The sequence below is a fragment of the Trachurus trachurus genome (assembly GCF_905171665.1).
Source record: "Trachurus trachurus genome assembly, chromosome: 16".
Taxonomy (NCBI): domain Eukaryota; kingdom Metazoa; phylum Chordata; class Actinopteri; order Carangiformes; family Carangidae; genus Trachurus; species Trachurus trachurus.
Window position 1 is genome coordinate 21273049 of NC_139902.1, and position 288358 is coordinate 21561406.

A 288358-nucleotide genomic window follows, 5' to 3' on the forward strand; every position below is an offset into this window, starting at 1 on the left:
CCACGAGTCTGTAACATTTCATCCTGCAGTCTACAAAGAGGAAGATGCAGCACAATGAGTCCCTGTGAAATCCTGGAAGTCACGTGACCTTCCTGGCTTACCTTGGTTACACATTGATAGCAAGCTGCCCATGGAGACCGTCCAGTGACAGAGAGACGAATGCGAGATCAATCCAGCCTACACAAAGGGATTATGGATATTGAGTCACATCAAGGAAGAATAGCCGAGGACATACCGTATGCTGAAAATACATGAACTAATGTAGGTCAATACAGTCTTAGTGCTTCTCCATGGAGAATTGCCACTGAAAGGAATATCTTGAAGACATTCATCCATGAATGAGACACCAGTCCAGGGATGAAGCTCAAGGAAATTTTTAATTTCCACCTCTTAGCATTGATTAAATATGATTGGATATTTGATGAAATATTTTAAGTGATTATGTTGCGGTAGATAACAATTAGATATGTAACCTCTAGATGGCATTCCAGCCTCTTTTCAAGTCATGGATGAACAACCAGAGTCTGGTGGACCTCCTGCCTCACGTCAAACACGTCCAGGATTTGATTTGATAAAACAGTGAATCTGCAGAAGACAGAATAAATCAGTGTGTCTGCATTTAGAGTGAGGTTTGATTGTATAATAATAATTGGTACCAAAAGTATAAATTCAAAATACATTGGATGACAAAAAAAGAGACTTCCTAATAGTTGAGAGTTTTAAATCAAAAACCTTTCACATCGGTTTACAGAAACTATTCATATATCAAGCAAACACTGGGGGGCACTAGTTTCCTTTGCTTCTATCACTAATTGCAGTGATTTGGTTGTGACTCTCCTCCTTCTCGTGCTGCCACCTCCCCAAACCAACCAGCAGCACCAAATCCTCCAGAGAGCTCCCCTGAACCGGACACCTCTTCATTTGAACTGCTGGATCAAATCATACATTTCTTTCAACAGCCAGAGAAATCAATGACATGTGATATCAAAGTGTGGCTCAAAGAAAAAGGAAATATTTTTTCCTTTTTAGACAACAACATATTAAGTAGCATATTCACTGTATTTGAGGGCACAGGCAGCTTTTCTGTCAGAAATCCAGATTCCCACTCTGTTCTCTTCTGATCGGTGTGTCAACATGGGCTAGATTAACACTGCCTGCTCAAATCTGATGAGCCCGCTCTCACCTATTCATGAGATCTGAGTCGGATGTGAATGGGTGGCACAACAAACACAGTCACATTTGAGCAGGCAGTTGAAATCCGGCCTGTGTTGACACACCAATCAGTGCGGAGCCCAGTGTGAGGCTGCATTTAACACAGATCTGATTGCCTTGTTGTCCAAACAGGAGCAACACATGAGGCTCAAGCCACATGGAGCAGAGTGTGTGCAGAGCAGAGAGCTGTGTCCACACAAAGACACACTGGACGGATGGATGGAAGATGGATAGATGGATGGAGGAAAAGATGGACAGATGGAGGAAAAGATAGATAGATAGAAAGATAGATAGAGAGTATGTCCTCTGTCTCAGTGCAGACAGAGTGTGACAGCTATGTTTTGTCAGACTGCTACGATGCTCTTTGGGCTTCTGGGATTAAGGATCACGGAGGGGAGTGTTCTGGTGTCACAGGAGACGAAGAGATGTAGTCATCATGTGAGTCTCCCTTCCCACCGTATGCAGCTGTGAATTACTGCTTCCCGGCCGTTCTGGCCACAGAAGGATTTTTTGGGGGAGAATTGAAATGGTGGTTTGTGTGTCCTCTGAGAGCTCCAGCGCAGGTCTGGAGGTCTGTGTCACTAGATGCAGCTTCATTTCTAATTTACCACTGTCCCCAAGTTGCTAATGTAGAATTTCAGCAGATGTATGGCCGATCAGAGAGCTCCACAAAAGCTTGCACTACACTGTGAGACTGCATGTGCTCTTGTAAATAATGAGACCGCATGCAATGTTTTTCATTTAATAAAATATCAGCCAGTCCAGCTGTGTCAAAGAAGGAATATTATTTCACAATCCCAATACAATATTTTGACTTAGTGTGATGGCCAAATCAGTGTTGCATTATCTTGGTTAGTAAATGAGTGTGATACAAAAGGCACAGCTGCAAAGTAACTCAATGGACATAATTAAGTGAATAAATGACTGTTATCCATAGTTGATTTAATATATTACCCTTCTGCAGCAGCAAGCACAAAACTGCAGATGAATTTATCCTTATTAGAGTCAGAGTTTACATTAGCCGTGTCTACAATGAGCCCTCCATTAATGAATTATAAATAATCTCCAACAAACTTCTGTCCAAATACATTCAACCAGAGGCTTAATTGATTGATTATCATCAGCGGTGCAGCAGACACACCTGAACTAGACTCACTGAAGTCTTCTCAGTGTTATTTTCATCTGTGGCTGTGTCACAATTTATCTTCAAAATAACTATATTAATGTGATTAAAAAAAGAAGACAGTCTGTTCTGATTTCGGAAATAAATCAAGTGAAAGATCCAGTTTTGAATAATGCTATTACAGCGGGACACCAAATATGGCATTTTTTTTTTTTTAATTAGAAAAGAAAGTGTGGAAACTCAAATTATTTGAAGTCTTCACAATGCATTTCTTTTATAAGCAATAAGCAATACATAACTTTAGGTCATTTGCATAACATTTTTTCTATGAGTAGCACAGGTGAGCTGTTAGAGGGGAATCTAATCTTTACTGACTAACTTGGTCAACAGCTTTGGTCAGAGAGGCTTCATATGTATGTGTTGTCTTGTCTGTACCTTCGTCCGACCCGTTCTCTGGAAAGCAATATCTCAGGAATGCCTTGACATCCACTTGAACTCCAGGGTGAACTGATTAGATTTTGGTGGTCGAAGGTCAAGATCATTGTGACCTCATGTCCATCCCACTCTTGTGAAAATGATATATTAAGAACCTATAGTGGATTTAATTACATCTGTCAGAAACATCCACTTCAGTAGAATCCACTGGAGGCTTCTTTGCAGCAGCATCCATACTGTCTACAGTCACGATGACAGCTACAACTCATAAGAATCAGCGTTATTGGCCAAGCATGTGAGCAATGTGACAAAACATCACGGGAAACAAAATGCTATTTACTCAACTAAACTAAAGGAATTTGTTCTAACAGAAAATTAGACTGCAAGAGATGAGGTGTGTTTTTGTGAGCGGCAGGAGTGCTATTCGTGGTGATGTGTGTGAAAAGTGTTGTGTGCGATGCAGCGGAGTAAAAAATAAGCAAAGCAAAAAGGTGCAGGCGCTGGCAGGGAAGAGGGAGAGGAGATGCCACTCTGGGAGCTGTAGCTTTTATATCCTGTGGAGCGCTGGGCCCGAGTGCCCTGGATCTGGCTGGATGCTGCAATCAGCTGCACCTCAAAGAGTAGTAACTGACAGAGTGCACACAGGAGGAGACAGGGGCCATCACCCCTCCATAAAGTCGTTGTCCTAAAGGGAATCACCAGAGCTCTATCACCGACCCATACACAAACACATAAAATATAATCACACGAATTACTCAAAAACAATCAAGGCAAAAAAAAAAGAAGTGGAAGTGCATAACCTTGCGTCTCACCTTGACAGTTTAAGTCCATCAATCCTGATAAAGAAAACAGGTCGACCAAGTCAAAAAGGCACAGTGATCATCAAGGCAATAAGTCTTTAATGTGTCTAATGTCAAGGTCATAGGCCTTCAAAAACTGAGACCATCTCATTAGTCTCTGATTTAGGCATCTAAGAGCCTGTTAAAAAGGTCAGAGGGTTGTGATCCATAAAAACCACAAGAGGCACCACTAGTCCAACACACATCCCGATCTGCTGCAAAGCCCAAATGAGCTCCCATCTCTATTAGCCAGTAATTGAGCTGATTGCAGTTAAACTTCTTCGAAAAAGGAGCTGACTGCTCTCACCAGCCCCCGGTCATTCCCCTGCAGTGAGACAACACCTGCTCCCACCTGGAGCTGCCAAAACAAGGGACGCGCACAATAGAGACATCACATTATCAAAGGCGTGCTGACAATCAGACGACCAAGCGGATTTTGGCCTGGCCTTCAGCAAGAGGAAACGCAGCAGGAGAGTTTTGACAGAGACTTGTGTAATACCACCGTAAACCCAAGAAACAATGGCGTTCACTGAACTGGACTGGAGCCACACATCCTTCCCTCACCACACGGTCCCGATATGTTATTGGTTACTGTAAATTGCAAACATTAGTATTAGGATAGAAACAAATGTGTGCATGCATCACCCACTGTGCTCTGTGCATCAAATTAAAAAAAAGCCAATAGGAAGGAGAGAACCTAGAGACAGACCGACACAACCACAACATAGGGCAAACTATTTTGATCACTTACTGACGATACAACAAACAACTACTGTAAATCACATATTGAAAACCAAACAGAGCAAAACACCCTGCCATTACAAAATGCCAGGGAGCTACAACCCACACTGAACAACCCAACAAGTGCTTTAACTGAAATGTGAGGCACAAATGGAAACTAAACGGACGAGCCCGCGTAATCTGGCCCAGTAGGCCATGACAGAAATGGGAAAGGACACAAAATGTCAATAAATAGAGCCGAGCACTGGGCCAAGGTCATCAAGATCTGGTTGAATAGTGCAATCAGCTCCACCTCAAAGACGACATAGTGACTGACACAGCACACACACACACACAGGGAACTTACACACTAAAACGGCAGACAGCCTAGAGCAGGACAAGTCTGACAAAGCTTAACAAAGTCAGGTCATATTGACTTTATTTTTATAACCATATTTCACAATGTAAAAATACGCCCTATACCTTTCATTAAATTCCTTCTCGATCTTCACTACACGTATTATGAGTCTCGATGGACATGGATATAAAACAGAGACTGGTTGGCAACCATGAGTTGATGAGTCTATAACTTTTAAAAGACTTCACAAAATTAGCTTTTTCTTTACCTCAAACTTAAACTGTCACACCACTCTGGTACTTCAACCAACAAAAGCTGGGCGTATAACAACATCAGCACTGATAATCAAAGCCGTTATTGCATTATTCATCCACACTGCAGACTTACAAAGCAGCACTCGCCTAATTTTCAACAAAAGTTTCAACAATACACGGACAGCTGAGTAAGCAAATTGAATTTTCAAGTTAATTCAGTCCCACCACATGCAGCTTACAGAGACGAAAAGCTGTGTGACAGTTTTTCAGAAATCACAGAAATGGAGTCTGTAATTATACTCAAATGATTTGACCCCAGTGTTACTTGCACAAATCTGTTTAGTCTTTGAGATCTTGTTTCCAATAATGAAAGGGTTTTGTTAAAACGATGTTATACAACTTCAAAATAGCCGAGTTAATTAACTGGATTTAAATAAGACATCCTATTTTGGTAATGGTTTTGACTGTGTTGGCTCAGTTTAACTTACAGCTGATGTTATTACCCCTCTTTGTATGCTGTATGCTTCTTTCTTGAACAGGAAAAGAGTGACTAGAGTCCATGGATTTCATATCTGACCATCCCAGATGTCTGAACACATTCAGACGGCTCGTTTTTTTTACGATGTTAGGATGCTGAGTTTGGGATGTTGGGGCTGATTCAGAGTGGAGTGGAGTGTCAGGATGCTGCGAAAAGGACTGAGGGAAAGTTTCTTCAAAGCCATGGCACTGTCTGACAGGCTGGGTACATGCTGCCAGGTCAAATATAGGTTGGAGCTCTACGAAATTCCTCAGGGCAGAGAGCAGTTGTCGTCATGGAAAAGCCACTGCCTCCGTATGTGTTTCTGCTGTAGACATGGCTAATAATACAGAGATTGCATGTGGAGTGTGCAATGACAAATCAGGTTTAAATTAGTGGTTAATGTGTTAATTAATAAAGCATTATACTTCGTCTTTCATTCTGCAAGGCACATACAGAGCAGGATTTCTACATCTGCATGTAGAAATGCAAAATCATGCGCAATTCTTGCACCATTAACCATTACATTATTTGTAACAGAATACAGAATCAATATTCTTAGGTATGGATTGATTCCTGTGACAGTCTCCACTCCAAAGTGGTGCATGATCAAGGCAATAGGGAGTTAAGTAACTGTAAACTACTGTAAAGAAAATGAAGCCATTGTGAGAGACAGGCAGTCCAAAGACAGATGGATGTCTCATCTGTGGAAAGGCCACGCAGCCATTTGCTGTCAGATGCTCCCTGTCAAAACTGGGCAGAGAAGATTTGAGTGTGGGTCTTTTCTTCCCTGACAGAATGTATTCAAACAGAGAAAATGGATTTCACATAAGCCCATGACAACCACAGAACAATAACTGACAGTGGCATTTCACTGCTGTTATGGCTCTAACAAGAGGAACCACTGCCGCCACCGTCCTGCGGTCAAATGTCAGCCCGTTCCTCTCTCGGCCACACGACACCACACGTCTGCTTGGTTAATGATCGCATATATGGAGGTTCATATGGCATCATTAGCTGAGCATACTGCTGCATGAAAAATCTGCAATATAACTTTTAATTTACTCTGTTTGTTGGAACTCCAGTAAGAATTACAAGCATAAAGGATCCAGTTATATGCACATGGTTTTATCATTATACTGTGTTGTATTTGCCTTATGCAGGAAAGATCTCAGGACCAATCAGGCTTTGTAATTCAAACACTGAAACATCCCCCACATGACCACCACCAAACAGTCTAAGCTATTGTTTTCTTCTGCATAGTGATGCTGCCAATTCAATTCAAAGGCCTCATTGTCTCAGTCTCGTTATTGTGAGATCAGTTTTGTTTGTTTCACACGAGAGGGGGTGATGTTCTTTTCTCATATTGCCTGGGTCAATTAAATGTAATGAAACCCACCTAATTTTTGCTTTGTTTGAGTCTAAAAAACATTATTTATTTATTTTCTGAACATTGACTGTTCATCATTTAGTCATGAATATTTAAAACATACATAAAACAAACATTTCAACATAAAACTAAAACTTTGAAACAAAGATTTCAGGGGCTTTAACCCGGCTGTCCAATCACCATTTACTGTGTGCCACATTAGAGATCCCCGAGAGGTTTATAACACTCTAATGAAACCACACATGAGTGTGTATTTCTTTTGTTTGGGATTAAAAATAAATAAATCGTAAGACCTGCTAGTGTGTAGTACTGTACTGTATCCTAATATGAAAAAAAACCACATTACAACTCATAATGTGAATTTTGTTTGATTATTATCCACCATGTTCACTGAAATCTAACTTGTTTAGAATAATTGTATAAACGACTAAAAATATAAAAATATTTGGTAGATGGGAAATTTTATCGTGGTCATGGCAGGAGACAAGACGTTATAAGTGAGCAGCTGATATCCACAGTGAACTCCATGGCTGCCTGGCCGGTTGTTGTGGGGGCTCTTGTCTCGACCAGACTGACAGATGTAGCAGCTGACACAGCAGTTACCTAAGCCCCTGTATTATGAGGTAAAAGCTCCTGCAGTGCTCCTCCTGATTCAGAATTTACATAATGACTTATTACTCCCGGAGGAAAAGAAGCATGGCATGTCTTCGCTGCACCTTCAAAAGTGCTGTAAGCTGCCTTAGGCATTGAACATGTACACAACGGACTACATGTCTCGTCAAGCAATCATTTCAGGTGTGTTTGGACTGGGGGTCAGCATCAGGACGAGGAAGAAAGGAAGAAAAAAAAACTGCACTAATGACGTCGAGAACACTGGTCTGCAGCAGAGGAGAGGATCAAAGTCAGCTATGGGGCAACTTAAATTTTCAGATACCTTTGTATGAAGACAATGTGCCAACTGTGAAATAACAAAAGCATACCTCCTGCAGCACCTGGGTGAAAAAATTATGGACTGTTTTTTAAGTTTTGGCTCTTTTTTCCCTCTACGTACAAGAAGCCACATCCAGAGTGATTCAGCCAGAGAGTGTTCACAGCCTGACTCTGCAGCGCCTATATGGCTCTTCCTGTTAGTCATGGTACTGTATGAGGACAGCTACCAAATAAATGTATTCAAATCAACACCTTCCTGTCTGCATATGTAGGGCGCAGGTTGAGAAAGTGCACAGTTTTTACAGTATATACTGTATGTCACTTGCCAAAAATATAAGCTTAGTTTTGCACCTATTTACCATATTTTACATGTATATATTTCTTATTTTGTGATATATTACTTCATTTTTAAACATACTGCATTATGCAAGTTGTTCTTTTTTCTTTTTTTGCTCTTTTTTTTCCTCCACACTCTATACTATAATACAATTGGGAATATTCCACTAGAAAAAGTAGTTTTGTATACACATAATATTTTCAAGCTGTAGCTAGAAGCATTTAAAAGCACCACTCAGTCTTTTAATTTTGTGCCCAGATGCTGTGTGCTTAGGAACAGGGGAAAGACAAAAACAAGACAAACTTCAGTCAGCCAACCAAATCTTTCTTTCCTCTATAAACCAGAGAGTTCCTGCAATTCTGTGAGTGTTACTGGTTCTGCAGCCAAAGGAAACACAAGTAGGCTACACCAAGATGAATCCTGTGTCCTTGTGTATGATTTAAAGGACTGCCATAATACATGGCACCCTCATTTAAATAAAACTGGGAGGATATAACACATGTTCTTACAATGTTGCTCTGGTCCGAGGAGGAGAAAGCCAAACAGAAGTGGCGGCAAACTGCAGGGACAGATGGGATCATTCATCAAATAGTCTGTGACACCTGGGGAGAATGTAGCTGCCTCCCTACTCCCCTTCTTTATGCATTATGTTACATACAGGCTATATAATAATACAACATTACTATCTACAGTAAGCAGCTACAATGCAGTCTGAATCTGTTTTGCTGCTTCAGTCACCTGGATTTATGAATTACTAATAAAATCTGAAACATTTTCCAGACTATAAGCTGAGATGTTCTTGAATCCCACACTACTGCTGTGTCTTTTGTGCCCTTTCTGACCTGACATGGATAGGAGGGCGACTATAATCACACACATCCTGTGATCCCTGACACCAAAATTGCACGTCATCCCTTGATAGCTACTTACAGACCACTTCTGGTGCCTCTCCTCCAGGAATAGTCAAGTTCACAGTTTGTCATCAAAAACACTGAATGGAGCCACAGAAAGGAAAAAAAAAAAAAATACAAAAATAAATAAACCTGTGCTTAGACCTGTCAGTTAGCTGACACAAATCCCGGGTGTGCACAGCCACTGGTTTTCTCTGTGTGCTGTTTAATGGACAACTTAAGCTGTTTTCTTTGAGCAGGCGCTGCAGGCACCAACTGTGGGCCATTAACATCAGCAGAAGACCATGTGATTACTCCTCGCAGGACAAATATGCTCAATCATATGCTTAGATAGCATCATATGTGGCACACTTTCCCCACCCTCACAGTTTTATGCTGAAATGAGTTCCACTTCCTGCAGAGCATGCATGATAGTAAATCCAAAATGTCAGCAAAATGTGATTTATTATATAGTCCTTAATGGAGTGGTTGTATATCATTGGCCAAACATTTCATTGACATGCTGAAATGTCACATATTAATTCATGGCTCATAAGTGCAGCTTTTTTTTTAACTCCTTCATGTATCTGCAATGTAGACATGTACATATTCTGATCAGCACACAGAGGCACCGTCACTCTCTCTGTATGTCATGTCTTGTCACACAGGAGTAAACTAAAGAACATAATGGTCTCCTTGTCAGAAAAAGAAAAACATCGGTTGATGTCTTCAAGAGACAGACAAGAAAGAAAGAGCACAGCAGAGTGTCTTGAATACATCTGAATGGTTTATCAACTGTGCTTGCCACAAATCCATCAGTTTCTAAATATAAGCTGTACATAATGTTGCTCTTTACCTCAAAATAAAACCCAGCTCCGCTCCCTAATACGTTTTTGGTTTGTCCAAGAAAACAGAGGGAGAGCACTGACGCTGTTCAGTAGTTCTGGCCCCGTGAATAAAATATTAAATGTGCTGTTTCAGTGATGAAGCTGAATTACTCACTCGCAGGCTGCAGTGATCAAAGGCAGGCTCCTCTGTTGTGTTTTTCGGGATTTCTTTTCTCTAGATTTTCCTGAGGGGAATTTTTCAGAGAGTGTAGGAGGTTTTTATGACTGCTGTGATTGAGGTTTTGAGAGCTGATGAAATTACAATAACTCACAGTGTTTTTAAAACCGCACTCATGTCCTTCGTAAGGCTCATCCTCCGTACAGCGGAGCACATTACCAGCCTCAGTTTGATGTCTTAAGGATATGCCGTCTGGGAGAAGTGATTTTCTGTGGTGAAAAACGCCGTAAGTGACAGACGTGACTGGCTGGTGAAAAACATCGTTTTTTTCTCCCCAAACAATACGGAAAAGAAAGATCTGATGTGCAGCAGCCGTTTATTTCACATTAGACCAGACCTGTTTTCTTCAGGAGGATGTCACAAGGCATTAGAAGCTAATTTAGAAAATTTCCACCATTAATTGCTAGAGACGGGGGGCTATTAAGTTGGACACCCTGTGAGCAATTAGATCGAAGTTGTCATGTGCTGAGAGGAGCTTTGGTGTTCACACTGGGTTGGTACAGTGTATCAAGGTCATATGGCTCCGGCAGGATTTTCTAATTCTGCTCCGAGGTATTCTCTGATCTGCATCTCTAGGACAGATAAAGAGCTCAGGACAAGCAGAATTTATGTTTTTACCCTGTTGTCATTATTGTGCTCTTCAGTTGTCTGAAACACATTGGTATGCATGCATTGCATTGTTACGACCCAATCTAACATTTAACCTGGAGCTGTCAGCCTTTGCGTGTTGTGACATTACTTTTAGAAGTCTTTAATGTATATTGTCACCATCACCATCATATATGTCCTCAGAAATTGCCAATGTCTAAGAAAATGTATTGCATACAGTGAAGGTTTGAGTCGCGATGCACTGGCTGATGACTGCAACCTATTAAAAATGTAATTTGCATTGACAGTGCGGGGGATATGACATGAAATCAGTGTCTGTTTATAGTGAAGACTTGTACAGATGTATCTTTATGTGGTACTGTATTTTTATACAGTTGTCGAGAGAGAGGCGTGATGAGACAGATATGAGTAAGCTGATTGGGCGAGGGAGAAACAGTTCAAAGATGCCTTGGGGTATTTTCAGTGGAATCAGTCAGTGAGATGAATAGTTTGACATTATTTGCAGACAGCTAAGATGAGAAGGTTGATACCGCGGTCATATCTGTGTCCTGCATATCAAAGTATAGTCAGCAGCTGGTTAGCTTAACTTAGCAGAAAGTCCAGTGCCTCAATGAGCAACTAGAACCAAGTTGTGTTCTCGCTACTTTATGTGTTCGACTATTTCTTGGTCTACAGTTGCCTGGCAACCTCGCAGTAACAATGAGAAAGAAATACGAGACTGACATTGTTTCATCTTACTCTCAGCGAGGAAGGGAACAAGCGTATTTCCCAAAATGTCACACACTTCCTCTAAGGTTCTTTTGTGAAATCTTTCTTTTAAGTTTGGTACCATGCCACTGGGTTGGGCACAAAAAGTGAGAAGCTTTCAAAAATGATGAATAGTCTTCAATTCCCATTTCTGGCTACAGTGGTTTTCAGTTTTTTTTCTTTTTGAAATAAATACTTTTAAATAAAAAAAGTTACAAATAATGAGATAAAATATAATTTTTTTTTTAATTAATGTAAATTTATTAAAAATCAGCTATTGAAATCTATTTCTTTTTAAAGTCATTCACACCCTTATTCAGTGCATCACAAAAGCCCCTTAGGCAGAAATTACAACTTTGAGTCTTGGTTAAGTCTCTACACAAGATTTGCACAACCGGATTTTGGCGGTTTATCCCATTCTCCATGGCAGATCCTTTCACACTCCATCTGATTGGATGCTTTCATTTTTCCCTCAACTCTGACAACTCTCCCTGTCCCTGCTGCTAAGAAGCATGATGCTGCTGCCACCATGCTTCACCTAAGGGATACAAACCAGGTGATGAGCGGTGCCTCGTGTTGACCTGACCTAGTCTCTGGAGTTCAGCCCAAAGGCTTCAATGTCTGTCTCATCAGACCAGAGAATATTTCCTCTCGTGTTCTCAGGTTCCTTTAAACGCCATTGGTAGACTCCAAGCAGACTGTAATGGGCCTTTTACTCAAAGTGGCCTCTGTCAAGTCATGCTACCATTAAGGCCTGATTGATGGAGTGCTGCTGAGAAGGTCGTCCCTCTCTCAACAGGTGGACTCCACTCCAGACACATCCTGTGGATAATAAAAGCACAGAGAATGGACCTGTCCACAGTCTTGGGTGCTACAGCATTGGGTTTGTGGTGGAAATTTAATTTTGATGCAGTCTTCTTTCTTGTAGTCTGTTGTTAGTGATAACCTATTGAACCTTAAAGCTTGTGTTTGAACTGAAGATGACAGGATGAACTCACGATAACCCTGTAAGATTGTACTGTATTGTAAAATCCTATAAAATAGCCCCAACTATTTAAAAAAAAGCTTCAATTCCTAAAAACAAATGTTCACTGTGGCCAAGTATAAACTGATGGGCAAAGGATATCAAATTTGATCAATTCAATATTAAACATAAAAGAGTCAGTGCAAAAAGTGAGGGAGTCTGATTTTGTGTTTGAGGATGTTTCCATTTAGTCAGATTTGGCAGCTCTAAGACACCTGAGGTTGCTGATGATGTTCAATGAAGAATCTCAACACATACACGGCCTGCCCTATTATATTTACACAGCACTATATGCCTCTGAAATTTCACATTATTCTAATTAAATGTATAATATCTCCATAATGTCAGGGGCTCAGCGGGAGCATCCTGCTACATTATGGATCCTGCTCATGATTTATGATGAGAACTGCCTCATAATTAATCATTTGGTTGCAAACTGCAAAATCTTCCCAATGCTCAGCCTCAACAACACTAAACCCTTTCCTCCACCAGAGAGACACACACACTTATGGCCTCTTAGTTGCTCTTATGATCATATTGATAGTGATCGTTGACCTCAGTGAAAAAATCAATTAATTTTAAACAGACTCTCGTTCTAAAAAAGCCCAAGTGATTTCAATATCAGTCAAAAATGTATTCAGCTGAAATAGTTATTGAAGAATTTACATTATTTATCCTCTTTAAGATTAAAAAGAGTGTATTAAACTATATAATTCCTTGAGGTCCAGCTCTTTGAAACCACAGAATTTAAAATGCAATTCTGTTTTAAAGACGTAACCTTTACATGAATCTTACTGTTACGAGTGGTGAAAATGAGCATCACTAGGAACTTGTGCTCTTAAAAATCCTCCAGGTGGAAAAATCCTCCATTAGGTGGTTGGGCTTTGTTATCTTCTCTAATTCAAAACATGTGGATGAAATGTTAAGCTACATTCATAATAAATTTTAAGCCCTGAGACAATAGTACAAAAAAAATTCTGATTTCAGTACCTGCATCTGATATTTCTTTTGGGTTTTCCTTTCTCAAGCAGCATCCCATCTGTATCAAAAATAGCGCACAACCCTGAGGACATCTGGCCACTGAGAGCCGTGTGGTTGAAAATGGCTCATTAGTGAAAGACTGGAATATGCAGAGACAGAGCGGCTAGTTAGTCAACTGACAATCCGGCACATTAGAGCCAAAAGATCCATGAAAGCAAACACAACTCATTATGCCTCAACACGCGCAACGGAAGAAAACCAACAACTTCACCTACTCGTGCCTCTCTTGCTACACACAAGACATTATACTAAGCAGGAGAGAAAGTGAAACACTCTTCTGCTCCTTCAGATCAATAAAAGTTCCTCTTGTTTCATGCTGGTGAGAAAACCTGTGTTATGTGCAAATCCGCAAGCACTTCCATCATGCGATGTGTCAATATTGCTGGCTGGTGAAGTTGTGGGGTGTGATTTCGCGGTGAGCATTCAGCCCCTTTGATGAAAGTGGAGGAACGCCACAGGGTATCGAGACATCAGAGGCAGCCAGGAACATCCCTTCATTGTACCCGTGCATGCACCTCTGCAAATTGATTTCCTCTAGCAGGCACATGTCTTCGCCACAAGACCACAAATGCCTCCATGAACAGGACAGTGAAATCAGCTTACTGCACTAACCTGCTCAGTCACCAGATCTCAATTGAGCATTTGTAGGGATGACATGGTACAAACTGCTGCAGAGGCCCGCCGCTGAACACAGGAGAGGCTCCTCTGGGGATTCTCCGACATAGAAAGCAAAGCTCTAATGAAGCTGTGCTGCTCTACTAGCGAATAGGGGGTCAAGTCAGTGTTTAGATGGTGTTACCATTAGTGTATTACACAGAGCGTACACCCGTACTGAACAAACACCCTGAGCTCATTTGGCGTCTCGGCCTAGCACCGGCGTATATTACATCATTACCCTATGGGTAAAATCTGCTTGATGAAGCTTCGGAGAAACTTCAATGGAAAATCCTTCTGGCAAATATTTCTAATCCATACACAAATCCCCGGCTTAGACTTTAAAGTATATGCTTAACCTGGGTCTGAAATCACACCAGTTCCTGCCAGTCAAGTGCATGTTGTTTGATTTTTATGGGGTTTCTTCATACTTTCTTTATTGAGTGTTCTGTGATCTCTGTCACTGTGCTGCAGATCATCTCTGCTTTGATTGCTGCAATTAGTTTCATCCCAGCTTATTACATAATACCCTGAGAAACTGCCTCGTCTGTGGCAGGTATCCACCTCTTTCAATCTAGCCTGTCACTCAGGGGTGTTTGGTGGACAAAGATTTGACCCAGTTTATAATTAGTGGCACTTTACTTTGTTCAACTTTAAATCAAAAAGGATTAGCTAACATCAGTAAACTCTTTTCAGCCATACATGTCAAGATAAACTCTGTCCTTTCTGCAGGAACAGGGTCATGTTTTCCACAGGTGCTTAAACGTTCATATTCAACAAGCTCTTCGTGTACCTGGCAATCCATCAATGGTCAATCATAGAAATTGCCCATTTAGAGAATTTGCAAAAAAGAAAAAGAAAAGAAAATTCCCTCCGAGATACATTTTAGATGCAAAGTAAAAGACATTCAAATGTCATATCACTCAGTGGAACAGAACTTCACTCTTAGAGTAAATTTCAGCTATTTGTAAGCACGGATAGTGACAGAGAGAGGGACAGACTAAATGAGACTCAGATCACAGTAAAGACAAGGGAAGCTCAGAGTAGCTAATGCAGCAGTTTTACGGTTCTTGTGGATGGATGATGTGTCTGATGGAAAGTCAAAGTGCACTACAATTTCACTTCTTTTACAATGTCTTTTCTTTTTTTCTTTTAAGTTGAGACTGTATTTCTGCTTGAATCAGATGAAAAATGTTAGCAAAGATTACTGGCTGCAATGCACAGCTATAAGCAGTCTTTAAAGATCTACAGTGCCGCTTCAGCAGAGATAATATCAGTTGGTCCTAAGGTTATTTTGCTAAACCAAGCATCGACATTAACTAGAAAACACATTAAAACCTCTAAAAGGTGCAACGGTAAGAAGAGACAGGCTGATAAAACAACCACTGTAATTCTTTGCCTAGTAGCAACAGCATAACAAAGACTGTATCAGGCAACAGCACAGCAGTGACATTCCTATTAGTAAAAAAGAATAACAACAGTGAAGTTCATGTTTTTATATTTTATATATAAATTAAGGATTTATACATTGCTGATAAAGAAAAAATACAAAACATTTTTTTGATCTTACATGACATTTACATGTTGATTTTTACACAACATATTCAATAACTTACAAATGCTTTATTTGCATAAAAAATATATCTCTTTACAAAACTTTTGTAATATGTACATATTCATATACACAGGATCTTGAATGGGTTAACAATGTGTGGTACATTTAAAAGCATTCTAACTCTACTCTGGAGTCTGATGTGAGACTGACTTGCTGTTTACTGTTTTTACCAGATGCATTTCTTTTCTCATCCATAAGAAATACGAACTCGCAAAATATATTACATATTGATAACACAAGACATCTTGCCAAAGAATGCCATCAAGTATCAAAACTGTATAAATGTACAAAATGTAACAGCAATGACAGGAATCAACATAGTGGTACAAAGTACTATAGCAGCAATTGCTATACCGGATCGCCTTTTGCCAACATGCACAGGTATGAAACTGTGAGCTGCTTTTCAAATACACCTCTTCATAAATAAACCTTCAGAGCCGACGTTGCTCAGCTAAATCATCGCAAACTGTGCAGATAAATTACACTGATGTACAGTTTCACTAATGCAATTAGATGTCATGTCTTTCTTAAAAACATATGCCCATACAGTATTCAAGGCACTGCAATGATGTACAAATGTGATGAGGATCTTAAATTCAGTTTCATTTTTAAAACATGGATGGACTTGGATGATTGTAAAATACTGATGGTGGCTCATGTTTAAGTGTGCATTTTTTTTTCTCTTGTATACTGTACATTTGTTGGCAGAAGCTGATGGTTCAGTAAGACACTGAAATAACCACTTGAATCAATCGATGCAAACAAAATAGGCCAAGGTCTGTATTCATCAAGTGTCTCAGAGTAGGAGCGTGGATCAAGAATTTACTGAATAAGGCACGGTTTCCCAGAAGAATTACAGAACAACAAACACTGCTCCGTTTAATAACCAAAGATGATGTGGAAGTTGCTCTTGTTCGATCTTGGAATTGCTCTAAAGTAAGGCAAATATACTCGTCAACATTTTTATCAATGTAAAACAAAACATGGTTATAAACATTGATGTCAGATTGCTTACTGACATATCTTTGCACTTTGATTTAACAACATCCAGGCTTAAGTAAACTTATGGGAAACCCGGCCAGCTGTAGATAGTGTGCAATGCAGGTTTTCTCAACGTTGTCATTCAATAAAACCTGAAATAATCGAGAAAGGAACTCCCACTTTGAGATTCTTGTTTAATACATCTTCAAGGCTGGGGGTTAATTCACTCCAAATTTGGGACACAAAAAGTCTTGGAGCTGGAGAAAAAACACTTGATAACAAAACGAGTTTTCGCAACTCTTTCAATAACTTAAGAACAGGTTAAATAGATGGATGATTTAAGAACGGCCTCACATAACCAACAGGCTGAAAGTCACAGTCTTGACGAGATTAGTCAGCAATTTCAAGTCTCATATTTCAAGAAAATTTCTGTCAAAAGCAAATTCACTATACACAACTTAGAAACCTAATGTTTTATATCTCTCGTGAAGGAAATGAACTCCATTGTTGTCTGCGAACCTGCACTGTAACAATAAAAGCCCTCACATTCCCAATGGCATTTGAAAAAATTGTACTGCACTTCAGTAATTAAATCCCTGGCCATAGATTTTGCCAGTAGGAGGTACCATCCAATTAAGAGGTATCATTAACTTTGAACATACTACTGCACCCATGCCATTGAAACAGAGGCATTTTCTTTTTCCATTTCTTCATCACCTCTCACACACCCCGCAGCTTGGAAAACAGACTCTGAAGATTACATTGATCAACTCACAGTTCAGAGGCTCTCCACCTTCATAAGAGAAAATAACTCTCATCAGAGTGAATGTGAGACTAAAAAGAAAAAAAAACACAAAAAAGGGTCTAGATGTGGTCTGTCATCTTGAAAAAAAAGAAGTTTAAATTTTTCATTTGGCATTGTGAAGTAACCCCTCTCTGTTTATACTAGAGAGCATAAAATACTCTATTTTATCTATATGCCCGAGGCTCTTTTTATTCATGAAGCCAGCACTCACAGAGTGTAAAGAACATTTCTCTTCACCGAACAACGGGAAGATCTGGAAAGGTGTAGAACATCTTCACCTTCTCTTTTTCATCGTTAACTTCTCTAAATGATCAGCCGCAACCGCAATTGTTGCTGGAAGTGTGCTTTATGTTTCTGAGCAAGTCTGCGTCCTTTTTGTATGTCATCAGAAACAGGGAAAATATAAATATGTCTCTCTTTATATATATATATATATATTTATATATTCATGTAAAGCAAACAAGGAGAAGTTGTATTATCCATCTCTGCGTTTCTCCTTCCTTCTGTCTTTTTATCATGCTCAGTAGACATCAAACCATGGTGCAGATGGTGTTGAGATTAGGGTCAAAGCGCACAACTTTCCCCTCAGCAGCTTTTGTGTTTGTGTTGTACATGGGATTCTCAAAAGTAGCCTGTCCATTGTTGTTCTCGTGGACAGAACATCCTGTGTACTGCGCTTTATCTGTTTTCCTGAGGGAGAAAATAAAAGGGAGGGTGCATATTAGTTTAGAGACAGTATCCCAATTATTTACTTTCCTTCCAATTCAATAAACATGTCTGCATTATCTTGGTGTGGACAGCTGAATGGTAATTATTGTAGAAAAGACCAGTCAGAGGAGCCATGTACCAGTTCACTAGGAGCTACTGTAACATAATGAACGTAAAATATGCATGTGACAGGCTCAACATATTCTGAGAGTGACAATATCCCTCCATCTGTACACCAAACACTGTATAATACTTCTAGCGCAGTACATATCATATCAAAGTGATTCTCATCTGATACCTGATGTATGCACTGTGTAATGTGGCTTGGATGGTAACATGTTGACTAACGTTGCATCATGATTTGAGGGCTCCCACAAGTAAGCTACTGTATCCAGTGAGAAACCTTACTGCAGTGAAGCTGGCTGTGGAAGTGGGCCAGAGTGTACTATCTACCTCATCCTGATATACATCTCCTTTGGCTGTAACTCTACAAACATCGTCTACATGAATCTGTGCTTCTCAAACTTTTTCAACATCAGATCTGCGGTAAATAACTTCAAAACTCAACCTGGGACTCAGACCCGGACTCAGACTCATGAAAACGTACTGTTTTCTATTTCATGTGGGATCCAAACAGATATAGACTACAGTAGCAACTAAATTCAGGGTTCCCAGGTTAGTATAGAAGACACCAGGATACGCTACGTACCGCTGTTTGTAGAGATAAAACCCAAGGCCTGCAAAGATGAGGGCAAAGAAAGGCACAAGGATAGCAACAGCAACAGAACTGCTGTTGGTGGAGCCGTTGGTTTCGGGGTCAGTGAGAGTAACATTCTCTCTTACACTTAAACCTGGGGAAGAAAAAAAACATTATAGCTATTAAAAATATGGAAGAGCCCATATACACAATATGTGTCAGAAGAAAATATTCAGATAAATGAATGGCATAAACACAAACACTGGAGAAACCAAATGGAATAATAGAAAGATACTTATCATCTGCTGGTGATGATGGTGATGAGGACGAGGAGGGTAATGATGATGGCGACGGCGGTGATGATGATGAAGAGGAGGACGTTTATGACAAACACGATATGGAGATGCCACAGCCAGTCAAGGAAGATGCCAATCATAATGATCGTACTGATAATGATCAGTGTGACTGTGATAATCTTGTTCAAGACAATCATGAGATTGTCTTCACACAAAGAGATGAAGGGTGATGATGATGTGTACGGCGATAATGTGCGACGCTGCGTGACTGTAGAACTAGGTGGTCCACAGCAGGTACAAGGGGGAAACACGCAACAGATGCATTTATTCTGTCAAATTAATATGCAGCTTTGATGTTGGAAAAAGAGTTTCAAATATTTTTAATTGGGTTATAAACTGAGCAATGCTACTGAACCCCGGCATTACAACATATACCTGCCATGGTAACAGTAGGTGTTAGTGGAAAGAAATCTAACACCGCTTTCGGGTCTCTGTTTGTATTTTAAGAAATAACACTTCAAACCAAATCTGTCATAACATTTCTTGTATTTTCACAAACTCTCCCATCTGTTCTCGGCGCGTGGAAAAGTATCTCTCACTGACAGTGTATGTATTTTTTTTTCCCCACTGAAGGACTAAATACTGTGTGTTCCATATACTGTAGGGCAAAGACATTTTCCAACAAAATCTAATTACGGTATATTTTTACATTTGCAAAATTTTATATAGCATGGGTTTGTCATGACAGAAACATTTAATTAGGACATGTAAAAATTATTTGACTAAAATAAAGACCCACACTATTTTGGTCACCTGAACCAATGCCAGAAATCTCAGTTTATGTGTGCTGAACATTTTGATTTTCAGTTTCACAATATGTCAGTTTAAGCTAACCCTAACCCTAGATTTTAGGAGCAAAGAAAAAAATTTCCCCTCTCAGCAGATGAATGTGATGACAGCCTTTTGGTGTCAAACTCTAGAAGGCTGTTTTAAAATAATATTTTTTTTACTCCGATTTTGAAAATCATACGATGAAAGATGGGAGGAAGCAACCAGTTATGCTATGGTACTCATTGTGTGAAGTCTGAAAAGACACATACCAAGTCTCTGTAGTCCAAACTGTCCATAGTCTTTACCCTGTATGAAGCCTTGGAATACATAGCTGCCACCCTCAGGCTCAGCTGAAACCTGGAGCGAAAAAAAAACAAAACATAACAAAGAATTCAAGAAGCTGTTCGTTTTGTTTCAACTGCAGGATGAAATGGGATTTTTTTTGGCACCTTAGAGAGTGCTGCATCTATTCCACGCCACATCAAAAGCTAAATATATGCTGTATTTAGTATGACAATCAACAGACTCTGTCATGCTACATTTAAAAATAACACCTTTGTTTTTGAAACCCCACTCTAGAAGCTGTGCAGTATGCTATCAATAGCACAGCGGTGTGCAGTCACCTGTCACATGTTTTTATTTAGTGGACCTTGACGCTTTTTTTTTTTTTTAGAGGAGGAGGGGGAGTAACAATTTCCACCCCCAAAAAAGTTCCTTTAGATGTCATGTGAGTGTCTGAGCTTATTCAGCAAATTGTCAATGTGGGAATGCTGAAATGGTTCATAGAGAGCGCCTGCTGCATCTGATCTACAGCCAGTGTAAATATATGTAAATAAAACCAGACAATAAGCCAGGAAATTACTATTCTGCTTGTTGTCACAGTTTCTTCTCATGCACTGTCATTTTTTTTCTTTGTTGGCACGGTAAGCAGGATGAGGAAAAAAAAAACTAATAATGAGGAAACATTGGCTTGATTCAGTCCAAGGAAGGGTTATTATTGGCTCTCAAATTGTTACAGCCCCTTTGCGTGTAATATTCTACTTGTCTGCCATACCAAACAATAAATAAACACGCAATTATATAAAATGAAAGACAGTCGCAGCTCTTGACTGCTTCTAAAAGACCACTGCCCATACACTTCCCAATTCATATGAATACTCACAAATCCGTCCATCGCCCAGGTCTCATCAGTAATCCTGCTCAAGGAGCTGTGGGCCAGCGCTCTCATCTGGTACAGCAGGAGTGTTAACCGTGCCTCCTGGCGTTTGTATACTCCTACAATGCAGAGGACAAGTGGCAAGAGGAGAAATGACATGAATAAAAAGATGAGACAACACAAGTGCAATGGAAAGAGAAGAGAAGAGAAGAGAAGAGAAGAGAAGAGAAGAGAAGAGAAGAGAAGAGAAGAGAAGAGAAGAGAAGAGAAGAGGGAGAACAGCTGGGGGAGGAGACGAGTGGCTCTTGAGTGGGCAGCTAGTCAGTCAGTCAGCACAGACTAATACATCCGTCTTTAGAGCCAATAGTTAATTTCCACTCTCATGCATGAGATCATTTGGTGATTGACTGATTGACATGAGGCACCTCGGAATAAATGGAAGTGACACGCAGAGGCAGTGAGAGGAGGAGAGGGGAGGCAGCGGGGAGGAAGAAGGAGACAGATGATTTATAGATGACTCACCAGAGAGCAGAAACTCCATGCTACTGTCACTTAAAGTTACATTGACTTTTCCCGTCGTGACATTAAAGCTTGTGACTGTCAAAGTCATTGGTTGTTTCTGGCCCTTGTAATCATAGGAACCCTTCCAGATGAAGTCAGGGGCAAAGACATCGTCAGGAACTTCAAGGAAAGGAAAATGAAGAAGAAAACATGGTAAATAATGCTATCAACACAACACTGTAAATGAACTGAAAGAAAACTTACCGGTATGTATCAAATATGGAAGTTATCGTTTATATTAACCATAAGAAACAAATGTGTCATTTTTAAGCAACATCAAATTAATATGATGTTTTTAGTACAAGCTGAACACTTGCACCCACGCTGCAAAATGGTAATTAGATATGCAGCTGAATCAACATATCAAACAGCGGATAACAATCTTTTCATTCAATTTCATTTTATTCCATCTTGGTTAATGATAATTAAACACATTCTGAGAGCGATAACACTGGAATCACTCTGTGAACTCCGCAGAACTTTTTAAATACTTACACACTGATAAAACTTTTTAAAGCACTGCCATTACAGCGCTCTCATTATCGGCTGGGAACTGTTGACTGGACAATTATAAGGCAATTATGAGCCCAAAAAGGTGACTGAATGTATTGAATGTCAACAAATAAGCCTAATAATAGTCAGAATAATTGCCTAGTATTTACTAGATATTGTCAGTAATTGTTGGCATCACAAGTTAATTTTTAAGTGATAAAAAGGGGACATGAGGTCATGTAAAATGATTTTTCTGTTGTGTGGGTAATAGTGTAGCTTATTTCTGATGTTGATGAAGCAACAATACTGTACTATACACCTCCTTTAACAGTCAACAACCTGGGGAAATTTGAGTGTTTAAAGAAACGGCTGAAAAGACTTGCTAACACTTCTGTAAGGTTGTGCTGCGCTATCAAGCTACAAATAACAATGCTAACAGTGTGCATAACAATTAAGGTTAGCTATATTTGCTAATTAGCATCAGAGGCACAGTATAGGTGGGGCCGGTGCAAATGTCATTACTTGGACTAATTCAAACCTAACTACACTAAAACACACACCAGTGTGGGCCAGTGTTTGTGATTATTTGTTGCTTTCCATTGTGGTACAGTATGACAGTCAAACCTGGCAGCATTATTTCCCAATTCTAATTACACTGTAGGTCGCTGTATTTAGGTAGAAATATTGTTGGCAGTAATTACAGTTAATTAGCTTTTTGAAACAGTTATTTACTCTAAATATGTCATGGTCACGATACGCCCCAGAGTTTAGGCTGATAATTTTAGTCATATGGTAATTACTTTGCACTATTGTAATTCAGAAGTGCCCACAGAGGCACAGTACCAAGACTGCAGCAGAACACAACTTGATGACTTGATTTTCATGAATATACTGTATACCAAGATCCAGCTCCCGTATAAGACACTAAACCTGCTGGATAGGTGTCGAGCTGCGGCACAGTGGATACAATCAACTACAGAGATTGTTCTATCCAAAAAAGATCTTCGTTGAGCTGATGCTGGTGGTGAGGAACAGACAAATCCAGGAGTGGATACTTAAGTCGGACAGCTTGTGCGATTCAACACTCACCATTTAGTTTTGGACTTGGTGTCCCTGGTATGGGTTTGACAGTTTTCTCATGTGATTTGGAACCGGCTGCAGAAGAACATAAATATGTATGTCACAAAGATGTACAGTAGTGACAAACAGCAAGTTTTAACAGCTGGAGGATGTTGGTAAAGTACACATTGCTCAACAGGAACATGCTGTCTGCATTGAACTTTCTCTCACTCCACTCAGCTCTAGTGTCTCGTTCTACAAAACAAAACAAACATTCACAAATCAACACACTGCTGAAATTTCAAGTTAAAATAGGATCTTGACAGGAATATAGCAATCAGTTGTTAGAAAAGTGGGTTTACTAAAAATCCTGTCTCATTATTTTTGAGTAATTGTTTCTATCAGTGCAAGAGTGTGAATGTCCCATAGGAGGGATTTTTCGATACATACAAACCTCTAAACACCATCCAGCCTTATGCACATGAACAATCTTGGTCCTATTTTCCTCCATCCCCCTCCTCCCTCCCATCCTCTCTATCATCTGCCCCTGCAGACCTCTAGAAAACCACGTACCTCTGCAGACAGGCACCTTGCCAGTCCAGCTGCCATCAGAGCGGCAGACACGATGCTCTGAACCCCCAGAGAGGAAATAGCCTCGCTGACAGGTGTACACCAGGGTGTAACCGTAAGAGGGAAGGTCTAGACCCACGACGTCAGCATTGGCTGGGCTCCGTGGCTGCTTGCAGGAGTGAGCTGGAGAGCAAACAGAGGGCAGATGCGTTATACACACACACACTCACATCTACACCTGCTGCACAAACAAATGCAACCAGATGCACACAAAAAGACCACCTGACACACACACACACACACACACACACACCACAGATAGATGGGAAGATAATTAAGTACTCAGTGGGAGAGATGTATGAAAAGGTCTGAAATAAGTGCAACAAAAGAAGCACAACTGTTTCACGATTTAATTGAGTCTAGGAAGCTCATACAGTAGGGAGCATATTGATGCTACAATATGTCTACTTTCCTTTCTGATATGAATATGTACACTTGTTTGGGATATGCACTGTTTAATTTTTGGACTGAAATGATTTGCAAAATTATTCATTCATTAATATAAACAATAAGTCAGTTATTTAATCATAGCATTGGGATGCATCTCATTATAGTTCTGTGCCAATGCTACAGAAAGGTCTGGCTAAAGTCACTGTAATCAGTCAGTGGTTTGTCAGAAGTACGTCTCAAAAAACAGGAAACAGGATGCTGATTTAGGACAGTGTTGAAAAGCAGTAAGTTTACAAGCTCAAATTGAATCAGAAACTACCGTAAGGACAAAAACACTACATCGCTAAAACACTTCCCTCCAATGGACTATACCAATATTTTAATTTTCTTATGAGTGGGAGTGGACTTATTTTAATTAATTTAATCACATCAACAATCTCTCCACAGAATAAACATTTATTCACCTTGGACCACCAACACACTGAGGGTATGAGCATTCAAGCTCTGAGGCATCAACCATAATGTGAAAATACTGAAATAATTTTGCAGCTTATGAGTGAAAGAATATGTTGCCAGCTGTCAAATGGGAGACAGCTGCAAGTGAGTCACAGTACCAAATCGGTCCTTTGCGGTGTCTTAATGATATTAGCGGCAACACGTTGTGGAGGGGATGCCAGGATGAAACCCAGTCTCTGGGCTTCAGGGGACTGCAGGAAATTCCCCTTTGTTGGATGTTACTTCTGCTGGTGTATGCTCATCTGACGACATAAACTGTCAGTGCTCCAGAAAGTAATGCAGGTGCATCAAGGTGAAGGTTGAGTAATGAAATTTAGCATGACGCTCCTCTCATTCTTCTTGTACTCAGCTACACAGGGACTATAACAGTATAATCTACATTAAGAGAGACTGATGAAGATACTTCAAGGACAAATGTACAGTATGAGTCCTCTGTTCACGCCACCCTCACCTTTAATGACTTCATAAATCTGGAATTTATGAAATCTATTTACATTGCAGGAAAGAAGAAAACCTGCCTCATATTGAAGCTTCTGGATAAATAAATAAATACAGTAGATAAATAATTAAATAAACTCCCTTCTCGCTGCCTGAGCACAAGTCTGTGCAACCCATTTAAAGTGACAAACTGTCAGTACATGTCCAGGGTGGTTGTAGAGTTTGTAGACCATGAATAGTGAAGACACTTACAAGGCCAATGAATTGTTGTATCAAAGACATGTCACATCCCTCATCAAGTTCTGTTGACAATACTGTGTTTATTTACACTTCAAACAGCACAGCAGGCTTTACTCCTGAGATTACCAGTCCTCAAAAGACACTTTCGCTTTCTCTGCCACGCAACAACATGTTATGTTGTTCCTCGTTCAAAGTTGGTCCCTAGGCAGACCAACTGCATCAGTAAGGGGCACACAAAGATGACGGAGGTTGACTCTGGGCTGCAGCATCAGGTAATTGTCATGAGGACAAACCTGAATTTTACAATGTCGTCATACAGTTTTTGTCAGCTAACCAGGCCTTGCTGAATATAAATTTGAGAAAGCCAGTCAGAGGCCACCAGGCTGGTTTTGAAACTAAAGTTTACCTTGGCTGCTGGATATTTTGACAACTAAGACTTTCTGAGCTTCAAAATATTAAAGTGACTACACACAAATTTTGGGGATTTGTGCCTTTCAGCGAAAAAACAATAATCTAATATAAAAAAAATAACATGATCAAGATCCAGTGATTAAACTCTGAGTTGTGTCTGTTGCATCGATTACATTTATTGTGTTGATAATCCCTCCAAGTTTTTTGCTTTCACCATCACTACAAGATCAGCTGGCTTCACTTTTAAATCAATTTGAGTGGCTTCACAGTAACAGAAGAGCATTTAATCATAGAGAGAGGTATTATAGAGGATTTATGACTCAAGGGTCAACACAGTGTTGGACCCATACAAAAGCACTTATACTCAAATACATATACATAGCCACAGTCTGCCCCAATAGGCCAGACTCTGGGCCTGTGAGTCCACCTTCAGGGCTGTACGTGTGAAAACCAAATGATGTTATACATCAACTAAACATGAATTCATAGTTTTATTTTAAAGCAGGAACAAATTTGAGAAACATTTCTCTATTTTAATTCCAGCTCTAACAATGACAGGAGGAGAGGGCAGGGGGAAATCAATACATTTTTCAAGTCACTAGAGAGAATGGAGCAGAGTAAGATAGCAGCTCCTGAAATGCTGCAACCTTAGCAGAGACAAACCTGGCAAAGAAACTGCACTTGCTGAACAGAGCAAGTCAGGAAAGTTAAAAGCCTCAAAACATCAAGCCTCTGATCCTCTGAGTCTCAATCCACACTAGCTGTCAGACTGCCATTTCAGTGGGTGGCCTCAGAACATCATGCTTACACAGAAAAGGGCATGGAGTACATGTTATTTCATGTTTACTACTGTGAAAGTAAATGTGGCTGCTGGTTTTGCAGTTCATCCAAATCCAAAAGAAGAACCTCTCATTCACTGTGGATCAATTTATAGCACGGGAAAACTCATGGTAACCAAATGAAATTACACTTTAATATTCAGTGGCATCACAAATTTCAGCCACAAAAATCTGTGATGAAAATCTAGTGTTTTACCAATGATGAATCATGTTTTGAAACATTTAGCTCGTTTTTTTTTATTTTTTGGCAGACCGTTTGGCAACCATTAACACTTCCTCTACACTGTCAATTACCATATTCAAGCACTTTGCAGGTTAAATGTTAACCACTTTCACTGAGGAGTATAGAACGGGCTTGCCTTGCAATTTAATGCCCCATGGCTTGTGCTGCCCATTGCTCAGTGCTCGTATACTAAAATGCTGCTCTTTACGTGTATCTCTATCACCATAGAGGCTACATTATTATGCATTACGTTTACTCAGAGGGGAATAAAGAGAACTGTTATTCAACAACTTCAAAGTGACGTTTGGAAAATTAAAATTTTATCTCCTTGTTTAGTGGTTTCTCTTCTATTTCTGTTGAATGTTTATCTGTTGAATGTTTATGATATTTATTGGTATTTTCACTTTTCTTTAGAAGCTCAAAGACACAGCATAACCCTCACAGGACCATGCCAACTCAACCTTTGAAAGATTTTGGACGCAGTACATGCTGCCCTTGAGAGGAGTCTGTATGTGATCCACTTTGTATCAGTCATTTATCTGCATGCAAATTGTTCTCCTCACCTAGCTCAGTTGTCAGCAGTTTTCCAGAGGGAGGATGTCAATTTTCTGGTTCTAACAAAAATCTGTACAGTAAGTGCCAGTCTGAGGCATGTGCTGGAGCTCTCACCTGTACTGTAGTTCTGTTGACATCAACTTACTCTGATTGTTCTTTTATTTTAATGTACCTGTCAACGTGTTGACAATAAATGCCATAAAAGGGCCAAGGGCTGTGCAACCTCCTGAATTATTCCTTTGTGAATGTGACGATGAGGTCACCAGTTTGGAGCAGGTGCTGAGAAGCTGTCAGGTGACAGAGGGTTAGACAGGAGTCTTTTCTGCTATCAGCTGCTCAAACATGCATTTTAAAACATTTAAATTAAAAAATAATCTCCCTGAGAGATAATAAGGCCATGCAAGTGAGTTTTTTGAATGCTTTGTTCCTTGCAGTGTTCCGTTATAAAATAATGTGTCTCCACATAAAAAAATTAAGATACATGAAACCATTTGTCTAACGAAGTTGCAATTCCTTGCAGATTTGTCCTTGATGTCAATGCATTCAAAAGACTCTTGGATGAATGAATACATAAATTAAAACTGGTGCATGCACACAATTGCATATAAGAAACACTTCTCAAAATGGCACAAAAGAATAAACTGCAAACTGCATCCTCAAAATTACCTTGAGGTCAACACCTAAAAAACAATAAACAACATAATTTCCTTGAACTGAACATAAAAACGAACAGGCTTTAATGTAAGGATGATCCTGCATTTATTACATCTAGGTGTACAGTACCTAATAAAATGGCACCTGAGTTTATGAAGAATGAGAGTATATATATTCAAGGTTTCACAATCCCTGTAAAACTCTCTCTCCTCCGCTCAAAACACACACACATCCACACACACAAATAAAGCCGTGTTGCAGAGCAGATCAGGCAGAGAATGAAGGGTAGGTATTACAATGTCTCTGCTTCCTCAGCACAAATGTCTGGGAAATTCAAGTGGGTGTTACATCTTGGGGTGGTTATGAAATCAAGATTACAAAATATCATTTGAATCCCCTTATCATCTCACAGCTCAAGTGTTTACAGTGTAAGTGCATAGTAAAATGCAGACTACAGTAAGATCTGAAGTGGGAGTACGGTATTTCCATGAAAAATTATGTGGAGAGGGATTCCACTGAGATACAGGATTACATCACAACTCAGGAAAGCACTTGGCTCGGCAAAGCAACTGGGCTGAACTGCGCAGTCCTAGTTTGGTGTTGGTCGACATTTCAGGTAGTTCAGACAAAAAGACAGCAATCACGGTCAACACCTCACTCCCAGAATGACTGTGCTGGCAGGTTGATTGAGGCGCAAGCTGCAATCTACTAGGAGGTCAAAGGCTACGGCGGGATTGAGTGAACGAGAGAAGTTGCACTGGAAGGAGGCATTGACGGAGAGAGAAGGGGAGAGAAGATCGGGAGGGGGGGGGCTGAGCAAAACAAAAGAGAGTGTCTGGGTTGCTAGCAATGCAGATAAACAGTGACAAGATGCCAGAAGGGCTAGAGAAAAACAAAGACGGGAAGAGTGATCCAGATATCAGGAGGGGGCATGAGGAATGAGCACTCACGGATACAGGTAGGCTGGATTCCGGTCCATGTGAGATCTGGCAAACACAGCCGAGTGGTGGAGCCCTGCAGTAGATGTCCCTGTTGGCACTGGAAGTCTACTCTGCTGCCCACCTGGCCACAAACAGACAGCACACAAAGTGGAGAGAGTCAATACACTGATGCAAATGCCAATATGCTTCCAGCCTCAAATCTAAGGAGCTCGGGAAAAATACTGCACACTTAAGTTTTTTTTCTCCCGTTTTTAATGATTATCTGTAGAGTGTGGAGGCAGATGGAGACTGTTCCTAGAGGCAATCGTGTCAACTAATGCAAAAACATTAGAAAGTGAAGCGAGCTCACTCTCTGGTGAAAATACTGGATACTGAACCAAACTGTCTTCTGTATTCATAATAAACAATTTTTATTTTCAGCCACCATCCTCGTCGACTGTTTATAGAGAGCATCGACACAGGATTTTCTCATTCGCTGGTGTCAAGATATTGGTGAAGTTGTTCAGTAATGCAGAAAAATGTGAGACTACAGCCATTACAAGCAGCGATCCAAGTAATAAGCTTCTTCTGCTTTCATTTGGGACAAATTCCATTTCAGATATTCTGCTGAATATTGTGGAGGAATTGTTTGCACTTAACTTGTAAGTGACACTTCAAAAGCAACGCGGAGGAAATGAAATACACTGACTGAAATTATCAAGGGGAGCAACTGAGCACACTCCAACGGTCATGATATCTTTTTTTTTTTGACTATGATGCATTTCAGCATTGCTTGTTTTACACATCTGCTCAAAATGGATACAGAACACATTATTGTAGATCTAGATATATCCAGGCAGCCAGGCAGGAAGAGAAATTCAGCTAGTTTTCCTCGGTGCAACCTCCTCAGATGGCTATATATACACACCTCACTGCTTCATCGTTGCACCCACAGACCGTCATCCAAAGGAATAAATGATGACTGTACTTGGAACATCCATTGGAAACTGCCCATTTGAAATAAGACTAAGTACAGATAACAAAGTAGAGCTGCAAGCTTTGAATGGCACTTTGATTTGGTGCTTCTTGTTCATTCTCATCTACCTCTTCCTCTCAGCCAGGCTACTTCAAAATCACTTGGTGCTTTCTCGCAGAGCTCAATTTAATTGCTGTTGTACTGTATATCACAGAATACAGTATGTAGAGCATTATTGTCCATATTCTGTGTTAATTAATGTACTGTATATCAATGTATTTCCTCTTCCAAATCCCATCTTTGTGAAGCTTAATTTTTCAGTGCAGTGGTTAGTGTTGCGCTACACCGCCCCATATCAAAATCTAAAAGTCTAAAATCCATTTTTTGGGACAAATTCACCTCATTGTACACTAAACAACCTATTTAAAATGGACTCATTACAGTTTGTTATTTGTTTTTTGTTTTTACCTTAAAGCCTGTTGTGTAATTCATGAAGCCGTGTTCAGGTGTCCCTGGATTTTCACACGTTGTTCTCGTGGGCTCTGGAACAAGAAATCACTGTCATGATGAGCAGAGGGATTGCGGGAGAGCAAAAAATGAGCATATGACAGAGAGGCAATCATTGATAATGACTATGTGATTTCTCTCTGGTGTGCCATGTACCAGAGGACAATTACTGGAGTGGCATGGTAACATGAGCAGTATTACCTTGCCATCTAAAGACCATGATTCCTTCACTTTTACGAGTCTTTCAAATATGGATCGCTCACAATTTGTTGAGGCTATATTCAAATTAAAACACATTAATTCAATAAAATATTCCTTCGGCATTTAGCATTTCCACTGGGCTGTAAATATAAAGCAACACCTGTAGGGTTACATCATAAATAATGTATTTCATTATTATGGTTTAGTTTTAAATGAAAACCAGATGGCAACGTGCAGAACCTAGTTCACCCTCACCTGCGTTTTGATATTTATGTCAGCCACTTTAACAGAACAAACAGAAAATCATACTTGGAAAATTAGTCATACAGTATCAAGTGCTCTTGTAAATCAGCCAGTCAGTACCTATGCATCGAGGCTGAGATCCACGCCACACGCCGTCCTCCTGGCACATGCGTGTTGTTGGTCCGACCAGCACGTAGTGGGAACTGCAGCTAAACGTCACCTCAGACTTGTAGATGAAACTGCGTCCTTCTCTCCGTCCTTTAGCTGGTGTACCAGGGTCTCCGCAGAACTTGGCTGCAGGGGGAGAAGAGTGGATTAGTGCTGGCTTGATAAGCTGAGAGTCAATACATCCGACACAAATATCATACACTCTCCTGAAGGTACTCATGCATCAATGTATCAAGCTGCACTTTTGCACCATCCCTCCCATTCATGACAATATGGATGCCCTATTGATTGGCCCCATTTTTGCAATTCAAACATTCATCTGTTTTCAAGTGAATAGCATATAAGGAATACTGGAGCAGCTTGCCAGTGGAGTGCTGCATTGAGTATACTATTCAGCATTCAATTCAGAAATAATAAGTTGTGTGGGCTGCTGCTGTACCCATATAAGATCAGGCCATGATGAAGAGTGCCTGGAGTGGTTACCACTACTGCTACAGTACGAGCTCTGCTCTGTTTGATGGGTTTTATTAAAGCAGATATCAGCTTCACGGCCGTTTCGGCTAATGCTGCGTTCAAGGCAGGCGTTTGAAACCGTAAGTTACAGCTTCAAGTCACAACTACGACTTGGTAGCGTTCCAGGTAACCCGTAGCTCGTGTTTTTACCATCCTGTTGTCTGTGAAAGTTCCCTATAACGGCCACTCGTAACTTCCGACCCGTGAACTCGTACCAGATCGAACTGGTATGACTTCACAGGAAGGAAAAACACAAAGTACGAGTTTCTTTGAACGCACCATGAGTTAGCAGCCCCCGCCCTTGTCAGGCATCAATTGGTCCTTGTGCTACGTCACCACATTCACGCGCATCCCTTGGCTGCACACACAGCCCTTCATGCCGTTCTCTCTCCTCATTGGATAACACTTGTATCCCACAAGGAAAATTTTCTCCTCGGGTTACAGCAGAGCAGAGTGACGGAGAGACTCGTGTTTAGGCTGAAATACTTCATGTAAGTGATTGCTGACGGAAAATTAAATTTGATGTATTTCAGTACCTGACTGTAAAAACAATAGTCTTTCTGTATGATCTGGAAAGTCTTCAAGTGTTGAATTATTTAAATTGTATTGACATCAAGCATGTTGCACAGATTCCTTTGGCCAGTTTCTTTATTGCATGTGGGCAGATGCATTGACATTCTTCTCTCAGGATGAATTGCTCCGTCAAATCATTTTTTTGTTTCTAACAATCGACCTCACTGGCGAGTGGTTATAGTAGATATGAGAATATTCATCTTGGCAGCAAAGACCTAGTGAGGGTCGGGAGGTCATGGCACTCAATTTTAGATCAAAATAATTAGCAACTGAAAGAGGTTAACACAACTGGAGCCATCTGCTGCCGCTGTAGATCTCCATGCCTCTCACATGATATTGCCTATTTGATGGGACTCCAGCCACAGCCTCCTCGGCAGATGAAGCCCCTATCACTGCTGCTCCTTCAATTTATTGCTTATAGACCTCTAATCAAGTTTCCTGGAATAATTTAAGCTGCTTGATGGGGAGAGAAGTCATCCATTTTACAGTCTGCCAATGTATCTATTTTCAATCTTTACTGTTTAGGTACATTCGTTTATCCACCATAACCAGACTGATGAGTAAATGTGACTTGTTAGCTATAGGAGGTTGAGAAATGCTCAGTGTGTGAAAGAGCATATGAGAGAATAAGAGTCACAGCGTTCAGTCACGCAGCCAGAGCACTGCGGGATCAAGCCAATAATAAGCCGGGCTGCTTCTCTAGACCTGACATGTGCTGCTGTGGTGAGCGCTGGAGACAGAGATAAATTCTCGCTTGCTCTCTTCCTAGAAGTCAGGAACCAACAGGGGCTTCCCACAGCCAATCCCTGACATAATAGATATCTAGTAAAGGAGGAGATTAGAATCCAGCCCATGCAGGAATGGCTGAATAAAGCCATTACTGCAAATACTGTTATCTCAGAAACAAATCCTTGTATTCAGAGACATATCGTCTTCTAGAAAATATCTTTGCTATACTGTAGGTCTTGACTGAAAATGATGCATTGTGAGTTTCGAGCCCCCTGTAACCAACAGTTTGACCGTGTCTGATACAGTCTGACAGCAAATAAAGATGCAAATGTCTGACTGGATCTGAAAACGAGTCTTGTCATTTTTCACATGGCACCGTAAGACTTTGTATTCAGATAGAATTTTTTGCAGGGTTGAGAATACAGGCCAAACAGGTGACATGCACATCAGTCATAAACTTCCAGCCGCAGGGAAATAATTTGCTGTTTTATGGATATATAAGAGAAATGGCCCAAGGCCAATCCAAGCTCAGCATATTTAATATGTGTGTGTGTGTGTGTGTGTGTGTGTGCGGAGGTGGATGAGCGAGAGACAGAGAAAAACAGAGAGAAACTAGTCAAAGTTTTTCTCACTCTCTCTCCCATAGCCTCTCCTCTTCCTTGATGAATTATCAATGCTTTGAAGTAATCAGTATGCAGAAGCCTGATTCAAAGTTGGGATCACAGTCTCATCCCTGCAGACACATGAACTAGCATTCTCAGACACTGAAATTTGCAGCTTGCTCTCTTTTCCCATGTGTTGTTAAAGAGAACATGAATATGCATCTTAATCCTTTTTGGCTGCAAAAGTTTATAGGACAGATTTCAAGAAATGCACACATGGATTTGCTTCTGCAGATGGATGTCATTCCTGCAGCATTGTTGAGCTGTAGTTCAACAAAAGATGCTCAGCATGATTTGTAATCTTCTAAAACATACAGTGGTGCAACCCAACTAGATGTCCAACAGCAGGATGGCTTTAAAATGATGCTACATCAAACAATAATGAAGAAATGTAGCTATTAATTTACAGCAGATATTAAACAGCCAGTGGGAATGTGATTATCTAATTGTTTTCTAAATGTAACTGTACCATCATTCATGCTTGAAAAATTGAATATAATCTTGAATATGGATATAAAAACATTACTGGCCTACGCACATTTAAAGTTGCTCCATGAGAAATGTCTGTAAAATACAGCATTTTCTACACTACTGGCTAGTACTGTGACATCAATGTGAGCACTGACACAAAGGATTTACCTCTTAATGACTCTACAATTTATATAGCCAGCATCTGTGAATTCTGTAGATAGTGCTGTCTTTACATTTTATGCATAAATAATTATTTTAGTTTCATTTCAGTCTCATTTATCACAGTAAAATTCACAGATTTTTCAAAGACTTGGCTCTACAGTGCTGCAGCGGGTGGCATTTAGAGAGCCAGATTCTTCATAGAAGGTGGTCATAAATCACAGTTTGTGTCAATTTTGCACAAACATTGACACCTGCAACCTAGGTGGTAAGTGATGGATCTATTGAATGTAATTACAACACATTAAAACAGCAGAGATCACAACAGAGACCATATTGTGATGGGATCACAGCAGCCGTGATGGCCGCTTATACAGTATGCTGAGATGGAGAACTCTGTGGTCATTAGGTAATCGTAACTTACGATTATGACCAAACTTTTCATTCATATGTTGTCTGCACGCCTGTACAGTTTTGTGACTGTACTGTACTGTATATATAGCATGGTTGTTACATTAAAGGAGAATTCCGGTCATTTTTGACCCCTAAATCGTTGTCCTGATGATCACCCAGTGTTGGGGGGAGCAAAAAACACAACTAAAATTGATGCAATATCTATGGTACATGACTCGAATCCTTATGACACACCACTGAACTCATATAGTGTACAGTACAGTATAAACAGTATAAACTTTGTGTTTTTGCATGTAATCACTCACCTCAGGCAGCCTAACTCTGAAATATCCTGGAAAGACATTACTATCCGATCGTAGAGCACCTGCTCTCCCCGCCACAGAAACAAATACTTTTTCCTTGTTGTGATGATTTTTTTACAAAAATAAACGGAGATATTTTGGACATTACCACTTTTAGCACTGTCGCTAGCACTAGCGCTGTCTAGCCATGGTGTAACTCCGGTTTGCCTGCATCAATTTTAGTCACGTTTTTTTCTCCCCCCAACACTGGGTAACCACCAGGACAACGATTTAGGGGTTAGGGGTTTAATGTGATCAGAAACTCTAAATCACACAAGAACTGCTAAAGAACTCAAACCCAGTAGTCTGTAGTAATTCCTGCTAAACTAGTTGTCCACACGTTGCCATGATGACACACATACACCAGGCCAGACTCACAAGGTGAAAACAATATGAGCCACAGTGTTACAGCTGGCAGCTAATGTTACATCATGGAACAAAAAGGTTAGTCACTCCCAAAGCTCAGGTTTATTTCGGGGTGCTGATGTGGAAAAGTGATTGTGGTGTGCTGAGGGATGACACTGCTCATCATAATTGCAGTAGACAGCGAGTAGATATGGTACATTTACCATGTGGAACCTTATCTATTTTGTGACCAGATGACATTTTTACCCATCATAACAACTCAGGAGCTCAGTAAAAACATGTAGGTGGTAAAACACAGATCTACTTGTAACTGACAAATTCTTTAAAGTTAAACAGGATATAAATCAGAGAACAGCACACACTGAAATACATGAATTAGAATAAACAACTGCAGCGTGGCCATTTAGAAAAACTGATGACTGCATGAAGTACTGTGCTTCTGTTGCATGGTCACAAACCCTCGCAGTCTGTCAGCTCAATCTCAGATGCTAAATACCCAAATGGGACCATGTTCGCCTGACTGAATATGGCCAGAAGCACCAAATGTTGTCATTAGCATCAATTACAAAAGAGCACACAAGTGATTGTAGTCCCTTTTAAATAGACTCCGGGGTCTCTGACAGTTTTTGTTTGTTGTGATCCGACATGTGGTGCTGAAATACAACAAACCCTTCAATTTCCCTCCAGTTCACAAACCAACTACAACTATTTAAATTCGGGAATCAACACAGCTTAGTTACTATATGCACGATTAATGTACCGAGCCAGTAAAATCCATATCTGATAGCGATAGAGATTCCTGCACAAGAGAGCTGCTATAATCAATTAGTGTCGTGAAAAATTGAACACTTAAACAGTGAAAGCAAAAGCACAGCATACAGTGGAGATGCTTTAAATGCATCACAACAGTCAGAAAAAAACAACACATCTTTCAGCACTTTGACTGTTGTGCATGGAAATTTTTAGTGGCACTGGCTTTGATTCCACTTAGTCTCGACAAACATCCACAGAGAGCCATACATATAACTAAGTGCTTTACCCTTCTTGATATTTCATTCCTATCTGACTCATATAATGTAAGAATGATTCTGATGACAGTGAGACACTCTTGAGCAGTCATGCATCCCAGGGGTTATTATTATTATGCTTGCAAAGACGACTCTGAGAGGGTCTTAATGTATCAGCGGAGCACCAGACATCCCACTTGTGGTTCCATTCAGATCGTAATCATCTTCATCAGCATTTTGACAACACTAACTTCAAAACTAGAGGTCAATTCAATTACATTTAATCAAAATGTAAATTGGAGATTCAATCTATGAACAAATGATGGAAAATATATCAAGGTTTTTTTTTATAAACAGGTAGGATGCAATGCCCTTCTCGTTGTTTACATTATTTGTATTTCATTTTGTGGCCACAGACAGCGAGCGGTTTTAGGATTAAGTATGACCGACTGCTTACAAAAAATACTGTGGTGTTGGAACTAAGAGCAACACTAATAATCCCTGTTCTGCATCTCTGCAAGACTGCCTCCTTCTATTTGTATCCTAATTCAGGTTTTGCACCTTGGCCTTGATGTTAAATTCCATGACTTATTCATGAATTTCATTAATTTCATTAACTTGAGATAACCTCTGCTGTGGCAAGAAGCAAAGTGGTGTAAGGGGGCTTGCCTTGGAGGAAACAACTTTAAACTAATGTAAAGCAATGACTGTGTGAGGTGGGTTGTAAAATAGCATGTGTATTCATGTTTAAATATTTTCTTTGAGAAAATGCCTGTTCATGTCTTCCCCAAAGAAATATGTACAATGTTATGAGTTTTCCTGACAGGATTATGGTATGGAATCATCCCTTTCCCAGTGGTGTAATATGAATTCATGATCAGTAGATGAGTAAGAAGAAAGGCAACGGTAAACCAGGTTTTAATGACTTCAACTTTCCATACAGTATATGCTTCACAATGTTCAAAAAGTTATATAGATAGAAAAGACCTAATTTAGCTCACAGTGCAAATAACCATGTTTCAGACAGTAAATGAAATGTCATTAACACCACTTCAGTCCAAACACAAGTCAACTTCCACCGGAGACTTCTATAATCATGACTATAATTATCTTGAAAGTATGATATGGTGACTCACGCAAGCACTGAGGCAGGTCTCCGCTCCACGTCCCATTGCCTGTGCAGGTGAGCACAGCAGGGAAGGACAGCTCGTATCCAGGTAGGCAGCTGTAGCTCACGCTGGTACCCCACTCAAGGACTGAGCCCTCAAGGAGCCCGTTAGGTATGGCTGGGGGTGTAGGGCAAGTCACCACTGTAGAGATAGTGAGGACAGAGTTAAGAAATGCTGATCAGAGAACAGGTGATGTACAAAGCAGGTTCAAAAAGATAATGTACTGTAGCTGAGAGAAAACCAAGTCCTACTCAAGAGCAAGACATAACATTTCCAAATTTGGAAAAAGGACATTAAACCAACGAGCAAGTTCACCATTCGATACAACAGAAACCAGACTAAGCAGAAGTCAAAGGACATTTCAATATACTGAACAGTGAAACAAACTGCTTTTGACCCAATAAACGGTCATTCGTACAGGTTTAACCATCCCATTCATATGCACATCAACATTTTTCAATATTTCCTCAGTATTGCTTCTTTTGCAGACGCAGCAGGATTCAAGTCAGTTTCTTCATGCAGGTTAAACATGAACATATTTTGTCAAAATGTATTATTACAGTGCATGTTTCAAATTCTAGTGCTATTTTTCAATATCAAGAGGCAATGGAGATGGCACAAATCCACCGTTTTGCATAATGTGGAATATGAGTGAGTGAAAACTAGGTCTTTAGCCCAGAGAAATGGTCTGTGTTTAGACTGTGACTGTGTGCAATTTTTCTGCCGTTTATGTTTGCACTATACTGAATAATTTCTGTGAGAAATGAAGGGACATCTTGCGCCTGTGTAAGCCATAAACTTTCTGCTCAACAAATGTAATAAATGAATGCATAATAAACCTTGGAGTTTGTTCTGACACACTTCAAGATGAACCCATGGGGACGCAGATGGGATATGGGTTTTAAGGATGTGAATAAATCATAGCAGTTGTTTTATACCATTACTATCCTCCCTCAACACCCTTCATTTCCCCAAGTCTCTCTTTCTTTTAGACACACTCATGCATGCCAACACACTTGAACAAAGATCTGCAAATTGAAGTCAGGCTTTATCCAAGTCATGCAACTGTCTAAGATCAGATGTTTAGTTTACAAATCCAGTTACTTAAAGTGTCATGTTAACACCTGGCTCTCAAGTTAAGGTTGAGTCTTTTGGCACTACGACGACATAGTCATTTTCACTTAGCAAATACATGACAAAAATATACTGGATGCAGCCCTGTGAAGACAAGACAGGCCCTGTGGGAATCCCGGGGACAGGACCATGAACAGAGGCAAACTCACCCACTGCTTCAGCTGGCTGCATTAAAAGTACCCACACTGAGCTGAGGCAGATTGGATTTGCTTTTACTTGAGTCTCAGATTTGAAATTACCTGACCACTGGACACTTCACCTATCTGCCTCCCACCTGCCACAATTTGCTGCAAACCTAATACTGTGCATGTTGACCTTCTCTCTCACTAAAAGCACAGTCACTCTCTACATTTAAACCTGGCATGCTGCATGCTAGGATCATCGGGCTGATTTTAACACTCACCTAAAACTACAGCAGGTGATTTCACTTATTAGTTCCCATAGGAGAGACTAATTAATTTGCCTGCTGCTGTATTTGGCTGGATAGAAGAATCAGTGTACACTAAATGACTGAGTAATACTCTGTTCTTTATCTTTAATCAACCTCTGCGCTTCAGGGTTACTTGGCTCCTCATCATCTAGTGACAAATGTTCAAACCTGTTTCAGGCTTAAATCTGTCTTAAAATAAATGGCTCTGTTGAATTTTAAAATTATGTAAATACCATGTAAACTATAACAGTTTGCTATTTTACAGTATATTCTATAAATAAACTGATTTGATGTGGGTGAGTTGGCAAAAAAAAAAAAATATATATATATATATATATATATAAAGATAATAAAGAGATAGATAAAAATAAATCGAAACTGATACAGTAAGCTCTCTTGCTGATGTAGCTTCTTTTCATGCACACACAATTTCAGTTTTATTAGTACAACTCACTCCCGACCAGCGGTTTTTACACAATATTGAAGCTATAATTTGTGAATGAGTAAGCTTCTAATTAATTCAGCAATTTTGATAGGATTACAACAAAGTCGGCACAAGATGGACAACTTTCTTGCCACATAAAGTTTAGAAACATTGTTTTTTTTTTCTACAAAAGGAATTACAGTAGATGTGGAACAGGCCACTGCGGGATATTGTCTCCAAGGTGGAACATCCTTTTGTTCTTGGTTGGCAGAAGATCCAAAAACATTTCCATACAGACATTTCGCAGCAGGATAAAACATATATGCTTTGTATATACAACATATAATGCATATGAAGCATACAGTTGGAAATGTTTTTAGACCACAGTGAATAGAGCTACAACTTTGTGGTAAAACCATACTGATGTTGAGATCTGTGGTGTTACATGTTTTGTTTAATATTTCTGTTTCTCAGGTTCTCAAGGAGAAACAAGTTCACTTGAAATTGTTTCTCTTTGATGTTAATGAATTAGTGAAGAGTGTCTTCAATTTGGGATTTCCATCTAGTGCTCTAGGAAAAAAAAGACACTTCAGTCTGAATCACCTCACTAAAATGCCCAGCTGGTTGCTGCAGTGTAGAAAGTTGGTTTGGGTGTGTATGTGTTTCTCTACAGTAGAGAAAGGACTAGAGGGGCCAAGTAAGACAGATGGAGGGACAATGTGTAAGTGCACGTGTGCAAGTCAGGAAATTACGCTGATTAGAGGAGTAGGCCTACTAATCCCATAAGGGCTGCATCAGAAATTACTTTGAAAAAATGGGGGTAAAAAATCATAATAAAGGCATGGGTGGCAGGCAGAACTGAATGGGAAGCAGAGAGTGTCCCCATTTCACTAAGTAGTTCTAAGCAGCATTAGTGCCTCTTAGCTGAACACGCCAAACCTGGGATTCAAACTGAATCCTTGCCGGGCGAGGCTTAGGATGTGTCATCAGGCAGTGTGTGCTTGTACACCACACACAAACGCTGGGGCTAGCACTGATGCACATGCATTAAGTGCAAAATTATGCACAAATTCGGCACACGTAAAATCTTCCTCTCTCTTAGTCTTAAATTCTCTCTTCCTCTGTCTTCCCCACTCCTCTCACTTGCTCCTCTCTGTCCTTCCCTCCCTCCCTGGAATATCAACTCCTGTCCCTGCTGCACATCAACTAAATCTATGACAAGATGACAGATGCCCCGCATCATGACAATTTCAAACAGCTCACCCTGCGTGAACCACTGCACCTTCCACTTGAACCCAATCATGCAAAAAAAAAAAGGGGGGGGTTACTAATCTTACTGAAAGAAGTATTGTTTTCCGTTTCAGATGCAAGGAAATAGATATTTTCTCAGTCCTTTTCAAAACCAATGGCTGCGTGGGCTGTCAGAGGCAGAGAGATGATAAAAAAACTGTGATAATCAGCAAGCTGTTCTGTTTCTTGTCCCAGATAGTGTTAGGAAGAGACCAGTGGAGAGGGAGCAAACAGCCAAAAGGAGAAAAATAAAACTATAAAGCATATGTATTCCCCCATAATACCCCATCCACGCACTGAGAAGTGGCAAAATTAATACACAGTAGAACACCTATTTAGTAATCAAAATTCCTCTCTTTTCCCTTTCTTTTATTCATTTACCCCATGAGAGAAATAAGTGCTGCTGGAAAATTGAGAGCAGCAGAGAGAGTGAGAGAAGGCGGGAGGGGATCCTGTATCTCACTGACTAATGCATACAGGTCAGTACAAGCTGACAACACTCAGGCAGCAGCAGCGGTGGGAGCCAGTGTAAGGTGTGCGACCGTCTGTGTCTATGTATGCATGAGAGAGACAGTGTAATTGAATGCTCCCATTTGATTATATGCATGCATGGTAGTGTGTGAGTGTGTGTGTGTGTGATGAGGAAGGGTAAGGTCTAGGGTTTAGCTCCTCTTCATACCACCCCCATCAAGCGTAGCAGCGTCGGGGGCCGAGTGCCTGAGCTGCTGCGGTAGCTGTCAAGGATTAGAGCTCCGAGGTTAGGAGCTTCACACACTTTTACACACACACATGCGTACACACAAACATCCATGCTCTGCCTCTCTCTCAATCCATTTAAACTGCCTTGGGTTGTAACAGTTGTGCGACCATCAATTCCTCCAACAGCTACGGCATACCACGGAACAAGGCATGTTAATAATGAAACGCCCATGAAATATTACAAATCAGTGTCAGTTTGGATGTTGTAAACTTCTAGGCAAGGTCATGCAGGCAGCCTGAGGAGGGTAAGAAGTATGTGGCGTAAAACCACAGCTCCCCATGCGCTATGGAATGGCAATGGCGCAGGCTGCTTCTGGGTCCATACAGTCACAGCCTCTTATAAGTGGAGTATAACTTGAAACAAGAACAGTCGTTACTTAAGAAGGATAAAAGATCAACAGGCTCAGTGTTTTTTCCAATTCCCTTTCTATGAATCTTTCTGTATTTTCTATAATTCTCTGCCTTCCAATTAATTATTTGTGTATATTTTTCCTTCCTGTTTTCATGTTTGTGAGCATGTCAGTCTCACAGCCTGTGCCTCTTTCTCACATTTCATTTGTCCTTTCCCATTTCTCAAGAGGCAAATACAACAGCAGCTCTGTTCGCTGTAACTGAGCAAGAGCAGCCTGGGAACAGTTCCTTAGCAACAATGAGCCACCATTTGCCTCGTGGGCTCTTCCTGTTCCTGGTGTACTTTTGAACTGTTCACTGCACAAGCTAATCTTCCCTGCAATTTTTTACTTTTCGGGGCGTCGATGGCAGACATGTATTACATTACATTACATCGGTACCTCCACTGGAGAATCGTAAATCACTGAGCGATGTCGTGCTGATGGGCGTAGAAGAACTACGTCCTTTTGAGCCTATAGTGTGCACAAACTTTTACACAAAGGAAGCCAGTGATTAACTGTTGCCACACAATGATAGGGATCATTGTTGTGATGCAGAGGACTTGGTAGCCATCCATCACTAGGTGTCATTGGAACTTTAGCCTGGGCTCTGTGCCGCCACAGGTGCGTGTCGAGATGCAGGTGTGGGTGAAACAGCGTGTCCTAGATCAAGTGCTCTAAATATTTGCTTTTTTTTTTTTAACCAACTTGAGCAAAGCTGCTTCTTCTTTAGGAGCCTGCTACAATATAGTGCTTTTGGTGTGGTGCTGCACTCAGCATACTGTAGCATAGAAAGACAGATTCAACATTGTATGTTGTTCTTACATGGGTGCACAGTATGCATACAGTACTTGTGAGCACGCCTGCAGCTAATTTATATGTAAGTGTGTGTTTGTCTCACAGATATCCAATCTAATGTATCGTTGGAGCTTGTTATCAGCACACTGAAGTGAACAATATGACACTGCGGGCCACATAGGAAGTACGGTGTCACCTTGTTTGCTAATCACATTAGATCTCAGGGTGTAAGCATGTACTTTATATTGTACGTGACAGTGTGCTAGCGTGCCAAGGTTGTTACGGCGCATTCTGATGGTTATCAAGGTTGACTGACTGCCGCCTGTGCGCGACGCAGTGTCTGTGAGGGGGTCGCCTTTGTGTGTGGTGCTTACCTTGGCACACTGGCATGGTGCCACTCCAGGTGCCATTGTTGGTGCAGGTCCTTGCGACAGCGCCGTCCCCTCCTATCATCACAAAACCCGGCTGACACGCAAACGTCACGTTTTGGCCCACGGTGATGTCATCACCAAATCTAAGTCCGTTTGCTGGAATACCAGGGTCTCCACAGGTGATCACTGTCATTGATGGTCACAAAGAGGGAACATGAATCAGAAATCATCCTAAGTGTCAATTAAATCATGCTAAACTCTGGTATGAAATACACAGCATATCAAACATAAAACATCAATTTATAATTAGTGTATAATTAGTCCCTGATATAATTATCCATTATGGCTCAGAAGAAAGAGAGCTTATCAAATGACCACAGGAGAGGAGCTGCTTTGTCCACTAGATTTTCTATTTCAGCCTTCTTTTGCAATGTTAGTGGTTTTCTAATCTTGCATTTGTTCACTTATGCCATTGGGGCATGACAATACACTTATTGTTTTTGCTGCATCACATGCTGCAGACATAAGGGGTGTGTAGAGCTTCTGATGATTAGTAATTATCCTCTCAGCCTTAATAATCATCCTCTCAGGCACATATTTGTTTCAAAAGTTCTGAACAGCTGAGCCAAATATAGTTGTACATAATGAGAATGGCTCACATAAATGGTGCATTAAAGAATCAGAGGATGCCCCTTGATCCTCCATCCTTCACGGAGCGTTCATACTGATTACAGAGATAATTTGCTGGAGCATGTACATGTCTCTTAGTTAGTTGTCAAGCACTACAGACCATTTTTGCACAAGATAATAGAGTACAAGTTACAAGACAAGTTTGTCACCTAATAGGTGTTAATTGTGTGGTTGGCATCAGTAACTCTGAATCACTTCCTTGCTTTCTTTTACAACTATTGTTGAAATTGTTCTGAGCGGTTATGAACTGTGGCTCCACATATTGAGCGCAGCACTTCCCTGAGCGTTGTCTTTTATGTGCATTTGACAGGTCATTTATTAGCTCTTAAACATGACAGAGTGGTACTTGTTGGTGTTCATCACTGTTCAGACTATTAGATGATAAACCGGTTTGGCTGAATTTTTCCACCATAAAAACTTCAACATACCCAACTGAGGACTTAATATAAAAGGAATTGAGCTTGGTTACAAGATTTATGCCACATTCCAACTTGTAAATTGACTAGTAAATAGCCTTCACATCAACATCCAAATTGCAATTAAAGCGGAGAAAGTGACTTTTTAAACGCTCTGATAAATCTGACCTGGCAAATCATGATAAAGGTGTACCCGAACCAAACAAGTATAGATGCCTCTTGTCAGCCAGAGTTCCTCGTCAAGGTGATGAAACACAAGTTCAATGGGTATAGTGTTAAACTGTTCATGTAAAGAACAGCACTTAAAGTCGTTGCCAAAACAACATGGTGATCATACATGACAATCTTTGCCATTAAGACCCTGCCTAGTACCTACAACACAGGGGCTCCATTGTAATGCCACATTAAGGATGCAATTAAATCAAATTAGTATCAATTATCTCCAAAATGTCAACTGTCATGAAAAACAGCTTAGCTTCGAGGCTTCTGACTATGCATTTCTCAGATTGAAGAATAATGAGAAATGTATTCAATTAGAAAGCTCAATCAACAAATATGGGTATTTTAATGGTTTTCAGTCGACAGCAACAATATCCACATAATTAGCCTATCTGGTCCTCCTGGACACTTCCATACAAGAGTGTAGCATGAATAGTGTGAAGCATAAATGTTGGTGAGGTTATTTTGTAGCAACCTGATAGTGGCTTTGCATAATTTAATCAAGGTAACGGCAATGGATCATCATGCATAATGACTCTGTGCTTCTGCGCAGCATTAAGCATGCAGAGCAATAAAAATAGCTATACAATGACTTTCATGACTTCTATTACCAGTAATGTGAAGATAAAAAATATCCACAGAAGCTGAAGATACAGCTGTTACCATATTAGCCTATGACCAAGTATTCAAAGCATCATCACACATCATCTGTTGTACTACTGTATGCCCCTGAGGGGACACTGTATTGTCACGGTAATGCAAATAGTAGCTCAGATTTGTATGTTTGGTATGGCTCAGTAAAAATAATAATAGTACTGTGGTGCTCCTGCTCCTGTCTTCTTGAAGTTTGTGTTCAGCCTCTTCCTCTCCCTGTCCTTGGCTGATATTCTCATGGCATGATTCCTCTAAAGTAAACAGATGGCTGAATATTGGCCCACTCCATTGTCAGGTCTTTGCCTTGTAGTGTGTTTGATGAATCTATAAGTTGCCAGCCTCTATCTGATTGCTATTTCATAGCCCTTGTTTTATCTTACAGCATTAATTTGTGCGTACTTATTACAAAATCTTTCCTGACTTGTTCACCTTAGTGTAAGAAGCCAGTTTGATGCATATGGCTGTCCCTGCAAACGCCTCCTCCCTTAAATTAATTTCTGTTTGTTTATTTTCTGTTGCAGCCAAGGACTTCAACACTTGGACACATTTATCATCGCTGGGTGAAACTAACTTTGTAGCCTGACAGGATACATATGAAAGCTGCTAATTCTGAACATAGAGAAGTATCTTCTGACAGTATGTGTTTACTCCAATAATGAATCAAATCCTGGATACATCTATTTTAAAAAATGAACACACTAAAGTATGACAGTGAAAGGTAAAAGCGTATCCTGCAGAAAATCAGATGAGATCCCCTCTCAGAGGTTCTAAGTGTGATTAATGAGTTTCAGGCTCATGATGAAGGACATACGCTCTCCTGCCTACCTTTGATGGAAATCATGTAATAAATAAAATACTCTGTCAGCCTTATCTGATTTCCTGAACCCTTCTTGGCAAGGCATTGCAGATAGTGAACTCCTTCTGCCACTTGTTCAGTTTCACTTCTCCTACATCATAAAACAGTCTTTTACCATTGGCACCAAAGCAGTCTCTATCCATCCAGATAGATGTGTTTCTGGCTATTAGGGGTTTATACGTATTTTGAATACTAATATGTACGTATGTATGCTTTTGGATATTTCATGGGGACCCCAGGAAGATTAGCTGAATGTTACGGCATCAGCTAATGGGGATCCTTAATAAAATAAATAAATAGCTATGTGCTGAGAAATTGAGCCACACCCAGCATCTACAGTATCAATAAATTATATCCTTGATACTTGTCAGGATCCCAGTTTCCAGTTCCAGATATTCATCTTCTAAGACATCAGGTACAAATATGAATTGATTCTTGCTCTCATCGTAAATATGTATATAATAAGTAAAATTTCATAAGCAAATGACAAATAATGTTTGCTTCTGGAGAGTAGACTCGTCATTTATACACGAGACTGTAGAAAATCTGGTAAATTTGCCAAAACCTTTAATTATTCACTACATTAGTCTGGTGAATAAATTTGAAATGAAAAGGCAGTGGAAGACTACTTGATTTTATATCTTACTGTAATAATTTAACAAAACAGCTCCCAGCAGTGTTTCAACTTGGATGATAATGTTGTTATGGTATGATGCTCGCAATGACAACAAAACTAATGTCTAATTATAAGTGTGACAAAATGATGTCGTTCAGCAGGTTTCATGTCACCACTCATCTTTTAAAGTTAGGACATTTAGCATGCTAAATATTGCAAAAGTATATTAATGGGCATGTTCACATTTTATAAAGGCATAATAACAAGGGAAATACACAATCGGCCATATAATTCCTGGCTATGAAGTGATGCAAGTTTTTTTTGTTTCCAGTGTTATAGTCAGAGTATCTTAATTATGATGATCTGTAGCCAAGAATATGCTCAGTAGTGTGCATGTGCATTTTTTTTCAACTGTACATAAGTGTTTGTGTTTCGATTCATTTTGAGTCTGAGCCACCAAAATTACTCTGAAACACATTAGCCTGAATTAAGCATATGTCTCTCTAAACATGAGCCAGAAGCAGCTGGCATGAATACGAGACAGCTGATAAAATTTCAATTTGGATCAACTAAAAAACGTGAGCGTATGTAAAAGTGGTCTTCCTAGAAAAGCGTGTGTGCGCACATAAATACAAATGTTTACATGTGCCTGTCTATCTGCAGTGAAAAGTGAATAAATCCACTCATTCAGTACAATGTGGAAAAGCTGCAGGCTGTTGACTTCAACAACTCAACTCAGCAGTACGGCTTTTTCATTCAGTACATTTACTGTACTTGCACCCAAGAAAACTGGGAGAAATCAAGTTAAGGCAGGAAATCAGAGAAGGAGTTTACACGCACTGCAATAACCTGCTTCCAGTAAAACCTTTATTTAAATGCAGTTAGTCAGCTAACAGGTCTCTCTTTATCCTTTACTATAGGACATGTTTGAACCCTGCTTAAGTATTGCAGGCCTGTTACTGACATATGACACTGCATCATGAACAGCTTTTTCCTCTGTATTCAGTATGCTCACAGCTCAATGATCAGTCTTTGGAGTGTGCAAACAGACTAACAGAGACCTATTTCAGTCTGTTCTAGTCAGACGTCCATTATTTGGATTAAAGGAGCACAGTGATTCAAGGATACTGCGTTGCTGATTAAAATTATGAGAAAGAATCAGATTTCTGCAGAGGAGTGTCAATAATATAGTTAGTTCTAAATCTGCAAATAGGCATTTAATCACATCCCCTTGCGCCAAATCTACAAGGAGAATCCGAGACCACTGTGTTTATTGCATATAAACTAGTAGAGAGCAGAGGAATGGTGGAGGGAAGTGGAGAGTGCTTTAAATACAGGATCACAGCATGTTTAAAGGCAAATAGACGGCCTGAATAATCAATGTTTACTATTTATTTCATAAAGTACTTTATGGCTTTATGTCACATTTCACTGAGCAACTCTCGTTTCTAACGCACTTCAGCTAATTTCCTAATTCCTTAAAATGCTCTATAAATTTTATTTATCAACCATGAGTGTGTGAGAAGAAGAAAAAAAATATTAGAGCAACTTTTCTCTCTCACCTTGAGGATGTTGTGTGACTTTGATCTGCTAACCTACATGATCGATTACCCATGAACCGTGAAAATGATTGCCTCCCTAATGAAGGCACACTGAGCCAATCTTGGCATCTTAAGTGTTGATGTCCCTGATCTGACCACTAAAAATTTAACATGAAGCCGTAGCATACAGGAGGATAGCAAAAAAAAAAAAAAAAGTTTGGAGCTCAGTGGGCTTCAAAGTGGGAAAGAAGAGGCAAAAAAGCTTTTCTGCCTTTCTGCATGTTTGATCATTATTATTCAATGCAATTTTCAATCTTTCTCTCCTTCTCCCTCCCTGTGTATATCTCCCCTGAGTCTCATTTCATTCCAAAATTGAAAATTATGCCCATACCATTTATCTTTTCTTGTGATTCAATAACAGAGGAGAGAATGTGGTGAATTTCAGAGAGAAGAACAATGTGTAATTTTGTTTGATAGTCATACTGGTGCAAATTGAATATAGATTGGCATACTTCTTAATTACTGCAAGGCTCATTTGCTGAGATCCAGACAATAAAAACCTGCCTGACAACTCTGATGCTTTGCAGGGAAAAGGCGACTAAAAGAGATTTATGTTTTACTGTATCTGATGTCTTATACCTTATTTTCTAACACGACAGTTGATCACCCAAAGCGCCTCCTCTTTCAGAGGTGTTTATCTGCTTTTCAGGATTAGTTACATGTTACATTTGTTCATATGGCATAGTGCAGAAAAGAACCATGTGTGACAAACACTTATTAGTGTGTCGATAAGTCTGGCCATGTGTAATGTGTAACTGGTCGGTAGCGCCTCACGACTTGGATAACACTTTGTTCATTTTGGATGCACTCATGACACCCACGGGAGCGCCCAGTCATCTTTGTCCTATTTTTTATATGTTTGTTTGTTCTATTTCTCAAAGTGATGATAACAAATTCAGAGGCTGCCAATGTGGGTGGAAGTGTGAATTAGATTAATTTGATCAACCAAGACCTGGTGAATTTTGCACTGTTGTGTTTCTCTCTTCAAAGCACTGGTATTATTGGCCAGTGAACACATATCATTGGTCAGACACAGCTGCTTCACAATTTACTGATAGTGAGGAGAAAATGCATTTTGCATAACACTGTTCAGCAGAGTGGCCTTTTAAGTGTATTCCACATAACCGAGAGGCACGTCTCCAGACTCTTTTCATGTTTGTGTGCATTTAAAACTCACTTGTGCAGTTTGGAGCTGTGCCAGACCACGTGCCGTTTGCCAGACACTGACGTGTGGGCGAGCCAGTGAGGAAATAGCCCTCCATACAAGAATACACAATGGAGTGGGAGAAGGTTGTACCATCCACACGGGAAATGCTGCCATGAGCAGGCGTACCTGGATTCCCACATTGTACCGCTGTAATGGCAGAGAAAAGACAGAGGGTGAAGGTCAGAGGTGTAAAATAGTAATGGATTTTCTATTTTCCATATCAGTGATTCACAATCTTGAGGACTGGCAGCCCCTGAGGTGGCAGAAAGATGGCTTCTGAAGGTTTCAAGGTGATTAACAGGTTTTGGAAAATATATTACCACCACATTTTGTGAATAATAACATTTATTTAGGAAATAATTGCTGTTTTGCTTTTGACCCGATGAATATTTGTAGTTACTTGACCTGACTCTAAATAGCACTCAGGTTGAACAGTCTGAAAAGGGCAGACAGAAATTATGGGCTTGTGCTACAGTTCCCCATTATACAGTACATGTGTGCCCCACATCACGCCGTGGAGAGAAACACTGTTTTACTTTTAAAGCTTGGAGCAAGGAATTAAAGAACAAACTTATCTACGTATACAGCATCGCAGCTTTATTAAGAGAATCTAATGAGCAGCGCCGGTGCTACACAAAATCCCCATCACATTTACATCATTGATGAGTCATCAGTAAATAAAGTGCAGTTTGTGTGTTGTCAAGACCCATACTGTAGTAATGTACATCCATGGTAATGACATTTAGTGCTGCCGTAAAACAAGAAGGGGATCATCGGGGTAATGTGGAAATTTGAAGCTGGGGTCTAAGGACTCTTCTCTAAATTCTAACAACTTTTAATATTGAGGTTATATTAATTAATGACAAGATAATATTATTTTATTATTTAGATTATCTTTGCAGGTCATATGGTGAATTATCACTCCTTACAATTTAAAGCACAAATCGAACTCAGACACGACTTGTCTGAACTTCATGCATAGTGTTAACTTAGATGTTTGATGTTCAATCCCTGGAGAGGAAGCCTTTTACACTGAGATGTCCTTTTCAGAATATGGCAACTAAAATGTATCTGTGTGAGAGGTGGAGAGGACAGAATTTGTTTCATGTGCTTTTCTTCTGCTCCAAATCATGTCTAATTATGAAGCTGGTTTGCTCTCTCAATCACCTAATTGCCTGGAAAATCTGAAATAGTGATTCTTAGTGGAGACAGACGTGCTGTAGGTGTGGTGGTGATTTCTCAATTATCACATGCACACACACGCACACACACTCACACAGTGAGCTGCAAAGCATTTGTCAAGCACATACCCAAATACACCAGGTGCTGAGAAGCTCACATTAATGGGCCATAAAAGCATACACACGTGTACAAATATGCCAAAAATAAAGTATGGTAGCCTTTTTGGCTTCCTCTCTGAATAATTCAAGACAGGCATGATGACAGAAACACTAAACAGACCTTGGTGGTATTGTGAGATGGATATTAAGCTGAATTTCCACAGAGACTGTTTTCCAGAGACTGTAAAAGGTTGTGGATAACGGATGGATGGGCTTTAACATTAGACAGGGCTTTAGATCACAGACAGACAGCAACGAAACGCGTTCAGGCTCCAGTGAATCCTTGCCCCCTCCCTCCTGAGGTGGAGGGTTGGCTAAAACAATCTTTAAATCAGGAGTTCGGTGGAGAGATGGAGAGATAAAAAGGTAGTGCGAGACAGACGTGGGACAAAAGGAGAGGAGGGAGGAAAAGGTTGAGAGGGTGAGACACAATGGAGGGACAGAGGAAGGAGTGAAAGGGACGGAAAGGCAGCCAGACAACAAGATTAAGACAGAACGAAATCAGGGGGGAAGCACGAGGAAAAAGCAGGCATCGGGGGAAATGAAGGATAGAAAAATCGGAGGAACAAGAGAGATGGAATGAAAAGCAGATACAGAGAATAATTTAGAGGGTCTGTGCATTGGCCTGTCATATTAAAAATGACACTGGCGCTGTGCCAAGCTGGTGGACAGTAACTAGAGGAAAGAAGAAGCAGTCGAACACGTGCCTCAATATCTGGTTGACCCCTGGGGGTAATTTATGCAAGATGTAGCGCTGGCGTTCTGTGAACTAATATCTTCAAAATCCACAATCATTCATTTATCACAATCCAGAAAGAACTTGGCTTTAGGTGTCGGGAATTAATGAATTTCTTGGTTGCAATCTGGAAGCTGGTCACAGTACCACGTGCTGCCAGAAAATACCAGACTGCAGCAGAGAGATACTTATCCATCTGGTGCAGGACAGTGTTTGTGAGCCATTCCAGTAATTCATATGTGTAGGCGATGCACATTATTGTACATTGTATGCACATCCATGCCTGCACGCAGCCCATTTGATTCATATTACATTTGCGTGTGTGCAGACTATTTTTAGTGGCCTTGATGCACGTTTTTGCTCCATATCAACACAATACACTTTTGATAACAATTTGAAGGAGTATACAGACAAATTTTATTAAAGCTCTTGGTACATTAAAGTTTTTAATTAATTCTGTGATATGGATAATTTTCACTCATTAAAAGGGACAATGAGGAGTTTTGGAAAAGCGAAGCGTTTTCACACTACATTTATGAACATTTATTTTTATAACCGAATAGAAACTCAGGAGTTTCTATTCGGTTATAAAAAAGTATCACGTTAATGTGGATGAATCTCCGCTACCCACACTTGTTAATGGGCCCATTTTCGATAAATATATCGTTCTGTCTCTATCGTTATTTTGTTATTATTAGTGGTGGCGGAGATGCTGGTCGGGCCGACCAGCGTTTTTTACTTTCGGTTTCGCAACGAGTCATGAGAATAACGCAGCTGAATCGCCGTTTATGGTCGGAACTCCGACGGTATGTGAACCTCTTTGAACCTCTGACTTTAATTCTTGATGAATGAAAACATGAGTCTGTCTTGCGCCGGTCAAAAGAATTTTACGGTGTGCGCGGAGGCTCATAAATGTAGTGTGAAAACGCTTCGCTTTTCCAAAACTCCTCGTTGTCCCTTTAAATAAAAAGTATTCATTAACCATTCCTACAGAAACCACAAACTTCTTTTTGCTACTGTATGGAGACACATTCAATGTGTATGGGTGTCCTTTCTGTGCGATTCCAAGACACTCCTCTCTAACTATTTCATACATAACATCACAGAGACATTTGAGAAATTTGCCTTACGTTTACAAAACGGCTGCCTGCCCGACCAAGTCCCATTGGGGAAGCAGATCCTCTCTGCCGAGCCGTAGAGTGTATGTCCCACCGCGCATGTGAAGCGCACCTTGCTGCGCACTTTGAAGTTGCCTGCCTCCCTGCTGGCATGGGAAGGTGTGCCAGGATCCCCACAGGTGCCCGCTGAGTCGCCTGCAATGGGAGATAACCACACAAGCAACAAAAAGCAATGAAAACAAGAAAGTGGAGATGGCTTCCACTTTGACTCTAGTGTACGTTAACAGATGGGCCCTTTAAAGTTGGGACGGCAGAGAATTACAACATGGTGTTCATGTGTGTCATGCTGGGGGACAATACAGAGAGGGCTAAGACACAAGCTGTACATCTTTTGATTCCTTCAGGAGGCATCTATAAAACCTGTGATGCGCCAATGAGCAGTTGTCACGGCGCCAGCTACCTGAAGGACCATACTTTCACTGCTTTGACACCAGGAGCTTTCTGTCCATAAAAACAGCGGGGCCAGCATTAAAAGGCAACCAGCTGTGGTTATGAGAAATGATGAATATGGTTTGACCTCTGAAGCTAAATGCGTTTTCATTACCATGAATTATCTCTCCTGTCTTTTGTTCTGTGGAGGAACATACAGTACTCTTGGTGTCTTTCACATCTATGAATTAACTCAGAAAAGAAGATGTTGTCTCTCTTGTTAATTTGATTTTCATGTCTCTATTAGGGTGGTCTCTAGTGGATGAAAAAATGGGACATGTTCTCTATCTGAACCATAGGAAACCAGAGAGAGAGATGACAAGTATGGAGTCAGGGTGGTGCCACAACTACTGAACATTTTATGTTTTAATGAACAGCAAGCCAAGCTGAGTGGTGTGTGAGTCAGGATGGAGTCTAGTGGGGCTGGGTTTTTAGTTTCGTATTCCCTTGGGACGTCCTCAGTGCAAAGAAAAAAGCATATAACACACATACTGTACATCACCAACCACTACTTTGACTGCTGCTGCTTCCGTTCTCTCATGGAAATGAAAACAGTAAGGGACAGAAAAAAGCAAAATGTTTGGGCTCGGAAAGCTGAAGGTGAGAGAAAGAGATGGATAGATACATACGTAAATAGAGAGTTATTTAGTCTGCTGCTGTGCTGTGCTGTCTATACAGTTCAGTCCATATTGTCTCTTTGTGAGGGATCTGTGGTTTATTGGCTTTGAGATCCTGTTCCTTGAGCTGTGCACACACCCTCAGCATCATTTCCCTGTATGTTGGCTACTACTCTCTCTGTCCACAGAGCAGCAAATAGCTGCAGTAATTCTGGACTTGTTGACAAAGGCTTACTGCACAAACACCTAGCTCATATCCTCTACACACATGTGTCTGCTCACATGTGCACAAACGGGATTTGTCAGGTCAAAGGCTCACGGCTGGAGATGACATGTTCAAGTTTGGGTGTGGTTAGTTATGACTTCTACTGCCTCTATGTGTGTGTATGTGCGTGCTTCATGCATGTTATGTGTCTCCTTGTCTTCCAGTGCAAGTACTTTCAGATCACTCTCTTAGCAAGTGTATTATTAAGTATGTATTTGTTGCCTGTTTGTGTGCATGTATGTGTTTGTATGCCTCACAGCAGCTGTCAGTGCTTCATTAGTCTCCTTCAGTTAGGTGAGGCAACCCGGCTCGGCATGCACTGTGACAGCTATAATCTCACTAATTGGGATGGTAGTGGATTTGGTTTGAATCTGAGTTAATGTCCGTTCACCAGGCTGCCTTTGTGAGGAAATAATAAGGCCTTCAACTCAGCCATGCAACAGACAAGGACAAAAGGGGAATGGCTTGGCAAGCAGTTTTAAGCCCCCTCTTACTAATTAACAAGGGAGGGCGGATGAGAGGAAGGATAGATGCATAGATGAGAACTGTTGCTGATGCTGGGTTGGATATCTGAGGAATTCAAAGCACAAATGATTTTGTTGCTATTGGTGATAAACATTCTGGGAATTATAATCTTCTGCTTTCGCTGTCTATAGACTACTGCATGGAGAAAAAATTATGCAAATTTTTTTGTAACCACTGAAAAGCATCGAAGAGAAGTGATGGGACATGATACAGGGAAATTAACACTTTGTAGATCAGTTCATTTTTGTTTGTAACACTGCAGTGCTAATGGCATCGCAAGTTTGTGCTAATGTGTCTATGAAAGCTGGGTGCTAAAATTGACACTGTTATTTAAAACTCTCCACACTCTCCTGCATTGCAACTTCAGTTTTTATACGCAACAAATGAGCTCCAGCCGCGCTGTGGTTCTCATGTCTTCTACAGCTGTGACAGATGTTTGCTGCCAAGGGTCTGAATTCATCAAGCCTCTTAATGATGAACAAGCGATCTACAAAAGGTTTCTTCTTTCAATAATAAGTTGCTGATTTCATAGTTAATTAGAAGCACTGATGCAGTACCACCCTGTCTGACAATGTGTGAACATCACATTTATAGAATGTATTACCATTATTGATAAATGACAGGAATATCAACAGAGTCATAATGTTAACTTCTACTTCGTTCATGCTTAATAAGTTCTTCTTACTACAAGCTGTTAATTAGATGTTTAAAACAAAGTGTCACCAATTCCTTTTAGCAAAAAAAAAAAAAAAAACTTATTAAATTAAACTCAATATATTTACAGTAATTCATATGATCTGCTATAGCTCACCTCAACACATTCCTCTTCTTTATCTCGGTGAGTCATGGCATCATTTGTTGTGATTAAATCCTCTGGTCAGTGACCCGGCACTCGTACTCTGCTGCTTAAATTCCTCCAGAGGGGCTCACTCTCTGAACAGCGCTTGCTCTTTGACACTTTAAATGCTCGAGAACAAATTTGTGTTGGTTTTACTTATCACACTGTTAAAGTGATAAGTTGATGGTGATTAGAAGTTAAAGCAGATATCAGCTTCACGGCCGTTTCGGCTAATGCTGCGTTCAAGGCAGGCTTTTGAAACCGTAAGTTACAGCTTCAAGTCACAACTACGACTTGGTAGCGTTCCAGGTAACCCGTAGCTCGTGTTTTTACCATCCTGTTGTCTGTGAAAGTTCCCTATAACGGCCACTCGTAACTTCCGACCCGTGAACTCGTACCAGATCGAACTGGTATGACTTCACAGGAAGGAAAAACACAAAGTACGAGTTTCTTTGAACGCACCATGAGTTAGCAGCCCCCGCCCTTGTCAGGCATCAATTGGTCCTCGTGCTACGTCACCACATTCACGCGCATCCCTTGGCTGCACACACAGCCCTTCATGCCGTTCTCTCTCCTCATTGGATAACACTTGTATCCCACAAGGAAAATTTTCTCCTCGGGTTACAGCAGAGCAGAGTGACGGAGAGACTCGTGTTTAGGCTGAAATACTTCATGTAAGTGATTGCTGACGGAAAATAGGACTATTTAGGACTTATATTAACAAAAACATTCCACTGATATCTGCTTTAAATTAAAAAGACTCAATTTAGCTTGGTATTCAATGTTTTTGTTGTTGTTGTTTTTTCTAATTTAAAGGAGTATATAAGCTGTATTCCTTCAGACAAAAAAGACAAAACAGAGCTGATCTCTGTGATACATGGCTCAGACTTAGTGATAAAATGAAATATAATACAAAATTGCAAATGATCCCCTTTAAAGAGGCTCTTTTGTCATAACAGCAGGATGCTGCACAAATCATCTCAATAATAGATGCCAAACTGCCTCAAAAGACTAGGTGACAAATAGAAAACAAAATCTTTCAATGCTTTTTGTCATTTTTATAAAATTAAAAACATTTAAAGTATGACTATGATTCATATGAATAACAACGAGCGAGTCAAACACAATAGATAATTATGCAGGCTCATCAAAAATAAAGACCTCGCCACACCTCAGAGAGTGTAACAGAGTCACTCCCTCTATTTTGTAAAACTGAGAGCGAAAAATAGTGCGCTCTCCTCACAGTCCCAGCAGTCTACTTTTCCTCCTGCCTCACAATTTTCTAACTGTCTGAGTAAATACAAAATATTGAAGTTGAGTAGAGTTCGCACTCTCATTTAAAGTAGAAGAAAAAAAACACTGTCATACAAGTCTGCTGACAAACATTACTTCTGGGTCGGTGATTTGAACAAACCAAGTGAACACTTAGTAAAGAGGCTCCACTTAAATGGTCAGGAATGTTTAAGTGTGATGGGAGAGAAATGCACGGAGGGGATTAAGGGGAGAAGTTTGTAGTTCTGCAGACGTACACTGTTAGACACACTTTTTTTTCTTCAGGTTTTCAGGAAACATCAAGAGCGGTCTGCAGCTACATGTTTTGAACACAGGGCACGGAAAATTGAAGTGAAACCTTTGTTTGCCCGACTTTGCATTTAGACTATGTCAGGGCTGATTTCTCTCACTTGATTGATCACTTCAAACAGGAAGCAACATTTGCATCTACACATTCTTAGCTGAGACGTGAAGACATAACTTCCTATCTCTGGACCGAAGAATGATGGGTGAAGCGTTATTGTTTGGGTGTTTTGGCGCTGGTCCACCATTTATCAGCCGAACTGCCAGACAAACCACAAGAGCATCACTTCTGAAAGTAAAATGCTGAAGCTGCTTTGAGTAGACGGGGAATTTGAGGACAATAATGGTCAAATATTTTGGAACGCAGGAACCATTAAAAAGTCCTGCTAGTGCTCCACAGTGCTCTCATTTGAGTGAAAAAAAATTGGCTCAGTTGGCTGATTACTATCCTGTGGAGTGTTTTCTCTGAACTTCACACAAACACTAACTAAATATCTCATTAATGCCAGGACTCCCTGGTTCTGCACCACTGTGGTATTGTGTTTTCATATTGTGGCAGTGTTTTGTGACAATTCTGTCTTATGCCCAGTGTTATTCAGCCATGCAGATAGTTTTAGTTTACCCAGGTTCTGAGGTGTTTTTTTTTTTTTTTAGTATTTCTGGCATGCTAATACAATGGAGCTTTGTTTGTGTTGCTTACAGCAATGAGAAATGTAAACATCATCAACTTGTCTCTGCAGAGACAGTGTCTTGAATAATCTACAGACATTGCTGTGAACTGTTTTCATTGGGCCTCCTTACTTGCAAACAAATAATCCTCATGAAAACTGTTGACAGAGTCTCAGTGTGACACTGAGTTTTGGAGATTGTTTCTGGGGGGGGGGGGGAAGATGTTACTGGTGATTTTTTGCTTTTGTGGGTGGTGACAGTAATCTCAGACACTGATGTCTCACAACCTGAGCAAATAAAATGAATACTATGCGTTAGAGACCACTGGAGGTAAAAGAGAAAATATATTGGGTTTATGTTTTCTATATTCTTTCATTCAGGAGACACAACCTTTAAACACAACTCCTTATATTCAAATCTGGGGAATCTCCAAGGAGGCAAAGAGGGGGTTCAAATGAAAGTGCGCTCGCCACAAATCAAACAGCTACCAGCCCCTAATACGATACTAATGTGAGTGTCAAGGGGAAGATGGAGATAGAGACTTCTCTTTCACCGCATGAAAGTGAATGGGCATGATTGTGTATGCATGACTACATTTGTGTGTTTGTGTACCTGAGCAGTGAGGCAGTGGACCACTCCAGTGACCGTTCAGCTGACAGGTGAGTGATGAGTCTCCTATGAGCTGGCGGTCTCCAGAGCAGGAGTAGCGCACCGTGGAGCCAAAGGTAAACTTCTCTCCGCTCATCACTCCGTGGGGAGGTGTGCCTGGCCGGCCGCAATCCACCTCTACATGACAGAGAGCGAGGAGAGGAAATAAGATTATCAGTGGATGAATGAATGGATGGATGGATTAGTGTTGCATGGCTCAACACACTTGATAAAATCACATCTCACATCGCTACTGGTGCTGCTGGGACAACACACTGTTTTCTAAATGGCTTTATGGTAGAAAAACCTTTCATTTTTTATTTTTTTTTACAAGATTCAGTGAATATTGTAGGCGGTAAGGCCATATATAGTGTGTGACTTTGTAAAAAAAAAAAAAAAAAAAAAAAAGGAAGCCCTTTCAAAGTCTGCACCCAGTCCAGTGTCATGCTGATCTACACTGCTTTGAACTTTGATTGAACCTATGTGATGAAGAGAAGCTTGTATTGAAGTATAGGGCACATTGAGCAGATTACAGTAATAGACCTTATTTAAAAAGATATCAGTCTGCCTCTCTAATCAGTTCTCATAAAAAGATGATTAGGAGTTATACTGTATATAAACTTAAATTAAATCCTGATTGTTTTCAGAACCAAGATCTAATTTGTTTGCATTACTCCGTCTCCACTATTTTATTATATTTACTGTATATTTGACCTTTATGTATGTTTGTGGGTAGACTAATTTTATCAGCTCATATTGCAAACTATGGTTCTGTAATTTCAAAAAGCCAATTCTTTCAAGTGTCTCTGACGCCCATAGCCATGAATAAATATTTGAGACAGACACTCCTGTGTATCTCTTTAATTACTGTTTCATTTGATAAAATAAATGATGTGCGTCATCTCTCTACCATGAAATGAAGTGCTTTCGGAGACTGTGTGCAAAATGTAAAGGTTTACTTTAGATTATTTTTTTGGAAATAGGTCATAACTGTTGGCAGCCTGATGCAAAAGCAGAGTGCACAATGAGCCAGGTGTTTGAGAGAAACATTACAACCTCACATAACCCCGACAGTTCATGGATGGTTGTTGTTATAATTTGAGCACTTAGTTCAGAGGGAACATTAGCCATAACCTGAACAACTGGTCCTATGACAGTTGCCCCATTTCTCAATTAGGCAGCACACAGCAATAAGCCATAATCATAAGCCACTGGGGCATCGAACATTACACAGATGCTCCCAGTCACAGCATTCAGCAACTTGTACCATAAAAACTCTGGAGGCAAATGGGAACACAAACAAGGTTGTGGACACTCAATCAGCAGTGAAATGTTCTCTTCATTTCCTTTTCACTTGAACTGTATTAATTCATGAAATTTTGTGGAGAACACGTCAGTCCCAAAGCGAACGGATTGACTAATGCACTGAACAGTCGACAGGCACAGACAATTACACAGCATGAACTGTAATAAGACTGGTAATCAATTTTCGGTTGGTTGATGGTCAGCGTAACAAGAAGGAAGCCACTGTACCGATGCATTCTGGCAGAGGTTTGTCCCAGTGGCCCTCAGGCTGGCACGTGAGCACTGATGAGCCAAACAGGTAATATCCAGGGTTGCAGTCGTAGAAGACGACACTGCCGAATGTGAAGTTACCGTGCTCGATCTTACTCTCCCGGATAGAGTTGACAGGAATACCTGGATCTGTACAATTTACCACTGTATAAAAAAGAAAAGAAACACTTAAACACTTAAAACAGTTATGCCATCATGACTTATTCACTTAATTAATCATAATGGGGAAATGCAGACAGAAGAAAACAGTATTCCAATTATTTTTTATTGCTGCAAGGATATTTCAAGGAAGACAGATGTTTACAATGTAATTTGAGGGAAATTACTGTTAGAATATCACCGTCAAATGTTGAAAAGACGCCTCTTGCCCTTTCCTAGTTTTCCTGTTTCCCTGAGTGCAGTCTTATGTCTATCTATGGATTCTCAATCTTATATACTGTACTGTATATGCATCTTATGAAGGGTGCTGTGATCTTGCAATAATAGGAAGAGTTGGGCAGAAGTGTTCCTGGCAACTTTTCAAATACATCACTTTATTGTGGTTTTCTGTGGTAATGTAAATGAATTATCGACGTACAGACCAGTGCAGTAAATTTTACTCAAGTCAAAGTGAATATTCATTTCTTGGCAGCATTTCCAAATCCATCTGAATATATACAGTGATCTCTGTAAGGAGTGTCATCATGCCAATGAATAGTGGCCATTGATCTACAGCATACAGTGATTTTTGTTTAGGCTATGATAAACATAGTAAGTGTAAGTATCATTGTAAAACTACTTGTCAAAAATATTTAGATTGTATTTGTGTCACGGGTTTCTATAATTGCCTCTGCTTAAGTTATGTCTACTGTAGTCATGTTAATTGTATGTATCAAGTTAACAGTATCTGTTTGACTTGTTTTCTGTCATCTGCAGCTTTACCTCAACATGGCATGGAGTAAATAACAAGACACCATATCACAGTTATGTGGTAATCTGCTTCATTAACTCCACCAGTATCATTTCTGGGTGTCTGATTTTTCTTTCCTAGGAGCTATACAGTCTTGGTTGGAGCCTCATTTGCATAAATGTGATCTGTCAACATGTTCACTTGTGAGTTAATAATAGAAGTGCTGATATGACCTGATCAGTGGCTTCTTCTGTTTATTCTACAAACAGGGAGACAAGTGAGTCAACGCTATATTTAAGCACTGTCAATAATAATAATAGCGCCTTAGGCTCCTCCTCCTGAAAACAAAAGAAGAAACAAAATTCCCAAGCATCCATTTCAGAAGCAACTGGATGCTCCAGAACTAGAGTGCTGACTAGGTGGTTCAGACAGCTAAAAGTAGGTGAGGGTGACATTAAGTTCAGAGCAACATCAAATTAAATCAATGATATAAATGTGTGACAAAGCTGGCTTAATGTGAGAGAATGTTAGTGGGAACAAACAGACATATTTTGACAAAGGGAGTCATGACAGTTAAATATGATTTTACTCTTTTGATCTTTTACCACGTCTGTCTCCACAGTGCTATTCACAGCAATGAAACCGTCTCTTCACAACTGACTGCCAGTGCCAACACAACTCATGTCAAGAGCAGCAATATTTTTAAATAGGCAAGGTCTGGAAAATCCAGCTTTGGCCGACTAAATCCAGCTGGCAGGCTAATTAAAGCCATACTCAAATTCATTTTTTTAAAAATGTTTTACTGATCACTTCCTGATATGCTGCCATGATTTATAGATTTTTTTTTTATTTTAGAGTTTTATAAATTAGTCAAGAGCAGTGCTGTACTGTACTTGCCTTTATTTAGCACAACTTCTCTCTGCATCATCTATGTGTCTCAAAGTCAGTCCAAGTATTACTAAAACATCTAGTTGATGTTGTGTGTCCCTTTCTATTTTAGAGACAATGATGCAAAGTCTGAAGAATATTTCCAAAATTACTGCCAAACTGCCAAGATTACGAGGGGAAAACAAGTAAAACATTCCTCTACTGTGGTCACACATGAAAATGTCTGGATTGCTGCTGATTGTAAACACACCACTAATGAGGCTAACCTGGGCAAAATAAAATTGGACACAACTAAAACACAGCCACCATCTGACACACCCATTAAGATATCTTCCACTAAACGTACTCAGAGGTTTCTTGCCTTCAAAGTAATCTCTCTCTGCAGCAGGCCTCGTGGTAAAAATTGGCAGTAGAATTATGGAAGCAATTCCCCATTCACTCTCCATACATTATGCTGCAAACTCATAATTGCTGTTTTGCCGCATTCATTTTGGGGCTCAGGGCTCCAGATGTTATTGGCTAATGCTGCACCCAGAGACGTAGAACAGACAACTTTTTTCATTCAACTCAGTTTCACCACATCCATCAATTCTGCTTCTACGTCTGCTTGATGGCACTCCATGGCTGCTGATTTCTGAATGATCATGATACATCTGCTGGCTGCTGAATTCCTGTGGTCACCTTAACATCAGATTCCTGAACCATCACAAAGCACTTACCAAGAGCCATTTCATTCTGTTCCAACATTTTGGCTGGATTTTACCTCTGCCTGTTGGCAGCTACTGGCTCCACTGATGACTAGCCTGATCCACAGAAACAGAATTAGATAGAATTGGCTTCTGTTGAAGTGTTGAATGAAAACACCTTCAGATGTAGCGATGCACTAAGAGGAACCCTCTTCAGAAATAGATCAGATGCAGGTGCTTAATGAGATGCATATGAATATGAATCCATCGCTAGTGCCAAGTTCTCGTATCAAATTTTGCTTTTGACTCCCATTTGTCTTAACTCTGCAGGCAATGTCTGTGCTCTGAGTCTTGGCTAACATGCTGGCAAAGACAAGCATCTTCTTAGTTTAACTGTCAAAATACATCTGCAGCCTTCTGATAGGTGAAGTCAGTCAAGCCGCAGGTGCTCTGTGTCTGGACTTTACCTCTGCATGTCGGTGGTTGCTGGCTCCACTGGCGGTTGGCCTGGCACTGAGCTGTGGAGGGTCCTTCAAGTGTGTAGCCTTTATTGCAGGAAAAGCGCACAACGTCATTATAGTTGAAGCCGTCACCTGTGGTGCGGCCGTAGATGGGGCTACCGGGGTGGCCGCATGTGATAGCTACAGTCGATGTTGCACCATTCAGGGATGTGAGTAAAAAGGAGAAAGTGAGATGGGGAATGGAAGATCAGAGGAAGACAGGGTGAAAAGAAAAGGTAAAGGAGAGAGCGAGGGGGGAGGAGGGGGAGTGTAGAGAGGGAGAATATGGAAGAGACAATTCAATAAAAATGATCAATAGGTGATGTACAGTGACACCTATCATAGGAATATCATTATCATACAATTAACCTCAGAGGACAACGGGGGAATCAGGAATGAAGCCATGATCTCAATTAGAAAAGGCTAAGCAGCACATTTCAGTCCATCAATAGGTGAATAGGAGATTGAGAATCGCATTATGGGGATATGTATCAACTGATGACCTCATCTTCTTAGATGAAAAGAGCAGCATTGGGAACAGCATGGTTTTTTAATTGGTGATTTAATTATTTAAACTATTGAAAAATGCAGAAAAATATGTATTATTTAATTTAATAATTCAATCAAATAATTATGTTTTTGACTAGCATACTTTTTGTTTTGAATACAAATTTATTTTGCAAACACATTCAAAGCTTATTTAATAAATTAATCAAATTAAATTCCAGAGAGTGGAAATTAAAAATGTCCCCATTTGCTCGTTTGCGTTTGAACAGTAGTTTCCTCAGAAGAAAAATCACACAAGTGGCTCTTCTTTGTCACAAAGTTGGAGGAAAACGCCTCGTCCATCTTAATTTTGACCTACTCAGTGAACTAAAAATTCTCACATTCCTGCAAAAACAAGCCTGCACAATCATTTCTATTATTCTTCCTTCCCCGACATTCTCTTTCTTTTCCTTCACACAAAGACTCACACACACACACACACACGCACACACACACTTCAAGTCCAGCCCGTGTTGCAATCAATCAGTCAGCGGGAAATTGTGTTAGAGTACTTACAGATGCAAACTGGGAGCTGTCCAGACCAGTTGTGGTCCTGCTGACAGATCCGTACTGAGGAGCCAATGAGCCTAAATCCGGGGTTGCACTGGTAAACTACTGTGTCCCTGTAACCAAAGTTTTCCCCGATCACCTGGCCATTCACGATTTGCTCTGGAACACCACAGTGACCGGCTGTAGGATGATCGGGAAAAAAACAACAACGTCACATCACCTTTATAGTGACTACTATTATTCCACTGCTTCATGTTTGTCTTTCTGTCTCAACTAGAATTATTGAGTGACAGAGACTTGACCGAGACAAAGACAGCACAGCCTACAAAGCTTGTTGCGTATGGTATTTATAACACTAAGCTGTCAGAATAATGTTCAGTTATACTCAATGTGGAGGTCCAATTTTTGCACTTGTAACCTGGCACAGCAGATGGTTTGTTACACAGACCCATCTGGGAAATCTTTGCAGAAACCTGTTAGGAAAAGGGCAGGCACTCTCAAAGAAAAAAAAAAAACTTGGCAGGTGATTGGATGAACCATATGTCTATCACAGTCCATCATGGGCTAACTACAACTAATCAAGTTCTGCATCCTTTCTATTTTTTTCAACTACTAGTGGAGCAAGTTAATTAATCGAGCCAAAGAGAAAAAAATATGTGTGTCCCATTGAGAAAATTCTTCACTGTTGTTCTCTTCTCTTCTTTCAGTGGACAAATTCTTTCTAGGTCTGATGCAACTGATGCTACAGCAGCATCTGGGCTGACCTCTTTGTGAGCCTCAACAGTAGTTCATCAGGCCTGAGACACGCCTGTAGCTACCAGAGGTTCCTCCCTCAAAGCAAACTGATTAGTCTGAACCACTGGAGTTTAGCCATAAGCAAATAGCTTGTGGCCTGCCAAGATGGATTCCTGGAAGGTTGGTGGAAGGTCAGTGCTCTTGGCATTATAAATCACAATAAATTATCTCAGTCAATCATTCATGTGGTGCAATACTTACACTAGTTCAACTTTCTTGAATATTGTGAATAATAGCCTACTGTAGCTCCCACTGAACTAATGGATGATAGTTCCAGGGTGGAAACACAATTTTGTTTGTTATCATGTTTGAATAACTTTGCATTTTGACAACTGTATTATAAAATGAAATGAGATGATTTAAAAGGTCCTAGAATTATAATGCAGGGAAACAAAATTAGTTGGTGTATTCATGAAACATATTGGATTTGGAAAGCATTTTTCAGCTCATTATCTCTGAATTATTATTCTAAATTTACACTGGCTTCAGCGTCACTTGTGGTGATGATAACTAAGCTTTTCTCATCTACAGTAGACAGAGAGATGCATGTGAAACTCCTCAAAATCTGTGCAATACACTCATGCACATAATCGTATTACTTTCAGCTACAATAAATCCCTTTCAGAGAGGAGGAATCTTGCTGAGATTTCCACTGCCACTTAAAACCTGGGAAATTGCCACTGACTGAGAGTCTGATTTCCCTAATTTACTCCTGTACCCAGAAACTCAGCCAAGCATTTTATTATCACGCTCTAGTTGAGAGGAGCCAGATTCTATGAAGATAGCCCTGAAGTAGGGGACAATACCCAGAGGTCCCTGTCTATGTTAACACTGTCATATCACTAAACAAGAGAGAGGTGCCCTTCTTTTAATGAACTGAACCAATCTTGAGTCGAGCTTGGAGTGCTGGTGCCACAGGGTTGATAAACGGACTAATGCATCTGCCAGGGAAACCGTCACATTCTGCTGCTGCGTGGGTTTGAATGCAGCTCAAGTAATTACGTATGTCTCATTTTCTTCCACAGTACAGAGCTGAGATGAGCTGTGGTGAGCTAAGCTGTTGCATATTTTCTTGTTTGTGTATCTTAACAACAGCTTAAATTGTGCTGGTGCAGCTTGGCAAGTGTCTTATAGTTTCAGGCCAGCTGTGCCTCTGTAGCTGCTCTCTCACATTTAGCATTTTAAAGACAGCAAATCACACTGACTTAGAGGTTGTACTGTACAGCTCCGAGCTCCAATCCACTTAAAGTGGTTGCCAAAAGTGTTTGCACATTTGCACAACTTTTACCTTATGATCGCTACAAGGTGTGAAACAAACTGACGTGGGCTGGTGGCAGTGATGAGTACCTGTTTGCATGATTAGCACGATGAAGGAAACAAGAAAGAAACTCTGCATCTTTCACTGCTGCAGTCTCTGGCATTGCACACTTGGCAACAAACCTGTATCATGGCCGCCCCCTGCTTCCCCATCTGGCTCTATTTCGGGCATGTTGACCCAACCAAAAAAACTCATGCTCTATCTAAAGTAAACGGATCTACAGCAGTGTCTGACCCAGGTCGACTCTGTCCTTTATAAAGTTAAATAGAAAGATCAAAGCCCTGCTTACCCAGGCACTGAGTCTCCATCCCACTCCAAAGGCCGGACAGGAGACACTCTCTAACAGCCGATCCAGTTAAAACAAAGCCAAGGTTACAGCTGAAAATGCCTGATGCTCCAAAGGTAGTTTGGCTCCCAATTTTCTTCCCATTAGGAGGAGTGGGAAGATCGCCACAGGAAATGACTGCAATAAGATGAAGAGGACAGTAAAAAAAAAAAAAGAGAGAGAGGGAAGGAAATGAGAGGAAGGAAGGAACAAGACACCAGATGAGAGTGAAAGAACAAGAGAGAAAGGAGTCAGATGTTGGCTTACATCTTCAGAGTCGATGGGAGAGCACAGTCATTTACACCCATCTTAGCGACCTTAATGCGATAAAAGAGTGACCTGCGCTATCTCATGGGGAGGATAATGATGGTGTTTGCCTTTGTCCCAACATCTTTCATCATACCGGCTGGCATCTCCTTTTGCCATTACAGAGGCTATTCAGCTCCTTTGCTTCTCAAAAAGTAGTTTCCATGGCAGCATAGAAAACATTTTATTTCCCATTCCCACAATAAACAATATCTAACCTCAGCTGAGTGGGGAATATGTGAAGGGTGCAAAAGTGAATCACCGAGTTGCTGATTAAGTGAGCTGTGAATAAGGTATTCATTCTTCAAGTCTTGTAATGTTACAGTGTATGAATCTACTACACCTGAGGTGAGATGGGACATAGTCTTCTTTTCTGTGAAACTAATCAAACACACCCACAGTATGTTAGTACAATGGGAATATGTGCCATGTGTGTCTACCCACAGATGTTATTTTCATGACTAGTATGCAATGATTAAATATCATCCTGAAATATTGCATTTATTATATTTCAGAGAAAATCTAGGCCCCCAGAGTAGGACAAATACATCAACGTTGTAAAAATGATATTTCATCTCTCTTATTAAATTATTGTTTTGTTTGCTTTCAATTTTATCGTCTATCAAGTTTGCTTGAGAAATAATACAGTTAGTATTCTAAAACCACAATAATAGATTCATCTGAACCGTTTGTCACCCGGGTAGAGAAAAAGGTACAGTAAGCTGGCTGTAAACTCAGATTTCAGAACTGGTACAGAGGGCCTTGAGAACCCATGGCAGAGCGGGGTTCAAGACCTCCTGGTTCACTTTATTATATTTACAGAACATTACATCTTGTCTCAGTTCAGTTTTGAAATGATCTGCAGTGACTGCAAATTTCAAGACTATTCATTTCAAGGTCGTGTCTGACAGTGTCCAGATGGAGCCAGCACTATCCTCTGTGGATATGAAAACCATGGTCTTATAGTAAAGGCTTCAGGGAAAAGCCCAATAGAGTGTTCGTTGGATATGGTACAGTAATGAGTTACCATGTGTTACCATGTGATAGGAGTACTGTATATAAACCCCTAGGACCAGAGGAACTGGTGGAGCACTACTGTGGTTCACTTAATGACATCTATTCTCTCATCCTTCTCATCTATTTCCTTGGTGTATGACGTTTTCAATTAATATGTTTGCCCGACACATCTGGATCTGCACTCCGGGGAAACTTTTTTTATGCAACTCACAAGAATTTCCACCACAATGACTTTGTGTGATTAAAAAATGGTGTTTTGCTGCAGGTGAAGTCACTCACTTCTACACCGAGGTCTCTCGCTCCTCCAGCTCCACACCCCATTTGCCAGGCACTGGATGTGGGCGGGCCCAACGCGGTAGTATCCAGGGTTGCAGGTGAATATTATTTTGGTGCCATACTCATAGTGTGAGCCATTGACTATCCTCCACTTCCCATGGTCCAGGGAGAAAGAGCTGAGACTAGGGCACATCATGACTGTGCCAAAAAGGGAAAAAAAGAGAAGAGGGGATTCAGTGGGGAGTGGACATTGTTGTTTTTGGATTATTCAAATGGAATGACTTCTGTTTCAATTTCTTCTCTTATCCCTTATACACACACGACTAAGCCAAAACCTCTAAACATATGTAACAACTGAGCAGTCTAGAGGAAATACAAATAGGCTGGTTGTGAAGAAAAAAAAATCATTATAATAAACTAATAAAACTTTTCTGCTGCTATACAAATGTGCTCCTACAACAAAGCTGTTTCTGAATCAGCACCAAATGAGTTTCAAAACAAACTCTGTTTCCATTTCTGCTGTGAGACTCATATACAGTAGGGAATAAACACTGGTCTCACTTGTAAACAATGCTGTCAATCACTCATTATACTATACTCATTATAACTTCCAAACTTGGAGCTGCACTGGCATGTAAAATATTCTTCCTAGACCCAGCTAAATTTCCCCTCAACTGTTGTCTTTCCTTTCATCCGTCCATCTTATCATCCTTACCCAACAAGTTAGTGTTTCTGTAAGGAGACCACAACTCATGTCTCTGTCACGACTCCACCCTCCATTACAATTAAGTGTTTTGTTAAAAACTCTTCCAAATTCCAAGATTGGTGTCTTCTCCATAGGTCTTTATAATCAATATCCCTCAACCTCACCTCTGCTACAGTGAAATTGTGCTATGGGGTGTTACGGTTACCCCCCTTGCATCCTCAACTCACCGATGCATCGGGGTATCTTGTTGTGGTTGCTCCAGGTGCCGTCTGGCTGGCAGACTGTGGTTGTCAGCTCTTTGGAGGAGAGCCGGTAGCCGCTGTTGCAGAAGTAGGTCACCCGTGTGCCGACGGAGTAATCAGTAGCAAGCACACCTCTGTTCGCTGGCGCACTGGGCACACCGCATGACACAGCTGCAGGCAGCGAGAAGACGATTGGCGCTATGCATGTTTATGTACAATAGGAGAAACATACTATAGAGATTTGTGGAGAGACGCCTGGCTAACATAAGGTAGGCACATGTAGGCAAGCATATACTGTATTCAAACACAGTCACATTTATGTCTTTATGTGCTCCCACCAGTGTTGGAAGGGAAATCTCTCTGCTACAAAATAAATGTACTGTTAGTTTTTCAATTTGCACAAGCAGGGATTTGTTATTCTATTTTTGAATTCTTACAATTTTAGTTAAGTAAAAAACCCAACAGGAAATAGTCACAATGTTGACACTGTACTGCCTTGCAATTTTCCAGCAACAGACTCATGTCACAGCAGGAACTGCACAGGTGAAAAGACTAACATTGATAACAAATGCTTAGTTGAGTCATTTCCCTGGTGCTGTGCATGCTGGCTGATTATAATAGCTTACTGGTTCACTTAATGGAACTGAGCCATCATTAACAAAATGAGCTGCACCTGAGCTTTTCCTGCTATGACAAGTCAAAAAGTCTATTAGAGGGTCACGACTGAAGTGCTGTGTGTCCAGGATGGGACTCCCACCTCAAGAGTCAACGTCATATTGGAAAACAAGGGTACTTACACCCACTTAAAACATTTAATTGATAATTTAAGGAAAGCTGGTTTCACATAAACACTTTACCAGGTCACTTACTTCTACTGTATACATCAGAGGCCAATGAATCTATGAAACTGCTCTTTAATTCTCACCACCTAGAAAAATTCATGAGAGTCTGATATATGGGACTGGCCCCATGAGGGAAAAACGTACGCAGCCACCTCAGAGTGGAGGTAATCTGACACACTGCAGTGAGGTATGTTATCAATGTTTAAGTCCTCCGTGCATCTTCTTAAAACATATCATAGCTATGAGACTGAGCTGAGGAAACTTAAAAGGATTAGTTAGATTGAAATTGTATGAAAACTCAAGACTGACTCACTTTTAGCAAAGGCAAAGTCATTTAAGTGCCTAGCACACTCAGTGAGGTAACTCATTTAGACAATAACTCTTCTAATCATGTAACAGTATAAAGCGCTCAGCACATAGACACACACATGCAAAAAAGCAGTGCTGTGTCTAAACCTGACAGGAATCTTGAGCTACTAGTTTTCAAGGTGTTTATCATCAGAGCCAAGTCAGAGCGATTGAATAGAGTGGGGAAACCTACATCTGCAGGCCTACGCTAAATGGAAACAGTTATGCAACCACACACATGGTAAAATGGTGCAGCGATGGAAGCTGCACATTAAGAAACATCAAAGATAGGAATCTGCCAGCATAGCCTGGAGCCATTACATTGCCCCTCACCGCCCCATGAGTGGATCAATCAACATTCATTTGTGAGTAGAATTTAGCCACAATCTACCAGCCATTAATCACAAGCACCAAAAACTTTTCTACAGTGCAGATGGAAAGTTTCGACTGAATTCTTTAAAATCATCAAAGCTAAGAAGGTCAGTGTTCCTGAAACATTATTGTAGGTCATTGCTCTTTCTCTGAGATGCATGAGCGACACAGGTGGATTATTATTGTACATTCTCAGCCTATCATTCAGTATGAATTGGACAAAATGGAAGATTGAACACACTGCAATGTAATCTGCACCATCTAGCAGACAGCAGATGGACAGCATCTGTAACTATGTATTAGTTTGTTTGCAGCAATGGCCAAGTTTATGTGCTTTGGAAAAAACTGTGTCCAATTACCAAACTAATGGAATCAATCACAGGTGTGAAGTGTTTTTAAATCATTTTTAAAGTACTACGTGATGTACATATTTTGATATCTCAGCATCATGATTAAATGCAATTGAACACACCATCTGTTTGCTGTTTGCTGCTGTGTGATGTGTCTATATCATCTGCTATTGCATGCAATCATCCGCAGCTAAATGCACACATTTCGCATGTGCACATCAAAGAACCCAATTAGTAGAGTGAGACCCAGCAGCAGCAGACACTGCATGCTAATGGCAAGTTAGCCAAAGTAATTTGAAGAAGTGGAAATTGACAGAAGAAGGCGGGATTGATTTCTGTTTCCTTTCCACCTGATATGGTACTGGCTCTCCATCAGCCTGGATTCAGTTCAGCTGCTAACAACAGAGGAATGGGGCTTGGGCTGAGACACTCTGCTGCCCTAAGCGCCTGCCTGTCTGCCTGTGGAACGCAGGGGTGCAGATGCAGTGACCAGAAGAACAAGGAAGGAGGCTGGCTCAAGTCTGAAATAAAAGGCTGCCAGGGCCAGTGGGCTCACCTTGACACGCGGGAACCGGTGCGTCCCAGGTGTAGTAGCCATAGGTGGTCTTCTTGCACACAGCTGTGCCCTTTCCTATCAGCTTGTACCCCCTGTCGCAAGCCCAGCGCACCATGCTGTTTAGATGACCCCCAGTCTGGCTCACTACAAAGCCATGTTGTGGGGAGTCTGGGGTACTGCAGTACATTGCTACAATAGGTGGAGGAATAAAGGAGCAGGGAATAGGATTGGAGAAGAATGGCAAAGTAAAGGAGAGGAGAGAGAAATAGGAGAGAAGGTGAAAATTACGGCAAGGGAAGAGGATATTGAGCAGAAAAGCAGAGACATAAAGCAGAGAAAAGGATGAGGGACATTAACAAAGCACCTCTGAAAAAAAAGACCCAGGTGAACATTTTTTAGTCACAGCAAGGCTTTTCAAATGTGGCAAGATAATGAGGGAAAATGCCTGAGGAGAGTCACATCTATTTTGCATATTCAGTTAATACATGTGAAACCGGTGCATCCTCCAGTTATTTGTTCCATAGGCTTCCCTTCCCTCATCTTACAGCCCATCGAACAAAAACAAAGGTAAATGTGATTTCCAGAATTTGAGCATCAAATAGCTGATGGGACAGAAAATCCAGGGAGGTGCTGCTCGCTTCATAAATACTGTCAAACACTACTTCAAATCAGCATGACCGAGAGATGGAAAGGATTTATGACAAAGAGACACACACTTGAGTTTAAGTCAGTTCCTGTTCAAGTCAAAGAGGAGTCTTCTTTACAAAATTCATCACGCCAACTTGCTTTCGCAGTGACACTCTCGTGTATTAAATATAATGGAGAGACACAACATGAAATATAAATGTCTTTTGTGCTTTTTTCATTATTATTGATGCATTTCAAATGGAAGAAGATTCCCTGTGCTACTCTTGCTTAGCGCCACTTGCTTTATTAAAGAGCCAATTAAGAATTTAAAACCTTTTGAAATTAAGGAGCGCAAAACAGCATGCAAGTCTTCCAGTGACTGTCTCCCTGCCTCATGATTTTTGCCTTGGAAAACATCTCCTATTGTGAGCCATTATCATTCCTCTGGAAATTCAAAGTATCGTTGTAAATTAACTGATGTTAAAAACTCAATAAATTATACCCCGAAACAATAACTGCACACTGTGATAAAAATCATGGGGTCACGTTGTGTTCACAGAATATGCAGTAGCTGCGGCACAGAGGGTTCAATGAATATTGTTCCATTAAAGTGTCTCTGTACAGTGCCTAAATTATAACTGCCCAACTTGTAAACCCATGCCTTTTAACACTTTACTGTAGTTTAAAGGAAGAAAATACATCCAGATGCATATAAAAAAGAGAATATGATTATAAACTGGATACATACTTTGATACTCACCCACATATCTGATGTGGAAGCCGTGTCGGCTGGTGCCGTGGTCAGAGGACCAGCGCAACAGCAGCTGGTGGCTTGTGGTGGTCAGGTTGAAGGGTGTTTCAATGTCACCACTGAGTGATGCTAAGCTCTGGCTGTAGATGTTGGGACCTGAACACAGAGATAAACATGCACACATCAAAAACAAGTATTATTCCAGAGTGGATATACATCTTCAATGTTTTCAGAACAAACAGTCCTAATTACAGATTACTAAAAGAGAGAAGACCAAACCAAAAATACTGATGTGTACTGTAAGTGATTTCTCTTCCATGTTTCACTGTCATTAAACTTTTATCCTGCTATTTGTTAATGATGCAGTGAACACGGATATCAAAGTCCCAGCAGAACCCACCATCGAAAATCTCCAAGATGTCAAACTCCTTTTCTGTCTGGAAGAGTTCAAAGTACAGAGTGATGTTGTAACCCTTCTCCACGTTGATCAGCCAGGAACACATCTGGAGATTAGGGTAGTTCTCAGGGAAGCCCGGGCTCAAGATCACCCCCGTCGAGTCAAAACGCACCTCGTGGGCTGGACATTGTACTGGGAGGAGGGAAAATCAATAAGGGTGAGGCCACAATTAGGGAAACATGGCAAAAGAGAGAAAGCAATATGAAAGCGATATGAAAGCCCAGTTTAGGCAGAAAAAGTGTGAGAAGTTGAGGGAACAGAAGAATGGAAAGCACCATAGTGATAATAAAAATGACATAACTAGTCGTGAAACAATTACATTTCAGCCACACTGATGCTGTATTGCACCTCAGGGCTGAACTGGTGAATCTGCTGTTGTCACCAGACTCCCCTGATATCAATCTATCAAATAATAATACTCAGTAGGTGAGACAGTTAACTTTGTATGAAAAAAATGGGTGTTGGTGTGCTTGTGTACAGTATGTGTGTGTGTCTGTTTTTGTGTGTATCAGCGCAGAGCACTCCCTTAATTTCCTGTATGTTGGCATGTCTGGAATAATGACAGTGCTGGTTCTTTCTTCTCCTTTTCTGCTGGTAACACAGGTTTGTCTTCAGGGACCCAAGTGAAGAAACATGACGCATATCAAAGGTTAATGCCAACAACTGTTCCAGATAAAAGGTCACTGGAAACAAACGGACAAAGAACTGCGATACAATGCAGCGTGAATATTCCCACTGGCGAGTCGCTGCAAAAGTTTCAACTGGCTGAACTCGAACAGCCTTTGGCTCAAAGACAACAGGCGTATGTTATATATTCAGAATGTCAAAGTCAGAGAGTTTCTAAATGACACTGCATTTACAGCACAATCTACCAACAGATGTGTGTGGGCACAGAGGTCAAGAACATTCCTCATCACATCACTTCAGCAGCAACCACAAAAATGAATACGTGAACAATAAAACAAAAAACACCGCAGGATTTGCACACAGCAGAATTAATGCTTATAGAAACAATGTACTGCATTCATTAGGGAGGCAACAAATATCAACTTCACACACTGAAACTTAAGCTTTCCTTCCAAGTTTAAGTTTTCCAAAAACCTGATCAATATTTTAATTTGCATATGTATGTGTATAAAGTTATGTTCCTGACCAGCTGCTTTTGATTTTTGCATTAATCTAAGCAATCACACATTTTTAGTTATTTCCAATTACTTTGTTCTTGTTTTATGTTCTCTGCAATGAAATAAAAATACTCCCAACTGCACAGATGTACTGTAAATGTAGGACCAAAGTTGAAATTTATTTTTCACTTTGTATCTTTGTGGCCTGGAAACAAGAATGTGCTTTTTTTTTATATAATCAGTTTCCATGGACTCAAAACAAACAAAAAAGGGGAAGTAGGGATTTTGAGTTAGGCTTATTGTTGTTGCATAAGGGGCCAATGCACAGCAGGTGGTGGTAAGTAAATCAGGTCAGAAAGTCAATTGCAGCATTAAGATTTTAATTTTACAGTATTTTAACAATTAGTTATACAAAATGTTGCTTCCTAGAGCCCACACTTTCAAAAATGTAAAAAGCCTATAGCCTGAATACGCTTTTATACAGTTTGGAAAGCTGATTGTGTAGTTGAGATGAAAATTGAGAAAAACACGGTTTGTTGCACTTGGATTTAGCAGCAGAGTTATGACTCTCACTGGCAATATGATGGGAGTTCAGAAAAGGGTCTTTACTTGGTGCATTTGCTGCCGTTCACATGGCTGCTTCCTCACTCTCTCTTCACTCTCTGCTTCCGTCATCAGCAAGAGCTTTTCCTTTTACTGACGCATTGATGATCTTTAGGAAGTAATTGCTATTAGCAAGTGCTGTTATTTATTCTAAATCTTTTTACATCATGATACTGGTGTTACCAGCCCAAAACCGATTCCCACCCATTGGAGCATGTCACCACTCTATACAACTTTAATATTATATCTACAGCATATCTACATGTACAGTATACATGTAGTATGTGTCAAGATCTAATGCACTGCACACAGAACCATCTACAGGGTAAGAGTTTATTATTGAAAAAATGAAGCCCCCTTGTTTAATAAGCTAACGTTGCCTGGCAACAAACACCGGTCTCTCTAGTAAGCACTGTTACGGCTTTAACTGCTTTGCCTCAAACTTTGGGTGCAGGGATTAAAAAATGAATTAGGAGAGGCTTAAAACAGTTTCAGACACCTCAATACTGCTACTTTTTAGGATGAGCATTTAGAGAACCATGATAAGGTTAGGAAGCTACCCTGACAGCAGACCTAGGCTTACAATGAAGTTACACGTTTGTCCACACTGCAGTTCTAGACCTCTGCACCTGAGTGTAACATAGATGCAAAGTATACATATACAAATATGCAAGTTTCTCGTATTTCTAATTTCACATCTCATCTGAAGGGAATCAGCATCAAGTTACAATAAGGTAAATACTCTAATTAGTTTGTCAAGCTCTGGGTTTTAAGACCCTTACATACAGTATTAGCTCTTATTTTCTTAAATTGCTTACATGTCAACATGGTTTGTTGCAAACAGTGCAAGATGTGACTTGGAAGCTCCCTGTGCAAACCACCAATTGGAATGACAATACTGTATGAAGACATGACACACTGATACAGAAAAAAAATTACTCCAATGAAGAGAAGACATGAAAATCAATGGCCATGTGAACAGAAGTAGCAATATGTTGAAATTTAATGGGTGAGACTCAGCATTAGTGCCGCAGATGGTTTACCAAGCAAACACAGGACTCAACTCTACTGTGTCTCTATCCGTGATCAAAGCTTCCACATAACCTTCTTCATAGGCTTTCATAAATAAAGAGCCTGGGGAAATGCAACCGGGGTATTTAGGGATGAAATTGCAGAGCCATGCAAGGTCATTTCAGTGTTATCTAATAAGCCTAAAATGACAATTAACAGAAGCGTTGACAGCAAAGAAAAGCAGAACAGGGGAACACAGGAGGATACTTTTTTCCTGCACTATCGGCTAGCTGCCAACATTCAATGGCTCCTTTACAAGCTTATTGTAGCAGTCTCTTCCATGTGAATAGCAGGTCAAGTCAAAGTAAGTTCAACTCTACATGTCCCAAGGAGAGCAATTAGTTTCTTGCTACAGGTGGCACAAGGACTTAACATATCCAGCAAAAGAAAATGTAATTCTGTTTTTCTTGAGTACAATAATGAGATGATCCATGAAAATGTATTGCTAACTATACCAATTTAGTGCTCAAGGCAGATTTTAAAGAGAAGTTTGATCAAGATGTATTTGATGACTAATCTCCTGACACATTTTGCTCAACACTCACAGCATGTGATACTTATTTTTCTGTGTTATGCTTTCTTATTCTTTATTCTTTGGTTTGAATGTGGCTTCATTGGACTCATTATGTCTGTGGTAATTTAACATTAAATTGGTTCAATTTAGCATTGCCTCGGCATTGTAAAACACAGTTCATAACATGTGAGAGCCTGTGCTGTCCAACATCAGAATGAACATGGTTTCATGCCGCCTGCGGGTGGTGGTGGTCTCTTGCCAAGAGCTTCAGCCATTGTTGCGTTTACAAGACAAGAGGTTTTAATATGCTCTCTGAGCAGCTTCCTCAGGGCAGATTGGATGCTACAGTGACTCTCTATTGGGAAATGTTGAGGCACTTCTGTCACTTCTGGGGCGAGATGGTTAGCATCCTAACTTCACCAGAAGAACAAAGTGACAGAAATTGAGCAAAACAAGCGTTGGCAGTAGCGTTCCCTTTCACCACTGTCGACAGCTCTTGGAAGAATGTCAGATATTGAACTTGCAACATTTCTTGCAGACTGGTAAGTTAACAGCTGTCAATGTTAGCTATGTGGCAACAGTAAAACTAACAGAACCTTTAAACCATCTAGCGTGACTGATTGCCCTGTGTAATGAAATCAGCTGAAACACAATGTTGGGACCTACCACAATAGTAGTACAGTAATTAACATACTTAACATGTGCAGCTTTGGCAGGTTAATTGAGTCACTCACACTGAAGCATGTGAAATTATTTCAAGTAGGCTACAGTATGTGAGTTTAGCTAATAGGAGTTGGTTGGTCTTGGCAGAGCTCTGTGTGGTTAAATAACACATGAGAAGGTGAGTTGGCAAGATCAACATGACGAAAGAGTTTCAAATATCCTCCACTACTCTCAAGTGACTCACTGCCCTCACCAGGCACAGAAAACACGATTCTTTCTGAACAACTCCTATTGTTGCTGATCTGCTAATTAGGGAACTTTTAAACAATGGTATACATTGGAAAGCATTTTACAACAATTCATTTCATGTCAGGAAAATATGACATATATATATATACACAGTATATATATGCATCTGTATGCCAGACCACTATGAGTGTGCTACTAGGAGTACCATATGCAATGAAGCTTTTCTCCCCTTTGTTTTTTTTGTCTCTCTATAGTCTGCAAAGTCTAACAACCTAATAAAATGCTGCAGGTCTTCATATCCCTTGTGCTTTTTATAAATTTTTAATTTTGAAAAATGTTAGGTAGGCGTAATGCAGCAAAAGTGAAGTTAGGCCTCATTTCCACACACGCATGCTCCCACACACGCACCTACATCAGTGCACATTTTATCAAGCTCTCGGTCTTTTTGACCTTTGTGCATACGCTAATAGAGGTATTCACTGACGGTGCTGCATGTAGCCTTTATGAATAAAGTATAAGAATGTGAGCAGCATCTAGATATTGGATCACTGGTGAGGTCACTTGACTTAAGCTTTGCCATAACTGTGTGTTGCTCTTCTTGTACTTTCGATATACTGCAATGAAATGGGTCAACTTCTTCCACGTAAGAGCAAAACAATGTTAGTCGCAAAATTGCTGCGGGGTGAAAACCAAGATGTCAAGTCAAACATCAAACAGTAACAGCCAAAAATGAGCAAATAGGTTCCAAAATCCGCTGGTGCTATTCTAAGGTGGTTTATGAATGCAAGGGGTTGTTGAGCATGTCTCACTGCTTGATCACCAGTCCAATGTGATTACTCATAGTTTCTGGAAATAAAGCGACAGAAATGCTTATCATCTCGAGACTAGAGAAAGACTTCAGGGCACTTCAAAAGATGGCTATCTATAGGGAATAGAAGGATTCGGAACACTCTGTTGTCTTCAGCAAAGATGTGTTGGCACGACAGGCTGGATGATGGCATTTGTTGTTTTGGACGAAAGTCTCTGATGTAGACAACACAACTGTTTATTTTCCTTTGCTCTTTGTTCACAAATCCATCTTCTGAAAGAACATGGATAGGAAGACTCTTTACATCAATCAAACCCATGGGGCCATTTGAGCAGGATTAAGGCTTGAAATATAAGATCTCATCTCGCTCTATGTCAAAAAATAAAAAGAACAACTCAGACTGCCCACCGTCAATCTTTTTTCACTGTTACAGAAAAAACAAACAAACAAAAAAACACTTGTCTATGAACCCTGCCGATCTGTGATAAGCTTCACACTGAGGCTTCAAAGTCAAGTGCTGGTTCTAAGGCAGCACAGGTTAGTGATTTGAGGTCAGTAACATTTCAAATCTGAGTCTTGATAAATTCGAATGGAGATGCTGTTTGCCACCGGGAACCAGCTAGAGGGGGCCCTGCTGGCAGTCTGTTAAATGATGCATCAACAGTAGGTGCTGCTGACTGTACACACACACACACACACACACACACACACACACACACACACACACACACACACACACACACACACACACACACACACACACACACACACACACACACACACACACACACACAGGCGTGCACTGAACATGAACGCAACACATACATTTGGGTTTGTGTGCAATGCAAACATTTGAATTCACACTATGAGGAACACTTATAAAAGCAAGCACAAGGGCATTTATAAAGCCACACAAAGGCCTCAAACATACGCACAGCTCATACATTCACAGAGTGAATAAACCAACCTTGACAGACTGGTGGGGGTCCATCCATCTGTAGCCTCTCTCCAAGACGACAGGTCAGAATCTCACTGCCCACCAAGGTGAAGCCGGGCAGACACGAGTACCGAATAATATCCCCTGTGAAGTAATTTACACCCACAGTCATGCACACACATACGCACACACGCACACACGCACAAATATACATGAGCCATGAGTCCACATTAAAAACATATCCATCCATCCATTCATACGCCCACCCAATCACCCCGACACACACACATCCATAGAGCTTTGTTAGTAAAAGCTTCCTACGTGCAAGCAGTTGAAACAGTAATCATCAACACATTTTCTAATGAAGATTGACATCCTCGAGCTGGAGTACTGAAAGCACTTCATTACATTACAGAGCCGCAACCTTACATGCAAACACACACGCTTCCACACACACACAGACTAACAGATGTACACATTTGAAAAATTATACTCAATTTCAAAGACAGAGTAAGGCAGCCACTAGCCACAAGTTCCACTTCATTTTACTAATCACTTCTGAACAGTAAAAATACAAACAGCATATGCAGAGAGTTAATTAGCCCTGCCCTCCAACTAATATTTCATTACAAGGAGCACAAATACAGAGAAAACATTCAAAAGGCAAAAAGGAAACACAAGAATGAAAGGTAAAGGGCAAGAGACAAAGAATCAGGTGGAGTGGGATGAAAAACTTGTTTGAAAAAGAAGAAAATATATATATGTTCAAATAAAAATGCTCTACAAAGACATTTTAAAATATGAAATGGACAAATTGATTTAGACATTCACAAAAAAAGAAAAGAAAGTGAAGGCGATACAATAAAGATATAGACATACAAACAATGGTTGCACTAAACAAGCAATGGATTCAACCAGCTAATTAATTAATGACCACAAATATTTGATATGTCTGCTCCTGTTTTTCCCCTCTGTCCAGGGCTGTCCAAGCAAATTACCTCACGTCTGGTGCAAATTTATTTTATTACGTATTGTCACTGGGCAGTAAACAAGCAAAATAAAATAAGACAAACCTATTTCAAACTCGTCATCATCAGTTAAGATGGTGGCGTTGGCGACCGGAAGGGGTGGCTGACAGGTTCTCAGCTGGTACGCTGTTGAAGAGAGGACAAACACTGAAATCTGCAACTGAACACTGAAGTAAGAAATAGAGAAGAACAGTGTGTGTGTGTGTGTGTGTGTGTGTGTGTGTGTGTGTGTGTGTGTGTGTGTGTGTGTGTGTGTGTGTGTGTGTGTGTTTATTTTCTATTCAACTGCAGCACTTTCTTTACTCTCTCATCATACTGAAACTTGATTAGATCATAAATTGCCACCTATCACTGTTCATGATCATCAAAAACGAATCACTAATTTAGCTGAGATGGGGGATATTTTATTATTAATCAACTTCTTTTCGAGGGGGCGTTTTAATAGTGCAGCTGAAAAATAGGCATAAGAAGGCATTCATCATTTATCATTACACAGAACGGGAAGCAATACCATGTAGCAAAATGAGAAAGGCCACATAATGACTCATAAAAAAAAAGACGGGAAAATTAAAGGCCTCAAAGTAGAAACACAGGGACGATCTCTTTCTGTTCTTTTGTGATCTTAATTACTACAGCAGAGTCCCTGCAATGAGGAGAACTGAACATCAAATGGATAAGGGTCATTACAGCAGCATGGAACAAGGTCTTTACTTAGCTGGTATCAAAGGGGAGGTTACCATAATAATGCAGCACAAAGAAGCCGCTGGTGCTGAAGTCACTGTGGAACTTGATGAGGATCTGATTGGCGGTGGTGGACACGCCTTCCTGCACAGAGTTGCCGCTGAACTGACCGATTTGAGGTGAGGCCTGGTCGGGTCCATCCCTGATAACACAGAGAGCAAGGCAGAGAGAGCAGGACATGTGAGGGGGGGATGGAGAAAGGGAGATTGAAAGAGTAAAAGGCGGAGGATGACAGAGAGAGAGAAAGAGAGCAAATGATTTATGAATAAACACCAGTAATAAGTTGCTTGGATCAAAGAGCAGGTCTAGTTATCCCCGAGCAGTCTTGTGAACCTAACAGTCATTCTGATGATCTGAGGAAAAGTTTCACATTAATCAGCAGTGTCAAAGTGGAGGCTGAGTATATGTTAATTTACAAGGCAGAGTAGTGCTGAAACTTTTGCCCCCTCCAGCTATGATACGTACAGTGGCAAGAAAAAGTGAACCCTTTAATTATCTGCATTTATGTGTAAATTTGTCTCAAAATATGGCCTGATCTTCACATAACTTTTGTCTCCACAGTCTAGGTTGGAAAAGGTCTTTTAACACCCAGCTAATGGCATGAACAAAAGCTAACTGGAGATGGGAATTAGTGAACCTGAAGTCGAGTCAATGGAGCAAGACTGGGGATGTGGGTTAGAGCTACATTGACTTCAGAAAAAATAATTTGCTATTCACAAGAAGCATCTGCTGAACTGAACCATGCCTGGCAAAAAAGCTCTCTGGAGACACAGGATCAAGAATTGTTGATTTGCATGGAGCTGAAAGTGTTGCAAAGTCATCTGAAAAAAAGTTCAGATATTGATCAGTCCACAGTCGGACAAACTGTCTATAAATGGAGACGAGTTAGATTGTGGCTTCTCTCCCTGTAGAAGTGGGCATCCAGCTAAGATGAAAGGCACAAAACAAAATGATCAATATGATAAAAATGAAGCCCAGAGTAACAGCCAGCAACTTAAAAGAATCACTGGAGCTGGTTTACATCTCTGTTTATGAGGTTACCGTACTGTATACAAGTCATGCTGCATGGCTGCATGAGCATGGTGTCCACGGTTACGGTTACTTAAGAGGCTCCAGATCCCCCCTGAAAAACAAAATGATTTAGGGCTTTAATGCCTCTGCAGCTGGACAACATGGAAGAGAAAATAAATTCTTACAGAATGTCAAGATGGCAGTCCACCTGCTGAAGTATAATATTAGCTGGGCAATGCAGCAAGACATTGACCCTAAATATCAAAGTAACTTTAATGAAGACCGACTTCAAACAAACAAAATCCACTTGCTGGCATGGCCCACTCACAGCCCAGACCCTTAACCCAACAGACATGCTGTGAATTGACCTGAAGAGAGCTGAAGCAGTGCTGTAAATCTGAAAGAATTCCTCCAAGGAAAATCCAAGGGTTCTCTCACTTTTTCCAGCACTGTGAATGGGTAACGAGTCATATTAGTATTGTTTGTAAAACATCATTCCAATGTTGTTTTTTGGGGGACTTTTTTGCAACTGCACTGATGGGGAATTATGTTTGGTGAAATATATGAATACATAAATGATGCAATAATGTGAAAAATCCACAAAAGCTTTTTAGTGATGTAACGTTCTGTACATGCATACACAACGAGGGTGTGTGGTTATCACTAAGGATAAGGGGAAAAGGATACCCTGAAAGGATGAAAGCATTTTGTTACAGTACATACTGTACAGAAAATGTATGGATTCTTATCTCAAAATCCTCATGCACATGACTGAATACCATGAAGCATGAGGAAGTGTAGCCCTGGGAATCAAATTTTAATTGACCTTTTTGATTTTCACCCTTAATGGAGAGCAGGGAGAGTAAGCTGTTATCTGTGAAGGGTAGAAATGTCCATGGGAGCGGAAACCCACATCTACATTACTGTCAATATACTGTAGCAAATGTCAGTTTGTTGTATCTTCAGTTTAATGGCACATCTACACTCAACGTGAGTAGGTCAAAACCTAGTGTGGATAGCTGGACCATGCTGTAGGCTATTTGCACTCTTCCCAGTGTCAGTGTCAGCCCCTCAACTATGGAATATTATATCATTCAAAAAGGTGTATTTGAAAACATTATGTGTAACCGTAGTTTTGTAAACTTGTACATTTATGTTTGTATCCGTAACCATAATTTTGCAAATTTGTGCATTGAAGTTTGTATCTGTAGGCTTTGTTTTGTAGACTTGTACATTTTTGTCTTCTCCTGGTAATGTTTTGAACACGGGGTGTCGCAAAAGAAACTGGTTACTCGCAAGGGAGAGAGGGCGGTGTCCTCTGTATTGCTACTTAGCGAATCAATACTAAAGACACCGATTGGTCAGAAGCTCTCTCTCCCTTGTGAGTAGCCAGTTTCTTTTGCGACACCCCCGTGTACAAAACATTACCACGTAGTAAACCTGTCAAAAGTCTGTGAGCTCACGTGCGCGCATGCTCGTAAGTATTTTTGCCACACAGCTTGTGAAAGTGAGTTTGCAAGCCTGAACCTGAATGTACAGACTTGCAAAATGGAGTTTGTCGGCAGAAGACAAAAATGTACAAGTCTACAAAACAAAGCTGTCAGATACAAACTTCAATGCACAAAGTTGCAAAATTACAGTTACGGATACAAACATAAATGTACACATTTGCACGGATACAAACAAGTACACCTTTTTGAATGATATAATATTCCATACTTATCTATCTGCCTCACTCCTACACTCTGTGCTTATGTAGACAGGATTTTAACACAGCTGAATTTCCAATGAAGTTGTTCTCATTTACATGTTTTTTTTTGTTTCTGTTGTCAGACATCTTCTGAGCCATGTCCAAGCCGCTGCTCTGCACAACTAAAATTCTGATTTCATATCTGTGACACTGTGTGCGACAAGTACCAAACATTTAAGATAGCAGCTGGGCCGTGTCCTCTGTCTTATTCACATGTCAAATGATCAGTCTCTGAGAAAGCTATGAGCTAATTCACACCAGATGTCATGCAGTTAGGATAGTGAGACATTGGTTAATTGAGTCAGGCATTTAAAAAAAAGACCCAACTCCCAACACTTGGCTGGCCGATATGTGGTGTAACCTCATCAGTCAGTCAAAGACATTGGCATTAATACAGCTGGATCCCCTGTTACAGTCCATCCAAAATAAATTAAACTTGATCTCCATAAAATGTCATGGCACAATAAATAAGTGACAAAGATGTAACAATGGTAATATGTTTCGAGTGATGGGAGCAAGTCTACCCAACTCCTTCAGGCACCTTTCAATTACAAAACAGATACAAAGGCAAGAGGTGAAGACATTAACAGTAGCTGAAGTAGTTGCTGGCATGTTGCCTTCAGTGGATGAGAATCACTCTGAGATGCTGAGCGCCCTGAGTGTTGTCAGGCCTGTCATGTTTGACACATCACTTGGACAGCAAATACCACTGGCAGTTGTGGCTGTGGCCCCGAGTAAAATACTTATAGTATCTATGGGCCTTGCTTCTGAATGAGGGTAAGTGTGAAAGTGACAAGTGGCATAGTACTAAAATGTCATGTTGAAAATGAAGCTAACCCTGAAGGTGAGGTTCTCGATTTTTGGACACAAAAAGCTAAAATGGGCCGCCCGTGCAGGTTGGGGTCATGGAGTGAGGAGCCAGATATTTGGGAGGAACTTGGAACAGACCCTCTGCTTCACTGCTCCTCCTGAAAACAGACAGTGGAGGTAGCGCCAACATTTAATTAGGATGTCTCTGGGGCAGCTCCCCTTGGAGGACATCTGACTGGGAGGAGACACTGGGACCCGACCCAGAGCACATTTACATATTTCAGACAGACTGCGCGGACCTCAAAGGAAGAGATTAAAAATGGAGTGACAGGAGTTTTTCTCCCACCAATTCTACTGATTTACATGGTTTTTAAATCTGTGTTGTTATGTGGTACCTTGGTTGGTCAGATTTCATACTGTACACATATTTATTAATTTTTCATCATACTATATATGTCACTATTTTAAAATAAAACCATGAACATTTCATTCACACTACATACCCTAAAATGGATGGATAGATGGATGCCTTTGGGGTAATAAGAGAATCTGTCATGAGTGGTGAAGCCATTTATGAAGTATGCAGTAGTTGCTAACAGCAAAACAATCCATCTAAATCTGGAATAACTAAAACTAAACTAAAACTAAAAAACTAAAATAAGTTGGATAAGTTGGATGGTGTGTTGCATGTGGGCATATCTCAAAAGTACTTTTCTTTTATGTATAAATGCTATTTTAATACAAGAGAAAAGTTTTTTCATTACTGGCACTTTCAGCAAGCCTTCAGGCCTCTTCTCCAGAATGATGTACTCTAAATGGTTTTTGTATGTGTATGTACCTTTAATATCTTAGATACTTTAAAAAAAAAAAGGCTTATTGCAGTTTTCAGGCTGATCAGCAAAATGGGAGGTGGCAGTCAGGCAGGGAAATGAAATGTTGCTACCAGGGGATAGATTGTTTATGCGCTATTTCATTTGAAAACAGCAGTGCCAGTAGCTAGCTCCTTCTATACTACAGTATGTGGCGTACTATGAGTCGACCCAGATGCTGGAGGGCACTTCCCTCCTCCATCACCCATGAGGGCAGCGCCATGAGTGCCTGAGGCTTACTATACTATAGAGAGGCTACAGAAAGGCAGAGGTAGACAGAGACAGAGCTGCTGTACTGATAGTAAGCAGGTAGTATAATATACTGCTGTACCATTCTCTGTCAAGACACAGCTTCTTTTCTTTCTACATAACTAAAAAACATCTTCAATAACTCGCAGTTATTGTTTTCTTTCTGATACACATTTATGCATTTCTGTGCAACACTCACTGGGGGTCTGGAATCAAACATCTACCATCAGTTTGGTGAATAGTGGAACAAGGACACACAGTGACTCAGACTTCAGTTTCTTTTACTTCATCACGTACTGTTCCACCTTTTTTTTTTTTTTTTTTACCAAAGAGCTGTAAGGAAATGAGTTGTCAGGGGAAAAATGAATCCACAAATGTCCAGACAAAGGTCAACATACCTGGATGGTTCTTGGCTCATCTGATATGGGTGTCACATCAAAGCTGTGAGCAAAACTTGTCCAACTGGCCTATGGCCTTGGAATTTTGTCACCTGTTAAATCCATTGTGTGCAGCATGAGTTTGCTTTTGCAGCATGGTAGAACTTATCTGTATTGAATGGGTAACTTAACATTTTTCATTTTACAAAAGATATATATGAATGAAGTACGTGGCCAATGCCAGTCTCAGATTTGATTAGATTTAATGTGTCACAAACCTAAGAAACCAATTTCTGTCAACTTTAGGTTGTGCAAGTGAAACCTGAAACTTTGTCACTACAGACGTTGACAGTTTGCAGCTGGTGTAAGTAAGCAGCTACCAAGCAACATAAACAAATACAAGATGTTAACGAGGCTAACCGGTCTAATAAATCAGGTTTTGGTGCACAGTTTATTCACTCATCAAATCTTATGCAAGCTGTTTGCAATTCACAGTATATAGTACAAAATGTTGGAGACTGCAACAAGGATTTGGACATGTTTGTGGCTTACTGCTTAGTATTATTTGTAGAATATGCATCACTCATTTGTAAATCCTACAGACACCAATGCTAATTCAAAAGCGCAGCCTCCAAACAATTGACAATAGAGCGCTGTATGCAGCTGGGTCTGTTTGATGTGTGCCATAAGCTGATGAGTGATGAATGATGGATGTCATACTGAGACAGAAATGAGAACTTACCACACGGTTATGTAGTCGTAGATTGGCTCTGTATTTATAACAGAGAAATTGATGGAGATGCCATATCCAGGAGCCACTCTGACGGTCCACATGCAGTCCTGGAAGTGTGGATACTCGGCTGGGTGTCCAGGAGAGTAAATAGTGCCGTTCATGGATGTTATATTCCCACCACAGAGAGCTGGAGGGAGTGAACAATAACAGAGAGGTTAGATAAAAATAGAAAGCCAGTCTTTGATTTACCACAAGTTATAAAACTTGCTGTTATGGCTGTATCTACTCTTACTATTGATAAAAGAAACCATATCCTTAACCATAACCTGCATGTTATTGGCTTATCACTGATATAGAGGGGGTGGGGGTGCACCTGTTTGATAAAACTGCAGGCAACGGTTACTGGTTGCCATGGACCTGATGACATTGAGTGGTTCTGACACGAAAACTCCTCCCATCATACCCCATCAGAGGGAATGTGCTAAAATTTGACTTTGAACTAGGAGTCAAAGCCAAAGCACTGCCCTCGAGATCAAACTGAGCTGTAAACCCGACAGGGACAATATGGCGTCAGCAAAGCAAAACAAAACTACTTTTCTCTCACAGATGCCAAACTGGTCGGTACTGCTTCACTTAACTGATGAGAGGAAAGACATAATCTATCATACCTAGGAAACATCTGAGAGGTCTCCTTGAAATTTACAACAGTGACAGGCGTAATCAGCTTTGTAATAAAGACTTGCAAATGCTCCATATATCATTGTAATTGGCTGTATCAGTTTATAGTTCAGTAAAATGGTGCCACTGTATGTTGGTGGTAAAAGTGAGTCAGATGCTTTAATGTGCCAGAGTAAAGGACGTGACAACAAGCTGACTGAAATACATATATTCTTCTGTTTGAAATAACTTCAAAGACCTTGTTGTTAGTGGGTAATGATGATGGAAAAGCTTCTCAGAAAGTAGTATGCATGACTCTCTAATGGATTTGTTTGCGCAGATTTAGATAAATATAGTTCCCTCTTGAGTTTGGGTAAACAGTAACATAAAAACATCAAACTAAAGACATTTCATGAATGATAAATATAATTTTACTGTTTGTGTAGTCAGTTAATTTCTCTGCACAAAAGCAACCCAGGTGAGAGCCGCTTGTTACGATCGTAAAAAGATACAAGCCAGTCACCTTCGCAGCGAGGTATGGGGTGATTCCAGTTTCTGCTGACTCCATGCAGGCATGTGAGCGACGCCTCTCCAAGCAGAGTGTAACCAAGCAGGCACTCGAAGGAAATAGTCATCCCCACACTGTAGTCCTGACCGATCACGATGCCGTTTTGAAAAGGTCGTGGATCTGGACACCTCTGTAGCTCGTATGCTGTGGACAGAAGACCACTGTAACACTGGCGTACTGTAAAAATGATGATGATCTCACAGAACAAAAAGCCTGTCTTTCAGCTGCTCATCCTGCAACAATGGGAAAATCGGATGAGAAAGCCTATATCTGGTGAACACATTAGAACAATCAATGCAGATAATTTAACTTGCAGTGAACACTTAATTTCTAGTATACTCTATTTTATTTCACATTCCTTCCATCCCATGGTGGCTGAAGCTCTTTCTAAACCTTGATTAACATTTTTAAGATGCAAGCTTTTGCCAGTTTAGTACTATTTTTTATTTTCCAAGTTGGCTTCAACACATAAAATACCCAGGCATAGCACACTATTACTATTCAAGGATGTGTGCTATTGAATGTCCCAACAGAGGTCAGTATTGATTTCTTCATTCTTAAACTTTTTTTAATCTTTCAACCTCAGTGGAAGAATCTACCTTCTAGTACTAGCTGTATCTGCTCTAAAAAAAAAGACTGAAAGTCTTTTAAGTGCTCTATTAGCAAACTCTTCATTCGTCTTTTTTAGCTGCTGCTATGATAACACCAATCGTGCCTCCTCACCCTGGTAGACAATGTGGAAACCGGGTTTGTTCTGGGAGTAGTCGCTGTGAAAGAAGAGAGTGGTCTCATGTGTGGTGCTAAAGAGGGAGTTGGGGACCACGGGGCCACTGAACCGATCAATCACTGTTCCTGTCTCCAGACTCCCGCTGCGCACCTCCAGATAGTCATGAACAGGCTCTGTTGAGAAGTTCAGAAACTGCAGATGGATCCCTAAAAAGCAGACACAAAGGGATGATGTAGAACATTTCAAGAATATATGAATAAAGTCAGTGAGTGAATGTGTAAGTTCCTTTCAAGTACAGTACAAGGAGGTTACAAATTGAGTGTTAAGAGTGGCAGGTCTAATACAATGAGGAGAGGAGAGGAGAGGAGAGGAGAGGAGAGGAGAGGAGAGGAGAGGAGAGGAGAGGAGGGGAGAGGAGAGGAGGGGAGAGGAGAGGAGAGGAGGGGAGAGGAGAGGAGATGAGAGGAAGGGAAGGGAAAGGAGAGGGAATAACTAGTAGAAGAAGAAAAAGAGAGCGGATAAAAAATATAGGGAAAGACAGAGGAAGGATGACAGACCGAAGCCAATAGGGAGCTCAACTCTCCAGCTGCAGTCCAGGCTGCTCTGGTAATTCCCAGGGAAACCGGGGCTGAGGATGACGCCGCTGAAGTCTGTCATAGACCCGCCACACTGAGCTGAGGGAGACCAACCAAGGAGAAAGAACATGTCACTTCTCCACAGAACAGCTCAATAGGGAACCAAAGAAAAACAATGACTAAGAGAGAGACTATACAAAGAGGGTAAAGAGCACCGTGCATGTGCGTGAAAATTACAGGACATGCGTCATTGTTGGGTATGTGTGCAAGAAAGAGAAATAATACTGGTGCTATTTACAGTATGTGTGCATTTACCTCAAGTGCTCATAAGCATGTGTATGTTTTTGAGTGTACATCCAGACTGTATGAGAGGCGATAGAGAAAATGGAGGTGTGGGATGCTTCAGATTGGATGGGTTGGAGTGTGCCTTATGTTTTTGAGCATGTCTGTGAATTGTGCTCGTACATCTCTGCTTGACTGTGTGGATTATGCTCCATAAGGGCATTTGTGAAAAACATAACAGACTGAGGCACATTCCTTGTTTGGTGGTGCTTTAAATTAAAATAAATGAGGGAGTCAATATTCAGTACAGCACCGCAGTAGTGCTCAGCGGTGGCAGTGATTACTTCACCCCCCCGCGCAACACGCCACCCCTCCTCTTTGACTGTGTGTTAGAGAACACTTCAGCTTGCTGTGAAGGTTACGCTCATCCCCTCCCCTCCTGTGGCACATCCCCTAGTCTTACATAAACACCCAGGTGTAATACAATTACAGTCACCAGAGACATCGATGTAAACGCATAGCTGAATTATTCCTCTTTTTCCCATCCCAGTCCAGACAGACCGATTTATGTGGCGAATGGTTTGAGACGCGAAAGAAATTGCCGCTGTTTCTTTGGGCACTACGACACAAGAACAGAATGGGGGAGAATAAAAAAATAAATAAAAAAACTATCTTGGGATTTAATTGTTCTCCTGGTGGGGGGAAACCTGCTTGACCTGTTTGTGAATATGTATGAAATGAAAGCGAAGAGGAGAGGAGAAGCACTTATGAGAATGTTATGCTGTTTTGCAGGGGCATGCAACCACTTTGATGTGAGTTTATCGGCAACAAAGTGAATACAGATCCCGGGGTGTTGGGATCAGCATATGCACTGCAGACGAGCGAGGAGCTGAGCTAACGAGCGAGCACACACATTCAAGAACAGGCCTGTCAACAGTAAAGCTGGGATTTATGTCTGCAGTGAACTGTGAAAACCACAGGGACAGAACATTTACATGAAGAGCAAAGTGAGTGTGTGTGGTTGCATGTAAAAGTGTCTATTTTCGCCTGTGTGTTTATATGAACCGTAAGGTTGCGCTGGCACCAGTGCGTGTGTGGGTTTGTGTTCAAGTGTAATTGAGGGCAACAGAGGAGCGAGGTGTCAAAACAGAAAGTGAAGCACTTCCTTAGTAATCTCTGGAATCTATCATTGTGGCAATCAACTTCAGAAGAGGTGTCAGGGGAGGCTAGAGGCCCTCATCGGGGTATCAAAAATCAAACAACACACTGTGGTGGTGCAACGGGGTAAAGAGAAAATTCATAATCCCCTCACACCAAGCCCCCCACTTCCACCATTCACCCCCTTCTGAAATCCTACAATGAAATTGTTGCTTTCCCTAATACAATAACAAGTCCTCTGTGAAGCCATTGATCTATTGTGTGGCTGAGTTAAAGTATTATCATGGGGGAAATATGAAAAAGAGAAGAAAGGATGAGCAAGGAAAAAGTCAATGAGAAAAGGTGAGCGGCAAAAAAAAACAATAGAAAGAGAATTGGTCTCTGTTTAGTGCGCCAAATGCGCTTTTGTTGTTCACAATATCACCTCACTGAAATCCTGTATTCTGCCAATGTCACACAGTAGAAAATAATACATTACCTAAACACAAAGGTACGGGGTAATTCCATCTTCTGACGGGACCAGGCATGCAGGTAATATATGCATTACCCTGTTGAGGAAAACAAACAAAAACAACACATTCACCGAAATATCTTGCAATGAAAAGAAGAAAAGAAAATGAACATCAAGAGACAAACTGAATTGCAGCACATTTTACTGTCTGTCCTGTGCTTCTCTGGAATTTGTTTAGGGTCAGATTTTTGTATTTTCCAAAATCCTCTACTCAAGGTCTTGTGTGTTAATATTTAATGGTATCAAAAGTAGGTGAGAGACCTCTCACTGCTAACTGGGCAGCAAGAGTATTACCTGGAGTCTGACAACAGAGAGATGTGCTATAGCTTAAGAGAACAAGAAAAGACAAACATCCTAAAATTGGTGGATGTTTTAGGTTAATCCTCTGTAAAACATTCATAGCACGATTAAGCACTGAAGTGTCAGTGCAAGCCTACAAGTTGTGTGCGGCCAAGGAGCTTGTAAAGCACAAATACATGTGCATAGTCTAGCCGAGAATTACACCAACGCCAAAACTGGAAACAGACATCTACAGGAGATGGTTATGTACGTATGTATGTATGTATGTACACTTGTACCAACTACACACACACAGAATATACCTGAGTTAAAAAGATTCATACTATTGTTCCCACAATGGCCTGGAGTCTATTTCTGTACACAGACACTCAGCCTGAAGATGTGTGTATGGGGTTGCTGGTTGGTCCACAGAGAATGAGAAAAGAAGTGAATGCACAGACCCGGGAAGAAGAATTGGTGTGTGGGATTAGTGAGGCGACTGTTAACACAATCCATTGCCCATGGCCTTGCTCAAAACGCCACCTCTACAGTATCTACTCTGGGAGGATTGGAAGAAGTTAAAGCTGCTTTTTAAGAGCACACACACACTCATACTAACATCCAAGCAGACAAGTGCGCAAGCAAAGTATACACACACACTCAGACAAATGCACAAGATACACAGACAGTTACCTGGCTTTCTTGCACATACGGCACTCATAAACACAGATGTCATGGAGAAAGTATTTTGTGACGCTGCCTTTACGATATTCCCTTGAAACTGTCACTCCGGACACACAGATATGATTCACTTATACATATAACAGAGCTAACAGAGCTGCCAGACTTATATGCTCTACTATAACTGAATGCTTTCTCCTACCTGTAGAGAGAAGCCTTGATCACACAGGAAGGAGATCATGTCACCCACAGTGTAGCGGTCACCCACTTTCTGGCCATTACTGGGAGGCTGCGGCTCTGGGCACGAATCCAAACCTATTGCTTAGGACAGAGTCACAACACACAAGTGTGGACAGCGATCATTCTTCTGCACAATATGGACACAACCAAAACCTGCAACTTCTTCAAGCGCGTGATAGTGTTGCATTGTTGAACATCCATTGCATATGTAATGTTATCATTTACATTTAATAACCCAATACCTACAGAGAGGAGGGAATAATTAAATTAAAACCAAATGTTTTAACATGTAATTACACAGTGCCTCATTTTAATATGCTTGTAATTGCATAATAATTGAGTCCCACCCCTCCCCCCTCCATCATCACATTTAGAAACTGGGACAAGCCACAAGGCTATTCTACTGGTGGCTGTAATCACAAAATCCTGCCGACTGTGATCTGAAGCAATCACAGTGAAATTACAAAGCAATCCCTTAAGAATTGTTTGACAGAAGCACTGAGCTCCATTGGAACTTAGTGATTACATCGCCACTTGCCAGGTACTGAGAAGCATGATATTGTGTGTTTTTCTAGCATAAAAGCAATTGTTCAAGCTTCGGGATATATTAATGTTGGGTATTTGAGGTAAATTTAAACTGCATTCACTTTCACAGAAAAAAAAGAAAAAAAATGCAAAAAAAGTTTGAGTTTTTTTGTCCTTAAAGTGACTGAACTGAATACACAAAAAAAATCTTATTTTGCAGGCAGGAAGGAACCCATCTCACAGTTCCGTTATTTAAGCTTTGAATGTGTTGCTGAAAAGCTCCAGCATTAACACGGGATAAAACAAATGCAGAAACCCTGAGAAACACGTCACACACAAGTTTTTCTTTATGTTTTTTGAAACAATATTAATTATATGCCACCACTATAGGGTGAGAAGTAGTGGGGAGGAGGATATACAAACAGCAGCACAAGAAGACTAATGTATCGCCACCTATGTGTGGGCACATACTCACACAACTCCTCAAAAGAAAAAATACATACAAAATGTACAAACACTCACACACGAGCACACTCAGAGTGTTAGCAGGTCCAAACAAGCAGGTGGGCGGATGAATTTAAACACAGCAGAAATTGCCACACAAGGTACAGAAAAATTCACAGGCAGCCCGGGAGTGGCCACTCCACTCAGCATCCAGTGGAAGTTAGAGGGTATTTGAGTGGGAGTAGACAGTAATCTAAGAGATGCAAAGCAGGGAGCTGAGTAATATTCTCAACCACAGATACAGCAAATAAACAGGAGCTATTGTACAAGTGGGTTGGGTAAATTCTTTGTCATTTTAGGTTTAAATAATAAAAAAAAAAATCTGATAAATTCAAATGACTTTGAATTTTTTATGGATTTCAAGGAGCTCTGGTCATGCAGTTCATTAAGCAGTGTTTGCTGCTATAGTGTAAGGCTGCCATGAACTAAGTTTGATATCAAAGCGAAATGAAGCTATAAATTAAACAGTTTCATGAAATAATCATGTGTCCTTACTGTAGGGAACAATCAACCTTCCCCTTGAAGCGTTCACTGAAATGAGTAAGATTTTTAATAAAGCAGTGGATTCACATTTTCTTCATCGAGAGATGGAAAATAAGAATCTGAGAAACAACGTACAAGTGAGCGGAAATGACTGGTGAACTTTAGTAACACGGGATGCTCTGTATATACACATTCATATATGTCACATGCAAAAGACATTAAATGTCAGTGGGCAATGAATCAAGTGAAACACTTTGGAACAATATACTAAAGACAGCATTTGCTTGATATTTTCACCAAGATGCCTTGCTGATTGTATCTAGCAAATAAAATTCTCACCAGTTTTTATTTAAGTGTGTACGCTACTCGTGTGTGGCTGATAGTTTTATCCTCTCATGTTTTCAATTTAATATGTGAATTAGCATAAATTTAATTATTTCAATAATCTTTCAAAGTAATTGATAAATCGAAGTGAGTTGCAATTGTTTGATGCAGATTAAAACATGCAGGTCACACACCACCACTGTGGGAGGGAAAGAAGTAAGGGTGAACAAATACAAGAGCAAACTGATGGTTTGCAAAGCATAGTGCTGACGTACACCATCAACAACACAGTTCAAGGTGGGGAAAACAAACAGCTTCCTAATGAGAGTTTCTGACGTAGTTGATTAATACCTCAAGGTATTTTAATAACCAAACTATTGTGAATTGAGATAATTAAAATAAAATCACAAAAAATCCCTTCATTATAATATTCCCTTTATGCTAGTTATTATCATTTGATCTTTAACATTGATATGACTGTGATTTTTTAAATTAAATAGGCAGTCTAGAAAGTCTGACAACCGGTGATGCACACTTTTAATTGACAGCATCAAAATAAGGATAACTGCAATGAGGGATTCGATTAACCATCAATCACATCAGCTTCTTTCATCATCTTCAATGCAGCGGGTCAGGAGGAGCGCTGCCTCTGAGCTAAGTGAATATCTGGAGGACACCTGCTGTGCACCTGGCTGGCATACAGTCTAGTGTTTGGTGTGTAAAAATACAGACGGTTCTGTACCTACATTAACTCCCACAGTGTTTCAACGTGTGATACGGTGCTGAATAAGATCAAAATAATTAAGATACACATACTATTGAACCTATAAATAACTACATGCATGCACATTTCATGAAACATACAATATTTCTTCATGGGCTGTGGGTGGTAATGACTAACCCAGTACAGATCTTAAATAATTTATAAAATGTATGTAATAATACATCTTATACTTCAATTTCCATCTGTACTAAATAAAAAAAACAATATAAATGAAGTGAAGGAAGCCTCTTTTTATTCTGGGGAGAACTACACTCACAGCACTGTGTAAGGAGGAACCCCATACTAATACTGGGTAGAGCCTCCCTCTGCTCTCAAAACAGCCTCAGTTCTTCGTGGCCTGGTTTCTACAAGATGCTTGAAAAAAAAAAAAACTCTTTCTGAAAGAGTCTGCTCCATATTGGCATGATTGCATCACATCATTACTTCAGATTTGTCAGCCGCACATTCATGCTGTGAATCTGCTGTTCTACTACATCCCCAAGGTGTTCGACTGAATTCAGATCTTGTGACTGTGGAAGTCAATGAGGTTCACTGAACTCTTCGTCATGTTCATGAAAACAGCTTTGGCTAATTTTTGCTTTCTGAAATGATGCACTGTCATTAAAATATGGTTAATTGCTAAATAATTTAAAAATAAAGGTAAAATGTGCCCATATTGGGATGCACATAGACAGCAGTATGGAACAGCTCCCAGTTTGCCCTCTGGGGTACTGCCATTCAATGTTGTTCAATGTTGTGTAGAGTTTGTGTGGATGCGCTCCATATTAAAGTACCTTTAAAAGTACCTTTATGTTCTGTGTTTTTTGCCCTTCTGCAACATGAATTTCCCTTTGGGGACAATAAAGTTTAAAGTTGAAGTTGAGTTGAGCAACATTACTCAGATAGGCTGCGGAAATCAAACAATGATCGATTGGTATTAAAGAATCAAGGATTCATGCTGCTGATGCCAAATTCTCACCCATCATCAAGTTTTCTAATCTGCATCTGTCCACTGTTATTGAGCCTGAACCCACTTACACCCACAGATTTCTGTTCTTGGCTGACAGCAGTGGGACCCTTTGTGACCTTGTTGTGTTGTTTTCCATCTCCTTCAAGTTTTCATGTGTTGTTCACCCTGAGATATTATTCTGCTCTCCACGGTTGTGTACAGTGGTTATCTGAGTTCCTGTAAACTTTTTGTCAGCTCCTACTGGTGCATCATTCTCCTCTAACCTCTCTCATCAACAGGGTGTTTTCATTCATACAGTAGAGCTGTCAGTCACTGGTGTTTTTTGTTTTGTTTTGTTAACTCTGGAGTGTTGTGTGTAGAAAACCCAGGAGATAAGAAGTTTAAAACTAGTCCATCTGGCACCAACAATCATGCCAACCAAGTAACGATCACATTTTCCCATTCTGATGTTTGCTGTAAGCAGTTTCTGAAACTGACGTGTATATGAACCGTTTTATACCATGCACTACTGTGATTGACTAGATACAGGTCAACAGAACATGCTAACAGACACATACATGTATGATAGAAAAATCACAGCAGTCATTTACATTAATTTGCTGTTTGCATTCTGAGTGAAGTACAACAGATACACCTGAAACATGTCAATTTTAGGACATCTGTCTGTTACAGGAAACTGCAATTACCATATATAGTAGTACTGGGCAGTATATCGCTTCATCCAGTATATAATTTCAAATCCCCCAAATGTATGATTTTTTATGTATATACATCCATACATCAGCATGGCGGTGACAACAGCTGTAAGGCTTCAAAAGGCTTCAGATTATATAATATTGTTCGACACTTAAAGTTCTTCCTGAGCGTAAGAGACATCTACAGTATTAACACCGAGTAGACTTCTTACCAGCAGGGCTTAATAACACAATATTTATATCACCCACGACTCACTCTATTTAACCAGGAAAGACGTCTGTACATTACTTACAGAGATCAGAGAACGGAGAAACTGGGACTGCAGACACTACCGGACGACCTTGTGCCCTCGAGAAGAGCTGTGTCTGATGCATTATGAGAGTACATGATAAGCCCATGATGCACAGTGATCCACTTTTACAACAACAGTCCTAATGTCAAGTTGTATGAGTAAGCCGCTCGTCTGCATAAGAGTGCACTTGATATGTAATTACTTGCAGTTAGAAAAAAACACAACTGGATATCTGGACAACCACAGCACAAAAGTAAATTTGCACAAGGTCTGAGAGTAGGTCCGGAGGAAGAGGTCGTCCAGGACCAACATCTGAAGTCAGTCACCTGTGATGTTACAGGTCACAGGCTTCATGCTTCATATATATGTATGTATACAATACATACACACATCACACCAACCATAAATATGTATATACAGTATGTGGTCAGTGTGGGATTTTATCTGGGATACAAACCAGCATATGGCCGCTGAAAAAGCACCTATTTCATGTTCAACAGTAGCATGCTGTCTGTCTTAGCAGAGCTGGTTAAACACTCGGTTCGCTGTGGTGATGGGTGGTACACAAGATTTTTATGACTGTCTCAATGGACTGCAACAATCACCCAAAGGAAACATTTTAAAACGGATGGTTGGCTTGCTGGGTTTGTATCAATCCCTCATGCCTTTTTCCTCTCACTGTGCTGAGCATTCAGAGCATTAATTTGCAGCTAAAACCTACAATGTGGTTCAAGCCGAGCAAAGGCTGAAAATAATACACAACGATACAACTGGCTAGAGAACAGAGGAGAGGATTGTTTTAATTTGACCAAATAAATCAGAAGCTGAACTCTGCTGTAAGCAGGAGACTAGAACATCCCATAATTGAAAACAACAGACCACAAAAGCGGAAATACTTAATGAGCAGTACCATAAAGAATCAACATAGCATGATCACACACACACAAATGTTACACAGTGGAACCATATGAAAGGCAAGCCAAGAGAAATGAAAAGCATGACGAAAAAATAGAAAGGAGTTTGACTGGAGCCTGGTTTACACTAAGCATAGGGAAATGCAGTTTACAAGGGCAGCAGTGGCAACATGTAAGGCAGTCGTAGAAGAAAGAACAGACTGTTAGACATGGCACTGAAGTGATTCTCAGCAGTAGGTAGGGGTGGTGGGGGAGGTGTTCAGTGCAGAAAGCAGAGAGCCCACTGAGAGACACAGCTACAGAGCCGTTCCCAGCAAGAGGAGGGTGTTGTGGAAATGAAGGACTGACTGCGCGAGACATGACTGTGAAGTCATTCTTAACATCGGTATGATGCTTGTGGACTGACAGCAAGGCCAAGTTCAGTGGCAGCAATGTTTTTTCATGCCACTACTGTTTTGAAACGCATCTGTGGGAACTGACTGTTGGTTTGAACTGAGTTTACTCAAAAATATGTTGTTCTTTAGTTCCCATTGTGTATAGGATGTCAAAGATGAATAAGTTAGCTCAGCTCTTAACATAGATTTTTATTCTGCACTCCTTATTTCCCCAATCCACATCCTCTGACTTCATGTTCACCTTACGAATTCCCAATCTCATTTCACAATTTTTGGCTGCTATTGATGTATGGCAGTGAAAATATATGACAGTGGGTCTCTCCCGCAGCCATATATTTTCTGTAAATTGATTTAATGTGTTGGTGAATGATAGGTAACAAACTAGCAGAAAGACAAATGTGAGGAGGAGGAGGAGGAGGAGGAGGAGGAGGAGGAGGAGGAGGAGGAGGAGGAGAAGGAGGAGGAGGCGGCAGAGAACACTGCTTAAAATATTGGCCTTAGAGACAAAAAAACAAACAACTTGAATTATCACTCCCACCTTGAAGCTGAATGCCTCCGTCAACCAGTCAAGCTGCAGTAAATATGGTCACAATCTTCCCTTACAGTATGTTTCTGAGTTACAGCATTGAATGATGGGCAGAAAAAAGCTTTAGCAGAACTTTATGATGTCACAGCAAATTCAGCCTTTTACCAAATGGATATAAAATGTCATGACTTCATCAATTTCTCGGATTAGACATCTGTGTCTTATTAACTTAGGTTATGGCCAAAAACGTGTTTTGTGAGGTCACAGTGATGCTGAGCTTTCACCTTTGACTGGCAAATTGTTATCAGTTCATACTTGAGTCCAAGTGAGCGTTTGTGCCCGACTTGAAATTCCCTCCGGGCATCCCTGATATATCACGTTGTGTGATATGCAAGATTGGGACAGATGTGAGATCACAGTGACCATGACCTTTGACCACCGATTCATCATCCAATCCATTCATCCTCGAGTCCAAGTGATCATTTTTGCCAAATCTGAGAAAGATCCCTCAAGGCATTTCTGCAGCAGTTCATTCATAAGAATGGGATACAGCTGATGCAAATGTAGAGTAAAATTACCCTGACATTAAAAAAAGACAAAGGGAAAGAGCCTGAGATATAAATACAGGAAAATGTGCTTACCACTGTTAGATCTCTGTAGAGAGAATATGAGAATATGCACAGGCTCTGTAGAAGAGCTACATGCTTCACCTGCAGATCATCAACCCTATTTTTCACTTCACTTTTGATTGGGAGGACTTGTGCTTATCTTCCACTGGGGCTAGCTACACCTCTTAAATTTTAAATGTTTAGCAAATATGCCCTAAGTGAACAGCCTACTGAGAGTAGAGCGTAATGTTGTCACTAAATGAAAAGGATGTGCGTCCAGTAACTTGAGGCTATGACGGGATTTTAAAAAAAACAACACTATTGGGAAATATAATACAAAATGCCAGAGAAACAGGTGCTAAGAGTGGGAATGAGATAATATACTGAGGAATAAAAAACTTTACTCGCTCTTACATTCTGTCCTCCTGCGCCACTCAGACCAGCTGTCCCTCTTACTTCTTACATCCCTGTGCAGCAGCTGGAAGCCAGTGGCAGATGGACACACACAAACAGACAACAGACTGAGTGACGGACGGCCAGACAAGCCATCTCTCCTCATACCTGTGTACTCCAAGTGGAAGCCAGCGGCGGACACGCTTATGTCAGACTGGAAGGTCAGGAACAGGTTGTTGGATGTGCTGTTCAGCAGCTGGGGAATAGTTGTACCTGTATTATACAAAATACAGAGGACGGTTAGATCTACCTCGAATGAAGATCAGGAAACATGTGGACAACATATGAACACATGCTGCATCTTACTAAGATAATATGCAGTGGAGCCAATCATTTATGTGGTTATAATTCTGCTTTAGTTTTCTTAAATATAACAAATGACATAAGTCTGGATCATTTGATCAAGAATATGATGCCATACTGATAGATTATCACTTTAAAACAATAGCACAATAAAATTTTGGGAGGACATTTCAACATAATAAACATGATAACAAATTAGATTTGTTAATGTCTTTACTTAAGATTTTTAAACAACAGTGATGATTCAACAACAAGGATCCCAGCTGTTGCCTCTGTTGAACATGAATTTTAACATGAAAATACAGAACAATCTTCCTTCAAAACTTCAGTCAGAATCATAAAATCACATCCATGAACACGAGCACAGCCCTGCGACTGGAGGAATTTGCTCTCGAATATTCTGTATGTGGTATGATTTTCTTGGTCCCAGACGTAAGGCTTCTGCAATTTACATGGCGACTTTTACATATAATCACAATCACCTTTATCACTTTGGCCCTCAATAAAATTGATTTCTAGCCAATTAAAGTGCTTCACCCTTTTCACGCTGCGTGCTGCCCTGCACAGTGAGCTCTGTAGAGCTATTACAATATGTAAAGAGTTTTGTTCCAAAATGCGCCACTTGAGAATTTTGACATGTAGTCTCATAAAACTCGGCTGATGTCATTTTGCCACCAGTCCCTCTTACACCAGGATTAAGCATCTAAAATAATACGATGGCCTGATTCCAGTAGGTTACCATGTGGCAAGTGCACAATTTTCATTAGTTTACACCCTAAGGCAACACTACATTTGTACAAATTTCAGTCTGAAACAGGGGCAAGATTATGAAGATCTCCACTGCAGATACAGGAACACTATGTGAAGGGAAAAGGGCTTTTTTCCCCCTTCTCTGCCTTCTTTAACTGGTTTTTTGACAGCATTCTCAAAGGACATGCCAAATGTCATCTGTTCCATTACCACGTCTGTCTGCTGCTGGGGGCCCTGTGATGTTTGACTGAAATTCAAGAGGGAGCTCAAAACTAAAATTCAGTTGTATCAGATTTACCTGAGTAGCTACCGAGCCTTGGAGCATTGCCATCAACCCCATCAAAAAAATCCAGCGAGTCCCAGTTGTGCTCAGTGGCGAAGGTCACAACTTGAATCTGAAAGATTTGAGAGAGAGGAGAGAACATGAAAAATACAGAAAATACAAAAGAAAAAGAAAAAAAAACATCAGAAAAATTACTTCAATGTATGTATAATTAATATTATACTATATGTAAAAATGTAATCCACCAGAGGAACTGTTTTATCTCTCATCAAACATGATAGTACTAGGTTTGCATCTCACTTGGATGCCAGCTCCCTCGGGAACTGAGATTTTCCAGGCACAGTTGAGATAGTTGGCGTACGGCTCTGGGTATCCGGGAGAGAGGATAGTGCCTCTGCGGTCAGTTAACGCTCCACCACAGGGAACTAGACAAAGGACATCAGAAACAGAGAGAAAAAAAGAAAGAAAAGGAGTGTCACGACAAGAGATGACAAGTCCACAGATACACCTGCAGAGCCAGAAGTGGACAGGCGTCACATTGAAAGAGCAGCAAACTGTTAAGTATTTAAAAGCAAAATCCTACTCACTATAAATCCCCTATAAATCACAAAATGTGAGGCAACTCTAAAGACTCTCTATAAATTTTAAAGTTTTTAACTAGAACATGCATCCACAGCCACATGACATCACTGACAGTAGAGTTGTACAGTACAGTATATTGCAGCACACGTTTGCTGTACGCAGTAAACAATTCAACCCTGACATGTAATTTTATCTCTTGCAGGCCACACAAATCACATCTTTTAACTGTGAATGCCTGTATCCCTGTAGTGCACCTTCAACGAGTGCCACAAGCAACATGTTTATCAAGCCTCTCAGCTCACAGATGAATGCTGAATTGGAGTCACTGGCCTTTCTTGTGCTGACAATGTCAGGTGCTGTGATATATGGAGGAACAAAATTAAATGAAAAAAAGCACTGTACGTAACAGCTCCTTTTTTTATTGCTTTTCAGACAGGTGCCAGTTGGCAGTTGGCTTCATAATGTGTGGCTCCACATTTTGCCCATTAAGAATTGTAGTAACCCAGCCTCGCAAACTACAGTTCTTTGGATTGTAACTCTCGACAAAAGCACAACCCTAAATTCTTGTCTTTCCTATTTCCAAAGTTCTGCTGGCTAACACAGAAACATGTCATGACCTATTTGGCTGTTAAGACTTTCTGCAGAGAGCCAGAAAAGTCTTTTACATCTCCACAATGAGAGAAGTCTGATGCAGACGTGTATTTGCTGTTCATTGACGCTTTGCTCTGCTGACTTCTATTGTTCTGCTGTCAAAAGCTAGAATGTGTTTGTCAGACATCTGTAAAGCCGTGGCTTCTGTTTCAACATTAATGACAGATGCTGTTTCCTAACTGCAGTTTACAGGAACAACAGACTTTCTATCTTTTTTTATATCCAACAAGTAACTGCCTTTTCAGGCCTCTGATATTCTTAGCATTTGCGTGGATTCATTTTCCTACACTAGGGGACCAAGAGCCTATAGCTGTCACTGAGAGAGGAGGAGAGAGGAGGAGAGAGGAGGAGAGAGGAAGGAGTCCTGTTCTCACAATGCAGAGCCAGATACTGTATTATTCGTCAAGGACAATGGTTTAACCTGTACAGGTCAATAAGAATCACAATTTTAGATATCCATCAGACAACGGAGGGTTTGATGTGAAAGACAAGAAGAAGAATAAAATGAATACACTTTGAGCTTTTTGAGCTTGTCAAAACTTCAAACTTATCAGTATTTTAGAGGTGACATCTACCCTGCTACAAAAGCTTGGAGAATTGTGCCAAAGTGACTTCTGTTCCTTTCATTCCAACTACGAAATTAGAGAAAATTATGTCTCTACTGTCTCTCTACCTCACAGCAATGACACAGAGGAGCAGTCACACTTTCCTATAATCACTACACCAGTCATGTCATCCTCAGCTAGCACGCGAGTATTCAGTATTGAAAATGATCAACTCCTGGATCACGGCTGAAGGAGAACAGCTTGTGCAATTCTTATGAATTTTGCTCTGCAAATGAAAAATGACGGTCAAGGTCTAGGAAATCTGTAGTAATCAGTCATGTGGTGCTGTGCATACACAACATAATATGGTGAGTAATCAGGCACCTTGTTTTTTTCTTTAATCTGGCTGGCTCTTCAAATCCCTTTCACACAAAACTGAGAGATTAAAAAAAAAACGTGCATACCTTATACAAAAAATGATGCTCCTTTTGCTAATTTTATACTTTGCTTCTGACACAAACTTCTGAAATACATGCCAAGAATAACAAACTTATATTCTTCTAGTATTAGACAACAAGCTACAGGGCTGTTCCGGGAAAAGACCCAGTATTTCAACATAATTTAACAGCTCCTTTGAGTCCCCTGAGCTGTCAGTTAATGTAATTGGTCGAGCGAGATTAGAAATCATGACACTCATAAAAGCATGAATGCTCCCCACCCATCTCAATCTGTGGCAGGCTCATATGTCAGAGTTACCGCTGGAAGACAAGTGTGGGGACCACACACGTTATGAGACACCATTTTTCCTCATCTGAGATGCAGGGAGCAGTGACTTCTAATTAAAGGTGTTTTAATCAAGAAATACATTTTAAAAAATCTGTCCACAACAAGAGTGTATCACATAAAATGAACTTATTCATTGTAATGATTAAATTGTATATTCTTCAGTGGCTCATCATACTGTTTGCAAGATATATACATTTGATAAACCTGGGACAGTTTACATTGGCATTTCACATTGACATGTGATTGACATCAAAAACTGCTTTTGTTATCTGACTGATGATCATGTTATTCACCAAAATGTAACAATGTGATATCTTTGCTATACTGCAGCATCTCACCTTTCTCTCAACTATAAGTAGTGTAGGTAGGAGTAGTTTAACTTGTCACTCTGACAAAGCTGACAGCCTTGCCAATTTATCAAGGTTAGTTTGCTTCATGAACCACTATGAAGACAACTATGGCAAAGCCCGCTCTCTCAAAATTATGTGGGGCAGCATAATTGGAGTTGGATGTGGGGGAAATGCTGTTGCTCCCATATTCAGGGCCAAATTGTGCTTTTGGAAGCTAAAAGAAATAGCCCATATTAGTCAGTGGGTTAAGGTTATTATGGATGATATAGTGGGCGAAATGGAACGGCATCCCAGTATAATCACTGAAAAACATTTACAAAACAGAGATTGCTTTTTGCTTTTTGTATGCAGTCATTTTTGGAGGCTGGTGAGATTTCTTTTAAAATACTGATTAAATATGTTGCTGAGATTTCTGATGTTTACTTTCTTGATAGAAAAACAAGTCTTAAATACACTGTTACTCAAACTGGCAGTAATTTCCAATTTCAATTCAGAAACTTCCAAGAAAACTCCCTAAAATAGCATGACCTCATGCGTAGCTCATCTTGCTCCAGAGAGCTCCTCTGGCCTGGTTTTACTACACAGGTCTGGACTGGGACACTGTAATTGGTCTTGGGAGGCTATTTGAAAACAAGGATCCACTGTTGGGAAACAAGCTCAGTGCGACACTGTTCACTTGGTGACACCTTCAAAAAATCTTTAGGCCAACAGTGAAACCCATGGTGTGGACATACTGAGTATGAATCATAACAATCTGTGGGCTTATGTAATACTGGGCAATGATGATGTTTTTGCAATCAGAACTGATTTAGTTTATATGTGAAATTCCAAAGCTATTTCAGTTGTGCAGAAAGCAAAACAAGAGAAATTTGTTGGCATCTAATCAGTATTTACTTTTACTGTTATTGTACTGTTAATCTCTCCCATCTACTGGTGAGAAGTCTAAACACTGAAAAATGAAGTCAGCTGCATTACTTTAATCTCTTAAAGCTCACTGCAAAGTACTTAAAGTCAAACTCTGTCTGAAAAACAACAAAATACATATATTTATTCAAGTCAACTATTCGGCAGAAAATTCAACAGAGGCCACCCAAACATTATTCGTCCAGTCAGGCGAAGCTAATTAAATCACGATAAAACGTTGCACAACTGATCATAAAATCCTCAATTCAGCAGCTTAGCGTTTGTGAAATTGAAAGCCAAACACGTTGTGTGATGAGTCAGGTCAATCGCAGCTGGACAAATGCGTCCTCTGGTACACAGGTACCTCACCGGAGAGTAGTGTCTGATACCGTCATATTCCATAAAGAGGGCTTGAGTAATTGAGCATAGTGTTTTTGCTGAAGCTTCCATGAGACTATATCCATTATTCTGGGCGAGTACACAGCCGCTGGGGGAGATGCTGCAGCCAGATTCAATCTCCAGATAAAAATCACTGTGTTTAAAATGGATCTGCGCGTGCCACCACGATTCCCTTACCACTTGGCAGTAAACTTGGATGAACCCTGGCTTGAAATCTCCAGCACTCACTGGCTGGGACTATTTGTTGGCTGACAGGGGGCCTGACTTCAGTAGATTTCTCCATACTTCATCTGTGGGTCTTTATCTTCCCAAGGTAACGTGTGGGTGTGTTGGTTAGGCCCTTCTACTGTAACATGCGTGCCCTTCTACATGTTTATATGTATGCGAAGCAAATATGCAAATCTGTTCATGTGTAAAAAATGTGTAGTATGTGTATATCTATATATATTTATGAGGGTATGTTTATGTGTGCATGTTTCGGTGCATGTTAGCCACAGAACCATTTAGATTAGACAGACACTGTTGCGTGTTCAACCTGTCATTTTGGTGTTAATATTTCATGTGGAAAAAAAGGAAACCGCATGATATAATGATATCATTTTGTTGGATGATTGCTGTTTTCATCCAACAGTAAATCTTACCAGGTAAGTCAGGCTAAAGCAGTAAAGCAACAGTAATGTTCAGTGACTTGACTTGCACCTAGCTCAGTAAATTTGAATTTCAGTGATGAAATGGTGACATGTCCAATGACGTCCTTGTTTATAAGAGATAATTATTAACTTCATTCATTAATTTTTCATTACCATTAATATAGACTGTTGTAAACGGCTACTGTATGAAGGCATTATGACATTTTGTCTCAAAATCAGAGAGCTTGTTTGTGACTAATCTTCCCATTAATGGGTGTTGGTGATTTGGGCCCCTTCAAGCTGCAATAACACATTTCTGCCACTTCCTAACACAAAATTAACATATCATCACATTTTCTCTTGATATGGCAGGTGCCTATTTAAACATCCAGCTCTTCTGTAGCAACATTATCATTCAGAGCCATATTTTTGGCCACCTGGTAAATGGAAGACCAATGTTCACCATCTGATCTGTACTAGTTCGGGTGGGAAATTTCTAGTTGTTTAGTATGCTGCTCCATGTCCACTAGCTACGGTGGTGGCTAACTGTGTCTGTCTGTTTAGTACTGAGAAAGTAGTGCACAGTGAATTTTTAGAGCTTTTCCACTGAAATCAGCAGCTGTCTGCTGCACTGTAAAAAAAACGCAATAAGGGCAGTGAGAGTGAACCAGAACAATAAAGTTGCAGCTGGACAGCTAAGCAATGAGCTGAAACTCGATATAAAGCTCCATAAAGCTGAGGAGAGCGGATCCGGGTAATAACTCTGAAGGTTCATCAGTACAAGAAACTCCTTGATATACTAGTTACAAAAATATCAATTATACCTATAGCTGCTTTAACCTTGCAAAGTATTAAGTATGATGCTTAGCTCCACTAAACCGGTCTTTATTTCAGGGTACTGAAGATTGTATAGTGTACTTCAAACCTGCATTATAATATAACATCCATAAATCATTATGGTGTTTGTAATGTTTTTTTACACCTCAATTTACATATTTTTAACACAATTTACATGTTGCCGTCTATTGGTATATGGTATTGGTATACTGGCTGTGTTAGAGATGTGAAAAAGTTTCACAAAAATCTTGTCCCATCAGCAACACTGTTGGGACATATTCTTTGAATTGCTATTTATTCTTCCATTAGTTCAAGACACGGACATTGAAATCCCTTGTCAAGGTGAAAAATATGAGGCACTTTATTGTTCTGTTTGTCCTTGCCTCTTTCTACCTGTCTGAACTATCAATACCAAAGATAGGCAGATGCATTGCAATGTATGGGAGACATTAGGTACATTACGTAATGACTAGGAAAAACAGACATTAACCACTTCTGTGCACCTGCTCCATCTTTTTGGATTTCTGAGTGTGTACATGTGTTGAGTCTGGGAGGGTAGGAGGATGAAGATGCTTACCAACACATGTGGGCACAGTGCCGTTCCACTGGGCCAGGGCATTGGGCACAGCCTCACACCTGATGGCATTGGAGCCATGCAGTGTGTAACCTGGACTGCATTCAAACAGTACCACCATGCCGATTCCAAAGTCATTCCCTATCCGCTTCCCAAACCGGGGCTCAGGGACCGAGCTACACTGAGTGGCACTTGTCCGGGGGACAGCTGGGGATAAAAGGGGAGGAAGCGAGCATGAGAGGAAGAAATACAAAGACAAAGAGCAGTGTGTGGGTGTGGTAGTCAGAAAGGCAACAGGGAGAAGAGAGATGGCAAGACAAAGGAGGCAGAGAGAAATGGTAAAGCCCTTGTGAATCTCCTCGCACGTCATTAGTCACTCTCATCTGCTCTGCCATGATAGGCTCTTTGAGTCCACATCATCCAGCTCTGCACAGCTATGCCCAGCTGCAGCCAATTGCACTCTGCTGAACAGCCCTTCATGTGATGAGTGCAGGGCCAAAATAAGTTTTTTTCATTGGAATCATATGCACCTAATAGATTTCCACTTCAAATTCTTGAACCATATAAGAAAAAGCATCCTTACCTTGGTAAACAAAGTGAAATCCTTTTGCTGTGTCTGTTCCATTTGTGGTAAACTTGAGTGTTATCTTGTTTCCCGAGCTTAAAGGAAGTGTCTCGCCTAAATTATACAAAAGGGAACATTATCCAAATTGTTATAGATGAATCAGTTTACAAATGTCCAGAAATAACATATAAACAAGGAAACTGAAAACTGGCCAATTATGAACATAAAACATAAAAATGCCCTTACTTTATGCTTTTGTCTGAACCTTGCAGTTGCTTGTGTCCTAAAACTTTCAGTGTAACCTGATATACAGTAAATCCTGTTTTAACATTGTGCTAATGTCTTATCAAGTAGAGTGTGACAACAATTTAACTTAACTTAAAACTTAAAAGACCTTTATTGTCCTTGCGGAATCATCACAATCCCACTCAACACATATCATACTTAAACAAATCATACATTAAAAAGAAGCATCATACGTATAAATAAAAGTAAAAGTCAAGGTGTATGCAAGAGTCCAGGGATCCCGTAATGTGTGGGTGTGAGTGTGTGTGTTACAACAGCTGGTTTGCATTTTTGTTATTTTAATTGGGATCTTAGGAGTTTATCTCAATGTAATTAAAATGTATTATGTATCATCATTGTGCCTCATTATCATCATTACAGAAATGAAAGAAGGGGCGAATCCGTATATGTTGCAGCAATAAAACTGCTCTGGCTTCAGACTTGTAATTCGTATTAAAAAAAAAAAAACTATTTGGGATGAGCTGAGTTGAGAGAGGAAAGCAACATCTTGCCTCCAGTGCAAAATGTTGTGCGAGACAAAACTACTCATACCTGTGAGCTAGTAACACAGATAAAATAAAACAGGAGGCTTAAGCGCTGCAGAGTTTTGTTTTGTGCTTCTTCGCCTTTTTTGTTCTTTTTTCTTTCTTTTTTTTACCTGAGTGTGATCCATATATGGAAGAGAGAAGGGGTGCATCTGTAGAAGATCCGTCATAGATCTCAACAACGTCACTGGTCAAAGTCTGGAAAACCACAAACTGACCAAACAGCACTGCAAAAAACAGAGAGGTAGAGAACAAAGAACAGAGGAAATTAGATCAAAACATACAGTACGGTGGGGTTTTTATTTAGCATTTAGCCCATTCACTGGACTTTTATCCATATTTTCCCTATTGGACATACATTGAATCAATTAAAGCGCTAGCACCAACACAATACAATACCATTTCAGGTAAGGAGCAACACTTTACTGTGTATTTGAGATCCTTTTATTGCCGATAGATAATTCTGCACACTGACACCTGTTACAAAAGATTTGTGATGCTACAGTGATGAAAAATCCTCAACAACAAAAGAGAAAAACAGCAATGTTATATGAATTTATTTTGTTGCTGCGAACCCTCTCTTTGTGTGTGTGAGTCAGTGAGAGAATCTGAGGACAAGATGAGGCAAGGTGAGCTTTAGCTTCATCTATTTTTTCCATTCTTGTCGAGAATTGCTCTGCACAGATATGCCAGTCTTGCTGGTTGATGTCAGCGTGTTTCGTGCCTTGGGAATGAAACATGAGAACAATTGCTAGAACAATTGTTAGAGATGAAATATGAAAATAACATGTACAGGTGCTTGGGTATGCTTTGATACTGACAATTTGTTTTATTATTTGTCCAAGTCTGTAAAACCAGTGCTATTTTTTTATTCTTTTTGCTAACAGAAAAAAAGCATGAATCTGATTAAAGATGTTAAATGGGGGGAAAATGCACATGTTGGTTCAAATTTAACCTTCATTTGGGCTCGTTAGCTTTAATGATGATTTTGATTGTTTAAACTCCTTAAGTAAAGCTCTTTCATCAAGACATTGTTCCCCTATCAATCAATCAAACACTTTATTTGTCCCCAAGGGGCAATTTAAAAATGTCACTGTGTCACCCAGCTCTGCAAGTTTACCAGTTCAATAATCTGTTAACTGTGCCTGTACAGTATTATTTTTTAGAATGAAGACTACTTTAGATTGTCACAAACAACCAATTGTTTAGATTTTCCCCACCACTGTTGCCATGTGTGTTCATATTTACAGAGAACTTTTGGGTCTCAGTAAATACCACTGTATAATGATTTGTAAAGTGCCTTGAGATAATTTCTTACATGAACTGGCATTATATGAATAAAACTGAGTTGAGTAGATGACACAAGTAAATGATAAACAATAAATATTCCTTAAAAGTCAATATATAAATAAGGTCCACTCTGCACCTGAATTGACAGTGTTACAGTACACTTTATGAACTGCCTATAAGACAACATCTGTAATTCAACAACCTTTATTTAATGTATTGATGCGAGATCATCCTTGTTTTCTCATAAAAGAAATAACTAAATCTAAAAAGCAATGGGAAAAATGAATAAAAAGCTATGATAATGAGCAGAGAATTATTTAAACGGCCTCAATGAATATTTCCAATTAAGCTTTCCTGATTATATCAATGTGTACACCACCATGAAAATAATATGATCTTTCTCCAACCAAATGAATGGACATATGAACAGAAATGGCTGACTGGACAATACTTGTGTGTCTGTGTTTGTGCAGCTGTGCATTATCTGTGGGCATGAAGATATTGTATGTTCATAACCAATGGTAAGATTACAGCCTCAGCCTTGCCCTCTGGTGCACATGCATCTTGTGAGAGTTACATATTCTTTATGCTCTTTTATCTGTTTTGCTCTCATCTGCTTCGCTCGTTACTCTTCTGTCTGACGGAAATGGATGCATTACAGCAACTGTTTTTTTGGTTTTTTTTTTTTTTTTTAATTGAGTAGTTGTTTTTTTCCCCCTCATCTCAGGCAAACGCAAAGTGGTTTGTGTTGACCTGGAATTAACACCCATCTCTGATTATGATCACAATATATGGCTAATAACCCGCCCTTTCCAGCAGTGTTGCCTGAAGCAGAAGGAAGGAGGAGATGATCAAATAATGATAGATGGAATTGTGACCTTTGTCTGTGTTCTTCATTCAGCTTCCCTCAGCAAACCTGTATGTGCACACGTCAATATTTTGTTTATTTATCATATTGGCATCACAGTGTTGACCAATGCTGAAAATGTTCCTTGTATGGTGCAGGCCGAGGCATTTGAGATCTAATCACTCAGTACACACATCAACTTGTGTCCTCTGCCAGTGAAGTCCACAGCTGTGCACAGTGCAATGATTCACGGTGACACACAAGACACACAAATAAGTAAGACCTAATCACAAGTGGTCACTTTGCTGCATGAGGAAACTCATTTAAAGTCAAGCGTGAATTGACCTTGTTAGGGCTGCTGTGAACTTGTCTTGCGCACACCATAGTTCAACACACCCAGAATTGCAGTAACAGGCTTTAAAACTATGGAGAGTGGCTCACTAACCGGCTACACAGACATGCAGGTTAACTGTAATTGGGCCATGCTGTGAGGAGCAGACTTCAAATAGCTGAAACAGCTAAATAAAAAGCAAGTAAAGGCTGTTTTTGCCCAGTAATAGCTTTCACCAATGCGTTAGCAACATCCACATGCCTTCAGGCAAAATACACACAAGACCCACCTGAAAAGGTGTAAAAAAATAAATAAATACTGGCAAATAAAGGCAATTGCTGAAGGTAAAAATGGCAGCATATGTTTGTCCTTCTGGCTATGAATTATGGAGCAGCTTCCTGTCATCTTCACTTTGTAGCAGTACGAATCTCCTCTGGCATGTATTCTCGCAGTACAGCACTACTACACTGTTTAACTCACCATATAACCAACGACGACACAAGAGTGTGAGAATGAAAGAGAGAGTACAAAACTAAAGCGAGAGACTAAATGTCCCCTAGGAGGCAATGGTGCACCTCGAGTACCAAGAGATGATTGTTTGCACCAACTGCCAAACAACTGGTCAAATGACAGCGCTGAAGACATGGAGTAAACAGGAAGGAGGAACTGTGGAGATGGATGTAAGAAAGTTTATGTTTTTATAAGACGGGCACCTTGCTATTTTCTCTATGTGACAAAATAGACCAAATACAAAAAGTAGTCAATGACAAACACCAGCCCTGAAAACTCTGACAAAGCAAAAAAAAAATGTAAAATGCACACACACACACACACACACACACACACTTATATACACACACACACACACTTATATACACAAAATGTGTGTACTTACACAAGGCATCACAGGCAGACCTGTTTCTTTATCTGTTGAGGAGTGAGGATGCCTATGGCTGAACCAGAGCCTGAATAAGAGATGATTTCACCCTCAGGAAAAGCTCCCTGCTGTGGTATTAGCATACCAACACCGTGCTTTGTTGAACAGGCTGCACTCCCCCTTTGTGAATGCTCACACACACGCACACGCGCACACACAAACACACATACACACACACAAACACATGCATACATACTCTCACAAGTACAGTGTCGCTCATTTATGCCTCTAATCCAAAACCAGCCATGCATGACTCCAATCTGCTCCTTTGCTGTAATCACATCCAGATTTTAAGTCAATAAATCATTGCAAACTTGTTACGCTAATATATGCGGGACTATGATGAATCTTTCGTCCTCTGGGCCAAGTCATGGGTGTGTGATGCAAGGCTCTTGGACAATGGACAACATTTTAATGCCCACATCTTCACCTTGAATTATCTCAAAGCTGTTAAGTCACTTAAACCACAAGACCTCTTTAGGTATCGAGTTTCATGATATTAGCACATTCATGCATTTCACATCACCATGCCTGTTGGGCAATGATAATGCAAAAATACTATTATAGGTTGATCCTATTTCTCGTGTGATGGCAATCTAATTTCCAGAATGTGACAAGAGGGTGTGATGGTTTCTACTGTCCTTTGTGGTTCTTGCTAGACATTAAATGGATTCAGGGGACAGTTTAAATTAAACACGTGATTAAAGCAATCAAGTCTAGGTGCTTATACATTAGAGTCATTTACAGAAAACGAAGGGATGAGATGAGCACAGCATAATAATATAGATAGATAGTTACTTTAGTTTTTTCCTAGGTGTCCACCAGCCTATTACCAGTAACAATAACAGCTAAAAATAAACAATCAGAGTTCAGTTGACCAGGTCATAAGCCATTTCCTTTGGTTGCAGTGTTAACAGGCTGATGGTGGCGGGAATGAAGGATCTCCTGAACCTCTCAGTCCTGCAGCGCAGCGAGATGAGACGCTGACCTCAGGTCTTGTTGCTTCTCTCACCTGCTGAAATGTTGCGGAGGGGGCGGTTTGTGTTGCCTCCAACAGACTGCGCCATAAAAAAGGACACTGGCCACGACCACTTGATAAAACTTGTGTGAGATTTCACTCCAGATGGCAAAGGACCAGAGCCTCCTGAGAAAAATGAGCCAGCTCCGCCCCTTTTCAGTAGATGGCATCTGTGTTCACAGACCAGTCCAGTTTACTGTCCAGCTGCTCACCTTGGTATTTATACATGTGCAGGAGGTTGGACCTTGACCTGTCGACGGCCATCCCTAGTCTTGGAGTTGTTCAGAAGGAGACAGTTCTTGCTGCTACATTCACTCAAGGCCACTGTCGGATCCCTGTATTCCTCTTCCTGCCAGTTCCTGATACATGTCACAATAGCTGTGTCATCCGAGTATTCGTAGACTTTATTATGCAGGTAACTCTTTGAAATTAACTTTACGAGATATGTCTAGCAAGAGTTTCATAAGACGTTCAATTCAAAACAGCGAAAATTGCTTCAAGAGGATTGAACACAGTGATGGTTGCTACTCCTTGGGTTCATTCTGACTCAATACACACAGTTCCTGCATATATTTGCCAGTTCACTCACACTGTGAACGGGCCTTGCCAACACATTTCAAAGGTGCTCTATTGGGCTGGGACCTGGAGAAAGTGCGGGGTAGTGAAGTAAATTAAAATCACTGTCATGTTCCTGGAGCCATTTTAAGATGAGGGGTGCTTTGTGACAAGGCTTGTTATCCTCCTGGAAGTATCCGTCTGAAAAAGTGTAGACTGTGGCAATGAATTGATGCACCTGGTCAGTAACAATGCCCAGGTATGTCGAGGTGTCTGAATAGTTCTCAGGTGGAATTAAGGGGAGCAATGTGTGTTCAGAAGACATCTCCACACCACTATACTACAACAAACTACCTGTACTGTGTGTACCTAGCAAGATGATTCAAAGAAGATGGGGCAAAGAAAGTTGAGAAACTCAGCGGTAGACTCAGTTTTTCAACTTTCTTGGCTGGTACTGTCTCCCTGTCCTTTATTAAACTAAAACTGTTTGCATTTGGTTTGCTGATTATAACATAAATGTTCACGGACAGACAGAACTGTCAAAAACACAGTGTATTCAGACGCCTTTTCACTTGTTGTCTTGTATTTCTTGTGCTGAAATTGCCCCTCATCTTCTTTCATTAATATACACTCAATACCACTTCTAACAAAATGAAAAGAGCATTTTTTGATTATTTTGTTAATTCAAAAAGAGAAGTAGAAATGTCACATAAGTATTCAGAGCCTCTGTTATGACACTTGAAAATCAGATCATTTTCCTTCCATTTCTCTTAATCATATTTAACATGTTTCTACCTCTTGATCGGAGTCTTTGCTTCACTTGATTGAGTATGATTTGGAAAGGCACGCGCACACGCACACACGCACACATACGCCTATCTACGTAAGATCTGACACTGACAATGCGTATCAGAGCGAAAACCAAGCCATGGGGAGGAAGAAACTACCTGTGGAGATCAGAGACAAAAGTCAAGGCACAGATCTGGGGAAGGCTACAAATAATTCTGCTGCATTGAGAGCTCCCACAAGATACAAGGAGTCTGTGTGGAGAAACTTCCAGAAGAACAAACATCACTGCAGCACTCCACTGATTTGGGCTTCATGGCAGAGCGGCCAAACAGAAGACATTCCTCAGTGAAACACAAGTGAAAGCCACTTGGGGTGTGCAAGAAAAAAAGCCAAGAAAAAACCTCAGCACTCTCAGCAGTAAAAAACGGAGTCCCTAGTTTGATCATCACCTACCCCACACCATCTCAGCAGTGAAGCATGGTGGGGGCAGCAACATGCTGTGGGGGTATTTTTCAGCAGCACGGATGAGGGGTCAGGGTTGAGCTGCAGGGAGTACCTAACCTCACAATGCAGAAGTTGTAGTAGAGACATCCTTAATTTGTCCAGAGTGTGCAGAGCCACACCCCCAACACTTTATTACAGTATGTGTTTTTGCTATTTGCTTTCCAGCTTGTCCATGTGACCTACAGTATAGCTTCTTCGTTAGTAATGGGGAGATTTTGATAATCACAGGGCAAGGCATCAGAGGAGAAATGAAATTAAGTTGGATCCCAGGATGTTTTACAATGAGGACGTGTACTGAAGCTTGACCAAAGAGAACTGTGGACTGTGCACGATGTCACCTTAAACCTAATGGGGAAGAACTATGGATATGTTTTTCAGCAATACTGATAGTTCTTGGGTTTTATGCATGTAAAGGTTGGTACTGTAATATAATGGACAATAGCAGTTTGGGGAGAGTATGCCTTTGATAGCAAATTTCATATTCTGGGCTGATTTATGTCAATATACGACTGAAATCTGATGAGAATATGTCTTATCCGCCTTGAAGAGTGGATCTTGAGTTTGGCTCTCAATTTGATGAAAAGGGCTAAGAAATACCAGACGATGTTGAAGCAAATTGCAACGGCGCCGTTTTAAAGAGAACACAAGATCAGAAGATGCTTGAGAACAGACAACATGTCTGATTGTCTTAATGCTACAGCACAGCTAGTATAAACTTTGGCTGCACTTTTCAGTTTTCATCTGGTTACTTTATCATCTCGGCTTTTGGGATGGAGTCCTTCCCCCGTCAAAAACAAGGGCATGTACTGCAGATAGGATCATCGCAATACAGCAGGGAAGAGAAATGTCATAATCTTAGATAGGCTCTTTCAGTCTCCAACTCTCCTCCCTCTGCTATTTGATCTTCCTCCTACTGAATGAATGAGCATGGTCTGCTGGATTGCTTGTGTGTCGAGTGTCGTTGATATCTTGTGATAACACTCACGCATGTCAGCTAGGCAACACATTCAGCAATGTAAGGGTGAGACTGCTTTGTGTATACCATGTGCTCATACATATACTGTACAGTAGAGGTTTATGGAGGAGTTTCTGATTCTTTCTGTATACAAAATGTTGATCTTCATTATGTAAAACTGCTTATCAGCATCTACAAATGAATGTGTCTCTAAGCCTTTATATTGCTGTTTAGAGAGGCTTGAGTGTAATTGTTTGTGGCCATTTTTGAACTGCACAACACTGCAATGCTTGAGGAAGTTACCTCTTTTTCTCCTTAGCCATTTAACCTGAATAAAATGATCTGCTCCTGGACTGGAGTTAATCTTTGTCGCTTTGTAAGGAGACATATTCATACAGTATATTTTATATAGGCGACAGACAAACAAGTCCGACTTACTACAGAGAGCGAGGTCAATTTAGTTTACTTTATGTAGCACATAACAGGGTGACTAGCTATTATTACATAATAGTACATAAAACCTCACATTACAGCTTTATGGGAGCAAAAGTTATAGAGTAAGAAACACCTATTCATCAGTCTACTGCCTTAAAAACAAAACTGCAAACTGTACAGTGTATGTGCCTCAGATGAAAATATTAATTATTAACTACCCACCCAAGTGACTAACCACCCACCCATGCTAGATGACTGCCAACTTGTTAGATATGACTCATCAGCAGGTACTGGTATTAAATAACCACTTTTCTCTTCTGGCATATTCAAAATCAGACCTAAATGTTTAAGTGTGGTTATGTAACAGTTTTATCCCCCTTAACACATGAAAGAAAAACAAGCGAGGATATGGTCCGAATGTGTTTACCGTGGTGTATACACACACACACACACACACACACACACACACACACACACACACACACACACACACACACACACACACACACACACACACACACACACACACACACACACACACACACACACACACACACACACACACACACACACACACACACACACACACACACACACACACACACACACACACACACACACACACACACACCACTGTAAGCTACATCTGGTTTGTCAATTTGTAAGAATAATTGATTCATAAGCAGGAATTCCTTCTCTGGTTCTGGTTGAGTCTACTCCTTGGTGTCATCACATCTTAGTGTTCTTCACAATCTATTCCTCATGACATCCACAGTGTCCCACTTGTCACTGTGAGACAAACCAAGCTCTAGGAATATTTGCCAGCTGAGGCTACTAAGAACTGAAAAACCGTTGTCTAAGCAAGGACAAAACAGGATATCATGTGAGAAGATTCACCGAAAGTGTTTGTGCTGACATAAAGGACCAACAGGGCTCCAGAAGTGTTGACTTTTTCACTCATTACTGTCCGATCAACTTTCTCGGTTAGTCAGTTTCACACCTTTTGGCCAATTGAGGCAAAGGGGATCTCACTTGCTTGGGTGGAGACCTTAGTATCAACTCCTGTCTAAATGATATGAAGGGGGCAGAGGGAGCGTTGTCCCTAGTTGATATTTCTCCTGGAAAGTGGGAAAATACCACATCATTGGCAGATGTTTGATTCACACTTGCACTCATTGTCAATGTGTTCAGGGACTTCAATTTCCTTCTTCCATTTCAAGCGTTAAATTGTGATTTGTGATTTATTTTACTCATTTTCAAAAATGAGGAAGCCTAAAATGATGGCAGGTGTCAGACTGTGAAACAATCTTCAGAGTCAAACAATTCATATGAAATAGTGTTCCAACACATTACAATACAATCTGGACTATTAAACCTGAACGTCAACATATTTGAAGTGTAACAATTGCACAAGTACAAACAATATAAATGAATGAAATTATCTCTGCCAACAGCTATCTAATTCTACCTGTTTATTTTGTGTTGCCCGTTCTCATAGCTCCAGTTGCTACTGTCATTATAATGTCATAAAGGAATCAATAATCATAACTTCAGCATACCATTTAAACTACATTATCTCTGATGAAGGACTGTTGTAATGCATGCAAACTGTGATCTGATGTTTTAATTCCTGTGTACACAGAAAATCTGTTTAACATACAATTATACGGGTGCTTGGTAGTCGAGTGGTTAGAGAGTACAGTACGTCCCATATTGGCATATGGCTGAAGTGCTGATCGCCGGTTCGACTCCCGACTGAGACGATCATTAGCTCATGTAATTTCCCCAGTCTCTCTCCCTGCTTTTCTGTCTCTCTACACTGTACTATCAAATAAAGGCAAAACACCGTACAATTATACACACAATTATATAAATCCTCTCAGGCTTCCTTCCTGTGTTAAATAATATTTAATAAAATTGATACTGTATCAACCACATTCCTGTATTGAGGTACATTTACATTCATGATTTTTATGAAAGCATACTAACCTAAAAACCTGTTATTGAATCAAGAAACCAAATTTTCAGAGCAGCAGACACACGGAACATCCTCGTAACCATAGCAACTCTCACACACACACACCTGTCTGTGGGCCCATGACACCACAGCAGCAGCAGAACAGGAAGAGATTACAAAAACAGATTTATGGATATTTCTCAATTTTCCCCAATGGTCTGAAGAACTTGGTTCTATCTTTTCTTTGTTTGCGCGATCAGACTCTTATTAGGCTATGCAATGACCTTAATGAATATGGCAAAATGATTTTACCAGGTGTCAAATTGTGCTATTTGCACAGTGTACGCTTCTCAAATGCTGTAAGGTTTACTGCAAGATTCGAAAAATAAAAATTGTGTTACAGTATATGATGCTCCATTGAGCTCTATCTATCTACTCGAGCCTCACAGGTCAAGTATTTTATATCACCAATGTGACCCCCGATGACCTGAGAGAGGGTTCCTTCAGTGTCATCAGGGAAATCTGTTCCTTTTCATTCTTGTTTAGCAGGTTGCTACTGTGGTACTGTAGTATTAGCTGAAGCTGAAATCTTAAGACAAACTTTGCAGCCTTGTGGCTACATTGATCAGAGCCGTGGAATACAACAGAGTGCACGCAGGTCTCCAGGACAACCTCATGAATAATGACCAAGAACTTGCATGAATGTGACCATGTATCATTTTAAATTGCATAGGCTACAGTCTTTAAAAATGTTGAATGTGCAATCATGCTGATTGGAGTTTGGACTAACTTGTCAAGGTTACACAAAGTGGCTAAACACAGAAGTGGCAGTATTTGAATTTAGTCAATTTTATTTTATAGCTAAAATTTAACAATACCTTCCTGGCAGGCTGGCACATCACTTCTCTGTAGTGACAAAGCGGTTTCGGTGGAGTATTTATCTAAAATGGAGTATAAAGCCAGATAACAGGCTCCAGTTCTCAGGTATCACGTGGAAGCTAATCATTGAACCTTGAATACCTCTGCAGGGTCTCTATCTGCCTTTGCCCTTGCCTCGCCTCTGTATCAAAAGGTCTTACAGGGATTTTGTCTGACTGTCAAGGAGAAGTAGGTCCTCCAACTTCAGCTATTCAAACAAAAACCCTGCTCCCATCACACTTTTATGCATCTTTGTCAATTTGTCAACTTAACTACCTCTGCCGAGATGTGATGGAGATGCTTTAATCATCCCCACATCTATCTTATTCAGCTGGAAATCACCTGCCCTCAAAGCAACCTTGGCAAGTATCCAGTTCCTGACACTCATTTTCCATAAGCTGATTACCTGTGCTGTGTGTATGAAATACACTTTCTCAGAAGAACCTTCACAGGTCATCCTGTTGCTGTGTACAAGCATGTTGGGGTTACTTTTCCATTTAACAGCTTTTGTTGCTGTTTTGTTCAGTTTTCCTTTATTATTTAGTTCTTGATGCTTCTTGGATGCCTGACTGACAATCTTACTGCATTATAAAAAGTGTTGCGGTGGGGTTTGAAACATTGAATACACTTTTTAAAGGTACATTTGTATCTGTAAAACCTGTTTTGAAATGTAAATCTTCTATTCCTTGGGAACAAGTGGATTCAAACATAATCTGTGTTAAGTCCCCATTCATTTGTCAGTTACAGCTGACAGTTTTACACTGTTCTCCTGATTTCCCTTTGGTTCCCCTCAAAAAAGGCAAACCAAACTGTTGGCAATAATCTCTGTTATTACTACAATATGCAATTGAAGTTTTGTTTAAAAAAAAAAGTTTATTCAGGCTACATGGTCACATTAACCATGTGGAATGACATATTTGAGAGGACAGCCACTAAGGATCATTGGGCCATGTGACGAAAACTGTTCAGGACAGTTTGAATGTAGTTGTGATGTACAGTAAGGCCATCCAATTTGTATCCATAGCCACTGCATTACATTCAGATGCCTTAGGGCAAAATATGCATAAAGCCCAGATAAGGTGTTAAAGACGCTCACTCTACACAGTGAAAAGGTAACAAAAAACGCAGCATACAGTATGTTTGTCCTTCTGGCAATGAATTATGAAAGAGCTACCTGCCGTCTTTACTTTGTGGTGGCACAGGCCTTCTGAGATTATGGGATGTGACAGCATACACACACCTCATTTACAGAAACCAAAGGGATTGTATGACTGCACAGACACATGTATTTTTAATGACCCATTATCACAGTGAAATTGCATCAGCCTTTTTGGCAGGAAGTATGTGGCTGCACCTTGGCACAAACTGCATCCAGTCCATTAGGCTTCTATCTTGAGTAAAAACTACCCTCTGGATTTAAGGCTGTAGGTATTGGTCACTTCAAGAGAGTGGAGAATGAGGACAAGGATGTACAACTACCATCTCTAACTTCCAGTTTTAGCAGCACTCTTTTTACTTTTATCTTTAATATCTTCTTTTTTCCTACTTTGGTCTGCATTATTGTTTGTACTTGTTGACTCTGGAAACAGTGTGCAGTTGTCTCAGTGCTCATAATGGGTGTATATGACAACTATTACAAGCTATTTTACTGGCACAGCGGGTAGCCACAATGTCATCAACATGAAAACCAACTTGAGAGCTCAACACAGTTAAATTTGACAGGGGCAAATTCTGTTATTACACATTCCACATACATCCATGTACCAGTGGGGTCCCAAAGCAAAAATACCTTTCAAGGCAGAGTGGAGACAGAGCAGAGTTTATATAGTTTGTATCGGGTTAATCTCACTGAGGGTTGTGTATATACTATGAACATGTACATACCCTGATGCAGACAAAGTACTGTAATAGTTTCTGTGTAGGATGTAGCTAGACATGTACGAAGGTGGCCTCAGGCATAATCTTACTCTCCAGCAAACATCATGGATGAGTCAACAATCAGCCCCAAGGGTCAGTGTTTTCATGATCGTTCTCAGCACCATTCTTTTTCTCTCCATCTTCCCCCATTCCATGTATCACTCATTATAACTAAACTCTCACACTCATTATCACACTCTCCATATAAGTTGTTTTCTCCGAGACTTTCACATTCAACTAAGATCTACGTATGTGCCTCTTTCTCATAGTTCGTCTCTCACTCCCTTTACCTCTTGCAGTCCTTACACTCTCTCTCACTCATTCTCTGTCCATCTCGTTACAGCCCAGATTTATTACTGCAATCTGTCAGTGCTCCTGTCTCGCCTCCTGACACATTCTGTGGCAACCATTATGCATATGTTGTTGTTAGTATTATACATATACACTGGAACTGTATGAAGCCTCGGGCAAATAAACAGAAGTGACTGAATGCTGTGTCAATGAAATCAGATTCAACAATGACTCATTATGAGCATCCTTCTAGTGAGACTAGCACTGGGTGAAATGAAACTTTTGTAAAGTTAACCACCATTAGAATATGTGTTACAGTGGGTATTTAATCTGCTATAAACCTTGGAAAAAAGAGAGTCTGTGGCATATGCAGTAAAGAGATGTGTATGTGAGCATTACAAGGAAAGCATTAAGAGCTAGACTCAATTCTTTCTTCCAGATGTGTAAATGGCTTCTGACAATCAGCTCTGATTTTGAAATGTTATCTACAAAGTTAGTAATGCTTGGAGTGAATGTTGCTACATATCATTGGGAATATTTCAGGTATGGTCTAATGCAAATCAAAAACAGAAACAAGAAAGACATTTTACAGAGGGTCCTGCTAATTGGAAGAATTTGACTCACCTCTGAAGCCATCAAACATTCACAAAAGCAGCTGCATCAAACAAACACATCCTCTAGGCTAAATACAAAGTATACAAACTTAGGCTGCAAAAAAAAATCAATTTACCTTGAAGCACAATTTGGCATTTCTGTCAAAGCAAATATGCGTCCACACACTTATTTTTAATTTCTGTTTTTCTTTGTTTTCCAGTTCACCCAATAGGGTTTCATTTGGTCAAAAATTCTCGACTTGGAGTCCATTTTTATGTAAGAAAATACCAAATCTTGCTGGAAGAAAAAGACAAAAAAGTTACACATAGCCAGTGATGGTGGTGTAAACAAGAGTGAATTCCTGTGGGGCACTGTGCTGTATGTCTGTATGTTTACAAGCAGTGCCCAAGGCAAAGGTTGAGTGCCATGAATAATTAATCTCTTTAAAAGAGAAGCAGAGTTATTGTTTAAAATATGACTACAACCATTATTTCTGACAGAATAATTAAACATTAAAGGGAGAGACAGGTGCACATTGTATCTTAATAATATCTGAATGGTGCAAATGCACACAGCATAAGTGAGTGCTGAGGTTGCAAAATAATGGCTCACAATGAGTAGATGCTTTTTTTGGACTACACACACAGTGTTCTTCAAGCACCTGCTTTTATTATCATATTTATGATCCTTTACTGCCATACAGTACATAGAGTAACGGCAATATCACCATGTATGGACTGTCTACATTGTAAATATAAGTCAAGTATGTGCATGATTGAGGTGATATTTCAGGCAGAATTATATTGGATGCCACTGCCATAACTATTTATTGATGGATGTTTATTTTGTGCGAATGCTATGTTAGAAGCAAAGTGTAACATAGATAAGTATACAGGAATTCAAGTACATAAAGGGAAATTTGCACCGATACGAAGAATTTGGTACAGACAATAAACATGACAGCTTGGGAAAAGTACAGTAAATTTACAAAAACTACAGTAATATAATTCCACCAAACAAGATCTCTGCCAACTCCTATCACATGATTAAACATTCCAAATATGTTTTAGGCTGTCACAGACATTTGCACTGACAATCTGCTTGAGGATCTTAAAATACACAGGATGAAGCTGCTCTTTTAGGAAGTTGGAGCTCTGAGTAAATAACAAAATAAGAACAACAAAATGCAGCTGTAGCATCAATACCGCATGTAAAAGTCGTGTAGATACAAATACACAACAGTCCAATAATCGCCTAGCAGGATTTGAGGGTAACACCTTCCCAGTTACCCCAGGCAACAAAATCTGTAAGGTGGTGGTGAACTCCTCATAATGGTACAGAAAGAATATGAGTGTGCTCCTGATGCTTTTATTTATTTTTTTACTTTCAAATATAATGTGACTACTCTACCAATTAACCAGGTGATTAAGCAACAAGATAGCCAAATGTGAAAACCATCATCACCAACTCTCAGGTTAATGCCTCTATTACATTCATTTCTGTCCAGACTCATACATGGAGTGCAGACTATTAAGAAATTGAATAAAGTGGAATTAACTGTATTTTGTCATACAATAATTTGTAAGTTATGCCAAATGGATGCTTTGTGAGGTTGCTGTGACCTTTGCCCTTAAGAATCAGTTTATTCTTGAATCCAAATCAACAATTGGGCCAAATTTTTAAAAAATAATATTAAAAGTAAATAAAAATAAATCCTTCAAGGCTTTCCTGAAATATTGTGGGACTTGCGGTCTACAGATGTATATAAATGGAGCCACCAAAAATATGTTCCTGCCACAGAGGACAATAATAACATATTGCTATGTCACAAATGGCAAAGCTCTTTTCTTTTTTTGTGTGTGTGTAATCTCATCTGAGATATCTGCCAAGACCTCAAAACACAGAAACATTGCACAATGTAACAGAAAAATCTGGTTTGTATCTAAAAAGAACTTTTCAACTGTGTTCATTATTCCCACAAATTTGATTTTCTTTGCTGTTGATGCAGATCAAGTATAATTTAGCTATGACTGATAAAGTACAGAGTCGATCATGCTTTCAGGGGACAATTATTTTCTACATTGCAATTTACCTCATTATACTTGCCTCTACTTTGTAAATATGCAATTAAAAACATCTGTCTGTCACTGTTTATTTAATTATGCTCTAGGAGTGACACTAAGCCATTTTCAGTGAAATCCATTTTATGACGATCAACAATTTAAGCATAGCTTTCATTCAGGCAACAACAGCTAATGGCTAGTTACCATCCTGACAACCATTAGTCAAACACAATGTCAGGCAATGTACCGGCACTAATTCATCAAATATCCTAAAAATAATCATGAAGAGCACATGGTTTAATTAATCTAAATGTAATGTACTCCCACTCTGACCTGCATGGTTTTCCCCGAACACAATACGTTTTCAACACACACGATAGTGTTTCAAATATTCTGAGATATTTCATAATACACATATCTATAACAGGGTCTGTCTTAACACTAGTAGCCACAACTTGACAGAAAAACACATAAGGACATACATCCACATAATGCTGCTCCCCAAGGTGTAAAAGCCTCAGGTCACTGGTCAGAGTCATGATGCGATTTTTCCCGCTGACCTTTTCCTGCTAGTTCAACCTGGCTGACACAATGTCTCAAAGGCTTATGGCACACTATCGGTCATATGAGGGACAGGCTGAGACACATTTGATACTCTACCCTAGGCGCTTACAAATTTCAATTACCTGTATACTAGACACTGAAATGTGATTTCTGCTAACCCGCTGCCTATAGGCTAAACTCAAGCTGCAAAGCTGGATCAGAGAAAACATTTCTCTGCATACTGTTCCATCTGCAGGTAAAAACACATAAGTGATCATCATACAGTACATAATCCTTAATTTCTGAGTTTTTAGTTGTTGTTTTTCACACACAGACAGTTTTGTCAACTGTCATTACTGGATACGTTGTTATATCATGATCACAGTTGGACGTCCAATCCCAACATTTTCAGTTTGCTCTAGCCAAGCTGTGAAACTCAGAATATATTTCCTTCAAGCCACACAACAGCAGTCTTACTCTTTGTCAGAAGGACTTTTCAATAGCCTCTGCAGTCCTTGGAATAAATTCACAGGCCCAGGTGGGAATGTTGCTTGGTGACTTCCTCACTCCATTAAGCTTTTGCAGTCAGTTTAGGCAAAGGCTGCATTTGCATGCAATATTTATAAAAAATAAAAGAAAAATAAAAGGGAAAAAAAGCCCTGTGGGTTTCTGGACTCCATGAACAGTATAAGATGGCAACAGAGGATGTAAACTGTCGGGCTGGATCATCACACAGGGGATTAATCTGTGTTTCATAAGAACAGGGCTTTAGAGAAGAAAAGCCCTGCCTACGATTTCAGCAGCGCTTTATGACTAACATGGAATATTGAGCTGAAGCGCATATAGGTCTCCGAGAGATCTTGCTGAATTATGTATATACAGAGGTGCTTTGATAAACTAAGCATCCGTGCATTTGCTTGCTCCATCTATTCCCCACAGCTCTCTGCTGCTTGACCTTCCCCTCCATTACCTACACTACAGAGCATTTTTCATGTCAACTTAATCAATTTTTGTTTGCCCTGATCACATTCTGTTTCACACCTCTTGCTATAGCCAGAATACTGCTATCCTTCATGTTGTTTTTTCAACTCATACATACAGTAGGAGTGGGAAAGAGCCTGAAAAGGAACGGTAGTCCTAACAGGATGTTGCAATGGTATTCTAACAATTTGTATTGATTAAATGTAATGCCATCAGACAAACGCCACTGTGAGCAATAGCAGTGGTCACTACTGACCTTTGTCTATTCATTGTGTAACCATTGGCTCGATATTGTGACAATTCAGTTGTCAGATGAAGCCACAGCGAATAAAAATTAATCCAACAGCAGACAAGCAATTAAACAGGCTATAGGAACTGTCAATGGAGGTAACCGTCACAATTACCAGACCAAAAAACTGAAATGAATTATGCAAGTCTGAATGTTTTGTTTAGCAGGACACTGTCACCTATGGACCAGCTTTGAGAACAAGCTGCAATTTCTTCACAGTCTATCCTCATCAATGAAGACAGACACGACATAAAACACAAACAATTATCTCCCCAAGTAATAATTTTTTCCAACTCTGTGAAAATAATACTCAAAATGCTTACCAAAGTCCCCTGGGACGAAGATGTCATACACGCAGCTCTGGCCTCTGGTGTAATTATGTGGATAGTTTGGTGACAGCACAGTTCCCTCTGAACCTGTGAAGTGGCCTCCACAGGGAGCTGCAGGGACAGGAAAGAAACCAGCAGAAAAGCAGAGTTAACAAATGTGAAACAGCTATCTTACCTACCTAGGGACATAAAACAATACAATATGATCACAAAATCCATTTTAACTGCCATAGGTGCACAAGTAAGCAGTTCATACCACAAAATGAGATGAAAATTCACCTTTGAACTTTCAGTTGCTGACAAATGCAATTCCGGCCAGCATACCCAAAATAATGTGACATTTGAGAGACACTTTCGGGACTTTTTCAAAAGGAAAGTAAGCTATAAACAAACAGAAGGAAACCTGGGTAGAGTTTACAGGGTTAAAACCCAAAAGGGAAACAACCGACAAGGAAAAGTACTTTTTTGCCTTCAAAATACAGAAAAACACCATCAATCAACAAAACACACTATCACAAAAGTTCCACTCGCCTGTGACTTTAATCAGCCTGTATCGCCCAGCAGCATGTTTTGAGAAACTTAAGATTCAACTCTTTGGCCAAATCAAGCTTCCTGTCAGCAGACTGTGTACACAAAGAGTCCAGATGCTTGAAGTTGCTAGATATTTACAATCTTAATTGATTAGAACATCAGAAAATACCCTCAAGTTAGCTTTAGTATACTGTTTGTCTTGCCAAAGCCACAGCCAAGTAGGAAAAACCCATCCATGTCAGTGGAAAAACACGTGTGCATCTCAAAACAAAAATCATACCCTTACAGTACATGCTTGTAGCTCATAATCTTATATACTTGCACCATTAGCATAGTGTCAGCAGATATTCAATTGGAAACTAGGTTCATTATTATAGGCGATGGTCTGTCCTGCACCTGCGTCACATCTCAGCGTCCAAACTTAAACCGTTAATGATGTACCTAATTTGCCAAGAGGCCCTCTAACGCAGTTGCCTCAGACCTCACGGGCCAAACCATCAGGCGGGGGAGCCTCAACTGTAAACAAACACATACTCATTTGTCAGAGGGAGGCTGTCACCAGCTGCTCTGAACCCCCCGTGGCCCGCATAATGCACATGTCACTGCTGTTTCACTGATCAGCACAAGAAAAGAAGAACAAAAGTGAGTAGAGGCGCTAATGTAGAGAGTTGGATCAGCAGTTTTTCCATGTTTGGTTGCTGAAGCAGGAAGACGTATGTAATCAAACATATGTGGGAGTGGCAAGCGGGACTTTGATTCAGGCTGATTTGTCAGACATGATGAGATCAGTAGTGAGGAATTTAAACAGTGAATTGTCAATCTACAGAAGGTGAAAACAGCACCAAGGAAAGGACAGGATGCCCTGCTCCTATGGTTAATTATGTCAGGTTAATGTATTGCTACTTTATGAAGGACAGATGGATGAGAAAAATGTTGTAACTTAAATCTACTGTATACACATGATGGTACTGAGAATGAGTATTTACGATGTCATTAGACAAAGTTTAATTTCAAAAGATCTTAGATTATTTTAAAAATGCAAATACCATTGACATCTTTATATAACTTGTTGTTCTATGTGGCCTTAAATATAATAAATATTATATTAAAATAATATCTACAACAGCAAAAATATAATGGTTTAAATGGTTTTTAGTTTTTAACTGATCCCATTGATGAATATTGCCCCAGACCTACAATCTACTTCACTTACACTGACTTGCGAGCTAAGGGAACCATCTAAGCACAATAAAGCAAATCTAATCTGCTGAAGATTGTCTTGAGATGCTAAAATGTAGACAGACGATGGATTCAAAGGAAATGTAAAACTTGACCCACAGACCAAGGGGCACAACTAAAGACCAACAAATAGTAGATTTTAGAGACCTGTATCAAAGTAGAATTCAAGAAGAAGAAGAAAACATTCTTGTTTTTGGCTACAGTACATGCTGTATGTACAATGCAGAAACACCTATTTTGTAAGGTTTCATTGTAGGTGGCCAGCAGAGTTTATGCAAACGAAAGTTGCCCGACAAAATGTGTCATGTGTATTGTGACTTAAAACTAGTGCACTAACAATTCCACTTGGCACCCTTACATTTGTCTTCTTCAATTGTAAATGTACATACTGGTCAAGTAATTTTAGGGTCAGACAATACTTGGACCAATACTAATCTGTATTTTGATATTAGTGGTTGGCCAACAATGCCAACTTCAACTTCAGCTAATCGCTCATTAATGTGCAGTAAGTCATTACATTTTGCTTTCAGACAGTTAAGTCATCAGTTCAAGTGAAAATACTAAATGGAGTGTTGCTGATGAACCCCTGTGCCGTTCAGTGAGGTTATACCGGTGCCAACTGCAGAAGTAATGAACAGCTCCCCTGTGTGAGAGTGGGTGTCCCTATTCCTCACTGCTGAAAGTGAAAAATGAATTCTAATTCAGCCTTGGTTGATTAAATACTTTAAGGAGTATTAAAAATGGTGTAATGCTACTAGAGGGAGGAGCGCTGGGTACTTATCTTAAAACTCCTCACATCTTTCCTCACTTCTCACCTTGACATTGTGATCACTCTGATGCCGCAAAGCTCTATGAAATGCCTACACTTTAGAATTGGCTGTGAATAATAAACAGCAGTATGGGGTATATTATGTTCTCTGCAACACACTGTGAAGTTGTAACACTATAAAACTCCACTAACTATAAAATGCCATAGAATTTCAACTAGTTTATATCTACGCTTTGTAAGACTGCCTCATCTACTGTTCCCACAAAAACTAAATTAATCTCTTCAGCAAACAACGGGCCTCATTCATGAACAGTTCTTAAGAACAAATTTGTTGTTCTACTTGCGAAGTTTTTACAAAGATTGTGGCATTCATGAATGTTTTCTTAACCAGGATTTGTTCTTAGCTACAAACACTCAGGAGCATACTTACGTACATTTGAGAGCTGACACTTGTGCAAAATACTGTAACTGATTATTGCGTTTTCTTCCGTTTTGCAGTTGTATAATATTATATGATTTGAATAAGAATTATTTTCTTATCTTTTATAATGTTTTTAATTATTATTTTTACAACATTATAGCGACTTAATTCATATCAATTATGTTCGGGGCAGAGGTGGTGTGTGTGTGTGTACAGTACATATTGTTTGTTGTTGTTGTGCGCGACATACAACTGCTGATACAAGTTTTTTTTATTGCCGGCACACAACTGTTTTTTTTTTTAATCAACCACTTGCATGCCGAACGTATCACGGACCAACAACAATCCATTATACCACTAGGAATCATGTGATAATATAATGATATTTATGATGGCACACCTGAGAGTGCAGTCTCTCCGATAATCATAATAATAATGTGCTGCATCCACTGCTGATGCTATAAATATAAAAACATAAACTAAATATAAGCTTTTTGTTTGTTCCTTTGTTTCATTCCTGCCGCAGTAGCTCCACTTCACTACTAAAGTTCTTTTAACGTTTGGAGTCTGGTGCTCCCTCCCATATTTTCATTTGAGCATTTCAACTTTCTTTCTCACTTCAGCTTCTCTGCTGAGAGTTTTTTTTAAGAACGACTTAAGAAAGAATCTAAAAAGATTCTTAAGAAGATATTGGTGAATGAGGCCCATTATTTGTCTCAAGCACTTAGATCAACTGGAGCTCCAAGTTTTAAGTTTATTATTTGGATTTATAGGTAGGCCACCTGAAATGTTCTGTGCATATAAAGTTCCTGCTGTTATCTGTGATGACTGTGTTGAAAGGACAATGATTTAGTCTGATTAAGAGTAGTAGTTCTTAGCTGTTGTAAAATAACAAAACAAATGCTGTACCTGGCATCCCTGCCTGTACTTCAGAGAGGGGCCAGTGGTGGAACAATGTATTTTTGCTAAGTCACAATTAAGTTTCTGATTGCCAAAATTGTCAACATGTTACAGTATTAGGACACTTCAGTCTGAAAAGCTTCTTAAACATGACAGACATAGTATCACTGTAATTTGGGGTATTAGTGTAGTTTTCATGATATTTCATATTAAGGTTGGAGCACAAAGATTTTAACACACCACATACTGTAGCAATGACTCTAACAAACCTCTGGTATCACATACTGTAATATCAAATATTGACTAAACACTCAGCTGGAGTCCAGATCTCTGCGACTAAAGCTCTTTGTCATTGTCCGCATGTTGTGTCTCACCTTGACAGCTTGGTTTGGTTCTGTCCCACTCTGGTCTTTTGCTGTTGCCCATGACACACGTCAAGGTGGAATAGCCTTGAAGCAGATAGCCGGCCTCACAATGAAATGTCACCATAGATCCCAGCTTGTAGTCAGCTCCCATTCTAGTCCCATTCATCACATTCCCTGGGTCAAAGCACGCCTCCCGCAGTTTTGCTGTCAATCAAAAGAACAAAGCTTTTAGAACAGTCACAAGTGTCAAAACTGAGAGTCATTTGCAATTAAGTAGAGATAAGACTTAATACTTTACAGCAATGGGCTCTTTGATTTAACAAAACTGTGTTTTTAACAAGCAACAGGGTAATCAGAGTGGAAATGGACAAGGGTTAATCAGAGGCTATTCTCTCAGCTGGCATCAACATTAGGAAACATAACTTTGAACAGCAGCGTACTTCAAAGAGTTTATTTTCAAATTCAATTATATATGCGTCAAACAAAATCCCCTGCTGTAAGTAATACATAAACATATTCTGTGAAAATGCATACAGAATCTCACTTGCACAGATCTTAAAGAGTACCTTTGTATTCCAAGTGAAAACCGGTGTAGCTCACAGACCCATCACTACGAAATGCCAAGTACATGAAGTTGGATGTGCTCTCAATCTTCTCAGGAAGTTTACTGTCTTGGAAACTGCCAATCAGATGAGCGCTGCTGTCTGGCCCATCGTAGATGTATAAGAAATCATAGTTGGGCTCAATACTGAAGCTGTGACAAGTAAAAGAAACAGAAAAATTAGAAATAAAACAGTTACTATTCTGCAGCTTCTTAACCACAAATTGTGCAGATCGTGTGAAAGATTTAGAATGCATTAGGGTCTCAAAATGAGAGTTTGCACCACAGTGCTAGAAGTAACTCATGCCAAGCGATTTGTTTTGCATCTCCAGACAAAGAGATAAAAAAAGATATCTCCCCCAAGAGGTGAGAAGAGATTAAATTGTTGTGACACTGCGGTGGCACAAAATCTTCCCAGACGGCAGTGGCAATGCAGTGTGAAAAGATCGTTTCATATTGTAGCGCTGTATATCAAATCACATGCCGCAGTGAGAGAGAGAGGAGCATTTGTTTTCAAAATAATGAGTGTGGTTTATGACAAAAATGTAAATAGCTCGGAGATAATTGCATTTGAGTTGGATCAAGGCAACTCCAATTTAAAATCATAACTCCATCCTTTCATTTGGCATTCCCATGAGAGAAAGCAGCATTGTGCTAACTCTATTAGATGTTTGTTTTGAAGGACAAAGTTGAAAAAGAAACATGGTAAATTTCTCTACTCCACCTCAGGAAGAGGGAGAAGAAGATGGCAGTGCCAATATACCCAATGTACCCAAAGAGCCAATGTACCTGCGCTTTTTATTTTGTCCTCGATGAAATGACTACAAATATAATATTCAACAGTCATGAGAGGACTACCGATGGAAAGCGCCCTGAGGCCCATCTGTGAGTTACTGTAGCTCCTCCAGTTGTGCTGTAACATGCTTAGATTGCAATTAATAATGTAAAGCTTAGGGCCTGAGTATCATTCAGCCTAGAAATGAGCTGCAATCGCATCACATTTCAGCTGCAATATACAGTACTCAACCAGAAATCTTGTTTCACCACATTCCAGCAAAGTGGCAGGAATACCTGCCCTCTGGTGTTTAGAGGCGCTGCTTCTTCTCCCCTATCTCCCAACACACCTGGGCTCAAACTCAGGTTTTCTGCTTAACACACATCGCCAACTTTGCTCAATACTATGACGCTGTAGCTGGTTCCACTGCAGAAAACAAGCAATTCCACAGCACAGACTGAGCTACTGTGCACCCACTGAGACCTGCTCCATTCTGTTTCAGGTAGGTTACAAACATACAGTACCACAGGTTTAGGGGGAGCTTCATCTTGTAAGCCACTGGACCATGTACATGAGGGACAACACTGTTTTTTTCCACTGTTGTCCAGTATTTTTATTATTTGAGCCAATGTTCATTCTGCAGAAATTATTTCTATTACATAGTTTTAAATAACTTAACTTTAAAATTAAAAGCATGCTACAGCAAAATTGTCTTTTATTTTTATTTTCAATTGACCATAAAGACATCTAGTGTTCTCGTGTACCTAGTCTTTTGCTTTACAAAGTGGACATAGCAGCTGCTCATATTACCTGATAAAAGCCAAAGAGATGACATAATCAGAGTGGACAGCAATAAGCCAGTCACAGTCCTTGCTGTGTGGGTATGGGTGGGGGTAGTTGGGCGAGAGGATGAATCCTGAAGATCCGGTCACATTCCCACCACAAGGTGCTTGAATGAGAAAAAAGCAAGAAGAGGTGTATGAGGAAGATGCATACAATGATCACAAAGTGCTTGTCCTGCTGCAAATATTTTTGGCTGAGCTGGATTATGTTCCAGACAGGTGAACTATGAACACTTGTGGGTTATTGAATATAACTGTGCCAAATAACTCAATAACATTTGTTCTCAATCATTATCAACACTCAGGCACTGCAGTAATATTAGCTGAAAAAACAAGCCACAACTATATTTCTGACACTGGTACGTTTCCCAATTAATCCCTGTTGTTTTACTCGGTGCTGAACAGGTCAGCTCAACACACATACACATTTCAGGCGCACATAAAATTTGTATAGAGATATATAAAAAGAACTTTCTAACTATAAATTATTCAAGCAACAACATACATCTCTGCTTCTAAAAATTAATATCAGTTTTTTTCTGGTTATTAAGATTTTCTCAACTCTGTCAATAATCCAGATGCCACAAATGGTGAATTGTTACTTGTTGCTCCTTTATGTAATTATCTTAATATTTATAATTTATTGCTTCAGTGCATCAATCATTGAGCTAAATGGACCCACAAAGACAAGGCAGATACTAAATGAAACACATGAAACTAACAAGGTATTAAGCCAATATAATAGTCAATAATTAATATGGAAATGTGTGCTCTGGGATTTTACTGTATGCATTATGTTCATGTAATTTTCATGACATTGTTGCTATCTCAACATGTTAGAGGAAATTATTTGTGCCTAATTAATGCCCTATATAAAAAAAATTGTGAATAACATAACAGCTGTCAGGTTCACTTCTAAAAGTGTTAGCAACATGCCAATGACTATATTGTTCGAATTTGAGTGACAACACTTAAGTGGTGTAGGCACAGCTGACATTTACATCAGGATCCTTACTGTACGTTTGATAGTGTTATATTATGCTGAGTTGTTTTATATTGTAATTGCATTGTAAGACCTACAAATAGCTAGCTCTTCCCTGGTCAGAAAAACTCAGTTAGACCAGTTGGCAGCAACTCAAGAGCATCTAGGTTTCCTTGGACCTACTTAGTGTAATTATTTCTAATTGCATTGTTAAGTAATTAGCTGTTAAGCTCTAATACAACAATGTGTTAGGAGACTATAGAGTACTCAGCCTTTGACTGGCTACAGAAGTGGATTTGTCCACATAAGGGTTGGCAAAAACTCAAACATATCTGAAGAGTCTTGTTTATCCTCCACATATTTTAAGACATCAGTGAGAGAATTATTAGTGTCTGCTGCAGACAGTTAATAGAAAAACTCCCCTGCTTCCTCTCTCCAGCTCTCTTTCAGTCTGATCCCCTACATCCCTCTCCCCCACTCTCCCTCAATTCATGTAACCTCACTCTATCTCCTCCACACATCCCTGCCTCTCTGTCTAACTCACACTATCTCCCTCTCTCTCACCGATGCAGCTTGGAGGGCTCGGTTGCCAGTAGTATCTATTTTCCACTTGGATGCAGGTGATTCTGCTCTCGCCCTGCAATTCATATCCCGGATCACAAGAGAAGGTCACCGAGTCACCGGGCTCACGCCCGTCCCCGTTGCGGCTGCCATTCATGGGAATACCTGGATCTCTGCAGGCTGTTGCAAGCGAACCTGAAGGGTAAACACACATGTGACTCACATACAAGGGCATATGTGTATGCAATCTACAAGGAATCAATAAGCGCAACAGCACACACACACACACAATTTCATATCATATGGTAGACAGCTGTCAAGCTGAAACTGTAGCTCAAACAGAGTTACAGCACAGAGCAGATTACTAACTGATATCAGTTGAAATCCTGCCGTGTTTTCCTAATCTGCTTTCCCAAAACACAGCTGTGGAGCAGCCCATGGCTACAAGACTGATCTGGTAAACCCTGATGGATTCTTCAAATATTCCTATCTTGACAGACTTTATTGAGAGACTTAACAAAGTTAACTATATTGCAGTTTTGTGTTGTGCTTTTGTTTGCCTGAGGCAAACTGGGTATTTAAGTACAATATGCATCTCCAGAATCAATTCCAGCCTAAAACACATGCAGTGAGCCCCACATAATTGATTAAACTGCCATGCCTGTATACTTGAGAGAATGAAAACATTAACAAGTTGATCATACAAGGCATGTATGGGGTGTTATGGGACTGCTATGCTGAAGTGCTTTGTTTTGAGGCAGTAGCAGAACATGACAGGATTAGTGGGACATTGTTAATACAGGACACTTTACAGTGAAATGTGAAATACACAGGATATCCACTGCTAATCAATACACAATTAAAGATGAAAGACTTTATGGTAATCTGCAGCTGGAGACCATGTTTTGATAAAAATCACACCAGCCACAACACCCGTTGTTAAAGAACATTATTACATGAGGACTCATGCCTTCATTTTAATCCCAACTACACAGCTTTGAAGTGTCTGGATTGTATCTTGCAGGATTGTGATTTGTGGTGACAAAATCTGTCCACTGACAGACATGTTAATAGTTGTAGTCAAAACTGCCTCTGTGGAAGCTTTGAGTGCAACTACAGTAGACTGACAGTCACCAGGACCTCATTCTGCCATGATTACACATACATGCACAGATCCATGAGGTGAAAGCAATACCAGTAACACTTTTGTTGCTTTGGTGTCAGTAAAAATTATCAAAATACTATGGAAAAAAAGACAAACCTTTTTTATCGCATCATTTGATCATGAATCTATTGAACCATAAACAATATTGACAGACCCACACCTTTATCTCTAAACTCCGAGATAAAACTGACGCATTTCAACACTTTAACAGAACTGTCATGGAGAGCAAACAAAAGACAGTGAATATCTTCAGTACATCAGTGTCTCCGAAGGAAATACTTACTTGAGAAGTCAATGGCAAAACCAGACTTGGTGATGTAAAAATCAGTCTCAAACTGAATGGTGACGATGTTGAGAGTGGAATGGATTCCCTCAGGCAGCAGTGAGCCGCTAACCTCCTTCAGAGACATCTCGTTCTCAGGAGGCCCGTCCCACACTTTTAGGATGTCGTGGGATGCCTCTGTGTCAAATGCAAGAAACTGGAGACTGGGAGAGGTGAGCACAAGAGATTGTTACTTTGATGTTGTTTTAGGTTGTTTAGTTACTGTAGCTTGTGATGGTTTATTTACTCCTGTTAAGTTGAATAAAGTCATAAGGGCTGTGCTCACTTACACAATGATACAGTAATAAAAAAACAATATTCCTGGAGGACAAGCAAAAAAGGTGCCAAACTTGTCATGAGTAAACTGAGTTCAAAAGGGACTTTTATCTAGAAACGGTGTCCCCTTGCTTTTGGGCATTTCAGTTGCGGTTTGATATCATCAATCAATTTTTGCAAAAGTTAGAAATACAAGAGCAGAGACTTATCTACAGTCTCATCATGGCTTGAAGCAGCTCTTCTGACAAAGAGTGTGTGGCTGACTTGAGATACCATGTTTACTTCGGCCTCCAAGCCCACATGGGTTTTATTTCACAGTGATACCAGAAGCTCTCAAAAAAAGGGAATGTTTCCATGTCCCAGGGAAATTCCCATGGGTGCTGTCAGTGTCTACAAGGTCCCTCTCCCAATCATTGTTAATGGAGCTGCTGCAGGCTTTCTCTTGATGACATCTAGCTTTATACGAGAAATTTTCATGTTGAAAATCTTTACTGAACTTTACAACATCTCATGAAAACATTTTTAGGTTGTTTTCATCTTCAAGTCTTTTGAAATCAGGTCAAGTTAGGATGACCTCAGTTAATTTAAGATGAATGTAAATCAACTCCCATTTCCCATCTGTTCAGCTCAAAATCCGTCTGTATAAACTGCAGTCTCCTGAGAACGTCAATCACATTTCCATTGGTTTCACCACACAAATTCACTGAGCATCCAGTTGTTGGTTTGAACTTAATACATGTATTGCTTTCTATATTGTTTTAACTTTCTACCTGTACAGCACTTTGACGACTTCGGTCATTTTAAATGTGCTCTACAAATACAATTTGACTTGACTTACATATTACTTTTCTTAAGATAATACTTAAATATTTAAGGCCCAACTATATATATTGTATGCTTTCATAGTTTCCTTTCTCATCAATTATTGTGCACCTTGATATAAATGTTTTTTAATAATTGTTGAAAAAATAATATGTTTTTAATCCTGTTTTTCTAAATAGTGACAGATGGCTTAGCACTACAAAGAAAATACATACCCATACTGAAATCTGTATGTCTATAACCATGTTAGTAACTCAAGTTACCTGACGATGTTGCCAGAGTTGACCTCGATTGTCCAGGTGCACCTCAGGTTGTTGTCATAGGGGAAGGGATAGCCAGGAGAGAGGATACGGCCTGTAGCCTCACCTTTGAAACTGCCACCACACTCCGCTGCATGCACACACATACACACACACACAACGTGTTACAAAATACATGAGAAACCTCCAAAAATGCTAACTCACACAACAGAAAATGCAGGAGCTTGCACAAACAAAAAATGGTGCATGTGATGAAACCAAATACAGAAAAACTGCTGTCAGAGTGTAAATGCCTGCTGAAGCTTGACCTGCACATGAGGACCAGTGAGCAACAATTCAAGCTCTGCTAGAAATGATCCATTTTCTTTTTCTGCCAACAGGTAATGGGGCCGCATCAAGGACCTCCTGCCTGACCAGAGATACTCACAGATGCAATAGCTGTTTGGTCTCTAAGTATACCTCCTAATGATGTCATTAATTAACTTTAAAAAGACCGTGTCCAGAGAATATATAGGCTGGTGGTTGGACGGCAGGGAGGACACTGGTACAAATGTTATTGACTGAAGGGATATCTTATGATCCAATCTATGTTGTCTCTCCCCTGATTATCATCTTGCTATCTATAATTAATAGGAAAATTGCATTAGACTGCCAGAGTGGTAGACAATAAACAGCATCATAACACCAAGCAAATGTAAAAGTCCTTGACAGGAACCAGGATGTGGCCCTGGAGAAGTGGCTAGAAACCCCATTTCACATTCAGCTCATAGACACAAAGCCCACCATTAACATTGGTTGGCCATTCGGCAATGCTCAGAAGACTGTTTAAAAGTTAATCCACTGAATTATTTTATTTTTTATTTTGTTTGTTAGTTTTTTGTTAATGTATTGAAAATTCCACAATGGAAGACTGAAGCCTGAAAAAATGTGTTTCACTGAGAACGGCTATAGGACACAGTGGCATTTAAGGTGCAATTCTGCACACGTACAGAATTTGTAAATCATTTTTTACCCTAATCCATCACTGCTAGACATCAAGAAACAGACACTGCCTCACAACACCTTCCAGACTCTAGCAGCGTGCAGGTAATAGCTTTATCATTTCTGTCTCTCTGCCTCAGCATGTTCTGAATATGAAAGTACAACCAGGACTGTACATTATGTCCAGGCCTCAATCAGATATGAGTGCTCTGATAATTATGCCTTCACTCCTAAAAAAATAAAATAATTGCTGATCACTTGCTTGTGGATGAACATATTTAAATTACACAGCCCATGGGTGAAACAGAAATAGCTCAATTGCAACTCAGATTGCTTCAATATATGTTCTTAATGCCTCTATACTGTACACCCTTTTCATCAAGAACCCAAAGAGAGATCAATAATGCACAATAAAACATCAGAGCTGTTTCTATTCTCTTACAAAATTACAAGAAGCATATTTCTTTCAACACAGTTCAATTAAGTAAAAATCATGTAGTAACAAATCCTTGGGATTAACACCTATCTGAGCAACGCTGACAGAATACCTGCCCTGAATAATAATATAAGAGGAAGAAAGGAGAGGAGGAAATGTGAGAGATGGATATGACATCTAGAAGCAGAAAGTGAAAGAGAGAAAAAGGCAGACACATAGATATAAGCAGAACAATTACCTATACATGATGGAAGATGGTTGTCCCAGGCTCTTCTCTCTCCAGTCATGCACTTAAGTATGCCACTGCCATGCAGGGTGTAGCCTTGATCACAGCCAAATGTGATGGCACTCCCAGCAAAGTGACCCTGGTCACTGACTTTGAAGCCGAACTGCGGCACCCCTGGATCGTCACAGTGGGATAGTTCAAAGCCTGGAGAAGTAACAGTGAAAAAAATGAGTATGAGTTTGAGAGTGAGATAACATGAGAACCAATGAGCATAATACAAAGAATTATGAGTCAGCATTTAAAACTAAGTCAACTGGAGAGAGCCATTCTGTAAAGCAGCACCATATTCCCATGTATCTGCATTGTGAAAAGGTATTGATTGGGCTTTGAGAATTAATTTCCGGTTGAGCACAAATGAGGACTGGGCTTACAGTGCTATTATATTATTGGCAGTGAAAGATTTCATTTGGACAGAGAGCACAATTAGACTTTCACAATTAAATGTTAAATTGACTGTGGACATTTACTGCGACTGAGAAACAGCCCATCCGCTCGTAACACTTGGGGGTATTACAAAAGGAAGAAAAAAAAAACAGGCCACGAACAACAAAATGTTGCGATAAGTCTTCAGCTCACCCGGTTTGAACTTGACCATGGCCTTTATTTGTGTTCCTCTCTTTCAGGTATTAAAGGTAAGTGTTCGGCTAGGCAGCAACAGTGGCCGCACATAAACCCGGCACTGCTGATTTACGATCTTCTCTCACAGCGAGGTCCATGCCCATGCCAGATGTTAGGGTAGTATAACAAGTGTCATGCCCAGTATAAATCTCCAGCAGTTACTCCTCACATTTAGAAAATTACCTCAGCGCTTTTGGTGGAAGAGTCATGAAAACATGATCAGATTTCATGTCCAGACAAGATTTAAGCTGCCCATGCCCCACCTTCCCCTTGCCCTCTTGCTGTTCATACATAAGTCAATCCTCTCCTAGTTGAAAAGCTATTCATTCTGGTTGAACAGACAGAGTAAAGACTGCACTTTGAGATGTATAAAATGTGCTAGCTTAATCCTGCTATTTACCTTGTGCACATCGCTGGAAGAATCTGAAATGAAATCCAATTATGTGATACTTAATTATTGGGTAATTCTGTAACTCAAAAGACAGCTTATAATTAAACTATAATTTCTTCTGAAGTAATTGTAGTTGCATCTAAATGCTCCTGCCAATTTATTTGGTTGTTGTAAAGAAGTACACATTCCTGAATGCTTTATATCTTATCATTATTCTTGTCAGGATCTAAACCCTCTACCAGTTCACGTGTAATGACAAACCTCACTCCAATGAAAAACTGATATTTTAGTTTGTTTAGAGTAATTAACACTGCAAGAAAATCGATGGTGGCTGCCTGTCACTGCAAGTTACTAAAAACTTTATTTTTTCTTTTCAGTCCATCCTATTTCATTCTATCCAAGTCAAAACAGTTTGTCCTGTTGCCATTCCAACTAACTATGTTGAATTCAATCTTACAAAACTCACTGGTAAACAAAAAGAATTCAGAGAGCTCAATTGCAGGTGAAACACAAAAACACTTTAAATTGGACTGGAAAATGCAGTGTCACCAAAACATCCTCTCGTCACTGTAATAAATTACAACCCGTTAGCAACAATACACAGTCAGCAAGCCAATTAGGGGGAGAAACAAAACCCTATCTATAACTGGCCCACTTACTGTATAGCAATGACCCAAACTTTCAATATGAACACACTCATATGCAGAGGCACACACTGTCTACAGTGCATTCACATACACGTTACTAACAACGCAACATAGTGAATTCATTCAATCTAAACAACAATTCACCTGTTTTTAACAAGGTACAGTAAGACCGACACAGCTCCTAAATGAAAAAGTGGAGAGCGAAGTAAAATGAGGAGAAAGGATTCATACGGAGAAAGGACGGGGGGAGAGACGGGGAACAGAAAAAGCCAATTTTCCCACAGGAATGGAGCGGAAACACCATGCTGTGTTTAATGGATACCCTGACAGTGAAAGACACAGTGAAGCAGGGTGAGGGTCAATTAAAATGTTCTTTTAAATTCTGCTACTTGAAATGCCTGGCTCCTGAAGTGAGGCTAAATTCACTCATTTGGAAAAGCTGCAGGGCCCTCCTCCCTCAGGGAAATGAGATGTGACTTACTGTGGTATATGAGCCGGAATCCCACTGCTGTCACCTCCTGGTCGGAGTAAAACTCAAGCCACAGATAGTTGGAGGTGCTGGTGAGTGACAGACCTTGCATCAACGTGCCTGTGTAGGTGCCAAGCAGTGGGGCGCTACCGTCCTTACCATCATACACCTGGATCAGAGACAAGAGGATTTTTGTGGATACAGTATGAAGGTAGAATCTACAATAAAGTACAATGATAATATTAAAAATTAAATATTACCACTGAAGAACTATGGATTTCCAGCCATGTACAGTATATAACCCTTTCCTGACTGGTATCTCTCATGTTGTGATATAATAAGGAATGAAATGCAAAGCTGTGGGCTCTTCCTTTGTTACTACTACTGGGGCATTCTTTGTATTGTTTTCTATTTGTTGGAAGTCAATTTACCCCTCTAAGCATGTCTTTCCAGTCTTTCGGATGTTCACTAAAGGACTAAGAACAAGACACTGCTGTCAACACAACTCCATTACTAAAGGCACAGATAGGCTACAAGGCTGTTAATTGAAGCATTAGACAAGACATCTTCATCCCAAAAAGAGCGCATTCCAGCTGTGAAGTGCAGGCTACATAGTCATTTGCATCACATCTGTGGCGCTTACCAAATCTGTTAAAATGCCCTTGAGCAAAGAAACAAATCCTTTCAAGGCAACACAATTCTGCATTCTGCATGGTGCTTTCCACATCCTTGTATAGTGTCTTATGTTTTAGACAATAAAAAGGCACCAGGACCTGCCTCATATCCTGATCCAAAATAAAATATGACACAAATTGATTTGACTTAGTTCTTAACCCACGGCCTCTGTTTATTTGCAGATTATCTAATGTCAACAAGGAGGCACGACTGCATTGTGTCTTTACCTTGAGGATGTCACCTTGCGCGAGTTGAAAGGTGCTGGCAGTGATGTTAATGCCTTTGCCTGTTTGGACCTGGATGCTGTACACGCATTCGTGGCTGTTGTCATAATTCATTGGATAGTTTGGTGACAAAAGAACTCCCTCATTGTTGGAGACTGTCGATCCACACTCCGCTGCAAGAAAATAAACACACAGAGAACCCACATAATCAGTTAACCAACAAAAGGATCTGCAAAAACAGCTCATAATCTCTGCTAGATCTGGGATAAAATAAACACCCTGGAGTTAATAGCCTTTATATAACCAATTCATTTGCATGTAACTAAAGAGATAAAGGTACAATTCAAATGTGTTATTTGGATGATCCTGATTACTGTATTTATTACCTATTACAATCATCGGTATCAACAGCAAAGTACATATTATCATTAAAGGCTCTGTGTTAAAATGCTAGCATGCATTTAACTATTTGGAATTAACAAATAAACAGATAGAACTACATGGTATATACCTTGCACACTCAACCACAAATTTGTATATTCTATCCTTTCCAAGAGCATGCTTTAAAACTCACTAGAAATTCAATAGTCACAATATTCCCTTGATAAATATTTTTCCTGTTTCAATCCAAACACTGTAACCATGTAAAATTAATGTCATCATAGCCCCATTTTTCTCCTAACACAGGTATGTCAGAGGCAGGGTTGTGCTCCATCACAGCGAGTGGTGGGACTAGCCCCAGTGATACAATGGCTCTACTATGAAAAGGATACAGCTCTGAACTCAGCTCTAAAATGTGCAGGTGATGTAAGTGAGCATCTCTTGGGGAGAAAATAAAATCGGTGCAGTGGTTTTGTCCCTGAACTCCTCTAACTTGAACCTGCTTTGGTGCACCGTTCAGTGGAAAAGAGATCTCCCGGGAGAGTTTTAACCTTGCAGCTCAGCATTAATGGCAGTTCTGAGCTTTTACTTTTGTTAAAGTAAATCTAATATCACTGAATTCTGTCTACAGAATGAACAATGTACAGAACAGATACAAAGTTTGTAATAGTCATAGATTTTACTAATGTACATTCAAAGCCTTGAACTGGCTAACACGGTAAATTCTGCAATACACAAACTTTACATAGACAAGGAAGAAAACAGAATAAAAGCAGCTGACCACGTACCCACACACCTTGGCAGAGGGGCACTCCACATGCGGCGGCCACCTCCCAAGCATACAATCTCCTTTGCCCCCTGTAGACGATAGCCTGTGTTGCAGAAGAACGCCAGAGAGTCGCCGATTCCAAATCTAGAGCCTGTGTGCCGTCCGAACCGAGGTGTCCCAGGGTCCTGACAGGGTTCAAGATTGTACTCTGGAAAGACAACAGCCAAAACAAAATCAGTTGCAAAAAAGAAAATGGTAACAAATTACTAATATACTATTTAAACTAGGGATGGGACGATATGCTTTTCTCTCGATTTGATTCTTCTACGATTTTTGGATGCCGATTCGATTTAAATTGCGATTCTACGATATTGTCGATTTTCTCGATTTTGAGTCTGCATTTTTAACACCAGTGAAACAGTTGAATGATTATGATTGTCTACAGACTATTCCAGGACCCATATTTCCCCCAAAAATACACATCACATGTAAGTCAGTTTTTAAGATTTATTCAGCAGCAATACAGTATGTTTGCTCTCTTTTCAAAAGCCTGGACTGCATAAAAGAGGCAAAAATAAAAGAGTATAGAAAAAACAAGCATTGGAAACCTTTCTGACAAAATCAGATATAGACTGAGGTAAACTGCTACATAAATACTGTAGGAGCCTATGAATGAACTTAAACCCTTTTCAAAATCTGGACTCTCTGTATGTAAAAAAGGCAAAGAAATGCACATTGCACAATATATTAAAAATAAATAAATAAATACATTTTTGAGGAATAAAAATCGTCAAAAAAAATATTGCGAATCGATTTTTTCTCCCACCCTATTTGTCACTGACTGTAAATTTGCTTTTAATATTAAATCCCAGGGTGAATGACCCTGTGCTTGTGCTCCTTTCAAATCAGCTCTTTGAAAACAAATATAACCAAATAAAAACAATCACAATTTTTGGGAAGTAACTACCTTGCTCAAGGACCTGACTTCATCAGGTCGGAATACATGCTAAAATATGGGTTCTCTGGTCACATGTGTGTAATGTATACAGTATATGGACTGTCTGTGGCCTTCTCATTTCAAATGTATATGTGACTCTGGTGACGAAAGAAAAACAAGGTCGTACTCCCAGCAGCATTCATCTCACGGTCTGTATCCAGCAGTATGCACAGCTATCTATGTAGGGTTATTGATTTCAGCATAGCAACACGCTAAAGCAGCACCATACTGTAGAATGTAACCTGACAGCATTGGCAAATTTTCATCAAAGGTCATTAAAGGTTAAAAAATGAATTCTAATCAGGAAATCTATAGATGCTAATTACATTACAGAGCATGCAAGGACACACACACACACAACACAAACTAAATTTCATGAATATTCATAGCTGCATAAGTTGTGCTTCACTTCAGCGAACAGCAGGCAAACATTTAGCCAGAATGCCCATGAAGCAGACTCTCTCTCTCCTTTTTCAGCTCTCTTTCCCTCTCCCTCGCTCCCTCTCTCTCCCCACCCTCTCCATCAACCCTGCTCACTCAGCATCACCATCTGTCTCATCTCCTTTCCCTCCATCTCCCCTCCTAAGCCTCGGATCTCCACCACTCTATGTCTCCATTTCTTGGTCTCTACATGGGGGCCCATTATTTCTGTACACTCCACCCCCTCTCTCCCTCTGTCTGACCCACATGGCATGCTTTGATGATCATTCCTATCACGGTCAGACACCCTCTACCTGCGTGACCTTGTTGTCTCTTAATTATTCTCCTCGGATCGGCGCAGCCTGAGGCTTCTTATTTATGCTCACTTTAAAGAGGCTTACTACTTTTGATCTCATCACTGAATGAGTTGTCTTCTTGTTCTGTCATTTTTGCTTTCTACCCCCCTCTTCTTTTAAAAAGAATTCCCTTCCCCTCTTGACTATATCACTATCATACTTCCCTTCCTGCCTCTTACACACAAACCTACCTGAGAAGGAAATGTTGAATCCCTGCAGTGATATGGAGAAATCAGAAATGAAGCGCAGCTGGGCCTTGAAGTTCCCATACAGGCCAGCATTAACCGTCGCAGGCCTCTCAGAGCCGGTGAGTCGAGCCAGTGGCTGGGCGAAGCTGCCGTTTTCCGTTATCAGTAGGTAGTCATGGTGATCCTCCAGGTGGAAGGAGTGAAAAATGAACTGGACACCTTGGAGAAGAAAAAGAAAACAGTTTAGAGATTTTCAAGAAAACCGCTAAAGAAAGAGGGAGACCTTTGAATAGAATATGTAATACATGAATTTGACTTATATATCCACATTGACCTCTATAATGTTAAGAAATCAATTGAAGAATATAATTACACTGCACTGTAGAGAACTGTCAACCTCAAGCTCAATATGACTATTCAATTTAAATTTTAGCTATACTTACAAATGTCATTATAGTGATTAAAGATTAACTGGCTGAAACATCAATCTACAGAATACATTGTCCACTCATTAAATAATGTATGCTTTAATCCATGGCAGGGCGAGAAACGGCCATACTGAAATTAATCCTGCCAAAGTTTTCATTCTTAAATGAAAATGAAAAAAAAAGGAAATTGTTATGTCTAAAAAATGACACAAACATATGGAAAAGCTTTTCCACAGTGCAAAATGAATGGATTTTTTAAAGTGAAATCTTTCATTTACACCGATAGCCTTTATTTTCTTTAATCTTCCATTTTCCTTTTCCATTTAAAAACTGTGTCACTGAAGAACCACAGCTTTACCACCAGAACATCATCAAATCTTCTACAGCAGATAAGAAAATCTTTTGATCGACTGTGTCCCAGTTGGTCACAAGAATTATATATTTTCTATCAAATAAACTTTTATTCAGGGTTGAAAAAAAAAAACAGATTACCCTGCTTCTCTTTTCCCACTGTAATATCAGTGAGACCCAGTTACATCATCATTTCATCCATGATGGCCAGTTGGCTGCTTTTCAACACAATAAGCACTGCCACTTTAATGCCATCTGTTGAATCTTTTTGAATGTGGCCGCTTAATGCCCTTCACTGTGTTTGATAAAAGAAAAAAATCCCAAATGGTCATAAAATAAATAACAAAATTAAATGATTGAGTATGCTCTGTAAAACAGCAATTACATTACACAGGGTAAAGGGAAATGATCAATTAATCAAGAGCCATTCCCATGAGGGGACATCCAATTATTTAAATAGTGTATGTAAGGGATGTTGACAATTACTGAGTGAAAAAGTTACATAGATACTGTCCAAAAAATGAATTTGTGTTCTAGTCCTTAACCACAGACTAAAAATACACAAGGTGAATCACTGCCATGATTAAAAATTAAAGCAGAAGTAAGTGGTCTGGTCGTTTTCGCTAATGCTGCGTTACAGGCAGGCTTTTGAAATCTTCAAGTCACAACTTACGACTTTGTAGCGTTCCAGGCAACCCACTCGTGTTTTTCCGACCTGTTTTACCGGTGAAAGTCACTATAACGGCCACTCGTAACTTCCGACCGGTGAACTCGTACCAGATCGAACTGGTACGACTTCACGGTCGGAAAAATACGAGTTTCCTTGAATGCACCATAACAGTCCTCGTCCCTACGTCGCCACATTCACGGCGTCCCTTGGCTGCACACACAGCCCTGCATGCCGTTCTCTCTCCTCATTGGATAAAAACTGTAGGATACGATAAATGTTTTCTCCTCGACTCAGAGCAGAGCAGAGTGACTGACAGACCCGTGTTTCGGTCCAAACACTCTATGTAAGTGATTGCTGTCGGAAGATATAACTATTTAAGACTTATATTAACACAAATATATCACTTACTTCTGCTTTAATCTTCTGTTTTTAAGTGTAAAGCAAAAGCTTTATAATTTTCTTCATGTAAGAGAGACACTTGCTGACTGAAAGTAGATGAAAACACGAGTATAATCAAACCCATCTAAAGAAAATATGAATTACATAAGAAATGGGAAGTGGAACAATGGCAACGGTACAGTTTTGGGTAACAACGTTATAGGTTTGATTTTTGTATAATACTGTGAAAACAGTGTGGAACTTCAGTAGTTTGACTATTATTCTGTGTTCTTATCAGAGGTAACTCGTCATCTCAGGGTCTGAGAAGTGACACATGAAATTCATTGTTGGTTTTTGCTTAAACTTGCTCTCTGAATCATGAAACCTTCTCTTTCTGAATTATCTCACTGTGAGAGAATCTGCCACAAGTGGACCACATTAAGTCCTTGAGTATAAAAGTTATTTTTAAAATAATGTATAAGCTTATTGTGTTTAGATGAAGTCTATGTAAAAGTTGTTTGCCATTTAACTGTTCTTTTATATGTTCACAAATGAGGTTTGATTGCCCCACTCTAAATTCATAAGCATCCTGATTAACTAAGTGTGCCACACTGAGACTTAAGTCAGTTTTGACTATAATTAGACAGTTACAGTAGTTTAAAGTTTTCATCATTTAGAGTTATCTTTGTCATTTTACGGTTGTTGGTAAAATTGAGTTTCATGCCTGTTTCAGGTCAAAAATTATCTTAATGTGAACAGTAAAAGCAAGTGGAAGATTAAATGAAGTGACACATAAAATACTCTTTTGCAATATTTTAAGCAATATCAGTGTACTATTTTTGTTTGAGAAAATGGGAAAAAGGGAAACAAAGCAGCACCTGGCAAAAACCCAGGAGACATGAGCTCTCAGATAACTTTGACCAAGGTATCAGACAAGCTATTTACTATTTACATGCTGTGATAGTTTCCAAAGGGGGTGCTACTGCAGGGTTCCCAAACCCTTGCTGTGGGCCCTTTTCCTTTTCTGACATTTTGAAAATGTAAAAGATGAAAATAAAATATATATATACTGTATATATATTGCTTAAAATGTACTTTAAAGGGAATGTGTCAACTGAATGTGTAACTTAAGTTCATTTCATCTTCCTTTACCTTAACTGTTTACATGAACAGAAATGTTGCCCAGGGGTGCCTAAACCTTTGCATGTCAATGCATTTTGAGCAAAGACAAGCTTTTTGAACATCTAATGCACAAATCATCACACTGTTCTTGGTAAACCCGGAAAACAGTTTGGGGTGAGTTGGAGCCAACAAAAATATTTTGTTTGCTATTCACAAGAAGAATCTGCTGATGTGAGCCATGCCTCACAAAAGTAATCTCAGATGATTTGGGATGGAGAACTGTGGATCTACATAAAGCTGACAGGTTTACAAAGTCATCTCAAAGAGTTCAGCTATTCATCAGTCCATATAGACAAACTGTCTTTGTGCACTATAAATGGATATGGTTCAGTACTATGGCCACATTCCCCAGAGGCAGGCATCCAGCTAAGATGACTCCACAGGCACAACGCACCAGGGTTCAGTGTGGTAAAACTGAAGCGCAGAGTAACATTGAAGGGCTTAAAATAATCAATGGAGCTGCCTAACATCTCTGCCCATGAGTCTGCCTGTCATTGTGACACAAGCATTGTGTCAAAGGCAGGACATTGCTGTAGAAACCAACACCGTCCAGAGAAACAGAACCTGACTGTGTGTCCACAGTTTGTCAAAAAGCATCTTCTGTGGAGTTTGAAAATAATATGTGCACAAGATTGTGTGATGAAACTATGGAAGTGACTTGTTTGTGAAGACCAAAAGGTGAAGAGAGTTGGAGGAAACATAGTGATTTGGGATTTGCTGTCTCTGGAAGTGGACATCTAGAAATTATGGAGGGAAATAAAATAACTGTGTGACTGTTCACACGTTGAAGGTCAGTAGTAACAGGATGACGCTACAGGAAAACAACTGCAAACTAAAGTAAATCTACTACAGAATAACTTTCACCAAACCGAGATGGACTTCATATTTTTCCATGCAATATGAATGTTTATTTCCAATAGAGACATGGTATATTATCACTGTTTGTTATTATATTAAAAGTATTGTTTTTTCTACACTTGTGGCTTTGATGATGATCAGATTTTATCACCATGAAATTCCAACAAGTTCATTTTTGTTTTCTTGCCACTGTGTGTAGCAAGAAAAAGCACTGATGAGGATTTAAACACAAATTACTCACCTTTAGAGCAGAATAAATAAATAAATAAATAATAATGTTAATGTTCTGAGTGCAGGGATTAGTGACACAGTGAGACATCAACCATCAAAGGTGACTTTTTAAAGGTAACAGACTAGATTTGGACGAAGAGTACAATGTGGAATTTCAATTGGTCTTGAAAGAGGATAACAACACTATGGTAAAATACAGAGATCTAAGAGCTAGGGCTCTGAGATAAATTCAGCGTACTTTTCAAATGATAATGAATATGAACGTCTGGAAGAACTGGTGACTGATCACAAGACTGACAGCGAGCACTGTGATAACAGAATTAAATAAAAAGAAGAATAATTTGTGACTAAAACATAAGACACCAGAATCCTCTCACCAGGTGAACCACTGAAATGTCAAAGCTGTTCATTACAGTGGAGAAAATTGCATTTTATAATTTTCTTTTTCCTCATTTTAAGTGCTACCCAAATAGCAAATGTATGAAGCTTCCTACTGCACACAATTTGCTTAAATATATACAATAAGCAGAGAGGCCCGACAAATTAAACTGTATTCTCTGATAGTAGAGCATGCTTAAACAAAACGCAGTTAATTTTTCAATAAGTGATCACCTGATACCAGTGTATTACGCCTCACATACAGTCTGGCCAGGTGCCCATGATGAACAAGTCAGTGCATTTAAATTGTCTTAGCACAAGTAAAATATATGTTTTATGTGCTCCTCACTTCATAATAATAAATCCCTTTAATGCTCTTGGAACCTGATGGGGGCATGTCAATATAATTTATCGTTTCATAATTTGGCCATTGTTAGTACTGCTGAGTGTTTTAAGAGTGTGGTAAGGACTATAAAAATAACAGTTCCTGATGAGAAGTGTATGAATAAATCACACACACACAAGATTTTTTCTTTACATCTCTAAGTCTTATGACCAAACTTTAAAAAGAAAAAAGAAGAAAAAAGAAGCACATGAGTACACACTGAATGTATATTTGAAAATGTATTATATGAAATTAGTGGGGTTTTCCTACCTTTTCCATGACTGACTTCTACAGTCCACGTACAGTTGAGAGAGTTAGGATACAGCTCTGGGTAGCCAGGTGATAAGATTATTCCTCCAGGTCCTCTGATATCCCCACCGCATGATGCTGAATAGAAAGGGAAGATAATGAATGATAACTGTTGCTGAAAAAAAAATGAAAATTGTAAATGAACCAATAAATCCTTCACCTGAAGACAGAGGAGCGATTTAAATGAATAATGCATTTGAGTCATATCACATCCTGTCCTGCTATTTTTATGAATACCTGTAATTCTGCCAACATAATGTTTTTTTCTTCTCTCTCCCTCTCCAAACCAGCCCAGCTGTCTAGCAGGACAATAAATTATTCATTAATCCAGTTATCCATCCATATTGTCTTCTCCTATGGTATCTTAAACTGAAAGTTGTTGTCAAAAAACATGAATAGCCATTACATTTGCTGACAATACAGAAGAACTAACAGACATATTTAGCACAGCAGATTAGAACATATTGTGATTGGAAAATTATTTAGCCTTTTTTCCCACAAAAAACATTTATCCATTACTGTGTCCAACTACAGTACTTCTCAGTCTGGGGAGATAATCCAGTTACAACCCACTGCATAAGCAGAAACAGATGAGGTGAATAGGGCTGTTTTCTCAACGCATGTTAACTACTGACATATAATTTACTGCCAGAAAGCCCCTTATCTCATCAAAGGGCATTAATGAGATAAATCTCTAGCCTGCTGGCTGCTGGGGCCATGAGGTTAATTCTAGATCCACCTGAAAGTTAACGGGCCTGAGTGGATATTGTTCATACCAGCTACTGCATTCTCATGTTGTCACCGTGCTTCAGTTGAAAGGTCAATTCACATAAAGGGCACCGCTTTTTAAATATAGCATTTATGCAATTTGACAAGCTGCAGGGTTTTTTTTTTAAATCTATGGATTTTTTTTTGTGTGTGTGTGTGTTCTTTGGCCTGAATGCCCTAAGGGTGGCATTGCAGCCAAATGCCCGGATGCTTTCCTCAAAACAGCAATTGCTGACAAATATTAGCAGTAGAACTCTTGTGCATGTACATATTTTCAAAGTAATGAATGTCAGATGATGTTTTCGAGGCTTGCTGAGATGCCCGAGGCTCCACAGCTGCACACATCCACCCTCCTCTCCTCTTCTCTCCTACTACCCTTGGGCCCTCGAGCGAGCACAACACATCAAGGCCTGAATCCTTACCCACCAACAAAATTATATCAAATATTTTATTAATAAGCCAAAATTACATAAAGTCATTAAAAGTGGATGAGTACACTTGGCAAACAATCCACTTCAGAGGCTCCACAGGCAGAGAGCCAACGCATTTGGCACCAGTCTGGCACACACCTAGGCAAAAAAAATGTTCCGAGATATAAAATGAATTCCATGACAACCGTAGGGATGAAACTGGATAAAACAGCACTGTATCGCATGCATGGCATGGAGCTCCCTGCCAAACCTTGCATGTATTTTATTCATTATATTCTTTCAACTGAGTGATCCGTGATTAAAAAGCACGTCATTTACGGATTGTACACTGCAGATATTGAAACAATTGTCCTCCAGTCTGCACAATGGCACAAAAGGAAAAACTGCTCAAAAGCAACCCAGAAGGAGGGATTATGTGAGATATCAAAACTACCAGGAACACGATGAACTTCATGCTTTGAAAGTTGAACATACTCTGTCTGCAGAATTAAAAGATTCATAACACCCCAGGTAAGACATTCACACAAGGACAGAAGTCTGTTTGTTGAAAAAAAAAATGGACAAGTTTCTGGTCAATCAGACCTGCAGAGAACAACCAATTGCCACTTACGCTTCATTACCTCCTTCCAACAAGGCCAAGTTTATTTTGTTTGTTTTTGTTTTATTAGGTTTGAAAATAAATGCAGCAGTGGAGGAAGCTGCTTTGAGAGTCCAGTTACCTTTTGCAAAATGTATTTAAAACCCTACTAGAGGCAGCTTTCCGTAAGTATTTGCGGCTTTGAATATAAACTGCATCAGTCAACAGAATCTTTATTTCAATTATCTTTTTTTTAAAAACTGCTGATACCACAAAAAGCTAAAATTTAATGATGCATACATTTCAATCAAGACTCCAAGTCATAATCAGGTCAGCTGTAAAACACACTTTCAATGGAGTGCTTCAAGGACAAGAAGATTGGCCATTGCATTTGACGGTCACTTAGCTCTAAGGTGTTCAAAAGGACCATATCAATAACAAAATAGCAGTCTTATAGAATTGATTTCATGCATGGTGCTGGACTTGCATATACTCACCATCACAGGAGGGCAGTGGGTGGCTCCAGAAGTGGTTCTTCTCACAATTAAGTGGTTCCTCATGGCTCAGCCTGTATCCCGGGTCACACTGGAAGGACACCGTGGAGCCGATGGATAGGTCGTGACCGAGCCGTGCACCATTGACGGGGATGCCAGGATCCATGCACGAGTACGTGTCCAATGTAACCACTAGGGAAATTAAGATCAGTTGTTATTTCTTGAATGTTTGCTTTGGCAAATGACTTCAACTACTGCTGCGGGGATTTTATGACAATTCTTCTTTGTTTACAAACTTTATGTAGTGACTACTAGTTTTTGTGTTAATCTGTGGGTTGGCTGTCGGTCTTTTTTTTTAGTATGTAAGATTCTGTTAGACCAGTGGTTCCCAACCTTTTTTGGCTCGTGACCCCATTTTGACATGACAAATTTCTGGCGACCTCACGTCTGTCAATCAAGATGCGCCAGCTCAGATATTTTTATATGCTGCATTTTATTTGAACTCAATTTATATTCAAGAAAGTGAAAGTATAGAATACAGTTGTTTAAGGTTGTGTGTTTTTAATCCTAATTTAAAAAGAATAATAATTAGTTAAAAAAATGTAAAAAAAAAAAAAAAAAAAAAAAAAAAAAAAAAAAATTATCAATTACTAGACATTTCAGGCGACCCCATGTGGGGTCCCGACCCAAAGGTTGAAAAACACTGTTAGACTCTTTATACAGTAGACGTCTGCTCTTAGTTATGCAGATAAAATCTTCTGAGCTGCAGAGGTATACATGTAAGCAAAGAGCTTTCATGAAACATGAAATTCTGTTTTTGCAATCATTAAAAATGTTGAAACTTTGATGTGATAACAATCATCAAAGCAAAGATGGGTCTCAGATCACATATAAAATAGAGAGCGCTTTCGAAAGTGTTTCGACTTTTATCTTGAACTGAAAAATGCATGCTTGCTTGAGCATGCTCACTCAAAATGGATAAAAAAAACCTCTTACATGATAAATAAAAGACACTGCACTGAAAAAGTGATATATCATACAATGACAGAGACTTGAGACTTGAAGAAAAATGCACTAATACATTTACTGCTCTGATGTTTGACAGTTTCTTTCAAAATAACCTTGATATAATTGTTGTTAGAAAACATGGTTTCATCTTCATGTTAAGTTACCTACTGAGAGAAGGTCAAAAGTAAATGTTCTAGGTGGTGAGTATGAGTTGCAGGGCAGTATTTTCGAGGGGAGAGAGAACAGTGGGTATGACCTTGTTGAAACTGCACAGATAGACTCCTGCATCTGCTGGACCACCACTTCTGGTTTTCGAAAAATAAAATAAAATTGTCCAATAGTTTTGCTCATTGCATGAACTGACTGTAGTGCCAGCTTCCACTTAATCTCCTTGCCTCAGTTTTACTCTGTGATTTCCAGGACTGTAGTTTGGAAATCCTCCAAGTAGGGTTGCTTGATGCATAAAAATACACTAATTTTAGGCATCGATGGGCAACATTTGTGCAAGCAGTTATTAGGTCATTAGTGTGTAGGCTATTCTTGGAGGACATAACGACAAATGTAATTGTGCTCTTACATGGGTATGTATATATGAAATAAATTCAAGATTACTGCGGGACGATTACTGTGGTATATACAGTACCATAAATATATCTATCTACCTAGAAAAGGTATATCAGAGGTGGAAATGAAGCCAAGAAAAATCACATCAACCTTTTCTAAAAATTTCCAAAGAAAATCATTGCACTTGAAATCATAACTCATATGATTATCACAATATCTGACAAAATAACCGTACGTCTTTGCTTATCATTCAGCCCTAATTAGGCTTTATTTGAAGATCTGATAACACTCCACGGTAATAAATTCTAATCCACTAGGAGATATGTACTTGCTGGAAGCCCTGCAAAGGTTCCCTTTTCACTACAAGACATGTCATTGGCCAGAAAGAAAAGAGTTAACAGTGATTTGTGGGCTATAGTATACACACTCATCAACATTAATAATCTGTACAACAGCCCTGGCCAAATTAATTTATTCATGTGTGATATCGGGACTCCATCTTTGTATTTCAGTACCTCTGTAAAAAAAGAAACACGTCTTGCATTCCCAAATTTCCCAAAAGAAACACTAATTGATCACTGCTGATGCTGGCCTTCAGGGTGCAGGGATTTCCATTAATCTAAATCCTATGTCTATAAATCACAAACAAGAAATATGCTATGCAAAAATAGTAATGAAAAAAATACAATGGGCAAGAGTGAAGTTACAGAAAGGATACACTGAATATGATTTGATAACATTTTGCTATATTTTTTTTTATAACTGGCTAGCTCTACTGTAATAGCTATTGAATACAATGGGAATGATGCAGTGTTTGTGTGCCTCAGTTTATTCACAGTATAATTCACTATAACCCTATTTCGTAAGACCAATTTTACAAATGAACCAGGCTGGGTTTCCCCAAAGCATTTCAGCAGTAATATATGTCCTAAATTGCAGTGGAAGAAGCTAATATGATCTTACTGTTATTGCTTTTCGATAGCCTCATCAACAAAAGAGAAATGCACTTGAGAGTGAAACATAATAAGACAAAGGCACTTGTGGTCTGCTTTCAGTCAATAATACAGACATAATAACAAACTCTGTCTTATGAATCACATCTGACTGACAAGAATAATAGTCGTAGTGCAAACAATCGTGGAAACACATCAAACTATGTCCAGAGCGTTTCTGTTTGATTTTTCAAAGACTACTGCTCCGTGTAGAGATATACAAAGGAAAAGCTTACACAACCCTCCCTGAGAACATAAGATTTTAGTCAAACAGCGAACATTGATGTGGGGTTTGTAGTAGGTAACCCATACTCATGTAGGATCACAACTCCAGACAAATATGATGTGATCTAATCCTTTGAAGTCCCCACATCTTCAGTGAACCTTCTGCTGATTAATTCCAGCATTTATTTACATTCACAGCACATAGTATAATGAATAGGCTACAAACACTGACTTACAGCCAATTTTGTTGTGAGGTTTGACTTTTATATCACCACAGAACAGCTCACACTAACGTCCTTTCAATGTGGTTTTTAAAGTGAAGTAATGTGAGATGAATTAACATAACTTAACAGATAACATATGATTAAAAATCTTAGTGGAGGGTTAGGACAAACAGCAGTGTTTAAGATTCTGCTCTCATTCTCCAACTTTTATCTCTGAACCGTGTTTGAATAAATTAATTTCATCCTAGGAACCAAAGCTCATTGAGCCAAGTTGTTATAATAATACTGGGGATCTTGTCATGTATTTCATCTGAAACACATCCTCAATATGGTTTTGTCTTGACACACAGTATCAGAAACTTTATGAAAGAATGGCAGATCAATTTAAATCCACTGTCATAAACCACAATGTGGTGTGAGACGTTTGTCTCGTTACTCAGTTTCATTCAGTTACAGTTTAATTTAACCTGTCTAATCATAATTATTTGAAATACTAAAGTATGAAGTAAATACTTTGATGTAGGTGTAGAATTTATTCAGTGCATGAAGGAAACAGCAGTGTACTCTCACCTTCGTAGAAGATCTTGAAACCGCTGTTCGATCGACTGTTATCAGTGGTGAAAAGTAGATATAGGAAGTTGCTGCTACTAAAGAGGAACTGAGGGACCTGGGTGCCATTAAAGGAGCCAATCAGAGGAGAGAGCAGGTTGGCGCCATCATGCACTTCCAGGAAGTCATAGCTGAGTTCAGTTTGAAACCTTAAAAGTAAAAAAGGAGAGGGACAGTTACTGTTATTGATATTGAAAACAATACTTCTACTTTGACAGATGAGACAGTTTGAAGCAATTTGGGCTGTCCTGTCCACAAAGGTAACACTTCTTATTTTGAGGAGATAAAGTAAAAGACATAGCATACAAGTTATTGCAAGAATACACCATCAATGAGTTTCTTGGAAATTGCACATGGTATGGATCAGCAGCCACCCTTGGGACTCTACATCAAACAAGTGACACCAGCAGGAGTTCCAATATCACTATTAAAATTGGGCAAAAAATACCTAAGACTTTAAAAAATGAACATATTACCTTCCATATAATGCCAGTAAAAACCGCATAAACTAACTACAGGAAAAGTGTCTCATTTCAAGGAAAGGAGTGGCAAAAGCCTTTGGCTCATTTCACAGAAATATCACAGGGAAAGTAGCTCTTTGTTTCCTTATAAAGGAATGTGTCAGCATAGAGAATGCAATGATTATAAAATCCGATCATTTTATGGCTTCGCTTTTTTATGTTAAGAAATCAAGATCTTAAAGCAAGCCTTTCTTTTCCTTTTTATTATCATGCTCTGAAGAAGTGAGTGGGAAGCCGGTAAGCAAAATAAAGAATTACTCGAGGCTTTCAACACTTTTGGAAACTAGGTTCAGGTTTGCATTCTCCTCTGACTTACTGTCTCTAACTCAAAGGCTTACAGGATTACAGGTAACACCTCTCTGATGCACATGTGCAGTATGCATGTAAATGTATAACACACAGTATGTGGACATAAAGGAATTGTGTGCTGTTTTTAACTGTGTCTTATCTTGTGTGTTATCTTTGATTCCACAGCTGAGTTGTTGCAGCACTGTCATACAAACCTGTCAAAGCTGATCTTGATGGAACGTCCTGGTTCGGCCTCAATGACCCACTCACAACTCAGGGAGTCTTTGTAGTAGCCTGGCCACCCCGGGGACAGGATGACACCAGATGGCCCTGAATAATGGCCCCCACAAGGAGCTGGAGGAGCAAAGAGGTAGTAGACAAATGGTCAGAGGGATGGGAAGGATAAAGGGCGAAAAAAATTAAAGATATAAATAGATTGAAAAGTGGGGAAAGTGGTAAAAAGAACAAATACGAGGAGGGGAGGAAAATATATGGAGAGCAAAGGCTGTAGTTTTAAAGAGGCTCACACTCAGTAATCTTTTTCTACCAACATGAAAAAACTAGAAAAAAAATAAATATAATATGAGTCACCAAAGGCCTGGAGTTACACAAACACCTGAAAATAAGATAAATGTATCCCAGTTTGGGTGTACTCTGAGCTGGTAAGCTGTTCCACAAAACCCACTCACTTTTTTTTTCTGGAAGTATTTTTTTGGGGGCTTTTAGGTCTTTAATTGATAGGACAGCTGTAGAGAGACAGGAAATGGGGAGAAAGAGAGAGGGGAAATGACATGCAGCAAAGGGCCGACAGTGGAATAGAACTGGGGCCACTGCAGCGATGACTCGCCTCTGCATATGGGCCGCCTACTCTACCCACTAAGCTAAACGACATCCCCCCACCCCCACTCATTTTATTTTAAAATTATAATTCCCTTCCCTTAAAGTAGTTATTTATTTCTCTTTCCTGACATATTACAGAAGTTGTATCTATCTGTTCAAAATTCACACAATCATTAGCTGTTCTATTTCAGTACCTTCACATTTGGGAATGAGTCCGCTCCACATCACCTTCCCTTCCTCCAGATGGCATGTGATGGTGTCAGCCCCCTGCGTCTTGATGAAGCCCTCCTCACAAACCACAGAAATGGAGCTCCCCAGCTGGAAACTGTCCCCAAAGCGCCTGGCATTCAACGGTATGCCAGGGTCAGGGCACTCATTACGGCCAAAGGCTTGTAATGAGAAGAAAGAGAACAAGATCTAGTGACAAACGCTCTTGTGTGAATGAGAAATAAGGCCTGCAAAGAGTAGGGAGATAAGGGAAATGGATGTAGCTGTCCATGGGAGATTTAAGAACTAAAAGACCTGTTCTGCACACCTGGCAGTGACAATAGCCTCTGTCTTTCGAACTTGTTGTGCTTCACCAGTAGAAAAACGAATTACAATGATGCAATGGTCCTGTATTAGGCTCTGAGGCACAACATTTAAGCACCGAGTGCACTGTTCTAAAAGTTTTTGTAGCACTTTGACCACTATGGCCCAATAGAGTACATAGAAAATTACAGATGGTGGTGAACTAAATTTCCTCCTTTATTATTAAAAAAATATACAATAAAAATAATTTGCAAACAATTACATTTCTAAAGATAATAACCACTGCTTGAATATTGTTTATCCATTTTTAAATATTGTACATATTCAAGAGGTTGGACAGTCTGAGACTTAATTGTGCTAATCAATCACACAAATTCCTATCTCTAAAGATAATGGTGGATGGGATGGATGTATTTTATTATAAATGTTTCACTGTGATATAATTGTTAGAATTAAATTGGTCAAACAATAACTTACTGCTATAGGTGATATTGAACCCCCGGCCAGACATGGAGTGATCAGCCTGAAACTCCAGCTGCAGTACGTTGCTGTTGGAAGTCAGGTGGGAAGGGACTTCTGCCCCTGAGAAGCGTCCTAGGACCGAGGCTCCTGACTGGTCCCCATCTTTGATAGTGAGGAAGTCATACGGAGGTTCCAGGTCAAAGTCATTGAAGGCCAGGTGGATTCTGGAGCCAGGCTCGGAGATAATCAGCCACACGCAGTTGAGGTTGTTCCCATAGCCCTCTGGGTAGTCGGGCGACAATACCGTCCCCATGGGAGCAGTAAAGTTGGAGAAACAGGGGACTGTGTGATGGAGGGTGCAAAAAATATCAGTAATGATTTAAAAACTTTTAAAAATCCCAGGTGAAACAATTTGCTTTACAGCAACATAGACATTCGCATGACAATTCACACGGTGGGATCTGCCATGGCAGGGTCAGGTCCAAAGATGAGTATAGAACAATGTCGGCACTGTATAACTAGCTCAGCAATAGAAGACAGCACCGCTCCCATGGGTGCTGAATAGTTTAGAATAGGGAAACATTTTAAGGGGGTAGAGCATAGAAGTTAGTGTAAAAAATACACAGAGCAATATAGGTGCCATGGATATTGTACACCACTGTCCCAATGGACACAGTTAACTAGATTTTGTATGTGGGTTAGGTACAGTGGAACTCAGAGGAGGGTTCAGCTTGCCTAGAGGAAAGACAATGTACAGTATAATATAGGGTTTTCTTTGCCAGAGTATTTGTGGAGTACAGCACTGTCTAACCTCCGTTCTACTTTTTCAAATCAACACCAAATAACAACATGAGCATATGCTATCAATTTACCATTTTACATTATGTATATTGCTGTTTACACACAATGTGCTGCATGGTCATTTAACAACGCTGTAATTAATCCTCCAGTAGTTTAGTGTCATTGTGAACTTTCCAAATGCATAAGTAATTGCTTCATTGGCCGGCATGAAAAAAAGCCTGTTTTGGACTCACATATGCAGATGGGGATATTTGCCGACCACTGATTGTTGTTCTGGCAGGTTATCATCCTCTCCCCAATGAGCTCGAATCCAAACTGGCATTCAAAGCGCAGAACATCTCCATTTAAAAAGCCACTACCCTCTTGGTAGCCATACAGAGGTGTACCAGGGTCACCACAACTCTCTTTGTCAATTTCTGTGGGTGAGAAAAAGAGAGGGAAGGGATAGAAATAGAGGGAGAGGAGTAGAGGATTAAGTCAAGCCAAGTACTTTGAGGTACTTTTTTTTTTCTTTAATATTATCTATAAAGGTCCAGGTGAAGAATGTGAGAGCCTGGTTAGGTAGGTTTTTCGGAAGGAGAGAGGGAAGAGAGTGAGAGACAGACAGATAGGACAGAAATGCAGACAGGAAAATGGACTGGTTGAATGAAATGGAGACACAGACATGAATACAGACGGTGAGAGATGATATCAGCACTAAGGAATGTCTACCTTTATAGTTGATCTTGAAGCCAATTGATCCCACACTCTCATCAGACTGGAGATGAAGCCACATTTGATGGGACATGCTGACAATAAGGTCTGGGACGAAGCTTCCAGTCAGTCTGGAGACAGGGGAACAAAAGAGTCACTGATCTTCTTCTACCATCAACTCATCACACAATGTTATATGGAGACTTTCTTAAGTCTTATAAAAGAAGTGAAACTAAACTGGAAGAAAATACATCTTGAATTGAATGGTGTAGTTTATAAATTAAATCAGGGTTTGTTGATTTTTGGATAATTTTGCTTGACAACAGCACAAAAAAATGTATCTATACAGGAATGCAACTTTGACAGCAATATTTGGCTACAACTATAATACAGTACAAGTGCTCAAACATTTAATGCAATACTTACACTTGTATTACTGTTTTAGAGTCACCTACTTCCCCTCCATCGCCGATGGTTAGTGAGTCATACCCAATTTCAAGGTCAAATTCTTCAAAGTTGATTTGAATAACCTGTTGAATTAGAGAACACACTTTCTTTACAACTTGTCCTTTGCCAGGTTCTATGTGAACATAACAATATTTGGAAGCAGCATTTGTATGTTAAAATAAAGCCTGGATAGTTTGTGTGAAAATGTTGATGTGTTACATAATGTGTCTGTCAGCAATGCTTTGTAGATTCTTATCAATACAAACAAAACTACGAGTCTGGAAAACCAAAACAACTCAACCAGGAGGCAATTTGTTTTCACACTTCTGTACTAAACTGTGCATTTTTGACAACATCACTACTACTAACCTGAGAGTTGATCTAATTCGTGGTATTTATTCATGTATCTAGCCCATCCCATCAGATAAGAAGTAATTTCCTGTCTCTCAAGTTTTAATAGTAAATAACCACCTCATTTATAAGTAATTTATTGCATAGCTGCTCATTTCCATAACTTGCCATTAGAGAAAATGTTTCTGGGGAAAAGCTAAACTGAGAGGAAAGCCTACAGTATGTTGAGACAGTTAATGTCATGTACATTTTTGCAAGCACACAGCAACATTTGCTCAATATATAATGTTGAACCTACTGTAAGACTACTCCCATCTCTTCAGAAGGCTGCATACAGTACAGTAGCATACACTATATTATCTTACTTTTATGAATTATGCAGAAACCATCCCAAAAACTAATATCGACAATAACCTCAAGCTAAAATGGAAGGCAAACATAAAATTCAACTACGTTTTTTTGACTGTTTATAAAACAGAGCTTTGACAAATACTTCAGGTCCATGTTGCTCATCCCCACAAACCAAACACAAACCTTCAAAGCAATATAGAAAATGACAGCAGCATCTCTTCATATTGCTTTACAGCATAAATCAAACACTTAAAACCAATCATTGTGAGATAACTTTCAGAGTCAGAAATTGTTAATTGCCTGTCCACACACCCTTTGTGATACCTTTGTAAGCTGTCAAAGGTATATCTTTTTTGTCCCTTAACAAATATACATAACACCACAATTTACCAATCAAACTGGCAACATCTGCTTACACTAATAATCATATAAAAGTTTGTGTATTACAAAGTCATAATGCATTACAGCCACATTATCTCAACCTACACTTCGCCTGCATGGATTAGTGATGAAAGTAAGGACATGGAATTAGGCATCAGTGTCATATCTGTTGATGATAACATATGATGGCATCCTCTGCATATTCTTTTCTGGCCATAGGGAGGACAGAGGCTGCTCAATATCCATGTGCATGCGCCTCATTACAATACATGCATAAGCATAATTACCATAATAACACTAATGGACCAAGTTTCTGTGCCAAGTCAATGGCTTGTTTGCCTTGGAGAGGGCACGACGGCACAAAGCTATGGCACTTGCCAATCCTAGTGAATTCTGAAAGAGTGTTACTTGGTTGGTTAATGTTTATTAGTGGGATAACACTGAGCTGACACTCCTGTGTATATGACTCACTGGACAGAATACCAATAGAGACAAATGTGATGTACTGTAGAGGAGCAGTAATGACCATTAGGAAAACAGCTTTGACCTCTTCACTTTGGGGAATAGCTGGTCTCATTTAATCATTATTTCTCTCCATTTCTGTTACACCAGATGAATGAAGCAAATCGCTCAACTGCCAATAGTCATGGTCAAACTAGCAGTTCAGTGAGAACTGAAATGCAATCCACTGCAGCTTGGTATATTAATGAGGAACAGTTACAATGACTCGGGTCAAAATAACTGCATTTTCTGTATAACCTTTTCCCACCTTGGGCTGTCCTTGGACAATAAATGCATTCATAAATGCATATCCAGGAGGGAAATGCGCGAACAAATGTTCTACACTGCAGGGAGGGTGAATTTACTAATTTAAAAGGTGAAGGTTCACTCTCGGGGGGTCAGGTAAAATTGTGCTTGTGACATAACTAATTAGAGACACATTTTTAGAAAAAACCCTAGTGGACCACTATGCCTTATACACTCAACTATAAGTTATTTCCAGGATAGCTTAAATAAATAAATACAGAAAACAGAAGACTATTTATCATCTTAATAAACACACTTACAGTGCAATGAGTCTACTTAAAAGGTTAAATAAAAGTAAATTCTACCTCATAGGATTTCGGGTAACAATGGCAAACACTTTTTCTTTAATTTCAGAGTATTATTTTCACCAAGTTTAGCAGTAACCCAGGGTCTTGTTATACCTCAATTCTGTATCTACAGTAGGTGGCCTTTTAATCTTGGCAACAACTTTATTTATGTTGAATAGCGCAAACAAAGTTTCACATTGGGACTGGTGATATGAACAGGTACAACACAATATCTATTGCAATGATGCACTGTGTGGATAGTATCACCATTTATTTGTTCAATTTAGAGATCTGTAGAGGAGATAAATGAATGAGGATGCAAAGGCCTGTTAGTGGTGGTTGCCCAGATGACAACAGTAGCTGTGGGCTTTCATTAGACTTGGTCCAAAAGCAAATACTTCAAGGCTAGAAAAACAGAGGAGCCCTACCTTGTTTGGATCGCTGGCTGTAATGATCCACACACACTGGGAGTTACTCTCATACTGGATAGGGAAGTTAGGGGACGTAAAGGTCCCCGATGGTCCCTGTAGATTCGACCCACACGTTTTCACTGCAACAGTATAAATATAAACTTGAAGAAACACATATACAGTACACACATGATTCAAAAAATCTTCAAACATTGAATAAATATATTAATATACATTGCACATACAGTAGTGTACATTAGTTACAAGTCCTTGAAGACAGTCCTAGAAATTCACAATAAATATTGATGGAAGTAGTGCTTGGAAGCAAGTAATAATTCCAACATTATAACATGACAGAAAGGTAATGTATTGTTTGCACAAGTAGAGTGAGGGTCTATTAGCTGCATTTCCATTAATCAAATTCTAAAAGGTGCTCCAGGTATTATGAAACATAGAAAAACAGGCCGAGCATTTTGGAATTAAAAAGGAGAGTGCTGCAGCAGAGGCTTTCCTACATAATTAACAGAAATGAACTTTCCTCTATCTGCATAGGGCCTATATCCAGAGGCACTGCCTTAATCAAACTGTTTTATTAGCTTTTCAGGAGCCTTACTCACCCTTGCAGACAGGTCTGTGGTCGCTCCAAGCAGCGAAGACTTCAGCTACGCGCTGGCAGGTAATCGTTTTGGAACCCTGCAGCACATGGTCTTCGTCACAGGTAAATTGAGCAGTTGCTCCGATGCTGAGAAGATAATAAACACTATTAACACCCCAAAAAAGCAATCAATACCCCAAAAATTACTCCTGATGAAATATAAAATTCATCAATCATTTCATGTCATATCAAACTCAGTAGATGTAATGGTGAATATGCTCAATATGTTCACGGGCCTCATTTTCAATACTCCAAGTCATCTTAGGCTCAGAGGAAACTGGAGAAGGTTTCTAAATATGTGTAAATACACTATATTCATGATAATGCAAAACACAAGCTGAAATGTAGTGTCTGCTAAATGGAAAAGTAAAATTTCTGAAAGTAATATTGTACAGTACTATATGTAAGCAGTGAATGTACATCCATTTTAAGACTTTACACTGTACAGGATTAACAAGAACATTCTCCATGGTGGTGGTAAATTATCAGGTACCTGATATACAACAATTATGCAATGTAAAAGTTACTGGATATCATAACATGGAAATTGGCAGAGAGCACATTTTCCTACTCCTTAATTTTCCTCTACAAAAATCTGAGCTTCTTCACTTGAGCTGTAGAAGTGGTAACTCACCTGAAGTCAGAGCCAGTCCGTTTGCCATTCTCCGGCTCCCCTGGATCAGGGCAGTAATTAGACACTTGTTTGATTCCTCCTTCATTCACTAGGTGAAAAAGAGAAGGACAGAGAACTCTATGAGAAAGACACTCTCATTTTCAAAGCTTCATGCTCTCAGAAAACACCCGCTGCAGTGAAAAGCACTTGAATTGTAGGTAAAGCTGCCTGTTTGAATGTCCACTTATGGTTGCTGACAGAATTTGGTTACAGGGATCACATGTTAGAGAATAATTTCATTTCCCCAGATAGTTATATAGTTAATGGTAAATCCCTCTGTGTTATAGTGGAGTGCTATGAATTAGAGGACTTTCTACATCACAAATCAACCTCATCGTTCAATGCCAGAGACAGTTATTTGGAAGAGCCGTTGTGAATACAGAGTCGTGTTTTGTGGTATCAGAGTGAATACCAAGGGTAAATGTAAGTCTCTTACCTGAGCTAGACAAAATAAAGAGAAATGTATCTGGGCTCAGTGGGGACTGAGAAGATTAATTAACTTTTAACTATCATTCACAGGAGCTACAATAATCACTCAGTGAGTCCCTCCATACATAATAATAACTTAAGTATACCCCACTAAGCCTTGTAGCCTTTACAACTCTAGGAACATGAAAAGGTAAAAGTAAGAAAATGTTTTCTTTGTTCTAGTTTTTAACCCCGTCATCTCCCCCCACGTCCCTCTCTGTAAATCAGAGACCGCATGCGATGGTAATGAATTCATGAAATATGTAGCATCATAATTATCCTAAAGGTTTTCTGAAATATTTGCAATAAGATATTAACCCCACCACACACACACACACACAAAGCACCTTCCATTTTAAAACGCAAGAAGTTCTACCGGCATTTGTTTCAATGTTTGACTTATTTCGGGAAGTTCATTAGCTTTGAAGTTAATTGTTGCGGGTTATGATATAGTTATGGGCTCAATTATATGCAATAAATCCACAAGGCATATAAAGCATTTCTCCACAGTCTTTTAAGTGGTATACAGCATTGTCTTGTGGAAAAGATTACAGCACTTTGCATTATTCATGTTTCCGTGCAATGCCGATTCTGTGACACATTCAGTAATAAAGATTACAACCTGTTATCATCGAAGTGTTTAGCACACTGTGGAGTTAAAGGGAACTGTGCTCCAGATTTACGTTAATGGCAGGACTCGGCAAGTAATTACAATGCATTCACTTTGGTATGTGGGTACACAAATCATTGTGCGAGTGGTCACTCAACCTTGACTGCTGCTGTGTGAGTAGATCACACTCTCTGAACTCTCTGAACATAAGTCAATCTGATGTGCCGCCGCTTAATGCTACAGAGGGAGTTTTTTGGGGGGGTCTGAATCTGGTCAAATTTAACATTTTGCTGCAATATACATAATAATAATTTCTGTCAGGACAGGGCGTCCAGAACAGCAGGGGATATACGTAGGGCATCAGAAAGAAAAAGAGACTGCACTTCTGCAAAATCTAGTACTGTAGCTTAATTCCTTCATAAAATGATGCAGCAAAAAAAAGACGAGAAAAAAAAGACCCTGAACACAAGCCCTACATAAACAAAAAATCCAAACAATGAAAAGAGTTGCATAAGAAAAATAAAAGACTTACTCAAAGACAGTTTGTTAGTGTTGTCCTTTCCTGGTAATAATTTTACCCCTCTGGATTTAAGCTCTCCAGAGCTTTTCACTGGTCGAGAGCAATAGAAAGAGTTCATTAGATAAAAGAAGTTACAGTATTAGATGTGAGAAGATACAGTACAAGTGTTTCTTTCTCTGGATAATACTTGTTCCTATGAAGAACACCAACATGTAATTGCTACTTGTGTGCATCCCTTTTCAAAAGAAATGAGTTGAATGGCTCTGATGCATTCCTAAGGGTTGCCTCGGCAATTCTATAAAACCTAAATTAGTTTTTCATGTTTATCTGTTCATATAACTCAGAGATATTAAACAGTGGATAGAAATTGATTGGTCAAAGCAGATTTAATGGTTATAGCTTGTAGGGGGAAATACCACGCAGAATCAAAGAGCAGCCCAAGGACTGCAATTCTACATATCTTAAGACAGTCTAATTAAACACAGCAGGGGCCAGATTGCACACAAAAGCCAGGTGATGCAAGCGGCTGTCATAATTTTGAAGTATCAATTTAATAGCCAAAAGCAATGAATGGTGTAACAAGCAAAATAAGGTTGTTGTTTTTTTTTAGCACATTGTGACAATGCCTCTTGTTGAACGATTACACTGTAGGTCAACTGGTTAATTCAAACTGTTATACACACAATTAGGATGCAAATCTACTAAGCGACCACATAAGATTATATGCTCAATAGTATACTGCGTAATAAAACCGCTAAGTACTCGTCTTTGCCTGCCCTTTACATTAACAATAATCATAAAAGCTCAACCACTGCACAGCAACGCACTGCAATAGTTGAGAAATGCGATTTTTCATGCTATTGATTTTATGTCTTCATTTACAGTGAGTTGCCACACAAGCATGTTACTGAAAGTTTTTTTATATAGCTGTTTACTGTGAAGTTGCTGGCCTTATATCTGGCTTGGGGCCAGGCTTTAAGCTTCTGTGGTGTAGTATATGGAGCACATATGCTGACTTTAAAGTCATGCCAGAGAACAATGTCAGGGTAATGGATTATTGAGTTGCCAGGGCTGAGTTTTTATTGGGGGGGGGAAGTATATACAGTATTTATCTCTCAAATATTTGATTAACAAAGCCCTTTGAAGTCAATGGTTTGAAGCAGAAAAAGCCTCCGTGCCCTCTACAGAGGGGGTATTAATCAAACTGTTTAATATTCAGTTAAGAAAGATCAAAAACATGTTTTGTAATTGCAGTGTGTTTTTCCTACGATGATCCCTTTTTGTTTAAGAAGGGGGCCCTCTATTACGATGTGCAAATGAAGTAATCACGTCTTACCTTGATACTGAGCCCTGAAGCCTTTGTGGCGGTGGTTGCTCTCTGTCACAAAATGCAGCCGTAGCCAGTTTTTGTTGCTAATGATGGGTGCTGGAATATTCATTCCAGTAAGCCTGAGTGGAGAGAGTCACAAATAAAAGAAAACACGTGTCATCTGTTTTAACTTTCAACTATATGTAGGGTTTTTTTAAACTCTTATTGTAATTCTTATGTTACCATAATTAACTAAAATAGGAAAAACTGACAATTGAGTGGAATGAAGACATGAAGACCTACAGTAACAGTTGCCATGAAAATCCAGTGCATAAATGTGAAAAGAAGAACTTTACGTTGACTCTAACTTTCACAAGTTCTTGAATGTGTGTGTGGGAACATAACTAGTAACAGACAGAGGAAACTTTTGTATAGACCTCTATCATCATGTGTGAGGTTGTCTCTGTGATGTCTATGTGTTGAGACCACATCTGTTTGATGTTTGTGTTTTAGATCAGAGGTTTTATTCAGCATGTGGCCATAGCATCAGGAACATTCTATAATTGTAGAGATTTAAAGCTGCCAGGGGCCTTCTCATTTGTCTGCCTAACCAGCTCTGGCTTTTTTCTATTGCCTTGAAATCCCTGCACCATGCCCCTGTCATACACAGTCAATAGTGCATAATGCCTTTCTAGCTATTAAACAGAGGCTTGGGACAGGCTGAAAAGAGGCATCGTGCAGTTGAGCCTTGTGTTCCCAAATTAGCTCAGGATAAAATACAATGTATTGACTTTTTAGCCTGTTTGTGTGTATGAGTATGTTCACACATAAGCATGTCTATGTGACTGTGTGTGTCTTAAGATGTGTGTAGTCATGTTTACAGTCTGTTTTTCTATACAATTTCTTTGGCATTTACTGTGGAGCTACCAAAGGGCCAAAGAGACTAAATCAAAAAGAAAGAAAGAAAAGTGGCAGAAAGAGAAGTGAAGAAAGTGGATGAGAAAAAGAAATACTTTTTCCCTTGGTGGCGATGGCAGATATAAGAAATACATTGGAGTCTATTTGTCATTGGATTCCTGCTTACTTTCATTACATATAAGGTTCTGTATATTTAATGCATTTGTACATTTCATTTTAATTGATTATGAAATGTGAGATGAGATGAGATGAGATGAGATGAGATGAGATGAGATGAGATGAGATGTTTTAATACCAACTCTTTTTTTTCTTTCCAATTATCACAAAGGGAGATAATGGCAGGTCCTAAAGGGGAGTTGAGAGGTATTTGATTTTCACACAAAAGTTGACCTTTTCTCTCACTGTGTTGCTGATAAAATGCTAATGACAACAATATAAGGATAGAATGAAAAAGAGCAGGTTTCTAGTAGCTAAACTGTTTAGAGGAAACTGTACCCCTGTTTCCCTGCAGTGGAAGCTGCAAATTATCACAATTCACTCACATTTCTGCTAGAAGTCTAAAAGAAAATGGATTGTGACAATAAAGCTGTACCCCTCAGGAAGGTACTGGGATGCTTCAGGCAGCACAGGAGTGATGTTACAAATTTAAGACCAGCGGAGGTGGATATACTATTGTCACAACAGTTAAGTATGGCAGAGCAAGTGAAACATTATGTGCCATCATGAGTAAACAAAGCCTTAATGAAAGAACACAGAGGACCTAATTCTGTATAATTTCACAGAAAACTATTCTAATCATTTGTACAACAACAGTATACAGTACATACAAAAACTTTTCAGGTACATGCAAATTCAAAGAAATATAAACCATGGTGTGACATGGTGTCCTGGGACGCCTGGCTTGCACAGGGAAAAATATTCTCCCTCACCACTCCTTCCAGCTACTGTACTCCCAGAAAGAGCAGATGCCCAAATGAACACAAATGTGCTCATAGGCTAGAAGCTGGCAGAGAAGGAAGACTTACTTTATCAGATATGACCTGAGAAATTGATGACTTGCAAGCCAAAATGTTCTCATGATTTCTTAGGTAAAGATATTAAATGCTGTATGTAACTGTGCACAACAAATACAAAGCAGCAAGTCAGGGAAAATGCTCTGACTGATGATAGAGTTAGTATAGTATTTATTTCACGTTTGTTTCTCAAGTTGTCTTTTTATATCCAGTTTGTGATTTAACACAAGCTAAATGGGCAATTCACAAATTATTTATGCTTGTCACTGGTACTTGTCAATGGAACAGTCATTGCAACAAATACATGACTTGTGGAAAGCCAGCTGCCCTGTCTACTTAAAACAGATGAACATGTGAGTGCTGTCTACTGGTTTCTTCTATTGGATCTCCTTCCATGCTTATGAAGTGACAAAAATGAGAAATTCCAATTGGAAAAATGGATTCCTCATATAATACAGAGCTATTCCATTCCTTCACTTAAGCTGTCTATTTTTTCCTCATAGATATGCAATGTGGCTTTTCGGAGATAACTTCTTGGCATGAGTCAAGGGTTTTCTGTGCCTGGTTTCATCCAAGTTTAAGAATGCATGCTATCACTGATTTAGGCCATCTCAAGGACTTGTGGTAGATTCTGACATAGGTTTGTGAAGCTCACAGAGCTCTCTGAGCAAAATGTGGTTAATTTGATAGCATGAGAGGTTGAAGAGAGCATGGCAATCTCATCAAAATACCAACATAATGAGTCCCAGTGTGCAGGTACTGTGGCCAAACGTGGCCTTGAGGCCAGAGCGATAAGCTGAAATCTCTGGTGTCTCTACTTAGTTTCACAGAGAGGCGGGTTATATGTAGGTGCACCCCAGATAATGAGCGATCAATTCAAATTTGTCAAAAAAAGATAGGGCCAGGTTACTTTGTCTTTTCCTCCCACACGTATTCCATAAAATCTGACAAGAGGGAGTAATTGCTAGAATATTTTATGTGATAAGGAAGAAGCTGCTGCTCTCTATCCCTCGTCAAGTTACTCTCTCTTCAGAGACTGGAAATGCACTTATTCGGCGTGGTGCTTGTCTGCCAGTAGATTGGTTTCTGAAAACAGTGAGCCAGTAACTGTATACCCAGTAGCCTCTTAGATTAATTGCCCTGGTGAAATACCTGGGTCAAATGTCATTTCACATTCCTTCAATTAAACGCTGAATTCTTTCCACTAAAACTGCAGTAGAGCATAGCTTTTGGAGACAATTTGATGGGTTACAGTAAGTTTGCCTGGGTGGATCAATAATAAATCCAAGAAAGAAGAAATTGAATCTAATACACATGGTAATCTAACCAGCGTTGGTAATTTAGCTGCAGGATACTTCTTGCTCTCAACCTGTTTTGAATATTGTAATCTTCCTCTGACAGCCATTTAGCCACTCTGTTGGAAAAGGATTGTTCATATTCAGTGAACCAAGCTAAATATTGCCAGAATGCTCAGAGAAGTAACAATCTATTCTCGACTCTCAGCTTTCTTAATGTGTTTGCAACATGCAGAATCAATCGCAATGAGAAAAGTCGGAAAAATATCTTAAGGAACAATAAGTTTTCATGGTATATAAGGAAAATGGTGTGACTAAGATCCACAAAAATCAGGTTTCATGCTTTGTGTCCAAATTTGAAATAATGAGTGACACGTAATCTACAGCTTGTTGCTTTTGCCCTTTGTGAACACCGCTGCACAATCATATGAAAGGTCAGAGGAGTAACAAAAAACTGTTTTCCTCGGTCTAAGTCAGACTCCAGCGTTGGCTTCTGTCAAAGGAAACACAGAGATTTTTCTGTCTATTTTCACAGTGATTGATGTGTAGCCTCACATAAACCTTCACTAGCCTGACAACAATGGGATCAATAAACTCATTTGCAGAGATCTGATAGAAATCTTCAAATGATAAAAGGATAAAACCTGCTAAGAGGTGTCAGCAAAACATATTGTCCTGCCCCACTGTCCTAGACTGTCCCCCAACAGAAATTGTTTTTTAGAATTAATAATTGTCTATTATTTCCTTTCAGGAAACTGGCTCACAAAATCAATCAGTTCAAATGTTAATATATTTTCCATTTCATAATAACCATTGCATTTGCTGGAATAAATTCAACATTTAAATACAATAATGTCTATGTGGACTATATTTCCTGATGTCATTATTACTCATTAAGAATACATTTCTGACTGTAGTGTCTTGTGAATCATTTCATAATTCATACTCTCTAGCACTTGAGTTAATCATTTTGCAAGGGGTCAAGGTTGCTTAGTTTGCGACATATCTTTTCCATCCATAGTTTTTTTTTCATGTTTATCACTTGATACCTATCAATATTATAGTTTAAGAGAGGATAACAAGTTAAACTGGGTCATGCTTTACGTCTATTTTCCTGAAAAAGGCAACGAGGAGATGTTAAATCTGGCTGACATTGAGGTTCCAGGCTGTCAATCGTCGTTAAGAAGCTATAAACCTCAAGGGTAATTTGACAGTTTGCTTGTTTCTGCCTGCAACTGGTGTTATATGTTAGGATACTTGAAAGTTTAGCTGCCCATTGGCCTTGTACACGGTCATAGACTCATAAAAAAGAGGGGGAACGAGAACAATTCATTTATTTGTTTAAAAAATGTCCACTCAGACAGCGGAGGAGTGTGGACATTCGAAAAGGTAACTAAAGCACCCTGTATATAACCTCAGACCAGAACAAATCTTCAATCTGAGTCTTTCTTTTCTTAAATTCCCTCAAAATTTAATTTCCTAGAAATTAAGGTTACCACCCCTCTCTTTGAGCCCTGTATACTGACCCTTTGCAGACACCTCACAATTATCATGTGACGTGGGAGGCGGCGCCATGGTGATACAATGAAGTGATACAAAAGACCGAGAGAGATTCTACAGCGAACAACAAAAAAAACTATTATTTATAAATGTCCTCGCAGATGTCTGAAAGTTCCTGGCTGGATTCCTTGCTAAATTCTCGTAGCTCTTTCAGGATAATTCCAAGATTAGCATCATGGCTCTTTTCCGGGTCAGTCGGTTGCATGTCTGCTAGCATGCTGTCGCTAGCTTGCGATAGTCGATCTTCTTCCATGTCGTTGTTTTCCTTTCTTTGCGTGACACTTTTCTTAACTTTCCTGGGCATAATCTTTGGTCCGTTACATTTGCATTTATATTGGCGCATCCCACAGGAATTTTGAGTCGTAGCCGGGCCGTGTTTAATTTTACTGTCGGGAGCCTGTTACTCTATGCTGCCGATGAATTTAATGGGCATGAGGGAATAGCTCCCTCTGAATTGTGTCTGTTTGCTTGTCTGTTTGTTTACCTGGTCGAGTTGAAGCCATCTCTCTAAAATTCTGGCCCCACTGACTGCACTCAAGCTTACTCTGTCCCACTTGAATTGCAGAGCTTAAACAGATAACTCTGCCTAACAGCCTCTGACATTTGGTTACATATAATAACATCATCTTGGAGTTTCAAAGCATTCAAGTGATGCATGGTGACTGCTCATCAGGCACATAAATAAACCTCCTACACAGGTGTCACACTTTTGTAACACACAGAGGTGCAGCCAAATGACAGACTGGATCATGGCAAGTGTTAATGTTAAATGAGCAAGATATCAATATATATATCATGGTTTGTTTAAAGGTCCAGTGTGTAATATGGGGGTGAAACCATAATATCCAGCATTCAGATTCTAGTTTGCAGCCCCAACTCGCTTGCTCGCACTCGACATATGTTGGTGTAATTTATCTTTTATACCTGTGGCCCCTCCCGCAAGGCTTAATATCCAAGTAAGCATCTGATGTGACTATGAGGCATGTGACAACATGTTACATCTCTGTTCTGCCAACAAATTCATTGACACCACACACTTAAACAACATGGTGAATAAATGTGTGTAGTGTACCCTTAATTGCCCTACTGAAACAGTGTAAGGGAAAAGGTGTGTGTGTGTTTAGGGGGAAGCAATGGACAGACAAGGATGAAAAACCTACAATGCATATGCTGCTGGGACTATGAGGCATTTTGTCCAGATGCATTTCTGTCAGTAAAAGAGTTAATTCTGGAGCTATTACACCTAAGAGAGGATGGTTACCTGATGGGTCTGTCAAAACACATCAATGTCGTCCCATATCAACTCCCTGTCGCACTCTCTTTAGCTACGTCAACATGCACTACTTAGCAGTCATTGCCACACTCAAGGCACCTCTCCTTTTGACTCCATGCCTCCCTCTGACACAGTATCTGCCCCTCTCTCTCTGTTTGTCTTTCTCCCTCTAACTCCGGGTGACAACTCTCAGGGACAACAAAGCTTGTAGCTCAGTGATTGATTAGAGCTTCTTTCAGCCAATTATAATTAATGCCCAGCAGGATCACATAAACCTGGTGGATGCTCCCATTCACACAGGACATGGAGGAAATGGATAACCTTAGCCTCAAGGTTGGGGGCCAAACCCATTTCATATTTCCTTGTTTCAGTTGCAAGTGACTTCTACACCAAGCCCATACAGAGAGTCATGCATGCATGCTACTGAAGAAAAGAAAGAAAGAAGTCCTATTTTAACAGCGTTAAATCACACCAGAAGTTATCTCAGGGCACGTTGTATTAGAGCAGGTCAAGACTCCTTGTGACAGAAAACTGATGGTCATGATGGAGAAGAAAAGAAATGCCCATGGCTTCATTTCATTTTGAAGATGAACACTGCTAGTCTTAATCATTTTCAGGTATACCGTAAACATCAGTGTCACTGGTTCCCAACATAGCAGGAAATCCATTACCGATATCCTGTTATAAATACATTTGCACCATACAGGCAGACTTGGCAGATTTTCCTTCAAATTAGAAATCCTGAAGGTAAACAGCATTTGGACATCGAAGCTTTTGCACACCTGAGTCCCATTGATGCTTTTTCCACTACTCCATTTGTAAACTGTAGGTCAGTCTCAATTCAGGGTATGTATCCTTCAAAGGCTGAATTTTGCATGACAGTGGTACAAGTGAATTGTTCCATTTCGAAAGCTCCTTTAAATGCAGTTGAGAGATGCATCCTTCATTTCACAGGAAATGAAGGATCCAACACAATCCTGCACAGTTCAACCTATACCAACATTCACTGAGGTGTGATAGTATTGAGATCATTTCTGATATGGAAAACCTGAAAAGGTCATGTGGATCAAGATTTCCGTTGTGAAGTGAAAGTGCAGTAGAATGATTGTAGCCTTGGAATCAGAGATAACAAAACATTATGTTGAAAATTGCTCATAAATCATTAGGGGAACTGACAAAGAATAAGGTCAATAAGCAAAGATGGGGCGATGGTATCTCCCGATCTTGTTTTTGAATTTGACAAAAGCTGATCATGTGCCCTCTCTGTGAGTTGCTATAATTCAGTCCAAATGACACATCTTTAACAAACAAACATATCTATAAAAATGTTCTGCACACAACTGAACCTTACACCCTGAAAATTAATTTGCAGGTACACTTGCATGCCAGTCAGCTGGCATATTTCCCTTTACCATAGCTTCTGATAAAAGCAACTGAATTTAAAGTGCTGCTCCTCATGTCGGCCATACTGGACCTTTGTTCCTCTGCATGCTTGAAGATCTCAGGAGGCAGACCTCCTCATTATCCAAAGAACTAACAGGCAAATTACACTGGATGCGGAACGCCGCTGTGCCGGAGCGGAGCCGATACGTTTCCATTCTAGTCAATGTGTGTGCTTCCACTAGCTGCGGCTGCACTTTGTCACAGCTCCGGCAGCCCTCTGCAACATACTGTATAGGCAGAGCTTCTATTTTTGCCGGACACCAGAGCACAGTGCATCAATTCAGCACAGAGCAGATCATGCGGGACAAGAAATTGTGTACAAAATACAAAACATTTGTATTTTGAGGTTTTCAGACACCATTTCACCCCGTTGACACCATGAACGAGGAGATACTGATTGTAAAATCACAACATAGGCAGATCAACAGGTCAGCATTGATTTGTTTTCCTGCCACTCCTCTGGATTAAATGAACTGTTTTCAGTTTTGTGGTTATCTCTATGAAGACTACAGTCTGCTATATCGCACGATTATGAGTGAATTTGCAAGATCTCATGTTCCCGCTGTCTGGCAGAGCCGCAACAGTGCGCATCACAGACGGATCTGGTGGGAGTATGGAGCCGTTCCGCAATCCAGTGAAATCCCGGTGTAAAACAGAATCCTGAGGCAGTGTCCTTGGCCTTGTCTTTCCAAGCCCCCACCCCTCTTTGGAGCTTCCAACTTTCTTGCGATCAGTAAATCTAGAGAAGAAACTTATTTATTCTCTCTATGAGTTTGTTCTCCTTTGTTTTTGTTTTGATTATACATGAATGCATGAATTACTAATTCATTATACCAACTATTACAACTTCCTCCTCTTTTTTGCAGTTGCTGTCTCTCCAACCTAGAGTTCTTTGTTGAACCCCCAGTCATCAAAATGATCTCTCTTCATCTCTCTCTTCATCTCTCCTCTTTCTTCTTATAAGCACAGAGAGTTTGGTCTGGGTTTAGAGCTGCAATGAGCCTGTAAAGCCTGTTCAAACCACAGTATGTGCAACTGGGGTACACAAATAAACTTTACAAATTCTTGTACTGAGGCTCTTGTGAAAGTCAAAACCGTCGTCATACAAAGTATACTAATTCTGATAAATGTTCTGACATCTATATATTTCAAAGCCTGTGTTTTTCACTACGTTTTATTTGAAAAGGCTGTTTTTAAGAGAATACAGACCGTGACCTGACAGTTTGACAGTTATAAACACTTAAGATAAATTTCAAGAGAGAATTTATTGCTACATTATCTTTCTTTACCTGACACATGGATCAAAAATAAAGCTGCATCCTCACTAATACAACCTCCTGTCACACTGTTCACACGTTTCTGTTAACACCTTGTCAACACTGTGTAACACAAACACAAATAGACACAAACCCACCTCCACTTGCACTGAAAGTATTTATGCAACAATTTAATGCTCATCTAATTTAATACAAAAAGCACCCCCAAATCCTCCACACAGCTCAACTCACCAGATGGTTGGCGGTTCTGATCCCTCTACCTCCAGATAATCCGACTTCTCCTCCATTTGAAATTCAGTGAACACCAGGGAGATGGTGTCCCCCGGATCTGCCAGGATTGTCCACTTACACTCGCCACTGCTGCCCAAGCCTCCAGCACCTCCACCTCCACCAGCACCAGGGGAGTCACCACTGGGGAAATCAAAGCTGGAGATGAGCCCGCTGGAGCCCCTCAGGGTGCCACCACACGTGTCCTCCGCTGTCAGTCACCAAAGAGAAAAGGAGGGTGGGGAGGGTGCAGGGAAAACACACAGAGTCTCAGAGTTATTTCAGAGATGTTATTCAAAGTTCAACATGGGGAAAAAAAGTGGCTGCAGGCATAAAACATTTGTACCTGTCCCCTCAGATAAATGCAAACCACAGAAAGACCACTGTGGAGGCCGGTGGTAGAACTGCACAGAGCATTTGAACACATTACTTTATTTATTTTTCATCCACAAGTTGTCAAGTCCAATATTTAATGCTATTCCCAGCATAATTACAGAATTAATAACAATATGCATGTATCTTCTCCACAATAACAAAAGTCATGAAGCTTTCATACTGTACAAGTGACAGCAGGCCGAAGCATTCACTAATTAACTGTGTACAACTGTACACATTCTGTCAACATTTTCCTCTGCAGTTTCTATGTGGGTGGAAAAGTCCTTCTCTCTCTTTCGTGCCTTTACTCTCTTTCCCCCAACCTGTCTCTTCCCTTCATCCAAGAGTCAGTAATTCATCATAATGTCCTCGGAGTCCCCTCATGTTTCAGGAAACAAACAAATGGTGATAAACAGGGCTTATAATGCTGTGAAATTGTATATTTTTTTCCAGTGTGGGGAGCATGGCACGCCGGCTGAATGTTAATGCACTTTACCATAACAGTGGCTTGCTCTCTTTCACTCCACGTCCCTTTTCCCTTCTCTCCCCAACCCTTTCAAATATCTCTCCATCTCTCTCTCTCTCCATTCCTCTCTTCCGAGCCTTCGCAGATCTTTCTACTATTACTCACCAGCCTCCCCTCTACCCCTGTATTCGTTTTTTCTCCCTTAAGAATTCTAATGATGGCAGGGCTTTCACAGTTTTCACATCATTTAAGACTAAAATGTGACACTCAGCTGTGCCAGCTGAAACCTTTGATGGCTCAGCGCTCCACTCAGGGCTGTCAGAGCTGCCAGCCTTGGAACATTTGTGCGTGCTGCATTACACGATTGGTCAAGGAACAAGGAAGCGGATGTATGAAATTCAAAGGAAGATTAAGAAAAAGAGGGAGAAGATGGGAGAGCAGGAGCTGGTAGTTAGCTTGATCCATGTCCTTTGCGGCATTAGCGGAAGCATTGGAATTTATCAAAGTCTTTACTGAGAGCACAGAGATGGCAAAAAGATACAATGTGGGACAGGATGGCCACACATATATGATCCATATCAAGGGCAGACAACCATTTCTAGACTACATCATTTGTTAAATGCCTGCAGCCTTGTACTGTAACTACAAAACCATGGGGTGTCACAATTTGCTTCCGGGTTAAATGATCATGGTCTCCACCACAAAAACCCACCATGAGTGACAAACAGTACATCCCCTCTGTGGATTTAAGGTAACATTTTAATGAGTGCCAAAGACATGCTAAAAAAAATTGCTGTATTATCTTTTGATTTATACTGTAAAATAATATAGGCTACTGCAACTTTTAAACAGATGTGTATGACATGTCATAACTGTGAATTTAGTGTATAAGTGTATTAGTTCCTGAGTTATGGTCAAAACCATCTTTTTAACCACTGATCACCTCATTCTAATCAATTCACTCTCGAGTCCAAGTGGACAATTGTGCCACATGTAATGCGAGAGCCTCCAGGCTTTGCTGAAATATCACATTGACAAGAATGGCACAAAAGTGAGCTCCCAGTGACTTTGACCTTTAACCATAAAGTGTTCCCAAAATAATTCCAAAAACTATGCCTGAATCAGAGCTGGGCAATAAAACGATAACGATATATATTGCGAAATAACTTTTACTCAATAGCAATATGAGACATAGAAAGTCGATCATTCATTCATTCATGTTTTGACAGATAATACAAACAGCCAATGATAACGAGAGTTGTGCCACGCTGAACCAGTGGCTGAGCCAGCCAGATTAGGTTGACACAGCACAGGAAGACACAACACGTGTTTGGGCAGCTGCAGCCGTGCGCGTCAGCAGTACCGCAACTGTTCAACTGTGCCGACCTAAACACTGGCCGATTGGCGATTTCTCTTCCTTTTTCTTTTTCAGCCGGGTTTAGGCTGAGAATTAATTAGGCTTGACAAAACTAGTGACTTGAGTCATATCGTGATATATATCGATATCGACTGATAAGAAAAAAATGATCGTGATAGGATTTTTTCTCATATCGCCTAGCCCTAGCCTGAATATAAGGCTACGTCTCTCCCACAGCCAATCTGCTAGTCTTGGCTCTATTTAATGCTATGATTGGTCAACAAGCTTTCGGCTTTGCAAATGCGAATGGATCAATTTGGAGACCAGAATGGACGGAGTAAGTCGAATCTATTGAAATGCGACTACTCGCCCTAACCCAAACAATCTTAATCTAATCTGCATTTCGGCCCCCGCTGCTGGAACAACTCCCCCAGGAGATCGCTGCTGTGAGACGCTCTGTACTCCTATTCCTCCCTCCCTTCACGGACACCTGTTGATTGTTGACTCTGTCTGGGACCCGATCAAGGACTTCTCCATAGCAACCTGCTGTGTTATCGCGATGACACCCTGCGAACTGAGGCACTGATTGTGAGGCTAGACGAAGCGACTCCCCAGGCTTATGTACACGCACACACCCATGGACACTTTCACCCATGCACATATGCAACACACACCCCTACCCCACGCCTTCACTGCTTTCACCCCCCCCCCCCCCCCCCCCCCCCCCCTCCACCCCCACCCGATGCAAGTAGTCTTTCGAGTTTTTATGTTGTAAATGCTCATATGCGCCTATGTTGCTGAGGTTTTTTTTCCGGCCCCAAACTGTACCCCCCAACCAAAGCAAGGAGCTGCTATTTTTTTTCCTCCTCCCCCTCCTCTCCTCTTGTTTTTCTCCCCTTTTCCTCACCCCCCTCTTATCGCCCAGTCATCCTTTTATGTTTGTCTTATTGTATGTATTGTATGCTGTATTTGTACAGACAGGTTGATTGATATGAGTTTCGCTATACTTTTGTATAGTGTCATGCTGTGTACTGTGCTGTACTTCTGTATAGTGTCGTGCTGTGTACTGTGCTGTACTTCTGTTATAGTGACACAATCATAGACTGTAAAAAGAATGGACGTAGCGTCCGTGACGTCACCCATTGGTTTTGGGGAGTCGTTTTTGTGACTCAAATATGGCGGCCTGGACAGCGCCATGTTGGATTGGCCGGCCGAGAACCGCCGAGAACCCGCCCACTCGCCTCGAAGCAGCTGTCCACGGAGCTGCTCGGGCCTGTCACTCAGCGTTTCCGCGCCCTAATTGGCCAGGGTTTTAACCTAATAACAGTAAAACGGTAGAGTTTAAAAAAAATTCACCCCCCTCAGAGTGTGTGCGGGGGTAGAAACTATCGATTGAGAAAAAAAAACGTTCTGACACCAGGCTTTTAACATGTTTACTGAGGATGTAAAATCGGCGATTTTAACATGGGGGTCTATGGGGAATGCTCCCTTCTGACACCAGCCCCCAGAGGAAGCCGGGGGGATTGCAGTTTTTTGAACGCGGAAGTGAGCTTCACTTCTCAGATCCACAACTGCCCCCTTGGACACAATAAAGGCTGATTCTGATGAACAGCTGCATTCTATGGTCAGACTGTTGCTAGGTATAACACACCGTTGCTAGGGATGCCGCTCAGATCGAGCACAGAGGAGAAGAACTCTGTAGGATATTTACCTTATGGTTCATTTTTCACCTTAATGAAGCAGCTTCAGAGTAATAGTGTTGGTTAAATACATGTAAATGACTTGTTCCAGGGAGAATGGAGGCTCTCTGCCTTCCACCTAGCATCTCTTGGCTGAAAACCAACCTTGTAAGATCAGAGCCTCCGACCCGGTGTCCCAGCTTTCATCTCTGTGGCACCGCGACACAAAAACCCGTAACCCGTAATCTCTTGTGTATGACATATAAGACTATAGACATGGTAACATCTTACATGATATATAACGTTATCCACCGCTCCATGGATTGATTTCTCACCGACTTCTTGTAAATAAATGCACATGGAGGAGGAGAGGAATAAGGAATAAGTGGAGGAGGAGGTGGGTTAGCATCACAGAGGAGAAGAGACTTGCAGATACACTAACTTATGCAATTCATAAATCGATAAAAGTCATAGTTTGGTCAACATTATGCCTCAAATGTATTATTTCACTCGAAAGCCAAGTAGGCTAATAAGCAGGATAATGTAGAGTGAGCCGTTATGAAAAATATGAATAAGGAGGTTTTTAAGTCAACAATCTAGCTCAACTACTGCAACAAATACCGTATCTTTACTTCTCCACGAGGACATTTCACAATGTACGGTAAGTAAAACCTTCTTTGCAATTTCATGTTTAAGATGCTTACTTAGTATATATGAGTCGTAATGCACTGCTGTATGCTTCACTCAGTGTTATTGGCTCAGATTTCATAGCAGTCTATAGTCCCCCCCCCCCCCCCCCCCCCCCCCCCCCACATCAACGGTCTCAAACTCCACCTATGCCTTTAACCACCAACATCTGATGAGTTCATCCTTGAGTCCAAGACAATGGTTTTAACAAATTTTAACATGCACTTGTAAAAATAGAGAGCGATGGACGAACAACCAGAAAATGCCACAGGCTATGGCTGTCACCAGTATGGATGCATAGAAATAAGAGGTAGGAAAAGAGACGATGGAAAAGCAAATCAAGAGTGAGAGAAAAATGAAAAAGAAGAAAACGGCAGGGTACATTTCTACAGGTAAGCCTAAACATAAACACCTACCCAGGTAGGAGCCATACTCATCTATAAGTGGCTCTTCAAGCTCAAATCATCTCTGTTCAAATGGTTGCAAACCTGCCTTGCACCCTCAAGTACATGTCCTATTACTCATTCAGAAATTAAATACCTCAATGCCTAATTTTCAGTCTTACTAAAATCCTGAATAGTCATTAAATGCTGATAGTGCCATGACACCAGAATTTGGATTTTGATACTAAGTTGACATAATCACTTTTTAAAATTTCCACCTTGATTACGTTGGGTGATGAATGTTCATGAGTTGTGTAGTAAATAGTTCAATACTTTCAATATTTAATTTGATAAATTCCAGCGAGGGTTAATCACCACTTTCTTCACTCATTATCAGTAGCCTAAAAGGATCCAAAAAGGATTAGGGTTAAAAAGTATTTAACACTAAGGTAATTATGGTTCATAATTTTTGAATAATACAAATAAATGAATGCTTTAAACTCCGCTCTTTTTTGCTCATTGGTATTTTTAAACATCTAAAATCAATAACCTTACCAGATGGGGGTTCATAATCTAATTTGTGTCCGTTTGGGTGTAGTGCAACACTCGGTGGGAATTACTGTGCCACCACTAACTGTTCTGACAAAAAAGCATCTTGAGCATCTACAGTAGTCAATGTCATCACTAGTAACAACACCAACAACAAGGTCTTTAGCAATTAACAACCATAACAATCTGCCCCCCTGATTCAAAGGAGACAGCTTTGATTTCTATCTGCTGATTCTAATCAGTAAGTGGACTGACAATTGTTAGCAGCCAAAAGAAGCTCTGACAGGGTCTTTTAATGACATATTAACATGGAATTCAGAGCAAAAAGAGAGTTTTTTATACACACATCACAGCTTAGATATCAATTCTTGTTAAATATTTCTACTTTTTTAACGCACAGGGAGGCAATCTCAAGCGTAATGATGTGCCCCTTAACTTCAGGTTTGCCCCCTATTATCCAATTGGATGATACACCACCACACCTGCAAGCACCTATATAGATGTGTCTTCCTTTGTTCCTAATAGCACCTGAAGAAGACCAACCTATCGAAACATTATGTGTGCAAATAAAGTAGTAATCTTTCTGTGGCTACCAGTGTGCGGGCATACCCCCTCTCTTTTTTCTATATTAACATGGAATCCAAACCAAAATTCAGCCACAATCACCAATACTTCAGCACAGGACTTCCTCACAGGATTGAGATCAATTTCCACAATCACATTTAATGATAATAACCGCACTCATGACTGATTAATATGTCCACGGTTGTAGCCAATTAAATTGCACAGGAAAATTAGTTAGATGCTTTGGAGCAATTCATAATGGTGCGGACGTACTGAGACAGGTTTCCTAGCTGTTTCTTTGAGAGGCATCCATGCATGGTACTGTAAATCATGCACCAACAAAGTGCTGTCTGTGGCTCAAAAAATGCATTGCAGCTGGAGAATTTTAAATGGCTTCAGCTGGATAATGTCTTACTCGTTCAATATATTCGCATGCAGAGTTTCATTTGGCTGCATGGCAGCATTTGAGGTGCAGTTTGCCAACTAGGTTTAGTTACATAAAAGAGGCAACTGATTGCTGGGCAATGTGTTCCTTAGCAAATCATTAGAGCATGCTCTGGATTTAGAAGGAGTATCTGCCTCTTTTAAAAACGGTGGCAGTGTTAAAAAAAAAAAAAAAAAAAGATGGTGGTGAGGATTAGGACTGCTTTAGCTGAGCTCATTTACATCCCCAGCATCAGCAATCTAATGCTACTTGAAAAGGGATTAAGCCTCTCTCCCCTTGACTTTGATCAGATATACAACACTTGTCTTTCTACTTAGAAATATTCACCCCCAAGGATAGAAGGGAAGGAACTCATGTATAATTTTCTACACTACCTCAGGTTTTTCCTTTGTAATAATCCCTGTGTTAATGCACAGGCACTGACTATGTCTACAGTAAGTCCCTCATTTGCAGAGCCACAAGTCATGTTAAACATTGATGGGGTTGAGGAATAGTACGGAGACCAGTAATGGGCACAGAGATGCGATTCATATAATGTCATGCATATTTCTGGGAGTCACTGTAGTGACCATCTCTCTGTAATTCAAGCACCTGGAAGACAATGTGATTCAGAGAGTAATAAGGTAACACAGCACCAATCACAATGCTACTTTAAAATAAGATATTTTATCAATTATGTTTCATAGAATATGGATCCCTGGATCATATTATTCTTCCAAAATCAATAAATATTGAAAATGGATTTTTGCACTAGTAGCCAACCTATTGAGACAAATACAAGTAGAATTTCCTGAAGTAGCTTGGTGGAAACATGCAGACTGTGATGGACACATTTTGCCATGGGCAAGTCAAAATTTTATATTAACCATGCATTTAGTCTAGTCACACTACTGAGCATGGGGATGGTTTAAGATTTAAGGATTTTCTGTGGCCTAATTTTCTTATTTTGTTGGACAGTGGCTGGCAGCAAGAATGACAGTGTATCAATAGACCATATTCTCATGTTACCAGAATGTCCCTGTTTGCTGTCTCACTGCCTGGTTTAATGAATGTCCAGAGACAATTTAGATGGAAGGGATCGAAATGGGCTCTTGTGAGCGGCAACAGCAACTCAGAATTAGAATAGCCATTAATTCTCCATCTCACTGCCTTTCTGCTTGGATGTCATTCTGTTTTTGTATTAGTCTTTCTTTGACTCTGCACTTATGGTGTGCACTTGTATCTCCTTACCCCTCTCTGATTTTTCTGTCAGCCTTTCAAGCTCTATTGCTGACTTTCAAAGAGACAGTGACCCAGAATAAACATGTTTCTGGTTGATGTGAAACAGTTAACTTCTGTCCTTATGATAACTTACCCTGGCAGATATTCCAAGCCACATACACTCTTTTCTCAGTAACAGAGATAATTAAACATGATAGCTTTGTGTAGGTAGTTTCATAGACAAACTATGGGGAAAATGCTAACTTACACCACTTTATCCATACTGACTTTCATGCTGGGCCTTTGGGGTAAACGCTGCAGTGAATACTTTTAATTAAATGAAAGTTGACAACTCTGTCCTACAAATATCCTTATATCTGATAATTCCACGGCTTAGTAATGACATTTAATATTGGTCAGACTTGGGCTCTACACAGCTTCATTATCAAACACAGTCTTTATGTGTCGTTCTGAACCGTATATTTTCTCTCCATCATTGTTTCAGTCCTACTGTATGCACCATGGGCTATGGAAGTTGCACTGGGAGAGAAGAGAACTGGGAAAAAGATGAAAGACAGAAAGATAGTAACAAAAGGAGGTGACTGACTGAGGTGTTGGGAGACCGTGGGGAGGTGGACAGTGCATTGGGGAGAGATTTTGTGTTGCCGTGTGTTTTCAGTGTGAAACAATTGGTGATGAGCAGAAAGGGCAGGATCTCTGAGGAAATAAGATCAAAGTACCATCTGCCCACATACAGGAGCCGGGCCGGATTCAGAGGAGAGAGAGTGGCTCAAGCAGTGGCCAGGCCTGAAAAGGACTGATGTTTGTGGCCTCTGGCAATAGAGGCTAAAACCATCCTTAGATGGAAAGGAACCCTCCATCTGCAGCTTTGTTTCCTCCAAGCTTACCATTTCCCAGCCATATGCTGAACCATTGTTGCTGTGCCTTGCTTTACAGAATGAGCAGGCATGAGCAAATTTTCTCTGCTGGCTTTAGGATTGTTTTGAATCATATATAAAGATGGAAGGGGAGACATCTCTTTACTCTTTTGAGTTTATTCTCAATGACTGTATGGCATTTTCATCACAAATCCTCTAAACTTTTACCATGGTCTTCCTCCTTGTTGTGCATTTATGTATTCTGGCTGCCTGAACCTACTGTACGCAGGTATGCAATATGTTTGGACAGAAAGAACATCTGTGTTTAGTTTTAGTTTTGAAGCTTGTCTGAGTTAGCTTGGTCACCCATGTGGGAGGTAGCAGGGCAAACAGGTCATCAATCTACAAAATACAACACTTTGCTGAGTTAGGATCAGAGAGACCAGTACACTGGAATCTGTACTGGTCAGGAAAAGGTAGTCAAGTCACCAACAGAGTCACAGTACAGCAGAAATGGAGCAGAAGAAATCTGGTAGATGCACTCCTGCTTACAGCAATAATGTAGTTAAGCTGTCTACTCTACAGGAATAAATATTTAATTAACCTTTCAAGACACGAGGCTCTAATCTGGCTCATCAGTATGATTAAAATCATTCCATCCAATCAGATTGAAAATAAATATATAAATCTAATGAAGACTTGTGCCTTATTTTACTGCATCTGTGGCACAGGCTAGTCATGCAGCCATCGATCTGTCAATCATTCAAAAGCAATTAACTTTAAGCAATTCCTAGAACTCAAATGACAATAGGTGACAAACTAATCACCTACTCATTTTAGATTTCTTGGGAAAACCAAAAATATGTAGATAACATCAGGTATTGCTACGATAGAGTTTAATGACATTGTACAGCTGGGAGAAAAAAGTTGACTTTAGAGAGCAGCAGTCATCACTTGCAATTAAAACGATAAGTGACTCATTTCAATAATAAAACACCCTCACCTCTGCAGATTGGCACAGGAAAGTCCCACACCGACACACCAGCTGCATTGGTGACACAGGTGAGGAGTGAATGGCCGTCTAGGACATATCCCGTCACACAGCGGTAGCGAATCTTGTCAGCTACGTTGAACTGAGTTCCATTCAGTATGCCTTTTGGTGGGACCCCAGGGTTTCCACATGCACTGCTCCTGAGCTCTGGAAAATGGAAATCAAAAACAGAACTGTTAGAAATACCAATGTGTCGCTGTAAGACCTGTGGTCCTTTCTTTTGTCTTTCTTCATCATCTTGGCTGCTAAAAACTTGCTACGTTTGTTAATTTTCATCACTAGTACTAGAGTCTACACTGTTAATGTTAACGCAACACTGAATTTTATGCCATTGCTACTCAGATGCCTATGACTAAAGAGTAGCAATTATCATAAGAAGATAATAAAGTGCACTGCCCAAGGAGTGCTGGCATACCACACCAATGTCTTTGTGATAAGAGTTCCCTAAATAACATATTTGTAGCTGGAAGCAGCAATGAGATGCAGAGCAAAGTAAATCAGCACAATGTACAAAGAAAAAAAGCTTAAAAGAAATTGCAGGATGACATGAAAGGACTTAGTTGCACACAATACAGCAACATAAGAGGCGAATTATTTTTTTATAAATTCGAGAATACATCACAGCTCTTAATGCACGTGTGTTGATGACATGTATCTTTTACAAAAGAAGCAAAAACCCATTTTTCTTGTACATGCATACACAAAAAATGTCCAATAAAAGGGGTGAAATATTCCAAATGAAAATGTATATCTATAATATTTGTACAATAATAATATTACAGTTAAAGAACTGTGTATGCTAGCAAAACAGTAAGACTGAATTAGCAAAATCACATTATCTAAAATCCTTAGGTAGAGATATTTTTCAAGAAGGCATTGTGAAGTTATATAACTTCCACGAGAAATCAATTCCAAGTAATTACACACCATCCTATTGTGCTCATTCACTGAGCTGTGATCAATGATCAATGATCAATTTATTCCTTGGCAAAGTACTGCATTTTTAGAATTGTAGACCTTTTATAAAGATCCACAAGTGATAAACAACCATGGAGGGATGCTCAATCCTGTGTTCTTCTGGTTGAATACAATCTTCTGGTTCATTTCTTGTTTCTATTACTGCACCATAACTCAGTCTCACTCAAAATTGCCCTGCACATGTCCAGCCAGTTAAAAAGTCAGCTAAGCTTTTATTTCAGCTCAATAACACAGTGTTGTAATCTTTTTGACTCAAAAAGTATGTTCATTTTTAAAATTACTCTTTCAAAGTGTCTTTGCTTGTTTCAGACCAATGCAGTGGTCACTTTTCAATCCAGCACCCACATTGTTTAAGTAGCAAATAAACATGAACCCATCTATGTGCTCATGACTGTGTTGGTCTCAAAATGAGGTGTGGTCAGGCATATTGTTGGAGCACTGCTATCTTGAGAACAGAAACTGGCTGGCACTGTTACACAAAAGCAGAGTGTACTGAACACAAGCTTTAGATATTTGGAAAAGTCAGTTGGAAGTCTTTGTGGCATACTGCACGAAGCATAACATCGCCATGCGTCATGGATGTCTCTTGGATATAAATGAGGTTCTGCAGAGAAGCATTCTTTCTCACTACCTGATAAATCCACCACAGCTTTTTCCATTCATCACATACAGTACACTATATTTATCCCACCACAGTTTCATAATGAACTTAAGATTTATTTACACTACTTGTGATATAACACAAAAGATGTCTGGTGCAGTGATTTGTGCCGTGGCTTCAACGAAGGGCTGTTTGCAGCACTTTGATTGGCTCAGCCATATCTTGCCCCAAGGGCCGGGGCACACAGAGCTGCTGCGAGCTAGCCTGACAAGCCAGACTATATCATTAACATGTATAGTCTGGAAACAACCGGTAGACCTCGGCTCAATCCAGGGGGCGGGATGAAGGCTGTCTTTCAAACTGCCTCTGCACACAATAGGGTAGCGCTATGACTAATCAGAGCAAAGAGCAGGATGACGTTAGCCTGACAAGCCAATTAAAATGTATGTCGTCATTGCGTTATGCCCGACCAACGACTCTCAGTCTAAACAGATAGAGCGCTGTGATTGGTGAACACAAACGGTGTTCGAGACTCAAAAAGCTCCTATGGCTCGTTTCTAGACCCATCTACGTAGTAAATATATTTGCTGCCGCTAGGGTGCGTCTAGATTTCTAGGCTAGCTGCGAGCATGTGCCAGGACTGGAATCACTGGCCAGTTACAGTGTGTAATGAACTTCCCACAAAGAATCAGAGTCTATGCGAAACTATTAAAATACGTAGCAATGCACCAAGGTCCCAGCACACCTTAATTCTTTCACAATGTTGCAATGTCTATCTGGACAACATTTCGCAGCCGTGTCCTGCCCCTAAACATTTCTTATTGGTTGAAAAAAGTACACCCTGCTTCCTGTTGACAAGCTTGTTAGCAGAGAGAGGAGAATGTTTTTCTCAACCAACTGGCAAGCATGGATGAGGAGAAATTAATTTTAATAGTTCAGTCCAAGATGTCAAAAACGGCAAACCAGGAAATGTCTGGATTCTAAAAAAATAGAGCCAGATAGAGTCCAAATAGAGTCCCCCGATAATTTGATTGGTTTGGATTCTGAACCAATAGAATATACTTGAGTCACGACAAAAACGCTGCATGTCAGGACACTTTCGCGCAAGATTTTGTCACCGGTTCACTCGCTCGCTGTATGTCAGGATACGGTGATGGTGTCTATTTTCTCGTCAAAGATTGCCGACGTTTGGGCATGCAATGATTGGAAAACTTGTCAAAGGTCGTGAAAGAGTTAAACGGAATGGGAGATTGCACTCTGATTGATTTAGTGTATGTTACACCCCAAACAATACTATGATTGATTAGGGGAGACCAACCCTTGCGAACCATGCATCTGGTGCAAAAACTGTTTTCCGTTAAATTAAAGCAGAAGTAAGTGGTCCGGTCGTTTTCGCTAATGCTGCGTTCCAGGCAGGCTTTTGAAATCGTAAATTACAGCTTCAAGTCACAACTTACGACTTTGTAGCGTTCCAGGCAACCCACTCGTGTTTTTCCGACCTGTTTTACCGGTGAAAGTCACTATAACGGCCACTCGTAACTTCCGACCGGTGAACTCGTACCAGATCGAACTGGTACGACTTCACGGTCGGAAAAATACGAGTTTCCTTGAACGCACCATAACAGTCCTCGTCCCTACGTCGCCACATTCACGGCGTCCCTTGGCTGCACACACAGCCCTGCATGCCGTTCTCTCTCCTCATTGGATAAAAACTGTAGGATACGATAAATGTTTTCTCCTCGACTCAGAGCAGAGCAGAGTGACTAACAGACCCGTGTTTCAGACCAAACACTCTATGTAAGTGATTGCTGTCGGAAGATATAACTATTTAAGACTTATATTAACACAAATATATCACTTACTTCTGCTTTAACCTAAGTTCATGTAGACATGGCCCAAAAGCACATGGACTGTTAAAGAGCCCTACTGTACATCTTAACTATTTAGCATGAAAGCAAGAGGCCTGTCATATCACAAAAAATGTAATACCTGTCCCTGTCTCAGTCATACTACAGACAAATAATCTCAGGCCCTTTCAGCTGCTGCAAACTGCAATCAAGCCAAACAAGGAGGTTGGCTTGTAAAACCAGTTATTTCTCTAAGAACCAGACTGAAACCAATATAAAACAGCACTCTCATAAATGTAATATGGTTATATACAGTGTACTTTAAGACACACTTGACTCAGCTTTGTGATAAAGAGCACTGCTTAACTGAATTTGTGGCTAATGATCAATACAACCCAATTAGTCTGATTAGATCCTGAGTTGTCCTAATGATAAGACTATAAAACTTACTTCTGTCCTACAGCTTGTGGCTGATCATGCAGTCAAGTTAAATTATTATTTTTGATATGTGCCATCTGCTTGTGGATAATTATTCCAACTGGCAAGCCAGGAAACAGAAAGTAATTTTTATAAAAACATACACTGTGGGTTTACGGGTGCATGGATAGATGGATACAAAGACAGAGAGCGACAGGGAGAAGTATATTGGAGGCCCTGATCCTGAAGTTGATCATTAATATACACATCTGTGAAGTCATATTTTCTAATGTTAATTTCCAGAAATAATTTTTCAAATCCAATTACTAATCCATTTAACACTGCAGATGCTCACACACACATCCCTTATATGTATGATCCCTAATGAATGCAATTGAAATCCTGACGGCTGTTATCTTTATGAGCAAAATTAAATGAAAATATGCTGCAACAGAAATAAAAGAGGAAAAGAGACATCTGAGCGTGAATAATTTTAAACAACTACAGAAAATGTCAGCTAACACAGGCAAAATACTGACACCTTAAACAACCCTAATACTTGTAGAGTTTATTGGATTTTTATTCAAATGAACTCATTTAGGAGGAGGATACCACTTCTGGAAAGGAAACATTTTTAACGCAGTAAATCCAGTCAGTCAATCAGAGAGGCCATGACTTTATTGACTATTGAACAATGACTGAGCATAAATAAGGAACTTCATTAACTACTGTAGTAGTCCAGGGTAATTGCACTGACCATTACTAAAATGCAAAGTGGAACAAAGGAACAGTGTAAAATAACTTCATAGGAGAGAATATGATTGGGCAAGTTACTATCCAGTCATATTCCTGATTGATAATGGGATGTTTATGAAGAAATTTGATGATGAAAATATTTTCTTAGCAGCAGATTTTATGGTAAATGCATCAACAATTATTTTACAAAATGGATATTTTCTTCTTGCAGCAAGGTCAAAGCACACTATGAAATATAAAAACAGTATTAGGTGATACATGTAGATTTTATTTTTGCCTTCCTCTGGGGAATTTTACTTATACTGTTTTCTGTTCTTATCAAATGATAGGCTACCCTTTCACTCTGTGGAGCTTCATGTTCAAGCAGTTTGACCAGTATTTTGAAAAAAGAATGTTTTGTCTCTGTTTCCTGCCCATGAAAAAGTATAATTGGTGGAGCTAAAGACATCTAACCTTTTGGATCCATAAAACAAGAAAATTCTTAAAATCTTATTGTGAGCTCCTTAACAGCTTGTCATTGATGTCAGCCTAGGAATTAGGAGATGAGCCCACTTACTGTATATTCACATAAAGGCTTCAGTGCTTTGCATTAGCCAATATGCAAACTACTGTTTTCAGGAAAAACAAGCCTGAGGTTTACTGGTGCTGTGAATTAATTCTATATACCACATTTTATATGATCTAAAGAGTAAAATTGGATTCAGAAGACCATCAAATAAATTTTTGTTCATAAAAACCCAAAGGGAAAGGCAGTAAAATCTCATTGATCATAGAGTGTGTTGACCAAGCCCTCCATACATGAAAAAATCTCATGTCTATTGATCTGCTGTATTATTCTGCAGCCATGCTCCACTGTTTATTGAATGCAGCTATGTACTGTACAGCACTGCAGACTGAAATTAATATATGCATCTCTACATTGCGCCGCACGATCCTTGACAACAAACAGCAAATATGTCTCCATGGGAGTTACGAGGAGCCTGTGAAATTGAAATTTACTTGTTTGAAATATCAAATTTGTGGAGTTCAACAAAGTGTGACAAAGCACATCAAAGGCGATCTAAGTATCTACAAAGTTGCCACAAAAACCCTTCACAATTTGATGCAGTAAACGTCAGACACACTGCTGAGTTGAAAACATTTGCCTCGAAAGAAATCTGCAGGAGAAAGAAAATGAACTGGTCAGGGACTAGTGCTATGTGCAGCCAAATGTTACTCCCATTAACCACAAACTGACTCCCAATAAAATCGGACAAATAACATAAGGACAGTGATGGTCAAAGAGGAACACCAGAGCACATTGTATTTAAGGTATTTAACACAGGCCAACAAGGGAAAACTGGCTGCTGAACCTGGCTGTAAAGTTTTTCTTGGAAGACTTATTGATGGAGAACCGTGCCAATGATGTTCAGAGTAAAATAAGGTCAGATACTGCAGAAGCAATTCATCAAGTATTGTATACATGTCAGGTGTGATCTTAATTTTGTACTAAATGTACTGTACCTGATGTACTTTTCTCCTACTGTATGGTTAGAAAAATAATCAGTTTACCAATTCCAATGCTGACCAACCAAAACCTACAGTAATGGTGTGGAACGGTGTGCACCACTGTGTCACAGGGTCACTTGACTTAAAGGGGAATTGCCGTGTTTTACAATCTGGACCTTATTTCTAGCATAAAATACGATAATTTACTCACCCAGATAACTTTGGCAGAGATGATATCATTCAGGTCAGAGGTTAGTAGGTCAACCTACAGACCCCAGATGTTGAATTACAGGTAACCCTGGACTCAAAGGGGAATAGCACTAGTGTATCATAACAAAATATTGGTGAAATTAACGAGTTTTGTGGCAGATAATGTGTTATTTAGAGGCTGCATTCTGCTGCCCTGTAGCCTCGCGTTATACGCGGCTCTCGGCTGGATCTAATTTCGTCAGAATTACTTGTAATGACATAAATGACAAATTATCGTATTTTATGCTGGAAATAAGGTCCAGATTGTAAAAACCGGCAATTCCCCATTGATATAGTGCTGACTTACAATTATGGATATAAAATCTTAATTGGCCATGATCTGTGCACATGTAATTTGGCGAGCGAGGTTGTTTCTGTGTGTGGGTCCTGTGATAGACTGGTGGCCTGTCCAGGTACCGCACCCTCAGCAGGGTTTGACCAATAGATGGATGGATGGTTTGAAATTTGTCATTCTTTTGTTGTACCTGCAAAACTGTCACACTGCATTTTTCTTGTTTCACCATGACCTTTTCCAGTTTCTGTATAAATTCTAATAGAGTGCAAGACAATTAGTGCTATTTTTAAACTCCATTTTAACATGTGATACCTAGAGACCAGGCTTTGGCCTGTGTGTTGTCTTCAGGAGGCATTTTGTGTTACTTTAATCATGTTTATTGATATGTAAAACATTAGAGATTTTTGTCACTTCAGTTCCTCAGTAATTCCCATTTTGGCTGGTTACTGGTGGTATGTCATATCTCAAATGATGAGGCACCTTTATCAAAAGGTGAAAAGAAAAATCCTGGAATATTAGTTAAAGTGAAAAATGACAGCTCAAAAAGCTAAGCCCAAAATAGTGTCTCAGATCCAAGGTATATATATTACTCACACATCAAAACACTATGGCTCTCCCCAAACACAAGCTGGCAAGGCCTAAACTGAAGTTTGTTTCATTCCTACTTTGAGCCAACAGACATTTTAAGATATGTTATCTTACATTGCCAATGTAAGAGAACATTGGCAATGAGGGGAGGGGGGGTATCAATTTGACACTTTGTAAAGTTTCAAAAATAGTTTGAAGCAGTCCCCGCAAAAATTCCGACACAAGGAAGGTGTGAGGTATCTGAGGCTGTTACACCATCCAGCAATTTCTTGAAGGATACACCACAGTCATTTTTAACACATGGACTGCATCGAGATCTGATAACTATAAAGGTCATACTATACAATTTACTTCAATGATTTCATATGAAACACTTCAGTGACGGTGAGTGTGCTCTATTAGAAGCATTGGCATTATATAATAGCATGCTCACAGCTCTGAAAAATTAAATCCAAATCTTCTATATGATAATGATAGGAAGCAACTTCTGCACTATAAGTGGAGTTTGACTCTGGAACCACTTGAGCTTAGTGGACCATGGATGGGAAAATAAATATTTGTGCCAAGTATGTAGCCACCAAGCACACTGGTGGCTCACCAAGTAGAGCATCAGTGTTTCCCATTAATTAACGAGGCCGCCACAGTCTCTCACAGAAAGAAAAAAAAAAAAAATTGTTTTTTTTTTCAAAATTGTTTTTTTCTCACGTGTGTCTACGTGCGGTGCGCCCGCACGCGAGAGAGGCAGCAGTTTGAGAGGCTGACTGGCAGAGATGAGAGCTGATGAAACACTAGCATGGTTATTTAAAACACCATCTCTGATCTCTGCCTGCACATAGATACACAGACACGGGCGCACGCTATATGCGCTATATCATGCTAATTGCTCTTCTGCAGCGCTATATCGGTCGCATGTACCATATTATGCCTTGGTCCTAACTGCAGCGGTCATGCGTTTGAATCTGACCTGTGACCTTTTGTTGCATGTCTTCCATCCCTGAATTTCCAGTCTCTCTCCACTGTCCAAACCAAATGAAGGCAAAAATGCCCAAACAAATAACTTCACAAAATATGTGACCCTGAAACGGAAAACACAGAGAGAACACACTTATTTACAGAAATGACCTTTCTGGCCTTTTACCACAGCACAAATGTAATGGATGCCCAACAAGACTATTCAGTGAGCAAATGTTAAAAAATGCAGATGAGCACTAGCCTTGCGCGCAATTTTATTCGCTCTGCAAGTCACACTGGAAACCCTTGAGACACACCAAAGCTGCTTTTTTGATAGCTTATCTATACAACATGGCAGCACACACTTTACCTTTCAATGCAGCATTAAAAAAGTGTTTTAAGTAGTTAGACCGCAAGTTTATTTTGAAAAAAGAGCAACATTTAGCGTTTTTTTCCTCATCGGATTTCTGTCGCTCTACATACGTCATCGGGTATAATTGATACAATTGAACCACGCCTCAAATACGAAAAAATTTACGGGTGGTTCCCAGACCAAATATCAATTAGCACACGTGTGTATGCCCATAATATAGCTTTGATAAACTACTATCTCTTCTCTTGGGAATCATTGCAAGATGTTAAAAATGTTGTATTGTTTCTCCTATACCTCAGTTGCAATTTATTTTTTATTTCTTCAATCTGATGTTTAATATGGTGTGACTTCAATTCAACTCTGAGTAAAGTTAAAAACTCATGCACTTTTGAGAGTGTTAAAACATATCAAGCAGTCTGTACACAGTGAACCTCAGCTTGCCCCTGAACAGAGTGCTAATTTCAACTGCCAGATGTTGCTGGGACATCGGGCAGATGTGATAACATAAATTATTTTCCAGGATGACACCGCATTTTTAAAGATTTTTTTTCCCTATGCAACGGAATGGTGCATTCAAGGTTCATACTCAAAAAAATAAAAAATATGAATTTCTTTCTGACCCCAGTACTAATTGTGTAACATTCTGCATAGGTTTTTATTGAATGGTCATGTCCATGATGGTTCCAATTTACATATTCACCAACCTGACAGTCATTCAAAAAAAAAAAGACCGTCAAATTAAATTATGGTAAAAATCAGTCATTCATTGCTGAAGTCAATTCTGGCAGCCATTGTGCAAACTATACAGAAAAACAAAATACATGATTTGCAGGTTAATATTTTGAGAAACTCACCCTGGGTCACTAATTAAAAAGTAACAGATGCATTCCGTCTGTAATTATACCAGCACTGACTCATTGCCCTTTGGTATACAGAAATTGTCTCAGACATTGACCTTGCATTAATTTACAGGATTTTAGGAGAAGGCCACTCAATGTGGGAAAATTAAAACTTCTGTAGCTACAGAAGCTGCAAATCTGATGGCAAAACTGGGGAGAAAAGTACTTGAATAACAGTCTGCACTTAACATTGTATAGGGGTTTTCTACTTTCATGAGGGTTTGAAGAACTCATACAGAAATCAAGTGTTTCAGACACAGTGATAGCCCTGAGCTAACAAGTGTTGCTATCTGGAGGACGTTAAATAAATTGTTGATAGAACTGAAGCTTGGGGAAACAGCTGCTCCGAAACACACCAGGGGCCGTGCTGAAGCAAAACCTAATAGAAACCCGTACAAAGCTGACTTCAGGGTGGGGAAAAAAATGCAAACAACACTAATACAAGGCCAGTGGAGTATTAATCCCACAAAGAATCGCATTATCTGAAACACATAGCCTTAAAATTATGCATATGGTGCTTAGCATAATAAAACACATAGCACACAAGCAAATATTTTGGATGAAAAACTAAATATAACGTTAATGATGCCAGGAGTGTTTTAACCTTTTGGAATCTTTCTGTCATTTCTGTAACCTACAAAGAGTGGAAAACAGTTTTGTGTTTCCAATTGCCACAAAAAATGTGGACATGACCACATGAATAACAGTCGCACAGAAAAAAAAAGTGAAAATACCATAGGAGTCATCATAACAAGCCAACATCCACAATTTTTTACCTTCAGCTGCATTCAAAAAGTAGCAGTGACACTGTCTTGCTTTATCCCTCATCACAGTGGTAACGAGTGAGTTATGTGAACTAGTAAATGAGGTAGTTGGGTGCGAGATTCCTCTGGGGCTGAGCTATTTATTTCGCCTGTATATCTAATGACTTTGTAGCCCTTTGAAGAAGATGGAAGTTTGACGGAGTGGCAGTGTTTGTGAGCACACAAGCATCACACATTCCCCACAGGAGCCGCCTGTGTAGACTGCCTGTCTGGCTTCCTCGCTGGCTGCTTGACTGGCTGCTGAGCTGGATTTTCATGCAGGCAGGAGAAAGTATCGACTGCACCCATGTTAGATCACAGGGCAAAGCATCTGGTAAACAACACATGCTCACACATGCATGCACGCACGCACACACAAACAAATATTTTTCCAGCTCAGTGGATAGTCTGCATTGCCACAGAGGGACAAATGAAATTATTTGGGGAGAAAAGATAAAATTATGTTTTATGGATCAGTTGTCTTTCCCAAAACAAGGGCAGGTTGAAATGGCATGGGCAGGTTTTAGATAGGCATGGCAATGTTTTGTCACGAATAAACAACCTTGAACAAAGGGCAGGTAAAGTAATACCCCCACCGACATGTACATCTATTGTGTACAGCTGCAGCAAATCTCGATCCCTTGGAAAGCCACAAGCATTAGGCTATTGTTTGGCTGTGTTGTGGAAAAGCTCCCTTGTCCCTGATTTTTCACAGCTTGACCCTTTCCATCCATTCTTAAGTTTTGGAGGATCACACTGGAGGCGTCATGACAGTATACTGTAGGAAAGCTGGCATAAATGAGTACTGAAATATTCACAGAAATTTGGAGCTGAATTTCAGTCAGTTTGTCAACAAACTTGTGAAAAGATTGAAAGACCATCCAGAAATTAGATTCCATCTGGTTACGTCCTTCAGTGTGTCCTTCGTATGCATGCAGATCCAAATCCACTTAATTGCAGTCATGATTCAATCATCTGTGAGAATCCACCACCATCACGCATTTTTAGTCATGAGAGTGAGCAGCGCATACATATTCATGTGTAAGATGTGGCCAACAATATCAGCATAACACCGTAGAAAGATAAATATACTCTGGTGGTAGTGAGATACAATACTTTGAAAATTAATACATTATGGATAAGTGTATTGAATATGTTTATGTTTTATATCTGTCAGTCACAAGGGTCACTGACTGAAAATAATGGAAATGAAAATAGTCCAGCCGAGCCGTTGGGTTTTCAGTTAAGATGACAAAGATACCACGAAAATTCCTTACTGACATTTCTCAATACATTTCCCCAGCAGAATATACACCATAATATGCACCATAAATTCACAATCAAAATGGGATTTTATGCAATTATCCTATACAACACACAACAATAGGTTGGTAATACACTGTTATATAATTGATAGCACCGTCATACCAGGATTTCTAGGGAGAGGTCTGTAGAGGCTTGAGTAAGCAATACCGTACTACTTAGATACTTGTTTAAATATTTATGTTGTGTGCTGTGCACTGTTTTGTAACACCAGGCTACTAAAGAATGAATGATAGTCATAAGAAACTGAGCTGTACATGCTTCATCTAGGTATTACCGCACCATTGTTTTAGGCTACAATCCTTTATACATGCAGCTCCCACATGTTAAATGGGATACTACAACAACACAAGTGGATGGCCATAAAACTAATTGCATTACTACAGTCTAATATCCTCTATTGTCCTTATCAGAAAATAGTCCCCACTGTCCTTATTACTCCCCGGTACTAAGTAATGGAAAATATCTATGTAGCAATGTGACATCCAAATCAGCATTAAATTCTGCTTAAAATTTATACAGGCAAAAGAACAAGATCTATTTCATGCCAATCCATGTCTCCCACTGAAGACTTGGGGAGAGAGAGACAGAAGGAGACAGCAGAGGGAGAGTAACAGAGCAAGACACAGAGAGGAAGAGTACAATTGGGCAGATGGAGAGGGGAGAGGTCCTGGTCCGGCCAGGTCTGGGGCAGATGATGAGGAGGGGGTGACGGGGGGCGGAAAAGGACATCATGGGAGGGATACTGTTAATTCAGGAAATGGGCTGGGAACAGAGAGTCAAGAAATAAACCAAGGGTCTTAGGTGGAAGAGAGTTGCTGAAAAGCAGCAGATGGATAGTAGATGAACAGAAAGGAGGATGATAAATAATATGATGTAAAATGTCATTAGAATTCCTGTTTGAAGTCTTGAGTAAGTAATGTTTTCAGAGATTAGCATGACCCTGATCACCACAGTCCAACCAGATTGTCCTCCTGTCAAATTCAAGATTTAGGCAAAATATTGGGAACACAAGGCCAACATTATGTTTTGTGAGGTCATCATGAACTTAACCATTTACCTTTAATCACCAATATCTAATCCGAGGAAAGGAAAGGAAAGGAAAGGAAACATAAACCATATCATAAGAAAGGATGAAAATTAATGAGAGAGAGGGAGGAGCGATGGAGTTCACAAGAAGAGGCTGAGGGGTAAAGAGAGGGGCTGAGTGAGATGGCCACACAGGATATAGTTCATATTTAGACAGCTCCCCACAGAACCCAGCTCTACTTCGACACAGATAACTCAGTACATCCATTAGTTCAACTAATTCCCATCACCATCTGCCATGCAAATTTCAGATACACCTCTGGAGTCGAAGAAAGGGTTCAGGACTTTGGGGGAAGGGATGTTGATTTGGAAAATATGAGATTAATTTGCTTAATTGAGGTACCTAATGTTTCCATAACTCAACAGTGGAAGTCCTACAGGAAATCAGGTGGAGTAAGTGTGATCACACATTTCCTCTCTTAAGAATAAATGGCATGTACTGGCAGGAGAATCTTTCTTCTAAATGCAAAGCGAGTTTATGGAGACTTATAATCAGCCTTACACTTACAGTAGATTCCATACATTATAAAAGGGCCTATTTCTAATATACAACTGCAAAAGACAAAGTGGAAAATAATTCTTTCCTTACCTTCATAAGCTGCCTTAAATCCATGAGCGCTTACTGCAAAGTCACTGGTAAGCCTCAGTGAAAAAATGGATCCAGAACTGGTAACAGGTGGGGGGATGGTAAATCCTGTTAACCTGCAGAAAAGAGAGAGAAGCCAACACTGAATGAGTGATTTCATCCCATTTATGTCCAACAAAAGCAATTATATTTTGTCCATTGTACTGTATGCAGCAGCAGTCGAGTCATGTCAAATGCTTTGGTGAAATCTGTATTCAAGAACAATCCATTTCTTAAATTTCATCCACAAGACTTTAGTTGTATCAAGACACAAACAATTCTAGAGCATTTAAGATCCATCAACAGATACCATCTTTCTTTTTTGTTGTGACTACATTATCATTAAGGATTTTATATTGTAGTTGAAAATTTCTGAGGCAGAAACCAAAATAATACCTAGGTCTGTTAAACATCTGTCATACCGCTATTTAAATCAGACAGGCCACCAGATGAAGTGTCCGATAGTAAATTTATAAATTTATAAATTCCTGTTACTCAGAGATGTGTGCACTAAAATGCAGCAATGCAAAGATACAACTCTTCTCAACATAGCTCTCACAAAAAATAATGACTGTTGAAAGACCTCAAACGTCACACCACCAGAGAATTTGTGCACTGCCACTGTTGTAGCATTTTTTTGTCTTATAAAACAAAACTGCTCTGTGAATTGTAATGCAATTTGTCCACCGATTATATACTGTGTACTATATAATCAAAACCCAAGAGAGAATCCTCTCTGTTGTTGGAGGGTGTTTGAGGGCTGGCAGCTGCATTGTAACAGACTGCTTCATTACTGCATTTCAAATTAGGTGCAGATCCAAACAAATCCATTTACTTTCACGACGTCGTAAACAAGATGTGTTGCTGACCATTCCTCAGCGGCAGTTGCTGATGTTCTATCGACCTTTCACTGCTGTAAGCCGGGAAGGGTGGCATGAATAGAACTTGTGCACAAAACTGAATGTTTCTTGTTATTTTCCTTTGCAGGTTTGGGGGTTGTTTGTGTGACTGAACCTCTACTTGACAATAAGTCTAGTGATTAGTGTCTGTAGTAGGCCAAGTGTTGAAAAACTGAAAGAATAAGATGCTTTATTTACAGCTTTAATATAGTTTCAAAATAACCACTGTGCACTGTGCTGGTATTTGCTGTAAATAATTATGCATTGTCACAGGTAGCACTGCAGTCAATTGCCACATGATGCAATTTTGAGTGCATTTATGAGGAAAAAAACTTGAAATGTGACCTTCTTAAAAGCTTAATCACACACAAGAGTATTGTATTCAATTTGCATGTGACCATGGTTAATTAAAAATGAGGGCACGCTCTGCACAAAAGTTTCTGTTGGAGTGGTGGAACAAAACAAATACAGGGGAGGGAGGCAGCCCACAAACTATTCTTGTCACTTTTTATAATTTAATTTATTACTTTTTGACTTTGACATTTGGTTAGGTAATATCCAAGCTGGTCACAATCTAAGAATTGAATCAGACAGTGCAGAAACAGAGAACATCAGGCCAGTGCCAAAACTGTTGCAGCTGAAATCCTATAGAAACGCTTCTCTGTGCACATGGACAGAAAAAAAAGAGAATTCTATACTTGGTGGATTTTCCAGTCCCCATGAAAATTTCAGGTGTGGACAAGTTAGTTTGGTCAGATTTTTTCGTTCTGCGCTTCTGTTCAGAAAAGTCACATTAAAAAAGACAAGTGTGTGTCCCTGGCGTTTCCCTCTGGCCAGCTGCTTTGCCAAGCAACAAACAAGCACTCAACCTTTCTTTCTCAACAAACTGCGACTCAGTGTCATTCCAACGGAAAAGCAGGAAATTAAGTGGTTCACAGTGTCATTTCCCTGTAGGAAATATACATTTTCAATGAAAGATAGTTTGATATCAAGCTGGGTAGTGTTTAGAATTGCTAGATTTCCCCAAGTTGGGGAGCGGTGGAACCATGGGGAAACTAATTATTGGCTGAGCTGAATAGAAAGGAGCAGAACAATCAGTGGCGGTAGAGAACATGCTCACACCGAGGTTGCTGGCACCCATCAGGGATGAGTGCAATGCAGTTACATAATGACACTAAAAAGATTTGACCTGAAATGGTTACTGAAGAAGTGGGACAAATGAATAGTGGATAAGTTTGTCCATGGATCAAAAAGTTCAGACAACTCTTCACTTTGTGTGGCTGGCAGCTCTGACAATGAAGACAGAGTGCACAGCAGAGACAAAAAAATATGTGCTGCTATGGCAGAAATACAGGAGAAGGGTAAAAAATAATAATAGATGTTGTGTTTATGGCAACATATATGGATATACCAAAGTTGTAGGTATTTTCATCCGAAAGCAAGGTTACTTAAATGTTGCGGGAAAAAGCTGAGCTCTGCCAAACTGAAACTCAGAACCACATTTTAACCCTCATCACACTAAATCCTTTCTTAGACTGTTGCACTATTGCCATCATATCAAAAAAACAACAAGGAAATAAGGATGTGAGATTGTTAGTGTAAGTCTACATTAAGGGAGGACATACAGTATATTAGGAAGGATAAAGGTGGCAGACCAAACAAAGTTGGTCTGTACTCCCACAATTGATTCTGATTCAAAAAGTTCATGCCCTGAGTCCTAATGGTCAGGATATGTATGAATATTTAAAACCTAATTAAAAATGAGAGCAATGAATATCTTAAACCACAGACAAGGCAATGTCTGGACAATAGGCCTATCATACCATTTATAAAAAGGAGCCACCTAACATTTTGACAGCAAATTCTCAATCAGTTTTTAACAAAGAAGCACACTCTGACTGGAGCACTCATTGAAAGGGGGACAAGGAGATCTCCATCATCTAGTATTCATTTTTGGCTGTTGCTTTGGCAACAGGAGCATCAGGTGAATGGTTGGAAAATGTCATTAACAAATAAACACCATGGGGCCTGCTGCGTCCTCCAACAAAGGGAGCTTGTGACTTACATATCAGACACAAGTCTACAAACTAAATCCCACTTCCATTTAGATTCTGCAAAAAAGACGTGTTAAATACCGGATTATGCCCTAATCTGACTTTGGGAGGTAGGCCAGCCTCACTAGGGAACTTTCATTCTACAAAGTAGAAATACAGCAGTTTAAGGCATCAAAGTCAAGATTAACATGCAACGAGAAATACATACAAATTTTTAAAAAGAAGAGGAACTATAATGTTTTTCACTTGTGATGGACTCTTCTATCTAATTTATTCAGTAGTGTTAAATTTATCGTACAGTTTGTTCTATGTCACCAAAAACAATTTTTTACAAAGAACATTCACAGACAGGGGTTATGGCTGTATCTGGGCTAAATGTAATGACAAAACCACAGTTTGAAGCCAAAAATGTTTAAATAGTACAGCCACTGTGTGTTGGTGTTGAAAAGGAATGGTTTTACAAGTACAAAAGTCTTTGTTCGGATTAAATTAAATAATAATTGGATGCAGAAATTTCTAATCCAGAGAAAACAAGGTCATCCACTGTAAATAATGCAGTCTCATTCTTAGCCAGTCAGTTACATTGTTTGTTTTGGCCTGTGATGGTGACAGCTGGTACATTAGAGGTCACAGAGTTGGAACAAAATTGCTTGCATGAAAATTATTTGATGGATTTGATCAAAGCCTATACAAAAACAAAAACATTTGTGAAGTCGCAATGTCACAGCGTGAAGTATTTATGATTCCTTCAGGCATGAGTAACATAGAACTTTTATAAATTTGATCAAAGCCTATTCATAAAAAGGAAAGTCATAGTAAATTAAATGTTACGCAGCTCTACAAGCACAAATTAAGTGCTACAAACGTGCGCTACATCTCTATTAGACCCCAACAGGTCAATCAGAAATGCCAGCGTGGGTCTAGAGATGCCTGGAGTCTAAGCAGCACCTGCACTTACAGGATCAAAGCAACACAAGTGGCAGCAGAATGACTGTACCGTACATGTGCCTGGGAACAGAGTGCAAATGATCGTCTGGACAGATGCACCCTTTCCCTCCACCTGAAGACACTACATCAGCCCTGAAGGTAGCTGTCAGACATTCCTGCCATCTGATTAGTGTGTCACAGTAGTGGCGTGCAATAGAGAGAGGGAAGAGAGAGACAGGAATGATGTACCTCGATTTGTCTGACTCGCTGTCTCTCTACCTCCATCTGTCTTTCCCTCTGTGTTGCACTAGTTCTTCCTGTCACAAAAGCTCTTCACTCTTGTTCTGTTTCTGTTGCACCAGGTTGCTCATATTCACAGTTACTTTTCCTGTCTTGCTGCTTCACCCTTTGTAGGATCGCTCTGCCTCTTTGTATCTCTTTGTTTGTTTCTGCCCACCTTCCCCCTGTTGCCACACTGCTCTTAGCCTCTTTGTAGCTCCTGTGACACAACAAGAAAGCAACAAAACAAAGAGGGGAGGAGACCTTCAATGTTGTGACTGCTCTTACCAAGTGAGCGAAAACTAAAGTGAAGCGCTCGCCTTTATTTTATTGTTAGACACAGAGCGAAATACTGTGAGGCCTGTTACTTACCAAGGTGAATAATGGCCTTACTGTTGGTATTTCACAACAAAGGAAAAAAACAATGGGGGATGATTAATAGACTTATTTTGCAGTGACATGTCTTAACTCTTTAAAGCAGACATAGATTCTGACATTTCCATTTAATAACTGCAGTAATAAAGGTGAAATCATCCTATCAGTTCATTCTTGCTTCTTCTCTGTCTAATAAAACGAAGAATAAAAATAAACCTAAGATAGGTTTAAAATGAATTACTCTACGTCTCAAAGGACGTGTATGGATAAAGTCTGGTGAATGAACACAAAGTTATTAGTTAATGTCCTTTTTTCTCCATCTATAATGTGCCACTCATGATTTAGTTACAGCACGGTCGGTATCCCATTGTCATTTTCTACAGTATCATGCAAATGCTGAAAATTCCCCAGATCTGAATAGGCTTGGTGCCTAATGCAAAAACAAAACTAGGATAAATATGAGCCTCCATTTACCTCAAAAACTGTAATTTGCTCACAGATGCTCACAGATGTCATTAAAGAATACGTAACTCACCATTTATGTCATTTTTGTGGTGTTCTGGTATTTGGGTGAAAAGAAGACTAAACCTATATTCGATTTAGGTCATCCAGGTTGACTGTAACAAAAAGGCTAGAGCAGACAAATAACAAAACACTGCACAGCCATGAATGGTGCGTTCATTTCACAAAAGCCTTGTGTTACTTATTTGGAACATGATTTTTATCAAACAGAAGAGTTGTAGCCCATGAAAAATTATTTATTTGTATGTAGCACTGTACTGTAAAAATCCTTAACCCTCTTGCTGTGTCAAACAACATAACTTAGACTGGCTATGGTCTTTCATTATGTGGCAGCTGCAAAATAACCTTCTTTCTTTAGTATCCGACTATAGAGTAGCCAGCAGCGGAATATTTTTGCACTGCACTTCCACTGTCTGCACTGTTCTCTGTGTAGGAATAGACAATGTAGACCTAACCACTTGACACTATAGTGGCACCACTTGTTCCAGGACTAGTACTGTTCAGGCTCAAGGATTTTATCACAGGGCCTAACAAGAGGGTGGCAAAATATGAAACCCAGAGGTTAAGAGTCACAGAAGAGCATTCTACCACCAAAAAGTCTGCATGATACCTGAAAACTGATTCAGGGGTTTCAGAGTGGTAAAATATGTAACATAAATGTCAGGATGAGTTGAGTTGACATCTCTGTTATTTCTGTGCTAATGTCAGCTCTTCAAAAGAAAAAAAAAAACACTGCTATGATTAATGCATGCAATGTCACCTATAAGGTGGTTGCTCCACTGGAGGCATAACACGCAGTGCTTTCATACTTACGCTGCGTGAACCAGACAATTTGAATTATGATCTTAGCAGGACACTTAACACATTTGAATTTTATTTGAACAAGTTAAAAGAATAATTGGAAATTGAAAAACTCTACATTGAAGTAAATCAATGTTTAGACTAGACTACAGCAATTATATCCACCTGGCATGGATCACTGGGACTTGCTTATTAGTAAATTGTGACTCAAAAGTGACAGAGGTTTTAGTAGGAGCTTTGGCTCATCCCTTATGAAAAATGTTTGATGTCTTGAATTGGTATCAAATTCTCAAACTACTGTATCTGCAGTGGTTTAAAGCTCAACTGTAGACAGACTAACTATAATACATAGGCTATATATGTATTTTTCTAAATTTGACCTTCAATGTGACATTTGCATTCACGTTTGACAACAGATCTGCGCACAGTGAGATTCTGGCATACTTTGAAAGCAAAGCTGCAGGAGAAAGGGATAATTACTTGCCATGCCTTCGCTTGTGACCTTTTTACACATTTTGCGGCTGCTTAAAAACAACATAGAAGTTTGGTAATTGAAGACAAAGAGAACAACCACAAAGAACGCAGCAGCAGAGAGAGATTTTGATATTTCTGACAGATAATAGGACAAGAGTCGAAAACTATCAGAATATCAAATACCTCAAAGACCTCTTGCAGAACACTACATGAACACAAGATTGCAGAATTACAAATAACGATCTTAATGTTATTTGGAAAGCACAACTTAAAGCAACATACGGACCTGTTCCAGTAATATTTAAGATTCAAATTTAACCTTGCACTATGTTTTTTTTCATTTACCTTTCATGTTTCAATGTCTCGGGTTTAGCTGGAAAACTGCTTTGTCATTCTGTATGTTTGATATTCAGAAGACAAACACAAAATAATTCAACATCTAAAACAGAAATTTCTGACTTATTTGCTAGGCAAGTCAAACATGTCAAGCAAGGGTTTAATAAACCATGTCAAACAATGCTTCTCAGTAAGATTTAAGGAGTGCTGTGCACAGTGTTCTGTAGTGTTGCAAACCTGTTCCCTCTGGTCTACTTTCTTTAATTATGGAAGAACACATAGACATGTACAGTAGGTTACCAGAAACCTTACCCTTACCCTAACAGTGCTCAACACCCCTGAAATATTATGTCATTAAAGTATGTTTTGTTCTAAATGTCCTTATTGAAACTTTGAAACATGTGCCAGCAGAAGTTACAAAGTTTGAGATTATGGCTTTAAAACGACCAAGAGGAACCAACAAATTAATTTTTGAAGTGCTTTGTTATGAGTTCTAGGTAGATCGTGCAAAGAAGCCATAAGCAGGACTTCCAAGCTCAGTATGAACTTGAGGGATATGGAGCATAAAACTATCATTAGTCCTGGTGTAATGTGGTCCAGTGGACCAAACATTAAAGCAATATATGAAGGCAAATCTAAAAAAAAAACCTTGTAAATAAACAAATATGTATGCAAATCATGCCTCTCAGACAGACCACCCAGACTCTTTGTGCAAGATACAATGATGCGCACAACAAGCATCACCAGTAATTAAATGAGAGCAGGATGGTTTCCAGAGGCTGTATGTCTGTAGAAGATGTCACCATCAGCTAAATCTGATGAAAAAGTTGCCTCAAGAGGTTTTTCTACAATGCATTAGGGAGGATTTATAGAAAAAGCCAATACTTTTCCTCAATTTACTCACCAAGTTCAACACTTTTTGTTGATTTTTTTTATGAGTAACGTCTCATCAATTCAGTTGCCAAGGTATTTGTGTACCATGACTTTTTCCAATATTGGATGCAGCTTAGTGGTGAGGATGAGATTATTCAAATCAATATTTCTGGCTCTAGAAACACAAATTGAAAGTTGTCATAATTTAAAACTAAATGTGAGAGATTAAAATTTCCATAGACTTCTTTTAGCCAATCAGAGGCAAGGTTAAGCATAAAAAAAATACCAAGATGCCACCACTAACTAAGACAGTGGTAGCCATGACGAAAGCTAGGGTCATAAAGCCTCCATTGGTTTATCTTTACAATTAAAAACAACAGCAGCAGTTACTTCTGTAAAGTTATAACACAGTGCAAAACCAAAAACTACTAAAAAATGTTACCAAAATCAATACAAGCAGATGATTCCCTACGTTAACCAATGTCAAACTTTCACTTTGGCTGTGCCTTAAAGTACCAGAAGAGCCTTGTTCTCAATTTCATGGCAACAGCATTTAGGTCAGAGATGAGTTGACCTTGAAGCTCCACCATTAAAACATGATTCTGCTTGTCACAGTAGTTGTATAATGACAGCAGCAAAAACATCACCATAATGAGGTCATTTTGTGCCAGGAACAGTGGAAGAATGAAAGACTTTATTACCCTAACTCTCCTTCCGTCGTCTACCATCCTCCGCGTATAATTTCGGCACAATAATGAGTACTTCCAACCAATCATTCTCAGATATGAGGGGATTTAACATAATGCAAGAGCAGCGCAGAGTGAGAGGAATGAGGAGAAAAAACTTCAGAGCAAAGAGAGTACATACCGTAGATCAATAGTGAAACACACCAATCAGGTCCATAAAAGGGATATCGATTCTTTTTCATGTTAAAAATTAATTGTTGCATTCATCATGCTCCCTTCTGAATTTATGCCTTAATTAATTAATAGCATTAATAAATTAAAGGCCTCTTTAATCTCTATCAAGGTTTCTATTTATAATTACCAAGGGTGAGAGAGTGAAGAGAAGGACAGGAAAGGGTTGCCTATCATTATGTTCACCTTTTTAATCATCCTAGCCGAAATAACACCTGAGCAAACTTCACATCAACATGCATTCAGTGGAAGGAAAGAAAAATATGAAAAAAATAAAAAATAAAACAGAAAATAAAACAACTTCAGGTGTTGCCTTTCGTAAATTTGCATCTTTCAGAACAAGTTGCTGCAGGAGAAGGTGAGAAAAGTTTGTGACTAAGTTAAACTAAAAAATAAGAAAGGCTTTGTTTTTCTTTTGAGTTTTAGTTTTGGAGTGAATTAATTGTCTAAAAGAAGGGATTCTACATGCGTGCATTCAGGGCCCTAGAGGCACAGCAAAGACTGTCATGGAATTATTATTTTCTGGCACCATACATAGTGCCATGCTGGGAGGAAATCCACCAATTGGAATAAAACAAAAGTGTGACTAAAATACAAAGACGGCGTTGCTAGATGTGTGGGTTGAATCTGGAAAAACCCATCAGATCTGAGCCATTTGTTATTGTCTCGTATCAAGAACAAGACGTGCTTTGCCCACTTCTCTCTGAATGGCAGGATTAGTTCCGTGTGAATTCAAAAAGTGGAACCAAAATATTTTATCAAGTCTCTTGTTTTGCCAGTTGTTAACCCTACTTGAGTCAGCCTAATGACTTGACAAAACGCACATCTTTTAAAATGGGAAATATGTCTTGAATAGCTATGCACTGATTATAACTTTCTTGCCCAATTATAATACTCATTAATCTTAATCAGACCTTTCTATTCCAATTTTAATGACTTCAATCATTTTGCAAGTTTTCTTTGATGGACAACTGTATGCTAAAATAAAACACTGACTTTTTATAAAGAAATAACTAAGTGAAAGGTCTCTCTCAAAAAAAAAGAAAAACACTGCTTCCAAGTGAATAGCTGTAAAACTCTTCACTTCTCCAGTAATGCCAGCGGTGTAGACACCGCAGCAGCAGTTCAGTGAAGTAGCAATCATGCATGGCTGAGGTGAGTTGCAGTAACAGGATTGCATTAGTTTAAGCTATTTCCTCTCTGGAGCTTTATGCCACCACGACCATCAGCTCCTCTTCTTAAGCGAGATGCCACAGAACTAGCTGACCTCTATTTACAAACAATATGTCAAAATGAGGACAGATGACAATGCTTAATCATAAGTCCTCTAAGATCTTTTTTTGTAAGGCTTGTTTCATATCAGCAGTTTTTTTTTTTTTTGCGTCAAAGTAGCTCTAACCCACACTTCTAATCTTGTTCCATTGATCGTACACCTGTTTGATAACTCCTGACTCCAATTAGCTTTTCTTAATGCCATTTGCCTGAGGGTTCGCATACTTTTTTCAGCCAACCCAGTGAATGTTTGAGTGCTGTTTTCAATATGAACAAGAACAATATAATGTTTGTGTATTATTAATTTAAAGAGATTACTTGTAATTTTCACTTGGATAAATATCTGATCATATTTTAAGCCAAATTGATACATGAAATGAGCTATTTCTGAAGGATTCGCTAACTGTAGCACAGCGAATCCATAATTTATTATAATAAATAAATAAATAAAATAAGTATAGCTTTACGCAAAATATATTGTTATGACATAATTATCTCCAAATTACTAATTTCATCTGAGGTAATATGTACTGCTCTGGAAAATAGTTAAATCCACTGAACACCAGTTTACACAATATGTGAATTTTCTTACTTCTGCCATTTTGAAAAATATTCCTGTCCTACAACATGCATTTTAAACCATACAGCCCCACTATTATACATTGTCATATTATGTCATATCAATGTTGTTGCTTCAATAAAGATGTGAATATACTTGTATTTTATGAGATATGTGGTGAAAGAAAATGGTTAACATAATGGTTACGGTTCAGTTAGGATTGAAAATGAATGGCAATCTAATCTCAAAGACAAAAGGAGGTAGGCTACATTTCAGGGAAGCACTGGCTACTTTTGCATTGTAACAGTCAGCTTTAACTATTGAACACAAAATGGCAAATCACACTGTCTGTCTTAGGATCATTTAACAGGTGGTGAACAACAGAGCAAGACAAGAGAAGCCTCACCTGAAAGATGACCTTGAGTTTAACTCATCTGAAGCCTGCCAGACAATACATGTAGCTACTTCTGACAGCATACCTGCCAACATCTGACAAAAAAACGCTGCTCTGCAATTACTTTCATCTCGAGGTAATTGCACTAAAATCTAACTTTTATATTTCACAACATATTTCAAAACAAGTGTCACTGAATGCGCCTGCAACTTTAAAGGAGCATTATCGCAAATACAGCAGTAATAGCATAAAATAAGCTGACATATGCAAAAGATGGGTCGGGGGGAGCCATAAGTAAATTTACAAAAAAAATCGCCAACAGTATAGTGTCCGTGGGGCAAATGCAGCATTTGTCTTTGTTATGATCCAAGCCGGCCCGGCGCTTGCTGCGTTAAAATGCACTCGGAACTCGCAAATCCGACCTCCGAACCGGACAAATATGCAACAGTAAGTAATGTAGCAGTGTTAGGGTGCTCACAGTCACTGAATCGCTGGTAGAACACTTTGTCTCCACGTCCCTGTGTCTTTCTTCAGCTGTCCTCTCAGCGTTATTAAGGAGGAGGACGTTTCAGTGGTTGTTGTCGTTGTTGTGGTTGTGCGCGACGTAGAGCTGCCGCTTCCACTAGCGAGTTTTCTTTTTCCCGCGATTGCACGTTCATTCGGCCTGGTGAGGGAGGAGGAGGGGGGAGGGAGAAGGAGGGGGGGCGGGGGGGACTAAACGAGGCTGCTCTCTCTCTCTGACAGCTGCCCACTTGTTTATATCTGATAAGCTCCGCCTGGCTCCATCTAGTGGCCGAATTTTGCGATAATACTCCTTTAACTGGCCAATTAATGTCCAATAAGTGAACTCTTTTACAAAGATACAACAACAACAACATTGGCTACTAGTGCTTTCACAATGCCAACTAGGCCTAATCAAACTGTGAAATACCACAATATTATACATGACTTTGTAATTCAACGAAACTCCAATAAAGTAGCAATGAATGCATTCAAAGAGAGTTATTTTATGGTCTGTTATTTTGTTATCATCCCTACACACATAGCCTAATAGATACATCTATACACCTACTTGTAGCTTAAAGCAATCCAATGTTTTAGGCATGCTATAAAGCTAATAGCATGATGATCATCATAAATCATATAGGCTAGCCTATGCATTCATTTCCTCTGACAAAAGAACTTTTAAGGCAGATGTTACACAGGTGTGTCTAATAACATTAATTATGACTCTGGTGCATTAAGGTGTCAAAGAAAATACATGTCAGATAACCAGAGTGCAAGATGTCAGGGCGCTGGAATAAATTAAATTACGGTAAGTGACTTTTTTTCATATTCTGCAGCATTAAGCCTGTGTAGTTACAGTAAGTGCGGAGATACCGTGAAATACATAACAAAACATAAAGCAAAATTACCTTAAGTCACAAGAGGCAGCTATGATGTTAATCTGTCCTCCATGTGTTGGTGTCCATGTTGTGTACGGAGAGACGGAGACTCTGTGCTCACCTTTTTCACATTAGCTAACTAGCCAAACCTAGCAGACTAGCAAACTAGCAAACTTTATCTAGCAAAATAGCTACACTAACAAATAAAGAAAAAAAGACACGGGGATAAAGTAGCCTAAATAATAAACTACAGAAATCATCGACTAAAGACGATTACGAATGATACCGGTCCTTCTGAAGTTTCACGTCCACTTTCACTTCTGCCCTTAGCACACCTGCGTGAAAAGTTTGTTTCAGTTGACGACTGGTGCTGCATTCAGGAGTAATGGGAAATTCTGGTTTACGAGCCACCTGTGCGTGTTCACACGTTGCTGTCCTGCTGCTAAGTGCCAGCCCTCTCTCTATATTGAGTTTGCTTTTGTTTTGTATAATAATGGCCATCAGTGATAGAAAGGATTTATATTACAAATATGATTTTTGGACTATTTAGTTTAAAGACAGAAAGGGAAAAAGGGAGAGACATAGCCCACACTGGAAAACTGCTGCTCTTCAGCAATGTTTGACCTTGTTGATGTAAAGAAAAAAATATGATAATAGTGGAGAACCTTCAAGGCAAAATTATAGAAGTGATTGGGGAACCATCAAATCATTCTAAGACTTCAGAGAGGGCTAAACCTAGGTTATCTGCATTTAAATGTGATTTTGCTCTTCTTGTCCACCTCTGTAGAAAAGGTTAACTCAACCCTCTCATTGTGAAGTCAAAAAGAAAAAACAACAAAAACAAAAGAAGCATACCCTAAATTGCTATAATGTTGCAACAAGTGAAGTTAAAGTTGCAGACCATCTGATGGCAATGGACTTCACATGGCAATATTTACAGTTTTAGATATTAGGAATACAGTAGCATACTTTCATAATATTTACAGCAGCTTAGATATTAGGAAAAGCCTACTTTAGTAACAGCCCAGCTTTAATAATCATGGAATTGCCACCTAGGCTTAATTCTAGCCTGCATTGGCTTTCTACTGTGACTCTCTGGTAAATTGCCCCCAATTTAAAGTCAGCAGTTTTGGCAGAACCCAAAGTGATATGTTTTTCTTTATGGCAAAGTCCATTTCTCACTCTTGTTAGTTATTGATCAAGTCTGAGATTTATAGAATCATGAAATAACATTAAGTAATGTCCACAGTATGAATACCATTTCCCAGATTAAAGAGGAACTCTTTGCTAAGATTTGATAGTGTCATTCAAAGTTACTATTGGCACTGAAGTAAAAGTTCTGCTTCTGCGTCATTGGTACTTATATTTAACAGCCAATATGTTTATCTCAGCATAGAAAACAACTACAGCATGTGATGTCTGCCATAACTCACTGTTGTTGTTTTGATGGCATTAAATTTAAATTACTAGTATTAAAATCTCCTCTGCTTATAAAGCATGGGTTTAAATGTGTTGTGAGGAAGCTCAATATTTGGCTTTGGTTCATTGTAGTATGCATAGCGATGGAAGAAATCTCTTTATAATAGCTCATAGACATCAAAAGCTGGAATATTTTTAAGTACCGGTAGTTTTTTTTTAACCACATTTGTAGTTATATATGTGATATCAACTAGTGTGGCATCAGCCAGCATGGCGACAAACCTTTCATAATCCTGACCTTGAAAACAGCATTATGCAACATAATCTTTTAAGTATCTAAAGTGATTCAGTCGCTAAAGTATCAACAATGATTCAGCTCTTGAATTATTCTCCTTCATTACCACATTTGCTATACAGTACATCCTCCATTGTATTAGCCTGAACTCAGTCCATTTCCACTGAAGTTGAGCCACATAAATAGGCGAGAAAAAAAAATCATGTTGGCACTCTATTCATGTACATTTCACAGAGAAACAGTGAACCTTCTTTTCACCTATCACAGCGCTTGCTTGAGAATTGAAGTGAATTTGGCTTGATTGTGAAACCCTGATTATTTTCTCTTCTTTGAAATCCAGACACAAAACGATTCTTTGAAGCAGATTCTTTACTTTGGAAAGGTAAGAGATTCAATATCCAAAGTGTGCTGCAGCTCAAATTCTTTCTGAATTAGACATATACTATGTCCTATTTTTTTTTATTGCCAAACAACAAAAATATTTCTATATAAGGATTTCTGTAGGCAAGTCAATAATGATTTGCTCATGGCCTTAAGCCTATTTGCAATGCTCACGTTGGTGATAGCACACTTACAGTAATACAAAGCATCAAATGTTATATTAATTAAAAATCCTTGACAAGTAGCCTAAACCTCCCACCAAAAAAACAAAGCATTGAGAATGGTGAACAGTGAGGAGAACGGGGTGTCTTTGATATTTCTCTCTCTTTACATGTATGCGTGTTAGTATGCCCTTCCCTAAAAATATCTTTCATTTAGCTTCAGTAAAAGCCTCTCCAGCACAGGACTGTCATCTCAACATGACTAAATTATTTAATTGTTTTTAACCATAGTATGTGAATTTAATACCAAAATCAAACGCAAGGTTTTGAGCCAAATAATTAGTTGAGAGAGAGAAAACAATAATAAACAGGAAGAGGAAAATTGTACCACAGCACTTGAATGTCAGGCTATTGTGAGAATGTAGAAAGCACCCTGAGTAAACAATTATTTGGCCATTCATTGATTAACATGAAAAAAGCTAAATCTTTGTGTTTGATGTTTTTTTTTCTTCCTCTGTGTCCTGTGGTTAAGAATTAAAATAAAGGGTTGGCAGTTACTGAGTTGACAGCCAGAGAAGCCAACACTGCATTCTCATTCAGAAATTAAGGCTATGCTTAGAGCTCTCAGATCAATGGTTTTCTTTGCAATCAGAGGACACGACAGCATACAGATTTAAAATTACACTGATACAACACATGGCAAGAAATAAATATGTATACATATAGCCTCTGTTTTGGTCTTGCTGTACAAGAAATGTCTTTGCATTTGTCCCTCATGAATGAAACACTTTTCAAAACCTTTTTTCTTCAGAAAATGTAAAACCTCAGAACTTTTTTTTTCTGAACACAATTCAACTCAACACATGAAACCATGTCAGTAAAGCTATGACACACTACAATCCTCACACCCTGCTGCTGACACCTCACTGACAAGAATAAACAGTCTTTGTCATGTGTACATTAAAAATGAACTTTCCGTCAGAAGTGATCATTGAAGGCTTTCCTCCCTCACATCTTTCAGTCCCTGCCTGCCGGCCATCAAACACGGCCTTCAAGGTGCGTGGCTTCAGGGCAGCAGCCTTACCTCGTCCTGAAGTTAGCCGGGTGTGGATGCCCGTCATACAAAGATAAAAAGTCATATTCCTCCTCCACAGCGAAAGATTGAAAAACTATATGAATCCTGTTTCCCTCCTCAGCGACAATCACCCAGGTACAGTTTGCTCCATTTGGATATCCATAAGGAAACCCGGGGCTTTCTAACGTCCCATTTCTGCCTTTTAAAGTGCCTCCACAAGTATGGATGAAACCTGAAAGAAGAGAAAAGAAACACCAATCATTATCAGATACATACAAAAGAACTTTCTTTGTAGTTGAGATGTTTATAAAGTAAAATGTTCTACAACATATAGAAGAAAAGAAGTACATAGTCCTCCTTACACAAACTGTGTTTAATTGGCCTGCCGCTAGCATCAAAGCAGCAATGAATAACTTGAATGCCTTGAAAACTGTTTTTTTTTTCACTTGGCCAGTACAGTTGCTATTCACACTTTTATTGTAACAACTGCATGCACCGTGTAGAGTTCAGGTGCAATATTTCTTCAACTGAGAACAAATTGTTTGGAAAATCCACATTGTTCTCAGCTGGCACAAGCTGTGAGGGGAATCTGGCAACCCGCTGAATAAGAAACAAGTTTTGTTTCCATTTATGTTTTCAGTTCACCTTTCAAATTAAAAAAAAGAGAATAGGCTGTAACACCTACTGCTGTAATAATGGAAGAGGAATACATAATTGAGGATTTTGTGATGTTTTTCAGTGTTTCAGACTGAACAAAGCGCTTGTGATGCATTATTGCTGCCCAATTCTTTGCAGTGGGTCAGAAAGCCCCAGAGACAAGCAATAAGCAAGCTCTGCCAATTTGATGCCACAAGCCTTTAACATTATGTTTCACAGCCCACACAAGATATATCTTTGCACCTTGGTGCATTGACTCACTAAAAATCAATACCCTTGACTTATTAGGTTAACCTGTTACCAGTCATCCCCCTTTTTGTGCAAAAGCTGGAAATCATGTTCACAAAATAAAAAGGTCAGTCAAAATCTTGGTGTCCTTTGAAAGGTAAATTTTACAAACAAAAACTCAGAATCAGTACGACGGTTGCTGAGCCAAAGTTACAGAAGCACAAGCACAGTACATTCTTTTTGCTTTATTTGGCATTAAAATGGAAATATATGGCATGTAGTTGTACATTTTATGTGGAAAACACACTGGAGCCATTGCCCCAAGTCTTGACCAGTTCTGTGTCAACAGCAGTTGCAGTGACATGGGGACCATAAAATTCATTGCACAGGGAAATTGGGAGGTTAAGAGCGTTCAAACAACATATACGTTGCCTTAGGACTGAGTCTAGTACATACACTACAGACCTAACCCATCCCATGGGTGGGATGGTGTATTTAAGTACCATCATTGTCAGATGAGAATAATTTCATTGCTTGGCTAACCTCTGTGGTGTTAATGTGAATGATCACTCCACACTGCACTTTTTCACACCTATTCTTCCACACTTCCACTTCCAGCTCACTCCTACACTCACACAATGTATTAGCATGTTGCTGCACACACTGTGTCACCGTGCACATCTGAAGAGACTGCTATTTTATTTGAGGCCATCTTGAATGTCGTCTAATGAAATGCAAACTTAATTAAGATGCATGGTTTACTCCTACAATTTACTCCTGGAGTAATTAGCTTTTCACACTCTGTAGGTAAAGTGCGTGTTTTGCACAGTGATGGCCATACACATGCACTGGAGAATGAGAGAAAAAAAAAAGCAAAACCGATGGATCTTGGCAGCTTGGCAACTCAAATGGCCTCTAACTAGACAGCCAATGGTAATTTTTTTTTTCCCAATAATATGTCTGCCTTCTTACAAAATGATGTGAGCAAATAGTCACTATCTTAAACTGTGGCACAAACTGACAATTAATTTCCCTGTTGTCAAGCTGTTTCATTTCATTAATTTTGGACAAACCCTAGCAGCTGTTTACATTTCACAAAACAACAGCTCTGTGATCAGAAATACCATTATCAGCTGAACATTCTTGTACAATGTGTATATCTTGCAACACCCTCAGAATATGATATTCACAGGTGTCCCTGACCTTATAATACATCTCCACTTGACCATAACTGTCCAGTTCACTCCTTCTCCATCTGCGTCATAAAGTGGCTTGGCCTTCTTTTATAGATACAGCTATGTCAGTACTCCCAGTTCTAATGTTGTCTTGTGATACGTTGCTGTTCTAAATGCAGTGGGAAAAATTCCCACCAAGGTTTGTTGCATGTCTAAGTTGGAATTATTTCCACCACCACTGAGCAAACAGGGTAATCACGGCAAATTTGCAGCATTGATGCACTGCCTACAGGGTCAACATGATCCCACCTGTAACCCAGTGCATTGTTGCTGCTTTCAAGTGCTTTTGGGAATACCATAATAGCCCTCTGCAAGGATAAAAAAAAACATGAACACAATGGATAACGTGTGGGTTTTCGTTGACAGATGAATAACTGCAGTCTGATAGCTTGTTTGTATATTATTCTTCCATGTTTCTAGTTGCACTGATCATGTACAGTAGCTAAAGTTGTCACTCATGAAATAATGTCAGGCCTAACCATTGCATCTACATTGTCTTTGTTTTTACAAAGATGCTACCAAGCAATAAGACTGTGTACATGTGGAACATTTTAAAAGTCAGAGTTGATGAAAAAGGCATGAAAACAGAATAGTTCACAGCCACACGACCTTTTAAAACCGCCTTGAACAAGAATTTTGAGAAAGCCTTGTCCGCTGCTCAAGGTGAACCCACCTGTAGGCATGTTGTTGTAGTTTCAGTTTAAACTTAATTCACTTTAGTCAAAGCAGCAGGAGCAGATAATAATGAGGGCAGAAATGCATAACGTTACGCTATTTGAATACTGATGCTCAGTTTCAGTCTTTTATTCATCTTGGAGTCACCTCTTCCGTTCTTATGAACTTAATTATGAAAAGATTTAGCTAAATTTAAATTTTACCTGGTCATTCTCTAAAGGATGACACAGCTGTATTACAGTAAGAAAGGGGTGGGGGGTAACAAAGACACTAATCTGATGCTCAGCAACCTTTTGCGAAACTGATTTTAGTCTAAGACAATAGATTAAAAGGTTTATCAGATGGTGCCACCATGACTATCATCGCCTGATCTTAGAAAACAGAAAGAATAGAGTAGACAGTTATGAGTTATGAGCTTTGAAAGATGTCATAACAAGAGGTCAAGGAGGGTCTAATAAAAGATGGTATTCAGTTGCATTATGGGAAAGTATAGATTATACTTTTTTAGCTTTTGGATTACAGCTTCTGGATATATGAAGAAGATATACGTTTCTACTGTAATATATAAAGTGCCATACTAAGTAAAATATATACATATATTAAAAAATAAATGTGTGATGATTTTTTCATTTTATCTTTCAAAAATAAATCACATTGTGACAGTCATTTCATTCCAACTTTATGGGCAACTGTGTATTTATTAGCATGGGCTTGATAAATATATCAAAACATGAAAATGTTCCAATATCTAGGTTTTATGTATACTTTTGCAGATGTTTCATATGTAACTTCAGTGTATGTGCATGTATTACGGTATGTTTGGGTGTGGGCACTTTTCTAGATATTATGTCTGTTAGACTGTGTTAAAGCAGCCAAATAAAAAGAGTATGAAAGTGACATGAAGATTTCATCACTGCTTCCTAACCATGACTACAAGTAAAGTAAACTAGATTAAGTTGTGGTAAGGTTACAATGCAGAGATGTGTAACTCTGGCTAACCATTGTAGACTAACAGAATAGAAAAGGCAATGCTCATCAGATAGATGGATAGATGAGTATCAACACACAACAAGGCAAAATGCCCGTAAATCTTCTGCAGACCCACACACTCTTCCACAACAAAAGTACCACTGTTTTTGTTTTTTTCAGGCGCTCTTGTATCACCCAGTTTATACAGTTATACAGCATGAACAATGCCCACAGAGCTCTATTAGTCCAAGAAATATTTCAGTGTTTGTTGAGCATTAGATGACTAATGTTGCGAACTATTCAGAGTAATGCTGTTTGTATGAACTGCTTAGCAGTGTTTGTGGGGCTGATTGTTCTGATGTCCTGGGGATGACAGAACAGATGCTCATTGCCAAGATATCTATTTCCCTCTTTCTTCCTCGCCCCCCTTTTCTCCTGCTCAGATCTATGTATTCCTTTCATCCTTCATTATCCCTGCAACTCTCGCACCATCTGTGTTTTTTTCCCCTCTTTGTATCTCCCTCAGCTTTTTCCTTTCTCACCCTCTCTGTCTCACTCACCTTCATTCACTGCCTCCTCAGTCAATTGTTCCCAGAATCTTAAACGTCATCTCTCTCTCTCTCCCTCTTCCTCTCTCTCTCTCCCTCCATGCACTGCAACTCTACCTCTCATTTTCTCCAACAACCCCCTCCCACCATCTATTGCCCTCCTAGTTTTTCTTTTTTTCTCTCTATAAGCTATCCATTATGAATTTGAATCCTCCTTTTCAATGCTCTGAATCATACAAGCTTGTAATATGTTAAGCACTGTCGTCTCCATAAAAGCTCTATCTATAAAAAGAACATTGTAAACATTCATCTTGTTACTTCAAAGGAAAACACTTGACATGTGCTTCCTTGTACAGGAGGGGGGACATGCATTCAACCCATTTACCACTTAAACCTACAGCGTGTCTCCTTTGAATCCAACTGTGACCGCTTGTTTGCCAGCTATGACCTCCATCATCACTTCAATTGTAAAACGCATGTAATCGTCATGCTGCAACGCCGACCATAAATTGTGATGAGAAACCAAATTAACAACATGCTGTGATTGCACAGTGGGGGAAACGCAGTTCAGAACTATGAATCAGTATCATAACACACAAGTCTGAAAGAAAGTGGAGCCTCAGCAGGCAGCTAGTCCGACTGACAGATAGCTCAAGAATGGTCCCAGCTGTTCCTCAAATAGTTACAATAACCCCTGGCCTTTTGGATATACACACATACTGCACAATTTCACTTCACCACGCCATTGGTGCCTATCACTTTGTTATTTGCTAGACTTGCTGATCAAAACACAGATAGGAAAATGTCATTTGTCTTCCTCCCTGATGAGCTTTCTGTATATGTGGTGTTGGCCTGCTGCTGCTTCTCACTAATGCAAACTGATCCCTTCCCAGTGAATACAGATATTTTGGGCAGAATGATCCCGTTAATGAGCCACAATGGTGTACACTGCATGGATGTAAAATAAGATTGATTTTGTAAACAAAATTCTGTATGCATCATTGAGGGTATCCTATTATTTTCAAGGCCTAAACAAATTTGTTGCAGGCTGGCGAATTGCTTATTTAGGGTTTACTTTTAGCATGGAAGAAAACCATTCACAACATTTTGACTTTCCTGTGCATGGACTAGTGTACAAAAAAGTGGACGGACAATATGTTTTCCCTCTGCCACAAATTTAGATTTGTAGCAAGTCCACGAAGAGAGAAGTTTTATGTGAAGCCGGCAGAAGGTAGAAGGAGTTTTTACCATCTTTCTGATTATTATGAGTGACAAACAGACCATTGGGTAATGACTGATAGTGTAATTGTTGATGGGTGTGAGAAATTGCCCATCCTAATTAGGCTTTTTTGAACAGGCCCCCATTAAGCAGACTCGGGTAATAAACATTCACAGTGTGACCTGCTCCTTCATGTAGTTGCTTGAGAACCTGCAGGGCAGAATTAACTGCCAGACAAAGTCTTTTCTTCCCCAAGCAGTGAAACTGAATTCTGATGAAAGACTGCAGCGCTTAGTTTGGCAAATTTATTGTGTTCCATTTGCTATGTTGTCCTTAAAGTGTATTGAATTTATCTGCTGTCTATTGTGCTGTATTTGTCTTTTATCGACTGTCTATTGTCTCTGGTTTATGTGGCGGCTTCACGTCCAAAGTAATTTTTCCAGTGAGACAATAACAGTCGATCTAATCTAACAAAATCCTGTAGCTTAGAAAGCACTGTCTATTATGGTTGTTTTGTTTTTTTTGCCCTAATGTCATTCAAAGTACAGGCAATTAAACAAATATCATAGTCCCCCCGCCCTTGGCAGCTGTCAGGGAAAACATTATGCATCAGTACAGCAGCACTGCACATTGCATGGTATTAAGGTTGTGAACTAAAGATTTCAGATCATAGATCAAATGCCTGCGAGCACGGGGCATCTGGAGAGCAACAACATTTATGCATCACAACAAAGAGTGTTAGTCTTCGGTTCCTTGTTAGACGCTTCATTTTGGTGTGTGGACAAACAAAACATCAGCAAGACAAGCTGCAGCTGCAAGGCTTGTTGTGAGGAAATTTGGCTTGGTCTATTGGACACTATAAAGGGTCTGCAGTTTGAGTGGAAACAGCATCATTACATTGCAATCACTACTTTTTCCCCACAAGTGGGAAGAGCTTGGGGTTGAGCCGCCATATGACTAATGGCCAACATGCTCTACCACCTGAGCTCCCAATGCACCTGGATGCATTTGTAAAAATGCTCCAAAGCTGGTGTTATTATTGCCAGCAGAGTGTGAATGAATCATGCACTGAACCAAGACACTAAAGAAATGGGGTGAACTGGTTTCTTCTTTTTAAAAAAAAGTCCTACAGTATATGACTACTGTTTTAAAGCTTCAAATATGATTTTTTTTAAATGATTTCTTTTTTTACTCACACCTGGAATTTAAATACTGAATACAGCTGGATTTTTTTTTTTATGTTAAAATACAGATTTGAGCTGTGACGCAGAGCCAGATACCTTGCCTGTATATGTGATAGGGAAATAAAAAGCAGAGAATAAACACCTCAATATGAATAAACTCCATGTGTTATCAGTAGTGGCAGTGCAAGGATGTACTGTAAGGGTCAGTGTATCACCTATCAAAAATTTGCAAGTAAATTAAATGCATGGCTTAAATGTAAATACTCTTGCAGCACCAAAATAACACAGCAATTTGAGCCTTGCTTTGAACACTTGCACTACCAGCCGATCTATGCATGAATAGTGTGTTGCTTTCACCCTTCATACATCACAGTATCTTTCTTCAAACAAATCCTGAGCCCTATATCTATAAGCCTACTGAGTTTGCTTTCAAGCCTCTCTTCTTGACTTATTTTTGGTATTATTTTCTCTCTGCTTGATACTCCATTTCCTCACCACTTACTTCAGTGTTCATGTTTACTCAAGGACACTTCTTTGTCTGGGTGGCATTTCATCATTGTTCATGATGATGGCCTATCACAAGCAGAGAGGGAAGCAACAACACCACTCCTAGCAATCAAAGGGAAAGTACAAAAAAACCTGCATTGATTTGCACCTGACCCCAAAGGTGAGTCAGCCAATATAAAGATATCCATCAGCGAGTCTTGGTTACAGTACGCTGTCTGGAGAGATAGAGCCCTTACCAAGCAAAACAAAGGTCAACAAACATCCTGGTGGGTTTCATTTGCAGCAAAGTTCTTGTTTCACTGTTATATCCACAAGCCTTACAAAATACCACAAAGAGAGACAGATGTGTTACACAGAGACACTCCCGAGTATCGATTGTCAAAAGTTCAATTTTCAGGAGACTGTAACTGTGGGGAATGATTGTCATATTAAGAGCAATGTGAATTTAAATTGTAAAAGGAAGAGGGAGAAAGGGAAGGAAATTAAAATTACAGATTATGTTTCCATTGATCTGAGGAAACAAACAAAGGCGAGAAACAAATGACCTGTAGTTTGTGTGTTGTCACACCTTTAGATCATAAATCTTCAGGGTCTGCACCATATCAAATCACAGTTGCTGCAGCACTTCCAAATTACATTTAGCTGTAATTTTGTTTTAAGAAATCCAAGCACTGTTTTCTCTGATCTATGACAAGCTGTACAGACATAAAATATGGAGCGAAGTGAAAATAATTTTTCATCAGAGCAAGCAGGGATACAACAATGATGACTGCTAGGCTCCAGACAGCAACCTTAGTAGACAGAAATCTTAAATTGATGTCCCCAAAGAGAAGGATTTTATCTGCATGGCTGTGCGGCACCTTCACAATTCACACTGATAGAATGTGCATAATCGCAGGACCTTACTATGCTTGTCTGCATGGTTGATGAAAGGCAAATGGGCTCCATACAGCAGAAACAGAAAAGAGGCTTTCTAGAGAATGACTATTACCTCATGAGTGTGTCATTGCAATTTGGAAAAGGGCTCTGAAATATTCCATTTGGTGGTTTTAAATTGCCAACCACTGAGGTGAAAAATACTAAAATCAAATACACTGCCACAATGAAACACAGCTGGCACATGCACAAATACACACCCCAAACTGCAGACCATTGCACAAGGAAATAACAGAGGTTGTGTGTCTGTGTGGCCAACTATAATAAATGTTTTTAACGTCTGCATGCTGCTGGTGCTTAAGCTACTTCCCAGAAGATACAGTATTTTATATGGCTAGACACCAATACCTCCTCAAAGTGCTTCTGAGCCATATTGCACCTGATGCCAGGGCCACCACTGTGAGAGCTGCTGTACAACACAAAAGTGTGAGCCAACAACACATCTAATACGACGCCTGTCTCTCTATCCTCCAATCTTCCAAACAAACAATAACATCAACACTTCACTATCCCTGAAAAAGGAAAAGAAGAAGTGCACAGAACAAGAATCTGTCTCTTTCTATCTGAAAACAAACAGAGGCTGTGACAACACTCGACTGCTTTTCACTTTCCAAGTAAACATCTTCCTCCAGTTTACAGCCTGTTCTCATCCAGAGGACGTGCTTTTAGATGCAAAGCAACTCACTTGAAACTCAATCACAATCTCACACCGCCTCATTGACATTTAGCAGGTTGCAGATCCTGCCTGAATTTGTTCGACCAATTCTATACACACTGCTGCCCTGTGGCCTCCTCAGAAAGGACAAGTAATACTAGCTGCTTTGTTTTTTCTTTCACTTGTGCCCCCTGCAGGCAACGACTATTACAGCTGAATCTCTAAAAAGCTTGTCTTTTCTTTGCATGAGGTGTTTCCCATCTAATGCTAATTGTTCCTGCAATTACTGTGTCACGCACCTCCAAAGTATGTGAAATACAGACAGTACTCAAATTGAAATACAATTCAACCAGTCTATGTGAGGCAACCAAAGGTTTTCTTTAAATCAATAAAGCATTTTTTTCCCTTTTGAAAATAATCTAATCTTAACCAAAGTGTCAAGTAGTAATCAGAAAAACAGCAGATAGGCAATGTAGCTCACATTTATGTCTGCCGATTATTTTCTCAAATAATAATGTGTCAATAAAATGTGAGAGATTTTTTTAAGCCTATTATTTCTCTTCCCATGGCTCGAGATGATGTTTTCAGCGGATATCTTGTTTTATCCAAACAACAGTCCAAAACCCCAAAGATATTGAGTTAATCATCATGTTTAACGTAGACAGGCATTGGACAAATACTTATTTTCAGGTGTAAAACTGTAAAGTACAAAATATCAGACACTAGTACACACACAAACACAGTGTTGAAAAGACAACAAAATACACTACAGCTGTAACTCATTGCCTGTAGGTGGCATAATAAAGATGCTATTTTCCTTCTGTGTGTTTTTCCAAGTCTTAAACAGAGGCCACTTTGATGATATCGACTGGGCTTGGTTTCAGTTTCTTCGCTATCAGTCGCATTTCCCACTGTTGTTGATGCCCTTTTGATCAAAATTACTGGTATCATGCCAAAGGAGACAAAAAGGAATGAATAGGTATTTTAATAAATACAGCGCTGCAGGGCAGCACCGTAGGCCAATGTACACAGCGTGGAACCCTAAAATCAAATGATTAGTCAATCAATGACTTTTTTCAGTACGCACAGCAGAAACCTGAATGTGTTTTTGCGCTTGAAAAAACATTGTAACCCTGCATGAGAGATCACAATTATACTATTTTACTCCTGGTAATCCTAAAAACAGTGAAGGCAAATGTAAAATTGGCAGCAGTATCACATTTATGAGGAGATCAATCATTTCTTTAGCAGCTGATCCATTGAGTTTATATGTTCTACTTCTACCTATGTCTGTCTAGGTTTGTGTGGTCTAGCTGCTGCCTCCTCAGCACTGGAAGCAAAGTAGTATAGTAGAGGGTCTAAACAGGGATATGTTAAGCCATCCACACCTATCATTTTAATTGCCATTGAAATATGCTATGAAATCGCATCAACCTCCTCTAGGCAGACTGCCTCCTCAATTACCTTCATATCACCCCACTTTGTTTCCCCGACCATGCCTCACCCCTGCCTGCTCCCCTGTCACACATCAAAACTCCGGTTGACAGCCACAGACACAAACAAGAAGAGCAGTGGGCATTGCAGAGGAAGACTGAGGGAAAATATGTGGGTTATAAAGTGAAAAACACTGAAAATATTGAATACTGCGGATGCAATTATTGACGAGATCAAAGAGAAAAAAAAGCCCAAATGTGTAGATGTTGATGTGCCTCAGTGAACACATTGGAAATACACATGGGTTTCATGTGCAGCAGTTTTGGTTTATTAGTTACACGACATCTCACTTATAAATAACTGCCTTGCTGCATTTACATTCCTTCTTATAAAGGTGAAAAGATACATTGTGATAGAAAATATCTCCCTTGTCAGGGTTTTTTAGATTTTAACCTGAGTGGATAAAGCCAAATAAATGCATACATTTTTATCAGCAAATATGCCTCCAGGCAGTTAACAGAGTTTAATCCCCTCTGAAAATGGCACCTGAGGTGCATTACAGTCCATCTTGAATCTGTAGCCTTGACTGTGGAAGCTACTTCTCCTCAACCCATTACATTTAATCTCAACAAACTGTGAGATTTTTTTCTTCCTGAAGACAAGATATTGCCAATCTCTCTCCCCCAAGAGTACTGCTTATATTAAAACTGATACCTGAGAAGGATTGACTTAATCAGAACCAGCAAACTATATCCAACCTTTGCAGGCATCTGTCAGCACCATCTAACAGCTCGGTCCAGACCTAATACCATGGGCAAGAGGCCAGTGGGTGAGCTGAGTAGTACTTTGGTAGACAACTAGGACCATCCAGTGAAATTCCAGCACTAAAAGAGGCGTCAGGAATCCAGGGAGTAAAACTGCTGGCATACAAAGTTCCTGAATCCTAGAAAATAGGAAACTGTTCCTCCTAGATATCGTTGGACCCAGGTGATTCTTCGGGAGACTGTCCACAGTTTTCTTGCACTTCAACTCGTCTTCACTTGCGGAAATCAAGAACCTGAGGGGCAGTGGGATAATGCCCCACATTCCCTGTAGATAGTGTATAATTACACAGACAAATTGTAATCCTGATTAGCCCTAGCAGCCTTTCCAGCCTGTTTACATAATCACATTGAGAGAAAGTCTTCATCAAGAGCTCAGTGGCCAGATTACTGTCTGTGCAGAACCCACCTGATTACCGGCAATCAGTGACTGGCCGATATGGAGTTAAAAAGAAGATAACTTTTTCTTAACAAAATATGGGCACTAGAAGGAAATTTGACATATACAGGCATAATTACAATAAACAGAATTGGTGGAACACAACAGATGGGCAATTTCCAACAATCTGTTCACTATCATTAATCGTTCACTGTCATTTGATGTGCCAATGTCAGTGTGAGATACAGAACAGTGCCCGTGTGTTCTGTTTGTCCTCTCCTGTGGTGTCTCTTTGAATTCCCATGACGATCATATCCCTGCCTACTTCACTTCTGCAGGTCACCATTAAGACAGTCTCATATCTGAACATCCCAAAACACAAAAACTCGTGTGTGAGTAGATTCTGATTCTGATAGACAAGGTATTATGACATCCATCAGCTTCCATACTGTTAAAAAGTAGATCCAGGAGGCTGTAGCCATATTTTGCCATATTTCAAATTCCTTTATACGAACATTGGCGCTCTCACACGATATGATCAACTACTTAGGCTACACAATAAGAACGGGGTACACTCAGCTTTGTGACCGATTTGTTATTGTGAACTTGATTGATCGTTCCCCAATCGATAGATGTAGCCTGACTGCCATAAGATAAAAATGCAAATGCAGCTCTTGTATTGAAGATACAGTAAAGTGCTCACTGTCAGTGTGAGGGAATCCACTTTGCATTTGACCCGTGTCTTTTGCTCTGTTTAAGAAAACAGTGGCTGCAATTGAGCTTCCTAAATCTGTGTTTGTGTCATGCAGTTTTATAAGTTCCCCGAGGATTAGGTGACACAGTTGCAGTGGATTTGCCTCAGTTGTTTGGTTGTGGACTGCTGCAATGAGAAAATAGCATTTCTTTATCCGCACGTCACTGTCACAGAAATTCACTTAACAGCGCTTCATGATATTATGTGTAGAGTGCCAAGAATCAAACAGGTAACTGAGATAACTTTGTATACAGGGAATCAGCACTCCGATTCACCCACACACAAGGTCCTGACTCAAAAATAATCCAATTTATACCGAATGAAAAAAGCACTCATATCTGAGGAGAGTAGAACAAACTTTGCCAGATAGGGGCTTTTTTTTTTTTACAGCATCATTATCTTAGCAGGAGAAGTGAGTCATAAGCCCAGATATTGCAGATCTCTTTTTACCTCTGCAAACACTGTGTCAACTGTCAGAGCATAGGAACAACAGCTGTTCTGTGGTTCTTCCTCCTCGCCTTGCTCTCTGTCACTATTTCCTTTGCTCTTTTCCAAGTGAAGACCCAGGCCTCCTCCTCCTCCTCCTCCTCCTCCTCCTCCTTTCCTCCTTTCCTCCTTTCCTCCTTCCCTCCCTCCCCAATTCCTGGCTGGCTGGCTCCCTAATAAGTAACAGAACTAGGAGGATTGGCAGTGGCCTCGGGGTTTGACATTGCCACAATGTGGGTGGTGATGAAACAGCAACTGTGACCGACTCTGCTCGGCTCGACTTGGCTCATTCTTGGTGGGCGCTGGTACTCTGCATGCTGCACATTTCATCCACCCCCAGTAGACAGACATGAGAATTACTCACATGGTGAACAATCTGCATGTAAATTGATATCTGTGAGTGCTCATACCCAGACACACATATGCACTGAACAGATGAAAAGCCATACACTCAGACCCAATACTTCTGAATACACGCACACACACCTAAATACTAGAGAAGAAGAAAAAAACGTTTTGTGGGTTGATATTGAATTTCCTTTTTTTTTTCTGCTTTTAGCTGGAAATGAGAATTTCCCACAGTGAGTGTGACATGACACACAGTTCCACTCAGTCTTGATGATCAACATGTAAACTGAAATTGCAAGGAAGCAAGAAATTGATTTTTATTATTCCCCTGGAAATGCTGTACAAATGCCAGTGGACAGTGGATGAGCACATGGCTACGTGGTCAAAAGGCAACAATTGCTCTGACTAATGTGAAGCTGTTGGATGTAAATATGAATGGAAACACTGCTGAGTGAAACAGGGTGTGAGGCAGCTCAGTACAAAGTATGGGAATCGTCTTGCTGCATATTCTCTCAATAGAAAAGCTGTGTCATAAAAGTGGCATCTCACTGGAATTTCCATCGGTCTACATAAATGTAGCTGATGCGTTTAAGGGGGGGAAATGGAAGCAGCGGTTACCTCACCATCTCCAGTGAGTATTCAGAGGCACAGACCCCCGAGAAAGAGCCACTGGAATACTAACAAGCCCACCTTACACCTGCCTGCACTGGCAAGTCCGATAAACACCAGTGGACAAATTGGTTCCACACTACAAACTGCTTCGACCCCCTCCTGAATGGCTTCACTAACATTTCTGGCGAGAAATTGGCCTGACGCAGATCCCGCATAAACACTTGAAAAACTCGACTCAGGAAAGAGAAGAGGCGAACGGCTTTAGACCTAAATAAATGAGAATCTCCAAACATCCTATAGGAAATCTGCAGTGCATGCACTTGCGCCTCAACAATTCACTAGTTCGCCTACTAAGCAAAGCAGCTCACGTAGACTATTAGAAGGAGCGTAGGCTACCGCAAGAATATCTATTGAGCGGCTCAGAGCCTCAATGAGCGCCAAACCGGTGAAATGCGTCCCTTGAAACTCCATCCAGCAAACCTTGCTTTAGCCTGTTTTTCTGTGCGCACGTCTGTAACGTTAAAGCTTTTGATTTGTCGCACGCACGCACGCACACAAACACACGCGCGCACAGGCACAGCAAAGCGCATCAAAAAAAACACGGAGCATTGCTGCAGTGGCTCGTACCTTTCACACAAGTGAACATCAGTGAAAAGATGAGATTCCAAAAAACAATCCCCGTCCTAATCCTCATCGTTTTAGCTTGAACAACAAAGTCCCCTCGGCCACATTTAACGCATCTCCTGTTGAAGACGTCCCGTAGTTCAATAGATCCGTCGTAGTATCCGTCTCTGTAAATCCCCTTCATGTTCACAACTAACACATATAAGCTACAGCCTATGGTTTCTTTTCTGTGGGGTTGAAGTAGATTCCCTTTTGCCTTCTCAGTGGAGAGACAGGCAGAGCCGCCTGCCGAGCGATGTCAGCTGATAGGAGAGAAGTGAGCAAGACTGAATTTTAGGAGAGGACCACAGCAACCTGGAAGAGGGCTCAACCATCTCTGCTGAGAGGGGCATCAAGTGTGAGGATCTCTGGCTGTGCGCTCTCGTGTCTGCTGTTCAACTTTTTTTTTTCTCTTTGAATCCCTATAAAGCGACCGAGGACGGAGAGAGGAGTCTAGCCTTAACAGTTTGAACGCTGCTTTTATCGATCTGCAATTGAACCACGACAGAGTGAGAGAGAAAAGGTGGTGTTGGTGTTGGTGGTGGTGGTGGTGGGGAGGGGGCGCAGAGAGGGAGAGGTGTCCTGTGTGAGTATGATGTGGCTGATGTGTGGGTAACAAATCATGAAGTAGGAACCGCGAGGTGTGGGTGGCAAGGGAGGAGGAGGCATGTCTTTATGGGAAGAATGTAAATCCTGAGGAAGAAATGAACTCTGTTAATGACAGTGTGTGTGTGTGTGTGCGTGTGTGTGTGTGTGTGTGAGAGAGAGAGTCACAGAGGGAGAGACAGAAAGACAGAGAGAGGTGATGGTGGGGGTGGGATGAGGGGGTTAGGTGAGACTCAGACAGACAGCATCCCGTCCCGAAAGCTGATGAAAGAAATTCGCCCGGTAGGCAATCCCACCATAACTCTGATTTTCATTTTGGAGATCGAGCGGAGCCGTTATTGGGAGTGATGGGCTGGGCAATTTGCAATGCAAAGATGGGATGATGACGGCGCAAAGCGCAGCTCAGCTGCAGTGGGGCTCTTCTGCCATCTAGCTTCGGAAGAGTCACCGACCTCTACTTTGAAACGCACTGGAAAAGGGGATGAGTGAAGTGAGAGGCCGTGATTGCACATAGAATGAACATCATCCGGTCAACACATTCAAATACATAGCTGCTTCTTCAAGAGCTGCTGATCCATCCTGTTGTGCGTGGCTTTCGTTCCCTGTTTCAACAACAACACGGTCTCTGGATTGTTGTGGCTCTGTATAGCCTGACAGAGTGTCAGCTTTGGAAATATCAGGTGAGGTGCAACACACAGCCTGGTTGTGGCTTCCCCGATTAATAACAAGTTGCAATTAGCTGCATAGGAATCAATATCCTGTGTCTTGATGTTGGTGAGATTTATTATAGTGAAGTCAGCAGGGTAAGGTCACATGGGAAACTAATAAATCTCTTTGGATTTGAGGAGAAAGGCGCTCCTCGGTTAGCTCGCCGTATGGGAGCTGTCCGTGGTGCTGAAAGTATCTGCTGTCAATGCAGCCACTTTAGACAGGAAACTGACTTCTGCTTTCATCATGCTCCCACCAAAAACCAGTACATCAGAGTAATATGTTATTGATTTATGGATACTTGTCTGTCAGAACGTTAATTAATTGATTGAACAAGCAAACACAAGAGAAACAACTTCTCTTCCTGAGATGCCACTTCAAAGTGCAAATCTGCTCTCCACAGTATCGTGTTTTTGGTATGTTTCCTGTTTCCATTCCAAGGTTATTTGGCTACACGGGGTAAACCTCCCACCCCTCTCCTGCTTTTCCCTTGGGAGGAGAAATGGGAGAAAACAGCTTGATCCCTCTCTAATCTTGTCTAATTACAAGGCAGCAGAGGGCAATGGGATTGCTGTCCTTTGGCCAAATATTTAGAAAACATAATTTAACTCTGGAGGCTGAATGGTGATAAATGAAGCATTTATGATTATAATGGCATGACATTTATTTTGGATTTTGCTGTGTAAATAGTTGTAGCACTGTGGGCTTTGCACTTGGTAAAATGTGTTTTATACAGTATTTATTGCGTCTTTGAAGTGAATGAATCAATGAAATGTTTTATGGCGTTTTGTGAAAATCTCATTTCACATGTTTCTGTGGAGAGCAAGATCTCGTTGTGGCCATACAAACTGAATCGCTACTAGATGAGCGATAGATTCTTATCCTTGCTCCATTTCTCTGTAGAGTTGTTTATCTCAATGGTTTATGCAGCAGAGGCAAACCTCTGTGTATCCGCTAGTGTGAAGTGGAAGGTCCCTTATTCCCTCTTGGCATCAGAATTCGTCAGGTGTCTACAGGCCCAGTGGAGGCTGCTGGGAATGGATTGAGGCACCAGGCAGCTTGTCTTTACCACTGTAATCGACAGGTGGGCCCAGGAGAGTGGGCTTCAGTTGTATTGATGCCTCTCGCCAGCTCTCGCTTGCTGCTTGATGAGCAATCAGACTGCCTCCTGCCTGATCCTCCTGTTGTTTTTGTGTGCATCTGTGTGCGTGTGTCCATGTCGATGTATGACCTGTTCACACACGCCAGATTAAACATGCTCTTGCACATGCAAACATGAGTGCAAACACAGTTGAGCATTCTGCGTTTACATGGAGGGAGGTTTGCATGCTTTAGCTTATACTGAAAGGGAATTCATGTGTTGAATGTACTGTAGGAAGAAAACAACCAGTCAACTAACCAGCCAGATAATCAGCCTGACTGAACAGTCAGTCAGAGTGCTACAGTGACTGCACAGACTCTGTCTTCCCCTCAGGGACTCGGGCTCTTACTTGTGAATCCAGGAAGCATGTTCTGATTAGCAGAGACCATGTATGAGGACTGACACCTGGGGAAGGTCTCTGTGACACATAAGCAAAGGTTCCCAGAGGGGGTCTTGTGGGGGGTTAGGGCTGGTGAATGCATAGGTCTACTATACCGTGTGTCTGGTATTCACGAGTGTATGCGCATGTGAATACAAGCGTCAGTGTGATGCACCTTACACGTGTAGCCTTGAGGGATGTACACTAAAATATGTGTATGCCTGCCTGCACATACACGTGCTGTGGTGCTGTATGCCATGGCATGCATTTGAGATGAAATCTTTACGCCTGGGCTATATTTTGTTTGTGTATATATCTGTTTGTGTGCCGGGGCAAAGTGCAGCTGGTAGGGGGTTGATAGAGTAAGCACTGGGGTCGGATTAGCTGGCTTGACTTCCCCAGAGGAATGTGTCTGGATATGGCCTCTTCCACACACTGCCGCTAATCCACTGCTGGGTTCTGCTGCTCTATTTTCTGGGTCTGCTACCTACAGCACCCAAGGGGCACAGCGAATGTGCGGGCAGGTGAAAAGGGTAGAAGGGGAAAAAGTCTGCACATGTGAGTGAAAAGTGTAGATGGGGAAGGGATGGAATCAGTTTCTGAGTCTAATGGAGCAGATTCACAGCTTGAATAAGATGTTTGAAAAAAATAAAAATAAAAAGTCGATGGAGCTCAAATCAGTTTTCGTTTTGATTTTTGCTATATTTCATGTTCAGATAAATTGTATATTTTTGGATGCAATCGAGCACTAGAAGATGACTGAAACAGGGTGGGTGGGAGACAGAGGTGGGCCCGCTGTATGTAAAATCTAATGTGCAGCACAATCGAACATGGATCTTACAATTATGCAAAAGTGCATCTTTACACCTTATTCTGTAGCATGTTACATGGTGGTGTACTGACAAAAATATGCATTGACAGTTTCACTGACATGCCTGGCACGATCATCGTCAGCGCAATACTAGCACTTTAGCTCATGGCAACACTCTGAGCTATGAGTCATGGCAAATGGTTCAGTCTGAATAAATATGGATTAAGAAGTGACATGACATCAAAACCATTCTTGATCCATTTTTAGTCTATGAAAAGCTTCATAAAATATGAACTACACAATATTTTCTCTTTCCCCTACCTGACCTATTGCTTACACATGAATACGTGCACTCTGATTGTTTCTTGTTGCTCCTTGTTCTGAAATCCCACCACCTTTATCTTATCACTACATGTGATTTTACCACTCTGCTGTATTTTTCTCATTAAGTTCAATATAGGTTTCAGTCAGATCCCTGCTGACTGAGCCTGCCCATGTGCTTTGTTCACATATCTGACATTAAGCATTCTTAAACCTTTTATCTTCACAGGAAAAGTCTGAAACAGTAGAGAGACAGAGAGAAGGATGGGGTGGGGTGGGGGTGCAGGGGGGAGGGGAGAACAAGGGGTTGAGTAAAAACAAGGGTTAAAGGTATTGATTGAGAGATGGTGGCAAACACAAAGGTGAGAGATAGAGAACAGATGTGAGCTGAAGAGACTGAGCGAAAGACAGGGAAGGACAAACAAGCGAAAAGGAGGGCAGAGTGAGGATGAATCGAGGTTGCTGGCAATGAAAAAAGGGAAGGGAGACAGACAGAGGAGAGGAGCAAGGGTAAAACATTATCATAAGCATATGAGAAAAATAGATTCAAAGATTCAAAGCAAAAGTGACATGGAAACATCTGATGAATTGAGAATGCAAGTAGATAACAAATAAATGTGTTTATGAAAAAAGATAAAGTATCTGGGGTGAGATAAACAATAGCTAATAGGAGCTGGGAAGTGTTTGAATATATATATATTTTTCCATTTAATAGAAAACATTTCAATGAGTACTTCACAAACGACATGCAGAACTGTTTGTGTGTATTTACACTTAGGGTCAAATTATTTGAATGGGATAATTAACAAGCTGGAAACAGTTTCCGCTGCCACAATAACTGGTGAAACTACAGAAAGCAAAAAAAAAAAAAAAAAAACTATTGTTCGCCAAAGTGACTCCACTGCAGCATACTCAACTTCAAAGATGGTCTCATCATATATTGAAATGTAGAATGAACAGTCTGGCGATACACAGACTTAATCATATGAATAAAAGATCAAAGGGAAATATTGCTGATTGAGAGAGAGGAGGAGAGAATGAGCAAACGGCAGCTTTTTGATTCACTCCACAGAGGGGGGGCAGTTAAACACCTTTTTTTGAGAGTAAAATGGCATTTTTGATTGTAGTGTGGAAGAGAGACTTAGAAATGTGCTGGTGGTATTAAAAAAAATGTGCTGGGGTTATTGAGTGAGAGGTTTTCTGACGGTCCACAACATAATCTGGATTTCATGACAGCCTTGGCTAATCACACTGTGAAATACCAGACTTACCTACACTGACTGAAGTGTTGCTATGCTTAAATAGCAGCTTTAAGAGCTACATTCACATCCTTTTGAGCCAATAAAGACATTTTAAAATGTTTGAAATGTATACGTTAACTGTAATTCTTTCATAATGCGCTTGTTCCGTGCCACCCATATTTCCAAAATTCTCATCCATTTGAGAATATTACTGATTTGATTTCTCTTAAATATGGCATGGGTTTCCTGCTTTCTGTTGCATAGTACTCGTCTCAATGTGAAATTATTTCCAAATATTGCCATAATCTCTCTGCAAAGTCACAAAAATCAATCAACACTTGAGGAAATCTCTTTACAGTATGTAGAACATGGCATCTTGTGTGCCTGGTTTAAAGATCACTTATTTTCTTTGGGGCTAACATTACTTTTTGCAGAGCATGCTGAAAGGCTGAGGCAAACCAAGTTCCCTGCTAAGCAGCTTAGCAGATCCTCTAACACTTAGTGTTTCTCCCAAGGTGAAATGCATATTCCCTGTGGGTCAGTGACTTACCTGAGGCTCCGGCTCTGAGCATTTCCTATTTCAAGTGATAATTCAAGGCCATGATGGTGGAGCTGCAGCTTTGCATGCCATCTCCTCACTGTGCTCCTTTACCATTGCTTACAGTACATGTCGTCACCTTTGTTTTCTCCACAGTGACTCAGCTTCTGTGCATTCTAAAGCATGAATGAAAGTAATCAATAGTTAATTTAAATTACGCCATAAAAATATATTTCTTCGCCTTCAGCAAGAAACAAGGGCTGATATTGCACAAGACTATTTAACATTAATAACTCTGCTTTTTAGATTTTTTCATTAGATGAAATTAAGAGTGTACATATCCATGGGTAACAGATTTATGTACCATGAAATGAGAGTGAGGTGGTCAAAAAACAGGTTAATAAGACAGTCATGCAGGTCCTGATTTTTATGATAAAGGTCTCAAAGAACAAAACATCAATAATTTCACACCACATGGTACAGTGGTGCAGCATGACTTAAACTGTCTTGCTCCAAAACTACGTATTATCCACACAAACAAATGAGTGCTACTCCTCCCTCAAACCATTCACATATGAGAAACTTAATTCATATGCAATTCTCCTGTTTGAATAGGTACGGAAAAGAAAGAAATAATAAAACAACAAACATACAAACAAACAAAACTGTTTTGGTCGTGAGGGAACAAAAGGATGAATCAGTTTTTCTGTTGAAAACTAAACCAAACCATTTTGTCCAAAAAGCTGCTGTTGCTGCACAGAGCTGACAAAATGGGTAGGTTGAGCTGCTGGGTTAGATGACTCACCACTTACATCTACACAAAGATATTCCTGTGATCGCAAGTTTAATCCATTTCCTGTGGATGACACATAGAAGGGAACACACAGGATATATGAAGCTGTGCTGATTATACTTGTAAATGAAATTAGATACATGCAAGACCTCAATATTATATACACTGTGAATTCATTAACAAATTATGGAGCTGATTTGCTGCGTGAGGCAGTCCCTTTGCTGTTATGTCACCAGATTTACATTCTAATTGAATGGATTTTAGTCAGTAAGAGTTAATAAAGAACGGGGGATCACAGAGATGATGTATTCTGATTTGATCAGGGGCGATGGTGAAGTCTCTGTGATGATATATCTAATGAGCTTTACCAATTAAACTATAATTTAAGGTCCATATTGAGAGAGAATCAACTGTTACACAGTAAAGCCTTCATTAATGGCATTGTGTTTTAGATACTCTTTATATTTTGCTGTGCTGCCTTTATTTTTGATGACAGATTCTCCCCTCCTGGTCATGGCTGATACCGGATGCTTCTTTTCAGCTGCTCTATGCTGAAGGGCTTTCTGCTGCTTTGCCTTCAAAGACTCCAAAAGGTATTGTATTAAATTCCAGTTGGGGGACACACACAGCTAGGTCATACTGTAGTTTTCTGCTTTTTATTCTTTACAAACTTTGACAGAGTGTGTCATGTTGGAAAGTTCCTCTCATACCAAGCTACAAGAGACTGGGAGTCTTTTCACTCGATATTTGGTTGTACATCCCAGCATTCATAGTGCCATCTATAAATACCACCCCCCCTACACACACACACAGATCCTTTGCACTGAAGCGGCCCCATATCAGCACACTCCCACCTCCATGTTTAATGGCTGGAACTATGCACTCACTGTGGTGATCCTGGCCAAGTCCAAACCAAACAAGCTGGACCCCAAGTGCTCTAAGCAAATTTATTTTAGTTTCATCTGACCACAGAATGTGCTGCCAGTATCCATCAGGGCACTTTTCATGTTCTTTGGCAAAGTTTAATCTTGCAGTTTTGTGCCGTTTTGTGAGCAATGGTTCTCTTCTTAGGAGCTGAATCTGTAGAGTTTGACTTCATGCAATGTCCTTCACACTGCCTGAGCAGTAACTGCAACACCAGTTTCCACAGATCATCCTTGAGCCAAATCACAAGCACTTATCCCTTTTTCAGTGCCAGGTGGCAAAAATGGCAAATTGTGGTTGGTGTCATTTTTCGAGGACGACCACTGGTACTTCTGTTATTGATAGTATGACTTATTTTCTGCCTACTAACCACTACTGCACCTGTGTTTTGAGTTTATCCACTAGCAGCCTACTGAGCTCTGTTTTATTCAACACAACCCAGAACCAAAACTGAAAACTGAGCTGTGGTGTTAGGTGAGCTTTTACCATAAGACACACAATTTTGAATTAATGATATCACACATCAATCAATGATATTACATGGGGAAGTAGCTACTCAGCTGGATACTGTACTATAGATACTGTATACAACACAGATCGGTGTTGAGTCAAGCTGTGCCTCATTATGTTGTTTTAGACTCAACTAAATTAAGAACCTACGAATGTAAAACTGGGACATTTTGTGAAGATACTAATCATCTGTGTCTCATATACAACAGGTGGCCCCTGAGCATGTTCTGGTGAAATGTCCAAAAGACACACACACACAAACAAACCCTACAACCTCGTTATGTGTTTTTTTTTTCTTTACCACCCAAGTTGCACATTTTACCTCAAGCTGCCTCATAGTTCTGTGCTGAAAATGGGTCATATTCCTAAAACTGCTTCAAATTCATGTTTCTGTGTTAGTTTCCACAGATGCCCACCAACCTTAATTACACGCAGCAATTATGAAGGTGAAGGCACATTTATTTTGCTGTAGTAGCATAAAATGTAAAAAAGCATATCCATTTACTCTACTTTCCCCATATGGCTTTGAACATAAACACCTGTTTGTGTTCTGTTTATCTGTTCATTGCATATAGGAAATTGTAATTCACAGAATTCAAAGCTCTCCTACATTTGCATTGTAAATGTGCAATATTTAGATGCATTTTTTTTTCTAGGGTTGAGTTCCAATGAAAATAAAAACTGTGTAATAAGCCTCAATCCCCAGATCCCCTTAAGAACAAATAACTAAACAAGGAGTGCAAAGGGGTTTGCCCTTTAGGTTCTTACAATACACATGTGACCGTAAAATGATTCTAATGGTTTGAAAGGATAGGGGAAAAACAGAGCAAGTACTGAACAGAGAGAAAGAAGGGATCATTTGAGAGAGCAATTAGAGTCGGTGCAAGGAGGATATGATTCAGAGAGGAAGGTGATGTGGAGCCCTTCATGAGACAAATTTAGCATCTCCTGAATCTGATATTAAGCTCATTGCACAGAATCACAGCCACAATCAACAGAAGATACAGAAGCTACTGTATGTATGCCACTGGGATTGTTTATAGTTATATGGAAATAGAAAGCGCAATGATTGAATTCCATTTTAATACAATTCACACGGGTGCTCTGAAATGTGCATTTTCCTTCTTCACCTAATTAACAGAGTGCAGCAATCAGGAGCTGATATCCACGCTCCCACTGTGACTTCCCCGTGAAAGACCATTTAGACTCGTTGATGCAGGTGAATAGATACGTATGTCCGTGGGTCAGTCTGATATACATGTGTTTGTTGTGGATTTCATCCCTCTATCAAGGAGTCGAGAGTGGAAACTTCTCAGAACAACTAAACAAGAGGAAAAGGAAGTGTAGAAAAAGTTTTTGGTAGCTGTGCACCAAACTCTGTCAGAGCTCCCTCAGGTACTGAGAACATATGTATAATTTTTTATAGCCAAGTTGTTTCACACGAACAACTCTGGATACTGGAGACAACTTTTGGAAACTAGACTAAGCTAAACATTATAAAAAAAAAACAGGCAGCAAAATGTCACACTTACGAGTGCGTACATCACTAACCTCTGGGTAGAAAGCCAGTCAAAAAGAGATACACACAATACACTGAGAATATATAGCTCCTGGATAGTTTGCCAAATTTATCTAAAAAGAAACTGAGGAGGGCATTTACCATTGTGAGTCTGAGAGAAAGTGAGCCTGTGAACCAATTATTCGTGCCTGATTGGGTCAGTGAAAGGCAAACCACAGCGTACACACACAATAAGTTCCACGGATGAATTTGCTGAATTTGACAGTTTCGGCTGTGTGTTGCAGCCTGTGGCGCCCAGTGACTGGAATGAGCCAAAAAAAAAAAAAAGTTTCAAGTAGAAAATTCATCCCATCAGCAGCTTTGGAGAAATGATCGCTTACATCTGGATCTGTTTCCCAGCAATACAACCTTCCATTGTTATCCTAATTGAGCTTATCTTCTGTTTATGATCACTCTAGGGTTCCTCGGTTTTCAGCTTCTGGCTCCCTGCCTAAAATCTCACAGAAAAAATAACAACTACTTTCTTTTTTGTGCCTTCTCGTTTCTTGTGCCCTCCTCTATTTATTGTTTTTGTCATCTGCTGTTGTTATTTCGCATCACATCTTTATCTAGCTTTGCTCCTTATTTTAGAGTTTTTGTCTGCCTGAATATCCTCAATACAAGTTTATTTTGCTTCCTCTTCTCTTTTGAATTTTTTGCTCATCCTGTCATCACTGTGAATAAATAAAATTCTGTTCATTAAAGTATTTAACACATAACAATAATTTAAGCAGATATCATTTGTATGCGGCACATCATTATCATGTTTTGTCACATTTTTACTGAAGGCAGATGGAAGTATGACAAAAACCCTTTATGTTTACTCAATGGCAATTGAGCATGAAAGGAATTTCTGTGTGCACATGTTTTTGAAATAACTGAAAATTATAATAGGTTCTGCAAATTTCTGCAATTCTTTTGTCCCATGAAAACACAGCTTGACCCTCAAAACTTTCATTTAACTTATTGTGATAAACATTGTACACTGAATATTTTTCTATATGTGGCAAGGTGTAGAGGGCCAAGGCAGGGATTGAACCCACACCTCCCAGGTAAGAGTCATGCGCGCTTGCCAGTCACCCAAAGGGACATCGCCTTGGCCAAGTAGCCAGGGCACATCATCAATTGGAGGCATAGTGACAGGAAAAACCACTCTCACATATACGTGCTTCTCTTCATACTGTGCATATGGTGAAAATGCAGAATGAATGAAAAGTTGGGGGCACAGAGATGAGTGAGGAGACTATTGTGGTGAGTAATAAGAACGACTTGAGCTGGCTGCCATTAGTTAGCCATGGAAAAGCTTCATTCACCACAATCTCTGTGTCACTGCGTACTAAACTACAACTAAAACGTTTTATCAAGTTTATTGCGGAGAGCTGTGACTGGAACAGCATGTTGGAACATTTTGGTGGGAAACAGCAGGGTTGTGGATGGATCTATGTAGTTTGAACAAGAGCCTTGATTGAGGTTAGATTTCCCAAGGATTGAAGTCAGAGCTGCTATTTTAAAGGCAGCAGGCAACTCTCCTGTCTGCAAAGATTTGTTGGTGCATGTGGAGATGAACTGAGACAAGATAGGCCAACGGGATTTTAAGAGAGGTGTAGATACTGGGACGAGGGAGCAAATGGTGCAGTTAGAATAAGGCATGATGGCCTGGAGAGCCACGCTGTGACCTCAGTGGAGGGTTGAAGTGACGATGGATCCAGCAGCTGCGACTGCCATTTATAGCTGGTACATTTCTGATTACTTAAATGTTATGATACATAATGCAGGACTGGCAGTCTGGCATCTTATCTCAGCAGGGTTAATTAGGGTCTATGTTTTACTTAGAGCAGGGTTTGCGGTCGCCTAGATAGGCTACTGTAAATCTCTGAATCTCTGAATAGATGCTGGTAACTAGTATAAACAGTAGTCATCAAAAAATTTAATTAACTGCATTAATCATTTGCATAGACATAGTCATAAAATAGTTTTCAATTTTCAGTTTTTCATTCATAAACATGTATGACCTCATCATTCCGCCTTTGCCTGACAATACAGTAAGATCCTCAGAGACTATACAGAAGCATTTCCCAACTAATAGGCCTCATACAGACCTTTATTTCCACATCAGACATTTTGACTTGTCATGCTAGAAAAAGTGAAAAGGGTTACTAATAACATTAAGGATCTATTCAAGTGTCTCAGTAAGTCATGACAGTGTGACAGTGAGCCAGCATGAACAATACCGGGACCCTGAAACCTGAGGCAGCTGCTTGCAATCCAGCAGTCATTCAACATAGTCTTTACACCTGTGCTGTTATTGCAGTGATATTTCAACACGTCTTCTCTGGAAAATTAGATGCTGATAAGTTGCTTTTGATCTGACTATAATACTATGGGATATGCGAATACTCTTACAACTATGAATATGGGGCTGTACTCAACAGAATAGGAAAATGGCAGTGTATCTATATTTTGTTGCACCAAATTCACGTTTCAGGCATTTTAATGTTATAACACCATGTATTATTTAACATGTTTAATTGTCCCTCATGGTTGGGTGCACCAACAGATGTTTTCATTTGTGCCCACTTCTACACTGTGTGAGCAGTTGTATATATATATATGTAGTTGGGTGACATTTACAGGAAACGTAACAGGGAATAAAAGGGTACGTAAGTACGTACATGTAGACAACAATAAAATCCACAGGATGTTGGCAAACAAAACACAACAATAGTATATTCATGTTATTTCCATTACCTTGACTGTATGTCTGTTGTTACACAATCAGCATGATGATTCTTGTTGCCATGCACATCTATACAGTACATGTTGTTTTCAGGACAAATGGCCTACAAGGTCATTTAAGTCGGAGAATGCAATTTTATTTTTTGTCCAGTTGCTGTTTTTCCATTGTATGCTTCTTTTAATAAGCCACATTGTATTTTATATCCAGTTGTTATGTAGTCTTTATGGTGTGAACCACACTTGATTATGTTCAGAGAATTGTGTGGACCCAGGACATGGCTATGGTTCCTGGAAAGGTGTGTCGCTTATGTGTTTTGAAAATCAATTTGCTTCTGTGTTTTGAGCAGCAGTTCACCATCAATGTAGTGGAGTGGAGGCAGTTTGATAACTGGACCACTTGGAACGACTGTGTCTGTACAAAAGTCGCTAGGTGTGAGAGAAAGAAAATATTTCTATGACTGCAGTTTCAGTAAATGGTATTTACTATTTGTTATTGATTTGTTATGTACACACACACAATATTGTGTAGATAAAGGTCTCAACCTCTGGTGGTGGCTTTTTCATATCAGCTTTCTAGGTTTTTACACAGTTTTTAAGTTTTAGAAAGTTTATTGTAATATTTTGAGCGCACAAAAAATGAACAACTTGGGTTGAAAAACACAACATCATCAGTATAGTAGTTTGTTTTTTATATATGACTGTAGAGATCCATCTTTTAATCTTTCTTTGATCGTAATCAGTCATGCAGTGGAAAAACTGAACAACACTGAAGGCAGCGGAGTAGGCGGACTAATGCTCCCTGTGGAATAATGGGTTGGATACACATACTGTGCACATATACACTCACACTGAGACACACACAAACACACGGCCATATTCCCTTCCTTATACTTTCTCCCTCTTTTCCTCTTTGTCTCCTTCAGAGCTCAACAACAGAAGGCGGCTTATTGAACAGAAACTCTGGGGCGAGAACACATTCCATCATTTCAAAATGAAACAAGTCTCATTTTTTCTCTTTCCTCTCTCGTCGCCCTCTTCTCTCTTTTTCAGTCTCCATCCCACTCCACTTCTCAAGTCTCTCTCTGTTCCTTTCTATATTCCTTCCTTTCTTTCATCTCCCCCACATTTATATCATATTTTCTTTCCACTCCCTTTCGCCTTCGCTCCTCCCGTCTCCTCGTGGACCAGGTAATTCCCTCTGCATCCTCCTCTGGGCAAACGAGATGACCCACTGCTTCCTAATTACCTCTGCACTCTCCCATTCTTCCACCATTATTCTATTAGTATCTACTACATAATAATCATTGGGGTGGAAATTGGATGTAATAGCTTAGAGCAGAATATGGTATGAACAAGGATGCAGGAGACAATTAAATGGCTTCGGTTTCCCCAAGTAATTCTGTCACATTTCTGTTAAATAGATGGGCACAAATTGAAGAATTATTAATGTCATTGAAAACAAGTACCTACAATTTACAATACTGTGGTTCTCAAGCATCTCCTGCTTTAGTGACTGAAGGACAGAGTCTTATAATACAGGGGAGGGAGGAATGTATAGCCTCCTCTTCTTCCACACTGTTCATGTTGAATGTTTTGATATGATCAATTTATATCTCTTTGAAAATTGCATGTTTAAGTGAACTTTACGGAAAGCCTCCTTCACCTTTATTGTGTAGGCGAGCTTTAACACTGGTAATGTATTGCACATCGCAGGATATATAAAAACCTTGGTATTCCAGTAAGCATTTAGACTTCGACAAAATGTAATATGTTATAAAATGAACTCAAATTGAAAAAGGAATTTAAAAAAAAAAAGGTATTTTATTATTATGATATTCAATGTTGTTTCTGTCTGTCGGAGCTGTTGGCTGGCTAGCTTTTTTAAAGTACAAGGATTAAAAGCCACCAAACACTTGGCCCCCCTTCAGAGGCTGATCTGAAAATTATAGTCCTCACCACTACAACTATACTGCACGTGGTTGAAAAATATAGATGTATGTTAAAGTCTGCTGTGTTACTGGTCATATATGGGGGTGGATTATAGCCTCTGCTTCTGTTCAGAAATAGAAATTGATGTTGGATGTTAATGACATCCTTGAGCTCTCTCCAGCTGCTGTGACCACTGATACTGTTTGTTTCTAGAATTAATTTGCTCTTATCCAGGAACATTTTCAGTAAGATAACCTCAGGCTATGGGTTTTGTTTTTGGCAAACTACAATTTCCAAGATAAATGAACTGCTGAACTCAAATTCTTGCTACTAGTTACCATGTCTGCTGATATCACTGCAACAGCTGGCATGAATGCAGCAAATGGTTACTGAGCCACCACCCACAGCTTGCTTCCATATAATACTTCACTGAGTGTTTTTGTTGTTGTTTTTACAATTCTGGTTAACTTATATCTTCGCTGTGTGTATTAGCACATTGATTTATTTCATAACTTCTGTGACATCTATGAACACCCCAATTTTCCCTCTTTTTTTTAAATACAATTTTTAGAGGTTTAGGTCAGTAAAAAAAACATAACAATCATGTTTTGTATGGAACAGGTCCTCTTCAGGGGTTCAGAAATTGGTTCACCTCCAGCTTTTCTGCAGCATTGGAAGTAAAGAACCTTGAAAGTTAAACAAAAAATCCCTTACAGGTGCTTCAACTGTAATACTCTACTTCTCTGTAATATAAATTCAATACATAGCGGAAATATAGTTGATGATTTATAGGCCCTGTGTCTGTACAAAGTAGCTAGTATTGGAACAAACTGTTACTTTCCCCTCTGATGAATTATTATGAAGACTGCACTCCAGCATTAAGTACTGTACATTGCCATTTGTGTGTTCGGTCAGTCAGGGGTTCATCCTACAGCAAGATAATGACCTAAACATTTAGGTTTTTTAGGCTTCATTCATTATTCATTATTTTCATTGTTCCTTTCATTTTCATGTCATCACTTCACAATAAAAAATATTGTTACTTTGATTTCACAAAAAGATTATAAGATGTCTGGTGACACATCTCCAATGATTTGGAGGCCATAGATAAGTACATCCTCTCTTTGAAGTGAAGGAATATTAAACTCCTGCAGAAGGTCATGCACATGAATATTTCATAGCCGGAGTTCAGGCCATAATAACATGCACTTCCTGTGGCTATATCTACCTACATGCTTAGAGCAGCAAGGTTGTCAGTCGTGTTCTGGTTTACATCTACCTTAGATTAAGTGGTCATTCACACCTTTGATAAACTCTCACTCTTTTCATGAATAAACTCTGAGACAGTACCGGAGTTCACAGGGAGCGGGGTCACGCAGCTGTCCACAAAGAAAAATATTCTCATATTCACTCTATTGAAGTGAAAGAGATGATATAGGAGTACAAAAAACAAAAGTTTGTACTGCTTTGCCTTTTGTTTAGTTTTATGTCTTTGGTTATTGTCAGACTCAGAGAGTGTGCACAGACTGAGATTTCCTAAAGCTCAAGATTTACATTTAGTATTACATTGTGCGAGACATCTTAACTGTGCCTGTCAGAATCACAGTTGGAGCTTTGGTAATTTAAGATTGTGTTTCCTGCATTAAATGCTTTAAACTAAATGCACTCAGTTCTGTGTGCATGTAAATAGTCACTATTGCTACCACACTGTTAGCTTTTAGTTCTTCTTCCATTGCAGTGTTCTTCCAGTTATAGCAATTAACATTTTTGGAAGATGAGTCTCATGCTGGCTCTCATATTTGATACAGCCTATAATGAAAGTCACAGTGTTCCTATACACCCTAATATTAAACATATATCACTGCACAAATATGGAAACAAACATAAGCTGCTGCCTTGCATGTGGGGATTCAAACTGAAGTCTGCTGTGAGGTCTGTACATGTGGCCACAGCCATACTGTTTGGTGTACAAGCACATTCTGTATTTTGTTCACACATTTGGCTCCGGGTGGCCTAAAGAGCAAATAATTTTCATTAGCATTACAAAGACATGTGCACTGAAGTCCCCTCCTGCTGAGCAGCTCATATATTTCACAGCACATGGCACAGTTATTAGGCAGGCTTGTGCCGTGATGTGATGCAATAAAACTTCAAAAATTAAAAGGTAGCAGCTGTAGCATAAAAATAGAATGTAGGGCAAGGTTTTAACACAGTAGAGTGTCACTCTGCAGATTTTCAACCTCAATCCTGTAATTGCAATGTGCTGAGGACATGTGGAACTCAGACACTCCAAAAATTCGCTAAGCAGCAGTGAATACAACTTTGGTTGCCAGGTGGGAAGCCAGCAAGGGGTCGCAGTGTTTGTTTTGCCACACTACTGTTTTTGGTTGAGGGTGGGGTCTAAACCTCCACACACCGACTGGATGACGAAGCTGCTCACCTAACGTATGGAGGATAACTTTCTAACGTTTTCCAGCATAGACTACACTTTCACATTCACTCTCTTAAAATGGCTTGATTTGTGTAAGCTTTCAAATGAATATTAGACTAAATATTGGACACTTTAATTATGTTTGATTAAATAGTCTAATTTGAGCTAAAGGCGTTTAAATAAAAAAAGTTTGATTTGTTTCTAGAAACAGACTTTTCAACGTAGATAACAAAGTCTTATTACATTTTACTCCTGTTGGTTCACTTGTTTCACAAAGAATAATAAAATATGAATCATAGGAAAAATTGAAACAATTTTTCAGCCAAAATTGAGCATGTCTGATAAATATAAAAGCAACTTTTAAAGATTAACATCCATTATAACACTTTGAAGCTTTAATATACAACATTTAAAAATGATTACACTGCACACTTCAGTACTTCAAGCTTAATATATAATGGTCTGTTAAAGGCATCAGAGACATTTTCATGGTCCAGTAATCTGTTTTTCTTTACCATAAGCAGTAGAAATTGATATTGACTTATCTTAATCCTTTGTCATGGTTTCCTCTTCCCTCAGTGGCCATGCTGGAGGATGCTGGTAAAATGTGTTTGATGGAGACCTTCAAGCTTCAGTTTATGAAACTCATGTTGCTCATGGATTTTTCAAATGACTGGGAATTACTGGACTCTGTCAGAGAAACCAAAATAATATAAGATATCAACAAATAATTTACTACAATGTGTTACTGCAATCATATCTGTGTTTGGTAAAATGGTAAAGGATTTACCAAGCAGCGGCTTAAAGCCTCTTGTCTCATACTAAACAGTTACCACTGAGGTTACTGAGGTCTCGTCTACAGTAATCGCCTCAGTATTCCCAAGATCCTGGCTGAGGTCCTGATAGTACAATGTTTAAATTGCTTACAATAGCTTCTGTGGACAAGAGAAAACAAACAGACTTTCTAAATATGCAGCACAAGTAACTCTCTGTCTACTGAACAACAGATGACAGTCACCTCCTTGAATATGAATTAACAAAGGATGCTGCTCAAAATATTGGTCCCTGTGCTACTGTTTTGTGTACATATTTGCATGTGTGAAAACCAGGGAACTTTGATATCAATCAATTTTACAGGAACAATGTGTGACTCCTAAACCTCTACGGAGAGAGCTGGAGGGAGGGGGGTGGGGTGTTCGTGTTTGGGGGGTTGAAAGAGGTGTTGAAATGAATAAACAGGAACAAGAGGGTGAGACAGACAGAAAGAACGGGGATGTGCACAGGAGAGAAAAAGAAGAATGAAAGAAAGACAGGCAGAGACAGAGATATAGAAAGGAAATAGGGAGGAATAGAGAGGGGAAGTGAGATCCTGCCGGTGGGAGAAGAAGCACCGGCAGAATTTTAAGTCACGCTTATAACAATGCTCTTATACCTTGACCTCTACTGTTCCTTCCTGGGAAAGTCTCAAGGCCTGCCAGACACTGCTCAGGGCTGTTGTTATTCACTTTGTAGCCCAACGATAAAAAAGCAAAGACAAATCCAATGGAAAATTCCATTCGTAGCTGTTTTTATTTTATTTGTAGTCACAGCGGAGGAGATGAAAACACTTCTGTGTCCAGTGTTGATGGAAAACGGACAAAAGTTTCCTCCAGTGGTATTTTTTTTTAAACTGCAGCGCTGACAAGGTGGTAGGAGGGATATACACAGAAATGAGCATTTTCCTCCCGCTTCAACTCGTTGAAAGTAGCATAACACGCATCTACCAGCATACAGAGGACACTCAGTGGACTATTAATAGATTTTATTCCTCTTTGTGTTTGAGGGGAGGGGGGGGGGACTAGCATCAGTGAGCTGCTGTCTGAACCAGCGCTTCTCTACCTGAGCTGGCAAGAGCAGAAGCCTCATTGTACACAGAGAATCAGTGAAATAAATCTCCTCTGTAAATAGCTCCCAGACTCTGGGAGACAGATTATTGCTCAGATCAAAAGAGAACCGTCTTCCGAGTGAAACAACAGCACCTCAAATATGCTCGTTAGTCTCAGCCAGTTAAGCCAACCATACCTTTTGCTCAATATAGTTTAAGGCTGAGATAATAGATAAAGGCTTGGCATGGGCGCTGAGCAAACACAGAACATGACAGCATTTTGATAAAGAAAAATGACAAACAAGCAAGCTGCACTGGATGTAAATTTAAGAAATTTCTACTATTGTGTGGCAGGTGTAAAGCTGAAAAGTATTCCACAGCAGTCTCTGATGGGCTGACAGACATGTTACTACAACTGTGTAATGAATTAGAGGCAATTAAAAAAAATACAATTAGGTTGTCGGAGGCGGCCAACACCTGCCACAGAATACTTATGGTATTCTAGCAAGCATAACCAAATAAAATCTTCTATTAAACAACTGTAGCAGTGATTTTGAGAGTGATCGTTATGAGAGCGAGCTTCCTCCAGTGCTCACACAGCAAGCTGGCTGTGGTGCAACAAAACACATTACGCCGACAGTGTTCATGGCACCTTCATGGGAGCAGTGTGGGAATGTGACGTTTAAACTGTTGAGGCAACACAGATTTAAAAACACACACTAACAAGCTAATAAGCTGAAGCAGTCCCCTATCACTGAGTCACATGCTATTAAAGACATTCTGATGGGTCCCTTTCTCTTATTGCATCTATTTTTGTACATAATGCTGAAGTTCTGAATTAATGAAGCTCTGCACCGCCTGTACCCCAAGAGAAAAGGTAAACAATAGTGTGACTTTATAATATAGGCTACAGTTAATGCATAAACAAATCATTTGCAATTCTTTAAAAAAAAATACATTATGGAACTCAACTGAACCTAATTAGAATAATGCAGCCAAATGTCTTTTCATTGCTATAATAGCTCTCATTTACATTGTGGGGATATTCTGGATTCCAGTGCTGACTGCCTCCACAGTCCGACTGAAGAAGCCAAACACTCGATGGTTTTGGCAGTTAACCACCACCTCTTTTCTCAGCTGTATGTGCTGCTTCCGGGTATAGAAGACCGAGATCTAACGGCTCTGTGATAGTTGCAGATTGAACAGAAGCAAGCTCAATAACATAAAAAGAACGGAGGAGATTCACATCCTTATTAATGTGATATTTCATCGAACCAGGCCCAGCAAATGACGAGCGAGAGCAAAGACAAAGTTGCAGGAGGACGAGCAAATGATGTTGCAGCACTCTGCCGTGGCTCTTGAAATGACAGAGTGGGGGTGGGGGTCTGGTGGCGGGGTTTGGTATAATGATGACCTCCGAGTAAGCACTTGTTAAGAATAATTGGAGTGAAGTGGACACAGAAGCATTGTAAAAACCTGAGCGCCATCTAATGAATCATCTACATGGGAAGGTACAGCGGAGCAGTATGGTGCAGGCACCTACTCACTGGTGTGACTTTCCACTGCTTTCTTATGTGCATTAAGTTCCCCTGGCATGTAGTTAGTCCAAGCTGTTGTCAGGCCATAGCAGCAACAGTTCTCATTATGAACCAGCTGCTCTTCAAAGGGTTATCAAAGTGTCTCATTAAATGTGTGAGTGTCATAAGAAGTCATCGGGGTAATGCTGGGAACATAATCACACTGTTTTTGACTTATTACTAACTGAACTTAACAAACATTTGGATTAATGATGATAATATTAATAATATTCATTTCTAAATCCCTTTTCTAAACTCAAGTGCTTTACACAAGGCTGCAAAATAAAACATTTGAGCCATAAGAGGCGATGTTTAAAATGACAAATCAACAATTAGTGTCTTTGTATTAGTGCAAATAGACACAGTCAGTGTCAGTAAAGATCAGTAATATGAAAAAGCTTTTCAATGAGATGAAGAAAATTTAAGTAAAATCAAGAAAAGCTCTGATTAAAATGTGTTTTTAGAGGGGATTATGCTGAGCTGATTTCCACAGGCAGCTCGTACGGAGCTTTCTGAGTGTGAAAAATCTGTCACCTCTGCTTTTTATGGTAACAACTAAAAGACCTCGGCCCGAGGATATCAGTTTATGAGAATAATCGCTAACTTTAACATGCAGCTGAGGGTATCATGGCAACCTTTTAGCCACTTCGTGAAACATTTGTCTCTACAGCCTTGGCCTTGTAGGTGGTGAGCTAGTGTCATTTTCTAGTGTCCAGCCAGGAAAATACAAATACACAGACTCCTCAGCACTGTGCCATTTACCCTCCTCTGTCTCTCTGTTCTCCAGATTGTACATCATTTTAGTCAATAACAGATTTTATTGAAGAGGGAGCAGCCTCTGTCCAAGTTAAGGACCTTGCTAATTGCTTGCTAACTGTCGGTTAGTAATGGTACAGTTCATACAGTTAATTACGAAGATGGATTTGTACCGTCAGTTAGGAGTATACCAGGCTCATAACATTCCTGTTTTGTGAAGCAGTTCATGCTCAAACAGCAGAGGGTACAGTAAAATTAGATAGTGCAACACTAATGAGACACAGTTTCCTCCATTTTGGACTCTCCATTTCTCAGTTTCCTCAAAGGTCAGAGCTCTTTCTGCAATAATCTTTGCTATTTTCAACATTGGTGTGAACAGGCTGATCTGCAGTTTTTCAAAAGGAGATTTGCTCTGGTGTTTTGTCTTAAATCCAAACACCTTTTTGTTTTAATATGAAACTTTTACAGTTTTTCTCAGTCGCTTTGGTGCTTTTCTCAGATCAGAATGAAAGTTCTCATAAGTATTAGTTCAACCTCCACAACATGTAGTCATTTGTCCACATCATAGTAGCAGTTTCTCCTTCCTCTGAACAAATTGCAAATGCTTTTGGACATGTATCAGTTGCTCTCATACAATTCTCTGCTGTTTTACAACATTATCATTTGTTTATGTCATGTCAGTCAAAATGAACTATACTTTTGAACGCTGAATAGTCTTTCCCTATAAAACTAATAGTCCTCATTTCATTGCTTGAGTCATTACATACAAAATTGTTGAACTAGTTTTCAAAATCTGTCAAACTAATTTTAAATGTTGGGAGAAGCACTGTGAAGTCAATTATTCAAACATTTACAGTAAAGAAGAACAGGTATGTATGGTGTTGGACAGTAATTCAGCACTAAACAATCTGCACTGCTGTCATTGTGTCAGGCATTACTGTAAGATACAGTGGGACAAGAACTTTTTACATTTACATTTAGACTTACAGCTTCACTAGAGAACAGATTTACTGTATTGTAATGTATTACAGCAACCACAGTACATATTTCCCATCTTTACAGTACGGTACTGTACTACAGCATTTTACAAGTAGGAAGCACTTTTACAGTATTGTACACTACAGTAATAATGGTTGATACAGTACATGTACTGTACATTACTGTAATCTTACTCTGCATCACATAGGATTACAAGACAACCTCACAGAGGTGGAAGAGACTGAGCCCATTACAAACAATGGCATAAGGTTGAAAGAGATACAATGTAAGGATGACATTACTGTATCTTTGGGAATATTGAATCTGTTTCAATCGCTACAATTGACAGAGTGATGTAGATGAAAATGTGACAGGAACGTCTGGATGTGCAGGAATGATTGACAGTACTCTGTAGGTTCACTTACTATATGTACTGCAGCATTGTTTACGTAAAGTTGTACCCAAAGAGTGTTTCTTATGTTTGTTGTAGATGACTGTAGTGTATTTTTCCTTTGAACAATGCTGTGAACAAATCAGAATTGCAAAGAGCATATGCAGTAGAAATGTGAAACATACATTCAGTATCTCCACTAAATACAGTAATGTGTAACTTTACTGTAGTTTTCACATGGCTGTACAAGTAGTGTATAGTGCTGTCTTGAGCATTTTCAGGTAGTATCATCACTTTTTGCATTGGAAAACACTTAGAGAATAAAGTGTCCTAATGAAAACATGACAAAGCCATTTGACTATCTTGTTCATAAACGATGGTGTCAGGACTTCTCATTTTGATGACACTGACAGTTTCATTGACATGAGTACTTGCTTTTGAGGGATGAACTATCCATTTTGAGTAAGTGACGCGCTTTTGCAGGTCATCCACTAGGTTTTGCAGTTTGCAATAATTGTTCTGAGAAATGCACTAACTGTTGTGCAAATGTTAAGAGTGATGTGAGAAAAGCACCAAAGCGATTGAGAAAAACTGTAATAATGTTTTATAAGTAAATCATTACTAATTTGTTTTACATGTCTGGTATAGGCCTAACTGATATAACGTTTTAGCTGAATTATATAATAATTAGCGAATCAGTCTATATTATCTATAAATAATTATCAACTATTACTAAAACTAAGTTATTTACCTTTTGTATAGATTTCTCCACCAAATTCAACAATTACGATATTCCCATTTTAACAAACACACCCCTCTGTCAGCGCACTCCCTCCACCTGCTGCCTGTTTACGATGGCACTTATACAGGATGTCACACCCTGACCTTAGCAAACATGGAGCCACTGGTGCATGTCTCTATCTGTGTGACAACACCATCCATGATAGCCTGACTCCATCTTCCCATGAGGGACAGTCGTGTGCTATCTCAATCCAGTATAAATTTCTGTAGAGCCCCCATGATTGTGTCAGTGGACTGTGCTGCACCCACATGATTACAGGTGTGACCTCAGCCATCTCTCCACGTCTCCACCGGGGACAAGTGTGAGGCAGTTATCGACTTTCCTCATCCAAACCATAATTGCATGATTCAGCAATGTCCTCAAGTGCAAACGCAGCGAACTGTGTGGCAATGAATATTTTTGTGGCCTCCTTAGTGCACGCATAATGGTCTCACAGCAGGAGCAGTGCCATCACTGAACTAAAGCATTTGATTAGGCCAAGAATATGTCCAATTTGCAATTGACTCCTCACACTTACAGTGCTTGAAATACTGACTTCCAAATAGCGTCTGAGCATCTAAGCATCAAATTATTCTAGCTGAGTGGTAGAGATGAAAAACGTCATGAAATATAATATATTTGACACACACAAAAACCTAACTTGTGAGGATGTGATGAAATCTGGTGAAATCTATCATATCATCACAGGCCAGAGTTTCCAAGCACATGTATGAAAATACCATCAGGTCAATAACCCTGAAATGTTAAAGGCAACATTTCACGACTGATGTTGACATTCAGACACATTTTCTCTTGCAAAGGGACTCATTAGTAAAGCAATTCAAGAAACTCTCAACTGCTGCATGCTGCACTCACGACGTGGGCACAACTTTAAATATTTCAGAACTCACAAATTTTTCAAAGACCCTAACTAGACTAGACCTGATATAAACAAAGCCTGAGGGCATATTAAGTTAATGCTTGGTCACTGCATGCAAAACCTAACACCTCTACACTCAAAACAAAGGCTATCAAACTTGACATTATTGCTCAAGGCGGTGCATTCAGAGCAAGATGTTGCTCCAAGATTCACATATTTATGAGAGCAACATCACGATTAATGTATTCAAACCTACAGTACTATTTGAATTATTGAGACTCACATCTTGTGCCAGTGTCTGGTGCTGGATGTCAAGTCAGAGGGTATGGTGCACCGCAACCTTTCACATGTAAATTACAGCCCTTTACTTAGCTGCAAGATTTTTTATGAAAAGTAATAAAAGGCCTTCCACATGGCACAATGTTCTTATTATTCACTAAGCACCTGTGTGCTGTTTTATACCACAACAACGCTCTGATGACAGTAAGCTGCTACAGTATCACGAGCAACGTTGTCAACTTTCATCCAGTAGTTCCATGTAACCAAAGAAAAACAAACTTCTTTAAAGACATTGTTAACCTAGAGCCATGTGATTATAGGCAACGGCTTCTTTTAAAGCAAAATATGCTAATGTATTCCTATGGCACTGGGTGAGTAAAAGGTAGGGAACATGCCCAGTGCTGCTGGTGTCTTGTGGTGATCAAAGCATTACACGCACAGGGAGCATCTCTCCCCTGTGGGCCAAGTAAATTCACCATTACTGGTCGCGCATATGCAATCAGTCCAAGCCAGTGCCACTTAGAGCCTTTTATAAAGCATTTTACGGGACAAACGTCTGAGCATCCAGAGCACAGGCTGATTCTGAGAAATGGTGGAGAAAACTTGTTTTTTTTCTTGTGGACCCGAGATTTGACGCGAGAACAGAGATATTTGTCTTGTTTTCTCATTTTACTGAGAGGTTTAGTAATGTGATGCACAATACAGAGGACCATCATTATGATAAAGCAACAACATTGCTCCAAATTGGTGAGAAGTGATTAGATGTTGCTCTATAAGCATGATGTTCATTACATTTCAGATTAACTGTTCTGCACAGGTGGAACATGGCTTTCTTTCAGAGTGTAATATTGTTGGATGGGACCAATGCCAGGCCAGTAAGATTTGGGTAACCCCTGTTGCCACTGATGACCAGACAAATAATAACCGAGGATCAACACCTGAGAGCAAACCAGCTGAAAGGCTGGACTGAAATGAGAAAACAACAATTAAATGTCAGAAATGATGAAATATCTGAAGTCACCCAGCCAATGTTCACCTACAGGAACTCATATGAACCACAGTCAAGCCTGTGTTTTGCTGGAGAAGCAGCTGTAGGGTGGAAGAAAGTAGGACTGAAGCTGCAATTTGGACGAATCTGACCACTTCTGCAGATTTTTATTACTCACTTGTGTCAGGCTGGGTGGAGTGAAGTGGCAGGGAGAAAAGTGTGCTACTATTGTTACCATGTGTTGTGAGAGCAGGTTACATAGCACAGCTTTACAGGAGGAGGGCTGAGATCTGAAAAGAAAAGCATTTTTTTATGTACATAACTGTAAGCCATTAATGGGTATTCAATAGTACAAGGATTGCCTATTTAGAACGATCGACAAAAGAGTTATCAGTGGTAATCTGAGTGATAACAGACTGGTAGAGAACATCTTACCTTTTCAGGGCTGTATCCATCTCCACAGGAAATTACCTCTATAGCATAAAAGAGAGGGCAATTCAGCATTGGAACAGAGACGGAGGTGAAATGATTGAATGAGTATGTAGGGTGTAATTGAAGCTGCCAATCTTCTCAGTTGAGGTTATTTTTATGTATGGAAATTAATCATGGTTCATGTATTGTAGTGTAAGAAATTGGTGCTTACCATGCTTACCATGCTGACCAAGGAAGCATCACTGTTATTGAGCTGGAGGAGAAGGAGACAGCAACACATAATCACTAGTCACGGACTTAAGTTCCATAACCTGGCCTTTATATTGGTACCTACTGGTCTAGTAATTTTGTTCAGCCCTGAGTTCATGCTTGTATTTGCCAGTCTCAGCATGTGATGTCATGTCCCTGGTGGTGCAGTGCTGCATGGGGCCGAGCACATTTTGAAGTGAAGAAGAAAGGAGGGTAACCAAACAGAGGCTTGCTTCACCTGTGCTTTTCCTTCGAGCTACAAAACCGCTACAGGAAGAGCCGGGTGTCTTATTCAAGCATCTGCCTTCTAGTTTTGTCATCATGGCCACACAGTATTTGTTTTGCCATGGCACAGCAGCGATTTTGGACATTTTACAGTGGCATTGTATGCAAGGACATTAATGGCAGACACAAAATGCCAGATTGAGGCTGACACAGAGTGCTGACATTCACTCCGCAGTGAGCAGCCTGAATAGGCAGGTTGGGAACACAGTAACCCAGATTTGTTGTTGTTTAGGACACACACACACATATACACACAAGCACACTTGCATGCAGAATCATTCACACATGCACACACACGCACTTTCATTTAAGTGTCATTACTAGTTAGACCTGGATTCTAATCTTTTATATTATGCAAAAATTGAATGAAATATTTAACAAAGAAAGTGGAGGTTAATGTGCTCCACTCTGAGTGTTTATCCAACAGGCCAGAGAGGAGCCACTTCTTCTCTTTTCACTTGGCCAAGCTTCTGTCGAGAGAGGTTTTCGAATTTGCGCGGAAACAAAGGTGCAAGCAGAGAGCACACACATCTCACAATGCTCCCTCATGAGATCATGGTGTATGGATGGATGTACTAAACCATTCATGACGAATGGCACAAAAAAAAAAAAAAAAGTCCCATGGTGCCACTTGTTGCCTCTGGTGCGACGCTCTAAAAGGCCACTTTTTTCAACAGCTGCTCAAAGTGAACAAAACCCACTTTACCAGAAATAGCAACATGGGATCATGCAACAGAAAAAAGGGAAAAGATCCTTTGCAGAGGCGATAAAAAGATGGAAGGAGCCACTGAGAGCGTGACAACTAGCATAACGTCAGAGGTAAACCTTCAACAATAAAGCAATTCTCCAGAGATGGTACAGAGACAGGGAGACAGCAAGCAGAGCGGAGATGGTCTAAATTTAACAATGACAGCAGATCTGGTCTAGTCGGACGGACAGAGAGAGTGGATAGATAGATAGATAGATAGATAGATAGATAGATAGATAGATAGATAGATAGATAGATAGATAGATAGATAGATAGATAGATAGATAGATAGATAGATAGATAGATAGATAGATAGATAGATAGATAGATAGATAGATAGATAGATAGATAGATAGATAGATAGATAGATAGATAGATAGATAGATAGTTGTACTGCTTTGTATCTCCAGTTGAATCCAATTAAATGCTGATTTCTTATTAAAGGATGTGAGACAGCAGCTGTGACATCAAATGAATATAAAATAATACCACCTTTTGTTAATAATTCGCCCTTTCAAATGTCAAAGTCAGTGTGCAACAATGATCTTTTGTGGTACAAACCCAGAACAAATTATCCAAGTGCCAAACTGAAATTGGTTGGTGGCGCACTAAAGCTTCAGGGAGCCGCACAAGCTTTGACCACATGGAGTAAAAGGTGCAGGCAGGGGGGACAGTCGCTTCTGTCTTTAACTAGCCTTTTTAAGGAAAGATGTCCAAGATTTAAAATAGAAAAACCTGCTGTAATAATGAAAAAAGTGATGCTTTCATTTCCCTTTAATCCTGTATCTATTAGAGACAGTTTCTATTTGCAGATTTAATCACAATCAAAATGATTGTTAACAAGCTCATTGCTGGTGATCGTGGTGAGCATTTTGTGAGTGATAGGAAACCTCAAAGTGCTACACTGATTTTTGATTCTGCTGTCTGACATCCTTCCTTTGATATGTGGAAAACATTATTCTGACGAGATCTAGCCTTAGGAGCATGTACCCTCTAGAATAACATAGTTGGCGTGTGTAATGTAGGGTGTGAGTGATGATTTCTAATGGGCTTATTTGATGCTATTCAGTTGATTAATTTTTTATCAACAGTCAAAAACATGACCACACAGTCTCATGGCACCTTTAAAATGGATGTGGGTTGGCAATCAGTGTTCTTCTGTCACGAGCCAGCTGAAACCATTCATCCATTATCTATACCGCTGATCCTTACGGGGTCACGGTTGCAACCAGCCACACCTAAGAATCACCAATTAGCCTAATGTGCATGTCTTCACACTATGCAAGGAAGTCCGAGTACCCAGAGGGAACCCACACAGGCACAGGAAGAACATACAAACTCCTGCCAGAAAGGCTCGAGGGCGGGTCACAGGTTCAAACCCTGATTCTTCTGACTGTGAGATGACAGTGCTAACCATTGCGCCACTGTGCCGCCCCACCTGCAAGCAGGGCTTCACATTACCTTTTAAAAATATAAAATATCTCCCATGGGTACAAGGCCCACCAAGCCCTTTGGCATTTGGTGGGATATTCTTTCGTCTTAGGTTTTCACTGCTGTCCTTAAGAGTCTCTGCAGAAAACTGTCTGACTTTGCTGAATGAACCTTGTTCTCCATGAAAGATTCATGAAGAGAAAGAACAAAAGACCGCAAAAGTTTGGGACTGGAAAAAAAAAAAAGCGGGGGGAGGAAACACTTACACACATCAAAATCACTCTTAGGTTTCATCATCTGTCTCTAGTTTTTCTCTTTTTTTCCTTTAACAAGCAAAACTCAGATGAACAAAGAGTGATGAATGGTGGTAAGGAACAAAAATCAAACCGGGTAGGGAGTGATTTTTCCTCAGCGTGTTGAATAACAGTTGATGTACCTCTGCCATTAGTGTGACTTGTAATGCAAAGCAGAACTCATCAAGGCTTTTTAACTCTGCCAAAAAAACTCTGCTGTGTCCAATATACCTGGACTGATAGGAGCAGTGGATCTCTATTATCCTGAGTATCTATTTCCCTGAGGAGCTATTACAGTCGTTAGCCTCATCTTATCTTTAAACAAGGCGAACTAAACGGTGTTCCCTCCAGCTCTATTCAGCCCGAGACAAGGAAACTTTGGCTCTCTGCAGAGGCGACTTCACTCACCAGAGACAGGGCTGGTGTCAGTAAGCCTGAGGCACCTGGCTCATCTGTCCCTGTGTGGCTGGAGAAAAGTGATGACTTTCAGTATAACAGATTGGGGCTGACTCATAATGGGCAGCACAGTGGAAGGATTACAGGGGAACACAGGGCTTAGCCATGTCTGTCTCTGGGCATAATGAAATGTATCCACCTACCAGTCTAATTACCACAGACTCCAGCTACTGGAGTCCTACTTCCTGCTGTCCTGCAGCGGTCCACTACAGAGTGGATTATCCCTCAGTACTGGCCCAAACTAAGAATTTATGTAATTGTATGTGTTCAGCCTTTCAGCCTTAATTGTATGTCAAATAATTACTCAAATTAAAACAGTGCTTCAGAAAATTACAGTAGCACTGTTTAAAAAAAAAGAATAGTCCAAACTGATGCAGCACAGGAACTGGCAGCTGGTATCCAGATTCTGTGTACTCAGTGTACTGTAGGTACAAGCTAAACACCCCCCACATCTAATAAATTGAATTGGATGTGTTAAATTGGAAGAGTCCCCTTGAGGCGCCAAAATTAGCCATAAACACAACATAGATAGTGTTAGCAAACACTTTGGTGTTTATTTCCTGACTGGAACAGAGCAGGTGATAACTCTATCAACGTTCATCAATATGGCTGACACTTAAGATGTTAGACACAGACATTTGACCCAGTTGTTTGTATGAAATATTGATCTGTTCTGCTTAAGGAGCATTAGTAACATCTGTTCACTTACCAGTCTAGAAGAAACGTTGCAAGTTCAGCATCAGACTTCATTCCTTTACCCAAAGAATTGTCTCTAGTGGTGGAAAAAAAAAGGCAGTGTTAACACTAACTTTCACTCATGTTAGCATGCGGGTAGGTAACCCTGTATTTTCTGAGAGCGAACCATAGCCTCCAATGAACAATGAACAATATTCCACAGGTAGCCCATTCAAGGACAAAATAATCCTGTTTTGCTTATGCTGGTGAATCAAAGTAGGTATTGATCACAGACAAACTATCTTAAAGCTGCAGTCCAACTAATATATTTGCTGTTATGAGGATTTAATGGGACACAGTACAGCACTGTACCAGTAGAGCTATAATTGAAGTGAAAACACAGTTGGACACAGAATCAGCTTCATTTGACAAGAATCGGGACCATGATATATAAAGTGTGATTGTGTTAACTTTTGGTTTGACTTTTTGGTCATGCAGCATGAGATTTGGTGTTCCCTGGCTTTCCAGGAAGGTCCCATTTCATGGCTTCTTTAGAGTAATTCACATGTAGCATTGAGTTGATCAGTGACTTTCTCTAAATCTATTCGGAAAAATCGCATCTGATACAGGCCTTAGACTTTTTCATGCACAAGCTAGACTGCAGTAGAATGAAATGTTAAGTAAAGAGAAGGTGAGCTTTCAGCTGAACTAATGATTCTGCCATTAAATGAAAACAGAGAAAACACATTTACTCCAAACAAGAGGCTCGAGGTCAAGTTTGAATCAGGTGTTAGCCAGACTCAGCCAGTTAAACTCTCCTGTTCACTTGCTCCTCTACATCCCTCAGTACCACTGGCAGGGTAAGAACGCATAATGCCACAGGGTTTGAAAAAGCCCTTAGGCAATCATCTGTAGCCCCCTCATTGCTGTCATTGGTGGCACTTGTGACTAGCTAATCCAAAGTAATGAGATGTCAGAGGCCTGGATTTTTTTTTTTTTTTTTGGAAAACGAAGGTGTTTTGAAGGGGTTGTAGAGAGCTCTCTGTAGTTACCAGCAGAAAGAGTCAGACTGTTTCCTCATGGAAAGATTGCTACATCAATCCAAAAGCAGAATACCAGCTGTAATCACGCCTTGTTTGTTCGCCAATGAATTATATTACAGCAAGTGGGAAGTTCATTTGAATAATCTTAAATCAATACTGCTAAGATTTCTCTTTAAAAAAAAACTTATATAAAATCATTCTGTATTGCCTCTGACTCATCATGCAGAGACCTTAAATGCATTTTGTGTTGGTGTAGAAATGGCACAGCTATAAATTTGGCAACACATCCATCTTGTTAGGCTGTTGTACACCACTGTGTTCGTATTTGCTTTGAGCAAAGCATTAGCAACACCTTTCATTACAAAAAAAAAAAAAAAAAAGATCACTGAGCACTGTGATGTGTTGAGCTACATCAGATCGGTACAATTAACTTCCGGACTCTGACACGCACTCGTGTATTCATACACATGCCCACACAGAATGTGAGTGGCTGATGTGATGGACAAAGATGCAACTAGGAAATGGAAATGGCTGGGCTGCAACAGCTCAAGCTGAGCCACAAGGTGAGGGACAGAGTGAGACTAATGCAATGGGACGTGCTAAATGTGAGTTAAAGCAGCAGCAGGACGTGGAGCGAGGCAGCTTCAAAGCAGGGGGTGGGGGGCGTTGAGAAGTGGAGGCTCTAATCCAGACTGACGCTGTGTGAACTACACTAACTAAACCACACATCAATATGGAGCCCACTGACTCACTTCAGAAGATGATCTTATCCTTTTAGACAGGCCAACATACACAGTTACAATATCCTCTTAATAACCATTTAATGCCCAGTTACGTGGGGAATAAAACACCTGTTCTGACTTGAATTCAAAATTCACACATGATAAAATAATTTCAACCTGAGTGCAAATAACGCAATATCAATCAGGGGTGAGAGGTGAGGTTTTGTGAGGGCCAACTTCCCCTCCTGGGTGAACAAGATGGGAGTCCAGTGCAAACATGTTTTAGTGAACTGACAGTATATTGCTTGTTTCATGAATTTTGTGCAGTTTGTAGATGATGATCATTTTTCTTTTATTTTTTAACATTTTTGTAACCATGTGAATGGTATAAAGAGAAAAATCCATGTTTGGCAGATCTGTTAATTTACTTTATCTGAAATGTGGCCATGACTTCATGAAGAGACCAAGAGAGTTGAAAACCACTGGGTTTATCTTTAACAATGTTTTGTATTTGAAAAGACTTGTTATACAGTACCATTCAAACCCAATTTTACACAAATTTTCTATTTTGTTATTGAAATTTAAGCTTCAAGTCCAGTGAATAGTTTGAAATTACAAAGTACAGTACAAAAGTTTTTAAAGGTAAGGTTGTCCAAAACTGAAAAAACAATGTAAAAGAAAAAGAGGCAAGCCTGGACCATGACTTTGGACCAGTAGTGTATGTTCATTATGTAAAATCTTAATCTCAAAAATAACAACTAAATAAAGCTGTTACATAAATAAAATATTTCCACATTACGTTACATTTTTAAATAGACCTATTGTTCAATTATTCAAACAAGTGGGTGAATTTCTGTGTTAGGAGGTCTGTGGTAAAAGCTATCAATCAAAAACACCACAGTCACATAAAACCCAATTAAATGAAATAATAAATTTTATGGAGACGTCAAAAGGTATACTGAGCTCCAGTGTTAACTAAAATGAGACAATAAACTATACTCTATGTTGGCAATGAAATGCCAATATGGTGGTCAAGACGTCTCAGGCAAATGCTTGAGATTGGTTAAATGCTTTTGCATTTGTCTGAGACAGCTAACATTAATTATCTAACTGTATCTGAAATTAGAAATATATTTTTAAGTTAACAGCCAGCTATAGATTCTTGATACAAACTACTTCAGAAACTATGACTACTTCCACTACAACTTTGTAAAAGATCAATTTCCTATGGCAACTGTAACTGCTTCATCATACGGCAAACATACAACAGTTTTACCAAAAAAAGACAGAAGAGAGAAAGAATGAAAAAAAACCAAACTAACTGAAGTATTAATGGACTTTATGCGCAGCTCAACTAAATGAGGGCAGGATAGAAATAAATGATCAGTCCCCAGTGGTAAAATTATTATAATGCATTATAAATGAACTATGTTAGACTTACAGTTAGGGGTCTAATTAACTGGCAACAGTGTGTAATTGGTAAAGGTGAAATTTAGCTTTTCATGTGTTGGTTTTAAACTCAAATTCAATCTTCTTTTCATTTCATTTTTTGTGTAATTACCTGTCACAACTGGGTGCTGTAGTTTTTAGCAAACAAGTATGAGGAGAAACTATCGTATCTGTTGGGTGCTTCTTTCAGCTGCAGACTAACTAAATAAATTGAGCTCAGTGACACCGAGGAATATGTGATATCACGAGTTGTGAATATGATCAGTTCATTGTTGCTTTTGGTCTTCTAATTGAATTTGTAGTCAGTAGAAACATACAGAATATCCCCAGCTTTATCCTTTAAGACTAAAATGGCAAACCTATAGACGTTGTGCACAATGGGCAGAATTGGCTCTTGTTCAGTCCGGTTTTATTCAGGCCAGTGCTAACCTGACGTGTGGGAACACCCAAGGACCCAACCTGTTCACACACAATCTGCAGTGGCACAATCCCATTACTCAGCTTGTTATTGGCCCCTTTCACACAGTGCAGCACAGCACTGGATCAGTCAGCCACAGCCAGCCTCACTGCCTCTCTGGGGAATCGACTGGCTGCTTGATTTTCTAAGGTGCTTGTCTCACACTCACTCCCTCCTTTACCCTCCATTGTCCTCACTGCCCCATGCTCACCGTCTATCTTCCGTCTTGGTCTCCCTCCATCTCCACCTTCCTGCCTCTCTGTCTTTTTTCCGCTCACTCTCCCTACTTTTTGTGTTGCGCTTGGTCCTCAGTAACCATTTTCCCATCTCTCTCTCTCTCTCTCTCTCTCTCTCTCTCTCTCTCTCTCTCTCTCTCTCTCTCTCTCTCTCTCTCTCTCTCTCTCTCTCTCTCTCTCTCTCACACACAGTCCCAACTCCTTCCCTGGACAAGAGAAGACCTTATTTAGCAGTCTGCTCAGCGCAGCCATGGCAAAGCTGCCAATTCACCTGCTTAGATTGCTGCATTCTCTACTCTGTCTCCAAAACCCATTGCAATTACAATCCCTGCATAAGTAAATGCACCTGGTACACAGCCATGTCTGATCACCAGCCTGTATCATATACACACACTTTCCCAAATGCTTTAGTCCACATGGTTTGACTATAAAAGCCGCTTTTCCGCCAACCATTATGAGACATCTGTTATTGAATCTGTATGAAAGAAGAAAGCACATCAGAAGAAAACAAGCTATTCTGAGCAAGAAAGCCTTGTCACAATTCTGCCTGTGCATTGTCAGATTTCACCTGTGCTTTGCTTTGAAACCACTTGAGGTGGAACTGTCAAGTATTCACCTGCAATTATAATGTACTGTAAGCAGGGGCCACTTAATGTCTATATGTTGATGTATTGAATGACAGTGTTTCTATATTCTAGAAAAATGGTATTTAATGCTGAGTAGATCAGACAAGTGTGCAAAGTTTCTAATGGTCAGGATTAAAGTTTTCAGTTGTTGCTATGTTTATTATTTTATGATATTTCATTGATCATGAGTTTGAACTGACAAGTGTTTAGGTGCTGGGGGGCATGAAAAGATTGAGGATTGAGCCTCTGCTGGCTTTAAAACCGTCCCTGTGGACACAAATCATTGATGGCAAAGAATCACTGAAACGTATATTTAATTCATGTGTTGACTTCCAGCTGCAGCAGTTAGAAAATCATAGAGTTGCTTGTACATGTCTGCAGGAGATGTGTCAGTTAGGGGAGGACACGGTGTCTGAGAACATGGTATGAATGAATGGAGCCAATTTTTTGGTGCTCCATTTGTGCCTGTAACTGTTTTTTTCTATTTTACATTCAATTTTATAGTTTTAGGGTCAGGTTTAAGAGGTTACTCGGAGGTTAGAGTTGAAAACAAATGCACATCTTAATAATGTCACACTATTTCTTATCACAGTACTGATTGGTGAAAATCAAAAGAAAATTAATTACCAATCAAAATGAACCCAATTTAGCACAGTCTCACTTTGGAGCACGGCCACATCCGTAGCTCGTCTCCAGTGAGGATCTTGTGCATTCTTTTGACTTCCACTGTACCACACTGCATTTCCTTTATTCTTGGCTCTGTGCAGTGTATAGTCTCAAGATTCATTCCCAAGCCCTAGGGAGTGCTCTGCGGTTCTCTTTCTGTGAAACAGCGTGCAAGGTTTGTGAGGAAATTGCATCACAGCCATTTAATGTAAGACAATTTAACAATAAAGACCTTCCAGTAGTGAAAAAAAATAGGTGAGAATGTCTTAACAGAGAGAATAAATCTTACAAAATGTTGAAAACATGCCTTTTGTCACACTCAGAGACTCTCAGGTCCAACCAGATTCAATGAATAATTGAAGGGGCCTGAGAAGAATTCTAATCTCACAGTGGTTGAAAAGGTGTGTAACATGAAAGCCATTTGATTGTGCAATGCATGTGTTCACTGGAGCCTGCCACGACAACACGCAGATGACTGTTATGTGTCCACAGGCTGAACAGACCAAGCCCACCAAATGTACAACAAGCCTGACCAAGACAAACAACATGCTGCCTATAGCGACTGGTGTTGCATCATAGTGTTTCCCTTCACATGTCTACGTCTTGTTTGAGTGTTTCACCATGTTCACATCCTTTTACAGTAGATTCTTACTCTGATATAGTCTACACAGATAGAAATACACTAGACAAAACAATATCTACAACACCACCGGGTTTTATGGAGGTATTTGGATGTTTCATACTGTAGTGTGTGTTTTGGACGATTCAAAATTGAGCACAATCCGCTGCCATTATATTAAAATTCTCCAAACCCTTACTTGGCATGACAGACAATTGGTGAATTATCGATTTTGGGTGAAGTATCCCTTTAATTTAAGACAGATCTGTTGAGATTAGGTCACAGAAAAGTGCAAACAAAAATTACAATACAGGGATACTGAGTTCTGTACAAGTGTTGCAAATGCTGTCTCCCTGAACTCCAGAAACAGAAAAATACAACAACTCAGCAAAGTTGTCGATGGGTGACAGATTGTGTCTTCGTTCAAAGCAGAGGACCGAGACGGGAAGGGTGTGTCTCTGTTCATCCACAGGGCATGAGGTGCATTCAGAATATGAAGATTATGCCAGGAGTAATTAAACAAGAGAGGTTTCATCACGTCCGTCCGTGCTAATTTTCCATCTGTGTCTCTGGCCTCTCTGTTCTTAATTTGGTCTTTATGTTCTTAATCTAAATTGGCCTGCTTGAATATTGAAAAATGCCATATGAGATTAGTTTTGACCCCAGCACTTCCATATCAAATTTGAAGATGTTCTTCTTGATTACGCACCCTCTGGATATGTGCAGTGGCTGATTTCGAACCACGGTGGTGTAGATCATAACAGAGAAATGTTTTCGGAACAATGAGCAGAAAGCACTAAGACCAATGTGAATGAATTTGTGTTGACAGCCTTGTTCCGGGGAGCACATTCATTACCCTCTTTCATTTTCAACAACTACAGATGGCATCTGTTTAAACACAAGGAAGTGTGGTAGAATGATGTGTCTGACTGTTACATCACTTTGACTGACTCTCCACATTCAAAGCGGTAAAAGCCAATTTACAGCATTGCAGTGCAGTGTCAATGCCGCTAACAGCCAACAAAACAACAAATCCTGCATGCTTCACACAGAAATGCTTGTTTCCAACATGTCAAAGAAATGAAAAGGTGCTTTAAGTACTTTCTGATACAGGAAATACATTTCATTCGTCAGAGAAAAATAACCCCACTGATGTGCAAACTGTCAGCGTGATGAAAGGAGAGCAATAGGGGGAGATGCACATTAGCAATTTTCATGGCAGTGAATGCAGCATGTGCACGCTCTGAAGCAGCATGCATGTGGTGCATGCAGATGTGAGTGTACATGTGTGTATCTGTGTGTGACACACAAAGAGAGACAGAGCTACAGGTTGGTGTAAAAAAGAATGGTGTGTGTGCGTGTGTGTGTCACTATAGCTGTCTGACAACATTTGTGTGAGCAATTGAGTCTGTCTTTAACGTCTGCTGTGATGCCATGCTGACCTTCACAGGGCTTGCTGGGAAACTGTGCAAACAGCTCAGGGCAACAGTCATTAGGATGCACACAAATTACGTCTGCAGTGCCATTACACTGTTTGTCTACTGGCCCTTGGAGGACGGGGACTCAACCTGAGGAAAATTCAACAAAAACCCTCCACAATGTTCATTTTAAAATGTCTTGAAGCGTCAGAAGTTCTCACCAAATTCTTTACAAATGACAGTCCCTGACAAGTAATTTTCTCTAAAAGTGTCCTGACATAGGACATGATGGGGTAATCTACAAAATACACAAATGTGTTTTCTAAATGAATGACTTAATGAGTGTTTTTGGTGCAGCATGAGGGCTGTCTTTTCTTTGTGAGGATAAATGACTGTAACTCACCAGTGCCGACTGGTTGACCTCCAGTGATTGGCTGATCCAGACTCCAGACTCCAGCTTCCAGGTTCTCTGAGGTGTTTCTCCTCAGTCTCCATCCTTTGCAAAACTTGGCCCCCTCCAATGAAAATCATGTGTTCAATCCTGTAAGCAAGCGAAATAAGCAGTAAACGTCATCACTGTGTATTTGCATGTTGGAACTGCAGCAAACCAATGGAAGTCTCCTAAAAACAGACTCAGTCAACCACAGTTTCATCATGTGTTATACAGTATAGCACAGGGACCAATCCTACAGTATCAGCCTGCAGGGATGAGGTGCAGGCAGAGAGTGACAATATTAAACAAATAAAAGATGCTAACTATGCTAACTGTTCTGAAAAATCTGCTTGTCACCAAGTCTGGTCTCAACAGACTCTTCACCTGAGGCTCTGTTTCCTCCAGTGCTCACCATCTTGATAAACATCTGCTCTTTCATCAGTCACCAAAACCTTGTCAGTACATAGAGCAAGAGTTTGCTTTAAGCACAGCCACAAACACTGTGTCAGCCAAGGCCAGTAGCAAGATAACAAACAACACAAACAAGTAATTCACCATTCTGATACATCCTCTGATTGCTCCACAGCTCCTGAGTACTCCTGACTCAAACATGTGATTGACTCCGGTGTTTCCTTAAAGGGATAGTTCAACATTTTGGCAAATTGGCCCATTGCCATAATTGCTATAGTCATAGCAGTAGGTTCTTTACCTTTAATTGTAGGTGTAAGCTATTTTTAGTACAGCGGAGCGCAGCAGCAGGCTGCTCAGAGCTACGCTATGGAGGCTAAGGGAATTTCTTGGTTTCCCTCATCAAACTCATCAAATACAAAATCCCAAAACTCCACAGCGCTTTTGTAGACAAGTTGTGAGCTGCACAACCACCACGCTATGAGATAATGACGGAACGATACGAAACGGAGCCGTTTTCGAGGTAAATTCATACAAAACCGCTGATGCGCGTTGCGTTCAGGGACAGTTTTTCAGCAAGCAGTCTCCGTATTTACCCTGTATTTACCTCGAAAACGGCTCCGTTTCGTATCGTTCCGTCATTATCTCATAGCGTGGTGGTTGTGCAGGTCACAACTTGTCTACAAAAGCGCTGTGGAGTTTTGGGATGTTGAATTTGATGAGTTTAATGAGGGAAACCAAGAAATTCCATTAGCCTCCATAGCGTAGCTCTGAGCAGCCAGCTGCTGCGCTCCGCCGTACTGAAAATAGCTTACACCTACAATTAAAGGTAATGAACCTACTGCTATGACTATAGCGATTATGGCAATGGGCCAATTTGCCAAAATGTTGAACTATCCCTTTAACACATGTTAAAACACTCTGTTCTTTCACCTGTCAACCAACCGAGCACAAGTGGTGGATGCAGCTCAAGGTCTCCTCTAGATTTATCAAACATGTAGTAAGTGTGATAGAAACCCTTGTCTGTATTTTTGACTTTGTGGAGACCATATTTAACAAAAACATTAATTGCAGGTGTAGATGTCAAGTTTTGCCTCTGTTAGCCCCAAAAGCATTTAAATATGAATTTGTTTAAATAATAAATATGGTCAGAGCTTAATCTAAATTACAATAATGATCAAGTAATACATAATTGCACACAAATCAAAGTATTATTCTCATCCATATTGAAAACACAATTGAAACATTTATGGTTTTGCTTGGAAGGACTACAGTATGTGAACCCCCAGGCCAATAACATCGACGAAAGCTAACAGGAGTCAGAGAACCCAAAGTTCAATCAATGAAAGAACATTGTAGGTGTGGGGTTCAACTCTGACTCAAAACACATTTAGAGTTTGGAAACATCTTCTGTGATGGACCAAGCCTCACAAAAAAAAAGATCTAAAGAAAAACTTATGAAGAAAACTTGATCTGCATAAAGCTTGAAGTCAGTTCAAAAAGTTAAAAAAATTCATCAAATTCATCAGTCCACAGTTAGACAAACTGTTTGTAAATGATGAGAAGTTAGTATTTTGGCTACTTTCCTTTGAAGTGGGCGTCCAGCTAAGATGACTTCGGAGGCATGAGGCAGAATGATCAGCGTGGTAAAAATGAAGCCCATAGTAACAGCTAAGGGCTTCAGGGAACGTTTGAAGCTGATTAATATCCCTGCTCATGCGGCTACTATATGCAAATCATGCTGTATGGTTGCATGGAGCGTGATGTGAGGTTGAATTGTTTGGGAAGAGCATGCTGTACTATGTACGGCGTAAAAGGGCACTGAATACCAACATGAAAACATCATCCCAAAGGTGAAGTAGGGTGACAGTAGCATCATAATGTGGGGCTTTGCTGCCTCTGGACCTGCACAGCTCAGATCAGAGGGAAATTGAATTCCCAAGTTTATCATGGTATCTTACAGGATAATGTTGGTGGGGGCTGTTCACCTGCTGCAGCTCAGTAGACGTTGGGTGATGCAGCAGGACCATAAACATCAAGTAAATTTAACACAGACTGACTTCAAACAAAATCCATCTGGTGGCATGGCCCAGTCATAGACCAGACCTTAAACCAGTAGAGGTGCTGTGAAATGACCTGAGGAGAGTCACTCCAGCAGACATCCTTGGAATATGTCTGATCTGTAGGAGCTCTGTTGGATGTAATGGTGCAAAATTCCTCCTGAACATCGTTGAGATCTTATCAGCAACTGGAGGAAACACTTGTTTGAGGTTACTGATGCTAAAGCAGGTTTGACTCTAGTCATTACATCCAGTGGTTCATTTAATCCATCAACACTGTGAATGTTGGCGATTGATAAATATGACAATAAAGAAATGACAGATTATACTTGTTTGTGTATTATTAGCTGGTGCACATGATGTTTGTCACGTGTAAATGTGACCTAGATGAAGAAAAGATCATAATTAATGGAGAAAAACAGGTATCTGCATATAGTTAACAAACTGCAGGTTACATCTTCACTGACTAAAAGTTTCCACAGCACTGAATTGCTCATGTTTGCATTCATTTTCTCCCCCTATCATTGTGTTGTACTCTTATGCTGAGATATATCATAAAGTGGGGGCTTGTCCATTCGTTATTCCTGTGCGTCCTGTCACTAAGAAGGTGGGTTGTGTTTTGTCATTTTTCTTTGTGCACACGGGTATAAAATGTCATTCGATATGGATGAGTTTGCACAATATCCAACCCTTCATAACTTGGATAAATGCTCAAAGTAACAGGTTACAGTAACAAATGCAGGCCTCAGACAGCTGGTTCACCTGAGGGTCTAGCAGGAGAATCAGGAACAGCAACTGAACACAAACCCACTGCTGTCATTTAAGTTTCAGGCATGGATCCAATGGTGCTGATTGGCCTGCCACCTGAGAGACGCTCGAGTTTGAAACAAAAAGTTTCAGTGCTGTGGTTCTAAAGCCTGACTGAAACTACTCCAGGATATTGTCAGCTTTAAAGAGGAACTATGCAGGATTTGTAGCTTAATTATGCTACATTTTACCTTAATTAAACATCTTTGGAGCAATTGTGATGGTTTGATAAATGGCTTAACTCGTTACGAGGAAAAATTGAGGCTCTCTGCCTTCCACATGCGTGTCACTTATTGCATCTCTTGGCTCAAAGCCAACCTTGCAAGATCGGGGCCGCTGCCCGACACAAACACGCCCCGTAAACCGCAATCTCTTGTTTATGACAGATTAAATACACAGATTAAATACACAATCTCTGGTTTATGACAGATTAAATACACAAATGTACATGTCGTAACATCGTATATGATATAACGTTATGTGCTGCTCAATTGATTGATTTCTAGTCGGCTTCATTGTAAATAAATGCACATGGCCAGGAAGCAAAACAGAGGAAAAACGACCGGACTTACATAGTTCCTCTTTAAGGAACAAGTTTCCCTGCTCTGAAACTTGCTCCAAGTATCTTACTAAGGGACTGGAAGGATATGGCCAATAGAGTTGGTGAGAACATTACTGTCTCTGTTTATCTTATTAAGGGTTTTAGAACAGCTGTCATGAAGGTATCTGGGTGGGAAGGGGTCAGTTTGAAGAGATATCTTTTAATGTCCAGTAAATTAAACACTGCCAAACACTTGAAATAATGCTGCTGGTACAGGGTCAACACATGATATAGAGTGGTTACATTCACTAACAGTCCTGCCAGGCTCAGTTAAAGTAATACAGGTGAACATCAACATTTACTGGGGTCATCTGTGTTAACATCAGCAGTAATATTGGCCCTAAAGCAAAGTTCTTTACATTTGATTCAGCAAAGTGTAGTGCGGTGAGGCAGTGTTAAAGGGATAGTTCAACATTTTTGAAAATTGGCCCATCGCCATGATCCCCCTAGTAATAGCAGTAGGTTTGTTACCTTTAATTGTTGGTCCAAGCTGCTTTTAGATCGGGGGAGAAGAATACCGAGCGGCGCAGCTACACTACGGAGGCTAATGGAATTTCTTGGTTTTGCTCATCAAACTCAGCAAATACACAACCAAAAAACTCAAAAACGCTGTGGTGGACAAGTTGTGACCTGCACATTCATCACGCTATGAGATAATAGCGGAAAGTTGCGAGATGGAGTTGTTTTAGAGGCAAAGTCGGACTTTACACTCTAGACGGCTGCTCGGCGGAGTGATTTCAAAAGCGCCTGTTTACTGCAGATACGTCCGTATACTACGGCACTGGCTGAGGTGCGCACACTGTGTCCCTCCGACCAGTGGTTCACTGAAGAAAGTAGTTCCAAGTATTTGCTTCACTTCTCTTAACTTTCCGCTATTATCTCATAGCGTGGTAAATGTGCAGGTCATAACTTGTCCACCACAGCGTTTTTGAGTTTTTTGGTTGTGTATTTGCTGAGTTTGATGAGCAAAACCAAGAAATTCCATTAGCCTCCGTAGTGTAGCTGCGCCGCTCGGTATTCTTCTCCCCCGATCTAAAAGCAGCTTGGACCAACAATTAAAGGTAACGAACCTACTGCTATTACTAGGGGGATCATGGCGATGGGCCAATTTTCAAAAATGTTGAACTATCCCTTTAACCAGCTAGTTAATAGTACAGCATAGTTCCAAGATTATTACAGAGAAACCTATTGTCTTTTTTTTCTTGCCTGGTTAACTGATTTGTTATCTGCAGTCGTGGTGTCTTTATATACAGTACATAAAAATTAACTGTGTGTCTTATGGTCAGGTGTAAAAACCTGGGTGGAAAACCTGCAGCATATTGCCTGATCTAGAGTCTGGAGTATTAAACTTCCAGTTTCCCTGAGGTGAAACGGAGATTTGTGTCCAATTGCAATTCAATCCCTACAACCCCTCCTCTGCCTACACTAATCCCATTTCAGCATTCGCGTGGAGGGTCGTGTGGAGGGTCGCAGAGAGGTCCATGTGTCATTCCAAACCAATTACCTTTAAATGGAAGTGGGCGATAAAGCAGTGTGACATGACAGAGTTAGAGGTTACACTGTGTTTTAAACAAGTCGTTGTGTAATCAACAAAACGATATTTCAGAAACTGTGGAAAAAACAAGTATATAATCAGATTACAGAAGGCAGAGAAGGCAAGGAGAGCTGCCAAAGAAGTGTAGGAGTGTTTATTTATTCAATTAATAATTTTCCTTTTACAAACTTACCATGCAAATGTTGTCAGTGTCATGTCATTGCCAACACCTCATCTTTATACACAAATTTATCATAACAAAATATTTAATGACAACGTCCTTTCTGCAATATTTTGGATAACAACCACTTTCCTTGTGCAGAGAAGCTTGTATTTATACCCTCCTCCTCAATTAAGAGCCTTTCCAAGGCTGTAAGTGTGAAGACACACAACGCAGACTTCTCCTCGGCCTCCAACCCTTATGCAACTTTCTGCATCTTGTGTCTCAAGTCCAGTGACTATAGACAACCTTTGCCTGTGTCAGTATTTACTTGGACTGGGCATAACTCTTGTCAGGGACAAAGGTTGGTTTTGTTTACTGTTTTGGTCTTTGGTTCAACCTCGATTCTGACTTCACTGACTGCAAGTAACTCTCACTGCATGTAGCAATAAATTGCGTGTTTTTGCATCAAGTATTGCTCTCCGCCTCTTGTCCTCATGTTGTGTTTTTATACCCCTAGATCAGGACATAACAGGTGGTGTCAGATAACTTCTCTTTTAGCAGGACATTGTGTGCTAATTATATATTGAGAGATTGGGAGAACACTCTGACAGACTGAATTGAGATTAAAAGAGTCATTTGAGGACAGTTTGAATCAGAGATTGCAGTGAGGGAAGAGAGGAGAGGAAAAAGGAGAATGTGAAAAAACACTTTAAAAAAGCCCACAGAGACGAGGAGGGCGAAAAGGGAAGAGGAAGAACAAGAACAGAATGACATAACACCCAGTGAAACTGCAGTGATGACCGAGCCCAAGAAAAAAAAAAAAATCAGCATCCGCCTCAGTGTGATACCTCTAATGAGGGGGCGCTGTGTCGGTGTGGTCTTCCAGTCTGTAGGTTGTAGTCACTTCTGTCACAGGCGTTTGCTGCAGGGAAGTATTCATAGGGCATGTTGAAATATACATAGTTCTGTAGTTGCGGAGAAGGTGCAGGTGTGGAAAATAGCCATTCGATCTGAAGGGGGACTGTTCGCTGTTACCTTGGAAACCAGCTTTGTCTGCCTGTGGAGTCACTTTGTTCTGTGTTGGCTACCTGAAAGTTGCCTCGATGAGAGGAGAGGAAGATGACGGGGTGAAGGGTGGAAAGCATCAGGAGCATAGAACAACACTCCCCATCGATTCTTAGTCCTTGTATCATTAGCACTGTATGCACAGTGGTTCACACAAGGCCACACAAATGGACTTGAAGAAATGTCTCTGTTGTCAATTGTTGCTTTCGCCTCTTTTTCTTCCCCTGCTAAAGCTGAGGCTGCAGCTGAAGCAACGTGTTCATTTTCTTTTTTCATTCTTTTCTCCTTGGAGGAAGGATGAGAAAGTGGATGATGCTATTGTGTGCTTTCTTTTTCTCACCGCTGAAGCCCTGGTGGAAGATTACGAGTCTTTCTGTGCTCCACAGAGTTCAGGTACAGTACGCTTTGTGCTACATCTCACGTGGACTGTAAAGCCAGAGATATAACTTTTGACAATTTTCCCATTTTCCATTTGAAGCATTTAGTGGATACACTCATCCAACACAGCACATAAGCAGAATGCAAAACAAGCGTTCATGGTTGAATAGATACCTTTATACTTCTTTTTCCCATTACAGGATTAAATTCATCATCCCCGTCTAAGGCTCTGACAAACATGATTTTTATGCATGAACCTTAAGGAATTTCATAAAGGATGGCAGTCACAATAGGTCAAACCAATCCATCTGTCATAAACTACACTCTTTATGAAAAGCTCTGATATAAAGCCCCTAATGATTATGGTAATTTGGAGCTGCAAAATGTCAAAGCCGATAACTCAAACTTTGGTTCAAGCTTTGGATATTGGCCAGCAGAATCCAGCCAAGAGAATTCTGACCAAACAGATGGAAGACATACTTAACAAACTCAGGGTAATTAGAACTTGCACATCATTCTGATGTGCTGTGAGTTGAATTTCATTTCCCCGTTGCTAATGGCTTTGGGCATTTGTGTACTTCTCAGATTGTACCATCATAACTCCACTGGAGACACTTTTGGCAGCGCCTAGAAAACTTTTGATCTTAGAGGGGGAAAAGTGCCTTTAATCTTGATGCAACTGTGCTCAGCGAGTCACATCCCTGGGGTTACTGGTGAGGGTGGAGAATGACTGAGTAGCAGTAAAGCCAGTGTCATCAGTGCAGAGCCGGGGCTCACTGATTCCTGGTCTTATAGTATGGCACGCTGCAAGGCCTCAGCTGTGCTTGTGTTCCCCTCTCATCTTGTCCATCTGTGTCTGGGACCATGAGGGCACTCCAGTCCTCTACCTTGTTCTCACTCCATCGCTCTCTCTAGCTCCACATCCTCCCTCTATCATTAGAGTCAAGCCTAAAATATAGATCCACCCTGTCTCCGGATAGCTTATTGGAGAAGTATTTGCTCAGGAGAGAAATGAAACAGCGTGAGGTAATATTATGTCTGCACATGATGGTGACATACACGAGAACCAAGTCTGGATGAAGAAATATTGACAACAATAAGAATCAAGGCCCAAGAAAATGCCTTTTTCTGAGTGTCACTAAAATTTCAAAGCGCCATCAGAGAGCCATTGTGCAGGGAACTATCTAGCTCCACGGGACTTTGGTTGAGGCTATAACAGGTTATCATTAGAGATTTTAAGCTTTGGCTGAGTCGGCAAGGTTAGTACGAAAGGATTATGACACAGACACACTGCAGCCTGATATGTTGGCTGGCTTATCACGAAGAAGGAAAAAAAGAAAAGACCCAGCTCTGAAATTATCCTCAGGTAAAACACAGATAAATCAGAATAGTTAACTTGTTAAAAGCTGGATTCTCTCAGAAATACGTTCACTCCCTTTCTCCTCTCTGTAAGGGAAATATGCTTTCACCAAGACCTTCAACCGGAACATCACACATTAAACTTTCATTTCCTGAAATAGGTTCTGTATTCACAGCTCAGTGTAACTGATGGTAGTTTGGTTACCATAGTAAATTGTACCTATGGTCTCTATGGTTACTAGTCCTGGTTCTGACTCAGTCAACCACCGTTAGTTGCCGACTGTACGTCATAATAAGCTGCTGAACAAGCAACCTATGGGCTTGTTTCTTTACTGGAGGACAGTCTCTGTGCTCTACCATGAAATCAATGGCAGTTTACACTTTGTGTCATCTTTGTTCTTTGATTTCACTGACAGTGGATTGTCCTCAATGATTCACTGACAGTAACCGTTAAAAGAAGTGAAACAATAAATAAAATAAAGCTCCCGGCTGACTTTCCACCCACACATCACTCACTTCTACTTCTACAGATCAAATATTCATACAACTAGTTCAAATATTTGATCGGATTGAACACCGCCCTGTCTTAGCTTTCTGTTCAAGTTTTAAATCTCCTCCCCCGTAACCGAAGCATGACTCAAGAACATACATCTCTTTATTATTGAAATTACCTCCCAACATCATTAGGAGCTTATGTGAAGATGTGATTCATATTTGAAGTGCTTGCCTCTGCTCGTTAAGTTCACTCTTTCATTAATTCCTCAGCAGCCACACTTGTTCTGAACGTGACCAATGTTAAGAACAGGTACGACAGTGTAATAATTTTCACTGTATCTCTACATGGACGCCTGTCTGTGTGCTGTGATAATTGAGCTCTCATTATGCAACTTAGCTTAATTGCTGCATAACTTTTCGAGTGCCTATGGTAATTACATTCAATGAACTGAGCACTGTAATGAGAAACTTTGCCTCATGTCTCTAATATTTGCCTTCAAGGTGATCAATATGGTGCTCGGCGTGTTTGCAGAAAGTAAACTCTGTGTTGTTTCAATATTAAAGGGCTACAGCAGCCAAAAGCACATTGGACTGGACTTGTTCTTCAAGTCGAAACCTTTATTAAAAATGAAGCAATACTTTAAGAATAATGTAAGGGATATGTTTGCCTTGAGGAACAGGCTGTTTTCAGATTTACCGCATGGACAGTGAGGTCACTGAGTCCAAGACTGGGATGAAGCAGCTGCTGGCTACAGTACTGTATGTGTGTGTGTGTGTGTGTGTGTGTGTGTGTGTGTGTGTGTGTGTGTGTGTGTGTGTGTGTGTGTGTGTGTGTGTGTGTGTGTGTGTGTGTGTGTGTGTGTGTGTGTGTGTGTGTGTGTGTGTGTGTGTGTGTGTGTGTGTGTGTGTGTGTGTGAAGGACTTTCTAACTTCTTGGTAATTACTAGCTAATTTGAAACCAAGTTGAATTGCCTGATTTGCTCACACCACAAAAATCTAAATGTCTTAGCAGGTTAGTAAATCAACTACTCTGAAATAAATGCACTGAAGCTCCATCCAGCCAACAGCAATCAGCTATGTAAACAAGGAGACACTTTAGCATGAGCTGTAAACTTTGTCGCGCGCTACGGTCGGCTTTGTCAACAAATTCTGTTAGCATGGTCACACCTTGCAGTTATGGTGTGTAAAAGTAACAACTAATCTCTATGGACAAACTGCTTAGCGCGGTGCATCACATTTTAATTCAGGTATATCAAGTAAACACTTTCCCTATGACTGAGATAAATCTGAATCAAAATGCAGCCAGCTTCAGGCACCAAGAGCTCCCAAAATGTCTAAGGATTAATTAAAGCCAAAGACATCTAAGCCCCTCTCTTCATCTGACAATATCTGACGAGAGAAGTGATGGATCTGACGGATTCAGTTTGCCACTAAACCATTGTAAATTCTTTTTGGTGCTGGGTCATGTGGATAGACCACGGGTGTGGGTGTGGGTGTGGGTGGGGGAGGGTCATTATACCCAAAGTAATGAAGGGATCTGCGTTAATGTCCTTTTGTTGAAGCGTTACATTTTACCTCTTCCTCCTCCGGGACTCTATTCAGTCCCATCAATGAGGCTGGTAATTTCTTTTTCACGTCCTAATTGTCTTTCTTTTTGTATGCATTTTATCAGAGGCATACAGTCTCTGTTGCTTGAGTGAAATTTTGCTGGTGGCATAAGGTCTATTACGTGTTGATCATGGCATTTTAATGCATCATTTGTGGGAGTTATGAACACAATAACGCATTCAAATGAGGTAATTTCAGTCCGTCTGCCATTGAAAAGGTAATTCTAGATGTCCCTTAGATAGCTGATAGATGTTCTGAGTAAACTATCAACACAAGGACTAAATAAAGGTTGTTTTGGATATGCTTGGTGGGATCCCACCTGCTGAAGAATTTCCACCATTTATTGCTCTGTAATTGCTGCTGTCTGCCATCCGGAGCTCCACCGATGTTTATCATCACTACCATGATAATTCTGAGTAATCACCTGGGCACTCCAATTTTACGACAACTAGTAAAAGCTCAAATGGGATAATATCTGGTTGTTGAGGAGGGTGAGTGTACTGTCGCCTCCTGATCAAGCAGTGCAAACCATGTGTGTGAATAGTGGCAAATGATAACTCACAACATACTGGTCCTGAACTAACGGCCTATTGAGGAGAAGAGTGTCATATTTAATGCGGTTTAATCAGACATTTGAGGCAGTATCTGATTCCCGCAGCTCCTGAGCATGACTGGAGATTGATAAAAGAGGCCCAGCTGTTGATTTAGCACTGTGTGTAAACCACGGCCTGTTCATACATCATACATTTATTATGCACATTTAGAGCGTCTTGGGACGTGCTTGCTGCACAAAAATTTTAAATCTGATATGCAAATTATTTTGCTTCTTTGAATCTTTAATTGAATCTCTGGTGCAGAAGTTTACAATAATCAAAGAGTATTTTAATTACATAATATTGTATTTATATTGGTAAATTGTAAGCAAGAAAAAAAAAGATTGACAAAAAAAAACATCTTTGTAATATACTATATACCTTACACGTGCATGGTTTGATGGCGTAAGCCCTTGTCAAAGCCTCTTATGTTCAGTCGCATGACTGTGTGATCAGACTGATTAAATGCTGGGTGTATGTATGAATCAGATATCTGGGCAGCCATGGGAGACTAAAATAATGAACTGACTGCAGCATCAATTAGCAACAACCATGAGGCAGTCTCAGATAATGCTTAGCAATGCAATCTGAAAAGTCAGCCAAACTAATGGAACTGAGCCTTTGTGTGTCTGTCTGTGTGTGCTTGTGTCTGTGTGTGATTGGAAATGAAACAATAAAATGAGAGGAGTTACATCTGAGTGAATTCTGTCTGAGTCCTGAATCTCAAAGCAGAACTGAAAGTAATATTTTTCTTTTGGTAAATGGTCCTGTAACTTGATGGATTTCCCGGCGTGTGAGTGATGCCTAAAGAAAACTTCCACAGCGAACTAACAGTAATTGTCATTGTCACGTCAAAGGTAAGAAGCATGTAATGAAATTCATGGTACGTCTGCAAAGTCGTAGTGACGGGGATGTGAGGACTAACAGATTAAAAGCATCCCACTGCTGACCCTCCAGGAGCCTTCAAGGTGAGAGCTGCAATGACTTGTGCACATTCTCTGTTGGATGCTATAATTGCTCATTTTCTAAATGTTGCTACGCTGCGTTGAACTTTTCCTGGTTGTAATGGCTGTGGATAAAGACGTAGCATGGTTATAAGATTTAGAGCTTCAAAGTTCACTATTTTATAGGTTTTTGAGTTTGGATTTACACACACAGGAAACTGTAAGTCATGACCTATCAGCTATTTATGTGTGCTGCACCTTTGGCCTTTGTGTTTCTTTGATTTGAAAACGCACTAAACTGATCAGATACCTCACAGCAGTAGATAATATAAAAATGATACCTCTGTTTCGCACTACAGCATTTCCCACACAAAACTCTTACTGGGATCATCAAGCAATAGTCAATTTTCAAGGCAGCTAACTCTTTAATACTTTGAGTTTTAGCTGCATCAGCCTGTGAATTCCACTTTTAAAAAAAGGGGGATTTGATGTTAAAAGGATTCTCAAACACTGGCAAAATCTGATTAGAAAATACTGCATATCAGTGTTGCACATCGTCTTGTGAAAGGATGAAAACCCCATCTCTCCTTTTTTTCCAATCTCTAACCCTTTTAGAAACCCATTCTACACGCAGTTAACCTACTTTTTGATGGGAGACTCACATCCACTTTATCTTGCCATGTTGCTGCGATTGCACTGTTACCAACAAAAGTTATTTTCTCTCTCAACTCTAAAATACTTCTGTTCAATATAATATCCAATTAACTAACTCTGGCGCTCTCCTGCGAGGTCTCCGGTCCCGCTGCAGTCAATGAAGAAAAGCTGCATTGTTGACTTCCTGGCTCTAATGTTGACTAAGATTAATCAGTGGATTTTTTTTTGTTTTCTTTTTGCACTTATGCAGAGATGCTTTAGAACGAGGAGCAATAGCAAAAGGTGATGTGGTGTGGTGTGGTGGGACACTGGCCTGGTGTTGTTTACTGCAGGTGGGCCAACAGGAAACTGACTACTAAGTGGCAAGGTGGATTGGCAGTGGGTGTGTGGCTGAATCTGACCCCTTTATCAGGCGACAGCACCGAACCGCAGACAGCAGACCACCACAGCACCAATCACCCAGCTGCCTGGCAGTAAAAGAATAGGCTAAAGTCCAAGCTGGATTCACTCAGCCAGCCAAATGACAGCCTGGTGGAGAGGAAATAACTGCTTTCAGATCAGTATCACTCATATCAGTCGATGAACACTATAGGTTTTCACCTGCACCTACGCCATCAAATTTTCTCCCGCACAATAAAAGGATCTTTAAGCTGCTTAGCTCAAGATTGGCTTTTTTTTTTTTTTGTCTGTTGGCAAGCAGCAAACTTAAGGAAAAACAAATAATAACCTGCCATGGTTCCAGATGACAGTTGAAGTTAAATCTCTCCGTCAGGTGTCAGATTGCTTGATAGTGTCAAAGCAGCAAAAGCCCACAAACAAGCAGATAGACTAGCAGGTGTGCAAGAAGCAATATCTGCTGATCAAATGAAATCGCACTGACCCCAGCAGCTGCCTGGGCCCGCACCGCATGTATTGAAAGACATTGTTAAAGCAGACGTTAAGCTTTAAACACTACTTTGCTCTTTTTATGACACAGCACTAGGAGAGACTGATCACCATAATAATTAGCTATAATAATAAGCTGATTATACCTTTACATGAGTGGGTGAAATGTTGCATGTTCAGCACTAAACTTCATTCCTTTACTTGAAGTATTTTCAGTTCCACAGTTTACTAATACTTGATGTACCAGTACATCTGCACAGAGTTTAACACATTTTCACACTTTCCTTTTCTACTATTCACACACTGATGGGCTCAGTAGGTACAGCACATTCAGAGAGTTTTCAGACCCCTTCGGTTTTTTCCACACAAGTATTCAGAAACTTTTCTGTAACATCTGCAATTTTGCTCAGGCTTTCCTACAGCCTCTCTCAATCATCTTTGAGATGTTCCTACACCTTGAACAATCAAAATTCAATTGATTGGACACAATCAAAAAATACACCTATAGCCTATTTAAGATTTCTCACAGCTCATGATGCAATCAGAGCAAAAAAACAAGCCATGGGGTAGAGGGAACCGCCTGCAAAACCTCTGGAGTCTGGAGTCGCGGTGCAGATCCGGGGAAAGCTACAACAAATTTCTGCTGCATCGAAGGATCCCAAGAGCACAGTGGCCTCCATATCTCTTAAATGGTTTCCTCTGGACATGACTCAGAGTGCTGAGGCTAAACAGTTCAATCTTGGTTTCATAAGAGCAGAAAATCTTGTTTTTCACAGTCTGAGGAGCCTTTAGTTGCTTTTTTGCAAACTTTCACTGAGGAGAGGTTTCTGTTTGGCCACTCTGCCATGCAGCCTTGGTCGGCAGAGTGGTGCAGCGATTGTCATTGTCACTGACTGTCCCATCTGAATCTCAGCCAGCCAGGTTCTTGAACATCTCTATGAATACTGTAAGGCCAATGTCTTATTTCTGCTTTTCCCTTTAAAAGATTTTGCAAAAAAAACAAAACACCAACAACAAAAAACAGTTTTTGCTTTTCTTTCATTAGTGTCGATTAATGAGGGGAAAAGTATAAGAGTGTAATCCAAATGATTTTCGAATTACATCTACGTAATGTAAGTAGCAAGGAAACTGTTAAGTGATCATATAAAATAACATGTGTAGAAGAAAATGTCCCTCATTGTTATGGTCCTTTTAGATATTTTCATTGTGTATGACTGTAGAGACAATTCATACTAGCTTCTCAGCCAATATTAAGATTAAGCTGCCATCTTTTCTCCTTTTAGTCCTGTAAGGAGTGATTTAAAGAGATCCAGAGATCACTGGCCTTCATGTCAGGGCCAGTGTTAGTGCAGACCTATTTGTTGAACTGTCAAAATGTGATGAGGATTGACCCACAGAGCCGCTTATTCTCACCCCCACATTTAACCCATGACACACTCTCTGCATGGTCTCTTTTAGAGTAAAAGAACTTGTCTATTTTTCCCTCACAGATCTGAAATAATTGGAGATCCAGAGGGAAAATGGTGCAAATACACACCTTTTTATACTATTCTGTAATTTTCCAGAAGCTATTGAGCTCTTTGTGCATAGGGTTTTAGTTGAATAATACATCTTATATAATTCCATTTAGCTTGAAATCCTGTCTCACCAAAGGAACAACATTTTCAATGAAAGACCATTTCTGTTTCTTTAACTTGTTCATGTAATAACCACAAGCTTTTAACACATATTATTCATCACTGTACCAATTATCTTTGTGAGCATTTTTACAAGGTCGGAATCTGTCATTTAAGTGATCCTACATCATGGCAAATGGGATGTGAATAACAGTGATGTGTGCCAAGATAAGTTTGCTTAAATGTTACGCAGGAAATGAAAGGCAAGGGGGGATCTTACCCTGACCCTCAGTGTACAGTGCTACCTGTTTGGACACCTAGACTAGACGTCCACTTGTAGTGAGCCTTTTTGTGCACAGACCATGTCAAATCAGCCCTGTGCAGCATAACCAATTCCTTCTAAATTGGGTGAAAGATTCTGAAATTTCTTTTCACTGAGCGTATGGATCAGGTGCCAAGCCAAATACAGAGAGACAAGCCTACAAACGGCACCCTCAGACAATTTTTTGAGGCCCTGGAGTGAAAAGACGCACAAGGAATGACCAATTTCAGCTCTGAAAATTGTGTGAGAATTTATTCCAGCCTGGCCTAGAGTAAGCGATGTGGAAAATGCTGACACTTTGAGAAAATTTACAACTGCCTGGCCTTGGCCCGTGCCTCCCTAGCAGAAGGTTTGGAGAGCATCAACCTGATTTTCTCTAAATCACTTACCTGCAGGCCATCATGCCCTTACAAAAGCCTGTTATGGCTGCTATAAGCTTACTCTCTATCGCACTGCTGCAATAACAGGCCGGCAGTTGCATCCAAGTGGTGCAGAGTCACCCTGCAGATGGCTTGGGAGAGACTGAATTAAAATATTGTAGAAGAGAGTAAAAAACGAGGTCCTAGATGTCCACTGGTGCCTGCTTTGTTTACTAACGCACATTTTAGTCACATTTTCTGTTGGCCAGCGTCTCACCAGGAGATTCAGTTAGGCATCATGTATATATGTGTCTTGGTGGTTTGATTTACACAGCCGCTGTCATGCACTGCGTTATGTGTGGTTCAGGTCACAGGTGGAGGCAGCAAATCAGTGTGGCAAAATAATGTGATTGAATGTCAGCGGGCTTGCTGCTTCCCTCAAAGGAAATAAATGGACACCAACTGACAAGGCTCAAGGCCCCGGCATCTGCGTTTGTTCTGGTCAAAATTGTATTAATTAATTTCTATTCATTTAATGTTTATTGTAATCGGTGTTGCCTGCTGGGAGATGATATTCAAATTGCTATGTATGTGTGAGCCGTCACACAGTTTGCACCTGTACTTAACAGTGTGAAACACATTTAGTTACAGTTCAAGGAAACATTTCATTTCTTTAGTGGTGGTGAATTTGAAATGTTTAGACTCAACTGTGCTGTTATTTTTTGTTCAGATAGAGGCAAGATCAGAAAAACGACTGTACAGTCAATTCTACCACAGTGTGATTAGAATAAAAAATAGATAACAAGCTGAGGGAGAAACAAGAAGGAATCAAAAATGAAAAGGGGGGCACTGATCAAATTCTCACAGAATGTACATAATTAAACAGTGCAGCATTGAAGGCACCCTTATACATCTATTTCAATTACTTTCAGAAAGCACTTCGCACTGTGCATTGGAACATTAGAGGAAATAACTGGATGAAATGGTATTCTCCCGAAGGCCGTTACGTTGATAGAGCAGTTTTATTATCACTTTGACCAAGTATCATCATTGACAGTTTCCTCTCTGAGTGGTTCCTTCCCACTCAAATAGGCTGCCTTCTTCCATCCCTCAAACCGCTAATAACCATCGACTGGTTTTTGTGAATGGCGTCATCACACCAACACAGAAGCATCAAGTTTGTGTCTTTTCTTTCCATGTAGAAGCTCTGGGGTTGTCAGAGCTTATACCACTCTATCTGAATCACAATACAGTGCAACATTTGACAGCAGCATTTCCAAACCTAAAACCCTGTGCACCAACAGCTTCGTGGATGCATCCATCGCCATTAACAGTCAAGCCCTAGAGAATGAGGAGCAAGCCTGGGAAGAGGAATCGCTGAAGATGACTGTGCACAAAAAGACATCCTATTTAGAGGTCTAACTAGTACTCTCTGGTGAATAAATCGCAACAGTACAACAGCAAAGTCACGTCATTACTACTATATGGTTGCACAGATTGGACACTCGATAGGAGGCTCAATAAAAAAGAGCAATGTCTTTCATAATGTATGGCTTGGAAAAATATTCCCTCTCTGTTCTCCAATAAAATCCAGTATAATAGGACAAGCAGAAAAAGTGTGTTCCTTGAGGTCGATCATTGACGGCTGGTTTGGATCTCAGAATGCACCAGGGTCTATTTGATAAGCTGTATTAAAAGATGGACTCCCACCTGGGAAGAAAAACCCCACAGCAGCTGCCCAAAGAATATCTGGTGCAAACAAAAACAAAATCTTGAGGCCAAACATGTATCCTCAAACCAGAACAAATGGTAAGCAGTGGTCAAAAGCTTAGGTCCCGATGGAGACTGACTGAAAAAAAAAAATCAAGTTCCTGTTTCCAGTGCAACTTGGAATGGTTGCAAAATATTGTAGTTGGGATAAAGCCCAGTTAAGAATAAAGAAAGAAGAATAAATAAGATATAAAAATGACAATAATAGCAACTGACGAGCAATTCCAAAAAAAAAGCCTGTTCAGTACATTAGTCCTGCCGGTGCACAGCATGAAAATAAACACACTTAAATTAAGTGCTAGTTTTCCCTGAGAATTTCTCTGAAATAGAAAGACAACACTGAACCTAGGGTGAGAGGGAGGGAACGAGCGAGTGAACTGAATGTTAATGTTTACCTGCAAGAAAGAAATATTCAAATGCACATCAGTCAGTCTAAGGACACAAGCTGAGACAAAGGCGTGGAGTGCATGATTGAACATCAAAGGGGGGGGTTGTGTGTGCTATCAGCATTTATCTTTCAGATACAAAGCTTGGAGATAAAGCATGCTTTAATTGTGGGTCTCTCTATTGTGGGTCACAAGCATCCCATCAATCACTGTACCCCGGGCAACCTGGCATCTCCAGACTTTGAGGAGGAGAGGGAAGCTGATCATGAATTATAATAAATGACTCGGCTTCGCATTTTCTCATTTTCTTCATCAGGGGGAAAATATGATAAGCCAGCAAAAAGTAGGCAGAGAAGGAAATTCAAGGTTTCAACAAAGATGACAGATAACAATACTTCCTGTACTGAATAAAAAGCAACAAGCATCTGAGATCAGCATTAGGCGAAAGGTCACAAACTGTACATATATGCAGAAAAGTCTAATTACCGCTGTTACATTTCTGTCTTTAATTAGACCATGGCACCATGGTATGTGCCCTAATGATGCAGCCGGAATCTGATGTACAGCATCTGATGCATAATGAGCAGGTCAGTGCTGCGGAGTCCTTTCACTTCACTCTGGTTAAGGTGCTAATGGGTGTACTTTTGAACTTTGGCGAAAGCGAGGCTTGCTGTTTCCTCCTAATTCGAGTCCTTAGGCAACAATAAGCCGAGCTAATCATATGATAAGTTATCTCTGACTCTTGGCTTTGCCTTCATATTTATAGCGCAGACATGAAAGCAATATTGATCCTCTCCTCAAAGTTTATTTCTCAAAATGTCAGACTATCAAAATCGCACTAAAAGCCTACATGAAAACTTGGGCACGAGCCAGAAAACACAGAGGGGAGTTCCTAAAAACAAAGATACGTACACGTATAGACCAGGTTAACTTCAAAGAGCAAACACCCATGAACACACACTGAGCACATGAGCCAAAAGGCAGCTCCCTTACAAATCTGTCTCAACCTGCAGAATCAAGACATCAATAAAATCATTTATTATTTGCAACAGCCAAGGCGAAATCTGACTATCAATAGCAGAGAGACAAAGCTCAGAAGATTACACGCAACATGTGATTGATCTTGAGAAGGAGGACATCCAGTACATTTGTCTTAGTGGCTTGGGGATAAGACAAGACATTAGTGATGGAGTGGGATCACAACAATGCACTGTAGCCTTGCCTGAGGCCCACGGATGCATGTGACAGACAGGGTATCGTGCTCCCAAACCCCTCTTGAAAGGCTTCTGTTGCTGCTGTTGTGGGGATTAAACCAGCCTCATAATGGCCTGTGGGATTTGTGCCACTGCCGGGGTGACAGCCGTCAAATTGGGTGGCAGGCAGAGACGAACTGCAACTAGAACACAACGCTCAATCTATACAGTTGCCAATCACAGCGAAGATCTATTGACCACGAGGAAAAGCAGAGATAAGGAAAATACAGAGCTGCATCGGTGACAGGTAAAAGCGTTGTTATGTGAAGAAATGTATTCATGAGATGGTTGTGTCGGACTCGTGTGTGTGCGTGCGTGCGCGCGTGTGTATAATCCCATAAATGCTAAATTCTCTCACCATACCCACACCTCTTCCTACAACTGCATCTGCCTTCCTTTCTGCTCTTGTTTTGGGGATTTGCAAGATTATTTTTCCACGGGAACTACTTTACATCCTCAACAGCTACTCCATCCAGGATCTACAGTTGCCATGGCAATATCTGTGGCAGGCAAAAAAAAAGGGTGAGCGAGAGAGGGAGAGAGAGCCAAAAAGAAAAAAGGAAAAAAGTATTCAGAGTTGACAGGGAAATAACTGGTTTCATTATATTCAGCCAGCTGATTCTCTCTATCACCAATGACAGGGTGACGACAGGCAACAGAGAAAGGGCTTGCGTTTGTGTTTGAACAGTAATAAATTACTGCAGGGGTCAGGGCTGCGCAGGCCATACTCACTGATTAAATGAGACCAAACTTATATCCCACTGACATCTTCCAGCCTCCTTCTCAAGAATCGGAAGGTGTAGAGACAAATCCCATAATCCTAATTAAGTATTTCCTCCTATTGCAGCGTACAAAACGCCTGGCTGTTTACACAGCTAAAGCCCTCATTCCGTTCCCATGCTGACTTCAAACACGTAGTTAAGGGTAATTTTTGCAAATGAAAAGTGACATCACAGAGGGTTAAGAAAAAAAAATAATTGTGAGATCAAATGAAATCACTTTAGAGAAAGAGGTGGAAAGTTTAAGTATTGCCTCAGCAGGCCACAGGCTCGACTTCTGCACTGTTCGTGGGTGAAAAAATGTGTCTCGTATTTGAGGATGTCATTCTCATTTTCACTGACTCACAGTGGTCTCACGGTAAATTGAACTGCATAGAGTGGGAGAGAGAATATCGCAAATGCAGCTGCTGCTGCTGCTACGGGTTCCTGTGCGACTCTTTCTTCCGAACAGTTTAACATATCAAAACAAGTAGCACAATGAAGCAAAGGCGCGCTGCACTTCGAAATCCACATCAATGCCTTGAGTGGGAACAAAAGGTGAAGTGTCTGGACATATCGTGGGACATAAAAGTGTTTCAGCTGCTAGAGTGTAACGCTCAAGATGACACGGTCCATGTGCTCCATGGAAAAATGGACTTTCACTTCTGTTAAATGGCAACAAATAACATTTACCTTCAAATTGAATAATTAATAAAAACCTAATTTACCCTATTTACGACAGAATAATAATACTTCTTAAGTGCATTGCACATTGTTATGAGCAAAACATAATGACGTTTCAACCTCTGCTCCAAACAGATGTGTAATTCATTGTTTCTCATTTGGATGTTTTGAGCTCAACTGTGCAGAATAATGTCTGTGTATCTCTCTGGTCTAGCACCTGTTTTCACAGTCAGTTGAAGTTGGAAAGTGTCTCTTTACTCACCTGAACATCTAAGTAGTAGTTCTTCATAAAAGTGTGATTTGGTAACAAATAAAATATGTTGTTATAAAAAAAAAAAGCTTTAATTATTAATATCTGGCCCATTAGATGCCGTCACTATTTGATAGCTCAGTGAAGATTGACAGAGAGAGAGAAGGGAATGACATGGAGCATTTTGCGCCCACACATGGTACATGTCCTAACCATTTTGCATGCAGCCTCACCACTTCACCGATAGGTTGACACTATGCTTATCAATCTAATCATTTATCATTTATTTATCAGAGCACACATATTTATTGTAAACTCAGCAGTCAGTCCTTGTTAATGATCCTCTGGTGAGAGATGTCTGGGGATTGTGTGAGTGTGAATGAAACTATTTCCAAGGACTGAGTCTCTCAACTTAGTATTGAATACATTTATACTGTGTATATAAAAAGGTTTAGACCTGCCTGTGAATCATCTGCAGGTATATGAAGTATTTGATGTTGAGGAACACACTGTATAGATTTTTCTTTCATGCGAATTCGTATATCATTAAATAAGATTACAGTTCACGTATAGTGCTATCAGTCACTCAGTTACTGTTCATATGGTAATTACAAAGGCTCAATGGAAGCTATAAAATGTCCTTATAAGCTGCTTAGAAGTGCCAGAGCTGCTGTTGCAGTGCATTTAAATCAATTTACTATTGATAAATTGAAAAATTGAGTGTTACCAATAAATAAACCATGAAACTGACCGTAAAATCTGGCTTCTGTGACCCTCTGCTACCCTGGTTAAACTCATAAATGGCAACCAATTCGTCATCTTTATCT

General features: G+C 39.9%; 1 protein-coding gene across 1 annotated transcript; it reads right to left on the minus strand.

Annotated features, from left to right (window-relative positions):
- Positions 1–18076: 18076 nt before the first annotated feature.
- LOC310999374 (CUB and sushi domain-containing protein 3-like) lies at positions 18077–229366 on the minus strand (the record flags this gene model as incomplete). Its single annotated transcript, XM_083989775.1, has 70 exons — positions 18077–18236; positions 18964–19105; positions 20348–20435; positions 21241–21353; positions 21757–21915; positions 23377–23442; positions 23920–24099; positions 29193–29304; positions 30607–30680; positions 31210–31383; positions 37629–37802; positions 43260–43442; positions 49486–49662; positions 52722–52904; positions 58300–58473; positions 59869–60054; positions 62841–63014; positions 63936–64109; positions 66332–66505; positions 67970–68164; positions 68900–69085; positions 71383–71571; positions 72758–72916; positions 73161–73349; positions 79217–79330; positions 80260–80340; positions 80952–81097; positions 86764–86941; positions 87935–88123; positions 88703–88912; positions 89264–89380; positions 91200–91269; positions 92395–92513; positions 99994–100098; positions 101237–101333; positions 101522–101646; positions 107481–107684; positions 108061–108156; positions 108986–109099; positions 126410–126526; positions 130650–130844; positions 131207–131394; positions 132827–132965; positions 134405–134596; positions 135850–136052; positions 137250–137376; positions 138902–139093; positions 141087–141243; positions 141977–142146; positions 143143–143331; positions 145088–145303; positions 150216–150332; positions 152528–152716; positions 156108–156295; positions 157171–157309; positions 157990–158184; positions 158804–159130; positions 159823–160005; positions 160301–160413; positions 160709–160812; positions 163335–163456; positions 163934–164058; positions 164606–164693; positions 166255–166332; positions 167579–167691; positions 176562–176808; positions 186184–186378; positions 199478–199590; positions 214921–215143; positions 229186–229366. The coding sequence occupies 70 exons, from the start codon at positions 229364–229366 to the stop codon at positions 18077–18079; spliced, it is 10875 nt and encodes a 3624-aa protein (XP_083845901.1).
- Between the last annotated feature and the right edge of the window lie 58992 nt (positions 229367–288358).